A 225,890-nucleotide genomic window follows, 5' to 3' on the forward strand; every position below is an offset into this window, starting at 1 on the left:
ATCTCGTGATGTCAAGTGGCCCTGTGACACTGTAAACAAGCAGGACTGTGAAGACATCGCTTTCAATCCAATAGAAATATCGCTCTCAATTTTGAGATGATTTTTCTGAGGAATTCTACTTACTTGTTAACCCTGCATGCAGATCACGTTGGGAACATTTCAGATCACATGTTTGAACACCGTTATGATGTCAGTCATTACAGGGACTAGTGAGCAGGAAGGGCCGCCTCGCGTTGGAATTCTCGTGAACTCTTGCTCTCGCCTGTGGCGAAACCAGAGGTTTGCGACAACATGGCGACTTGCAGAACTTTCACAAAGTTCACGATTTTGTGCTTAATTAAGAATTTTTCATCTTTTAAAAATGTAAATACATTTACTTTGTTTCTGAGATTTATTAACCGGCGTCAGAAATTGGGACTGTTCTCAGATGCAGTTCCCCCTGAACTGACTTTCTGATAACGGATGACGTTGTTGAGCAGGCGCTCCAGTACCTTCATGGCTACCAGAAGGGGTGATTATTTTTATCTCCCTATGCAAAAGATGCATTAACAGAGATCTGCCAGACACTGGCTGCTGTAGGTGCCTCTGAAATTAAGGGACATTTCAGCATCTCTGTACAAATGATTCAAACCGAGTCACTGTGTCAGTCTGACACTGAAAACACGGCTGTGCTAAGGCAGGAAACAATGAACCTTGCGTCAGGTACACTTGGCACACAGTGTACAGTACATATTAGCCCAGCAGATGCCTCCCACGCTCCCTGCTTTGGGCCTGCAAATTATGACAGAAATATAATTCATTCTTTCTTCAAGATGTTTAATGACCAAAGGGACTGTGCAGGACTACAGCGCGCACCACAGAGCACAGCTCGCAGGGCGCTGCTTCCTTTTCTGACATCGCAGTCCTGCCCGCGCGGTGAAGGGTTTTTACAGCACACGTGTCCCGGGACGGGGGCGGGACGGGTGTCTTCGCTGGGAGCCCGGGGCTTTGGGCAGCAGCGGGTCTGCGCGCTCTGGGTAAGGAGGCATGCTGCACCGCAGGCACTTCCAGAACCGCGTGTTCGTTGTCCGAAGCTGTTCTCCGCGGGAGTTCTCCCATCTTAAGGCTCCTTGCTTTTGCTTTATGTACCTGATAGACTCCGGTAAGAGAGAGTAGTTGATGTCCTTGTCCATCTCCAAAAGGATGACTTTGATCCCGTCCTTGATCAGAGCGTCATACAGCCCAGCCTGCTGCTCGAAGGCAGCCTGGCTCCAGAACTCCCCCTGGTGGGCTGTGAGAATGAGGATCAGCCTCCTGCTTTTCCTGATGGCTTCTTCAACAGCACTGTGCACGGCTGCAAGACACACAATCACACACAGGCAGGTGAGAGCACGCCCCCTGCCCATCGCACACAGGAAGGGGCACAGCTGAGGCTGGTGAGTCCCAGCTCACTGTGGAGAGACCCGTCTCCAACAGCATAATAAAAGCTACAAAAGAACCCCTTGATACATACTGTAATTGAATCTACTGTAAATCAATGTAAAGCTCAACTTTACAGCACTTCTACAAAAAAAGAGACCTTAAAAGGCTTCCTACAAGGTTGGTAGAAATTCGTTGTGCCCAGTGATCTCTTCCTTGTCCTCTTGTCATGTTTTTATAAGATCTGACACTGTTTTCCCTTCTTAGAGGACTGTTTTGAAGAATGCAGTGCATTATTTATGAAATGATATTCTGTATGTAATGTGCTTTTATGCTACAATGAGGGAATTGCATATGTTAATGAATTCTTTAAATTTAAAGCAAAACCTTGGAGTTACCTTCTCCAGGAAGATCATCTCTGTCGAAGATGAACAGCTGGTACCCATGCCTGTTCTCAAGCATTTCAGGAAGGATATGCAGAGCAAACTCTGCTGCCCTTGCAGAGACTAAGGAATTGTCTTTTGGATAACTCACATAGGCGTCATAAAGTTTTCCATCCGAAACTGCAAAGAATCGTCAATAAGGTTAACAGTTGTGTTTTTTATCTATTTGATACCATGAAGTAAAAAACCAAAGAAGCAAACTGATCATAGTGAATTTCTATTTAATCCCAATAATAAAGACATGGTAGCAAGATTACATACGTAAGATTAATTACAGAAAAAGTACTGATATTCATACAAGTATTTTCATGCTGTAGCATCTAAAAGTCTAAAAAGACCTTGCCATTCACTTATGCACTATACAGAGTAAACCAGAGCTATCAGGATCTACAGAAGAGAAGAGACGAGACTATCTTTAGCAATGCAAACAACAGGTAAAATAAATGATGGGACTGCGATTCTCTTAACACAGGGCAGTAGGTACAGTAGTAGCACAGCCCATTACCAGCTGCAAACTAAGAGACATACATATCTCAGTTTCCCTGTTTAACTGCTGTCAGGTCCTGTCATCAATACCACCAGCCTCTTTGTAGTTAATTTATAGTTCACACATATACTCCTCCAGCACGCTGAACTATAGGTGCCTGAGTTGAAATCAATGCTCTGCTATGGTAAACAGTTTATAACACTATTTTGTGGAGTCATACTTACTTTTCTCATTCCTGAACGCATGAGATAGTTTGCGATAACTCAGGACCATATCGACCTTGAAATAATGATAAACCAGGAGCCCAGCCACGATCAAGGGGACGAAAATGGCAACTATTATATAGAGATGAAAGGCTCTCCGTGGTGCTATGTCAGGAGATCAGAGACAAGCAGGCAAAAAATAAGCACAGTGCAACAACACTTTTCGTAACAGACAAAGATCTAGTTACATTTCTGCTCAACCTGAACCTGAAACCCTGCTGTGCTCATTTTAGGACATCGGATTTTCATCTAACAATTGCAAGTACAGTTCAAGACCTCCTCTCATGTTAAAAGGGGATTTTCACAGCAAACAAGAAGCTCACAATAAAGACTGATAAAATAGGCAAACCTGGAATTAGTCGAACATATCCTCTGTCAGCTCCTTTTGAATTCAAAACAATGCACGTTAAGGGCATGTGGTAGAACTCATTAGTCACTTCTGGGATTGTCAGGTTCAAATACCCATACATTCCATAACTTCCATCCTTGTGCTCTTTCAATCTGGAAGCAAACCAGTACAAAAGGAGCCCTGTTAATTATTTTTACTTCTGTAGTGGGATCTACAGGGAACTTGATTGTTTCCCCATCATGCAATGCAGACAAGTCACTCTTGACTGCTCACATATTGCCTGATGTAGAACGTAAGGCGATGGAAACATTTGGTCACATGCAGGGTAACTGTCCAAACAAGGAACATTCGACAAAGAAGGCTAATTAAAATGAATTGTCACATTTTGCACCCCTATGTCCTATACTACGCATCCTATAATAATAGCCTACATGTAACGGGAGCCGGTCCTGACTCCCGTGAAGTGCGTAGTTTAGGACCCCGTGCAGACGGTATTATCTGGAAGTGACTGGAGGAGGACACCGGGGGAGAGATGGCAGGATCAGGACGGGATGACGGACAGGGGGGCGTGACGGCTGTGGTAGGCGCTCAGGAGGGCCGTGGCGCAGGCGAACAAGTCCAGAACAGTCCAGAAAGGAAAACCAGGGCACAGTCCAAGATCCAAAACTGGGAGATCCATTGAAGACGACAAGAAGAATAAAAACAAGGAACGGGGACATGGAACCAGGAACGTGGAAGTTAAAAACAGAGCGACGGGGCCAGGCGCTCCGAGCCCCGGCCTCAGCTGGTCAGGACGCTGTTTGGAAGCCTCTGTCCTCGAGCCGCGGACCTGGGGCGACTTGATGCTAGGCGGGCCTCCGGGTGTCCGTCTTCCAGAGCCCCGAGCTTCGGAGGCACAAGGTTTAAATAGTAAATGGGGAACAAGGGGCAGGTGAACGTGGTAATGAAACTAAAATCCCTCTAGAGGAGGGATGAAGATCGCAACGCTACAATTGCTTCACTGCAGAAAACATTCTGTTTACTGATAGTTGCTGTACCTCCTTCATCTCTGGTCTATTTGTTCCTTTAAATTATATATTGCAGAAACTGTCTACTTGCAAAATCCTCGTACAAAAGAATCTCATTGTAAATCTCATTCACAATATCAACCCACTATTCAGGATCAGAAAGTTCAGAACTGCTTTTTTTTTTACTAGCAGCCAGAAGAATTCCTAATGAGTCTGTCTTTAGGTTCAATGTGATCAACCAGAAAGTTTCCCAGATATGTACTGGTAACAGAGAACTCAAAAGATATGATGACGTTTACAGTCGTATTAAGGGTTATGTGTATAAATTGCCTGCAATGCTGTATCTGTGGGCAGGACCAGAATCTTACAGGCATGCATGCTCTACTGTGTGGTGTTGCAGGGTTTGTAGCTGTGAGACCAGACGTAATAAAAAGACAAATTACTGTTCCAAATGAGCATTACAAAAACACTGAGTTCCTCAAGGAAGCCACATGCTTTTTTATCTGGCCTCATTCGAGGTGTTTTGAAGAAAACCCTTTTCTTCTCTGATTGTGTTCTTGCAGTATTTGTTACCACCGGAGGCGGAATATTGTCCAAAAATGCGAAGTAAACTATGTTACGCCGACAAACCTCATCAGGGCCACATTTATCATTTAAATCAGGACACAGCTCTGTAACAGATACTGTACCTTAATGAAATCCTGTATTTGGCCAGCATGAATGAATGCCTGATATTTCTGCAATATCACAGTGAACTTTTTTCCAGTTGTCTGCTGTTTTTTCTGAGAGCCGGACGGCAGAGTTGAGAAATCTTTGATGACCATCTTTCCTTTTAAGCAACGTGTTACAAATGTCACTAAGCTATCTTTTCTTCATCTAAGAAAATTGGAAGTATTCTTTCTCAGTCCAAAACTGGGAGATCACTGCATGCTTTTGTAGCACTTAGGCTAGGTCATTGTAATAAATCTTTCGTAACACTAGTCATCTTACTGTATGTCACGACTCCTTCATTCCTCAAGTATGATCGTCTTCCAAAAATCTGTGATCTTTATCTCAAAGTCCCTCTAGGTATCACAGACAGAAAGTGTCTCTGCCCCGTCTCTGAGTTAGTCCAGACTCCCTGCTGCAACAGAGTCCTCTTCTTCCTTGCTGTCAAAGGTACAGTAGCTAGATTGCCATTGTACCTTATAAGTCTTACAACTGCCTGCATCACTACCCTCCACCTGCCCACAACTTGGTAAACATCCAATTCAGGCTGGGTTCCCAGGTGCTCAGGTGGGCTGACAGTCTGAAACACAGCTGTGCGCAGCTTATTAGCGAGCAAGTCTGTGTCCCAGCCGTGTACCGACTGGGCTGTGGCATCAGGGCCATACAACCTCCATTTCAGAAGCAACATATCGTTTCCAAGGTAATGTTGGTGAATTTGCACGTGGCGCCACACATTAAAAACTCTCATTAAAAGTTTCTCCACTGAGTGTGAAATAGATTACATGCATCCAAAAGTGTTGGCTAGGCCGGTGTAGCTGTGCAACACTCTCAGACATCAAATCAGTGCCAATGGGATGATGGAATAAAAAACACTATTATGACGATTAAGACATAAAATATTGTGATCTCAATTATATAATCCAAAAAGTAAATTGTGATGACAGACTCTGAATGTATCACAATGATAAAACAGTTTACTTACATTTTCAGCTCTTCTATTAGTAGTTTGTCTTTATACTGCTCAATCACAGTGTTATTTATAGTCCAGTATACCAATGTCTCATTCTCTGTGTATTCTCTGAGACCAATAAAAACAGTGCAGGTTAACACAATTTTGTGGCCTAGGAAACAAAAAAATTCAAAGCTTTACACATGCTTAATTAAAATTTTTACCAATTTTACATTCTATAAAACAAAAGAACAACTATGATATTTAAAAAGTCAGCGTTAATGTTTCATTATTAATCGAGGTCTGACATTTTGAAAGCCTGCAATCTTATTTAGAATTACAAGTATTTTTGGTTTTCGGAAATACGTGGTATAGAAACTGATGTTAGACATTTCCCGTAAGATATAAAGTGCAGCAGAACACAGAGTCAAGATCAACACCCCCTATGGAACACAAAAAAAAAACAAAGCAGTGGCTTAAACAAACTGAAAGTGTGACCCCTTGTGGTGGCATAAGAAGGAATTTCAAACGGATAAAAAAGTGTGTATAATAAAGGTTTATGTTCATCGGCTTAAACAAATCCCTTAAAATATCTTTTGCAGGTAATGGAGTATTCACAACGCGTTTCAGATTGTTATCTCTGCTATCACCTCTGCTTACCGAGCTCAGCCTCGATGCTTTCGTTCTTGGGATGTAAAACCTTTGGCGTTTCCACCACCATTAGTTCTGCAACACATAAGACATGTAGGTTCTCTTCGATTGTCTGGAAAAAACTGTTGCTGGAAGAGGTGTTAGTGGGACCAGCTTGGGGCGCTCACCCTGTGGTCTGTCTGGGTCCTAATGCCGCAGTATAGTGACAGGGACACTACACTGTAAAAAGGCTTAAAACCAAGCTCCTTATTCTCTGTGGTCATTAAAAACCCCAGGACGTTTCTCGAAAAGAGTAGGAGTGTAACCCTGGTGTCATGGCCAAATTTCCCATCAGCTCTTACCAATCATGGCCTCCTAATAACCCCCATCTCTGAACTGGCTTCATCACTCTGCTCTCCTCTCCACTGAGAGCTGGTGTGTGGGGAGCATACTGGTGCATTATCCAGGTGGGGCTGCACACTGGTGGGGGTGGAGGGGATCTCCATTACCTGTAAAGAACTTTGAGTGGAGTGTCCAGAAAAGAGCTAAATAAGTGTAAGGAGTTTTTGTCATGTCATTTGCTGAACCGCTTTATACCATACGGTGTCGCAGGAAGCTGGAGCCTACCCGGCAAGCAACGAGCACAAGGCAGGGTACACCCTGGACGGGGCACCAGTCCATCACAGGGCAAGTGCAAGCCAGTCATACAAGTACATGGGGAAATTTGGCCCGGACACCAGGATAACTCCCTACTCTTATCAAGAAATGCCCGAGGTTCTTTAATGACCACTGAGAGTCAGGACCTTGGTTTGACGTCTCATCTGAAAGACAGCGCCTACTACAGAACAGTGTTCCCGCCACTATACCAGGGCATGAGGACCCACAGACTGCAGGGTGGGCGCCCCCAACTGGTCCCACTAACACCACTTCTAGCAGCAACCATAGCTTCCCAGGAGTCTCTCATCCAGGTACTGACCAGGCTCAGCCCTGCTGAGCTTCAGTGGGCTGTCAGCTGTGAGCTGTAGGGTTATTATAATTTAGCCATTACTGGAATCTATTTGTTATTTAGGTGTATGAAACTGTAACCTGCCATTAGATTAAAAAAGAATTTTGTGGCTCTCATTGGATAAGACCATAAGAAAGGTTACAAATGAGGATCTAAGTTAACTGTTGCGAGGAGCTCATCCAGTCATTTTTTGAAAGAACCCAGGGTATCGGTATCAACAACTTGCTTGGGCGGCTTGCTCCAAAATCCCACAACCGCCTGTTTAAAGAACCGTTTCCTGTTTTCGGATTGAAGTGTGATTCAAAGTATCATTTGTTCGCAGCTGTCTGATGGTACTGAGAAGATTGTACCAGCTGTCTGAGCCTAGGAAATGTCCTTCACACAAAGGACATTAAAGCTTACTCTGGAGAGCTATTGATCATGCCTGTCCTTCTGACTTGAAAAGTGTCAGTGGTATTTCATAGCACAAACTTTGTTCCTTGTTGTGTCATTAATTCTAATGTGCATCCATCCTGTGTGTTTGATATATTCCCGCTATGAGAGTCTTAACTGATCTTTGTACATCCCAGTAGAGGATATGCTTTTAAGTGCTTGAGCAGTTTAATAGTGCTTCTAGTCAATTCAAACCGTCTGAAAACCATCTACAGCTCTAGTTAGGGAACATGCCAAATAAATAACGCTGAATAACTGAGAACACGTTTTCAAAGTTTTTCTTCAAAGTACTAGAATTGAGAGTGAAATATTACCATTAGGTGATATCTTTGTTGTGCCAAGACTTGATGCCATGAGTGTTTTCCCCTTGTGTGTAAAATTGATCTGACAGGTGTAATTTCCAACATCAAGGCTATTTACATTGGCTATATAAAGTCCTCCTCTCACGGTGCTCATTTTGTCTTTATTCATCTCAATGGGCACACAGTCCTGCAATGCAAAAAAAAATTATTTCATTTCAGACATGATGTAATCAGAAACTCTCAGGTGTCTGCGTGTAAATCAAAGATCTTCACTTCTTGCTTTCTCCCACTATCAGTTACCATGAAGTGCGGTGTCCTTTAAAAAAACAATTCAGCATCCTTTCTTCAGAACCAAACTATCTGCACAAACAGCCATCATAACAGTTGTTTATATGAGGAAAGTTTCCAAAACTGACATGAACACATTAGAACTAAAGCCGGGATCGACAGTCCTACGGTATAATTATATTACACTGAAACTGAAAGTTCTCCTCCCCCTGTAGTGTAGGTCATCTTACCTTAAGCCACCTGACATCAGGCTGTCTGTCTAAAGTGGAAATTTCTTTGTATCCAAAGCAGGAAATGATAACTGGGCTGTTGAGGGTTATGAAGTTGAAGTAGTTCACATAGGAGCACGAACCTGTCTTCACAGACAGGAACATCTTCATTTTGAAGGAGAACTCCGGGCCTCTGCACAGAGCAAAGGGTTCAAGCAATGAATTTCGAGAGCAAGAAAGGGTTTTCAGAACCGAGACAGTGAGATGCTCGGAACTACGGAACAAAGCCAGGGAGGGACAAGAAGGAAACTCCTACTGGCATCTCTCCCAGGGTAAGATCGGCCGCAGCAATCACCTGCCTTTTAAAAGGGGTGAATTTCGGTGATGCAGCTGTCCTCTCTATCACGGGATGGGGAGACTGTCTTGCCGTCTGTGTTGTCCATGAAAGGACAATTTACTATTCCAGCGTCTTTATCTAATTCGCCATTTTATTTTTCCCCAATGAGAGTGAGCCGTGTCATTTCTACCCGTCACAAAAACAGCTAAAACAATACGCATTTAACATGGGAATACTTACTGACACGGTGTTGTAGTTCATCTATACAAAAGACGGAACACGTGCTCCTTTAAATCATTTTTTTTCCCCAACAAGAGGAGGGTGACGATATTCTACTGTTGCTAAAGTCAATGCTACTTTGCACAAGAAATTATTATTGCATATAAAGTACAGTACAATGCAATATACAGTATTAATATAGTAAGCAACATTGTTCACAAATTAATGATTGCATTTAAACGCAATAAAGTTCTCATAGAAATGAGATACTTTTCTCGTATAAACGCTATACTATCTCATATAAACGAGATTATTTTTTTTCTCCGTGGCGCTAATGAACTACTGCACCAATCAGTATGTGTCAGGACTGTGGGACGAGAGTGGAGCACCCAGAGGAAACTCACAGGAACACAGGGAGAACACATAAAAGCCACACAATAGCACCCCAGGAATTGAAGCAAGTGGCAACAATTCTACTCATGTTACCATGGCAGCCATAATTCACAATACAGGATAATACATAATGTATTCAACATGAGTGAATCGTGACCAACCACTTACTGCAGACCACAGTAAAATACCTTTCTGCGCTCAGTTCTCATATTAATGTTTTGGTTAATAAAGTTTTTATGTGTAGTTTAGTTGTTTGCTTTTAACATTAATACCAATTTCATCTTAAACGGTAATCTTAATCAGAATGAAGACCAACTCCAATCCTCAAAGAGAAGTGAAACAAGACTCCTTCACCAATCTGAGCAATGTGCATTCTCATCACGCCTGTGTGATACTGAAGAGTGAGACACAACTACTCATCCCTTAACAACATGCAGAACTTTACTGCAACAAAGAGCAGAAATTAGAAGCAATTTTACATTTAATTCACAAATGTACACTCCACCTGATTTGAACGTCAAAGGGTTAATCAGTCCTGCCAGGATTTAAGGGTAACATAAGGAATTGTTTAACCTTATTGAAATATTAGCCTAGATAGGACCGTCTATGGTGTTCACTATGCAATTAAAAGTTTGTCAGCAATTAAAAACATGACAGTTTTTTAATACTTTAATTTGCAGTCATGAACATCTGCAGCACAAACATGTATTTGATAAACACTGCCCGTGTGGTATATTTGCAAAGACTCTAATTAGCACTGTGTTAAAGAACCAATCCGAGTGCAGCCCGTCTTACCTTATGTCACACCCATAGTATCCCGAGTCAGACGGCTCTGCTGGTAGAAACCACAGCATGTCCTCGTGTGCCTCTAGCCTTGAGCCTGTTTCATTCAGGGTCGTATTCCCAGTTCTGGACCAGGCTACAGTCAGATTGCTGAAACTCTCCCTGAAGAATGAATAGAGCCGGCATCTCAGCACGAAAGCCTCTCCGACGCCAACGTGGTAGGACTCGACTTCACCGTCCGCGCCCGCTGGAAGAAAAGGGACAGGGGCAAGACCCTAAGATTAGGAACTTGGGGTGTTTCCCGCTGGGGTGCAGGAGCTGGATTCCAGCGCAGGCCTTCCTCAAAGAAAGCATTACAGGCTCATCTGGGACTCGGCTCTCCTGATCATCAGGAATGCTTTCAACACCGAGTCCACAAAGGACACGTACTGTAGGTGCACCTGAGAGCATAGGAATTGTGGCAACCAAAAAGAGGTCATTTGGGCACATGTTGGTCATTTGGCTGCCAGTAGCAAATCGCTTCGAGGACCTCATCCAGACTTTTCTTAAAAGAAATTGGAGTATCAGCTTCAACAACACGGATGGAGTCACTAAACTCTGTGAACGACATTCGTTGAAAAATTCACTGCAGTTCAAAGTTTAGGACTCTTTTCCTTCTAATACATATGAAGGAAATGGGAAACGATTTCACAAAAATCTTTCGGGATGACAATTTGAGATTCTCCACAGACACTCTTCATGTTGCGCTTTGATATTCTCACATCTCTTCAATTCAAGGAAATGTGGTGAAGTTTGGGAAGCGGACACGATTTATGCAGCCTTTGGTGTCTATTATTTTACACAATCAAACTTGGGGCAAACTGTACACTGTGCATCGGTCTAAAGTACTGACAGGTTTGCACCCAGTTTGCCCACTGGAAATTTCCAAAGAGGAAATGAACTCCTTATAATATATACTTGTAGCAGTTAACTAACATTTGATCTTCGCCTTTCTTCCTTTTCTGAGTATTATAGTCCTCCGTTTTTGATTTTAAAACACTGGTGTCCAATGACAATGTTTTTTTTTAACTGAAAATAAAGCAAGCCAGAAACAGGATATACCTGTTTATGTGTGCACTCTGTTTAAAAAGGGCATTCAAAGACTTATCTATCTTAAAGGAAAAACGAGTCGTTTCTAAATACTTTCAATGTTAATTAAAAGAACAACAATGCAGTTTAAACAAGAGAAGAAGCTGGGGTAAAGGTCAAGGTCTTACAGCAGTTTGAATAAAATCTTGCAAACTCAAACCATTAAAGTTTCTGCAGGTAAATAAAAACTTCATTTTTGTTCTGTATTCCTTTAAAAAATAACAAGGCCAGTGAACGATTTTTTTTACAGCTAGATTTCCGTTTTTATGTCCCCCATGTGTGACTTCTCAACCACAAGACCAGCCAAGCAGCCCGCGGTGTTTCCTCTGATTTATCAGGTGGTGCTAATGCTTACAAAAGTGGTTTACTCTGTGCTGCCAAGACGAAGCAAAGGGGGAGTCGAAGAAGAAGAAGATTCTCTGCAGTCCTGAAAAAGGAGCAACACTATATCGGAACTGAAATTTATTTAAATGCATGATTTATTCTGATTGCCTGTTGTTCAATATCCATTATCCATATGTAATAATAATAATAATAATAATAATAATAATAATAATAATTGCTCACACTTATATAGTGCTTTTCTGGACACTCCTCTCAAAGCGCTTTACAGGTAATGGGGATCCCCTCCACCACCACCAGTGTGTAGCCCCTGGATGATGCGCCAGTCCGCTCCCCCACACACCAGCTCTCAGTGGGGAGGAGAGCAGAGTAATGAAGCCAGTTCAGAGATTATAGTTAAATAATAGGGATTATTTGGAGGCCGATGGGAAATTTGGCCAGGACACCGGGGTTACACCCCAACTCTTTACGAGAAACGCCCTGGGATTTTTAATGACCACAGAGAGTCAGGACCTCGGTTTTACGTCTCATCCGAACGACGGCGCCTGTTTACAGTACAGTGTCCCAGTCACTATGCTGGGGCATTAGGACCCACATGGACCGCAGGGTGAGCAAACCCTGCTGGCCCCACTAACACCTCTTCCATCTGCAGGGAAGATGGCTCACACCTGCTGAGCTCCAGTGGGCTGCCAGCTGGGAGCTGCAGAGTGATATGGCTGCTGGCCATATGTAGACTATGTAGAATATGTACTGTAAACGTGACATTTTGTAACTACCAGCACCGAACTTTATCTTACCTTCGCTGTTGACGCAGGACGTCGAGAAGAGCCAGATGAAGACAATGACGAGAAACCTCCTGGTCATTCTCTGCAGTCAAGGAAGAGGAATGAGCAAAAGCATTTGAATTGAAATATTTGTGAACACTTCACAACGTGCTCCGGACATGGCGTTTTATTTTTTTTAAACTGTTATGTACCATGTGAAATAGACATACTCCTTTCTGAAAATGTACATTTCTGCCTTTACAGCTTTACAGAATAAGTTCCTTTTTTATAGTGGATGTGAAAGATGCTTACTCAACAGCTCAACAGTTCAACAAATGCTGGAGTGCAAACTATTGAGCTGGCCCACCCCTGCCTGTCATTCCTGGTCATGGGCTGAGCCTATAATTTAATCCAAGGTGAAGAGTGATCCACAGCATCCTATCAGGTACATGGAGATCCACCTTTTGAAAATGGCAACATCAATGTGATCTCCTTCGCAAAACAGAAGCAAAAGACAAAACTGGAATTCTGCTCTTTTCTCATACAATAGTTCACCATTTGACAGCTAATCTTTTTATCTCCACTCCCCCTAATGTAAATCTTGATGCCTGTGTGTGCTCTGCAGGTTTCATGCCTATAGAATACATATGCATGAATAAATCCACATCTGTATGCATACTGTACATGTTGTGTCTGTGTATGGTTGCTCTGTACCAGTCCCCAGAAATAACTCAGAAATGAAGTACATTTACATAAAACATCTATTTCAAAGCATAAACAGCGCATTTAAGCAAGAATTTAGATTGCTGCCCAAATGTAGGTAAAAGTGATTAATGTGGATATCATTCTAATAGAAAACATGTTCAAGCTAATAGGTAGCATGCTGCTGCTCAGATTATAAGACTGAAAATATTACACATGCAATTAAATATAATTATGTGTAATAATATATACAGTACTTATTCTGTCCTTGCAATACTTTCACGGATTGTAATGAGCTGAGATATTCTGATAACTGGTAAAGACTACTGCTAAAGTAACTTTTACATACTGTAAACAGAGGGTTTTAGATACAAAGTTTCAAAGGCACAGGGACATATAGTAACATATTTTAAACAATAATGAATATTAGTATTTTGTATAAGGACAATTTTAACAAAACGAGAAGAAAATCCCGATTGTGGTGCGTTTTCTAGTTTGAGGTACGTTATCTCGTAGTATAGGAATGAGTGGTAAAGCACGGACAAATGTTAAAGGTGGACATGCTGACAAGAAATCCTTCAACATTTCTCACAAAGAGATCTCTTATATTCAAAGTTCGGTTTTCTGTCTCAAAGATAAATTGACTTACCGCATCTGCTTACGGTGTTCAGAAACGCTTGTAAACATCGTAATGCCCTGAAGTTATTCATGAAGGTGTTGGCGGTTGTTTACCTTTAGTTTTGAATTTCATAGTTCAAAACATAAAAAAAAACATACATTTAACATAAAATGCAGGCTACATTTCGTATTTGGCGATCAATAAAGAAAAAGCTCTTTCGAAGCGTCGCGGTAAACAAGAGCAGGTTTCTCCTCGAATGAGCTTTAAGGAAATGCATCTCCTTTCTTTCCAGAAAGAAGGTTCTCAGATGTTACAAGAACTGAAAAGGCGGAAGTCTTTCAGTGTACTGTACTGTAGGTACAGGACACTGACCCGCATCGTTAAAACTTAGATTGCAAAATGTACAGGACAAACGGGAAAAGCAACGAAAATAAAAAAGGGGGGATTTAGGATTTTGGTTTAACTTTCTCCTACGTTTAAATACGTTTAAATACGGTATGAATTGCCTCATCTACTATTAAAATGTATGTAAAATGATAATAAATATAAATGATTGTGATAAATAATTATTCCACACCGGTATTTACTGCTTTTCCAACCAAGAAAATGTTTGGCACCTGTAGAAAGGGGCGCTTAAGGTTTCTGATTATACTGCAACCCCGGACTGCACGGCGTGCTGTCGCCGATGGATCCGAAACGCGCATACAATTTGTACGTGGAAACAGAAATCGCGTGTAAATGTCACTTCAAGGTGTGCCTACATTATGAAAATACTTGGTAACGTATTCCAGAATTTTTCCACTGTTCAGACCAAAATTTAGCACCAAACACAGAAGCAGTCCCAGCAGCGCTCATGATAACAGGTTAAAAACGAGGAACGACGGTAATCTTCTTGATGAAAGCACAGATTGGGTTAATTGAATTCTGAAACGAAGCTTTGATTGTTATTAAGATATCTGCAGTGTTAGAATGGGTGCCGGCACCGTTACTGTCACCTGACAGGTTTTGGATATTGGGTTTGATTCCAGATTAGGGTGCTTGACGTGAAATTTGCATGTTTTCCCTGTGTGTGTCTTGATTTTTGCTGGGTGTACCAATCTCCTCCCACTTACTAAAGACATGCCGATTAGATCAATCGGCATCTCTAATTTCTCCAATGTGTGTGTATCCAACCTGTGATGGACAGTTTTGACTGCTATGTCCGAAATTCTGCTTTCACCCTGTATTTCCATGATAGGCTCAAGTCTGCCTTTACCAGGAAGAAACAGGTTTCGGATTACGGATGGAATGGAATGGATATACTGTAACATACGAAGACACTGATACAGTATCATGGTCACCAGCTACATGACCACCAAGACAAACTGTACGATGCAGGTTGCTTTGTTACATTATTTTAACACAAGACATGGTTACTTCTGCAGAAAAATAAATGAAACGAGTGGAATAATAACCATTTAGTTTCAAGGCATGATTCTTAAAAAGAAATCAAATGACTTGGAAATGAAGGAAATGCGCGGCGGTTTCATGGGTTTATAATAATAATAATAATAATAATAATAATAATAATAAAACTTTATTTTATATAGCGTCTTTAAAGTCGGCTTCTCAAAGCGTTTTACAGAATGACAACAATTAATAAATAAAAATACACAAGATAAAACACAATATACAGAGAAGGAGTTTTAAGCTGATGTTGGTAGTATCCAGAGATGAATTGCATAGTTCTTCACTTTATTAGCCCTATACAATTTCATGTATTAGGAATGTGTCTTTTCACAGACCCCAGCTTGCTCTCCATGAGACACACAGACAGGGAGAGAAGCTGGGGGTCAGAGCACAGGGTCAGCCATTTATACGGCACCCCTGGAGCAACTGGGGTTAAGGGCCTTGCTTGGGGGCCCAACGGAGTAGGATTCCTCTGCCGGCCGTGGGATACAAACCAGCAACCTTCCAGCCACAGGCGCAGAGCCTGAGCCACAGTGCCACCGCTCCACCTGATATCATATGGTGTGTCTTCATTATGTAGACACGCCATACGATATCAGAATGGGGATTTTCAAAGGCAGGCAGGAGACGTCCTTCACACAAGTACTGACTTGCAAAGGATACAAAGCCATTCTGATCAAGCTCTGCCACATTCTAAAATAAGTGAATGCATTAAGATTTTCACTTTCACCTTAGTGCCAGTAATTTGGAAATTCCCTACAAGAATATGTCGAGCAAAATGAAATGAATTAACATTATTTTTTTCCTGAAGCTATTACAACCCATAGCAGATGGGGATTTTCATGATTTCCTATGGAGCAAAAGTTGATCGATAGCAAAATGTCAAGTAAACTAATTTATTACTGTCTTCATTGAATTTGCTATTGTGTTATTTGCTTATTTCTCTCACAAGCTTAGAGTAAGGGGAAGTTACATGAGATTAGTCCTGATCTTGAAGTAGTGACTAGGTTTGAATCCTCCTTTGGCATCTTAAAACATGAAATTAGATCATCTAGGAGCCTTCATTTGAGATTTCAGGTAGAAAACACTCATTGATTTGTTTACGCCTTGTCAAAACATCGAGCCATTTCCTTTGAAATGTACTGGTATTAACATTGTTTTAATCACAAAATTCACCGATTAGACCCAAACCTTTCTCTTCAAGCCCCCTCATTAAAGCAAATCAGGCTCCAGAATGATGAAAATGTGTTTGGTTCCCATTTCTAATTAAAGAAATATCAGAATCACACACACTTGTGTTCTGAAAGATGAAAGAGTTCTAAAGAGGAGTTGTTGCAGCAATTTAGGTCAAGATGTGACCTGATTTATTTTATAGGTCATGGCTTCAAATCTGTAATTAAGTGACACACTATTCACAAAACACTTTGCAATATCACTTTCCTAGCTTTAAAATAGTGGTTACTAAAACTAGGACATGCAAAAACCCCTACAGTAGCTTCACTAACTTATATTTACTGATTAAGAAGAAAAAAAGTAAGAAGTGATGGTTCAGACTGGAAACCCATTTAAATCCTATTATGCTTTATATTAATACTGTAATGATATTTAAAACCTAATATTTATAAGGGAACCGATTGTACAGTAAGCTATAAATAAGGGGAAAAAAATAAAAAGTAGACCTTGAAGCAAAGTGATGGTTCAGACTGGAAACCCATTTACTGTAAATCATTTATATTTATACTGTAATAATACTTAAAACATAATATTTAGGTGGCCCTAATTAATATTAAGGCCACCAATTGCACAGAAAGATGTTTTGCATAAATACAGAGAAATAAAGACGCTAAATGAATAATATACTAAATCCATTCAATATCACATTCTCAACACACTCAACACAAACGTTAAGGTCTACTTACTCCGTGCATAATCTCAATGGAGCAGCATATCCATTGCTTGTTCTCTCAATGACAAACAGCTCCTTCCGACAGGCAGGGGATTTTGAAGGCTACCTGGAGCTGATCACTCTTGCCGAGAGTCTGGGCTCCTCTGGCCTCCAGTCCTGCCAGGGGTGTTTGACAGGGGAAGTGGCAGATCCTACACACCCCCAGTCAAGAGCCTCTCACTAGCAGGCAATGCCTGAGTTTTGATGGGCTGCTTTCAGGGAGGTGTGCCTTGAAGAACGAGACACAAAGCCAGACGGGCACTATTACCTCTCTGATCCAATACTGTTTAACAGGCCAAGAGGTGTGAATGAAGGAGGCTGGAATTCCAACAGGAAAATTGGGACCTGACAGCTGCTTCCCTTCCAAGTCAACAGCCCACCCCTATTGTCAGGGAATAACGAGCCGAACACTTAAACACAGATCTTTCTTCGCTTTCTGGTAAAGCGAAATAATAAAGCCAACGGAGAAGGGGGGACACATTAAAGAAGACAGAAGATATTTATTTATTTACAGCACTTTACAGAGAAACGCAGACATGTTCACTGTGACTCTGTACAGGGTATTTACAAGAATTTCTAGTTTGGAGGGCCCCGGCGTCGGCAGAATCGGGAAACAGAATTAACTGCAACGGAGCGAAGAGAGGGCACCTGTTTCTTATAAAACAAAAGATTCAACTCAGGAAGGAGTTACTAATGAGTTCATTACTCCTTAAAAAAGGGATATTAAGCAAACTGGAACCTTCTAAACAATGTATTACTAAACATGTGGAAGATTTTCTTTAACAGGGGGAAGATCATAAATAGGAAATCAGTATTAATATCAGTGGTATAATCAATACCATAAGAATACAGTCCCTTACCTAAAACCTACAGTACAGCTGGTCTTTTCAGTGCTCAGATTATTTACAGTGTAAGCGTTCTTTTCTGATCAACTTAAGTGCAACTCTGTTATTAATTACATCAATCTGTTATTGCCCTGTTTCTCATTGTGGTGTCTTCTAGATTTTTTGTCTTTCTCTCTTTACTACTGAAATTTCTGAAGATTATTTGAATAGTGAGACCTAGAGCCTCAAACACTTGAATGAGCAAAGGTGAAGACATGTTTTTGTGTTTTTGTACATATTACAGTAAAACACAATGGAAATCATCTGAAACTCTGGTTTCTCTGAGTTAATTTATAAAACGTCTTCCCACACAGAAACTTGCACAATATGTTTGGGGTTTCTCAACTGAACCAGCATTAAGAAACCACACTCTATACCCTGAGTGACCTATTTTCAAGACTAAGAAGCATGATTTTAAAGATCATTTACATCACCTTGCAAAATACTGATGGTATACTCTACATTGTTGAAATCAGCTAAATGCATCCACGTCCACACTTTAGTTGTTACACTAGCAAACTCGCATTTTCTCCCATAATACCCTTAAAGGAATAGTTTCCATTAGCTGAATTTCCCCTTTTCGGTTTCTCACTGGTTTTGTCTTATTATGGTGTTCTGTGTGGTTCTCGTCTTGGGGATTTTTGGCACATGTCTTTATTTTAATTACTGATTTCCTATCCTTTTTCAAAAGGGCAAAAAACATGCATTATAAGGACCTTCAAGGATTTCCCTGTAAAAGTCCAACTTCAATTAAAAGGGGAACGGCAGTAACAATTTCTCAGACTAGTTATTCAATTTTGGAAACTATATAAATTCATTGACAGTATAAAATTTCGAATTAGGCACACAATTGTGAACTTTGTGAAAGAACTATAAGTTGACTCAAACTTGCATTCGAGTTCCCATGAATTGCGAAGTGATGCAGCCCTTCCTGCTCACTAACCACTGTAATGACTAAAGCCGATGTCACACTACAGGACACGACACGACTTCTGGTCGGAGAGCGTGTCAAATTTAACGACCGCAGTTGCTGAATCTTGCTGCCTTTGCTGTCCTAGAGGGTGTCAAACCATACGACTAGGAATCGCAGAGGGTGACTCATTACATGACTCCCTCACGACTTTTCATCACGGTTCCAAATCTCGTATTGCGCCGCGAAAGAACCGCGAGGTCGCCTCATTTTGGCAGCCGACTGACTTGGAGCAATAAGAGGAGGAGCGCCGCACGCAAGTCAACACACGACAAACACGAAATATCGAACCGACATCTGTGCAGGCTCCAGAGTTCGACCAGCCTCTCCTCCATCTGCACAGTCCAAAACACTCGCTTTCCTTCTTTCCTTGCAGCCGCACTGTACTTCCGGCTGAGCGCTCACTGGCTGTTGACTGTCACAGACACAAGAGCCCACTCCTACGACTTGTGAGTCGCTATGAGAAAGTCAAACCAGTTTGATATTATCGTAGCAGGTTGTGGAGAGTCATAGGGGCTGTTAAGAGAGCTATGACTGAGTCGCTGGGGGGCGTCACGCTACACAGCTGACGGTTACGGCCGCGAGCTGCGACTCTCTGCAACTCGCTGTGATTTTCTTGCGATGATGTAAATGAAGGCTACGACTGACAATCCTAGGAAAAGTTGTGTAGTGTGCCAGCATAATGTAATGTGATGTACAGTACGAGCGCATAAGTACAGGTTGTGCAGCAGCCTGTTTGATGTAACATGGTCACTTCCAAAACAAGCCTGTGATCCTAAAGGTTTAACAGTATGTTCTTCTCTGTACAGGATGGGCTGTGCTTCACTGGCATGTGGTACCGTACCTGCTTCCAAAATCTTGCAAATGGGGAAAATGATATGTTGGAGCTACCACCTTTCCATCTTATGGCCCCCTGTTTCTGCTTTAAATACCTAATAGATTCAGGAAAGTCTGAATAATTCTTGACGTCCTCTAACTCGATCAGAATGGCCTGCACAGTCCCCTCGATCAGGGCACTGTGCATGCCAGATTGCTGCTCGAAGTACACGTTGCTGTCTGTGTCCCCAAAGGTGGTGGATGTGTAAACGATAATGAGTCTTCTGCTCTTCTTTATGTTCTCGGTAACATCTACCACAGCTGTTAAAAAATAAAAACAAAGGCACGTACATAGATTAGATCGGAAAATTTGTTTTGATATTTCACATAAAGGTTTTTTTTTAATTGGTTTAGCATCACTGATTATCTTTTTGTAGAAATCTGCCCAAATGTTTTTGACATCACTACTTAGAGCTACGAACCCTGCAGCCACACACGGGGAAAATGTGGAAGTGTATGTGTATAGTATGTGTCTTGTCCAACACATCCACCTTTTTTATCTCACTCTAGGATAAGAGCCTTTGCCTGCTGTAGCTGGAGCCATGCCTGTTTTTTAATGTTATTTTCTGATGATTTTAGCACTATAGTGGTAAACTCCCCACACTCCCTCCCTCTCACGCACGTTATCATTCTTCACAATTCAAGAAGGAACCGCAGCCTCATTTCATTTTACCTTTGAAACTTTTCTGCCATAACACTCGGTTCTTTCCATGTGCTAGACTGGGTACCAGCACAATGGGAAACTTTCATTTCAGCTTTCAACGGCAACAGCAGCTCAAAGCAGGGAGAAACACTTCAGCAAGATCAGAAGCAAAAGGACTTTGCAGAATCAGATAACTCTTTTTAGAAAAAGCAACAAAAAAGCCTACCTTCACCAGGCAAACCATCCCTTCCAAATATGAAGAGTTTATATCCACATTGCCTCTCCAGAACATGGGGCAGAGCTTGCAGAGTAAATGTTTCTGCACTGGTGGAGGTAGTCGAGTTGTATAGTTTTGGGTAGATGATGTAAGCATCATAAACCTTTCCATCAGAGTCTAGAAAAAACAAAGAGCATCAGATTTCAGGCATCAGCTTTGATCGCAGGTATGAAGTGTATCCTAATCGAGCAGTACACCGGCTATACAACAACTGTCATTAGATCTGATTTAATTACAGAATCGTGATATAACCAACCACTGGGCCATTTCTCTATAAGTATATTTACAAATGTGCAAATCAAGACTCTGACAGACTCAGAACTGCTATCCTTTGCCCACATGTTAAGGAAACACCTAGACTCAGCTACCAGAAAGGGGTTACACACTTTCTTCAGAAGCACCCATACGCTCCATACCATTATTAATAATGTACAAAAGAGATTCTTCTGATGTATATTTGATAACCTAAATTGTTAATTGTCATAAATTCATATAGCATAAAAGATAATTGCATGTATCTGTAAAACAAGACAATCAACTACAAGTCTACTCAAAATTGAATGTTAAAACCCGATAAATACATTCGGAATTAAGTACAGTAGTAGTTTTAGGAATTCTGCTCTATATCTCTCCGTATCTAACAGCGAAAGAAAGTCACAGTTTAACATAAACAGCCAATTGTAAACCACATCAAAGAGGAGGTGTAAGATGGAAAATGATGTAAATATAGAGCGACAGTTCTGATAATACTTTTCTCGCTTCTAAAAGTGATCACACCTTCTCTGGGTGATGTCTTTCACCTCTGTGAAGGCTGGGCCAGTTATCTGTTCCTCATGTGGTGAGAAAAGCACTTTCCCCTCCAGGCAGCTGTGGTTACTGCCAGAGGCTGCCGTCTCTTCTGCAGGCAGGAAGGGTGGGGGCTCATTCAGCCTTGCCCTCTGCCTGCAGTGCAATTGTGTCGAAGTGAAGGTCGGGCCCAGCTGGCGTACCCAGCTGGTCTCTGCCTCTCTGTCTGCTGTCCAGGTGTGTGGAGTAACAGGTGCGATGGGGGTGGGGGGGGGTGGGTGTGTTTAATCTTTCTCCACAGTTATAACACCACGTTGTCTTTTCCAGCGGTATGTTAAAATTTAAAAAGCAGCAGCAGGAAGACTGCGGATGAGCCTGCTTTTCATGAGCTATAAATGATAAGTTTTCTGTTCCAACAACACAGATATAAAATATGTGGATTTAACACATGCTAAATATATTTTGAGGTCTTGGTTAATCAAGATGCATGCCAAATGCATGACTATGTACAGGGCTTTTTCTGGCTTTAATTTGTTACCCTCAGGCCTTGATGTCAGTCATTCATTTCACCCTGCGACTGGAGGAATCCGCCAAGGCAATTTCGGAAACTGTTCACTTTCGGCTCAGCGCACCGGTAAAAGCCCGTCAGCTACACGACTGGGGGAAACGAGCACCGCGCACGCCTTGGTCGGCGCCGCTTGTGAACCACACGAGAAATGGAGAACAACCTCAAGGCCCGTGTGTGGGCTCCACTGTGTCTTGCAGAAGAGCTGCCCCGCAGTGTGGCGTGAGGCGGGAGCGTCTCGGCAGCGCATATTCGCAGACTGGCCCCGGGGGGGTTCAGCGCTGGGAATCCCAGTGGGTCACTTCACCTGAACGCTCCCATATTAACTACCAGCCCCGATACATTCACGCCAATTCAGAGATTGAGGTGGCTCTCGCATACGACGCTGCGAGTCGGAAGGGGTCCGAGCAAACCAAGAATCTACTGCTCCTGCACGGTCAGTCAGTCCGTTGAGCTCTGCCACCGTGTGAATCCTGGTCACTGCACAGCAAAGACATGACCAGGCTGCACACACACGCGTCTTCGCAGTCTGAATCACTCAGGAGACACCTTTCCGCCACTCGCCCTGTTGGGCACCAATAAGGTAAGACGTGCCTGTACCTGTTTGTTTGTAAAGATGATGAAAAGATCCTCTAAACCAGAGAACGATGTCCACCTTGAAGATCTTGTAGGTAACGACAATAATGACAAGGACAAAAGTAAGCGCGGTGAGTGTACATCCAATGCGCACGATTAAGCTGAGATCTACAAAGCAAAAAAGACAAAAAATTGTGTTCAGTTTGACCATCAGTTAAAGGTCTGCGCTTCTTAAAAAGTCGTTCTCAAGGGTCCAGTTAATATTTTTTTTGTCAGGAAGGTGATGTTCAGATGTTCAGAAAGTTTTCATTTAGCAGAGAGTTATAAATAACGAGATTCCCCTAAACATAAATATGTCTTTCATTAGGAAGCAGACATTTTACATTGATGTTTACAAGACATACTGTAGGTCATGTAAGATTGACCATACCTTTAAATACTACAATACTAAATACTAAACAAATACTAAAAAAACACAGGTCTACTTTTAATCAAGTAACATTCCTTCTTCCTTTTACTGTGTAAATCCCCTTAACTAAAACATTATAAATCCGAAAAAGCGATGCAAGCGCGCCACCTACTGTTCAGGAAAGATTATTAAATTAGCGGAGACTTCAGTCTATCCTGGCTTCCTTGCCCAAAAATCAGAATACGGTTTTCTCAAATTAACTTAATCTTGTTCTAGAAAAATTATATTAACCTATCAGATAATTTAGTAATTATATACTGAAGGGTATTATTAAACCGAACTAATAATAAAGTGAATTTAATTAAATAAAATGCAAGGTTAAATGAGTGTGGTGAAGAAGCTCTCTCCAGTTATATGCGTTGTTTTTTCTGGACATTGGGAGATAAAGTCCTGATGTAGTTCAAGCAGGGAGCTGCGTCAGCATGCGTAGGCTGCAAAGGAACAAGTAAAGGTTTATTCATTGCTGGAAAGAGAAGAAAAGAGACACAACGTTTCGGCTGTGGAGCCTTGTACAGGTCCGTCTTCTTCGTGTCACACCCGAAGAAGGCTCCACAGCCGAAACGTTGTGCTTCTTTTCTTCTCTTTCCAGCCTGGAAAGTCCTAATGTTATGTGAAGCACTGTACACCATTTATTTTTATAAGCAAACTGACATTCTGTTGTATGCCTTTCTTACAAAATTCAATATCCTGTTATCATTGCTACTTCTATGGTTTTGGGGACTTGTTTTTGAGAGTGTGGAAGGAGACTTCTGCGTGTAGCTTTTGCAATGTTCAATAGTATTTCAATTCGAAAAAAGCGTACAGTATTACGGCACCTATTTACAGACAGTGGCAATTATTACGCAATTATGAGGAAAAGGAAATCTTTTTGATTACGTTTACCAAAAAACAAAAAAGGTGAACACGTCTTGTCGGCTTTCGCAGGAGGAAAACCTTTTTCCCTTCCCAGAAGGGAAAGGGTCCATTCTTTATTCTGGATTCGGGAGCAGCATCTCGAAACCCGGTCTTTACCATGAGAATGTAAAACGAAGGAAGCCGCCGCAGATCCTTTCGCGCTCACGACGTAACAGGTGAAGTTTCTGTTCAGATCCTCTTCTTTCACCTCGGAGAACGTCAGGGGGGTCTGGATGAGGGCGCCGCCCTTCACCTGCGTTTCACTGCAAAAACCGCAGAGAGGGAAGTCAGGTCGCCTCTCCGGTTCGAAGAACAACAACAACAACAACAAAAAAAATAGTTCGTAGTGAAGCTTGAATGCACTCGTCCCTCTCCGTACGAACGCAGCTGGTTCCAAAATTTCCGCTTCGCAGGATTATTTAGTGTAAAAGCGACACCAAACTACCACCGAAACATCAAAGTCTCAGATTAATCTCAAGCGTTCCTAACTGGAAGCAGACAAGTTGGGTTTCGGTACTTTTCTGATGTTTTTCAATGGTTTGCCATCCATAATGGCAAAGTATATATGTTTTCAACAGGTCGAATTGACCAATACTTGGGTTTTTTTATGCATGCTGTTGTGTTTAAATGTATTATGAAGCATCAACTGGAGAATTAAGGTCTCCACGATCTCCTTAGTACATAAAAACCTAACATACGACACGAGCCAATTGAAATTCTCAACTATACGATTATTATGTCACTTAAAAGTACTGTGCACTCAAAATCAGAATAAACCCCCCCCAAACCGTAAATAGACCGCCTACTGTAGTTGTCTGGTGGACACAGTGTGCATTCGTAGCAATCTCAACAAACCATCCCACTGTATTAAGTACATAATTGTGAAACAACATTATTTTGGACAAATTATGCATGCAATATATATAATATATTATATTTCTGCTCCATGACTAGTATAATACCCCTTCAGTTCCTGTAAAGACAGCTCAGACAACAGAAGCGAAAATAAAAACGGAAGAACACACTACACGCTTGGTTTCAGCTCGTATTAGCGTCTAACACAAAATAGGGACGAGCCGTAGTGTATATGGTTTGTATCGCTCATGTTAGCGCGTACTCGCGAGTCAACTATGCGTTTAAAGAACAGGGAGGGTGCCGTTTTAAGGCATGTGTTGTCTGACACAGTTCGTGACCTTTTGTTTTTACTACTTTTAGACTTGCGGTGGCATCCTCAAACGGGCCACCTCAGTCGCTCCTGCGGCGCTGAAACAAGATCGATCTAATTTCAGCACCAGGTAGCAGAAAATTACAGAGTTCAGCTCTGAAGCGCTCGAATAGTGCGGGCTTTAAAAGGTGTATTTGAAAGAGGCACAACGTGTATGAATCAAGTGCCATGCCTCTTCTACCGGTCCGCGGGAACACTGAATGAAAAACCGCCACTCAACTCTCGTCAGATCTTTTCAGAAACAGACGGTACACACTTCTGCCGTCCTTGAAAGACGCGAGCCGAGCTGTCGTCGGGAATCAGACTTTGGTCGTCTATCCACAGCACGTCGGCGGTGTGCTTCCCCTTTCCTCCCAGGAACACCGTGCAGTTCGTGGTGAAGGTCGACCCTGCAAGACCGCGGCGAACGCGTTTTTACCCGCCTTGCACATGCAGTGATAAAAGAAGATAACACACCAAAGTGATCACATTGTACTTTTTTTTCCCCAATAACACCTTTTTTTTTGTATCAGCTCTTGTGCAATTAGGTTCCCCGTATTTGTCAGCAGGTTTAATCTCTTTTCGGTTTTAAATATCACTTGAGTAGTCCCATACAGAACCAAGTCACACTTGCGTCTGACGTTATCATGGATCAGAAAAGTGCCCTAATTTCAAAATGATGTGGGGAGAGCCCCATTGTATGACTTGTAACAGTTATAACGTTTTATTTAAGGGTTTTTTTTGTAAGATCTGGCCTTTCTTCAGACGTCTGAGCAATGTCATATGCGCCGTTTCATTACGGCAGCACCGGGTGCTACGCGGCGGTGATGACCTGCCAGTCTGCTCCACTGCTTCAGCCAGCACCTTCATTGTCACTGTATATCTATCCTGTTGGTTAACAATGCACAGTAAGAACTGTCTGCGATGGTGGACAGGAGTTCAGGCTTACACAATAGTACACAATACTTACCCACAGCAACTCCAACCGTATTATTTATAGGATAAGTCACTTTCGGTCGCAAATGCCACTCCTCTGTAAATAAATAAGGCAAAGATTAAATGGCAGATCTAGAGGCCTCAGAGAAAGGAGATATGATCTACGGTATGTTTTAAAATGTGTTAAACACCAGCATGCTTACCGATGATATCGGGGTCTATAGTTCTTGATGCTGTGTATGTCGTCCCATTCAAGCTAAATGTTATTCGGCAGGTGTAGTTGCCTTTGTCTGCTAAAGAGACGTTTTGTATGAAAAGCTTATTGCTGTCGTACGTGTATTTGTCTCCTTCCACGAGGTGTACACAATCCTGCAAGGGAAAGAAAGGTTATGCTGTCTCAGTGACCTGTTTGAGATTGGTACCAGGCCACTAAGGGCTGTTTGTCTACAATGTTCCTACAGTCTGTACACTTCCCTGTAGGGTTTTGACAGCACTTTTACAGTATGTAGCGTTTCTATAGTCTACTTTTTTTCTGCAGTTTCTTAAGTCGACGCTTTTTTTGTGTAGGGTTTCTATAGTCTACAATGTTCTGTAGAGTTTCTACAGTGGGGGGAATCACAGCCAGAGAGGTGTACACACTGCCCGTTCCACCTGACAGTGGAAGGAATCCTCCCCCGTTCACCACTAGGGGGCGCCTAACACCCCCAAGACCCTCTAAATTGTTTCTCGCTCCCTGACTGTCGCGTGAGGATGTCTCTCATCAGCACCACCTGAGTTTCTAATCAAGAGCCCCTCTACTGCACTCTCACGCCACTCACCTCCGTTTGTCCTAGACCCCCGCCATTGACTGCACGCCTGTGGTGCACTTTCATCTCTAAAACAAATATTTTTTTCTTAATTTTTCTCTCGAGCCTTATTGCTCGCGCTAGCTCACCTCAGTAAAGAACCATAAGTTTTGAGCGACTACACACCTCTACCTCCTCTCTATATATCGATCCTCTAGCCTGTGACAAGGCAGTCCGAAGCCCCACACTGTTACAAAATAACATCAGCATCTTAACACGTATGAGCATGTTTTTGTCTTAAAATGTATAACTTAAGAAACCTCAGTAGCACTCTTCATAATGCTGTGTGTTTCGTAAAAATAAAATGTTAAGAACCTAAACTACTCCCCAGCGCAACATTAAAGGATGAAGATATGAATTAATTGCCCCCTTGGGGATAATAAAGACTCTCTCTCTCTCTCTTCAAAACAGACAGGCACAGGAAATAAACCCAAAAAGTTAACACTTTCACAAGACTTTCAGAATGTGTCAAACTTGCATACGATTCCTTCACAGCAGACAACAGAATGAAATGAAGACCCGTGTTGAACAAATGTTATTCTGGTTACAGCTACAAAGGTTATATTTGTGTTCTGGGATCCTTCCGATAAGAATCTGGGAGCATTCTCTTGTGCCAGAGTACTTTGACAAAACATAGCAGGGGAGATGTCTGCATCTTAAAGCCATTCTCACCATCTCAGGTGGAGTAAACCCAAAGAAACTCTCCTCCTCCTTTTCTCTTTAGTTTTTAAGAGGACTGTCTTCTCGATGAATCGGTTTTTGAAAGCATGAGTGTTGTCTGCCCGTAAGAATGGCATTATACGGTATTTCATTGCTAGGATCTGTGATCTTATCAACTTTTGTCTGATTCTCTTTTTTTTTTCTCCTTTCCCTGCAAGGTTTCCTGGTCCCAGTCAGATAGTGGCATCACTCAGGCTTGAGCCCGTGATAGGACGTCTAGAGAGCTCGGCCAGTTGCTTCGCTGGGCAAGTATCTCTGCTGGCTGATTTCCTGGCACCAGCAAACGGCTGTCTGAGCTGCGATCTCTCTTGCAGCAGCAGTTTCCTGTGACTCTCGGTACCGCACCGCTACTGTGGTCATCATCCCGTTATTCCTCAAGACTGCCATTTAAACCAGCTTCTCCCCTCAGTCCCTGCTCCCACCCTGTTTGGTCCTGAGCCTTGCTTGCTCCAGAGTTTGGCTGTCATGTTTTTCTCCTGGTTGGACTCTCCCCCGGTGTCTGTGTTGGTGTTTCCCAGACTCTGAGCTGTGCCTAGATAGGGTCGACAATACATCTGCCGCAGGATCCCACCCAGGCATCACAGCATGAACATGAAAGAATGTGAAGGATAAGAGTTGGCAGTCCTGGACACAAGCACAATATAGCCAGCAGCTCCATCACCCTGCAGCTCCCAGCTCCCCGCTGGCAGCCCACTGGAGCTCAGCAGTGTGAGCCTGGTCAGCACCTGGATAAGAGACTCCTAGGAAAGCTAAGGCTGCTGCTGGAAGAGGTTTTAAAGGGACCAGAAGGGGGCACTCACCCTGCAGTCTGTGTGGGTCCTAATGCCCCAGTATAGTGACGGGGGCACTGTACTGTAAAAAGACACCATCCTTCGGATGAAATGTAAAACTGAGATCCTGACTCTGTGTGGTCATTAAGAATACCAGGGCGTTTCTCGAAAAGAGTAGGGGTGTTACTGTTCGGCATCCTTGCCAAAATTTCCCATTGGCCTTTACCAATCACATCTATCTCTGATCTGGCTTCATCACTCTGCTCTCCTCCCCACTGAGAGCTGGTGTGTGGGGAGTATACTGGCACACTCTGGGCTACACACTGTGTGATGGGTGGTGGTGGAGGGGACCCCCATTACCTGTAAAGCGCTTTGAGTGGAGTGTCCAGAAAAGCGCTATATAAGTGAAAGGAATTATTATTAATATACTTGAATACACTCTTGCGCTTTCATTCTGGATTATAAATGCTAATGAAAATATATTACATTTAATGCAATGTAGCCTTTAAGCTGTTCAACAGTTTATCAAGGTGTGTTGTAACCTGCAAGCACCACTCAATTTCTCTATATTCCAAAAGTGATGTAAAATTGTGGACTTGTGTAATTTCAGGATTTCCCTTTAATGGGTGTTTCTTTGACTTTCTCATTCATTACGAACCTGTAAAGCAAGATTAAGCACAGCACTTACCTTATACCACAAAAACTCATAATCTGTCTCTTCGTTCATAAAGATATTTGTTTCAGGACAGCTAAGAACCCCGTTTGCTAATGCAGAGAGCTTCTGCCCAGACTTGGCGATATTATTGCAGTCACCTTTCTTTGTTTCATTTACTATCAGAAATGTAGCTTGTTTTTTGCACCATTCAGGGGTTCTGAGAAAACAAACAGATACGTTATTGATTAGGACAGATACACACTAACTGTACAGGTAATGTCCAGCCAGGCAAGACCCAGAGCCGTTGCCTTTTTGCACATCATTTCTATACCACAAGAGGGCAAGACGAGGCAGCACTAGAAAGACATCTAGCACAATGAGTGGCTTTGAACAGGAAAAGTCTTGCCAGTTTGCAAATCCCCGTTAACTGTAATGTTGAATCTCAAGCATTACAACCCCCTCACCTCCAGCCCTAAGTGTACAATATATGCTTTATTATTATTATTATTAAATGATGCATGTATATAGCACTGCTCTGTATTCACATATAGAAGGTATTGTAAACACAAGTTCACCTGAGAATGCACACGTAGTGGCCCGTGTCTGCCAGAACAGAAGGCAGAAACCAGAGTCGAACTCCCTGTGCTCGGATTCTGCCCCCCTGCCCAGAGAACTCCTGCCGGGTCTCATTTTTATACCATGAAATAGTATGCGTAGTGTTGTGGCCATTGATCAGATGCTGTAAGGAACATTTCAGCATCACAGGCTCTTCCTTTAAGCTGTAGTACCTCTCAAAGTCCACGTAATAATCAGTGCAGTTCTCTGTGCAGAGAGAAATACAGTTGGAGTGAGTCAGCAAGCATACAGCTGGGAGTGTAATATTTACAGTAGATTGCAGGACTCTCGTCCTCAGGGGACAGTGGATGACTGATCCCGCAGGCAGCAGCCCCAGCTATAACGTTATGCCATTTACTCAGACAAAACACACAATAACAACAACAACAACAACAACAACAACAACAGTGCTGTCAGCATAACCACAAATGGTTAACGGACTAAAGCGATATTACCTGGACTTTTGATGTAGCATGCTTGTGTCTTTGGAATCTGACCACATGAAGGAATGCTCGTTTTATTTACTGTCGATTTTTTTTTTATAAAATCAGACTTTAGAAAATAAACAGCTGGTCACAAAAGTTTTAGTTGGGATCAGCTAGTGATTTGCAAAGGAGCACCATGATACTGAACAAGCAGTGGAGGTGCAATGGAATCTGGAATTCAGAATAAAAGGCATTTTGTACCTACCTTCACTTATGAAAGGGTGGACATATGAGCATGAGGCAAGCAGGGCGAACAGCAACAGAAGACCCATAACTGAACCTGCCAACAATATTGGAGAATTACAACAGAGCCGGACTGAATGGGACAGCAGATCAGAGGAGCCAGATGGGTAGGAGTTTGCTCTGCCTAGCTCTGAATGAGAGGAATACTTGAATGGCGCGACACTAGATGCTTTTGCAGTTTGTGGGTGGATCTCTCACAGACAGTGTGACTGTGGTGAACAACTGTCATAAAAAAGGCAGTTTCCAAAGGGGAGCTGTAAACAGTACGAAGAGGCAATGCCATCTTATCCCTTTGGCACAGACAGCTACAGCCTATTGCAGAGACAGTAGCTCTATCTGTGCAAAAGGGATAAAGTGGCAGAGTGGCAGTGTGAGCATGCTAAGTGAATCTTCTCTTCAGAAGATGTTGTGAGTGGTCTCTGAAACAGCTCACGACTGGGATATCAGTGTGAACTGGGCTTTGTTGTTCAGGGAGTAAACTGCCCAGGACAATTGGATTCCAGCCTGTATTAATCAGCACACCAGAAAACACCGACATACAGTAAGTAGGGTTTACACGCACATATCCCACAATCAACAAGAATCCAATTCAGTTCTCAATACTGTATTCATCCCCGGGAGGACAGTTTAAGAAAACTACCTACTGTATGATTTACTAATTAACTACCAAAACTCTTATTAGAATAATTTCTGCCAGATTAAATGGAAAAAAAGAATCAGTCAGTAAGTAAATTAATAACTGGATAACCTTAGTTGATGGAAGTTAGTTGAGCAGACTTTTTTCACTACAGCTCCAACATGTGATTTCTGGGCTCCACTGTTATTGCGTTCACATGCACAATATACAGTATACATATTTTTTTTAATGTTATAGTACCGATTGAGCGATGTTGTTGAATGTTGTTTTGTATTATGGTGTTGTACTGTTGTTGTGTTGTGTTGTATTATGGCTGTATATGTTACAATACATGTTTATGAGCTGCTGATGTGCAGGACAAGTTCTCTTTGGCAATGAAAGGTCAATTCAATTCTATTCCATTCAATTTGATCCGTATTTAATTTGTATTTTATGTCCACAAAGCTCTCTGAAAAAGAACAAGGAATACATCTGAATATTTTGTTACGGTATATTCATCATGTTCTTGTGTTGTATTGCTGTGGTATATGTTATACTATATGTTCATGAGCTGTTGACGTGCAAGACAAATTCTCTTTGGAAAATTAAGGTTAATTCAATTCCATTCAATTTGAGGTGTATTTAATTCTCATTTTACGTCCAGGAAGTCCTCTGTGAAAGAATAAGGAAAACATTGGAACATGCTGCTCTGTTCATCGGGAGCTTTGCCGTTCCCTGGTTGAAATGCAGAAGACGGCTCCGGTGGGGTGTGTCTGGCCTGGGGTACACCATGTCAGCGTGCGACACACTGAGGTCTTTCCACCTCACATCAGCCAGTTCCTAGGAGGCTGCTGCCATCACAACACCAAGAAAAAAACCTGCCACAGCTCTAGAGCACAGAGCTAAGAAACAACATCCACTGTACCTTCCGAGCTCCCGAGGGCTATAAAAAGCCTGATGTGTCTTGTTTGATTGCAGAAGAAGTATCAATGTTCACTCCCGTCCGAGGTGACTGCCGGCCAGCTGCTCCCGAATGGGGTCACGGAGTTACCCAAGAAAATCCGATCGGGAATGAGCCACTGCAAGGAACGCTGCCACCCCGGTCTCACGGAGCTCTGACACACTGAACCAGGACTCCCCCGCAGGGCCGAGCAAAGTCCAGGGACAGTCTCTCACATGTACAGTAAATCACAGATCGCCCCCGAGAGAGAGAGGCCTCCACTGCAAAACTGCGACTGCACGCCTCTCTCCCACTTCGGCTTCAAGCCAAAGACTAAAATAAGAAGTATGGAAATGCGTAGCATTTACCAGTGACAAAAAGAATGAGGCCACTTTAGATATCAGGTTTCAGCTCAACACCTTAATCACAGTTATTAAAAAAGGCTGGAAGTGTCATCTCTGGGTTGTTTGTTGGAACGCTGTCTTTTAAGCCTTTCAATATTCTCGTGTGAATTGAATTGTTACAGATTTCCAGTCAACTATTAAAATCTATATCCCTGTATCCCTGAAATCTGCGTATTTTTAGACATGAACTTAAAACTGTAACCAAGCTCTATTATTAGTTCAGTTAAGGGCTGAATTAATCAATCTCAAGATCAGATGGAAAAAAACACCAAAACATTTTTGAGTTTTTATTTTAAGTTTTTAAAGAATCTTAAACACTTTTAGCGCAGGATTAACCTCAGGCACAGTTCTCTGATGGCACCTCTTCACTCATAGCTGACAATAACCCGGTTATCGATGCCACTGGCAAAATTAATCCCAAACAAAGCCATCGGCCTCTTCCCCCTTCCAGCCATTTTCCATCAGTGGATTATTTCATCAACCAAATTCATCAATCAAGCTCCTGAGGCCCCTTCCATACCCAGGAAACAGGTCTGTCCTCACCCTAGGACGAGTTCAGGTGCTCCAATCTCTCTGCAGCAGAGACAATATTGTCATCAAACCAGCGGAGAAAGGTGGTGCTGTTGTGGTGTAGGAAACAGACCTATATATCAACGAAGCCTCCAGACAACTTCCTAACATTTATTACTAACTAACCCCCTATAGTCCTCTTCCACAGGATCCTACTACTAACTACCAAAAGGAAGTGGTATCCACCATCTCTCTTCTCCTCAGCAATAAGGAATTTACGCATCTCATCGTTGAACATCCTCAGGTATCTTAATTTGACCTCCTTCCGAAAAATCTACAAATCCGACACCCCAAGACACCCTGTCGTCTCAGTATGCAGCCGTCCCTTCACTCACATATCAGCCTTTCTCAAAAACGATAAGAAACCACTGGTCAAAGGGCTTCCTTCATTCCCCACAATTATTCTTGCAGCCCTCAAGCACATGCCGGCGAAACACACAGTTTCCTGACTTCCCCATCATCTCATATCGCTGACCACTTAATCTGCACAACCGTCTTGCTCACAGATCCCCTGACCGCCCTCAGCAATCATCCCCACCACGCACTTTCCCCCCACGGCATCACCTGTAAGTACAGTATATATCCGATACAACAAGCATTCAAGGCCCCTCTGGACAGTTCTGTGTCACCCAGAGGACATCGTGTATTTCCAGCGACCTCATGTTTCTGCACCTCATGCAGAAAATGCCTGGCCACTCACATTGGTGAGACAGGAAGGAGACTAGCAGACCGTTTCAGGGAACATGTCAGGGCTGCGAGGATCCAAGTTCTCTCCAAACCCTTAGTTCCCCATTTCTCCTCTAATGGCCACCATCTTTCTGATATCTCAGGGTCTCACAGGGGTTTCGGGATTCCTATTGCAGAAGGACATCCAAAACTAAAACCATCCTTAAACTTGGATCACATCTTCCCCTTCCTCTCAACGACAGACTAATCTCCTTCTAAATCCTCTCCATTCATTTCCAGATTTAGCCCTTTCACACCCTCTTCCAATTCTCCCTTAGTTTGGACACTCATTCTCACCTGCTACACACCCAATCTCTACTGCTCCCTGCCCATTCTCACTTCCTGTTTTGTTCTCCTATGCCTTATTTCTGTGCAACTTTCCCTCTCTCCTCCACACTTGAAGGAGGCTCTACAGAGGAAATGCTGTGTTACGTTCCCCTTGCTTTCAGCATTGGATGAACCTTCCTACCCCTTCCTTGCAGCCCATGAAGGTTGATGCAGCTCCCAACTTAAGTCTGTTAAAATGCATTATGTTAATACAAGTCTCACAAAACCTCTTGCAAGACTTATCAACCTCTAACATCAGATTAGTTCACCACAAGTCAAGAGGAGTGAGTGTGTTTGCCTGTATGAATGTATTCAATAGCCACAAAACCAAAAAAAAAGCTGCTTCTTGGGTTCGCTGTTCACTCCCATATACAACCACAAAATTTCTCTTGCATTCAGGCAGCTCTTAGACCAACACGTTTATTTAAGCCCTTTCTTGGTCAGGTCAGTCTACTTGTTACTGTTATTGCAAATATTGATATTGATGCCTTCTTATTTCATGTTTTCAGTCTTGGGGTGATAATATGCGTGCTCACATACTGTACAATCCATATATGCCTGTAAGTATGAACCAAGTATCATCAGGCAGAAACGCCATTTGTGTTTTTACAAAAGACAAAGGATTGTACTCTACAAGGATAAGAACATAATAACAGTTACAAATGAGAATTATGCCCGTCGGCCCTAATAGCCTACTTGGTCCTTAGTAGCCAATTGACCCCAGGATCTCTCATTGAAAGATGCCAGGGTATCGACTTCAACCACATGGCTGGGCAGCTTGTTCCACTGTTCCACTCCCACAACGATCTGGGCCACGAAGAGCTTCCTGTTCTCAGTTTTAAATACACTTCCTCGAAGTTTCCATTGGTGCGTTCTGAAGAAGTCCACTGGCTTGATTTTGTCAAAAACTTTGAGGATTTTGAATGCTTGATTCAGAAGTTTTGTTTAGGTTTTATTTTATTCTGCGTCGCTGTCTTTAGTGGGTATGTACAGAAATGGCATTGTGTACAGATGTTGTGAGGTGCAACATATTTCATACACTCAATTGTGACGTAAATATGTGTATGTGTACAGTAAGTAATTATGTATTATTATTTATTATTAGTGAAAGGTAGGACTGAGTGATTAGCTTGCACTAACTGCACTCAGGGTTTTTTTGAATACTGAAAAAAGCATAATGCAATAACTCATTATGGAAAAATATATAGAAATTACTAAGAAGATTGGACGTGTTGTTCTTGACAAAAATGTAACAATGAGTAACAATGAAAAGCTAACTTAACTACTCAGAAGAGATGCCAGAGATGAGCAAAGCTAAACTTAGACGTGTGGGAGCCCCACAGGGAGGCTGCAGTACATACAATACACAGGAAGGTAAATATTTACTTTTGTTAATATTTGTGTGCCAGGAAAGGATCAGAATGTCCTCCATTTATGTACTCACGAACGATGTGCAACATATTCTGCTAACAGGCAGTGTGCTGGTGCAAACCAGTGGACATCGTGCTGTGCTTGGTACTAATATATCACAAGACACCACCATCGTCTGTATACTAGTTGTTGCTGACCATCTGGAGATACTGACTGCAAATGGCTTCTGTTTATGCCCACAGACCCTGGAAAGTTCACTGCGAGCACAGTGATTGGTCTGAACACGGCTCCGAAATCACCTCTTCTCAGGTTTTTTTTAAATTGCTGCGGTAGCTACTGCAAATTCTGGCAGCGACTAAAGGGTTTAAGGAAACAGATGCAGACAGGAGACCATCCTCATTCTGCCTGAAAGTTTTTTAAACTACTTTTTCAAGAAATTATCAACTCATCCATGATTGCCTAACTTATTTTGGTATGAAAATAGCACAGATTTCTTACATTACTTTTCATGCTTTCCTGTTAAAGTCTATGACACACAATGTTTCCTGTCAGAAAATTGTTTTACTATTAGAATCAACCACAACAAGCGTGGGTCAGCCTTGGATTAAATCACTGATTCACTGTGTGCCTCATTCATCACTTTTCACTTCACAGTCTTGGCAGAGCCAGGATCCCCTGACAACTCTCAGGGGGTGGTTTTATAATCTGTAATACTCACAGCTCTGTGTCAATGTACGTTTTGGGTCCCAAGTTCTTTTTTAATTCAAACTGCGAAATTAAAAATGTCAAAGTTCAGTTTTACTTTGTGCAGGTGTTTTAGATGATAGAAAACAACAGGGGGGAACTACAGTACCTGATTAAAGGCTTAAATGAATTCAGTGTGATACAACATTCCTGAGTCCCCACTGCTGACAATGCTCCCACAGAGATTTGGCAGTGGAATATTTTGGAATCTTACTGTCTATTTACTGGAATCAGCGTCACAAAGATAAGCTTTTTGCGGCTCCTTACATTTCTAGACAGCCACAAAGAAATCTGAATCAACATCCAGCACATTAAAAGCTTGCGTAAAAATCAGGAAGCTAACCAATGGCCTTTCAAACTGAATACTTGGAAATTTGAGCAATGTACAATGTTGGTATCACAATTTGATCACTCTGCATTTGTTGAACTTAAACTTTACACCTAAGATGTTAGGTTCCTGATGCATGACACCACTGCCTCACAGAACCTGACAGAGCTAAACCTGGGTGATTGTCCCAGAACTGCAACAATTAAATGAAGCAACTGGATAAAATTGGAAAAGCAAGAGGAAGCACTTTTCATCCCATTCTGAAAATCCCAGGAAACCAGAAAACAAAGCTGGGAGTGAAATCCTCATCCTGAAGCCTTATAAATGTTTATTAGTCTGTGGACAGAATAATGCAGTGGGTTCACTCTCTTGAATTATTTTCCTGTGTAATACTAAGATTTTGGCTGGATATGAATGGGAAGTGTTTTGTTGCCAAACATTGTCTGTGCAAGTACTCACTGATTCCCTGAACTCTTGCAAAGATAGTGATAAAGAACAGATGACTTTCACATAGAAACCTTGCTTCCTGTACACTGTAATCCTTTTTGGTGTTTTATCTTTGTATCTTAAACACCAAGTACCAGTATAATTGGTGTTCAGATTCCTTTCTGTACTTTTATCTGGTTAGATTTAAAATGTGTTTTAGAAGCAAAGGCAACACTAATCTTACAGTATGTATCCAATGTTTCGAGATCTATACGAACAAAACATCTCAATGTGCACGTTAGATGCACTTTAAAGCACTGAAATTTGTGGACAAAGTCTGTGGTTCGGTTTTGGAAAAACAGTTTACAAATGACTCTCAGGCTGTCTAACCCAACTCAACCCCTGTATCTGATTAAAACAGCCCCCACACCTTTTAATATCTGGAAACTTAAAAAACGTAAAGAGTTCACATGGAACTAATAGACCTCACTGTGTTCAGCAAGGGGAAATCATGAACTATTAAAATAACTATTGGTTATAACACAGCAGCCCGGGCTAGCTCCCAAGAACAACTGTGCCTGGGACTGACTGGACTGACAACAGAACATTCATTTCCCACGATTCAGGACTCAAATATATTTTTAAACCCTTCCTGAATGCACTTGATTGCAATCCTGTAATATCCAAGACCTCACACAATTACATCAGGGCACAGTACAGTATATTCTTTAAGTGTCAAAGCTCTTTTACAAACGTACAGTATGGTTTCAATGATATCAGCATTATGGAACAGTATGAGCTTAGGGTGGACAAAATAATACAACAGCTTCACCTTCTTGAATTACTTTCCTGTGTAACACTAAGGTTTTAATGCTAGGACAGTATTCTTGTTTTATTTTGCATTAGGTAATCTATGCGGCAGGACCTACCCAAGCAAAACAAATATTGATTCCTGGAGAGTAATTAAAAACGTTCTGTTCTCCACAGCTTGTTCAACATTGGCTGAAGTTTCCCTGCAGCCAATTGAGATAGTCTGTGTAGATGCACCCCAAGTTAATAGCCCTGCATAGTAATCCACAGTTCAAAATACAGTGAGAAGCCAAAGAACCGACACAGTATGTAACACCGATACCAAGACTTGTCCTTAAAGAGCAAAAATGCATAGTAGATAAAAGGAAACAGTTTATACCGTAGATCATTCAAAGATAGTACTTACAAAAAAACACATTCTGACTCAAGCCACCCTCTGAACCAGTGAGTTATTTAAAAAAAACAAGACAAAAATCCTCCCCTGAAGTGTGATCTTCAGATTCACAGCTGGGCATCCAGAGCTCTGAAAGGAAATACAACGTAGATACAAAAGACGTTTCCTGTTTATACTTCAGCAACAACATTTGACAAGCTGTCCCAGGCTTCCTAACCTCATTACATTCCACTGCTTTTATTGACCAAGAACCGCAAAAACCTAAACTTATCAGGGTTAATCCAGCAGATGAACAAGAAACACATATGCAAAGGTGGGAGAGGGTTTCAGTGTGAAATTTCATACCCACTTTAGACGCAGGATCTATGAATTCGAGCCAAGCCAAAACCCAGGTATTGGCTCTGGAAGAAGTGGCAATTCTCTTGGCGCAGTTCCAGGGCACTGACATGACAGTGTGGAGAAACGCATGTGCAGCACATGTGTGCATGAGCTCACGGGTTCGAAGCACAGTTTCGTCTTCAAGTCTGGCGTGCAGCTGGGGGTGGGGGACTTAGAGGAAGAAAAAAAAACCCCACGGTATCTACACTTGCCCTTGAAGTCACACGTTGAGTCAAAACAGCTACCAGCAGCCTCACCTCAGGAATGAGCTGAGTCCCTCAGAGCCCGCTGCCTGAGGTGGCTGCTTCTCTCTCCTTCTGCACGGGAAAAACCTTTCCTCTTTGAATTATTTGGTGCGTGGCTATGGTTCTTTCTGACATTATTTAGAAATGCAGGAGTTAATAAAACATTCTCTTTTGTGTAAAGTGTAATGGGAAAAAGCACTCAAGCGGGTCTCTCAGGTTTCAATCTAGTTTAAGGGATGGAGAATTACTCAGGATAATGTGATAATTAGTGATCTTTTCTACTGTATATGAAATGGTTTTAATATTCAAACTTGATTCAAACTATTTCAGTATAAATATTCAAACTCAAGAGTTTTCTTGTCTTCCTGATCAGCTCTTTGAGTACAAATGTGAGATAACCTTGAAACCCAAGGTCCACATTTTCTGAATATACTGTATTTAATTAAGCAGGCGTGTTAGTTCATCACTCTGCAGGAGCTACCGTGCATGCTTTCATCAGGTGGCAAACATGCTGCAAACAGTTAAGAGTTTCAACCTGTTGGAGAGTTAATGGGTTTGAATTACCACGTTAATAGAAAAATTTAGGTTAAAGCTGTCAAACCTTCGTAGTTGCCTTTAAACCTTGAGAACACTTCACACCATTTTAAAAGTTCTGTGTTTTGGGGGGAAAGATGTACGGTATTAATTGTTATGTCTGTTCACTTAAACATGGGCATCCGGAGCTTCTAGAGTGTCTGCACACAGTATCTTCCCAGACCGCACACTAACTATGGATGTGCAGGCAAGAGGAGTCAAGGACAACAAGCAACAACGCCTGGAGGGGCTTCAGAGCTGTCAGATGGACGAACTGCACCCTACTTACTGTGACACAGAGAATCTCCACAAAAGTAAAGAGTCGCAAATTACAACTGTCAGGGATGCAAAGGGAGCAGAAGACATTTCCATATTTTCGTCATTATTCCACAGTAAGATTCGCAGCAGGGGTAAAGACGATGCCGAAACTGCCTTTGCCAAGAGGATGTGGAGGGAGGACTGAAGGACAAAATGAGCAGCCCTGCTCACCGTTATTTCCAAACAAAAGTCAAAGAATTTTCACCAGCAGAAGCAGCGAGATCTGTGTCCTTTAGTGCAATGTGCAACACAAGGAATGATGGGGAAATGGTGACTTTTGTTTCCATCATGAGCCCGACCTAATAATGTCTCAGAGTGTCTGGTCTGTTTTCCCCTTTTCACATCATTCAGGTGACTTGGAGACCTAACATACTGTAGTACGATAGAGTCTATCTGGTGGAGTCCCACTGACACAGGTGTTCTTCTGGGCAGACAAAATAGGAAGTTTTACTTAATCAACGGAAGGATGATTAAGAAAACTGGGTAACCTTTAGAGATTCTGTACATAAGGGGATAAAGTAACAAAGAACCAAATTAGTCAGGAAGGTCTTTGATTAATCAGACGGCACCTCCTGTCTCATCTTTTTTTTTTTAACGATTTAAAACATTTCAGAACCGGATGGGTAAGACCGCTTTTACCCAGTCCTGATGATCAGACATCATACTCGCAGAAAGAAAGCTCTATGAGGTAGAGGGCACAGATCAACGGTGCCCAGTGTTGGGCAGTCCGTGTGTTGACACATTTCCTCTTCGAAGACAAAATGTAAGAACTTGTCCAACGGGTCAAAATCAACTTGCTGAACTTGGCCATTAAGAGGTGAGTATGCAGATACTATGGCCTCCCAGGACCAGGACTGAACACCTCCACTGTATGTTAATGGAAACATAGCGTGTCCACTGTTAGTTCAAACCCAGGAAGCCATGAGCACTGACAGAATCTATCAGAGAAGCTGCACACAGACCAGGGGGATCTTCCTCAATTCAATCCCTGAGCAAGCTGCAGATCGCTAGGTGAACGACACTGCATGGCGATGGCTGACACAGACACATGCTTCCATCCAGCCTGTCCCAGGAGCGCACAACAGCCTTACTGCCAGCGGTGCAGAATGCCCATTTACTCACGCTGGTGCCAGACTGGGACAGAAAGTTCTGGGAACGCTTGCTGTGTGAGAGGGGCACTGTCACGTGGAGATATTAAAGGATCATGCCTCAGCTGGAGCACACATTTCAAAATGTGGTAAACATGGCCAACAGTATGACCAAGGTTCGTGAGAAAAGACAACGTTTCACCAATATCCAGGGGACTGCGGTCCATATTGTTGTAAAAACAGTTCTCACACAGCCACTGCTTGTCTCCTGCTATTGCATATTTATCTGTCTCACCTGCGCACATCTGGGCTGTGGCACTATCACAGAATAGAAATCTATGGGGCAGAACAAAGTTTGTAATAGTAGAAGATTTCTTGTATTTAAAATCAACTCAAGGGTTATAATACAACGACAAATTATTAAAAAGGAACACACAAAATGAACACCAGCATGCAACAACTCATTTATTACTTATTTAGTACACAAGCAATCTTATCTGAAGGTTTTGCGCTGCAGAATTCTGTCTCTTAGAGGTTGTTTTTTATTTTTGTCTTTTCCCGTCAGCCCTCTGCATGTTTCTGGGGATACAGTCTGATCGCTCATTCTTCAACACACACTGTAAAACACTGAGCTCGGCATTCAATTTTTCATTTATTCTTTCGGAACAGCGCCCCGAAATGGCCATAACTGTAATCTTACATTTCAGGCATGAATTCCATTCGAGATTTCACAATTAGGGTCATTATCCTGCTGGAATTTACATTTCTGTCCCACAAGTCTTCTAGCACTGCAAACTAACCTGTGTCTGAGAGAGTAGGCCTGCCACCACGCAACCTACATCATCAACACTGAGGCCCACGCAACACACAATACTGCTGCTTTCTCAGTGGAAACAGAAATCTGCTCTGAAATCGTCTGACAAGAAAAAGATAGTCAAAAAAATCAAAAGGTTTCTTTATTTTTTAACTATTTGGAGAAAAAATCAAATCATTTTACTTCGGATTTTGACTGGATACTGTTTTCTGCCAAAAGAAATTCATGTGCTCACTGTACGGCTTAATTGCTCACTTGAGCATTTCTTAACCACCATCTCTCGATTGTTGTGTCAAATCTCTTGCTGTAACTTAAGGAGGCTGTTTTGGGGCTCCTCAAACTATTCCTCTTTCACCTTCTAGAGAGATCTTCTTGGCTCTTAGCTGAATAGTTCCTGTTCTCCTGTGTTTGTTATTAATGGCCCTGTGCTGTTTCTCAGTAAAACATATGTCTTATTTCTTGTTTCTTTGTATCACTGCCATTTTGAGACTGTTGCCTTCCTCTTTGGTTTTAAAACTTTTTATGTATTTCCAGTTTGTTTTTCAGTCCTTTTTTTAATTATGTATTTCCTTATTGTGCAATACTCATCAACTTATGGTTTTCAGGCATGACAAATGTTAATGATTAGAAAATATGAAATAGCTTGTTCACAATACTTTGCATTTGACATATGCCTGGTAAGAACTTGTTGTTTTATTGCAAAGCTGAATCTCATTTGTATGTCTGATTACAACAAAACAGAAACTGATTAAACCACTTTCACTAAAGAATTCTTCCGTTTATTTTTTAATTTGTCAACTTTTTGCTCTGTCCCCAACTACACATTAGTCTGAGAACCTCACAGGAATAAGAAGGGAAGATACAGATTATGAGAACAAATAAACTAAATTTTATTTTTGGGGCCACTCTTCATCAAGCAACTAACATTCACCTTTAAGTTTTTATAATGGCTAATAATCAAAAGTGAATATGTGAAAGTGAATCAGTCATAGTATATTATGTGCCTCTGGCACGCTGCAAGTAAATACTATTTTCATTAAATACAGAAGTGCACACATTTCCTTAGCATTCTTCAACAGGGTTAGTTTAACATGTATGGACTTATACAGTATGTACCCACCCTATGAATCATCACACCTGTGCTGCTTATGGTGAATCAGGTATACTGTACCTTCTTGAAAAACGAACTAAACATTTTTTTTTTCTATCGAAATAAGCTTGGGAATAAGTTTGGTAAAGCTCGGTAACACAAACATGCCAACCGCAGCATGCCGCAGCAGAAGACCCACCAGTTCTTCGTTAAACAATCCAGCCTATTTAGTTCAAATGCGTAAAATAACCAAACCGATGGTTACCTCTCGATTCTCCTCCCCCGGTCTTCCTTCAGACCTTCCCCTCGGCTGGCAAACTGCACCCCGCCTCATCTGCAAGCGACATTTCGGGGTAAAAGAGGACGGATTAAAAAGCGTGTCGGCTCCGCCGTTTTCTGCCTCGACCAAGTAATAATAATAATAATAATAATAATAATAATAATAATAATAATAATAAGCGGACACAGTCTGTAAAAGCCCCCTCCTGTCCGGCACATTCCGCCTCGGTCCCCACCGCCAGTACTGGTGCAACGCCCAGAACTGAACCTGGAGGACTGGTATGAACCGATTCAAAACGGTCGCCAGTTAGCTTCAGTCATTACATCACCAGTATACTGTAAACTGCCTCGGCATTTTTGCGGTCATAACCTGGCCCCTGACTGGGTTTTGAAACGCGGCGAGCTGGTTACCAGTAGATACCAGTTTAACCTTTTGGTTTTTTTTGCAAGAAACGCACTGCAAGATTATTTTAAACGAATAAAATCGCATTTGAGCAAACTACGAGGACAGCTAGCTCCCTTAAAGTTGATTTTGACACAGGATAACTGCATTCAACTTGGAACGGTCTGATTCTACCAACCGAGAAAATAATTATGTTCATGAGTTAATTTTTCACTACCCGAGACATTTTGTGACGGCAGATTTCTAAGGCAAGTCATAAAGAGACAAAATCACCAAGAAGTGTTAATCTTTCATCTGCGGGATTTGTGACAGATGATCGCGTTAACTCGCCTCGTCTCGACGAGTCAAAAGGAAAACTTTCTTTAAAGTGAAATGTCTACTCTGTTTCCTCTTCATCCACGTTTTTCTCCCACTACTTCCAGTTTCGTACAAGAAGCCAGACTGCGATGCAAGGTGAAAGACTAATTCCTGACTCGGTACTCCTGTCCTGGACAGATTGCAATGTTTTTTTTTTTAAGAGCAGCCTTAAATTCGTTATCCCTCTGTAGCTAAATGTTACTTCGGTAGTATGCTGAACACGTGTGATACTAATCCAAACTGAAGAAGAAGAAAAAACAGCTTCGATCCATGAACTGTTAGTTTAGGATCGCACTACAGGCTACAGTTCACATAATAATATGAAGAATAAAATGAAAAAAATAAGTTTGACAGTAGTGTATGCGACACAGTAACGCAGAAGACCCGATATTAAAGTTTTCGATTCCAAATATCAAGCATATCAATGTAAGAGTTCATGCCTTTGCCGAAGAAGGAACAATTCGCCTCCGGGTCTTTTTAGTTTAAAACCATTGCTTAAAACTTTCCCACGGACACGTTCCCTGCCATTTCGCACAAACATTTGATCTAAAATAGAATTCAGCATAAAGGTGAAACTATAAAAAAAAAAAGTCAGATGTACCTGCCTAACTAGACGTCTTTGCCTCGTTAGTTCCAGAGAGCAGCCGAGCCATAACTGTGACTGTTATGAGGATAAGTATTCCGCAATTTCCTTGACAAATATTGTGCAATTTGCAGGTTTACATAGTCAGGGAGACACTGTACGCATGCACCATGAAGTGCCCGGGCTGTGTGTCCTATCGGATTTATACACGAGCAAGTCAAAACCATGAATTTCCTACTAGGGTTGCTTTTCAAGATTTAACAGGAGCCTGTTTTAAAACAAAAAAAAAAGGTAAACCCTTTTTATAAGTGTAGATGTTCTGTGCTCTGTTCTTGTTTTCTTTATTCATGGGACTTGGGGAAAATAAAAGGCGTTATAGTACTGTGTATGCTTCCTGAGAAATCTCTATCGCCATTACAAAAATTCACATCAAGCTGCAAACGGGCAAATGTGTCTTTTTGGAAGGAGGGATATATATGTGTGTGTGTGTGCAGTCCTTAACCATTCAAAGTTTCTTGTAAAACGCCTAGTCTAAGAATCGAGCTTCATTTTTTAAGGAGCCATGATCAGAAGAAAGCATTTCAGCGGAGCGAGAGTCAGCCGCAGCCCGGACTCGGTCCGGAGTGCTGGGCGAAGAGGGCGGGATTAGGGGTGAACCGGAGCCCACTCAGAGCACAGACACGCAAGCAGGTTTTTTTTTTAACTCCAGGCTGCCTGTCATTGGAATAATGTGGGAGAAAACTGGAACACCATGAGAAAACACAGGCACACACAGGTAGAGCTTGCACAGTACATACAGGAGACACCCTAGTCTAGCATTGTAACGTTCAAAATATACCGTGTAAAACGTCAACTCTGCTCCAATGCAACTATTAATCCGAATCCATTTAATATGCAACACAGAAGCTTTTGTTAACTGGAAGATTTCACCTCAGATCGTCTAAACAAGTGAGGTACTCATTGCTAATGTGGGTACTAACGAAAGTGGAAATCACATTCAAGTTTCTACAAACTCTGCACCTCACTTCTAATTTTTTTTCCTTGTTCTTACACAACAGCCACGGGACACGCTAGCACACTGACTTCTGTAACCGCAGGGTGATTACTGGTAACCTTTCCAGAGCTCTTACACTATGTTGGAACACTGACTCAGCGGAATTCTTGTATTGTGATATTAGGCCTTGTGTTCTCTTTTTATACAGTCAATAACAACACTGTTGGTTTGACCTCCTGCTTAAACTTTGCAAAATTTAAGGAATGTGCAATATAATAAGATAAGATCACTTTATTGGCCATATACAATTTCATGTATTAGGAATCTGTCTTTTCTCATACCCCAGCTTGCTCTCCATGAGACACACAGACAGGGAGAGAAGCTTGGGGTCAGAGCGCAGGGTCAGCCATTTATACAGCACCCCTGGAGCAGCTGGGGTTAAGGGCCTTGTTCAGGGGCCGAACGGAGTAGGATTCCTCCTAGAAGGTGAAACACTTTCAAACACTGGATAGGATAACCCATTTGTGCTCTGTATTGGGAATGTACAGTATATTTCATTTAAATGTTAGTTCATTTCTGAATTAAAGAAAATACACAGAGCACAAAATTATTATGCCTGAGCTCATAGCTCCTCGATGATAGTTTGGCAAAGATAGGTTGCTAAGGTAAAAGAAATTACTTGGCTCAAAAGTTTAATTAAGGCAGTTATCAGTTCTACTCACTGAAGGGTACAGAGATGATAAGAAAAAATCAATCTGCTCACTAAAATGGCAACAACAATAATAATAAAGGGCTTTTCCAAGATAGAAACTATTTTAGAAATACATTTTCGAAAATGCCGTGCAATTGAAAATCAAGGAAAAATCATGACTCAGACTGACTGGGAAAAAGCCAGAAATCTAGACAGAGTCTTTTTGTGGCAGAAACCAAGACAACTACAGCACTGTTGTCTACTGCTGTTACAAGCTTATTCCTGGACCTTTAACAGCCCAAAGACCAGTGCAGTGAAAAATATCTGTCACGATCTCAGTCCCTCTGGCCCTTTCGGATTTTACCTGATTACGCGCACCTGCCCCCTGTTCTGTCTCCTTATCTAAGCCTGGCGCTCTCGCTATTCCTGGCTCAGCACTGGGAGATGGACGCCTGGAAGCCCGCCTACCAGCGGGTCCAGGAGAGACGTTCCGGTTTGTCTCGGATGGATCACCCGGTTTTGGACTCTGGACTGCCCCGGATTCTGATTTTGTTTTCCTGCGCCACGCCCCCCCCCGAGCACTAGATCACCGTCGTCACGCCCCCCTGTCTGTCTTGTAACTGGCTCCTGTTACAATAATGTCTTCACAATGCCGACAAAATAAACAGTTATGGTCCTTCTCCTGGTGAACATTGGTGTGGCCAGTCTTAATGACTGGCTGTAACTCCCTTTATTGGACAATTGATGGTGATGCTGTAGAATTAAATCTCAGTGCTTTATAAACATGATAAAAACATTACATTGTTATAATAAAACTGCAGCTAGACTGTGAATCACATTTTGTTAGAAAATATTGAAAAACATAGGTACCTTTAGCATACTGTTTATACGCTCTTAAGACACATCGATTAGAGGTTATTGTCTGCTTACAGTGTATGTTTTCTGGTTTTTACACGAGAAAAAGGCAAAAGAAAGCATATTTATTCCTGTAACTGTGCTGTGCTGCATGTAACCGGAGTCAGAGATGTTTTCTGAGAACATAAATAGAGACAGTTTCTTTTAACAGTCAATATGAAGTAGCTTAAAGATATTGATACAAAAAGAAGGTTACGAAAAATAGAGAACACCTGGAAATACTGGAAAAAGACTGAGCAGGTTAGTCAATAATTAGAATGAATAATCATAACTCCCGAATTATAAAGATATGCCAAGAATAAACCCAAGCAGTTGGTAGAGGGACCTGAGATCATTTGTTCTCTGGCACAGCTTTGGCAAAAAGAACAATAAGTCAAGCACACTGGGATAAACTTATATTTCTTAACAATGGCCGTGACTCAAACTAAACAACACACAACATAACCTACGAGTCACTCTATTTACAAACAAGGAGTCTCAGAGGCCTACATCCAGACCACGCAAAAACCCCCCAGACTGTTACCAAGTATTCAAGGATCCTTTATAACACCTACACAGGTCAACGGGAGATAAACCTGTCCAGTAAACTAGACAGCACATGACATGCAGTTAAATCTCTCTCTCTAAATCTGAATGATTCAAAGTCAATGGGCGTTACGACCTTAAAAATATGTCTAGGGTTTGACCAAAAGCCACAACATAAAAAGAACACTCGAGAGATCAGCTTCCCCTGGGAAAACAAATCAATTTTATTATCATCGCAAAACCAGGGAAATCGGGAGGGGAAAGACAAAAAAAGAATAAGACCCTAAGAAAAAGCTAAAGGACTATAAAAGAAAAATAAACCAACTAGACAGACTAGAACCAGGAAAAAAAAGGTGGTTGTGCCCAAACAATAAGGCCATACCAAAATAAAAAAGGTGCATTCTACACTTACTAACCAAACCAAAACGAAAACATACAGAAATATCCAACACGTCTTTCCCCAGCCCAAAAACCACACACCGCTCAGCTATCTCCGTTCCCCGTGTCCAGTCTCTCAGCACCCCCCCACCCCCCGTTTACAGTCCCGTCTTCCCCTTTTAAATGCTCCCACCTCCTCTACTTAATTAATTGGCAAAACCTGGGAAAAGAGGAGAAAGCAATTAAAAAATAAAAATAACACTCCGACCAAGGACCGTAACAATGGGTCTCTCCATCTCTCTCCATCTACATGCCTTTTTATCCCTCTATTCCTCAGCCTTTAATTACCCTTAATTATTTGCCAAGAACTTAATTAACCAAGCCGGACGATTCCTTTGATCAATGTGTCTCAGACCCGATACAACTCAGTAAACACCACAGTCCCTTTCTTGCTCTGAAGCTCCCTAGAACTGTAAATGTTGACACTGGCCAGGTTCCAGTTCTGTTGGGCATCTTTAGCCAGCTCAGTGTAAAAAAGGGGTAAGACAGGGCTATTATTCATCTTGAAAGATAAACTGGAAAGCACAAATGACCTTTATCGAACAGTTCAATGCAGACCAGTCCCCAGCTGTACAGTATGTTCTGCACGTTTATTTCTACTGCTGTGTCGAAAATCAACAGACAAAAAAAGTCTGAACAATAACAATATTTTTACACAAAGTATGTACAGGCACTGAAAAACAATTTCCTGTTTCACGTTTAATTTGGAAGGGTGCTCTTCAAAGAAAACCAGTATTGAAAATGTTTTGTGGGAAAAGGACTGTGTTCTGGAGAAGCAGAAAGTACTGCTTTACTCTGTATTGTACAGTATCAACTCGAGTCAATTAAATGCTGTTGTGTTAAAGGGGCAAAATGAACAGTATTGCAACTGAATGTTCGCTCTCATCACAGCCGTGTCAGTGACATTAAGGGAAGTCAGGGCAGTGACAAGACATAACCCAGACTTTCAGTGTTGAGCTTCAGCCGTGATAACACAGGGACAGGGGCGGAGTGGCAGCTCTGTGGCTAAGGATCTGCGCCTGTGCCTGGAAGGTTGCTGGTTCAAATCCCGCCGCTGGCAGAGGATTCCTACTCTGTTGGGCCCCTGAGCAAGGCCCTTAACCCCAACTGCTCCAGGGGTGCCATACAATGGCTGACCCTGCACTCTGACCCCCAGCTTCTCTCCTTGTCTGTGTCTCATGGAGAAAAGCTGGGGTATGTGAAAAGACAAATTCCTAATGCAAAAAAAATGTATAGGGTTAATAAAGAAACATTATCATTATTATTATTATCATTACATGTGCTCTGGGAGTTTTCACTGCTGTTGCATTACTTGTCTCAATACACCACTATCCCAATAAAAGTCATTACTGAAAAGAAACCGCAAAGCCAAAGGAAAGGAAGTGACCAAGCGAAAAAACAGAGTGTTGCGCTAGATTGCTCTAGCTTCCTTTACTGTTGGGTACAAAGGACAGAGAGTGACAAAACTGGTCTTCCTTGTAGTGGACATGTCCTGACACTACGCTGTTATGAAGCTGTTATCAGAAGCTATGGTGTGTTTAGTTTACCATCTTGACCAGTTGGAAGTTAAAGAAAACGGATCCAACAGAACACAACCGGATAAGCAGTAAGAAAATAAAACGAGATCCACACTCATGCAACAGACACAAATACAGCTCGAGCCGAGAAAGTCAGATGAAAAAGAAAGTGGTCCGTGCCATATGCTGTATGGCTTGATGTAACAAAATCCTGTTCCCCTGTATTCATTTATAAATGCCCCACTCAAATTCAATCAGCTTTGAGCCGTGAAATCCGAACCAAAGGACTTCAGTGGAAAGTACATGGACGCACGTTTTAAAAACCCAGACCAGGTGGCATGCCTTTTACACAAATATGTGTATGGCAATGGCCAAGCTACTGAAGCAGATACCCTGGCTTCTGTCAAGACACAGCTCGATGAGATCTTTGGATCAATTAGCTATTAACAGCCAAATGGGCTAGACAGGCCACATGTCATCGTCCCATAGATAACTGTTCTTAGGATCTTAAGGAATTGATTTAATGCAAAAGTCTGGAATCAATGTTTCACTGTATTCATGTAGTCAGTTTATGAATACAGTTTATATACTGTAATGGTTGGGTTTAAAAAGCTGTTATACTTAAACTAAAGCAACCACACACCACAAACAGAATAGACATTTCAGCCACCATGCGCTTTCATTTTAAACTCCCTCTCGTGAACATGTGGGACACGATGAGTTTTCCAGGAGCATTTTTAATAAGAGCTTTGAAACAGCTCTTCTATACAGTATGTATATACTTACAGTATATGTAGGTTGTATAATCTTGTTAGTTGCAACGTTAGAGATTTTTTAAACAAAAGACAGGCATTTTTTTCTGTGATTAGTTTTGAGTAAGGTGCCATTTCCTGACAGCTTCAGAAGAATGTTGTGTTATTTGAATTTCACACTTTTGTGAAATGGAAGGATTACAGATGAACAGACTTGAACTGTTTTTCTCACCAATGTCTGGTGCAATGAATTTCGAGTTTCCTGTTCACTGTTCATTATGCACTCTGAAAATATCCACTAATTAAGATGTGATGTTATCCCAAGTGTGTCTTTCAGAAATAAAAATATTGCAAAAATATTGAACCCTATGCACAGCTCTCAGTTTGCGGCTTTCAGGTTTGCAGTCAAGACACTTTGAAGTGTCGATTAGTATTTGTTACGTACATTTGCCATGATTGCATACATATTCAGACATTCTGCTGTGGCTGAAGTGGGACATACAGTATATACTGCAGATTTTCTTATATACTTATATACTGTTTCCTTTCCTTATAGAAATTTACTAATGTCCTTCCCAAAACTCTTCCCAAAGACCTCAGACAGTCAGATGTGAACTGGCACGAATAAAGATGGTGTGGAAAGGCAGAATACACTACAAAATTAAAACCACAGATGGTCGTTCCTTTATACTTTCAGCATTCAATGCTGTAGGTTTAAACTAAATAAATATTAAATTAACATCAAACCTATCACATATTAACTCATATTAACTCTAACGTGACATGCACTTCAATCAAATTTACTCCCCACACAATGGGTAGTGAATGGTACTTAGTAATTTATTAACCCTCGGGCACAGTGCGTCCATTTGTAGACAATTGTTTGGAATTATGTAAATCCCTCTCTTGTGTGCCACCTTGTGGTTTTTTTTAGATGTTGCTCTTGATGTTTGATATCTCTCTGTATGATGTACAGTATAGACAGTGATATAGTGGCTTCCTCCTAGAAACAGCTAAAAAGAAAATTCTAAAATCCACTGATTCCCCAAGCAAACAAGCAAACACTGGCAAAATGTGGGAACCTAACGAGCACATTGGGATAGATGTCCTAGTGTCATTTGCAACTTTTTCTCCATCCATTTTCTAACCACTTTATCCGATACAGGGTCACAGGGCAGACGCAGCCCATCCCAGCAAGCAACGGGAGCAAGGCAGGATACACCCTGGATGGGACGCCAGTCCTTTGCAGGGCAGACGTTCAAGCGCTTAAACCACACATACAGTAAAGAGTACTGATCTTTGACTGCTGCAGTCCTGCAGATTCTTAGTGTCTCAGTTCAGTGCTTCAAGCACTGTAGCTCCTCATCTGCCATAGGCGTCTTTAAAACCTCAGCTGCACAGGACAGGGGAAAGCATTGTTTGGACTGCTGTTTCCATGACAGCAGTAGCCTCCAAATGTATTCATTAACCTGATAAACCGTAACTCAATATTGATGCAGCAAAGGAAATGAAGATGCTTATCATGATGTTGCAATACTCACTGTATGAATTAAAATGTAATAAAAAGGTACAGAATGATGTGAAGTTTCAGTTCAGTTCAGTTTATTTGTCATATGCACCAGTGCAATTAAATGCTTATTTGCATGTGCGCTCCATACAAAGAGATTAAAGGAATCACCAAAAACATAAACACTGAACAGCAGCACTACTTCCAGCGAAGTATTGCAAGAGACTGCGAGTTGTAAAAATGTCCACAGTAGAGGGGAGCTGTACCCCAGTGATGGACTGGGCTGACCAGATCACCCCCTGCGACGCCTTCCGGTCAGACAACGAGCTGCTGCCGAACCACTTCACTGTGATCCCACACGTGAGCACACTCTCGCTCTCGAAGGACTCAATATATGTAATTACATATCATTTCAAATATACATATGCTGAAAAATACTCTGTCAATTCAATACTAAAGGTAATAGTCAGTTGTTAATCTGGTAGTTTCACTAAGTTTCCATATCTTGAATCTTCAGCAGGTCACCTTCACTGCAAGTGTATTAAAGCAGCTGAACAGAGAAGTAAAAACTAAAAACTGCCTTTACCACTTGAAGATGTGGAGAGTCAGAGAATTGTCCAAAGATATGAGGAAAAAAACGCTTTGTTCTCCAGAGCTCTAGTGACAACTATGAAAATGCCCATGAGTTTTCAAACAGTTTCAACTGTGGAGCCCAAGACATTCAAGGATGGTGGGATTGCTGCTACCCAAATGTGCGTCAGAAAATTGGTCTAAAAGGCAAACACGAGACAACAATCTGGCAGCGTCAAAAATCAAACTGGCCTCATCAGGACATAGTGTAGTGTCTCCACGATGACCATTCAGGTGAATCTGGGCACCTGCAGAAGGCGAGAACTTGAAAATGATGTGGATAGGTGACACAAACGAGAGTTTCTGATCCTCCCTAGACCTCACCAGAAGCGCAGGAAAGCAAAGCTCATGTTAAAGCAGAGAATGCCACCCTTTTTGTGACGAGACTGATACTCTAAAGTATGTTGTGATATTTCAGCCAAATACTGTAGCATTCGGTCAGACTGCTCGGGCTTGGTTGCAAACAGATTTTGCAAAAGGATAACAATACGAAGGACACCAGGTTCAAAGACCAGATGGTTAAGAGTGGGAGTTCTTGATTGGTACAGTAATCTGTGGAAAGCTCAGATACAGGCTGCACACTCTGGGGAGCTGAGGAGGTTCTGCGAAAGAGGAATGTTTTCCCCATGCGGCATTTAAGAATCGAATAAATGACTACAGGAAGCACCTCCCTCAGACTATCAAAGATAAAGGAAGAGTCAACAATAATGACTGCTGGGGTACAAATACAGTAAATGTAAGCATCATGCATTTGACAGATGCTCTGTTTATACATACAGACCTTTAGTTTTATTACTCATTTGTATAACAAAACACTGAATGTACGTCAAGGATGTTTATACTAAATCAATTTTTAGTGACGGCTCATCTGGGATATAAATACATTTAGAGGCTCCCGTGCTTGCTGGAGGCGAACACCTCTTAAGATTTCGCTAAGAAATAATCCTTTTTGGAACGGGGCTTGAACAGATGGTAGAGGAATATGCAGACAACAGAGAGGAAGGTGGCTGTCCCGGTCAATCCCACTATAAGCCACGTCAACTTTGAATCTGGAAAATAGTAAATAATGGAAAAAGGATGAAAAAAAACACGAAAGATGTTGAAATTCACAGATCTAGCAGAGTACATCACTGAAAATTAGAAAAAGAGGGTCATATAAGACGTAGTGTAGTTTTTCTTTGTTAAATTTTGTTCATGGGGGCATTTGAGTAATATGAATTCAGGAATGCTAAAGCATGGTTACAACTCGATGCACTAGACAAAAGGCAAGTGTTACAGATTTTGACTTACCTTCTAAATTAACCTGAACAATAACTTCATGGTATCCTTTGCTGTTCTGTGCAACACACTTAATTTCTGCTCTGGTATCCTCCTCGCGCACCTCAGAGAAGATGAGAATGATCTCAGAATAGATAGTTCCATTTTTACTGTACACTCTGCAAAAAGAAGGAAGGCAAATTAACATGACCGTTACACAATGTTTAGATCTCTGCTCCATTTCGTTAAGCATGCTCAGCGATTTCTGAGTTGCAGCCAGTAAAACAACTCCACACATGTTGCTTGGTGTGGCAGTAGTGGTGCTGTGTTTTGCTTGTAGTTAAATTGAAGAAAGATAGATTTTCAGAGTGTGTTGCACGTAAGAAATTGAGGTTTATGGGAACACAGGGGAATGATGAAGAATATAGATAAGATAAGATCACTTTATTGGCCATATACAATGTTTTGTATTAGGAATGTGTCTTTTCACATACCCCAGCTTGCTCTCCATGAGACACACAGACAGGGAGAGAAGCTTGGGGTCAGAGCACAGGGTCGGCCCTTTATATAGCACCCCTGGAGCAGTTGGGGTTAAGGGCCTTGCTCAGGGGCCCAGTGGAGTAGGATTCCTCTGCCGGCCGCGGGATACGAACCGGCAACCTTCCAGCCACAGGCGCAGATCCTGAGCCACAGAGCCACCGTGCATGCTAATGATGCCCTTCAAGCATATTTAAGTGTATTTGTGATAATGAATATTTAATTCATAAGCTGATATTTGCCCAGCAGAGGCCCAGCAGAGACTCAGACTCATATCCGAGTCGTATCCACATCTACCTTATTGCTGGTCATAACGGCTTTTAACACAATTCTCCACATACACTGTTTTTTAAATAAAAATGAAGTGAACGGGACTCTAACGGGACTGCGATGTTCAATGAAGAAATTTAAGTTTCTCAAGATTACCTCTTATCCTCCTGCGTGACTCGACCACTCATGAAAGAGTCTTCGATCTCCCGGCCATTCATAAGCCACGTGACTTCGGTGGCGTTTTCCAGCTGGTGGCCTGTATTCACTCGACAGGGGATTATCAGACCGGAGCCTTCAATGAGCAAAATTAACAGCAACATTAAGAAGTGAATCAACATAGAGACACCAGGGCAGTAATACAATACAGGCACCCCCCCAATGTATGGAAGGTTTACAGTATGTTCCCCAAAACCTTACAGATACTGTACCAAAATCTACGCAATTTGGATTTCCCACTTTTATGGTGTGTTGGCATTTACAAGTTACTGTTATGATCACGGTGCTGTAGCGATTCAAAATTAGACCGTTCACGTCACTAGAAAACACGTTTCAGCAGCGATTAACCGGGGAGCACTGCAAACATACTGTACAGCAGACCTCCGGAGAAGATGGGCTAACAAAGATGTCTGCCTCTGCTTCTGCACGCTGCATGACTCTTACATTTCCAGCTAATGTCAATTTTTGCATCTCATGAAATTCTATGATTACTGTACCCCATACACAGTCTTGTACGAAGACTTGGATTTAAGTAAGTCAGGGTAAGTTCAAGGATAAGTACCCTTAAGTAAGGATAGAAACCAGGAACAGTATAAATGGACAAGAGTTAAAAAGCATAGTAATGATCGTTTTACAGCCCAGAGCTCTTGCTCAAGAGTAGACTGACTTATTGTAAAGCACTGTCTCTATTCTTGCTCCAGACTGAACCAAGACAGTTTTAGACAAACAGGAAAAAAAAAGTGAAACATTAATTTTTAAAGTAGAAGATGTGTGCTTAAAAGTTGGTCACAAGAGCATTTGAAAGCAGAAGTATTTTTATGTGATATTTTGACCTAAGGTTGCGTCAGCATGCGTAGGCTGCAAAGGAACAAGTAAAGGTTTATTCCATGCTGAAAAGAGAAGAAACGCAATGTTTCAGCTGTGCAACCTTCTTCGTAACTGCACTGTACTTAAAATTGACAGATACAATTGCAAATAATATGAGGGTAATCCTAACAATTGTAATAGATAGTATAACACACAGTATAATAATAACGTATAACAGTTTGTAATAGTAACTACTTACCAAGCCTGCTCACAAAGATGACATTGACTGGATAGATGATCGTTGGAGCAGGAATTTCATCTGTCACCAACACAAGATACTGAAGTTAGTGTTCACAGTATACAGTACCAGTCATCAGCCTGATCACTTCATATTCACTATGTAGAAAAGGTGAAGCTGTCATTATTCAAATTGGAGAGCCTCTTTAGAAGAAGGTATTGGATTTGTCACAGGCAGCAATGTTTGTTTTATATATCTAAAGACTAAATAAGGAAGTAATATAATTTCAAGATTGATTTATTAGTAAATATGTAACATGACTGCCTGACATCTCGTATCACATACAGGTTAATAACTTTGCACTAACATGGAACCTTTTTTAAATTATAATTGACATCATAATTATAAAGTTCTTGAAAGAATTTTCTGAATTATATTTAGGTGCAGTTAAACTTGATCAAGACAGCCTGATCCATACTATGATATTGGAGTTATCCTCCTCAATATTTGTATTACCTTGGCTATTGATATATATTTCCGCACCACAGAAAGCAACATTTACAGATCCACCCTGAATCAATGAAGACCCTGCTAACCCATTTTAAGTTCCTCAAGGCTCGGCAGTGAGTGATGAGGGCTAGATTCCCCACTTGTTCAGGCTAACTTCACACAAACACTGGCTGCCCCTATCTGGGGATAATCATAATCAATGGCTTTTTCTGTCCAGACTGGCATACCTATCAACTTTATCTTCACAGTCGACTCATGTGATCCCAGACCGTTTCTGGCAATGCATTTGAATTCCGTACTGACATCCTCTTTGCGTACTTGAGAAATGATTAGGTCTAGCCCAGCATAATTGCCCTCTGGCTCAGTGACCACACTGTAAAGAAAAACATGACCTTAGGTTAGCGTAACTTTTCCCAACGACTCATAGCCTGAATAGGCATGAGTATGTAATTGTAACCGTGCAGATTTTGTGGATTGAGGAAAAAGCAAAAACTTCACCATATATTTCATCGTCACTCTCGTGATGGCAGCACACTCAGAAATGTAACTGATCATATTGTTTCAGACAGATTAGAACTTGAGCTTCCCTGCTTGAGTGCCTTACTCAGAAGGTTTGGAGCAATGGGTACTGTTTGGCAGAAGGAGTTCCAGTAGGGAGCTGCGTCAGCATGCGTAGGCTGCAAAGGAACAAGTAAAGGCTTATTCCCTGCTGGAAAGAGGGTGTGAAGAAGCCAAAGAAGTCTCCACAGCTGATACGCTGTGTTTTTTTTTCCTTCTCTTTTCAGCCTGGAATAAACCTTTACTTGTTCCTGTTTGGCTGTATTGGCGTAGCTGTCCTGGGGTCAGCAAGCAAGGGAACATGGATGACGATACTGATGATTAAAAGGAGTCCTAATACTTTACTCAGGCTAATTAACTCAACTGTAAATCATTAAGATCGCCGTGTTAAAGAGTAAAACACCGAACAGTGACCGGGCCATTAGGAATGTACTATAGCATAAATACAGGCCCAGGCATAACAGTTAAGAGAGGAGCAGACAGGAGACAGGAAGACAGAACAGGGAGGTGAAGAAGGACCATTATCATAACCATCATCCTCTTCTTCATTGGACATTTGTGCCTTGAGAAGGTGGCTCCTTGAAATCTGATTCCTTTATTGTGGAATCCACAATCTAACAACATCTCACATCTTTGAGTCCTGCCTTGGGGTCTACAGGAGAACAGGGAGTCCCATTCATTTGTGAGCTCCTTTCTAGAGAGGGCTGTTTAGTCCTAATGAGGATCCAATTTGTTTATTAGGACCTGTGTGTTCTCTCTTTGGCCTGTTAAGGTGTTTTATGTATTTAGAACATAGAACAGAATTTATGGTTTTCTTTGTCTATAGAAAATAGGCTCCTGGCGCTCACTGATCTGTGAATATCTGTGTATAGAGTAACTGGTGTATGTTGTGCAGTGTTCTGTGATTATATACCTGTGTTATTTGTTGTTAACAAATACTTGTCTAAGTGTGGACCTGATTATTAATCTATTTTATCAAGCTGTGTCAGAGAATAATGGACACAACTGCCACATAATACTCAGTATTCCTTGACTTTAGGTGGTAAGATTTATAAAGACTTTATTCAGGATAATTAACTAAACTGTAAATCACCCTCTCATATTGTAACAATAACAATAATTTGGGAGAAAAAACACACTATTACTTGTAATTTAAATGTAATTTCACACATCACTCTAAAACATCCTTTGCACAAGAAGAGGATGATGTAAATTATGCAAAGTGAAGGCAGACATTTCAGGTACCTCTTCTTCAGAATTTTCAGTTCACGTTTGGCACATACTGTAAAAGGGAATTTTACTGAAGAAAACCTTGTCTAGCAAGCTGTGTTTCTAAAGGCCATGGATCGATTAAACAGGCAAGCGATGTGTTACTCGCTGACATGCAATACTTCTTTGCAGTCTCGGCTATGACCCAGGACCAGTTTGGTTGAAAGGCTGTGTGATCCCTGTGTAAGCTAACTGGATTTCACTCTCCCTAACCACACTATCTCCCACCGTCAGGAATGGGTGAAAAGCAGATATGGGGGGAACACATTTGATCGCAGTGATTTCTCCTACAATTTAACAGATGAAGACATCACAGTTCTACTGCCTTCCTTTTGTGCACTCAGGGAGCTATATTTTTCCAATGCACGTGGAACCAGAAATGAAACATACTGAGATACTTGTGCCTATCGGGAATATGCATGGTCACAGCGCACTGAAAATAACTTACTATTCCGGGCCTTCTGTCACTCTCATATCAGGAAAATCCATGAATACGTATGAGTTATTTGCCAACCATATAATGTAAGGTTGTTGGGTGGTCTGGAATCCCATAAACACTTTACAGGGTACTAGTAGTGTGGATCCTGCAATAGCAAATGCGTTAAAATGCATTAGTGACTGGTTACAAATAAGCGATAACATTCTGTCCAAAGTTATTAAGAGTTTCTAAAGTGCGTATTATTAAAGTTAGTGCAGTTATTAAATTCCATATACTGTTAAAAAGACATACTACATCTACTACAAATTTAAATTTGTTGCAATGATGGTCAATACAATTAGAAGGCTTCTCTCACATTAATTTTAATACTATGTTCAGAGCAAGTGGGCAAGATGGTAATATGCATATGTAAAAGTTTAAAAGCATTAAGATATTTGCAAAAAAGAACTTGAGAGGGCTATAACATCAGCCATCACTAAGTTTGGAAACAAAGGTCTCAGAAGAGAACTTATCGGGTGGCTTTTCTTTGTTAAAAAATACTGTACATAATGCGAGAACTCCTGCCATTCAACACTGAATCTTGTATCTAGGCTCTCAGAACTGCTATTCTATCTAAAAGACGATACATTTTTGTTTTTGTTTGAAGCTGAGCGTACATCATCAACGCTCATATAAATTATAAAAATATAAAAAAATACTTTTTGAAGGAGTGCTATACTATTCACATGTATAAAATATTCAGTTTAAAACCAAGAAAACCCACACTTCACACCAGACATCAATGTTGTGTTTTAATATGACTGTTTGACACCTCTGCTATTTTTGGTCTGCAAATAATTTTGAATTGTTACAACATCTAATGGCTCCTCTTCCTTTTGGAAGCAGTATGAAATCAACACTTAAGACTAGATTAGAAAGACCACATTCCTAAGAGACCAGAGCCCTGTATGAGAAAATGAGTAGTCAAAAGGCAACTTGACTCCACTCAGAAGGCCATGAGAAAGAGAGGTTACAAGTAAAGCTACAATTCTAGAAACTCCTGTGTAATGCAGACAGGGAGAGATGAAGCTACTCCTGCTTCAGTAATTTCATTTTCATTTTCAAGTTTACTGGCAACATTGTGTCCAATCCAATGTAAACATACTTCTTCAGGAATACATTGGGCCCTCAGTATTTTTTGGCTTTACTTACCTAAAGAGGTCTCAACTGTGTTGTTCAGAGGATTAGTTATGTGTGGTTTCACTGGCCGGGCTTTAAAAAAAAAAACGTTTACCATCAATTTCCCGCTGGCATCATTACAGAAAATCAACAACAAAAAAGTCCTTTTAAATGCTCGGTTATTCAGGAAACATTTGTTTTTCCAGACCCATATAGAGTAAGCTAAACTAGTCTCCCACCAAGGCAGCCAAAATGTCCCTTCTCATTGCTTTAGCTATCCTCTTCGAACCTGTCCAATTTAGTCTCAGGCGATTTCACAGCACAGAAACTGCCCCTGTTAAAGTTACTAATGATCTTCTGATGGCAGCTGACTCTGGTTCTTGATCTCCTAGACCTCAGTGCTTCCTTTGACACTGTTAATCACATTTTACTCTCAGTGTCTGGAGTGTCTGAAACTGCTCTTAAACGGTTCAACTCTTGTCTTACTCATCGCCAATACTTGTCTCTCTTGGGGGTTTTAGTTCCCACTTGGGCAGATATTAAAATCACACGGTTTACAATATTAAGGAACTGAAAAGAATGGAGTGAACAGAACCCCTTTAGGCTGTACCTGCGAAACTGTGTGCTAACTTAGGCTGTCCAAGACAGACTTCAGTGAGACAACCAAAAAATCTTCAGTTATTTAAGGAAAATTTGAGACATTTGATGTTAATTAAGTACTTCAATATCAACTCACTGAAATTATGCAAGGGACTCAGGAAAGAATTTGTAATTTCATAAAAAATTTTAATTAAGTAAATTAACAAAAGGCTTTTATCCCACTGTCAGGAAGAATTTTTGTATTAACAAGAAAACAGAACCCTATTTATGGTTGCTATAAGGTAAACATTTCAATGCTTTTTATAAATACCTGTAATCTGCAGTTTAATTACCCTTGACACTTTATAGTGTGTGTTGTTAAATGGAAAATTTAGCTCGCATGTGTAATATCCTTCATCGCCAGATTTCACATCTCGAATGAGGAGAGATGTCCCAGTCTTCTTGTAACGCGTTTTGTTTTCAGAGGCTGGAATAGGGGTGGATTCCTGAAAAAAAATACAGACATTGTAAATACATTTTGTACGAATTTTTATGTACAAAATACATTATATTAAAGCTGGCTGCACGCTCAAGAGATGAACATAGTCATCGTAAAATCGTTATCGATATGGTCACAGTAACAGTACGTAATCTTTCAGATTGAGCGTGAAAAATCCCAAGTCAAATGACATGCAAAACGACTTTTTACCTTGTACCACTTCAGCTCCTCCGTCTTGGCGCTTTTCATGTATTCTGTTAAACGGGGGCAAAACACTCTTCCGTTGCTGCCGGAGTCCGCCGTGTTCGTGAACGAGAGGTCATTCAGATTATCGTGTTTGCTCTCGTAGACCTTCAGAGAGAAAGGGCTGACGAGGCAGTAGGAGGCATTCCTGCGGAAGGGACATGAGAGACATCAGCCCCAGGACGGTACCATACAGTCAGCCCCCATCCCTGGTCGATCCAAACCTCTCAAGACCCGATTTCCCATGGGAATGCTTTCGACTGGGGGGAATCCAGCACGGACCTACTAAAAATAAGATGGCGGAACTCCCAGATGAAAATAACTGCAGATTTATTATGGTAAGGTTTCTATATACAGTAGATGTTCTCATTTTTTAAAACCTAACGTTTGTTAATGTCCATCGATTCAGTATACAATAGGATATGAAGGGAAGACACGCTGGCACCATTGTTAGTGGTGGGAGGTGGGCGGTGTGGAAAATGCACGGGTATCATGCCAGTAGGCACGTTTTGATGGTGTAATCATCTTCAGTCCTTTTGACAGCTGAAGAACTTTTAAAAGTATTAAATTGTTCCAATTAAGATAATGATGATGATGAGCTAAATCAGGCCATAAAGAGCAGAGGTGGAAAAGACAACCTACTGATACTGCACTCTTCTGGGAATGGGGTTCTACAAGACTGCTTGAAATAATCGGATTTCATTTCTTCCAGGACGTTTCAGACGAAACCTGACACAACGCAGCAGTCGTGGAGGGGGCTGGAGACTGACCTGAGAACGCAGCTGTAGTTCCCAGAGTCTCTGACCACAGCAGGTAAAAACCACAGCAGCTCGCCCTGCGTGTGCACCCTGCCTCCTTGCGTGGAGATGACCTGCCCAGCGGAGTTGTTGACCCACTGGAAGGTGAAGCCCGGTTCCGCAGAGTGACCCAGGTACCTGGCCAGAGAGTGGCATTTCAGCACCACCGCTTCCCCCTGCAGGGCGTACAGAGTGTCCTCGGGAGGGAACTGGACACACTCTGGAAAGGAAGCAGTGGAGACAGGATGTCAAGGAAACAGCAAGCTCTCATTTCCCCGGAAAAAATCCCCAAAACTGCTTTTTTTCTTCTGTTTCCAATCCTAAACAGTTGGCAATCACCAGGTGGGGAGGTTTCAACACTTGTAACAGAAGCCTCAGCTCTTCCTTATGCTTAATGTGAATCACATAGTCAGAAGAAGCCAGGTATTCTGGCTTTTTTTGTTCAGAATACTTGATGTGACGTGTACTTGACTACTGCCATTCAACACTGAATCTTGAATCTAGGCTCCTAGAACCACTCTTTTCTCTATAAGTACAAAGAAAATTCATTTTTGTTTGAAGCTGAGCATACATCCTAAACTCTCAGACAATAAAACATAAAATGCCTTTGCCTGTTGAACCTTTGGGGGAGAACTTGTGCAAAACAGCAACGGGCATTAAAAAAATTGAAATGAAGATTCCTGTCTATCTTACTTCAAACCTACGTAAAACACACCTTTAGCTGTGATTAATTTTACTACCTGTGGGATTTGGTTCTTAGACCTTGGTACGTACCTTTGGTGGGCATCTGAGGGAGTCTGAAAGCAGAGGCTCTGCTCACAAGTGACACGATAAGCAAAGCAGGAGAGACCAAGTGGGGCTGCAGAGGAAACGGAAACTGTCAAAGACTTCATTGTGAAAGGACAAACCGAGATAAAACACACAGTGGTTCTCTCTTGTGGCACTGGTTATTTTGATTAAGAAACCAATGGAAAATCTCAAAGAAAATCTTAGTGCTCCTTAAGATGTGCCGTCTTTCCAGACACAGAACTGCTAAACTGATGAGAAGGACAGGTCAAGCAGAGAGGTCTGCTTGCAGAACAGGCACCACAAGCATGTTCTTAATGAAGAAGACCATTGTCTCCGAACTAAAAACACTCCGGACAAAGCCTATCTTTAACTCTATAATAATCTTAATGTGTCAACTGAAAAAGCCATTTTTGAAGTAGGGCATTTACTGGAGCAATCTGAGTGACATCAAAGGTAAAACAGTAGTGCCCCATCCAGTAACTGGAACCCAGGACCCTCCAGGCAGAGCGCTAATCACTACTCCACACTGCTGCCCCCGAATTGATACACAGTACAGTACACAATAATCTCCATACACAACTGCCTTCCCCATTAGACAGCTGTAGAAAAGTGCTTCAGCATTTTTGATTCAACAAACAGGGCTGCACATTGATTTTTTTTTTAAAACATCAAGAAACAGCCCCATATTTGGATACATTTTTGCTGTTCCTGTAGGTGAGATGGTTGCATGCACAGTCTTTGTAGAAGGCAGTGAAAAAATGAGCTAGATGTAGTCAACAATGCTTGACCAGGAACACAGTAATAACAGATTCGTACATTGAACAGGAAATAGAGGAAATGAATGGAAAGTTCCAGATCCGATGACAAAAGCCCTTTGCATCATAAGGTTACTGAAAACACCTCAAGGTGTGTGTGTGATGTCCACAATATCTTTGTAATGATTTGACCTGCAGCTTAGTAAGTTACAAAGGTTCTGTACCTCCTGGATTTACAGACCTTGAGTTTTTGTTACACAGTTAGTGTAACCAGTAATCTCAGTATTTATTACAAAGCTAAGCATAGAGGTTAAAATGTCTAGGACCTGCAACAGACCAGCAATTCTAACATACCTAAGGCTCATTTTAGGACATTCTTTCACTCCTCTTTAGCACTTAAGGAATCTGGTGCTTATATTCAATACTGCGAGTGACGTTTCCAAAGCCTAACTTACTACTCTACATATAATACACGGCTGCATGTGTGGTTTAAGCATGTAGAATGTGTGATGATTGTACTTCATGTGATTCCTGTAACGTGCTGTCCTTAATAACATTCATATATAGTGCCTTCAAATTTATCCTAAATATGTATGAGAGAACGTCTAGCGCTTAAATTTGTCTAGAAAACAGGGAAACATAAAATGGAACAATGCAGATATACTTATTTTTCTTTCCTCCATAATTCCTGAAATTATATAAGATTTCAAAACAGATATGCTCTAAAATCTGGAACACCATCTAAACGGGTTAAATTGGAAAAAAAGAGATTTAGTAAGAATCTATATGTACTATAGATTCTGAGTGATTTAACCCTGTAAATACAAAAGAACAGAATATAGGTGAAAGTGCAACAATGAAGCCTCTAAGACTGGATACTGTCAGTAATTCAATTAAATAAAAAAATCTCAGACTAACCAAGCAGCTACAAATGTCAGAAAACTCAGATTTTTTTATATTTTATATTTTAAAAATGTCATTTCTCTGGAAAGTATCGTGCAATAAATAAAACAGGTCCCTTACCTTATCCCAGAGAAGCATGTTATTAAATCACGAAAGACACTTTACAATAATGTTCCTTTTCTTGGATGATCAGAATGACAGCAGGGGAACCTGACCGTGACATTTATAGACTTGTATACTACACAAGGAGTGGAAATTCCTGGGCATTTCTCAATCAGCAGAAACACTGGCATATCTTCGGTTTCAGCTGCAACACATGCTGAAATGGTCATAAAGCAATATTCTGTGTGAACCACCTAAGGGAATGATGGCAAATGGGCTCCATTCATAAAAAAACACAAAAGCCTTTCCCAATACATTCAAGACACTAACATGTTTTTTTTTTCCAGAATGTGGTATGAGCTTCCTTCATGTGCATAATTTTAAAGCACAGCACATTTCTCATTTCATGGGTAAAATTCGAGGGCTGTCATTTATAAGTCAAAACAGAAATCAGAACTGATGCATTTTCTCCTGAAGGAAAAAAAAATAGTCAAAGTGGACTTCACAGCTTTTGCTTGAGAGACAGAACATGAATCTCAAAAGGGCAGATGTGTATCTGCAGAATGTCCAGCATTTAGGCTTGTGAATAACAAAGTACATAACCCTGAAAATCATGCTATCGTGCTGTTCTTACTGTGTTGTTATACTGTGCTGCAGTTACCCGATTGTGGCAGATGTGTGTAATTTTCTATTTTATTTTTCATATTTCTGTCGTTTCAAATTTGTCTGGATTAATTTATTCACATGTGGAATTGCAGGTTACTCCTTTGGAATTGCTCATTATTCTCGGAAGACAACAGTGAAAAAAATTCCTACCCTCCCACACCACAACACCACAAAAGCATTTAGCTTCAAGAGAAGATGTGGACAAGTTAAAGGTGGAGACATTTTTAAAGGGTTTCAAATCTTGAATTGGATTGAAATAAGAAATGTGTGGCCAGAACTGCCATGCTGAGCTGATCTCGCAACCATAAAGAGATTTCATAGTTAAAGCCAGTTAACAACACAGAAAACCAAAATGCGTCCAGTTATCACAATGAGTTTGTTATTTTAGCGCTAAGAGAGCACAAAAGAGATTAGTCAAAAACACAGTTCCTAGGATTGAAACCACTTATGAATCGTAACACCAGTTGTACAGCAGATTTCCATGTAGCTTTTTTAATAATTGGCTAGAATTCACGGTTCGTTCTTTTTGAAAAGCCTTAGCACCAAAACATTTCGCAAACCCAGCACATCGCATCTGGAACAGTATGTTTAGGAACATGCTAAGGTATTGTGAAGAAAGGAAGGAAGCTGGTCTAGCCTTCCAGTTCCTCAAACAGCCTGCACCGCTGACCAGAAACGCTATTTTAACGGTTTAATAAGTGCTGAAAGAGCAAAAAAAAAAAAAAAAAACAGAGCCATCCCTTTTGTAGCTAAACACCCCAATCTTTGGGTGCCGCCATATTCCTTTTCCTCAATATCTGGACAGGATATCCTGCAGCCCTCCGGCGTGACTGGATCCTGCTCTTTCTGTACATTATGAATAGGAGGCTGTCTGCTTCTCAGATCCAGGGTGCCGAGGGGAGGACAGTGTCGGCTCAGACTGCTGATGCCGCCGACAAAGCGCAGTCCTTATGACTCCGCTGGGGCTGCATGTCTTCTTTGGGTGAGAACGCCAGCAGGGAAGGGGGACGATTTGTTTCTAGAAAAACAAACAAACAGGGGCCTCAGGTTAAGACTGGATATAGATGAATATCAACAGAATGCTTTCCTTAAGTATTCCAGGGACTGTTCATCTGTGCCGTGTGTAGGCTGAATTGGGATATTACAGAGATTTCAAGTGACTTCAAACTTCTGAGGCAAAAATGCAGTTTGCCTCCGATTTACAAGGAAAATGTATTTTTTATTTCAAACACCCATTTTTTTAAGCCATTTTACTGCTTCCCAAGCTAGATTAATTGCACATTCTTAAAGCATTATTGTGCTATGTGCCTCTGGTGTTTAACAGACATGTTTTTTTCCCTGTAATACTGATTAAACTTGACACTTTGAGCAAGACAAGGCCCAGAGGTCACAGTGCTTGTCTGTGCTGGAGCTGCACAACAATCAGTCTTATTCCTGCTCCTGACATGTACTGACTCCATTAAGGCGCTCCCCTACAGGAACTCTGTGTCCCTACTCCTAACAGTTGCAGGAAGTTCACACTTCCTTATCTATAACAATTTCCTGCGCCTTCAATCTGCATCGCTGAAAAAACAATGTCTACAGCGTGCAGACAAACACTTAATTATTTCACAGTTGGCTACATTTCAGAGGCATGACTACAGAGGACGCGGCAGCGCTTTTAAGAGACAGTCCGATGGAAATGGTGGATGACAGCTTCACGGAATGTCCTGGAGAAGATTTAGATCTTTCCTTGGAGTTTGTTGCACTTTTTCCTCGACGTCTACTCAGTTCCTATGAAAACGTGACCCACTATGTAAAAATAACGAACGTGCCTTGATAGAGACCAGCCGAGTCCGAGGCAGTTTATTTAGGGCTCTAGATCCTAGAAAGATAAATGAGAACACAAGACCAAAACTGACATTCCTGAGTCACTCACTGATACCTCCCTACCATGAGTGGCAGGAACCTCCAAAATCCAATGATTCAATAAAGTTGTGTAATGGAGTTGCGTGCTATGGGAATTCAATTTGAAGCACGTTTCACAGTGTTGCCCAATTAAGCTTCCCGTTGCATGCTTGCAGGTTGTCATGCACAGAACACCAGTAAATGTCGCTTGTCCTGTCCAGACATCCTTCAACATTTTTTTTCTGCGTCTTTTTACCAATGTCCCCACGCAGACTGAAGTGCTGTCCAGGGGCTGGTACTCCCCGGTGCCCGGTGTCCTCCAGGCGTGGCCCCAGCTCACTGCAAGCTTCTAAGGATAAGATGGTGATTGAAAATGGACGGATGGACCATGAAAACTCAATCAACATGGACTTTCTGTGACTGGGGGGGCAGTTTTAATCGAAAAGCATGGACTCAAAAGCCATGTTCCGTTGGCTCTGGGGGAAACCGCACAAGCACGGTTCGGCGTGCTGCGGGTTCTTGGGGGATCCAATCCCAAAGTCCCAAAGCGGTGGCGCGCGACAGGCCAGTGGCTGGAAATCGCGGGTGGAGGACGCTGGCATTCAAGCGGGCTGGCTCCCATGATCCTCCAGGGCAGCATCCACCGTCACACCAGCTCAACCCCTGGCGTTCATTCCCGACGCGGAAGTGACGCAGTCCGGCCGGCTCACAGCGCGCTGCGAAGTTTCAGTCACAAATCAGGATTGAGAAACAAGCTAGTTTCGGATGGCATTTACGAAATCGAGAAAACCAGTGCCAATTCCAGTTGACAAAAACCCTCAGGCCTGATTTATCTGTTTTGCTAAAGACCGCAAGAGTGACCCAAGTTTTTGTCACATCCATTCCCTTCATTATACCCACCACAATCTGTAGTGTGGAATTTTTTTAGTCCTGTTTAACTCTGCTGTCGAAAACCTCAACACTGGAATACAGAACTGCACTGGCACCTGTCATGAGCTGGCCACCATCGTGACTAGGTCACCTGTAAACCACAAAAAAAGATTCCTCTATTTTAGTTTGTTTTTTTCAGATGGCAGAAACATTTCAGCATAATGGTAAAATAACATTTCAAAATAAGAACAAATGCGTACAAAAAACATTAGGGTAGAGCCATCCTTGTTTCAATTAACACATTTCAACAACCAGCCTTCCTGTTTAATTGCTACCTGACACAGTTTGAATGCATGTGCTGATAGTATTTATGTAGGCACTATGTGGCAGCAGTTTTATCCAAAATGACAGACAGACACAAACTAAACTACAGCATACACCAGCAGGTCCTGCCCCAGGGTCATATTTAGCATAACAGGACTTCACAGAAAATGACAGAGCACACAAGTGAGAGGTCAGTTCAAATATTGATCAAATCCAGGACTTGTATCAGGAACCTCTTAGTAGCAAAAGTATTTTCTTGACCACTATTCACTTAGACTCCTGGTAACTGTCTTCATTCTTGCACATTATGGTGTCTTTTGTGACGTTAGCCTGCTGGTGGCTCTCAATCAATGGTTTGTTTAATGAAGATTACAGTACATTTCTAAAAAAACACAGACAGGCTTTTGGTATTTGTAATTAGACAGAAGGTAAACCTTTAAACCATCTTAAATCCCCTGGTGACTGTTTTTTCTCCTCAAACTTGAAACTTTTGTTTATAAAACATGACCATCAATGAAGCTGAATAAAAATGAAACGGGTCGCTCTGTACCGGAAACGCTCCACTTCCCCCCCCAAAAAAGATTTTGCAGAGAGAAGAGCAGCCACTGTTTTTGACACCGGTGCGTGTTGGGATTTTGATTCAGGCGGGCGGCAAGGCTGGGACACCGCCCATCGCCAGAGTCGGTAAAACTCCTGGTGGCGACGCTCTCCCAGCAGAACCGCCGGCCCCAGCGTCACCTCAGGCTGGTGACGAAACCTCACGCAGGACTGCTGGTCCAGGAGAAAACCCGAGGGTGGGGAGCAAACCTAGACGCAACCGATAGTTTCCGTGCGTTATATAACAGTTCCTTCTCAGCTGCGTGTCGCAACACAGCCGGCCACTGTCCACAACACCACTTCCTTTCTATATCGGGGGTAACGTCTGCAACTTCTGAGCCACGTTTTCTTTTTTTACTTCAAGGGTTGCAGTTACCACCTCCCCCCGATCACGCAGGCTTCCAAGGAAGTTGACCAAGGGGGAAAAATAAAAACCCATTCATCCTCCCAGTGCCGGTCAGTTCAATGGTATTTTCTCCTGACCTGGATATGCCGATTTCTGTGCCTCCGCCCCCCACCACACACCCTCCCAAACAAACCAGTGCCCTAAACCTGTAGCTCAACATGGACAGTTACTTGAGGCTTCAAGACCACTGCTTGGAAAATCTGAAAACAGGCTTCCTGAAAGGCTACTTAATCATAATTCACATACAGTACGATCAAATGTGAGTTGTAATACATCACATGATAATGTGAATACAAATTATATATTCACATCACAAAGGTCAGTTCCTTGTTTTGCAATTCCTGCAGCCTTGTCAACCAACAGAAATGTCCTACTGATGATGTCCTGCACTTATACAGTATATTACACTTTAAACTGTCCTGGGCGGAGGCACCTGGCAATTCAGCAAAGCTACTTCATCACCACGTCACTTAAAAGTCTCTATTGTGCAGCCTTTGCTCATTTTGTTTTGGCTTCAAATCATCATGACATTCTCTTCACAACAACTTCAAGCATCTTCACAGAACATGTACCGATACACGTCACCACACTCTGGAAATGCACGCTTCCCCAGATGATATTAATTGTGGGATTGATTGCCTTGTTAGTACGGTGTTCGTGGCAGACAAAAACAAAACACGCTGTATATGGACTTCCGAGTTTATTCAAGAAAAAACGGCCTTTAGGAAAATACAAGAATTCCCATAATACACAGAAGACATAAGTTAGATAGCATGGCAGAAACATAGGATGAAAACATTTTACCTGTACCTGGTCTGCTTTGCAGCTAGATATCTAGTAATAAACCCTTAATTTGTCATTTGTATTACTTTTGCATTTAAAAAAAAATCAGCAGAGTTTAGGGTTATGGGTGACAAAACTGTGCACTTATAATAATACAAACCAAGCTAAAAAAACACAGAATGCTTTCAAATAAACCTTAAATATGATGCACATTAGTGTAACAAAACATTGTTTCTGTAAACATTTTCTCAACATAACATGTGCATAATAAAAACACTGCAGTCGTATAATTAGGGTTACATAAAACACAGAAATAAAATCAACTATCATTAAGCTTAACTAAATCTAGAAGTTAAAAATATGATGCTTAAGAGTTCTTCAAAATGTTCTTGACGTAGTGGTTTTGTAATACTGTTACTTTTAAATGCCACCTTGGCACATTTCTTACAGTGGGAGCTGCGAGTCACAGACTGCGGAGAGAAAATGTTTTCTACTTGAAGCTTCAACAGATTTCTGCTAATGGTAAAGTCACTTATGTCTGAAAGGCCTTAACTGTATTGAGCAACAAGAACGAGATAGTCAAACGAGAGACTCAGTAATTGAGGGACTAATTACCATAAAGACCGCATACGCACCGTTTGTTTTCTTTTAGGATTTCACATAGAAGAACGTCTGATCAAATGCTTCGCAGCTACAAGTGCAGCGCCTTGAAAGGGTTAAGAACAGAAAGCAAATCCGAAGGACTGACCGCCCCCTAGAAAATGCGTTTTCCGGCCTTTGAGAACCGCAATCCCCTTTTCGCTACGGAGAGCTCCTCTTGGGAAAACGGAAGAGGTAACCCCCGCCCCTCGGCTTTGCTGAAAAGTCTGAAGAACGGAAAGGGGGGCAGACTAGCAAACTAGACGCCGAGCCCGACCTCGATCGCTTTATCCCTCGAGCCGAGAAGGGGTCTTGTCCGCGTTTTCTCGGCCCTCACACCCGGACCGCTCGCTTAACGCTGGTTGGGTCTGCAGGGCGGCTCCAGGCTGGCCGAGAGCCGTGTAAACATCACCAGCCTGTGCCGAGCTGTCCTGGAGCTGGGCTTTATTCAAAGGGGCTCAGAGCCGTGTAGCCTAAGTGCAAGCTAGCCTTAGGGCAGATCTGACAGCACCTGCCTGTGGGAAGAGCTCATGCCAATAAGTTCTACCACACGATGCCTAAAAGAACGACTGACTGGATACTATACTTAACCTGTATGAGTTTTTGTATAAAAAAAGATGCACACTCTGAACGGAAGCCTTTTACTCAAAACCGATCACTCATTAACAACCTGATAATCCCCTTCATAAACACGCCATCGTCTTCACTTGTCTATAAAATTTATATGACTAGCTAGAGGCTGAGCACAGTATGCATACTGACATTGGTAAACAGATTTTTTTTTTTACTAGTTGAAACAATCACATTCAAAACTGCAAAAGTTTAATAAGAGGGAGAGCATAAGAACTGTACATGAACACAGACAGGCACTGACTGAAGATATTTCAATTTATTTCTTTTTAATATGATGTCAGAAAAAACGCAATGGGAGTAAAATAGCCATTGTTTTAAAACATACAACGTCTTTCTTATCAAATATGAATTTTATATTCTTCTGCCCCACATTTTTAAGTAAAAAGAACTAAATTATTTTTGGTTACATTAGTTTTTTTGGCTAAAAAAATGCCAAAGAAATCCACCAACCTTAGCACTGATGAATACTAAACTGTGATGTCCGTCTGGGAAGGGAAATTCTGCAGTGGCAGTCAATATATAATCACATACAGTACATATTCTAATTCAGGGAGCTTGTTGCTCAGGTCTAAACTGTCAGTGTTAATGGGATATTAGATTCATTTTGCTACATCAAGTGGGAAACCAGTTACTTAACAGATGAAATCGTTAAAAGTACAACCTACCATTTAAAAGTTAAACAAGTGTACAGATTCAATAAAATGCCTACATATCATGCTGTTTCACACTGAGTCTGCAGAAGTCTAAGCCCTATAGAAACACTGAGATCCTGTTCAATAAATGAACAGCTTAAGGCAGCTGTCAACACAGTACCCAAAAGGAGCCTACAGTAGGATAATGCAAGACCAAGGTGTTTTATTACCTTACCCAAGTATTATACACTTCATCTCTCAAGTAATGAAAAAAATGAAAACACAGAACTGCTGAAACGTTGCTGGAAATTTCAGGATTTTCTTTTCGGAGAACAAAATGGTTCCAGGTCTTCCTCTCCCCTCTCCTTTATTAATAACGCTCCAGGTTCAGATGTGGAGGTCCTGCATCAATGTTGCTGAAGATTATGCTCTTTACCATTAAGTAATATTTTTCTACATTCTCGAGATAAGATTTAGTGCATTGCATTCAGTAAATAAAAAAGATTAAAAAACACCACTGGTTTCCTACGACATACAGTTGAGAATTCTAACAAAAACACCATCTCCTACAAAGTCTGAAATTTAACTGAAGTAAGCAGTCATATCTGTATTAATCATTCTAAAACTATGCACGTGCTTCTGCTGTCTCATGCTCCTCCACTTCTGATCATTATTTGAAAGCAAGTATTTTGTCATTAGTGCTTTCAGACCAAAATCAATTTGCTGGCATGATAACTACAGTCCCTTCTTGTTTAAAAACAGTCCAACAAGTCTACCATCAATTTGGTTTTTACTAAAATAATGAAAATATGAGACGTCTATCGTATTTGAATTCTCGAGATACAAAACATGAAACCACCTCCTGTAGTGCTTGTGTTTCAACATGAGGTAGGTCAAAAAAAAAACCAAAAGGGATTTTTCCAAGCGCAAACCTTTTCAAAATGGGAAAAGAATAGTTGCACTTTTATACCAGAAAACAATGAGTGTTACTTTGACATTTATCTTAACCCTGCAACTTAACTGAAACCTCTGGCCTAACACAACAACATAAGTGACTGACATGTCTCAGGTTCTTTGCTTTCAGGTGCAAACCGGCTCGCAGCAAGCACTCAAATCGCCACCTCTTCCCTGCACTGAACTTCAAAACACTACAACCTGCCCCTGCCTCCCATCATCAGCGGTAACTCCATCGAAAAGAAATGCAGTTAAATACGCTATAGTAGTAATACTTTATAGTCTAACCCTCCGTGATTCTGCTGCAGCCTTCCCTTCCTCACTCTCACATGCAGATCCAGCGTTTGCCGTACTGTATTATTCAGGTTAGGGCTCTGGGATTTTGTCAACAAGCAGAGTCATCTGAAGCCAACAGAATCTATACAGAGGTGAAGCGCTACTGTCTAACGGCGTCTCAGAGCCGTGGCGTGGCTGGAAGAGAACCGCCTTAACACGAACAGCACCAGGAGCCTTCACAGCCTTCGTGGTTCCCCCCCCCACCCCTCCCCGTTTAGCAACTCCTAAATGCATCATCACCAGGTGACAGCGTTAGATATCGTATGGCCTCAGTGCAGCTTGCTCTCCAGTTGTAGATTAGTTCAAGGTTTTTCCGACGTTCCGGGTGTTGTGAAGCGCGGGCGTCCAGCGTGTTCCCTGCTCTCCCTCCTACCAGCTCAGGAGCGAGCTCCTTCCAAGGGTCATGAAGTAAACTTGGCTCGATCCTCCGGACCGCACCGAAGCGAAGAAGACCTGGAACAGACAGAGCGAGCCTCTCAGTCTCTCCCCTCATGCCCCGGCTTCAGCCACAGGGAGCAGCACATTTGCAGCCGGGGCATGTCGGTAGCACCTTCAGAGCAACTTCTGATCGGACTACAAACCGATTGACGTGCCAAGCGCGCCGACTTAGAAAGGGACAGAAGACTGTTTTTTTTGTCAATTCAAAGTCTGTTTTCACCGATAAAGCTGAAACGGAAAACTGCTTCCATCTGTTAAACTCTAACTTTGTTCTGGCCACTGGGCACAGGCTGTGACTGCAGGGGCTCTATTCTGCAAACATCCCTCGAAAACAGCACGCCACACATAGCACTGTTCCAGCTGGAGTCTGCAGCTCCAGACCTGTGAATGCTCATACATAACCCTTGAAAGAACACTGTGATCTCCTGTATGGAAAAAAATTATTCATACAAATGCATATAGTCAGGAGTGCTGTTTTCTGTTGAGAAAAAATATGCACGAGCTTTAAGAAGCATAAAAGTGTGAACTGGTTAACAAATAAACTAAACTGTAGATGCAATTCAAGTTCTAGACCATCAAAAATAATGTGATTTTACCTGCAATATTTCTGTTGAGAAATATTTGCAGAAATAGAAATATTTCCTTTTCTCACAATGACTCTCATAAACAAGTAGAATTCAGCATTACACCGTAGATACTACTGCAATAAGGTGGAGCTGCTTATGTAACGGAGGGTTCTGTAATTCTGGAGTCTAGACAAGTTCCTTAAAACTGCCCTTCGACTCTCCTATTATTGTGCATTTTAATTTTGGTAATGGCTAGGCTGAAGTAATGAAACAACGGTGGAGATGCTCAGCACTGCAACTTCCCCCCAAACCTTTTGCGCTTATGTCTTGCTATACAAGAAGAGGAAGTTTCGACCGTCTCGGGAACGTCACTCGACATCCCAGGTAAAAAGCGGGAACCCCAAGAGAGGCCAACAAAGACGTGTCCCCCCTGACCTTGTCGTTTCTTTCGCACAGGAACTTCAACCTCTGGGCCCTCTTGTGCATGAACACGCCGTCCAGGTGGCCCGTCTCCACGGAGCGGATCTCGATGGCCTTCTCCCCCCAGCCCATGATCTGGTTGGAGCGGATGTAGGCTGCGCAGTGAGGAAGAGGGGGAAGAGGAAGTCGACAGCAGGAGTGAGAGAGTGAGGACGCTCCCGCTCCCCAAACTTCACCACAAAGTGAAGACTCAAACTGTTAGTCGGCGGCAGTAATGGGCGCTAAAGAACGGAGGCCGATTTCAATCTTAAGCCACACGTTCTTTTACACAAACACTAGGCCTGACCGAAACACGGAAACCGCCACAGTCAGAATCCACGGCCATCGGAGACATCCTGGGGGGACAAAGCTACCAAGCTCTTTCATCTTTCAAGGACAAAGCTACGCCGTTGCCAGCACCAGCCAGGGCCTTACCGACGGACGTGGGCATCTCTCCCCACTGCAGGACCACGTCCTTGGTGATCCTGCCGTATGTGTTGACGTAGACGCCCTCGTCTTCATAGCACACCAGCAGCTCGATGCCGTCGGTGTTGGGGAGGATGATGATGGCGTGCGGCTGAATGCTGCTCTGGATCTGAAGGGGAGGGGACGAGGGGAAAGGTGGGTTAGCCAAACGCCGGAAGCGAATAGTCCCGTCGCTGTGCACGTCAACCAAGCTCTTTCATCGTTCAAGGACACGGAAAACGACTCCATGGGCGCTATAGTATACAGTATACAGCACAAGGGAGGGGGGTGCTTGAGCGTGCCGGTGATTTAAATTTGGAAGAAGAGGTTCACACGAGTTAGTAGAGCTCAGAAAAGCAAAAACGCTGCTGTGCCCTCCCTTTCCCAAGGGGAAGCGGTCGGAACCACGTTCATCACGAACGAGAGCGACCGCCATCGATCGAGGAAACGAACGGTCGGTGGTTTCTCGGGCGGCCGCTTCAGAGCGAGCGGGCGTGGGGCTGCAGCCCGGGGCAAACACGCGCCCCCCCCCTCGCAGCCGCTAGCAGATTTCTTACGTGTGTGGGCAGGTAGATGTCGTAGACCGTCCCCGAGTCCACGTCCACCGCGTGGAACCCCGCACAGGAGCCGTAGATCACCTTCAGCCGCTGCCCTTCCTCCACGGTCAGGTCCACCAGCAGCGGCTTGTGTATCAAGTCCCCAAACGACTGCAAGTCAGGACAGAGGCACACCGTCAGCGTCCGAGCCCAACCGGCGGCAAGGGAAGCTCTGGCAAAACCCCCTGTGCCAGCAAAGAGCCTCGGTGACAACAAAAACCCGCGAGAGGAGCAGGTCTCAATCCTGGGCGTCGACGAGCTCGTTCGCCCGTAACGACACCCAGGTCACGCTGACTGAAAGAGGCGCCTTTTTTAACTTTAACCAGCTCGTATCTGTTGAACATTTTTTGAACAAGTGTCAAAAACTGATCCGCCAAATTCTCATTGTCCACATAATATCAAGATAATGTATTAATCCATAACTTAACACAAATTAAGAAAGCAGATGTTTTCCTTTTTTGTTTTAATAATGGCTAATAGTCATTCTAACCTATTCTATTAAAACAGTATCTTTGAGGACAGGCCGATAGAAAAGTGAAATTGGAACAGGTAAAGATTATACTGATTGACTTTCTGATGGCAAAAACCTGTCAGGAAAGAACATCTTTTTGATAAACATCAAAAGATTCTCACCTTAAAGGCCATGAACTTGTGATACGGCTTTGGTGCCCATGCATAGACTTCCACTGAATTCTTCAATGCAATTACTAAGAACTTGATTCGCTCGTATTTTACTAGATAGAAAACGGGAAAGAAAAAGAGTCAAAAACTGTTGCCAATGTCTCAATGTCCTCGCAATAGCAACAAAATGTATCAATTCATGACTTAAGAGAAATGTAGACAGCAAATGTTTTCCTTCATGTTCTATTTCAAAATGTTCAATGTCAGATGAGCTATTTCTACTTTAAACATCTGAGCAGATGTCAAACGACTTAGGGCTCAGCTTTACAGCCAAACTGCAATTATGAACCCAAGATCAGTTTAAATCTTTTCATAAGAACTCAAGAGGTTCTGGCTATTATAAGACGAACATGAAACCTCTTCCTTGGACACCAGCACCTAAAGGACTCATTTTGCACATGATATTTAGAATACATTTCTTTTTCTTAAACTTTTAATACACACGAGATCTGGATTTTCCCCTACAAACGAGTCAACGCATTGTTGAGACGCATCAGTTTTTGGTTTTTGTAGTTCTGTAGTGTTGCAACAATACAGTTCTTGTAATGTCCGTATCCATTCTTGGGTTTTCCTCTTAGGAGCACATCCTTTCTGGGGGGGCTGGGGGTTTATAAACCCTTCAAGGTGTGTTCTGCTGTTGGAAAGAGTCAAGTGGCCGGTCAAGTGACGAACCCCACCTAGAGCCACCAACCTTTTTGACAGCAAAATTGCAACCCGTAGTCCTGTAGAGCATGATCTATGCTTTTATGTTCTCAAAAAGGCTGGCATGAAATTGATTAATTCTTTAACATTTATACTGTTTTTAGTTTTAGTAAATTTGTAAACTACTTCCAAAATATCACGGGCAAGAATATAAACTATAGACTTGTTCCATAAGAAACTATAAGGTTCTTTTGATTTTAGTTTTATTACAAAATGTCCATTTTCCGTCTCATTGAAAGGCACCACTAGAGCTCCTTCTTTCCTGTTGGCATGGGCAAAACGCGGCTGAACTCCTTCTCTTGGTCCCTGCGCAAGAGGTCAAGTCCTGGATGAAAAAGCCAGGAGCACCAAGATCACAAACGACAGGAGGCTGGAAGTCAGGAGTTAATCATGAGCGCAGCTTTACCTCCTAGAACTTGTACTTTGGTTTTCTTTTTTAACCCCCAAAATACATTTCTGATTCAGGCTCGTACTTGCTCCTCATTAGAATTTACTGTCGCACAAGCGTATTTCTAGTGGCGGAGGAGAGGAAAAGTGTCGCACTCTAGAGCGAGCCCTGCAGGAATGTACAGATAGTAAAGTAATTTTGTCGTGCTGATCGCGTACGTACGATACAAGCATTTAGTTGTGTCATTTACAATTTTAGGGGCAGCTAGAAGGAACTGAAATGCCAAACATAGATCGTAGTTATTAACCACCCACTAGAGTTACTAACAAATGGTACAGTCATTTCAGCACAGCTGCTAGACACCTTACTTATTTGAAAGCGAGACATCTTATCTGAATACTCTTGACACCTATTTTTGACAGGCAAAAAGAGTAATATCTGCTACATCACAAGGCATGCCATGATTGATCAAATGAAATATACTACTGGCTTTCTTAGGATGGGAAAAGTCTTGTTCCTCAATCATGTCTGGAAAAAATATAATTAGCAATGATTTTTTGTGTTGTGTGGGGGAACCGGAGATTCAAGCACAATCTTTTTTGGGTCAGAAAGTACAGAAACTCTCCACTGTGGTCTTGAGCCTGACTTCCTGCTACTGTTTGTGTATCCAGCGCTCGCGGTAATGGGAACATGTACTTCCCTGCAGGAAAGTACAAAACAGAGAAACCTCTAGGGTTAGAGCTGTAGGAAGAATCACAGCTCCTTTTTCTGTCTGAATCCAACGGCGTGGAGTGCTTACACTGTCATTTCTTGCACACCAGGACATGGAATCTTCAAATCTGATTATTCTCATCCATTTTAGGAGAATATGTTGCACAATTACAGGATGTGCAGGATAAGACCGGTCTTTTTATTCATCATAGTCAGACAGCTGCTCTAATCTGTGCAGCACAGATAACACTACTAGAGCAATTCATTGCCCGCTGAATGTTAAACACGGCAAGCTGTGCTCAACATCATCAGCCTCACCACAGTACTGAACTCGTCAGAAATGCAGAAATGTTTAATACTGGAGTCTTAAAAAGCTTATTAACCAAAGTAGCCTAGCTTTGCCACAGCCCTTCATTACAAGTTTAAATACTGTAATTTCATGTGTAGCTAAATTCAAACAGAACTGCAGTTCTTTTCTGAAAAATTGCATAAATAAGATGTAGTTCCTCTTTGTTAAGAAATTTCCAGCTGTCTTTTAAGCTCAATTAGAACATGTGCCTGACCTTTAAGACTGCTATATACCAATCCTATACTTTCCAGTGCTACTAATTTATCAGCGCAATGCCTTCTCATTTGCACGTAAAAACTCTCTCGAAGTCCTACACTTTCCCACTTCTTCCAGCTCAGAATCCACACATTTAACCTAACCAGGGTCTGAATGCTGTGACAGGTCAAAACGTGGTTTCTAAACTCCTTAGCCATTAAAAACAATTGTGCATTGACAAATTGTAACGCGCTCTTTATGCATATTCTGCTAAAAAGGTCAATTTGCAACCAAACTTGACGATCCTGTTATAAAGCACCAGCTTTTGGGCTACAACAGTATGGTGTACCAAGAAATCTAACACATTGAGATCTTTACAGAGTCTGAATAAAACTGGGCACAGGGCAATAAACTAATGTTTGAGATAAGAAAATTCAGCTCGTCCGGTTGGTCATTATACTGCTACTGCCATTCAGAACAAGGGGATGGATTTCAAAATACACCAGGACACTCTAACCTAAAACCTGGTATCCAACAGGCACCTGCAGGCAGGTTCCAACAGAGAACGTTCTGATTTGTGGTGAAAAAGCTTGATCCACGCCTGCGTCTTCTTGGCTGTTTCAGCTCAATTACACTTCATAAAGGTATGAACACGTGCGAAAACAGCTGAATCCAGCCATATCAGGCAAAATGCACACAAGAATACATGTGTGCACTGCGCAAAGTAGGAGACTAGGGATCTGCTCTTTACGTTGGGCTGCTTTCTCTCTCTTCTTCCCGGAATGTATCATCTTACTGTGGAGACAGCCCTGTTCTAATAATACATTTAATTTCACTGATGCTTTTTTGGGAATAGCCGTTATTTGGCAAAACTGGATTATTAAAAATGAAATTGAAAGATGCAACAACATCCGTTTTTTATAAAGTGCAACAGAACTGGTAGTGACAATAATACTTTCAATTTTCTTTGAGCCCCATGCCTATTTTGTTTTGAGGTACTAAGTCCTAATTTCACTACTACTAAGAAAAAAACAATAGTTCCGTACAGGATTAATTCCGAAACTGGGGACAGGCAGTTTTCTCAGAATCCACAAAAATGACAATAGAACTATATAGAGAAACTGGATCCCTCCTTAATTCAAGTCTTTGATAAAATCTGTTTCTTGTTTCATCTAACCACAGACACTACCTGCTTTGCAGAACATTGCTTTCCCTACAGTATTCTTCCTCCGCATTAGCAACAAGAACATTTTGTTAATCACATATAAATGTATTTGTCCGAGTGTCTTCATGAAGTCTGTCCATTTTCAAAGACTGTTTCTGGAAACAACACTGGAGCGACATGATCGAAAACGTATTACCAACACAGCCACTAATTGGTGTAATAAAAATTTAATTTTGACATAACTGATAAAATACAGTATATTCAGAGTCTGTTAGTGACCGTTAAGGATTTTTTTTTGGGGGGGAATATATACGTATTTGTACATTCAAGTTTTTGACCGTTTGCTGCTAAAAAATCACCAAGCTGAAGAAGTGTAGCAAATGGTTTGCTTGCATGGATTCTCAGACGAAGTCATGTGTATGCATAAATGAGCTATTTGGTGTATGTTTATCATATAATAGATTCATTTACTGCTTGGCTGTTTCTCGCTTCACAGTTGTTATGAGAAGGCCTGTTTCCCATGTGGTATGTTCTCAGATAATTACTGTAAAGCAATATCAGGCTGTGATGAGTCAGGCATCTGAAAAAAGGTCCTGAATCACCAAGTTTTCTAAACAATGGAATTTAGAATGCACACTCTACCCTGGTGTTTCTGACCGATTTTATGTGGGAACCACATCTCAAACTTCGGGTGCACGTTCTATACAAAAATGGCGATGAGATACAACAGATTTAGTTTTGGGTAGATGCCTGCACGGGAGTGATGTGTGGGTTGACTCACACCCACGGGCAGGTTAAAAAAAAAAAAGATTTCAGATCGGGTCAGGCGGGTGGGGGTAAAAAAAAAAAAGCCGACCCGCTTTTTCACTACTGCATAGAATGCTTCCTGTCACATTCTCCACAAAGCAAACCAGTTTATGGTTTTGCAATCCCATTCCTTTTTAACTTCACACTGAGGTCAAGGGGACGTACCAACTTTATAGTGCACACAGCCTTCCAAATCCCCCACTGTTGTCCAGCCCTGCTTCTTCTCCACTTCTGGGTCATTGTGCAGGATCTTGTTCCTTAACCACGACAGGTAGTAAACACGCAGCTTGTTCTTCTTGCCTTGAGGAGAACATGGGCACCAGAAAACAAAGACCAAGAGTCAAAACCACAGACAATGACCGAAGTACAGGTTTATTCCCTTTAGTTAAGCTTCTCAATGTTATTTTTGAGTTTATTACTGCCGTAGATACTTTTACCATTTATTCTGCTCCCATTTCATTTTGGATGCTTTTGCAAAACAGCACGTTTTATACTTGTGCAGATCATGCCGGTTTTACATGCGTGACGGGAGAATGGTCATGCACATCCTGCTGGCTTCCCAAGAGAACGTTTTCAGGTAGATCCCACAGTAGCAACCTTTGTTCTGCTCCTGGACTCGCACATTCTGTACTTCCTGCTCTGGGTGCTCTTGAATGACATTTTAATCATGGAAAACTGCAGTCTTGCAAAGGAAACTCATTTGCTCAGGAAGGTCAAGGGTCTGACTTGAATTGAATTTCTTAAACTGAAAAATTTTTAGGGAACCCTGAGTGTGTGTGCAATCAAAGATTGAACTTTTTACTCCGGGCTGTCCTTCTGAATCTAAAGCACAACGTCACAGAAAACTTCATATTTTAAGTGATGGTAACTTTGATACAACACAGATCTTTTTTTATTAAATTCCATTGAGTTTGTTTCCAATTGCGTCACTCTTAAACGTAGGAAAAACAAATGCAGCCAAATCAGAACATTAGTCTGAAAGACTGTTATATTTGATGTCACATATTCTGCAAAACGCACACATTCCTTGCTCAACTTCCTATTTGTCCAGCAGTAGTCATAACTGATGGCAACACTTCCTGACAACGCTTGTGTGTGTGTGTATGTTTTCAAGGGGAAATTATGGCCACAAAGGGGAAAAAAACACCACCACACATGTAGGCACCTTCAGCCTGTGAAAAAATTCAGCTTTCCCCTTTTAACGAACTAACAAGTCTAATGCTTGCATTTCGAAAACATCCAACGCAACAACGTTACTGTTGACAAAGTAACTGTGAATCAGAATCAAATGAATGTTTGCATTTAAGACTGAAAACTGGCTTGAAATGTACATTGTAGGTACAAACCCATTCTGTTTCACTACAATGGCAGTGATATTTATAGTACTGGTATTACAGTACAGAAGTAATCAAAGAAACCTTTTTTTAAAAGCTTGAAGCTACTAAAATTAAAACACTAGCAAACAGGAAAAAAGAACTAACAGTGTTCCTCTCAGATGTTAATTTGTGGCTAAGGTCTAATCTGCTGAAATGACAGTACAGCAACAAATCTTTTGGGTTATACTGTATATCAGGTGGCTCAAACCATGTCTATTTCAATGCCCTTTCACTCTTGTGGAAAAACATGTCCCAGCCCACATACCTGCAGGCTGCTGGTGAACCTGATTTGGTTAAACTCTGTACATAATGAGGAAGACAGACACCACTTGTGTCGAGTGTTTACAGAGAAATTGTGTGACATTTTGGAACAACTGGACAGCAGGGGTCAAGCTTTATCAAAAATGCTACTAGAATCTGTATGTTTAAAGTTAATCCTGAATACATATTGGCCCTGAAATACTGCCTATGCTCAGGAAGCGTCGTTAAAACTGACATTCATGATAACAGAGAAAGTCTGAAGCAGATAGTGAGTTATAAATGTATTTAATTTATCTAACAGTCTAAACTTATTTCAAAGGTTATGTTACATCATAGGGCAATACGGGCATTTAGAGAGTTCGAACCTCTTTCAAGTCCCATTTTGGGGGTGTTAGCCCCAATATCCTGGCCAGATTGCCCTCTGGACTTTACTCCTAATAATCCCCATCTCTGAACTGGCTTCATCATTCTGCTCTCCTCCCCACTGAGAGCTGGTGTGTGGGGAGCGTACTGGGGCATCATCCAGGTGGGACTGCGCACTGGTGGTGGTGGAGGGGATCCCCATTACCTGTAAAGCGCTTTGAGTGGGGTGTCCAGAAAGGCTCTATATAAGTGTAAGCAATCATTATTATTTGCAGCTGTGGGCACATGGGAGAAAGGCATCTTACCTGAGATTGTCACCAGGACATTAAGGCCTTCAAGCACGTCCATCTGTTGGAAGCGCCTGCGGCCGATCAGGGGGTACACCTTCCCCTGACCGCTCCTGTCCAGCAGCATCAGGCCACTCTCAGTGCCCACTAACAAATTGACCCCTGCGGACAGCAAACGCATGGTTACCCCTTAGCGGTTCAACAGCTCCTCCCGCTCTGTGCAACTCCTCTCTCACTCGTTTCAGAACAACGTTTTAAAGAAAGCTTTAATTAAAACCTCACACACAAAACAATACGCTTCCCCGTCCAACGTTCGCCCTTATTCACATCACTTAAGGAAACGTAAACCAGTAAGGACCCTTCTGCCCAAAACTCGTTTCCAAAGTACTGAATGTTGTTCCAGCTGTTTTTTTTTATTGAACCAGTGTTTTACATCCCTCACGTTACATTCAGTGTAACACAACACCGCACTAAGAAAACTGTCTCCCTTAGCGGCTTGTAGCGTGCGCCAGCAGGAGGCTGAGAGGGAGCAGAGGCAACAGAACAACAGAGCAGAAAAATGATCAGTAAAAAAAAGCTCTATTGGTTCCCGATAACTTCAGGTGCGAGATGTGACTATTCCATATCACTGCACAAAATCACTCTAGTGCAGGCTTTATTTTCTGAATGTGTGCTCCGTGAACTTGCTGCCCCCTAGTGGAAGCATTGGGAAACCTCATGAGTGTCATGAGAGATCACAGTTCACTGGAACCTCTCCCTTGACAATAACTTGGAAAACGTTTTCATGAGATCAAAAGATGCACCTCTGCCAACCCGCACTCATCTGCAGAGAGAGCACGGCACCCAAGTGAACTTTGTCTCCATCCCCTGGAAAACACTTTCTGCCTGTTTCTTAGCCCCCCAAAACAGGCAGACATTTGAACGACCTGAGGATACAGCCCGGCAGCTGTGACAGCCGGTGTATTGAAACCAACCTGAAGAGTTGTTGTATCTCATGTACACTGCTGCTGCTCGTATTGTGCACCACTACGTCCCGCTACGTCGTTGGCGCACACACTACTGCCAATTTTATGTTCTTGTCTCCAGCAATGCGTGATGTCAAATGAAGCATTTCATTGTACTCGGGTACACGTGACGAGCCTCAAGCCTGAACTTGAAACCCAAAGAGAACTACTGTAGTTTGTTTATCAGCTATTTTTTACTTTATTTACATAGAATTACTTGCTAATCATACATGTACGTCTCTTGGTTAAGGGGTTCACGTTGTGTTAAATGTATTTTGTATTGTCTTGTGTCTTTTACCGGCCTGCAAGGCACGTGTCCGATCTGGGACAATGGAGTGAGCAAAGTTTGGACCACGTACCCCACAACGCGGCGCACAGGATCTCCGAGTTGAACCTCTTCTTATACTTCCGGATCTCTGGGGTGTCGCTTTGGGGCCGCGTGTTGGTGGGGTTCACGTTCACCACCGAGCCCTTCCGGGTGGGGTCCTGTCTCAGGGCGTCTGATCTCAGGGCTTCGCTGCTGTAGCCTGCTGAAAGGGGAGCTGGCGTTTCGCTTGGGCTGTGGTCGTCTCTCGCAAAAGTAGAGGCGCCATCACCCCCAGAACACACACGCTGCTGTAAAAGCCCCCTCGGTTTTGAAACTTCATGGTATCCAGTGGTGCACAGCTGACACTAAAACATTTTCTGTGTGGTAATTAAGGCTGGTTGAAGGAAATAAAGGAGAGGCTGGCATTAACTGTTTCTACATTCATTTGGATCTGGTAACCGACTGCAGCTTTCACTATCGGCACTCGCACTGACCGGCTCTGAGGACAGTGAGCACAGGCATACAGAAACAGTGGCTGCATTTTTAATACCTCTCGGTGTAACAGCACACACATCCAGCTGCGTGGCTCTTTCAGAATGAAAAAAAGGTCCGATTTCAAACCAGACTCTTGTGCATTTCAGAAAGTGCTGATCTTTCGGGGACCCCTGTAAAGTAGTTACAGTGTAAAGTCACCGCGCTTCACCAAAGCGATGAACTAATTATTCCCCTTTCCGACCTGGAAGAGACCCTCTTGGCATGCAAGGTGGCGATTCAGGGCAGAGCCGATCCTGCACCGCAGGGCCCAGGTGAGGCGGGCTGCTGGCCTGGGGACGTGCTTACCCACAGCCGGAACGGTGGTCCCGCTGGACGGGGAGATCTGCAGCAGCCGCGGGTCAATGAAAGGCGTGAAGGAAGAGGAGGATTTGTGTTTCTGCAGTGTATTACTGGCAGACTGCGTCTGGAACACAGAGGTCAGCAGATGAAGGCCTGGGGAAGCACCAGCCTCAGGCAGCGGCGATGTGAATGGAGCACACAGAAGGCTGAGCCCCAGAGTTTACAGGCTGAGCCCCCAGCGTTTACAGGCTGAGCCCCCAGAGTTTAGAGGCTGAGCCCCCAGTTTAAGAGGCTGAGCCCCAGTTTAAGAGGCTGAGCCCCAGCGTTAAGAGGCTGAGCCCCAGCGTTTAGAGGCTGAGCCCCCAGAGTTTAGAGGCTGAGCCCCCAGAGTTTAGAGGCTGAGCCCCAGCGTTTAGAGGCTGAGCCCCAGCGATTAGAGGCTGAGCCCCCAGAGTTTACAGGCTGAGCCCCAGAGTTTACAGGCTGAGCCCCAGAGTTTAGAGGCTGAGCCCCAGCGTTTAGAGGCTGAGCCCCCAGAGTTTAGAGGCTGAGCCCCAGCGTTTAGAGGCTGAGCCCCCAGAGTTTAGAGGCTGAGCCCCCAGAGTTTAGAGGCTGAGCCCCAGAGTTTAGAGGCTGAGCCCCCAGTTTAAGAGGCTGAACCCCCAGTCTAAGAGGCTGAACCCCCAGTTTAAGAGGCTGAGCCCCCAGCGTTAAGAGGCTGAGCCCCCAGCGTTAAGAGGCTGAGCCCCCAGTTTAAGAGGCTGAGCCCCAGTTTAAGAGGCTGAGCCCCAGTTTAAGAGGCTAGTGCATTCGCAGTGTCTGACACATGGTCTACACAGGACAGCTTAAGGGGGGGAAAAAAAGCAAGGACTTTTTTTTTTAAAGGTGTGATTATGGACAGAGCTCAGCCCAATATAATCTGGTTAGACTGGACATCTGCTAAAATGACAAAAAACCTACACTTTCGCAGATTTAGTTTAAAACACAGCTCGGGTTATTAAAAATTATTTCTTCTCATCTCTCGCATGTAAGCCTGACCATCGAAATAAACATTTAAACCTAACATTTAAATTCTACTCACTATAAGAACTGGATGATCATGTTTTTTTTCAATATCCCAGATCTTGATCATGTTATTGGACATATTTAACACTGGCTGCACGTCTTCAGACTAAAAATCCAACCAGGCTGATAAAGGACTGGAGCTGAACTACTTTTCCTGGTTGTAATATTTGCATAGTTCCCACTGATTGCTAAAAAACGATTATAGGAATGACCTCTATGGAAAACATTCCTTCAGAACCTCAAAGGGCAGATATAGACTATATATACGATCTTAAAACGATCACTTCTGTACCACAAAATAGTCAGTAAACAGGTGTAAATTCATCAAAATCTAATGTGGTCAGTGGGAACTGACAGATGTCCCTGTGCAGCCTGCTATAGAACAGTAAAGAGACGTGATAAGGTATATTTTGAGCAAAATAGCAATCAATATCAATAGTAATAGCAATAGTATCAATCAGCAATTTATCCACCCATTTAACATTTCAAGAGGAATTTGTTTCCTCTGATGCGGAAATAAATCTAAACAGTGCATGGAGGCCACTCTCATATCTGTGATACCAGCTTGGCACCAGCCACAGCAAAACCCAGACATCTGCAGCATTGCCAGTGAAGTGGACAGGTGTGCTGGACACGAGGGTAAGGCCAGCCAGCACTGCAGAACAGACTGAGGAAAACCAGACTCGCACAGACTGCTCCCGTGCAGGGCTGACTGTTGAATTCCCAGGCAGATGATGAGAGTGGTGCACCATCCACACTGCTCAGACCATGGGACAGCCAAGCTTAGCTTTTCTTCTCTAACGAGCTACAGCCCTCATTACTGGGACCTTGAAGCATGTCGATTGGTCCAGTGAGGCTGCTCCCCCACCCCACCCCACCTTCCCGCAACCCCTCAAAACAAAGCAGACTTGTGAAGAAAAAGGGCAGGGGTTTTGGAGAAGCACGCAATGAGGTAGTTAAACAACAAACCACAAGGACGACCACAAGAACCACAGACATAAAAGACAGAACAGGGTGGGGAAAACAAAACAGACGGAACGGTCATGAGAAACTAAAACAGAAGGGACGATTGGGGAAAAAAACTTGCCAGTTTAGCATGAGCAAAACATTATGGTTACATTCCATCAAATGGGATGACGCCTGCCTGCAGAGTTCTATACTAACTTTTTGGAACTAAAATGCCTTAAAAGCCCATTTCACACAGGTGAGTTACAACCGCGTAGCCTGGCACAGAGCCGGTGCTTCACAGCACCTGTGTGAGGCGGCTTGCAGACAGCCCAGAGGTGCCAGAGCTGCCCGAGCGGAGGGCTGCTCTGCTTCAGAAGCAGTGGGGTTTAAGGAAGACGTCAACATGTCAACCAGTGGCTTTGCAGGAATGGGTGCCGCTTTAAAGTCAATATTGTTTCAAAGTCAGTGCGATGCGAGGCTGGAGGGAGCAAGAAGTGGGAGTTGTAACGTTGAGGGCTGGACAGGAAGCGAGACGCGGCCACAGGGCCAATGCTTTTTGTGAGGACGGATGACAAGCTGCACGAGTGTCTCTGCGGCTGTGCAAAAAACGCAGGTTTAGGCCGACTGCAATGGCTCCGAAACGCACAGCATCATCGCGAGCTACGTGAAATGTTCGTGTCCACCTTTTTGTCAAAGGTCCCAGAATAACAAGACTACAAAGAGATCAGCTGATCATCAATTTGCAATCTAGCCACAACTAGACGAGGCTTTCAGTACCTTGATCGTGATGCCACTCTGCAGCAGAGCTCAGAGCTCAAGACATTCAAGCCTCCGTCCCTTCAGTTCCAAGTACAGGTGTTTGCAAGAGTGGGGTGTCTCCTGCTAGGAGTTTTGTTGAAATGGAGAGCCGTGACACCCCTTTAACAACACTGACTTCTGCCAGTTCGAAACTGCAATCCCTAGGCACATCTTGGAGACGATTAGAAGAATGATTTAGAAATCCAGCACATATGTATACGTGCACATATGCTCCTTGAAAAGAAAAAAGCATAAATGTCATGCGGATCCATGTCGTGTTGTAGATGGAAAATGGAATCTTTGGTATTTAACTATTCAACAAAATCGTTTTAAGCTGGAAGCAGTTTTAGGAATCTGTTAAGATGTTACAAGCTTCATAAAGGCGAAAAAAATTATCTCTTAGTTCACAACTTAACAATGAGGAGTAAAGAGTCAGTGCCTTGTTCAGTCAGACGCACAAATGACAGTCCATGTCAAAAAGATGACTTTAAAATCCCATCAATCGCACTGATCTCATCAGGAGCCGGAGCTTCCTCCTGGACGAAGTGCACCAACCTGCAGCTGTATTTGCCACAGAGCAGAAACAAGCTTCAAAGGACCTTGCTGCCTAGCAGGCTGCGAGAGGCGAGGGGCAGCTGGAAGCGAGCTCGCGGTGAAACATGGTGAAAACTGGCAAGTCGGGGGGGTGGGGGGGTGGGCGTACTGTGCTCTAGTGACGCCCCGCGGCTCACTCGGCAGCGGGCGGCCGAGTCGCACCGGGGGGGGACGGGGGACGGGGGACGGGAAGGCGCGGCGGCGCTTTCTACAGAGGAGCGAGGAGCCGAGAGAGGAGCAGCCAGAGAGAGCGGCCGGCAGCGGGGGGACGCGGGACGCGGGACGTACCTCGTGAGCAGCGAGCTTGTCCAGGGGAGTCTGGGGGGACATGGAGGGTGTCGGCTGGCTGGAGGATGGGGAGGAGGCGGAAGAGGAGGAATGGCTTTGCTGTATGAGATCTGGCAAGAGGTGAATGCGACTGGCAAAGCCATTGCTCTCCTGATGACTGGGGTGCTTTTTGTCACCTGCGCTCTGCAAGCAGAAACAGGCACACTTGGTCTGGCTCATGGGCTGCGGGAACTAGTCTACTTTGCTGATGCAAAAATAAATAAAAAAAGAAATAGGTCAATGAATCCACATTTGGAAGCCCATTCGGGGATTCTGGATTAACACTAGAACTACTGGAGGCACAGCTGCAACTACAAGGACCAAAGCGATCACTCTTTACCTTGACAAAACCTGGAAAAACATTCCCAAGTAAGGGAGAACAATCCGATACTAGACTGCTACTGTATGTACTTGGGACTGTCCGATACAGCAACCACACAAAAGGAAAATGTAAACTGACTGACTAAACTGAAAAGAAACAAGTTTATATAAAGAGGATTTATACTGTATATGCAACTCCGGCCGCATTTGTATCTGGATTGGTGTAAATAAACAACTGCGCAGAAATGGGTTTATTAATGTGAAATACAACATATAAAAGAGTGCAGCTACAGAATCGATACTTGAACAGAAGGGAGTTCACATACAAGCAAACCCGTAAAATACAATTAAAGAAGAACCCTGGTATTCAAAAGGGCTCTGCATCTTGAAGTCGTCACGAATGGCGATACAGCGAATGCAGGACCTAATAGTTTAAGGGATAATAGGGTATGATTCTGTGGCTCACAAAACAAGCAGTATTTTTGCAGCAATATTTGCTACAATTTGACTATTTCAGAAATAGTGTTAGTATATAATGTTAGTGCTCAATGAAAATGAAGACTATAAACTTAAAGCATCATTTTCCCCCTATAATTCAGTTATTGCACGTGCAAACAAATTAGTTACTGTATATTATAGCTTACCGTGTATTAGACTTTTAGTATTGCACGTTTTCTTTACTTTGTACATAGTTTCTAGTACTATTATAAATGCAGTGCCACTGTACTGTAAAGGTTTATTACAGCACAGTAATAAAAGACTCTCCTACACCTGCAGCTTGTCTAGTTCTCTTTCTTATTGTTAATAAGACACACGAGACGACACTTGGTAGCTAAGACTGTAAAAACGTAGGGGCCAAGATGGGTTTCGTTACGTTTTTTATATCACTGAATAACAATCATGATACAGGCATTACTTTCCTAACAAGTCCACACACCGCACACATCTAATGCTTTCCTGACAGAAACTGAATAACTAAAGCATCACACCCATGATGCACTGCTACGTAAATGTGAAACAGGCCCTGCCTCTTCTACAGAGACAAATGCAGGCTGGGAAAAGCAGAAATGCAGAAAAGGTGGTCATTACTCATTTTGTGCAAGCAGGTGAAAAAGTGAATGTAGAAAATATCAAGGTTTTACTGTACCATACTGTTATAATTAACAGTAATAATTGCTTACACTTATATAGCGCTTTTCTGGACACTCCACTCAAAGCGCTTTACAGGTAGTGGGGATCCCCTCCACCACCACCAATGTGCAGCATCCACCTGGATTTATGCATGCATAAGGTTTACTAATAACCGTTTGCTTTCTGGAACAGCCTATGTTTTATTCCTGTGCATTATTCTTTTACAAAACTATATAAAACTAGATCAATACCAACACACCATAAACATGTCAGCAGAAACAAATACAAAAATAGACATGACATATGGCATAAGGTGCAACTATTGTAATTAAAGCCTTCTGTAAATAACCTTTCAAACAGAAAGGGGATTATAGGGGCACGAGAGGTAATCCTACAATTAAAACTAAACAGGTGCTACAGAAGGAAAAGCACAATGGGAGTATTTTTCCACATTTATTAAGAGTGTACAAGCCTGAACGCAACTATGCATATTTACACAGCTACAACAGTGGATCAGATTATTTGACGGGTGTCAGAATACTTTGGAACACTAACAAATGCAGATAAAACTGAATTAAAAAATGATAGAAATGAGCACTCCAGTAGCTCTAATGTTAAGCACAAAGTGAAAATGTTTTTAAAAAGTTAAGCACAAAGTTCCGATTTTTAAAAAAATTTGCCTCTGCCTCCATATTTGCAATCAGTATTTGCTTTAGGAGAAAATTTGAGAAATTTCAATCTATTTTCAAACAGATAAAGAAGAAAACCCAGGCAAAGCTCCAAACTTACAAAACAGATACCTAATGTACCCTGGTTAACCAACTAAACTGATTTTACCATCCGCCACTCTCAGAGTAAATGCCGAATTCAAATGAAAGAAGCTTTCGACATTATTGCATGTAATTAATTCCAGTACGTTTCAAAACTATTCGATCTTCCCCTCTTGTGCGATTTAATCTTTTACTAAACCATTCGCTGATTCTGGACAAACACTGCAGTGCTGAGAGTGTGAACAGGACAGCCATCGAGAGCCTGGGAACAGATCGCTCCTCCTGGCTGAGGGAATGTGGCCTGGTCATGAGGACACAGCTATCGGAGCCCCTGACAAGCCCAGTGAGAATTTCACACCGATAATGTAGGACTTTCCAATGCCCAAGTTATGATAAGCATACTTTTAAGAGTTGATTTTATTTTGGAGGAATAGAGTAGGTTTTTAGCACTCCATATAAGGTAAATTCTTGAATTTCTATTTTCCTTAAATCTGTTACTTCAATAACTAGGAAGACTAACAAAAAAAAATCCTATAATATTTGCAGTGTCAGGACAAGGCTACTTTTTTTATGAGAACTACTGACAACCTGTGGGAGTTCCGGAGAGCTGATATTTGGAATCGCAGTAGACTCACAAAACAACACTAAGCTCCCTGAAAGTGGAAACAGACCAATTCTGTATTGGAAAAGTTTGAACTGAGGGAAAGGACGCTGTGATTTGTGTTTTAGAAGAGTGAAGACAGTCACAAAAACAACACAGAGATAAAGGATGGAGACAGGATTTTATAAGGGGAACCAGAAATATACCAGGTACAATGTCAGATTTGGAGCTAGGGACAATAGCAGGACCAAGTTAGTCAAGAAGCTAAGAGCATAGACACAGGGCCATGTAGGACACCTGTGAAAATGGAGGTATGACATTAGCTGCATAAGCCATAGACGTACATGTGCATTTACAGGGCCTGATCTATGGATGATCAGGGGCTCACAGGGGCTGTAAAGGTAGGTGACAAAACTTGAATGCTGCAGGTATGGGTTAAAATGGACTCCAGCTGGAGTATTAAAATAAAAGGTAAGAGGGTGAAACCTTAAATGAAAAATAGGGACCATAATGCGCTAGAATAGCAAGCAGAGTGGATGGGACACCTGAGCTCATAAATACCCAAAAATCAGAGGTAAGTGATGGAGGCAATAAATAACCCAGGTACACCAATATCTAGAGGCTGAATACATGTCACTGAGGAGACTAGCTGAATGCCCACAGCTTCCACATTACAGCAAACAGGCCTGAGACAGAAGCTGGCCTTGACAGCACAACGCACACGGATACAGCAGGCTGGGACACCTGCGCCTAGAGACGTGACTCATTGAGGAAGACATCCCAGGCTGAGGAATAACGACGGGGCTTTTCTTGGAGGGAAGCAGGAGAAAATTCAGGTGGAAACGGCATGCTTGCCAGAAAGCAGAAAGCAGAGGAAACGGCGAGCAGCGAAGCAGCTGGCAGCATTGCGACTGCTACCGAACCCTGTCCAGCTGGAAAACTGCTTGGGTTATTAGAGCGCCATCGTCAGCTCACGACGTGCCGAGGGAATGATGCTTGTCACGGGCAGGAAGAGTGGAAAAGTGACGTCAACACTCAGGCAGGTAGCTGCTGGCTTCACACGGCAGTTGGTGAACTGCCTTCAACAATTTACTTTCTCTGCCAGGTAACGAACAGTATGAAAAATTCAGATCAACAAACAGAAGCTGTTACTGAAGTAAATAGCAGACGCATACGAAGGCACTATAACATAAATCATAAGGAATCTTTGCTTATATGCAAGACTCTTCAGATTTCAGCAGTATCGTCCAAATCGAAAACTTGCAAATTTACATTTACTCAGAATAGGAAACAAAACCCCACCCACAATCCTGAACGTTTAATTTTTTTTTGCCATTACAAAAAAAATTTAGGTAAAAGAACTCAGAAAAACCCCATGAAAAAAATGAAAAATCGGATATGTTCGTTTGAAAAAAGGCGTAGTGCTGCAGCATCGTCTAAATAAAGCCGATAATACAAATAAGTATCTGGCTCCAACATACCATTGCAAGTGAGAGGCAACAGACCAGCTATTTACAAAGAAACGGAAAATAAATGCCGTTTAGGAAAGACAACAGAAGCAGCAGCTGACTTTCAGGAACACTTTAAATGAGCCAGGGAACTGTGAGCCACCTGGGATTGAGCAGAGGAGCAACAGGGAAAGGGAAAGGGGTGCCTGTTACCTGCATTTATTCTTATACGGGCATGACTGAGGGGCTGGTCTTAGTCTCAAAACTTCAGCAACTCCAACGCACCCACTTAAAGCACCACAAACCTGACAGCATCTTACATCTTTTTTCTCTTGCTCCAGTTTTGAAAGTTTCTGAACTGCAAGTGTATGAAAAGAGTGCACTAGTGCTTTACTGCTCTAGCCTAGTCACTGAGCATCACGATGCACAGTAACGCTCAGCACTCCTGGAGCGGAGTAGGGTTATCACACAGCCCTTCCTGAGAGTGCTCATCAGCTCGAACATGGTGGGAGAGCAGAACAGAAGGCTGGGGCACTAATGCTCAACGAGATCAAAACCTCTTACGAGACTTTGGCTCATAAGTTAATGGTCCAGTAAATGCAGCAAAGCATTTTGGAACATGGGCTTAAATAAACATGTATGTAAAAAACACGCAGAGGTCTTAAGAGACCTGCAAAGTTTGCAGCAATTTATAGCAATTTATGAACTTGGTATTATACACGGCTGTTTTGAGCACCAATATGTTCAACAGAAAAACATACATTGAAGAAACGGGCCCTTGGGTCAACCACAATTGTAACACTACTACTGAAGAAGTGGAAGATCCAGTGAACTCTTTGACAGTCACTGCTTAGGGGAGTTGAAAAGAGCAAACAATTTTTGAGAGGTTTCCTCATTTTCCTGAGAAAGCAAAAGGAACTAACTAAAGACTCTCAGAATCTTGTCTTTCTTGCTTCCTGTCTTAGTAAACCGAAAAGAAGGTGGAAAAAGAGTGGGTGTGAGAAGCATTTAGTTGTGCAAACAGTTGTGAAACAGTTGCAAACGGGGGAATATCGTTCTCTTTACACAAACTAACTCACGGTCTTGGAATAGTTTAACCTTGCCTGTTTCCTTCGCTGCTCTGTGCGCTGTATCAATGACAGGAAGCATGCACGCAATCAAAAGAAAAACAAACGGGATGGGTCAGTGACTAAAAAGAAAATGTTCTTAAACACAAACCAAAAGTATACTATACCTGTCTTACAATTAAAGTGCCATCTTTGGAGGGGGTGACTGCAGGATCACTCTCCACTTCATCATGAACGATCATTGTCTTCACAGATTCCGTCTCTCCGTTACTCAACTTAGAAGATCTGGTGGAAGCAAGCCAGTGGCAGAAGGATTTATGACAAATCACAAAAATGGTGTGAACACAAACAAAAAGTATTCTTCCTACCAGCGATGTAGCTCTTGCTGCATTTACGATTTAACCAGAGGCTGTTTTTATATATATATATCAACCATACAGGCTTGAAGCTTTGCTTACCATAATGAGGGGATATTCATGACCAATGTGTAAGTGTTCATTTCACAGCAATTTGCTAAATAAAATGTTTAAATGTATTCTGAAACAGTATGTGATCCTCATTTATGAAGAATATTTTATTAGCACACATCTCTTTGTAACTGTGTTTTTATCCTTCACAAACAGCCCAATCCCAAGAAAAGCTTGTTAAAAGTACATCTTGATCTCAGACCAAGCCAGTTACATCACTAATAGACCCAAGAGGCTTTGTTTTCCCAGCTCTGACCTATTTCTAAGTAAAAGCAAACAGTCTCCCTTCAATTAGCAAAAATTAAACCGTCAACAGCCCTTGCCTGCACCCAAAACATTGTGCATTAAGTGAAACAGGATTTTTTAAAAATGTAACCATATGAATTTTAATTTCCATAAATTTGCATGTCATAAAAACAACATGTTTTCCGTATTAGTTAATTTGCTATGAATATCTGAAGCTTTCTTGCACAACTATCTTCTCAGTTTAAATCCCTCAGCCTCGCTCCATCTGTCCGCTACTTGGCTGAAGCAGCATTGAAAACACAAGCAAAACCGAAGGTGCTTTCCATTTTAAAACGCAAAACGAACTGGGAGGAACTCCCGTCATCTTCATCTAACTCCAGCCCTTAACATCATGCTCAAATCTGGCACGCCGTGCCAGCTAGAACCAAGGCCACATGCTCCTCACCCACCGCAGCAGACAAAAGAACATAAAGCTACGTCTTCGGCAATATGTCAGAAGCAGCTGAAAGCTGGGGAGTTTTGAGGATGAATATGTGCCAGATTTCTGCTTGGGAAGCGTTCTGTTTTCAGGTTCCCTCCACCGGTAAGTTAATCAGCTGAAGGAGTGAAGAGAAGGGGCTGGACACGCTCAGTGAAGTGGAATCAGGGATCTGGCACATACACGGCTCTGGAGTCCTCAGGGCCCGAGGTGGACTCGTCCGCTCCCTCCTGGTCCAGCTCCTCGTCCTCCTCGTCCGTGGTGCCCGACTCGTCGCTGGACGAGGAGTAGTCGGTCACTTTGTGGGGTGGGCGGACGTCCTCCACGGCCCGCAGCTCCTTGGCCAGGGCCGTGAGGTCCTGCGGACAAGGGGAGAGGCGTGAGCGGGGCACCCGAGAGGCCGGGCCGCCGTTTCCGCTGCCGACCACCCCCGGGCCCCCGCCGGCCCCGAGACGAGCATCCAGAGCCGTCACCGCGAGCCGGACCGGGGCCGGCAGAGCTCACGAAGAGGACTGCCCGGCCGGGCCCGTCAGCCGCTCTCTCGCACTGTCCCAGTGTGAGACTGTGCCACCGGGCTGAGAGAGCAGCCGACAGAACTCCCAGACACATTCCGGAACCCGGGGCAGGCGGTGGAAACGGCGAGCAGAGCAGAGTAACCGCAGTGCGGCCGTGCCGTTAACGTCAGGGAAATGGGGATGAATGATGGACTTCATCAAGGCGCAACAGTTATAAACTCTACTGAAGTTCCCAAATCAGAAATGACACAGTGTGCATTTCTAAGGCTTCAAACCTTTTTGTCCCTCCCCAACTCGCTCCCCCGCATTCCACCCCCCCCCCCCCAAAATGGGTGACATCAGACGCAACGAGCAGGCCCCTGTTCCACGACGAGCCACGTCATTTCAGCCACGTTTTTCCATCTGACAGAACAGAGTACAGTAGGGTCTCGACATCTGTGGTTTTAACACGCGCAGATTAACTTGTGATGAGGCCTGGCTGACAGTGTCTTGTACAGGAGAAGAGCAGGGCTGGAAGCAGCCGAGCTGAAGGTTAAGTGCCACTGTTGAATTAGCAGCACAACACTCTAGGACTGAGACGAATCTAGTGTGAGAGAGCCTCTCCCTGCCCCCTGCCCTGGTACCCACTACCCAGCCCCCGCACCTCAGCGCGATCCTGTTTCTGCATGGTAGCGAACGCTCCAGGTTCTGTGTCAGCAGTGCGGGGAACGACAGGCTGGAGACGACTGTACAGGCCCTCTGACAGTCCGAGTCAGTGCAGCAGAGAGATCAAGTACGAGCTGGACGCAGAGCAGGGATTCATGTTTATTTTAGCTGATTACTTTAAGTTTGTGATCTTTTGATCTTGTTTGCTTCTTTGAACTGATCAGTTTAAACCGTTATTTAAATTAGCTTAAAGCCAATGCATTAGTATTTTAAATGTTCATATAAGGGATGGTTTCACTTATTTCTTTTAACCACACATATAGTACTATATACCGTAGTACATTATACATGCGACTGTATAATACAAGTGGACTTGGTGATTAGTGAATGTGGCCATTCGCGACACTGCTCTGCACTGACCCCTCGTGAATGTCGAGACCCTGCTGTACTTACACACTCTGCAGGAATGCCTGTAATTTCAAAGATGAAGGCTCATCTGCCTCTGTTACCGTAGTTTCAGAAAATATCACTTCGTTCATAAAAAAAGCTAATAAAAGTCACAAGCCAGAAACATTTCATTAAAGAGCACTGGATGGTAATAAACTAATTTACAAGTGTGGTAATTACTCCTCTCTATCGATTGAAATTCCCCTACTGACCTCTTGTAAGTTCGATCGGAAATGCAGGTGTTTCTGCTTAGAACAGTTTGCCCACTAGAGCAATGCAATAAAACAGTAATAACAGACGATTACGATTATATCACCTAGTGGCAATGACTGTCATTCAGGAATGAGCCATCCTTTCATTACAGGACTTTACATTTTCAAAGAGGATACTGCATCAGCTAACCTGGCCAATCTAAGATGGCTAGAATGAAACAATGTGAATTTGTGGGTTTGGATCTCATTTCTTTAAAAAAAAGAAATGGGACAGTTATGCTTGGGGCAGGGTGTAGGAATGGATCCATTTGGTACAACAACAGCAAGCCTTCCACCAAAGGCAGAGGGCTCGGGTCTCTCAAATGGGACAGGCAGTAGCAGGCAGTGACTTCATGATTCACATGAATTCAAATGAGATGCAGCTTGATGACAGAGCTTACCACTTCACCCTACAGAATTCACAATCATACGATTAGGCCATTGATGCCACATGGTGATGTTGGCAGCGCAGCCAGCGAAAGAAGAACAAAAAAAAACGCACAGGTCAGCATATTGGTACATGAATTGCCGCTAAACCTTGTTGCAAACAAGACAGCACTGCTGTTATTGAGCTAGAAACTCTATGCATTTAATATTAGATGCACATTCCCAGCACCGACTGCAATACGGAGTGCAGAAACCATTATACAAAACGACCAAAACAGTAAACAGTTACAGGTTGAAGAGATCGGCACATCACAAAATTGCTAAATGCAGCAGAAGGTGCAAAGTTGACACCTCCAGGTTCATAGAAAATTTGAGGAATTAGGAACTGTTTTAACATCCTTTACAATAGTAATCACTGCAGAAAATATACACCCAAGTACTTACAGCAGGCCTGCTCGGTCTGAAAACATCTTTCTTCTCTTCAGGCTTTTTTGCAGCATTTTCTTGCCGCTGTGATGGAGAGCCCTCAGATTTTGATGACGCTGAATACAAAAAAAAGGGCATATAAATATTACAGGTCTTGGCAAAAATGCTCAGGGATCACATGTATATATGAACATCCTTTGTGTTGATCTGAAGAACAGTTTTTACAATGCAATGGTTATGACTATACTGCAGAACTACACAATAACCGCTGACAAGGAAGAAATACAACCCAACCTAAGAAACTGCTGACTTGCTTGTCTGTATCAACCAGCACTACGGCACTCCCAGCAGTATAAAAAGAGAGGATTTTATATGATTTTCAAGCTATTGCAGCACAACATGGTCAAAAGGAGATGTAAGCGGCTGCAGCTTGCTTGGCTCGGCATCGAGCCCAAGGATAACGTGCAGGGATGTCAATCAGTGGTGCAGGAGACGCCCATTCCTGCAGGTTGTGCAGGGCGCCGTCGTGCCTGGCTCACGTCCACTGGGATCACTTTAACCGTGAACTGCCACAGTGTGCATTCCCGGGATTGTCTTGGGCCGAATTTAAAGTGCCCTCCAGCGCAGACCCGAGTCGCCCTAATGGAACAGATTACTTCCTTGCTTCATGAGGAGCCAGAGGCTGCTGCCAGCCCTGAAACAACAGGTGGGCCTGTCTGGACAGGGCCGGAGCTGGAGTCGGGTCACGCCCGGGTCCCTGCACGAGCTGTGCAGCCGCCGCTCCCCCCCACCCCACCCCACCCCACCGCCGGCGACAGGACTTACATCTCACGCGGAACCTCTCCCCGGAGCCACTCTGGGAGCCGGGCTGGGAGCCGGAGTTGCTGGAGCCCGAGGAGCTGCCGCTGCCGGGCCGGGGGACCAGCTTCTCCACCCGCTCCCACAGCAGGCGCGGCTCGGCGTTGCTGCGGGGAGACAGGGCCCGGGGGGCCGTCAGCGAGGGGGGGCCCCTGCACGCCTCGGCCGCGCACGGCGGCAGGCACGCAACGGGTAAGCGAGAAGCGCGGCTGGGCCGATCCGGCGCCAGCCTTCCAGAGCCCACTTACCATCCAACCGGACCGGCAGCGACGACGATTCAAATCGTTAAAATATCGGCAATTAAAATAAGAGCGATCCCCACGTCCTTTAGGAGAGACCCTAAAAACAGCTTTGAAACACGGTCATATGGAATTATCCCCCCTGCCGTCTCCTACCTGCAAAGGCATTTTAGTTGCTCAGGCCGCTTCTAATATCAAGCTAACGACACTGACGTCAACGCTGAGCAAGGTCCCCGTTATAACTCGCCCCGCTACACATCGTTCCGCACCGACATCGCCGGTGTGTCGTAAAAATTCACCGCGCTTAACCACGTTTTTCAAGGCCCCGTTTTTTTCGCGGCTTTTGATCCAGAAATGAAAAAAAAATCAGGGAAGCGCCAATTCTAACTTTAAACAATTCTTCTTGTAGATCAGGCAAGTGGCGCAATGACTGAAATCCTGAATCGTCATGCCCCAGTATGAAAGATGAGCTGATACCACCACACAATGCGTCGCTCATCCAATCAGTGGATCAAGGTTTGATCACTAATTTTAAATTCCGAAACAGCGTGTGGAGAGAAATCTTTCCTGGAGGGGCGAAAGACTTTGCTGGGTCTGACAAGGTCACAATTCCCAAGGACTTGGGGATGCTATCTTATGCTAATTGTTTTTCCTGGTTTGTAGGTACATTAATTGTATGTACCTGTATGTTGAGAATGCAGAGGAACAAGTAAAGGTTCATCCCCTGCTGAAAAGAGATGAAAGGAAACAACATTTCGGCTGAGGAGCCTTCTTCCAGTGTGACACCTGAAGAAGGCTCCACACGCACCTCCGAAGGCTCCTTCACACATCCGAAGAAGACCCCACAGCCGAAACGTTGTTTCCTTTCATCTCTTTCCAGCCTGGAATAATCCTGTACTTCTTTCTTTGCAGCCTTTGCATGCTCACACACCTATTAGAACGAATGTTGGGAATGCATCCTTATGGATATTATTTCCCCTTTGTAAGTCATTTTGCTGTAAGTGACGTTATTTGGGAACACAACTTGGATTTACAATCAGACGCTCTGTCCTGTATATGGTACCTGCAAGCGAAGTGCAAACTAATTCATGGTCCCTAATCCAAACATATTCCATTAATTCTATCCTCCACATTCACACTGTTCTTATTCTCCTACAGACAGCGCCTCACGACAGACGACGCGTATCGGGGGACTGCTCCTACAGAGCTCTCCGTGGCGGTGCAACGACGAGACCGGATGCACGACTAAAACGACGCAAAAGCGCGCATTTCCAGACGAGCTGGAGCGCGGCCGAGGCCTCGGGGACCGGGGGGTGGGCGTTACCTGGAGGAGCTCCTCTGGCCAACCGGGCCGCTGGGCTGTCCGACAGCCTGCAGGGGAGAATCCCGACGCGACAGGACCGGGGACCTGGACGTCGTCCTCACTGGAACCTTCCGAGCAGAAAGACACTTTCACAGGGGTGGGAAGCAGAGACAGACACGCCCGCGGACAGCCTCTGCCGCGCCCTCCCTCTCCGACTGCTTTGTCTTTGTACAATTCTTTCAGGACCGTGGAAGACGGAGGTGGCTCTTCGGAGTTTGTACATTAATGGCTCCCTGAGGCAGCACATTTTCAGAGAGGAACGTCTGTCGATTAATAATCTGTATAATTATTTCTGACGATAAAAGATCATGTAACCTTCAAGCCTCATTAAGCAAGTAAAAGAATGGAACACGCTAGGCCCCGATATTAAAGCACATGAGGAACTGCGACATTGCAGCTCTACAATGAAACGGACAGGAGGAACCCGAGTGGTCTACAGCCGCTCTCGAGAGAGACTTCCTGAAAGATCTTTCTCATTTCATAGTGGCGTGCTAGTTCAAGTACACTTTAGTAATATTCAGTATTTTTTTATGCAAGAGCCCTGAAAACCTCAAACAAAATGTAATACATTTAGGATGTCTACATTTCTTGTGTTACCTTCATTAAAACTTTTTAGATTATGATCAGGCTAACCGTTCTTGAGTATAGTTTGGGGGAAAAAAAAGGTGTTACACTGGAGGGAAAATGCATTTTTGTGCATAACCTTTTGCGGCTTCTGCAAACTACGTTTTTCTTCCTTTAAAAGAGTGCATGATAACAGGTGTTTGATGTATACAATTATTTGAACAAATGAAAGCTACAGAGTTCCCAAAAGCTCCCAAGTTAGTTTGATATTTCAATAAGAATTTATTTAAATGTTCCGGAATGCCATTAAGACAAAAAAAAACCCTTCCACCGAAGGGACCAGGAACAGAACCCCAGATCTCAAGCAGCTGTTTCAGCAGATGAACTTGGTAAACGAGGGTGTCTGAGTGACGCCAGAGCCTCAGCATGGCAACACGGACTGGTTAACAGGCGATAGTCTCGCAAAACTACAGGAGAAGTTCCGAACAACATTTACTGTAGCAGGAAGTCACTGCCAAGGTAAACCAGCCCTTTCTTGGTTAGCTGACAAAGATGAATGGGGCAGATGCAAATCTCTTTTTACAAAGGTTTGTGTAATGAGGTATTTTAATTAAATAGATGCATTACACGTATAAATACCAATAAAAAGCACTAGGGGTATAAAATGTATTCTGTAACGGGAGCAAATCTATTCTTGTCTGAATGTTAGTAGGTTAATAAAGCAATCACCCTTCCTTTCAGAAGCCAAAATAAGCACCACATTAAAGGTTATCATGAAGATAGATCAAGTAGTGGAGAACAGCCCTGAATGTGTAAAAAAAATTTAATATGTATACAAAAAGGGGATTTAATTCCCTAAATGAAAGCTCAGTGAAGAGGTCTACAGTAATCTGAACTCTGTACTTGCATTAACAGATTAAAAGAAAATGACGTTTTTGAGTAAAGGACAGACAAAATAACTGAGTAAAAGTGCTATATGTTTAAAATCAATATCCCAAATGTAGCAAAAGTCTGTTGCAGATGAAACAGTCAGCCTTCATCAGACATAGAAGCAGCTGCTCTTTAAATACAAGCACCAATTCAGATGACAAACGGGTGACTATACCAGCATTCATTAAGAATAAACACAAAAGGTGAATTTTATGTATATTGCTGCAAACCTCTTATAAGGAATCTAGTAAAACGCTTGTGAAAAACATTTTGTCAAAGGAAATGTTTGAAAGTTGTGCACAGGGATGAGCCAACAGACTGACTACTGATAAACCCAGTAAAATGAATCCGATGGGATTCTTGACCCTTTACAGTATAAAAAAATACAAAAGGCAAGGATCGGTGAAAAGGGTTAAAGAGATGCTTGTTGATGTTTCACGTTGGCAGATCCAATACGCTTCCCTTGCTTTGTAAAAACATGGATACCCCCTCAGTTATCAATGTGTTCTTACTGATGCTGAGATTAATTCAGAAGCTTAACTCCTATTCTTACCATCTACTGATCGCCGTTTTATCATGTTGAGTCACCTTGTATTATTATTTCCTAATTATGTATTCTGCTCTTTATGAGGCTTTTACTCAGTAATTCTTCTCCAAGATTTATGGCTACATATACTATTCCTTGTTAAAACTGAGTTATGTTAATGGTGATTTAATGGTGAAAATTACTTACAAACTAGTGGTACAGCTATACATTCCAAAAATTCAGACACTGGGTTTATAAAAAATAATAATACTCTGTTGGAAATGAGACAATGTATTTTTGCATTAAAGGAGAATAACAAGTACGCACAGTTTGGAATTTTCACCTATTACACAAAATGAAAGATTTATGTTGGAATTTACTCAGCTTTGAACTTTTTGGATGTTTGTGAGAAGAAAGTAGTCTTACGCCAGATGAGTTTAGAATTTTTTTCATAGCAGTCTGCTTCTAAAAAATATCAATACAATAAGACAGGTTTATGTAACCTTTTTAGTTGGGAAGGATGAATTTCCAATTATCTCAGGAAAAGTAAATATTTTAACATAACCCATGATTACAAAACCCATGATTCTACACATCAAGTGATTTCAATAACTAGATTAGCTAGAACATTAACATACACTCCGCAACTTTTAAAAATACTACACTTAAAATTTGGCAAAAGCAGTTTGTAAAATAGTGCACTAAATAATCCCACTTCATTAATCCCTGCAGAAAGCAATTTATGATACTTTCCTAAAAAAAAAAGATCAGGTAAAACAAACCCAATTGCAGGAATGCTGTTACCGAACAGTAAATCCGGTAATGTTTTCCATGTTATGTCCCTGGGGACTTCGCTACGTAGCTGAATTCTAGATCTAGAATTTGTAAACCCAGGAGTGCAATACCATGTAAATGAGGGGATCCTTATTCATGACTTGCGTTGGAATGGAGAACATAAAACATACCAGCAGGAGCTCATCATGTTTTCTCCAACCTACTGAAACACGGGATCTGTCAAGGGGGAACACGAACAGCTCGAGGTTTTCACCGACTCGACTGCTGCGTCACCCGTTTGCCACCCATCCTTGCTTTCGATGAACTCTGGCTGTGCCAGCGGAAGGTGGCAGACTTTCGCAAATGAAATTAAAGTGTGAGATTTCAAGCAAGTGCTCTTATTTTCTCATTTATTATTTTTGTTTCTGTCCAACAGCACTTTCACTCATGTTTTTGATTGAGCACCCTCACACCTGGAAACACTGTCAATTGAAATGTAAACAATTAGGAGATGGGGGGGGTATAGTGTTCATGCTTCTCTGTATCTTATACAGAGTTTTATCTCAGTTTCCATTATTTCCAATACCACTTTTGATTAGGGAGTGCAAATGGCATTTAAAAACTTTATAGTGTGTTTAAGTATTAATAGAGTAATAAATGTGGTAAAAATAAACCTCTACTGTAGATTTGGATGTTGGTAAACCTACAACACTAACCCTAAGGAGTAACTTTCATTACTGTTTATAACATCACTACTAACTTAATAGCTCAGACACCTGTAACAGCCTTGAAGAGTAAAAAGCTTAACATTCATATCGTTCCAAAGTCTCCTACGAAAAGTAAAGCAAAATTTTCAATCCCTACGTTCCCTTTGATGAAATGTCAGAAATGACCTATTCACATCCTTTTCACTGTTGTGAAAGTTGAACAAAAACGGATTCCCACATCGGTCACGTTTCCAAATGAGCAGCAGACCAGCCCCAGCATGTGATTGCAAAATCTAGCCTTTCACAGGCCAGGATACGTGAATGATTAAAAAGTTTCCTGGATGCCATTACAACCAGTATTAAACCCCAAATCAAGGCTTGCAGAGCAATTCCTTCTCTGTGAATACAGGTATTCAAGCATTTCTACTACAACATTCCTTGAGCTCAACAAATGTATCACAGCATGTATACTCTCACAGGCTCTTCTAAAAGCCTTGAACATTTTCTAAGAAAGACAGTTAATCGATCTTTGTTTTTTGATATTAGAGATCTCAAATGGCTTATCCTTGAATCGCTTTTAAAAACCTGAGTGCTAAAAGTTCTGAATGAAAGCAGCAGACTGCCCGGTCAGGAGGGTCTACGTCACAAAACTCGTTTTGTCTTCACAAAACGGCTCTAAATTTAGCAAGAGACATGAAACCTCAAGCTGGATGGAGGTTCCACAGCTTTACCGGTATTCTAAACCTGTCCAGAACAAAACACAGGTTTTAACATCGAACTGAAGAGAAGCTCAAACAGTCAATGTGTGTTTTCAAACTCTGCTTCTATGTACGCACCGGTCTCAAGGCCTGGGTGACTTGCTTGCCAACGCAAGAATACCCTGCCCGTTATATCCCATTTGAGGACACAGCGGTGGTCAGTCTCTGTGGGGCCGAATGCAGACAGAAGCCACAGGCATCACACAGAAGACTTCATCAGATTTGCAAAAGCCTTGAAATCCCGAGGCTGCCATGACTACAGCCTGGGCACTGGAGGATTCGTAACCTGAGTCGCCGCACACGCGGAGGGCCTGCTGCTCTTTGGATACCCGTTTCCCGATGGCAGGAAGCAGGCGAGTCCTGCATGCCTGTCCTTACCCTGGGAGGGACCTCCTCACTCTCTGCCTTAGTCCGGGCCCCTGGGTACCTATCCTTGGGGCTAGGCTCAGGCATGTCTGCTCTAGGCTCAGAGACTGGCTGCATGGCAGTGCGTGAAGGTGGACATGGGTCCTGAGAGCGAAGATGAAGATGTGCAAAAACAGGAGAAGGGTCACTGAAGGAATGGGATCGAGAGACGGGGGAAGCGTTACTCTTGAGAGATGCCAGTTGGGACCACTGTACCTTACAGGGAGAGAATAAACAACATTCAGCTTGGAGTTTGGTGCAGTGCACAGTACAGACCAAAAGGGGGAAGGAGAATGGGGGAAAAAAATGGACATGATTTCAGACAAACAGATTCTTGATTATATACGCGCGCGCACACACACACACACACGGAAGCTGAAAAGCAATGCAGGTTATACAAGCATGTGCCTCACTGGTGTTCTCAGGGGTTAAGAAAACACAAAACTGCATCTACATAACATGATTTTAAGTTTTGTAAAGCTGGTAACAAAACTATAAACATCAGTAATCTCATGACCATCTGTGGCTTCATGACATCTTGGAATATTTGCTCCCTTTAGGACGTTGCTGCCTGTTTCCCTCACAGGAAGGCTGTAAAATTATGGCTTTTAACAAAAATCAAGAAAAAAGGCAGCTGAACCAACACCTCCTTTATCCTAACTATTTTTGGCAATATTATTGTAAAAATGACAAGAAGGTGCTATTCAGATGCGAGAATATTCTGATGGGCTGTTAACAACTGGTATACAGCTGTCTGTGCCACTTTTGAGTCAGAGTGCCTAAAATGAGGATCTAAGACAGGGGCTTCTTAAATTATTTTTTTTACATACTTAAATCTGAAGCACGTCTGACTGGCAGTGTACCATCCGGTTAACTGGAACCGGCAGTAAACCAGTCAGTTCACTGAAACATACAGTAGATGCTTGGAATCATCCACAATTTAATATTTCACCTATGCAACTTCAACATGTGAACACCACATCACATATCCACAGATTCCCATTGTAAAGGAAATCCATAATCAGGGATAAAATACTTTCTCGCTTGTAGACGACGGCTGACACAGGCTTCTCAAGCCCACTGGGTAGCAGGATTCACGGTGCTCACTATGCCTGCTTCACTGCATGCGCTCTCTCGTGGCGGCATGCAGGATAAAGCAGCTGTTCGCACTACCGAGCAGACTAGTCACAGAGGGAAAGGGGTGAACTGTGCTGGGCAGCATGGACGGGTGGCAGGCTGGCAGCATGCAGGGGGGGGGGGGGGGTTTCCAGGAAAAGGATCTGCCATCAAGACTAAAGCTGAGGCTAAGAGCGGGTGGGGTGGCGGTGTGGCATCGGGTGAGGATATTCGACTGCAGCACTAAAAGCCAGACGCCACTCGTTACCTTGTCACCTGCTTCTCGACGGACCGCCTGCGACAGAACCTCAGCGTTCAGGTGGGAGAACATCACGAAACGGGAACACACAAGGTTGTCCCCCCCACCACCAACAGATCGACAGGCGCCCCCCCACACACTACGCGAACAACTGCAAAAACATCATCCTGACCGGGGAGGCGCGTTACCTGAGAGGAAGGTGACCGTGGGGGAGACGATTTGTACCTGAGGTTCCACAGGCCTGTGCAGGGCAGATGGGGCGGGCTCAGAGTTGCCATTCGAGAAGGACTCCGATCGCGAAGGCACTGGGGGGTCCAACACTTTGCAGGGCTGTCTGGACTGTGCTTGAGGTGAGCCCTGAATGTTCTTTCGGAACCTCTCGTCAGCCTGAGTGGACAAACGGGGAACAGGCTCTCATTGACGTTCAAACAGGGCAACGCTCAGTGCTGCCACAACGGGACCAGACACGTTTACGGCACGACGGAGACTCTTGAGATGAAACATCTACGCCCCCCCTCCCCCAGGCAATGCTGGGATTCTACAGGGTACGCCAACAAGCAAGCTGGAAAGGGTTTCAAGCAGCCAACTTGGTTAACACTGGTTTGGGAAACATGCGGGGGGGGGAGAAAAAAAGACAAGCATCACTGGGGTGGAGAACATTCTCACAAATCACGTCAAACGCACCACATCCCGTTTTGAAGACGCTGATCTAAGCAGATAGAAGATATCTGGAGAGCAGCTCGACAAGCTCTCCATTGTAAGGCACTCATCTCTTCGCCCTGGACTGAATGGTGGGACTATGGAGGGTAATCTCAACTAGCACTTCTACCTGAAGAACGCCGATGGCCACATGGACACAGCAGTGAGGCAGGGTGATGATTTTTAAGAACCTCAAAAGGAGCCAGAACACTTTCAAGATGTACATGTCGATACACGTAATTTAGGGCTTAATAACCGATCCCTCGTGTAAGGATATAAGAGATCACTTTATTAGCCATATACAAGTTCTTGCATTAGGAATTTGTCTTTCCGCAGACCCCAGCTTGCTCTCCATGAGAGGCACAGACAGGGAGAGAAGCTTGGGGGTCAGAGAGCAGGGTCAGCCATTTATACAGCACCCCTGGAGCAGTTGGGGTTAAGGGCCTTGCTCAGGGGCCCAACAGAGTAGGGTTCCTCTGCCGGCCACGGGATTTGAACCAACGACCTTCCAGCCACAGGCGCAGATCCTGAGCCACAGAGCCACCGCACCGCCCCAATAGAAATGGCAATAGCAGAGAATAATCTGTAAGTGCTGTCGCATGATCTAGCAACTACTTCCAGCCGAAGTGTTTTCCACTAATAAATGTTAATTATGGAGAGCGTAAAAATATCGGCTTGTAGCACGTTATTCATTTTTACTTCTTACAAAAACTGTTAACATCCTCCATCAATGTGGAGGAAGACTGGCACAATGTGACTGTTAATCCTGCCCACTGAAATGCTACAACTGCTCCTAAAACATAACCCCTTAAATCGCTCCATTTTTTACTGACTTGTGAATTGCCTCTGGTTTTCTTATTACCGAGTAAATGAAAGCTATTGTTTAAATAAACAAAACGTGAAAAAACCTTGCAAGCCTATGATCACCGTGTGATGAAAGTAAAACTTTAAACTTCAAACTGATGTGTTAAAAAGCTTTCCATGATTAAATTAAAACTATTACTGTTGTATATTGATGCTAACAGTACACACCAGAAAACATGCAAGGTACTTTCTATCATGCAGTGCTTACCATTCATAAAAATGAAAGATCCCTGCATTCAGTTTATAGTTCAGTTCTCAAACAACACAGAAGTAGCTGATTTTGTTTAAAACAAAAATGTTTGGTATCAGAAGCATTGATACCACATTTTGGTACCATGCACATGCAAATCTAATAAAAGGCCCCAAATCATGAGCAAGTAACAGCAACACATTTTGTTCTTCTTTGGAATGAACCCTCAGACATCACAAACTAGATATAAATTAGAGGAAACATTGTTTAACATTCCAGCACTACAGAGCTGCATTAGCTGTCATCGACACTCACTACACAACAGTCAGGGGCCATTAGAAAGTCTGAGAATTAGAAGTCAAGGTTTCCAAGGCTACAGTGTTCATCTCTCTGTGAACTTTCCCGCTCCCTTTCCACAGGGAAATCATGGCCTGCAATTCGGCCCAAACCAGACATGAGAGTCTGATGCCACATGGATCATCTGGGAAAGGATTAGAGATAGGGATCCCGGCGACTTTACAGCTAGCTGCACAAAACGTTCAGCCTGAAGTCTGAAACAAAGTTGAAGACCAAGTAAGCGCAAACAGTTAGTTGTTCAGCTTACACTCGGGTAGAGCCAAAGACAAGTCGGGCACGCTAAGCAGGACAGCAAGGAAGAAGAAAGATGTTTATTTGCGCAGGAAACAAATATGAGACTAACTCAGGGCGGGGAAAAATGCAAGTCTTCTCTTATCTTGAAGACCCCGGTCCAGTCTTGCTGAGGCACTTAAAAGAAAAGATGTTTCATCTTAAGAGGACACAGACTTTACACTGAGAAGCAACTAGGCAAGGAGCTTCAACAAAGCAGGACTACACATTCTAGAAGAGAGGCAGAACACACGAGCTGATCTGAGGACGCCGTGGTTGCGAGCGGTGTCTGTTTCTGGCGATACTGTCCGTTCTCTGTGCGACGGCGGTCACTAGTGCAGAGCTCCATCAGAGAGCCCTCTCTGTGCCTTCGTCACGGCCCCCCGCGCCGGCCTCGTCACGCATGGGAACACCACACGCAGCACAATGGCCACGGGGGACATGGTGCCGGGTCCGTAAGGAAATGGACGGGTTTCCTGGTTCTGTGCTCAAAAGGGGAAGACCTAAACTGAAGCCAGACTGGGCTCCTGTCTCTGTCGGCCACAGACCGCCTGTGGGGACAGGGGACGGAGAGAACACCCCCACCCCCCAGCTACAGGAAATGAGATGGCCCGCCTCAAGCTAGACTACGTAGTGGATTTAAAACAAAAAAGAAAAAGTGAGAGAGAAAACCAAAGTCAAGAAGGTACGCCGCCCACGACACTAACGCCACCACCTGAGCAGGCCTTAAGGCCGCGGCGCTGTGCGACAGAAGCAGCCGGAGGGTCTAGGCACGGTCGTTCACCTCTCGCGCGCTGTCTGTCGGCTCGGGAGCAGGGGGTTTCTGCTCTGCGGGCTGGGGAGCTTGCGGCAGCGGTGGCGGTTTATTCCTGTCCTGCGGCTGCGGCTGCGGCTGCTGCCTTTGGCCGTGCTGCAGAGAGAGGAGGTAGGCCTGCTCCTGCTGCAGCTGACGCTGAAGCCTCTCTGCCTGACGCTGCTCTTCCATCTCCCGCCATTTGTACTCCTGATGTACAGAGAGTGCAAGGTTTGAGGCACACAGGGGCAAACGGGGCTCTGGTTCACACTAGAGGGGCCCGCCTGAGGCTCTTGCTCGGGGCCGGGCAGCTGGGAAGGGGGCGAAGTGGGGGGGGGGGGGGGGGGGCTTCCTCATCCCAGAGCAGCAGGGAACTACCGAGGTCCGCCCAAGTCACGGCAGGACTTCCGGCGCGTTTTATCAGGCCTTTCGGGATTTCTAACCGGCCTGCAAACGGGATATTTTATCTGGGACGCCCTGGTTTTAACCCTGGACTGATGGTGGTGGTCTTGACCGGCCGGCAGCAACAACAACAAAAAACAACGACAAGAACTCAAAATGAAACCTGTCTAACTAGCCATCAGTGTGCGTCGGGGCAGAGGGGGCTGGGCCAGACTGCCCAGTGAGGGGCGTGCTGTGGGATCATCTCTACGTGTTCCTCCCAAGGACAGCGGCACCCTCTGCTGGCGGGAGGCAAGAACACCACTGCTGGATAAGAATAAAGCTGCTTCTCTGTAAGATCCATTTTTGGGGGGTTTTCACATAGAATTCTATCAAAAAAAGATAGGCCAGTTTATGAGAAGGCCCACCATCTGAGAGGATAAAAACACACTAACAGTGCTAAAAAAAACCCAAATGTTTTCTTTTCATTTCACTCTACACACCTTGAAGGATTTATCCATTTGAAAGGACTGCTCCACGGTTCCATTTTTAACTTGCTTTTGTTAATATCCGGTTTTGCAATAGGCAAATTTTAAAATTAAGACTGTGAGCAGTCATCTTCTAGGCAAAATAACCTGTCCAGAAATCCTTCAGCGGCGATTTCAGGAACAACGCGGAACGATATCAGTCACAAGCGGGACAGGGGCTGGTGGGAAACGAACGTATTTCCTGTAAGTGGACTTGAGGCCGCACAGGCACTGCCGGGACCTTTCTCCACCATGTCAACACTCACAAGCCATTCCTGTTCCTGGAAATGTAAGACGACGAGCTGAAACATAACACGAGCAGTCATATCAAGCTTATGGAACCGCTGTCCTTCCCACCTTCCCAGTCATACTTCACAGAAACGTTGAGGTGGATCCTAATAAACTGTGGGGGAGGAAGAAAAATCTCTTCGCAGTGGTGGGACCCTTTCAAAAGAGTCCCCCCCCCCCCAGTCCAAACCGTTTCCCCTTTTCTGTACGTTTCATCCACGAAGCAGGTCCACCTCATCGAAGAACAAACCTTCAGCCGCAGGGCCAAACAGGCCGGCCTACGCCAACACGAACCCCCTGCAAACACCCGCCTGCTGGACAACCCATCACCAGCCTGAGACTAACCCAACGACCGCACACCCTGTACTACACCAGCCTCACCCCCCAGCCCCAGCCCAGCCCCGGCGAAGGAAAGAAGAGCAGCAAGTTACCAGCAACATGGCCTGTTCGTGGAGCAGCTGCTGCTGAAGAATCTCCAGGTGCCTCTGCTCCTCCTCCAGCTGGCGCCTGATGTACTCCTGCCGCACACAAGACACAGCGAGACACGGGGACCGCGGGTCAGGGGCGGCTGCGTGCGGCTCCCCCTTCAGGCCACACAGAGCCCGGGCTGGAGGGACCGCGGCCTCCAGCCCGGGAGACGGCCCGCCAGAACCACCGCCTTCGCGGGAGACAAGCTCGAACTCCCTCCCGCCTCTACGAAACCTACACAGGGCGAACTTGTACAAAACCTACCCTGAGAGTGAGATGTTCTGAAGTCCGCTTCGCATGCCTCTTTGAGGACGAACTACTTCGAACCACATCTTTAATCTGAAGATTAGCTCTGCAAGGTGAATCTCAAACTGGGGTGGAGCCACAGGAGATTAAAAGTGGCGATACGGGGACTGAGAGGGGTGACGCCGCTGGGATACTCTACTGTCACTGCACCTCGTTCTTCCCCTTCTCTAAAGCAATCGAGGCCTCGGCTGCCCCAGATATTACCGCGTCTGTCGATTTCCAGGCCCCACGCCCCTGTTCATTAAACCAACACGTGTGGGGCTACTTCAAACTGCACGGCGGGACAGTAGCGCTCCGGCTGCCCCCCCCCCCCCGCCAGCGGCCTGGCCGCGGGCCTCACCTGCTCGCGCTCGGCCCGGCGCCGCTCCTCCTCGGCCCGGCGCCGCTCCTCCTCCTCCTTGCGCCGGCGCTCCAGCTCCTCGACCCGCCGCTTCTCCTCCTGCTCGCGGCGGCGCTGCTCGCGCTCCTGCTGCCGCCGCACCTCGCGCTCCCGCCGCTGTTGCTGTGGCGACGCAGAGAGAGAGAGAGAGCGCCGCGGCGTCAAGCACCCTGGACCCTGGAGTTTGTTTACGCCCCGGCTCGCGGCGACACCCCTGCAGCTCATGGGGGGGGGTGAGAGGGGGCTCAGGATGCGACCCCCCTGCCTGCTGCTCTTCTAACGTGCCCCCAGCAGCCCAGCCCAGCGCCGCAGAGCCCAGCGCCGCGTGGCACCCTGGCCAGCTCATCCCACCCAACCCTGGGCATTTTGCACATATTTTATTGTTTTTACAGCGACTATGATCAGCACATTTTGCACACACCTATGTATTTATTTATTTTTATTTTGTTTGTCTTTTGTTTTATAACTATTCTGATGTCTGTTTTGCTTGTCTTGGGCTGGACTGCTGTAACACATCAATTTCCCTACGGGATTAATAAAGTATTATCTATCTATGCTTAACAGCGCCCAGACCTCTTCCTCTACTGCCTGTTAACGTGATACCACCCGATCTGGCCTTTTTTTACATCTGCACAGCTCCTGCACGCACTCTCGTGCTGCACGGCCTGCGGATAACCAGCTGTCCGGTGGCCACTAAAAATTTTGCCTGACCATTTCCCCAAGGAGCAGGCAGTTATAGAACATTTCATTAACTAAATTAAAAGGGGTGAGGTCAATGGGCAATCAGTTTCACAGGAAATGACCCTATAACACATAATATGTTTAACAGTGTTAAAGAAAAAGGCTGCATTTTCAGTAAGAATGCTGAAAACCCAAAACACATTTCACTTAACTGTGTCTACTGAAGTTCGCTGAAACTCTTGAATTAGAATCAGTTCTCCGCACCATTTTTAGCTTTCCTTAAAGCTGAACTATTGCATTTCGCCTTCTCTAAGAAAGCTGGCTTCCTAGATGTGAACTATTTATCTCGCTGAATCTTATCACACCACCTACTGTACGTGAAGCGCGAGAGAGCTCAGATCTTTCCCTGATGAGGCAGAGGAATGCAATAGCACTTTTAAGTCTATGTCAGTAGACAGTCAGAAATTAGCAGGATTTCAAGGGATACCCCTCTATTGAAACTGCTTGAAAAATCACCGATTATTCAAAACATTTACAAATATTTTATTTTCATTATGAAAGGCCTTAAAAAACTGCAAGGCACATTTGGATATAAGGCACATAAGGAAACCTACTTGGAAACAAATCTGTAGTGGGAAGAAGAGATCCCACTGACAGAGCACTTTCCATAATTCATGCCAGATACTTCAATAACAAGAAACACTGACCCCCTGTTACTACAAGCGGAGGTTGTTTTTGGAAAAGTTAATAAAGCTCCACAGTTCTACAGAGCTGAAACCCTATAAAAACTCAGGAATCAACCTAGCAAAGAGCATAAAACATCTGAAGAATGACCGAGGTTCTAAATAGTAACAATCGGGTATGTTGGTCCATAATGAACAGAAATATGTCACAGCCCTTGCAGCAACAGAGCCAGCGCAGTCGCAGTGCAGAGAACATGCCAATTATAGAAACTGGCCCAAAAGGCGAGTGACCTCTACTGAGGATGACTCAAAGTACAAAATACGAAAAGAAACATCAAAATAGGCTCCAGACCTTGAAGGCCAAAAGCAGAGAGAGTCAACAGAAAGCCTAGTAAAAATCTGTCTAACCCTGCATACGAAGAGGGCCACTTCACAGCCCACCTGAAAAGGGACATGTGAAACATGTGGTACAAACTAAATTAAACGAAACACAAAGTATTTCTATCAAAGCATTATCCAGATAAGAAACGGCCCTCGCACACGCACGGCTGCTCAGAAACGGGATCACGGTGGTTGTGTGCTGCGATGTAAGATGTAAACTCCGTTCTCAGGTTCTTCATGAGGATGAAAGTCAGCCTTCAGGGGAGGCTGTGCAGGTGTGTACAGATCAGGATTTCGGGCTTGCAAGTTCAGGTGTAGCAGGCTGTGGCCCGGACGCCCGCGGCGAGCAGCTCTCCGGGAACGCTAGTCATTTTCGGGGGACTCTCAGGGGCCACTGACCACTCGGGGGCCACAGCTCTCAGGGGCTGGAGGTTACTTGGGGTGGGGGGAGACTTGGGGGCCACAGCTCTTGGGGGCCACTGACTGCTCAGGGGCCACAGCTCTCAGGGGGCCTCGCACACGCCACAGCCGTCTTACCTCCTCCAGCCGCCGCCGCTGCTCCTTCTGCTGCTCGATGCGCTTCTGCCGCTCCGCCAACAGCTGGCGCTTGTACTCCTCCTGCTCGCGCAGCTGCTGCTCCTGCAGGAGCTGCTGCCGCCGCAGGGCCTCCGAGCGCTCCTTGTTCTCCTGCTGCAGGCGCAGGAAGTCCCGCCGCAGCGTGGACTCGCCCGGCACGTTCACGATTGAGCTGCAAGCGGGGGAGAGGGCGGGGCGTCAGACCGGCTGCTGACGAGACGGGGGAACCGCAGCCCCGGTCTCCTCAGGCCGGTCATTAAATAAATTCACCGATGTTCAAGAAGAACAATCGACACATTTCAAATCGAGCACAAAATCTTGAACTTTGTGAAAGTACCGGAAGTCGCCTTGTTCCCAAGAAATGCAACATGATTCGGCCCTTCCTCCTCGCTAGCCTCCGTCAAGACTAATGCACCGTGTTGTACACCTCACCGAAGAAATGTTCCAACGTGATCTGCATGTTGCACGCTGCAGAGTTAACAAGTAGTATTTGTCAGCAAAACCGTCTCGAAGTCGAGAGCAATATTTCTGCTGGATTAAAAGACGCATTAATTATTCCTTACAATGTCACAGGGCCGTTTGGTGGCCTCGTTCGGAATCGCAGAACATGGCGCTGCGCACACCTGGAAATTGAGTATTTTGTGATGCAAATCGGAGGTTTTATAAATTATGGCGCACATTTTACTTTTATTGGGGTTTGAAATGCGCTCATCAATGCTGATTTATTTCTAAGCCTGAAATATAAAAACAGCGTTGCAGTTCCCCTTGAATGGCCTAGTATCCAACAAGAACGAGGACTTGAAAGACAGGGAAATTGTGCACAGCGGAAGAGAAGCCCGAATGGGTCAAGGCAGAAGACAAGGTGCAGGGAGCAATTAAGCCTGGACAGAGAACAGCTCAACACAGAGAACCTGAATCACAGAAGGAACACAAGCAGCACAGGAGAGACCTCTATCGTTGAGTTAGCACCAAGGCAATCACTCCTTCACTCCCTAAAGAAAGATTTTCACAACCCCATCATTTTCACGTACAGACCATTTCCTGAAATCAGAAATCCTCCGCATACTTCAGCGTTGAGTGCCCCCAGAGACTTCTGACTGACTGCTGCAAACCAACGTGAATTTTAAAAGCTGAAGCCTATCAACCAACAGCAAACTGCTACCACAATAAACTAATGACCAATACAACCACACAACATGATCAATTTGACACCGACACCTGGAAAGAAATATCTAATGATTTTGAAATGTTTTCAAAAGTAAGACACCTGGCGGCTACTTGTCAGAAATGGCTTTCTGCTACACCTGAGAAACAGAAGAGGCGCATGAAAGCTTATAACTTTCTCAGCAGGACAAGGAACACAAAACGTTTCCATCAGAGGACAGTGGTGTGTTGGCTGTACAGAGAAGTCCGGTTCAAGCCAGGTGGTCAGGAAATGACATTGTGCCTGGATTGTGGTTAAAAACAGTAATGCAATGCAGATGGGCACTGCCCCTGCAGTTGATCACAGTGATTTAGACTTTACATTTTTCACCTACAAATTATACACAAAAACAGAAAGCATTCTGCTAAAGTCTTGATCACATTCCAGTCTTGGAGGGGGCTGCAGTTCTACTGCTACAGTGTTGGTTACAGATGAGCAATGCACAAGACACATCTGCACATCACTTCAGCACCATCTACACTCAGTGTCATGCCGGGTTAAGATGCAGATTAATACTTACTTCATATTGTTCAGATGTTTACATTCATGTCAGTGTTTTTAACCAATTACATATCCAATTGATAGACCTAAATATGACAGTTGGCCTCAAAAAGCCCAGGAAACGCTGCAAGAAAACTATTTTAAAATTGCAACTTAACTGTAAAGAAAAAGGAGCAAACTACTATTTAAAATGAACACTGGTGCTTAATTGCTGTGGGAAATACGGACTCAGATGGCAGCCTTAATATAATGACCACGTGTTTTATTTTTGGAGAGTTCTCAAGAAACTCAAAGGAGTATCTGCCAGTAAATACTTCAGCGTGTCCAGAATTCAGCAGCCCTGGTGCTGAAGCACTCTGCATCGGCACATACTTCCTGTCCTCTGTAAACTGCACTGGCTCCCTGTGGAATTTCGAGCGGACTTTACAAGGCACTGAAGGTGCAGTTTATTTTCAGGACGTACTATATAAATCTATTCCAGCTCTTAACCTTTGTGTCCAGCAGAAGACCAAGCTCTGTACACAATGGCCCATGGGGCTTCCTGTGTGTAACACCATGACTATAGAACTAATCTCCCAAATTCATCACACTTTCAGAAATCAAAAACTTAAATATCCATCTTTAAATGACGAATTTCACCCTTACTGCTGGTTTTCACAAAGTCAATCCGCAGTACCTTTTTCACCACTTCGTTTTTGCTTCTATTGTGTATTGTGTGCTACTGTACAGTGCCTCGAGTTCATTGAAAAGCTCTTGAGAACTGTATTTAACAAAGTGGAGTAACACAAAGTAAAGGTTACAGTAGTTCAAGTAGGGAGCTGTGTCAGCATGCATGGGCTGCAAAGGAGCAGGTAAAGGTTTACTCCATGCTGAAAAGAGAAGAAAGGAAATAACTTTTTGGCTGTGGTGCCTTCTGTGGCTCTTCTTCACACATGAGGAAGGCTCCACAGCCACAACGCTGTTTCCTTTCTTCTCTTTTCAGCATGGCGTAAACCTTTAAAGGCTGAGGTAGTCTCATCTCAATGAAATAAAGGCATTAGCGCTATTTCAGCATCAGATGGGCAGAGAAAGGATCTTTATGAGTAGCATGTTAGGAGCATTACAACAGGATCAAAAGTAAAATCAGAGTTTCCAACATCCATCAAAGATGTGACTTCAGAGCCATCAACAGCACTGGGGTCTCTGGCTCTATCTGAAGTCATGATCCACATCACAAATGCGAAAGACACCTGTCAAGTGCAGCAGATGCCATAGCTGTATCAGATTCTATCGGCAAATCTACACAATCTATCATCTGCGCAGCAAACCCCACTTCTGCAACGGCGGTATGGTCTGAACCAGAGGCAGCATGTAAATACTGAAAGGACCTGTACATCATCATCACGTTTAAAAGAAGCCGAGGTTCACTAACTAGGAGTCAAACTTTGAATCTGAATAGGCCATAACGATCATCTCTAGCATATTTTCCACCCGATTCAGCAGAGTGGCATAGCTCACAATATCAAATGCGGCATGTCAATCCAGGAGAAGACTATTAAGTAATGGGTCAGAGGCAAACCATCGACTGCATGAGGAAGGGCCATTTCTGTGCAGGCTCTAAACCGAGACTGAAAACGTTCAAAGTGCTCAGATGCAAGATTCTATTTTTTTTCCACAGCACTGTAATATTCCACCCAACATACCACTGTAATCTTCCACCGTATTTTGACTCCACTGTTATGCTATAACACTGTATATACAGGGAATATAAACATTCCTTAGGATCTCTTGGCATCGGATAGACCAGATTTTTAAAACTTTTCATATTAATAGTGGTACTGTCCACAACCTTAAAATGTCTTGGTTTAAATTAAATTTATAACTGTTGCTTTTCAGGCCAACCTCAATCCAGTGCCTAGAAACATTTTTTTGTAATATTTAAGACTGTTATGAAGGTTAACATAAAAAACTGTATTCCTGCTTGTAAATATAACGTTTGTGGACCTCTCCTGGTCTATGGTTTCTGGCAATTATTTGTATTCTTGGCTTTTATAAGCTTAAGCAGACAACCCTGTTAAATTATGCACTAGATTTAGCTTGAGCCCTCTCTATTTCATGCCTAATATCATTACACCAGCGTTTATCAGAGCACAGATTTGACGCCTGGCAGCTCATAAATATTCATATAAACCCATCTATGGGCCTGGTGCAGATTTCAGCGGTGTACTTGTGCTGACACACTCATGCTGCCAGGAACAGGACAGCGAGCAGCCCTCTACAATCTGGAAAGACCTGCCTGGCCTTCACGAGCCTTATCCACTTCAAAAGAGGTGCCAGCATATCCAGAACACCCCCCACAAACTCGGCAGCACACGCCCAAGAGCTGCACACACAAGGACCCGAGAAACAAAGCGCACCGTTTCCGGAACGCACTCCAATGGCTTTTGTCAGGACGGGTCCCGGGCCGCGCGCCCTGCCGGGGAAGAGCCCGAGTCAGAGCGGCCCGCCCCAGGCCCGGCGGAGCGTCATTACCTGGGCTCTCCCTCCTGCTCGGGCGCCTCTTCCTCCTCCTCCTCGCTGCCGCTGTACTCGTACTCCGTTTCGTCTGGCAGGAAGGAGGGGGAAAAAACAAGGTTTTGCCCCATTTTGCAGGTTATTTTTGTCAAATCGGTGACAAGGTGAGTCTAGCTGGGTCTAGAAGTATAACTGGTCACAAACCAGCCTGCAGAATAACTGCAAGGATCCCCCCCCGCAAAACCAACACTGCCCCCTGACGCTAGGACAATTCAGTGACGGACACTTCTGGAGAATCATTACTGATCACACTAGCAACGTGAACGTTACAACATTCTTCTGGTGTACACGAAACAGCAGGACTAGCTTACGGGTTAAATTCCCGTTAAGCGCTAGTGTAAGAAAAACGGGGTTCTACCTAAACGTAAATGTACAGTATGTGAATCTGCCTGCAGTCCTGTTAGCAGCAGCAGAGATAATGCCCAGCAGGAAGGTTATGGCATATGATTACGTTTCATGTGGCGCGGGAAAAATGTTTAAATCATTTTCTTAGAAATATAGAGCACTGATCCGCCACATATCCGCCACTAATTTGACATTTCGAGTTTGCTTGGTGTTGTGTAGGAGTCTGGAGGAACAGCTGCCTGAGCAGAGCGGGCCTCCAGACAGGCGGCAGTGCTGCAGCTGGTGAACACTGCGCAGGCTCCGAGGCTGGGCGCGCGCCGCGCTGCCATCGGGCACCACAAAGACAGACGGCACTAATTACAGCTTCCCAGGACATACGGGCATCCAAACCCCTCTTCCAGAAACGGCTCAAACAAACGCACCCGGTGTCTTTCCTCCAGATCGGTCACAACCCCATCTGCAGCCCACAGGAGCAGGCAAGGCCCCAGGACGGGCCGGCGGGCGCGCGGCCGTGCTGAACCGGGCTGGAGGCGGGAGGCGGGAGACGCCGCGGCGGCGTGGCCCCAGCGGGGCCCCGTACCTTTCTCCCCGCGCTTCTTGCGCGTGCGGTCGATGTGGTCCTTGAGCTGGATGCGGACCTGCCGCTCGTTGGGCTGGTCGCGGATGAAGGGGTGCTTGAGGAGCTGCTCGGTGGGGGGGCGCTGCATGTAGTTCTTCACCAGGCAGCCCTCGATGAAGCTGAAGAACTTCTTGGACCTGGGGAGGAGCAGACAGCGTGAGCCGGGCGCTCGGCCAATCCGCAGATCACGACACCGAGGGGAAACCGATTCATGACGTGCCGGGCTGGGCTAGATGGCGAGAGGTGGTAAATGAGGTGGTCTCAACCTGGCTGAACATGAGGAAGCCGTCACTGGGCTTGCCAGTTCCAGACCGTGGCACAACTTCTTTAATGACCACTCACATTCGCCTTGGACTGCTGCTTTGGCATACAGATGCATTTTTCACTCCCACACCTATAGGTGCATTAAAATGGAAGTACATGCATGATGCTCCTTTATGTCATCCCAGGCAGCCCAGCAACCTTATCCCTGTTCAACCACCTCTATATTTTTCTGACATTCATCCATTCATTCTCTAACTGCTTCTCCCAGTTCAGGGTCTCGGGGGAGCCAGAGCCTATCTCGGCGTGTAACGGGGGCAAGGCAGGGTTCACCCCAGACAGGACACCAGTCCACCGCAGAGCACAGACACAAGCACACTCTTACACCAGAGACAGCATGTCTCTGGACTGCGGGGGGAAACCGGAGCGCCTGGAGGAAACCCACGCCAACCCAAGGAGAACATGCAAACTCCACACAGACAGCACCCCAGGAACTGAACCCAGGGTCCCAGCGTTGCGAGGCAGCAATGGCAACCACAGCGCCCCCGCCCGCGCCACCCCAATTTTCTAACACGGTTTCAGGGTTTCAGAAAAAACGTAATTAAAACTGTCTGTTTAAAATCATGCACAGTTCAAATTTAGAAACAAGTTTGAAACTGCCATGGAAAAAAATGATTTTCCACATCAGACAATGCTCTGTCGAAACTGTGATTCACCAAAACATTACCAGGAGTGACAGCACATACTGTATATAAGGGTGTAGCATTTTCACTGAGCTGCCTTTGTTCTACATTTATTCCAAACCACAGAAAGCCGCATACAAAAACTTGACTTTTCTCCCTCTCTGCCAGAGATTGTTCTTCTGCATTATGGTTGTTTGGATTCTAGACAGATCTATATCAAAAGCTGGACTGGAAAACATAACAATGAAGTAGATGATTTCAGATGCAAAGAAAAAAGTAAATCACATCTGGAGTGAGGTTAAACGTAATGACCACACTGTTTTTCTAACTTTGCTCTACAGCAGTTTTATCAAAAAAGTAAGAATGAAGACAAAAAAAATCAATAAAACAGATCCCATAGGAATTATGCCAATGTTCTATTTATCTGTACCAGACTGACTTATCTATTTTAAATGTTTTCCATCATGTTTGTTTTAAAAGTACTTTCTTTCCTAAATAATGTCCTAAATAAATAGCTAATAATCCATAACTGCTTAAATAATTCAATGTTCACACTGCTTAGTGCATTTAAGTCTTTAAGATGGCTAAAGGACCTTTATAATAATCTGTTTCTAATTATAATAATTATAATTGCTGACACTTATATAGCGCTTTTCTGGACACTCCACTCAAAGCGCTTTACAGGTAATGGGGATCCCCTCCACCACCACCAATGTGCAGCCCCACCTGGATGACATAATGGCAGCCATAGTGCGCCAGAACGCTCTCCACACACCAGCTCTCAGTGGGGAGGAGAACAGAGTGATGAAGCCAGTTCAGATATGAGGATTATTAGGAGGCCATGATTGGTAAAGGCCAGGGGGGAAATTTGGCCAGGAGACTGGGGTAACACCCCTACTCTTCTCAAGAAACACCCTGGGATTTTTAATGACCACAGAGAGTCAGGACCTAGGTTTTACGCCTCATTCGGAGGACTGTGTCTTTTTACAGTATAGTGTCCCTGTCACTATACTGGGGCATTAGGACCCACACAGACCGTAGAGTGAGTGCCCCCTGCTGGCCCCACTAACACCTCTTCCAGCAACAGCCTTAGTTTTTCCCAGGAGTCTCCCATCCAGGTACTGACCAGACTCACACCTGCTGAGCTCCAGTGGGCTGCCAGCTGTGAGTAGCAGGGTGATATGGCTGCCGATTAAAGGATCCTCCGACTGCACACATTCCAGAATGTCTTACCTAACAAATTAATACAAAAATAAAACTGCTCATACTTTCTGTAGATAACTGGTGTGGCAAAGGTTTAAATCTGAAACGCACGGCACCTCATAAAATCCATTGATTTAGGATGGCATCTGATGATCAGAAACTAGATTTTTTTGGATCAACGAGGAGGTTGAAGCAGAATGGTGCACCCCCCTCTATTCACGACTGACTAACACCTGCTTTCCATAATGACATACGAGTCCCGGGGCCTCCCCATCCCACCTCCCCCACTGACAGCCTTAATGGACCGAGAAGCACCTGACAGCACTGTAACTCCCCCCTAGGCCCCGATCACACTGCAGGCTGCGATTTAAATCGCCGAACACCGCGTAAACATGTTGAGAAGCAAGGCCCTGACTGTACTCAGCCCTGGGGCAGGGCTCAGCAGCACAAGAGGGCTCAGAAGACGGCGGCGGCAGTTCCAGGCTATGAAACACGAGCAGCTCTTTCGGGACTAATTGGGGGGGGGGGGTCGTGTGGACCGGTGGCCTGACAACAGCAGCTCCTCACAATCCCGACACCAGACACAGCACTCTGCCCCCGGTCACTCTCGCCTCCTTCATTCTCCTTTCATCTCCATTTGTTCCTGACCGACTCACACAAATTAGTTTAATCGGAGTTCCTGTCCCACTTCGGACGCCGCTAACTTTTTTTTTTAATCACGTTTAAAACCTTCAGGAGTTCAGCACCTGCGGTGGAACCCGATATCTGTAAATTCTCTCCGGCGCACATCAATTCACCGGGAGCCATCAGGGGACAACTAAAATATGACAAGACGGGTCAAAAGTCAGGGTGAACTGAGAAGTGGGGGGGAAAAAAATACTTTTTTACAAGCACCATACTGGGTTTCTCCTCCTGCATATATACCTTAAGAGACTGATTTCTGACTATTTGCTCAAAATCTTCTCCCGACTTTTTACCCCTGATTTAAAACTAAATTTAAAAAAATCTAATATTCTTCAGATGCTTCAGCAAATAAATCAAGCTCATTTCCTTAACTACCAAAGATTCCAGATTTGCACCTTTAAATTATTACAGGTGCAGGACATGTGAAATACAGAATATTACAGGCTTCTGTGTCACATTCTCCTCCTGATGGAAAACAACCTACCATTTTTTGGATTTCAGTCTCGGTGGGGGGTTTCTGGGAATTAGGAAAAGCGCTCTCATCGGATGCATGTCACAAAGTGCTGAAAGATAAAATATATATATATTGGACACTTAAAAGGAATCGGTGCTTCAATATTATAATTTATAACAACATGAACAGAGACCTTGCCCATAGGATATTAAGAAACCTCAAATTCAAAAAGGCCTACAACGGCATTGCATTTAAATACCAAGTTTCTTAAAACAATTCTCAGATTTCTGCAAGGTTACAAGCAGTCTTTTACAAAGGCTTTGCCGAAAATGAGGTTGAGCTAATAAAAAAAAAAGACATGAGTAGATCACAGAAGAGCTGAAGAGCCCCACCCGTTTATCTACTGAAGTTTAAGAAAAGATGGGTGTCAAAAAAAGCACAAATCCATTCCACGGGAGAGCACGCTTTTACAAGACGGTCTGTGGTAGCAGTACAATTCGCAAGTGGAGCGTTATGGTCTCGGCTCAGCCTGGGAAACAGGGACGTCTGGGGAGACGCAGATCGAGGGGGTTGGGGGAGCGCGTGCTGTCCCACGGCGCCCAAGCAGATGTACTTACGGGGAGCCCCCTCTGCCATCTCAATGGCCGTAATCCCACAGGACCACAGGTCACTCTGCAAAAGAATAACACCAGTGAAGAACATCAGCAGCACAAGCTGGAATCGAGAAGCCCTTCTTGTGCTCCTTTAAAAGAAGCTCCAACTAGAGCTTTCACACGGACAGTGTTCTGAGCCGCCTCCAGAGCCCCCAGCATCTGCTGCAATGGTGGCTCTGTGGCTCAGGATCTGCGCCTGTGGCTGGAAGGTTGCCGGTTCAAATCCCGCAGCCGGCAGAGGAATCCTACTCCTTTGGGCCCCCGAGCAAGGCCCTTATCCCCAACTGCTCCAGGGGCGCCGTCTGTGTGTGCCTGTGTGTCTCATGGAGAGCAAGCTGGGGTATGCGAAAAGACTAGTTCCTATTGCAAGAAATTGTATAGGGCTAATAAACTGATTTTATCAGATCACTGAAGAGTGTAAAATGATACTGCTGAGTGCTTGGGAAATTCTGGGTTATTCTGGCTTACTCTGTAGTCGTAGGTGGCATCCGGGTTTTCATCGCAAGCAATGACTTCTGGGGCCATCCAGTACGGAGTCCCGATGAAGGTATTCCTCCTCCCCACTGTCCTGTCGAGCTGAGCGCTGACGCCGAAATCCACTGCAGCCGAGATCAGGAGGAAGAGAGGTGGAAGTTAACCCAACGTCATCAACTTTCGTGACGATACGGACGTCCAACAGTCCCTTTCTTAGCCAAAAAAGAACAACCAGAACTGCTCGTGGACCAGAGTTTTGTACAATTTGTCAGGAAAAAGTGGTTCTGTGGTATGCAAGTAAAGAGAAAGAGCTACACCATTACCGTAATGATTAAGCTTTTTAGCATTAATATAATATTTTTAAGCGGAAAGCAGAGGGAATGAAAATCTATTAACCAACATTATGGATAATAATCATAAGTTCGTGAAAGGCATTATAAAAAATGAACATTTTCACTGTTTTCCAGGCAGAGATTCCTGTTGCACAGACCAGCTCCCCATTACTTACCCAGCTTCACTTCAGCGTTTTCTGTCAGCAGAACATTTTGCCCTTTGATGTCACGGTGAATCACATGGTGGGCATGAAGATGTGCCAGCCCCTGAGAATCAAAGCGAACACAGACATCTGGTTTGCATCTCTCGCTGGAACCCTCACAGAAAAGACCGGAGACACTGCAAAGCCAGCAGCAGAGCCTGCAGGGGCGTCCCCACGCAGCCTCTGCTCGCGCAGGGCACCCAGAGCGCAGTGCATTTTCAGGAGCCGTACAACGCAAAGCTCTTCCTCCTGAAACCCGCTCTTCAGCAACTACGGCTTCCCTGTACACCTGAGTTTCTCGGAAGTCAACCAGTTCTGACTGTCCGGTCGAGTTTTTTCTTCAAACACAGACCTAACCTGCTCTAAGTGTGCTCTAACCTTCCTTAAATCAGTGATATGGAAGTGAAACACACTCCTCTCCATCAAGTCACCGATAACGGAGCTCAGCTCAGCAGCACGGACTCGTGACTCACTCGCAGGATCTCTCGAGAGATGTAGGCGATCCAGTCCTCCTTCAAACTGTTGCCCTTGGTGTTCTTCACCAGATCCGTGATGGATCCCGCCCCACAGAACTCCATGACGAGCTGCACAACGGAAAAATTCACATTTACAGCAGAGAAACCGCCGGGGAACATTCAATGATAAAAGAGCAGCTTATCGCAAAACACAGAGCAATACAATGTTTTCGTTCTCATTACCAAACATTCACAATTGATGAAGGTCTTCACTGCAGCTTGAAATGCTTAATTACCTTTTTAAGGCCTATTAGCATAAGTGTGCCCTACAGCTAAACCAGGCTTGCTGAGTTCTTATCATTTGTTTTCGTTATATAAGCATGAAACTACCTCCTTCAGTTCTTTGAAAGGCTTTGAAGGAGCAAAACAGACAAAAGAATCTGAAAAATGCTCATCCACCCGCTTGGCCTTCGGCCGAGCTGATTTCTGGGCATAGATGAGACGCTGAACGGCGAAGGAAAGGTCAAGTTTAAGAAACGCAAATCCGAGTCGCACTGAAATCTAAGGTCAAGGTCACTTTTTTGTCACCCATCGTCAGTACGATGCCATTCCTGGTGAGGGCTGGGGCAGGCTGAAGCTCTCCCCAGAAGCACAGGGCACTGGTTAGGAAAGAGCCTCCTGCCCTAGATGGGATACTAGCCCACTGTAGCCTTTTAGACCTCCAACACATCACTGAACAGAATTTCACAAAACCCCAGAAGTCTACACAAGCGTCTGGGGCCACAGGGTTGAACTACAGGGCACATGCATTCAGTAGTACTTCCAAATATCTACATGTGATGAGACAAAAATGCTGAGTGTTTCTTCAGAACAGATATATAAAGAGCAACCTGTGTGACTAACCTAATATTTTACACTTAACTAGGGTGTATGCAATATGCATCCACATTTAAGATGAAACAGACCGCTGACTAGAAGACTGCTTCATATTGCAGCGCTTTCGTTTTATTTTTTTGCTTCATCACTTTTGCTTTATTGCATTTTCCATTCTGAAAACAGAGCTTTTAATTTATAGGGTATTTGACTGCAATGTGGCGTAAACAATGACATTCCTGGTTTGCAAAATGAAACACCAAATAAATTTCTTATTACATCGTTTGCAACACTAGCTCTTGGTAAAGTGCGCAGTCATGTCGGAGTTCTGGAGTTCCAGACTCTTTCATGTCAAAACACTCCACGGCACTCAGATGTTTTGACAAGAACGTACAGTCGAGCCGAGGCTATTAAATGTAACTTAAGTAGAAAACGTAAATCTAGAAAATGACTTGAGGCTTTCGGGGGTCGAAGGATTAGACAATGAGATGGTTCCAAACATGTTCATGAAGAAATTCATTAGGGACCAGTGCAGGCCTGATCCTCTGAGGAGCCGGTGAGAGAGATCAGGTTCCCAGGAGCTGTGCGAGATGCCCAGCAGGGCGGTCCTGAGCGCTGGAGGGGAGGTTTATAAGGGGCACATTGACCGGGCCCAGGTGACACACTCACCCAGAGCTGGTCGTCGTGCCCAGGAGGGCTCTTCTTAATGAAGGCCCCATAGTACGTGGCGATGTTTCGGTGATGAGAGTATTTCTTCAGCATATTAATCTCCAGTTTAATTTCCTCTTCTTCATCCTAAAGAAGCCACAGGGAGGGAAAAAAAACGTCAAAATGGTTTTCAGAACCTTGTCAGTGTGCAAGAAGGATATGAACGCAATATTCAGTTTAAGAAACGTGGAGAGATCGCAGACAACGCCCTTGTAGGAGTTGACCATTCTCACCACACACTACCTGCAAAAAAAGTATAAATGACAAGACAGTTATTCATACACATGAAATCTCTTACTTTGTTCTGCTGGTATTTGTAATGTAGCTTTAAAGTGAGCACCACCTCCAAGAAATAAGGTTTAACAGTAGATGCCTTCATCTACACTGAAACAAAATTCAGAGGCATCTATGCTTTTTACTTAAATACAGGAACCAACTGCTACTTCAATTAATCTAGACCAGATACTCAAGATGAAGCAATTTGAATTGACAAACAACTTCAACAATAAGCCAGTCCTGAAAGAAAGAGATTTTCACTGTCCTCATCAGTGTTAGTGACGTACAGCAAACCTGAAAGGACACCTGAAGAAACCACAGCCAAAACGTCTTTTTTGACAAGGACAACTATTACTTGTTTCCTTGCACCCAGCGCACAGCCGTAACTCCTCCATTTAAGCTACAGCTTTCATTTCTCTCACGGCCACATGTTACCCTCACAGCAGGGAATGATGGGATACAGCGATGCCCTGAAGTGCCTCCAACACCCTGACGACCTGCGGAGGGACCCCACTATGTTCCAGTCCACTACTTTCAATGCTTGGCAAGAGACTTGAATTTAAAAAAAGAAAATTTAAGAAGCTTCAATGAATCCCGTTTCCCCCGTTCAACGTTTTTTTAGCTTAAAAAAAACTTGGACAGCCAGGCACAAAAAAAAAACAGCAGACTGGTTTTATCTTGTGTGTTTTGTAGACAGGCAGAAATCGAAGCCATTAATAAGTAAAGGGATGCTGTTCATCATGAATGTGTGATTTTCCACAGACATGTTTGGTGCAGCTGTTGGGATTGTTATTCACTGCTTCAAGGCCCTGGGCAAGAGTTATAGAGTTACACTCTCTCTCGAGTGAGTTAGTATGGCAGCAACCTAAACCAACGTTTATCACAGTGTCACCACATAATACTCTTAATATTGTTCAAGGAATACACCTAACGGTTGAACAGGGATGAAATTCTGGTGTATAAACAATGAGGCTACATCATTTGGATGCTTGCAATTAACAAAATAAAATGACATGATCAGAAACAAAATTAAGCGGAAAGAATACATTCTGGTGTGGGGGATTAAGACTTCCTAAACTAATGTACAACACAAAACAGAGTCCTAAGACTCTCCTAGACAAAGATCAGTGTGGTGATGAATCACAAAAGAAGGCAGATACCTAAAACAAATTAAACTGTAACAAATTAAGTAATTCACAACAAGAATCATTTAAGAGCCAGCGAACATCCTTGAGAGTCTTGTGAAAGGAGCTGGAAAAAACTTGAACCAGAAAACAAACCAGACATTAACTTGGGCGGAGCGGCGGCTCTGTGGCTCAGGATCCCCGCCTGTGAGTGGTTGGTTGCCGGTTCGTATCCCGCGGCTGGCAGAGGAATCCTACTCCGCTGGGCCCCTGAGCAAGGCCCTTAACCCCAACTGCTCCAGGGGTGCCGTATAAATGACCGACCCTGTTCTCTGACCCCAAGCTTCTCTCCCTGTCTGTGTGCCTGTGTGTCTCATGGAGGGCAAGCTGGGGTATGCGAAAAGATAAATTCCTAATGCAAGAAACTGCATCGGGCTAATAAAGTGATCGTAACTTCACGTAGTAAAGAAGAAAAGCTGTTTCGGCTATGGAGCCAAAATGTTTCATTTTTTCTTCACACCCGAAGAGAAACAGCTGGAGTTTCTTCTTTATACTTTTAAACCTGAAAAACTGTTTCCTGAAAAGGTACAATATTCAACTACAATGTGCCCCTGAACCCTAAAGGAGAATCAGTTGAGTTCCAGGGTTTTAGCAGCAAGCTGATGGATTAATGTTGTACAACAGTGTTAGAACACAATGTCATGATAAGAATCTGCTGTAAAACTATAACTATAGAGAATTTGATGCGTAAAATGGGAACCGTTTTCTACCCAGCTAGTCGCTACCACACATGTCTGAACAGATGCAAAACCATTCTTTTGCTGGTAAAAGAAATCTGGAACGGAATATATAGAACAGGAAGCACAATATGGGTCAGGGCAACCTTGCAGAAATATGCCAGTGGAAATGATGCACATCCTGGAACACTGTCTTCAATAACCAGAAGCTTGCCTTAAAAGAAAGCCTGCCGCAGTTACAGTCCTTTTGTAGATAACCTTATGTTGACAAATTAAAAAAACAAACAAGGTCTAGCCTAGAACTGATCAGAACAAGTAAAGAATGTCACAGTGTCAAAGAAAAATTTACAAGCCATTTAAAACAATTTCACATTGTTTTCCAGCCCTAACACGTAAACTATTTTTTTTTTTAATCTGGACAAATTAAGGATCACTGCTCCCTCATCTTACACCATTTTAAATTCTTTAACTACACCATGCCGAGATACATCTCCCCATCTGACGAAAAACACACTGAAGGAGTTTGTTGGCCACACGCTTGAATTCAGCAAGGCCCAAAACAACTTTTTAGTAAGGGCCTGGTGGAAACAAGTCTCTTAATACAGCTCTGATGAGCGACTAAAAACAGCTCAAATCTTGCTTGACAGCTCGCTCTTTCGAGCAGCAAGTAATGAAGTGAAAAATATTTAAGGCCTCATGCAAAAAGCTTAAACTGGGTGGCTGAACAGCAGGGGAAATCATGAATTACTCAGCGGGCAGCCCAGCTCACCACATGTATCATCAGGGACACCTACAGCCAGTGCTGGCTGGAGCCCTTCCAAAATCAGTGCTTGTGTACAGGTACAAGCCTGTAAACGCCCCGTGTGTAACTGATGGAGGATCATTCGAAAGAGTAAAAACGGTAGCATTTAGTCTTGCATTCAAACCTGAACGGCATCGATATCAGGAACGACATCCCCTTCAAGAAGGACTACGACACGACTAAAGATGGAGAAATGCGTCAAACAGATCTCTGGCACACACAGAGGCACGGCGACTGTGATTATACATCTGCCGATTAACACCTAGCAGGTAAGAACACGCATCAATAAAAACATTTTCTCCACCTGCACCAGAGAGGCTTTGCAAGTACAGGCACCACAGATGGAAAGGGGACGGGCAAGAGCCCAGTGTTGTGAGAAGTGTCTTCTGGGCTGGTGACATACTGGTGTTGTGCTCTCAGGGCCTTTACACGCCCTTGCAAAGGGTACAGTTGTGCAATTTCTGCTGCACAGAACTGTCTGATCACAACGTGCTGATAAATGGGGGGAAAGGGAGTGGAGACAAGACTGAACATGATTAAGGTTCACAGGGAAACACAAAAGGCTAGCAAAAGAGCACAAGAAAATAGCTTATTTAGCCTTCTGTCTATGAAAGCTTGTAACATTGCTAATAATGGAACCCGTTCAGTCCCATTCTAATGCAACTGCTGAAAAACACCACTGAACAGAACTTGGAATTGACACTTCTACTTCAGGGCACTGTGGTCAATGGCAAAGGTCTATACCCGAGTGGTTTTGTGTGCAGCTTTAAACTGGTCATATGGCGTCCCGGTCTGCAGAGCTGCTCAGAACAGGCAGACTTGAGCAGAGGAAATGCGTAGCTCTGAGGAAGACTCCCCCTGCACTACCAATTGCAGTTGGTCTGTGACTCGGGTAAAAGGGGCCCAGATATAGCAATGAACGCAATGAATCAGACAAGTGGTCTTCAATTGTAACCGTAGTTTCGCCTCCAGAATCATGCTAGTAGCAGCTGTCAGACCCCAGCATCACAGAGTTCCACAGAAAAGGGCTCCTCCTCACGTTATGGCCAGTTTGTTTTTTCTGCAAAACGGGTTCTTCAATTTTAAATTGCGCAAGAACACAAACCAGATTTGTTCTTCATTGTTTGTTATTTGGAAGAAGAGGATTTTGGAAAAAAAATCTTTGCTCCATGCCAGTTACTGCGAGACTGTCAGGTTCTGAACTGCAGTTATCAGCGGCATTTTCACAAGTTAGTGCCTCAGAAAACTTTAGTGCAGATCTCAGGCAAAACTGCAGAAAAATCTCCTGGCCGTTACATGATTAAGAATGGGGTCAACAGAAAATAATTTACTTCCAAACTTGCACATGGTAATGCATTTAATTTTTGAGATGACTAGAGAACCATCTTAATTCTAAATTGACAAGAAGCCGATACAGAATTAAAGGGGATCTGCAGTCCCAATTTCTCAGACCGGTTATTAAATCGCAGCAACAAAATACATTGACGGTAATCACAAAATATCCACCTGCATACAATAAGTGAGGAACTGAACTCGATGATATCGATCACGTTCTGTACAGCGGCTCTCGAGGGCTTCCTCAGGCACGTTCACGCAGCGCCAACTTGACCCCCACTCCTTCATTTTTCTAAGGTGTCAATACGAACAGGGCTGGAGATGACAGCTGATGTACGCCAGACCAGCTCCGGGTGTGTGGAATAATGGATCATTATGCCATCACGTCACTGCAGCAGCTGCAGCTCTGGAGTCAAGGTGGGGATGCCCTAGGAATATTCTCCGCCTGCTCTGTGGGCTGTGTGAGTGACCTCTGCCATCCTGAGTTCCTTGCACAGTGCTGTAAATGCTACTCGCCCCCCACCGCAGTCTTACAAATAAAAAGAAAACACCAGAGGTGTCGCATATGGCAAGGGAAAATATTAAAAACAGCCTGTGACTAAGGAATGAATTTCTTGCAGGATGCGCGGTGGTGGCTGAAGGGCAGTGCCGGGCGTCTCCCCTCCTCACGCGAGGGGCAGGGGTCACGCCGTGGCGCACGGGGAAGAGTCGCTCCGGGGACCGCCGCACGGAGCACGTGGGGGTGGTCCCAAGACGAGCCGTGCCTGTCCCCGAAAGCGGGGGTGACCTCTTGTGTTGATAGGGCGGTACCCCTCAAGAGCACCGTAGGACACACGCACATCTTGTCAAGCGTGCGAACCCCAGGCAGTCAAGAGTCAGAGCAGTACGAGATCCTGAGATGACCCCCGCTGAACACAGTCCTAGAAAGCAGTACTTCCACTGAAAAACGCTAAACAGCAGGGGCCAGGAACACTGCTAGACATGTCAATAACTCTTTATCTTCAGCGCAGACTATCCTGTTAAAAGCAGGACTAGAAAATCTCTTGCCAATGCTGCCATCTAAGGATGTCAGCAAAGTACAAAACATGATTCAGCACGGGGCTGGGGGAGATCACATTTCAAGAGCTCACTCTTACCTCGGTGACATCCATAACCTTGATGGCTGCCAGCTGGCCAGTTTTGACATGTCGCCCCTGCAGAGGAGAGAGGAAAATGTTACTCGAAATGTATTACAGAAACAAACATGCTACAAAATTGAGACAAACACCGAGCAGCAAACGGCTAGTGCCAAGCAGCCCGCTGTCAATGGAAGGAAGACTGCACAAAGTACTGGATCGCTAGTGGAGGCAAGTTGAAGGTTATGGCAACACAATACCACAACACAATACCAGTGCGCTCAACTCTTTTCTTCAACGTTATTGTATTTTGTTTGATTAGAAATGTGTTTTGGCCGTGGCTCCTCTGTCAGGAATGGCACACGCAGCACGCAAGCCCTTGATTCACGGTGAAAGGGTCTTAAAAAGTCACAAGCATGGCATCTGCACAAAGCAGAAGAGGGTAAGACAATGCCGTACCGTGCAGCAGGCCTCAGCCCGCTCGAACACACTCTACATACTCCGGATACACCCACAGAGTTCTCCTCAGCCTTTCCACACAGTACCGCACTCACAGACGGGTTACACCGATTGCATTACAGGGATCTATTTATAAACTTAAATGAGCTACACAGGCAGCAACAATGCTAGATCGCGCTCATCTTCAGCTGACTTCAGGCAGGCACAAGTGAGCAGTTGCCTCTCTTTAACACAGTTGCCATACAGTGCAGGTTTGTCCAAGACTGGACCCAGAGATGAGCTGGAAGGAGGGTGGGTATATAAAAAGACTAAGGCAACATTCATTCTGCTCAATTCATTAGCCCTTACTGTGTTATCTGCTTTTGCCTCAGCTGCCCCACTGGAAAGAGATGCAATGTATTCATCTCCAGTCTTAAAGCTGTGTGGAGGCAGCTTTCGAGTTTCAACACTGGATGGTCCACAACCATTCCATGCAGAGTATTTGAAAGTTTATTGCTTCCTTCATATTATTATAATAATAATAAATGCTAACACTTATATAGCGCTTTTCTGGACACTCCACTCAAAGCGCTTTACATGTAATGGGGACTCCCCTCCACCCCCACCATATTAAATACTTTATTACTTTATTAAAAGTAGGACATAAGGAAGCCAAAGCATACCGAGTTCCACACAAGCAGAGCAGTGTTGAAACCAGATTCACTACAGCCCTTTAGACAGCAGTGACAGCTACAGAAGAGGCACACAATAAACCAAATACACATTCCCCACATTTCCTTTTTCATCCGTCCCTGTCCTCTAGTCTTTTCACTGTTGCAGGGAAAGACTACTGCCCTTCAACTCCTACAAAACACCCTCTCATCTTCAGGACAGATGAGATGGTAACAAGCAATCACTTCGATACCTTACAAATTTGGAGCCGTAAAATGGAAAATCGACTCCGGCCAGCTGCTACAAGTCTAAACAATGATTCCTTCCAATCTACCCATGTCAGATGGCCATCTCATGGCACTACAAACAGTCCTTTTCCAACACAGAAGTTACTTTCAAAAAATGAGAAATTAATATTTATGTCCTTAAAAAGGACAGACCCGTTCCAGAGTAACCACTGTTTCATATGGTAGAGCTGTACTGTGGTACTTCCAAAGGCTGCTTTGTGCGACCAATCTCATTACAATATTGCATTCACTATTGTGATTGTCCTGTTGCGATTTAAAATATCAGCTTTCCATAATGAAGTTTCAAGCCAGAGGGCTTTAAATCTGCTCTATGTCATTTGTTTGTAAAGATGCCAAAAGGCCGTAGCCTTGGAAAAGAGCACACGTACACTGCAATTTCCTCAGTTACCCTGCAATCTTCTAACAGCTAGAATAATTCAGGAGGAGAGATATGCTAGGCATTCGGTGCCTCCTACAGCAATCATGATGTCATTCTGGAAACCTTGCTCTTAACAGGATAGCTTAAAATGAAAAGGACTTAGAGAACACCACCAGAAATAACTGCATTAAAATAACAGGAAACATACATTTTTTTTTTAAAGAGAACAGTTCAGTTCCAATGGTTAAAAACTATTAGCACATCCTCTAAAACACAATGAGCAGGGAACACTGCCACTGTCCTAGAACGAAGGCTGATAACAGCCGTCGATATTTCCTCAAAAATAAAGAGGAACAATCTGCCCACAAGCAATTAAGTGAGGAACTCTAGGTGAGAATATGCTTTGAGTTTCTCTTATAAACATGCCAACCATAATTACAGGCAACCAGGCCTGCCCAGCATTTTATAAAAGACCCTAAGCATGCTGGGATGTTATCTGCTTAAGGCAGGAGACACTTGTGAGAAAGCCCTTGCTTTCAATACACTTGGTGCCACTAATTAACAGAGATTCTTTCTTTTGTTGTCCACTACCTTAAGTTTAAAACATGAATGTTACGTGCTAAAGAGTACTCAAAGCATGATATCATGCAGTGGGCTGTGAATTTGCTTTAAGGCAACTCGCAGCACAGAGAGCAAGCACAGCACATTAAGGTTTAATGGCTGACATTTCCCAGTCTAGTGGAACCAAAGGTCAGCTGGTAACAGTAAAGGGGAAACCAGCTTGGCGACTAACCCTCTTGTGAATTGTGCTTCGTTCTATTTGAATCTGAACCTGTCCGAGAGGGATGCAACACCATGCCCACAGCATAGACAGGCCCCAAAGACATGTGCATCAACCACTTTATCACACGGGAGTTTGCCATTCCTTTGACCCAGGGATATACGTGTTCCTTAACAATAGTGCGTACGTTCAAAGGTTAAAGCAATTTTTATCATCTCCCATGTGCTGGAGACATTCCAGAGCAGCAAATATACAAAAAAGACCCAGAAGTAATTACAATACTACAGCAATTTCTGATCACTTTTCATCAAAAATATATATATATATATTACTCAAATTAATAATCACAGCTGAGACATCGAGCATTTTATTAGTTTTCTGCAATGAAATTCTCTCTCTGGTGCAGCACTCCAGTGTCAATAATTGATGATGGTCCAAACCATGTGAAGATGTGCATGGCTTCTGGCGATTCCTGTTCGTAACACTCGCAATGAACACTTAAAGTCAACTGTAATTCACACTGAAGCACTTCCGCAGACCACTGGAACCTGCCTAGACACATGTTTTGTTGTGAGAGCAGCCACAGTGGCTCAGAAAAGGTCTTCGCAGCTTTAGAGATCAGTTGTATAAGCCATATGTCACGTTAAAGTGGGTATCTATTACAGCGTACCAGGAACCAGAAGGCTTCATCGCAGACAGCTTTAACCTTTTACCATCACCCAGGGCTGCTCAGCACTACAGAGATTTAAAAATGGCATTTAATTGTCTCCTCAGTTAACTGCTCGGCGATTCCAGAAGTACCATGGAATCAGATTATTGAACTCTACCTCTCACCACTGACTCCCACTGCTGCTCCTTTTGCACACCACTTGCACTGAGTTTTGAGCGTTATTTAATTTTGCTGTCGTCGTGTGCTTAAGTGGGCGTTTCCTTAATGTCTTTGTATTGGAGCATACGTGCAAATAAGCAGCTCGCTCTACCTGTGCATATGACAAGCTGAACTCCGAACTCTAACTTGTCTTGTTGCAACAACAATTCTACTTGCAGTGAATGAGGCAAAACGGACCCTGCGCACACGTGTGGAACCCAACCGGCTGAAAGAGAAGGCAAAACACGCCAAACTATGACAGAGCATCACTACTCTGCTCCTTTCACTTGCTTTGCCTGACCCCCCAAAAATTAGGCCACGACAAAACCAAAAACGCAAACCGATCTAATAATAGTTTTCTAACATGTATATAAATATATCACCAAACTGCAATCAAAACTGAAACTGGGCACGTTTCACTCCCCCCACCCAAAAAACAGGCAGGGAATTCAGTTCTGCAGAGTCTCGCTCAGAATCAGCTACCCTTATCAGAGGCGTGGTTGTTAGGTTCCCAAAAGGGAAGCAGCTTGGACCAGCATCTCCTATCACTTCGGTGCACATATAGTAACCTGCTCTGCCATTCAGAAATGCACAAGAATAGGCTGTACCTGTAGGCATCTTGAGGCCATCAGACAATTCTCAGCTCGCTGCACTTGCTGGAGCTCCAATAAGGTAACTGTGCTTTACTCCAGCAGCAATAGAATTCAAGGGGAACTGCAGTCCCAATTTCCCAGACTGGTTATTGCAAGTCGGGCAAAAAATAAATTCATTTAGAGAAAAATTAAGCATTAAGCATAAAACTAGCCCATGATATCCTTTAATGACTGATGTGATGTGATGTATGAGCGAATAAGTACCAGTTGTTCAGCAGACATTTAAAACCTAGAAATGTACAAAATCTGTCTCCAAATCGAGAGCAATATTTCTATTGGATTAAGAGAGATGTATTCACAACCCTGCTTGTTTACAGTGTAATAATTTTGGGCGGTGCGGTGGCTCTGTGGCTAAGGATCTGCGCCTGTGGCTGGTTGGTTGCCGGTTCGTATCCCGCGGCCGGCAGAGGAATCCCACTCCACTGGGCCCCTGAGCAAGGCCCTTAACCCGAGTTGCTCCAGGGTGCCGTATAAATGGCTGACCCTGCACTCTGACCCCAAGCTTCTCTCCCTGTGTCTGTGTCTCTCCCTGTCTCATGGAGAGCAAGCTGGGGTCTGCAAAAAGACAAATTCCTACTGCAAGAAACTGTATATGGCCAATAAAGCTATTTTATTTTATAAGGCTGCTTCACGCCACCAGAAGTTTTGTTGCCTCTTTCTGAATCACAGAACATGGCGCTGCACATACCTGGAAATTTTGTGTAGACGACACTGAAGGGTGTTAGTGAGTGTCTCAGTCATGCAGAACAATACTCTAACTGTTGTGTGCAACAGACCAGTTGAAGGGGAGGTCAGAGAGTGTCTTGTTGCAACAACAATTCCACCTGCAGCGAGTGAAGGCAGCCTGACCCACCACAGCCCTGCGCACACGTGTGGAGCCCAACTGGCTGGAAGTGAAGGCAAAACACGCCAAACTACGACAGAGCATCACCATTCTGCTACTCGCCGGGCCAGTCCCTAAGTGAACTCCTCCAGGCGCCCGCGGGGCGAAACTCAACCCCAGCAGGACCGCTCCCGTGAACGGCCTCACTGGTCTCGCGACGTGCAAAACACTCCGGCCTGGCGCGCCCAGAGCGCAGACCCGATTGAGCTCTGTTCTTCCAAGGAAGCTGCTGCCTCGTATGAGGGAAAGAGCCCGGACCACGGAGAAGACAGCAACCACGGCTCCAGAGCACCCAGGTTCCTTCCCAGCGTGGCTACGGTGACCATTGTCTTATATCCAGCCTCCTTACAGCACTTCAACTGCAAACATCAAGCAATACAATTCCTACTCTTAGCCCTGAAACTGGCTCTGGGTTATTTTTAGCTCTTGGAATGTTCTGAGCATTGTGCAATACAGCACTGGACAGCCTGGGTAGCTGCAAAGCGGTTCAACCTAAAATTCTGTTAAACCAGATGTCGCTTTCACAAGCATGGAAATTATTCATAAAATCCATTATTTTTAACATTGGACATTTTGATTGAATTCTGGAACACCTTAAAACCGAAGGGGTGACCACATCTGAAAGCTCAGATTTGGAAACATGCATCCCTACTGCCAAGACAGTGGAAATTATACGTGAATGTGAGGTATTAAGTCAAAAACAGCAGCTGGGGAGCACAGAATATCACTTGAAACTGCATGTTCAGGCAATCCTAACCAAAACAACCTGGTAAAACACTAAATCGCCACACAAACCAGAGGGGGGAAAAAGTCACGCAACATTTCCTCTCGCACAAAAAGACGCATCACTAATAAGTGACATGAATCAAGAGGCCGTCTGAGATCAATGTGAAATACTGCAGCTTCAACAGTCCCCCGATGTGTCTACAACATGCAGAGTCAACAAGACTACTCTGCTGACAGAAGCAAGGCTTGCTAAGTGGGTTTTGGGAACCATCAGCCAAAATTTGGGGATACAGTAAATACAACCAATTGGTAACTGAAGCATATTGTAGCCTTTTCACCTTTACTTACATTGAAATGTCAATTCTTCTAACGAGGGCAATAAGGATGCTTTGAGAGAGAAAGCATACTAGCCGTCAGCTGACGGTCTGTCATCTCAGCCAGCAGAGACACTATCTGCACTGAGCCCGTGTGGAGAAGGCTCACGGCTGCACAGCATGGCACCACAATGTGCTTCCTGTTACAGAGCACAACAGTGACACAGAGTCAGGAAAGAGAGTTTGTTCACAGCGTGACCACATAAAACTGGCAAAGAAGTCATCACTTACACTTTAACCCTTCCAGGCTTCGCTCATAGTTTACCACTGGCTTTGAGTGTTAATTTTGTGGGGTTTTTTGTAACCCTTCTGTATCATTTTCACTGAAATGATGAGATGACAGGCGGACATTTTTGAGAGAATTCAGGTGTTGACTCCCTTGCACTGCAATGCACTGCGTAAGGACATATAAAACCAGAAATTCAGAAACCTGGCGGGCACCTGATTCTGCTCTATTAATTTGTGGCTTGGAGGAGTGGTCAGGGCTCTGCAAGTGCCTCCGTAAGGCCCGGGTTCAAGGCTCAGGTGGAGCACTGAGGCTTTAGGTTGCTCCTCTAAAACTCTCAGCTCAATAAACTCAAAATCATTTTAGATAAAAGCATCAAACAAAAACCATTTCCATAACCCTCCTAGTACAAGCTAGGGGTCAGAGTGCAGGGTCAGCCATTTATAAGGCACCCCTGGAGCAGTTTGGGGTGAAGGGCCTTGTTCAGGGGCCCAACGGAGTAGGATTCCTCTGCCGGCCACAGGATACTAACTGGCCTGCTACCACTAAGAATTGTAGGTCCTGAAACTTGTTCTGTAATGAAGTTAACTTTAGAAGAGTCAATAAAGGTTACTAAAGCACTTAATGGCAAATCCAGGTGATATAAAGCGATTTTAACACCTTCCCCTACAGGGACTTCACAGAGACAACACAGACATGGGTGAGGCTGTTGCTCGACTTGTTACTGTGAACTTAATGCAGTAAGAATGAAATTACAATGCAGCGTGAATCCTGAGAGAACAGCGCATAAAAACCCAAACGCGTCGTTACATTTCCTGGAACGATAAGCCATGGGAAGGACATTTTGTTTTACTGAAGAAAAAGGACGTTTCTGCCTTTCCACCAATACCTGTAAAGGCAGAATGTCTAAAACATTTTTTCCGCGGTTTTGAACTCAAGCCGGACTTCTCTTCCTACCGCTGCCACCTGAAAGTGCAGGAGGCAAGTTGGATTGGGTGGACATAGTCCTCAACGTCTGACTGTCTTCAAAGCCTAAAGCCCCCTTCGCCAGCAGCGGGTCTCCCCGACTCACTCCCCGACTCGGGCGGTTCCGCGCCTTCTCTCTCCCTCTCCGGTAGCGCCGCGGGCTCCTCCGCTCTCCCCGCCTCGCCCAACTGCACGGACACCGAGTAGCCTTGCCCCTTCCTGAACCTGGGAATCCTCTGCGCTCTGCCTCTTCTGCCTTTCGTTCCATGCGAGCTTTGCGAATTTAGAAGCAAATCGGTTTGGTTTACCTTTAAAACCGTTTTAGATCTTCAATCGTAGACGGGCAGGAAGCCAGCCAGCCGGTGGCAGATGCTGGGTTTCAACACTCCCGAGTCTCGCTTCAATAACATGGGCGAATGGACCCACTGGGCCATGTGCAGCACAAAGAGCACTGACAGAGTTCGGGAGCCTCACTCCCAGCTTCTCAGCACATTAATTCATACCATGTGAGCGTCATACGGGAATTCACAAGTTACAGTGCCTTGCGAAAGTATTCGGCCCCCTTGAACTTTTCAACCTTTTGCCACATTTCAGGCTTCAAACATAAAGATATAATTTTTTTTATTTTATGTGAAGAATCACCAACAAGTGGGACACAATTGTGAAGTGGAACGAAATCTATTGGATTTTTGAAACTTTTTTAACTAATAAAAAAATGAAAAGTGGGGTGTGCAAAATTATTCGGCCCCTTTACTTTCAGTGCAGCAAACTCACTCCAGAAGTTCAGCGAGGATCTCTGAATGATCCAATGTTGTCCTAAATGACTGATGGTGATAAATAGAATCCACCTGTGTGTAATCAAGTCTCTGTATAAATGCACCTGCTCTGTGATAGTCTCAAGGTTCTGTTGAAAGCGCAGAGAGCATCATGAAGACCAAGGAACACACCAGGCAGGTCCATAATACTGTTGTGGAGAAGTTTAAAGCCGGATTTGGATACAAAAAGATTTCCCAAGCTTCAAACATCCCAAGGAGCACTGTGCAAGCGATCATCTTGAAATGGAAGGAGTATCAGACCACTGCAAATCTACCAAGACCTGGCCGTCCCTCTAAACTTTCAGCTCAGACAAGGAGAAGACTGATCAGAGATGCAGCCAAGAGGCCCATGATCACTCTGGATGAACTGCAGAGAACTACAGCTGAGGTGGGAGAGTCTGTCCATAGGACAACAATCAGTCTTACACTGCACAAATCTGGCCTTTATGGAAGAGTGGCAAGAAGAAAGCCATTTCTCAAAGATATCCTTAAAAAGTCTCGTCTAAAGTTTGCCACAAGCCACCTGGGAGACACCCCAAACATGTGGAAGAAGGTGCTCTGGTCAGATGAAACCAAAATCGAACTTTCTGGCCACAATGCAAAACGATATGTTTGGCGTAAAAGCAACACAGCTCATCACCCTCAACACACCATCCCCACTGTCAAACATGGTGGTGGCAGCATCATGGTTTGGGCCTGCTTTTCTTCAGCAGGGACAGGGAAGATGGTTACAATTGAGGGGAAGATGGATGCAGCCAAATACAGGACCATTCTGGATGAAAACCTGTTGGAGTCTGCAAAAGACCTGAGACTGGGACGGAGATTTATCTTCCAACAAGACAATGATCCCAAACATACAGCAAAATCTACAAAGGAATGGTTCACAAATAAACGTATCCAGGTGTTTGAATGGCCAAGTCAAAGTCCAGACCTGAATCCAACCGAGAATCTGTGGAAAGAGCTGAAAACTGCTGTTCACAAACGCTCTCCATCCAACCTCACTGAGCTCGAGCTGTTTTGCAAGGAAGAATGGGCAAGAATTTCAGTCTCTCGATGTGCAAAACTGATAGAGACATACCCCAAGCGACTTGCAGCTGTAATCGCAGCAAAAGGTGGCTCTACAAAGTATTAACGCAAGGGGGCCGAATAATTTTGCACGCCCCACTTTTCATTTTTTTATTAGTTAAAAAAGTTTCAAAAATCCAATAGATTTCGTTCCACTTCACAATTGTGTCCCACTTGTTGGTGATTCTTCACATAAAATAAAAAATTTATATCTTTATGTTTGAAGCCTGAAATGTGGCAAAAGGTTGAAAAGTTCAAGGGGGCCGAATACTTTCGCAAGGCACTGTAAATCTGAGACGAAAGTGTCCTGTTCACAATACGTTTGGGAAACACTGCACAGAGTATTTTGGAGACCCCATCCTGGATGCACAGTTTAAAAACAAAAGAACAATTGAGTCTTTAAAGCTTCATCGACTAAGAGCTTGGACAGGGTACTCCAGGAGCAGGGCGAGAACCCTGCTCTGCAGCGCTTGGTCTTGATATCAGGAGTCCTGCGCGAGAGGAGCCAGAACCAGCAAAGTGCGAGTCTTGACCCCCCTCGTCGGTGAATGAGGGGAGCAGTCTTCCTCAGAACAGGTGCAAGCCAAGGGCCGTCAATCTCCCGTCCGCACTGGAGCCAGGTGATGAGAAGCAGGGTGTATTTCACCTCTTTCATGCATGCAGGCCGCCCTCACATGCCTAGACATGCCTTCGCACAAGGTTCTCATGGAAAAGTAAGCTGACCGTAAGGTTTCCCTGAGCAGGACCCAAATGAAGAAAGATGGATGCTGCCTGAAAAAAAAAAAAGGTACAAGATGCTGGCTGCTTGCAAACCGTTTGCACCAACCCTCTGCACGCTCCTGCGTAACTGTTACAGCTTTATTGAGCTCTCCGGGGTTTGCCAGACACATCCAGGCTTGCTCAACATGACTGAACCGCAGCGCAAGAAACAATACAGCCGAATCTGTAAGAACTACGACAGCAGGAATCCGTCAGCCCATGTCAAGCCACTGACTGGACCGACGAGGAGGGCACAAAACTCACACGGATAAAGCCAGCCATCTGGTGCACCAACCTCTTCTCCGCTCAAGACTGCTGCTCACCTGCGGCAGCCCAGTCTTCGGTCTGCGCTGAGGCAGCTTCCGCAGACCGGCGAGGAGCAGGGGCTGCAGGTCCCGGCGCCAGTCCGGACTAATGCGGTGAACTTTCTGAAAACGGGTCCGAAGCCCGGAGCTCCACTGCTGGGTTTACTTGCGGAATTGCTGATGCGCGTGCGTCACGCTCAGGGGAGCAGTGAGCGAACCACTGGACCCTGATGCTCTGAACACTATGCAATGGAAAGGGACTGACCGCTGAGCAACAGAGGGTGTGACAAGCAGCCAGAGGACCCACCGCTGGCTCAGAGCAAGACAAAGTCTTACATCCGGTTACTGGCTGTTTCAGCACACGTACCAACAAACGGAAGCTGCGTTCCATATCCGGGATGCGGCTCCATTATGGAACCAGGGATTCGAAGCCTCTGCCGTGTGCGTATAAACCTGTCACAGTGGCGACTGGAAGTAAGAGTCGCTGAGTGTGCGAGGTATAAGGTGGACAGTACTTTACACCTCAAGTCAAAATGCACAGAACATGCCCCCCTAGCCTTCAGGAGAGGCCAGAGATTAACTGTTTTTCAGGCAAACTAAAAAAATTTCAATATCCAGTTATACTTCATTCTCACTTTACCTAAAAAAAATGTTTCACAGTTTTATTGACAAACCACAGGAATCATGCCCCATCAATTCAATAGTGAGATTAAAACGTCATCAGCAAAACTCCAGATTAACCAAAAACAAAGCATAAATTCCACTCTAATGATACCAGGACAAGTCCTTCTGGATCAGGAGCTCTGCTCTGATTATTCAGAGAAGACACTCATCTCCTTGCCATCCTAAGCATGTCATCAGGACAAGATGAATAACATCAGGAACCCAAGAGCTTTGGACTTCCCTAAGGAAATACCAAACGAAGGCAGTCACGCCAGATTGTCTCAGACCAGTGAAAACTGGACACTGAGATAAGCACCCGAGCTCATCAGTGATACTTCATACTACCTGCATCTCCAGGACAACAAAAAATATTTACGTTATCATTCATGTCTTTCACAAAAAAAACTCTTCTTGCAAACTTGGTGCGCTAAGCACAGCCCACAATATGGCATGACGCTGTATTTTATTTTACTGTTATTTAAGAAGATTTCTGTCACTGCACTCTGGGTCAAAGCCTAAGATAACACCCGTTTCAGTTTTTCCTCCTCGCAGTTGAGCTAAAAATCACAGTTTTACACCTTTTCTGCTCCTTCTGAACTCCCTTGCATTGTACACTGTGAACCCAAGACCAGCAGAAGAAATGTAAAAGTTGGAAACCACAGAATATAGTTTTGTTTTTTTCCCCCAAAACCAAAAGGCAGACAGCCAGGCAGACCTAGAAAGTCAGAGCCCTATGAGGCACGAACATTTCACAGAACGCAAGTACAGTACACAGGTTAACTGCAGCTGGACTGCAGCTCCATCACACCGACCGCGCCATGACAGCCCACAGGGACAGCGTGAGAGAACTTCCCAGCAGCCCGGAATAAGGGAGTCCGACCGCTCGGGCTTCCTCACAGTCCGAGGAAACAGCACTTTAAAAGGGGGCAGGGGGCGGGGCAGCAGCTGCAGCGGCGATGTCTAACCCATTTCCTGTAGTGGGAGCTTCACCAGCAGGCCTTGAGTTTTGGCACTAACTCGCAGCATCTGTGGGGCTGCGCCTCCCTTCCTAATTCCACAGCCGCGCACACGGGTGGCGGGTCGCGACCCCGGCGGTGCGAGTGCGCGCAAGCGCCGCCGCGCAGGAGCACTCCCGGTGATGACGCAGCGCCCCCCCCCCCAAAAAAAACACAGGCACACGCTTCAATCTCGGGGGGAAAAACAGAAGCGGAGCCTGGAGCACACACACACAGGACTGACAGGGATCCTGCACCTGGCGCTGGAAATCCCCAGTACTGACCCGGGTATCAAAGAGCCCCTTGTGCTGAGCTGAATGCGCCGGTTTCACTGCAGCGCAGAGTGTATCTGCTGTTGCAATAATCAAACCGTGCCGGGATAACTCGCCTCGCTTTCTTCCCTCCCTCGGCCGAGCCAATTTCCTCCTCCTTCCAGTTTCCCTTCCGAGACTAATTCATCTGCAGCAAGCGGACTACGGTGCGTGACGAAAGCTAACATGTCTTTGGTCTAAAAAAAAAAAATTCAGAACCGGTTCCCCCCCACCTTCTCACCTCACATGCAATTCTACAAACACCAAAGAACAAAGTCCCGAACTCAAGACTGCGAGTCTGGAGCAAACTACGCGGTCGTGTTATCAAAGCCTGTACTCCTACTACTCTCAAGAAACAGCTGGATGAGATCCGCAAATCAATTAGCGGCTTGTAACAGATCAGATGCTCAGTACCGGGCTGTATCGGGCGATACCACATTCCACTCACAGCTCACGCAATAGGTTTAAAAACAAAAGTGCAGATGTTAACTATGACACCACCATTCCAAGTTCTGACGAGTTCAGATCAGTCCTAAAGCCGCCTATAAGCAAAGATGATTCCACCCAGCATTTAGTAGTAATAATAATTCCTTGCACTTAAATAGCGTTTTTCTGGACACTCCACTCAAAGTGCTTTACAGGTAATGGGGATCCCCTCCACCACCCCCAGTGTGCAGCCCAACCTGGAAGATTCGCCAGTCCGCTCCCCACACACCAGCTCTCAGTGGGGAGGAGAACGGAGTGATGAAGCCAGTTCAGAGATGGGGGTTATTAGGAGGCCATGATTGGTAAAAGACAGGGGGAAGTTTGGCCAGGTCACCGGGGTTACACCCACAATCCATCTACACATGATGTAGCCTAGCACAGAACACCTGCTGTTGTAAAGTACTGTCACAGCTGACCAATGATGTACAGCAACGTAGGAAGAGGGTTAAGGGAATATGGGATGCCAGGTTAGGAATGTCACTAGAGCCCGTTCTTAGACCTCAAACTTGTAACTAGTAACTTGTCGGTTTTCAGATACAATGCATGGTGTCCCCTTCCACCAGCGAAAGTCCTATCACAACACAAGCCGAACCGAGACAGAATTTAGTATTTGTAAGCAAACACCATTCTTCTGCCATTAGCAAGATTCCTTCATCTCCACACATGACTATAGAAGGATCACAGCCCTCATCAGCTCACATCTGGGATTCAACAGCCCCGAAATGAAGAGTTGGTTGATGCAAAATCTTCTGTAACGGTAAGAACAGCACGTCTACCTGCACTGGGACTAAAACGTCGCCTTGACACTTCATTTGAAATGGTTTGTCAAGGGCTGTCAACAGGCCTGAGTGAAATGACCTCGACTTCCTAAGTTGACACACGTCAAAAAGTAACCAATGTAACGCACGATATATTTTAAAAATACACTGACTTTGTTCCAAATGGATGACATATCTGACTTGAAACGACAACCATCTCCAATGGCTTCAAGGAATTACGAACCAGTAAAAAATACTACTACTAATACTTTCATCACGTTTAGTGATGTGTATCGGGGAGACCCGGTGTATGAGCTTGGGGGAGGAGGGACAGGAAGAGCCAGGAGCTCACAGGAGCACAGGTAGCACAGGAGCACAGGTAAACCAAAACTTTTTTCTCTTTAACCTTTCTCTCATACAAATAAAAGAAAACACACAAACTTCCACAACATGACAATTTTCTCTTTTTTTGCGAACTAAACAGTTCTATACACATATAATACCGGTGTGGCTCTGTTACTGAGTGACCTGAAACGATCCCACATTACACTGAAGTCACCGTGGGCAAGGCAGAGACAGGCGGGACAGGTACAGATGGTTCTCATAAACTCACGGACCAAAGCTGGGCCCTGACAGGCCTACTGTAGGAGTTTGGTCTGTTGTGCTCCCATCCCCTGGCATGAGAAAAATGCATTTTATTTAAGAGTCATCTGTGCGCGTGTGGCAGTCACTGATCCATCCTTCAAGAACATGACTCTCTTAAAAACAGGCTGACGAGAAAGGTGCTGTTTTTCTAAGAGCAGTGCAGTGCTATTAAATAAGCCACACCACATTTTATCTGCATGCACGAATATGCAGCTAAATTCCACACACAAAACAGGAGAAAATGTGAAACCCCCCCACAGAAAGTTTAAATTGTTGCAGGCATTATGAAAAGTTCCATAGCCATAGGTGAGCAAGTACATATTACTGCTCAAAATCAGGAGCAAGGGTTTCAGGAGTTAGAAACAGTCCTTAACCCTATTCTCCTTCAGAAAAACAATGTTTAAAAACTGGAATTTAATGGGGGGGAATCTTTGGGTTGAAGCTAAGAAAATACTGAGAACACACTATTTCCCTTTATCTGCACAAAGTCGCTACGAAAAATAAGCTGTGGCTTGTGAAAGGAAGCTTGAGATTATAGGAGTGTACCGAGTCAAAAGGCCAGAGATGCACAGAAGGTTTAGGGAGATGCTCACACAGACCAGGCGTGGGTGACAGAAACTGCAACACATTTTTCTTCAATACTGCTTACAGCGAAACTGATCATCCATTTTCACAGCTGCACTTCAGAAATGCACAAACTGCACGGGTGGCTCAACATTCAAATCCACAAGAGGCAATAAAAATGCACAAGTGACCACTATTAATTACACAAATTCTGCAGTTCTAGTACAAAACAGCTGCATTCGAAATACTTCCTAATATACTTTTTTTTTTAATTGGTGAACACGGTCTTCATAAATGTGTAACAGTTCCAACAATTTAAAAAAATGCTTCCTGAAAAATATGCAACAAATTTTGCCCATTACTGAGGCTTTGTAATTCCAAAATGGTTAAACACGAGATTGACATTAATTCGAGAAATCAGCCTTGTGCCTACAGAAGAGCTCAAATTATACTGTTCACCAACACATGTCCTGTTAGTAGCCTTGGTCACGTGTAATAAAGTCATGTCTGCCAAAAGAGAACAAAAAGGCTTTGCTAGGCGGCCTGTGAGACAGCCTTTAAGTATTCCAAAAGACAAAACCCTACCAAAGGCAGAATTATGCTCAAATCTCTATGGGCAGCCATTAAAGTCCTGCTAAAGCTTAGTTTTGCACAACTAGAAACCGTGACAATGAGGAACCTCGCAGTTTATCCTCAATCAAAATCTGAACCTTCTACAAATGTGTGCAGGTATGTTGGTAGGCATTTGTCAACTGACAAAATGAGCAAAGAACAAAAAAAGATGTACTTCTTGTGCAAAGCGGACTTCACGCTGTACTAGAGCACATTTCAAAATGACGTTAATGTTTTTGTTCTCCACAAATGATCCCTGAAATGGTTAAAGCGTTGCATTTGTAGAGAAAGTTGTTTTTCAGGTTCTACAGCCTCAGTGACAGTTGGAGCTGCAGGTATAAGAGCTAAACAGCCCAGACAGAGAAAAACAGATCTCGCTGGGTACAGAATTGCCCAACACTTGCCTGACCGCTCAGGAGAACAGTGTGTTGAATGATTAGTGACTGGATAGTGCTCTATTGCCAGAGGGGTTTATGGCTTTCAACAGGACTAGGGCCTTACTTGTTTTGGTTTGTTTTTTTTAATCTCGATTACCATGACATTTTGAGATGAAAAAAACCTGTGGACTTCCACGACTGGACCTGGCCAGTAGGGACTGTAATCACAGAGAACAAGCTCTGATTTTACAGAAACCTCAAGCAGCACCGATGCTGCACACAGGTGTGCTGATCTGTATGGAACCCTAGACCGTGCTGTCAGAAACAGAAGGACAGCTGACGAACTGTAGCAGCACTGTGCTAACACGCCAGTGAGGGTATAACTAGGCATTGCTCTCCCAAAGACATGAGTTGTACAGTTCAGTGTAATGACTTGTGCAGGTCTTGCTGCTGTCCAGTAATCAAGGTGCTCACTTCAGCACCACGGACAGTTCTGTGGCAGAAAGGTATTTCAACCACCTGTTCCTCTGTGGTGGACACATTTCATTCTCAGCACACGAACGAGCTTCGATGAGAAACTCCAAGTTCAAGACATGACAGAAACCAAACTGGCTTAATACCGCACAGTGGTCCTTAATGGTTCTCCAGAAGGCGGTACTGTTTATTTAAGAGACCGCCACCGAGAGGACACACGCATGGCCTCAGCTTGGCTCCAAGGCGACCAAGCTCCGCCAGCAGGGAGTATCTGCAGAAAGACCGATCGATACGCTGAAGACATGAGTGCCTAGAACCTGCAGGGGAAGTTAATGTTTTATCTGGATCTGGAGCCGCAACCATCAGCTTATCTACTAAAAAGGATGAAGTCCCACAGTGAAAGGCCAGACAAAGCCTGTGAGGGCAGCAGGTTCCCCCCTCCTGCCTGCTAACGCAAAGGTAACCCCGTCCAGAACCCCAGAGCTGTGACACCCCGACACCCCACTGCTTACCTGGAGTTCTGCAAAAGCAAGATCAACCAACTGTCCTTTACTTCCAGTACAGATTTTCCACCATCAGTAACTGTTAAAAACTGTTTTTTATATACAAATACACAGTACTTTGATTTTCCTCAATGGTATGTTATTTATTAAACCTTTCACCCCTTATTTCTATCACCTGCGAACACGGACAAGATCAAAATCGCCACGCTTCTATGTCATAAAATAATCATCGGTTAAATATTTCAAGTCACAGCAGTTGTTTTTAGTTGATTCATGGGGACAAGTGCATTTTAACACACACCACTAACTTAATATTATTCACATATACTAATTCAAGACCCTGCCACAGGGGCGCTGGGTGTGATCAAGCACCCCCAAGAACTGGTCAGATGAATATGCAAGCGAGAGGGGGTTGCAGTCTTACTCTGTACTCGTCTGAGAAACCGCACAAGCAAGACGCCAAGCAACTACAGAACATGTACTGTATCTGAACGATACAGAAGGCAGGGCAAGAGGGACAGCTGATTGAGAACTTCAATAATGGCGCGCTGCATCCCCCACAGAGAAGAATGGTGAATTAAAAAAAAAAATCGATGAATGGTACCTCTCTCTGCAAACTGCCAGCAGTGCCAAGATTTACTGAAAACCCCTACTATGAGCTAGCCAGTCTGCATTAGAATATACAGCTGTCATCCCTGTCTTGTGCATCTGGTTAGAAAGTCACACAGAACTCCAGGGAAAACAGTTTTTCTAGTTCACCGCCAAAAAGAGGCTACTATATCAGATAAAGGAAAGTCCCCGGAGCTCAGTGCCTGGAATTCGTTAATGAGAAACGTGCCTGTCCACTGCACGTGACCTACTGTAGGCTTATTTGACGTTTTGCCCCCAGTTTTGGCAATATATTCATTTTAGCAACATTTTGAGATTTCACCATCGCTTTCTCTTGCTGAGTGCATTAAATATATAATGATATATTGGGCCAATCACTGTAACTCTAATTGTGGAAGTGAAACAAGTAGGAGAAGGGCCTTTATGACCAACTTTCTCCCCCCCCAGTTTTTTATTTGATGAATACAAACTCAGATTTACTTTCCGGGCCAGCCATCCTCTTCTGCCAACGGGCAGTGGGTGAGAAGGTCCAAAAAGTCTCCCGCTCGATCTCACAGCTATTCCACAGACGAATTCCCGAGAGGCTCGGGTTCGAGCCTGGGTCACGCCGCCAGCCGAAGGACCGAGCCCCACAGGGGGTGAGCGAGCAGCCAGTCAGCCCGCGACCTCGTTCCGCCCTGTGCGCAGGCGCCAGGACCGAGGTTCGAAGCCGAGACGTGAAAGTCACAGAGCCGGCAGGTCCAGCTTGGGTGGGTACAAGAACAGTTGATTCAAAAGCATTTCTTGTATCGGGGGAGTTTCAGAACACCACCTTTAAGACATGAACGCATCCCTTACAGCTGCGAGCAGAAAATGGAGTTCGAACTGGAGTCAGCCTCAGCCGCAGCAGCTCTGACAAGTGACCCGCAACGCTGTCAATACGACCCGCCTCGTCAACGTGAAGTGGGTCAGTGAGTGGCAGCTTTGGATTACTCTCAAAGTGACGCTCAGGAGTCGCACTCAACTGGAACGCCAGGTCCGTATCAACGCCTGGATTCCAGCCACTGGCACGGCAGAAGCTGAAGAAGCCGCTCGATCCCGGGCTCCCTGGGTGTTGTCCTGAGAGAATTACCAGTACAAACAGCCTGGGAAAGAGGTCTTAAAAGGGCCCTCAACCTCTTCTCAGGCCACAAGTTAGAACCTATCCAAAAGGACGAATTAATAAAGCCTAGGACTCAAGGTGCCATCGTGTTGCTACTGACTATGACACAAGGAAGGACTACTGTGCAGGTGAAAAGCACGAAGAGTTTTCACAGCCTGAGAAGGGAGCGTCTGCAGTGTTTGTTCTGTATATACTGGTTTACATGGGGGGAAGAGTACATTAGACATGCTGCATAGAGTTTCCCCTGAAAAATCCTTACTAGTGACTACCAGTGATCTTCATTTCGACTGGCTGTGACTCTCAAGTCCTGCTCACTTTCAAGCTGCACAACAATTTACTTTTCCTCTGGGATTCTGTAAGGTGCACCTTCAGAGGATTTTACTGCAAAATAAGTCACACACACAAAAAACAAAAGGACTGTGCCGTCCAGTCAAGAAATGGCCACTATGGGACAGATATAGGGAGGGTCAACATGCAAGGTTTTCGTAAATCACCCCCCAAACGGGAATCGCTATATGCCATTCACTCCACTTGTACACCCAATTAAAACGATCAAAATCGTCCAAGGAGGCAGCGCAGGTTTTAATGACAGTAAGCGCACATACTCCAAAAATCCTAAATGGCATAATTACAATGTAGCGTAAGGTGTGCCAGCTTACACTTAAGACATAATTGCGTATTGCTAACTCCCTTGAACAGCCGAGTTTGAATAGTGAAACAATTAAGATGCATGGCGAGGTAAGCAGTTGTTAATTCAAAATTGATTTTGGCAGGAAGATCATTTTTTCCTTCTGGTAGAGAAACGGATTCCTTTTTCAGCATTGAAATGAACACCCAACCCCTCCATATAGGAGCACATTTAAATATTTAAAATTACACGCACATTGTTAAATAAAAATACCTTTTTGTCCACACATCCCATTACATTCTGTCAGCTACTGACATACCCAGACTGAACCAGTAATAACAGCCCTTAGCTTCTGCATGAATGGCTCTAAAAGACCACTATTGTTTTTAAAAGCCGAAGAGCTGTGTTAGGTAAACAGTTTAGTTGATGCAGCTTGAAGATCACATTACCTACTCCCAAGCTAGCGCCTGCCTTCAGTACATTGTAAAGGCAGCTATTTTGCACAGGAAAAAAAATTACATAGATTTATAAATACTTTGTCAAAAAAATAAACCCCACTGGACTGAATTTTAGATTTCAATTACCACACTGCAAAGACTCTTTCCAACATGCCTCAAAGACGCAATGCTTGCGTGTCTGTGAAAAGCCTGCTGGAATACACAGACCTCTACAATCAAATGACTGCAGAGTCGATGCTGGCCTCTGAATAAAACATGCGCTCTTGATTCCCACTGGAATCCAGCCCTCTCTTGCATTGCAGACTGCAAGTATTGCATCACTGCTGAAACCTCGCTCCAGCTGGTCCACACAGAGCGGGTGGCACACTCCCGCAGCTCATCCAGTCGTGCAGACCGCATGCCTGCGAGAGACTCTCACTCGAACCTTCAACAAAAATTCTCCAACTTATAGATGAGGATGAATTAGAATGTTGTGCTCTAAATCGCAAAAAGCATGCAGATCTTTTCAGGTTGAAGGATTAAGTATGGGAGTCATCTACACGTTTCATGGTTCATTTTTAATTCGATTTCCTTTTAACGACATTACTGCTGTCTAGAAATTAAGTATATTATTGTGAATAAAATATAACTAATGCTGAGGAAATTAAGTACTTAAACAAATAAATGACCAGTTTATTAGCTGGTGACACGCAATTTTGCAAAAGTACAATTACTGGAAAAGCAGCACAAAACAAAAGCAGTTATCAGTATATTAATGTGAAGCTGAGCTCTGAACAGTCAAGGCCTGTGAGGTCATGTATTTGACAAGCTGCATCTTTAAGACATGCCTTCGTTGCAGTTGGTTGCAAAGCTTAATTTCTGTGATGACAAGTGCTGAAAAACCTGCTTCATGTAAGTGATCTCTAGAAAGCTGCAGTAAATCTTTCAGAGCCTCATTTCCCAGAATCAGAATTTTTCAGATTTTTTCCAGAACGCGCTTTCAGTGATTGTATTTGAAAACTGTATCGCAGTGTCTCTTCGTTTTGGATTTCAATAAGCTGCTCTTGAAGGCCATGCTTGAAATGTCATCAGCCAAGTCTTCGACATCAAAGCCGAAAGGGCCGTGCTCCCTCCTGTATTTAGTCATATCCTCAGTGATATGAGCAGCCCTTCAAGGAATGTCTGACTGTCACTGTGTTTAACCCAGGAATGCTCAATTACCGATTACTAGGAGTTATACTCGATGCCTCAAAATAGATACATTAAAGTTTTCTTTACACTTCACACTCTACAAAGGGGGATGCAATGTTATTCTTTTATTCTTCTAAACGAAGATGGTACTTTCATGAAGGTGGTATTGTGGCTCCTGAACTATCTTTAAAGAAAAACACCGGAAAATGTCTTTTCAGGTTTTTCATTTCTGTTGCTGAACAATGCAAGCGCGTAATAATATTTGTCGTCCACAGTGTTAAAAGCCTTGTATAGGAGAAAGCTCCGATGTATTGAAGAGGATCATGGCAAACCACCCTGAACAGCATGGTGGGCCATTTTGGGGTCACGACCCATACGGTTAGGACCCCTGATGTAAATATAGAGGTTTACTCTTTTGGCAAAGACATGAAACGGATTGTGCATGAACAGTTTGGAAATTGAACCTCATGAAAAGGACAGCCGCACAGCAGATGCAAGAAATGGGCCCCAAATCAGGAAGGAGCATCACAGGCCTTGTTGATTAATTTGGGAAATGAAATATCATACGAAACAAGGAAGTGCATCATTTCATAGGTATGAATGTCAAGTCTCGGTTTATATATTATGCTTATGATGGAGTCCACTCAACATAAGACTTCTAACTAGCATGTGGTTGGTGTTCTCCTTTTTTAGACCAGGAAAATCTAGTCACGGAATACCTGACTTTACTAATCAGTACCCGATGGCAACATCCGAGAAACACACACCTTGACTGAGTCTCCCTCCAGAGGTTCTGAGACATCACTTAAAAATCCCTTCCGGTGTCTAAAAATCATGAAAGCGCCTTTGAGACGCTGAACACAACTCAACAGTGTCTTTAGAATTAGAATTTCAATACATATAGGACTCACTATTTTTATGCATAAAACTATTACCGATTTTAAACTTGGCTCAGCAGTATCTACTGACCCAGCACATAGACCATTATGCACTCCATCTGTACGAACAAGCAAAGGTTCATCCATATTTCAAAACACAACTCAGTGGACTGGGAAAAGGTCCACAAGCATAGGATCCACTAATCGCCGGACTCAGGATGACACACCTACTCTTCTTCCAGTTCCAGTACAACAGCGCAACATCACAGCCGTAGGAGAGTGCAGAAGAAGCTCTGGTGTTCACTTTGTCTATTCATCTAAAATAATTCTAAATTAATCCAGCAACCTGCCTATTTACCAAAGTTCTGCAGAAATGGCAAATGTGTTTCCATCTTAATTTACAAAAAAGCCAAAGTGCATGTACTGAGCTGCAGGTACAGAGAGCAAATATATATATATAATGTCATTCAGCACACTTTCCTGTCCTAACAAAATGGACTTCAGACATTGACTTGGGAAGGATATTTTGGCGAGTAGAACAAAAATAATTGTTGATTCAAAGTTTACAACAATAATGAAGCTCATCTAATGTGCTTGATGGCACGTGTGTGTCGGGGGAAAATTGTTAGGAGCCGATTCTAAAAATAGACTCATATTTAAGTTCCGAAATCGATGCAGCTCATTTTGTAACATTTATATCAATGATTCTGCTGAAAATGCAACCTTGAAAGCAGCCGATCTGCCTTGTAAGCACAGCAGCACAGGTGATTTTACCTCCTTTTAGGAGCAGAATTTCCCTTGAATCCTGAAGAGGAGCGCTAATGAGCTTCCCTGGCACTGGGCATTTCTCACATTCAGGGTGCAGCAAAGGCTACGACTTCATCCCCACTGAGAAAATCAACGGGCATCTTTGCCATCGCTGGTTTCTTGCAGCTGGTTTAAGAGATCATGCCAGCAAGAAAACCTGTTCCTCGCTGTAAGTAAAATGAAACCCGCCTCTACATTGTCAAATATCCTTGGCCCTTGCGCTTTGCCACAGACAAATGCTTAACCACAGGAGTAAAGACTCCAGGAGGATGAGAAACAGATCTTTAGCTGATGAGCTTAAAGATGCCTGCAGCACTCTTAAGAGTGTAAGAAAGCTTCTAAACTAGAGGGGGCACTGAGAAGCTGGGACTGTGAGCCAACAACCCAAATCCACAAAACCGTACAGCAAAGGCTTCAGAGGGGGGAAAAAGGAGACAATCACACCTTCTGTTTCAGCTGGGCGACTTCAATTTGTAGTGGACCACCACCGGGAAAACCCCTCTGATTTCTCACTACGCTGCAGGCCTGGTCCGCTCTTACAAGAGCTACAGAGTGACTGCACCCCCTGCTTTCACCATTGCCCCTCTTCCCTGAGAACCACCCCTTGCGTCCAGTCCAGGGAAGGCGTGGCTCGTGAAGCACACGTTTTCAAGTTTTAAAGGCCTCACTCGTTCCAGCAACCGAAGTCCGTCAGCCAGAAACTAGCGGATACGCGCCTCGCACGAGAAAGAATCTCCTTGATATGCAAACCCTGAAGTCACATTTCTCCACCAGCGTCGGGGCATGTGCTCTCTCAAAGAAATGCTTCTTTGTTGGGGACATGCATCACAGGGTTGGTTGCCAGTTATAAGAGGGATCATGCTGTTTCGGAAATCAGCCTAGCATTACAAGCGCAGCGGATAAAAAACACAGGATGATTTCACTCCTTTCATTCCGAATTAGCTAATGAAATGAAAACGATGACGTTACTTTTTTACTGAAAAATCTGATTTTTTTCTAGCTTTCATAAACTTTTACATAAATGACACTTGCAAGACAGACTAACATTCCCTTAAAACACCACCCAGAACAACCTGAAGCTTGTGTTGCCTTTTTTTTAACCGTTTCACATTTTTAAAGCCACGTTCCAAGGTGTAGAGGCTCCTGTTAATTGACAAGCAAAGAAGCCCAGGCTTTTCTTATGGGACTCCATGGCAACCTCACTCACGAGCCACAGATGTTAAAATGTTAACCAGGTATAAGCTCTGCAGCCTTTTGCAGACCTTAAGACTAGAATGGTAAACAACAGAAGCAAGCTATCTCTGGCCTGCCTGACTAACTTCAGCAGAAACCAAACACCCTGTGCACTGCTCTCTTCAAACACTACTGTACACACCTCCCCCAGCCTGCGAACAGGGCAAGAGACAGGACATTCCATCTCCTGATAACACGCAGTGGAGCACAGAGTGCACAAGCCCAACAAAAGCCCAGCTGCTGTGGGGCGACACTGCACTGGACAACCACATCTCAAACGGGGCTCCAGCGACCTCCTTGCATAAGGACCAATGCACATCGTCCAGACGCACCTTCTAGTGCCCCAGCAGGGCCGATCCGGGTCGTTCAGCAAATCCCAAAACAAAAATGATCCGTTTTTTATTCTGCAGGCATTTTTGGTTTTTGCAAAAGAGGCGTGTCGCTTCAAATGCAGACTGGGATGGGGTCCCCTTCCAAATCGCATGTGGTGCAACAACTCGGCTTCGTGACCCATTCGGGTGCCGCGTGCATACAATTCAAAACGAGAGAGCCTTGCAGGTCTGTGATCTAACTTGGGGTCAACAAGTAATCAAGAAATCCCCGACTTATACTTTTGGATCTGCAAACCCGAGGTGCTCTTGATCACGTGCGGAGTCGTAGCGGCTGTCCGGACGCTCTGGCGGTCTTTGTGGGGTGAGAAACCCAGGCTCTCCAGCCAGCAGCAATCAGATCAGCAGAGTGCGGTGCCAAAAGTGAAAAGGATACCTCCTCCCAGAGGTCCTTGTCTTCTTCCTTCTGCGAGTACAAGGGCAAGACCAGTGGCTGCCCAAACCGGCAACAAGAAAAGGCGTTTTTTTTTATTTGGACCGAAAATGACAATTTGAACTTCCATTTCTCTTTGCTCTTTTATAGTTAAAAGAAATACACCTGACCTTTACACAACTCAAAATACAACTTCTTTCCAGCGCCTTTTATTTCACATCAATCCAATCAAAAACAAGTTTCTATGGCATGTTTTTTCAGTTCCTTCACGGCACTCATGATGCGAATTGAGTATCATACGTATTCTCAAATTCAAAACAGGGCTCAGGGTAAACGACAGGCATTCATGTGGTTAAACAGTGTGTAGCTTTATCAGAGCATAACAACATCAGCAGAAGCTTTCACTAGATGGTTAAAGAAGTGGAAACGGGCTAAGAGAACTCCAAAGTAAATCAAAAACTGCATGCCTCCATTGTCACATATTTCACATCACTTCAGTGTTCACTTGATTATCAAAACACCCCTTGATATTTTACATGGGAGAGCGACTGCTTTATCTGTGCCACATTCCAGAAAGATCTGGTCAGGGGTGAACAAAGTCTGCAGTGGAGCTTCAGGAAAAGAAAATCCTCCGAAAGAGCTCGCCTTCACAGCAACCAACCTTTCCTGTTTAAAGGCACAGAATAAGAGAAGGACCCAGAATGTTAAAAGGCAAAACAAATTAAAGCTTTTAAATCAAAGACGGGTCAGCGGACTCTTGAAAGACGCCGTGACGGTGAACAACAGCTACGGAGCAGCACAGCAGAGGATACATCAACAATAAAAACTACAGGGGAAAAAAACTCAGATCGAAGAAACCATATAACAGAAAACACAGCAAACAGCCTTCTGTACTGTCCACTTCGAAACTAAGCTCCTCTCCCCTCGAGCACGTTACATTTGCTGACTGCTGAGTTTTCCACCCCAAGCAGCAAGTCTATCAGCAAGTCCGGCTGCATATCTTCTTTTTACCCCAGTCCACCAAACACCGCATGCACTGTAAATTCAACCCCCAGGGGCCCCTGAAAGGTCTCTCTTCCATTCAGCTCCCTGGTGCAACGACCTTATTTCAGGCTTTCACCTGCAGAGCACAGAACAGGCCAAGAAAATCCCTTCCAAATGGCAGAAGCAGCCCTTTGTGTCAACAGGTCATATCCTTCTCCGTCTTAGAGCCCATATGGCACAAAACTAGTCGGATAAGAATGAAAAGAGCTTGCGCTACAGATACAGTTTCCTTACAGCAGGAACAGATTGGGCCTGCAGAGGTTTAAACATGCTTAGGCCCACCCTGGGGAAGACACACGCAGGCTGAGAGCACACTGGGTGCGAAGCTCAGCACTAGGAGATTCCAAGCTAAAAGCAAGATTTCAAAAGAAGCTTGCATTCTCCTTGCATCATCTCCTCACCACCATCCAACTCATGAGCTAAGCACCACACATCTGTGTCCATCACACAATCCCTTTCGCTAACCCACTTACCAAAACCCAGGCCGTTGGGGGGGGGGGGGGACAAAAAACTGAAGGACTGAAGGGCTGTTTGTCAAAAATCAAGAATAAAAAACAAGCCCTTCTGAACAGGTTAATGTACAATTATTAGAGGACTAATCATTAAAAGGAAGCAGTGAAGTACTCGCCTGTGATTTCAAGAGTTTCCAATGCACTGTTGAAGTCTGCTAAATATGAAGAACCTACATCCAGGGGACAAAGTCCAGGGTTCGAGCTAGCAGACTCTTTCATGCAAGCCATCTTCTCTCTATGGCAGAGCTCGAAGACATGCCGAAAGGTATCCGGTCGCAACAAGCTAATGAGAAAGGAGCGAAGCGATGAGCACAAGCATGCGTGTCAATTCTCAGACTTCACCCGCCTAAATTCAAGCACCCAGCAGCCCAGCAGTAAAGCGCCGAGTGTGCCACGTGCACGTGGTGCACAACATGAAAGGTACAAACAATAAGATGTTTCCAACGGCAAATCCTGGGAAGGTCTTAAAAGAAAATCCTAAATTCAGGGAAAGGTCCGGTTTTATTCTGCACAATCATCAAAATTGCCAACCAGAACGGGCAGCCAGCAGGGAGTGAAATCACACACGGATCACGAAGAGGATGCAGGGAATGGAAACATTCCAATCTGCAGTTCAAGACTCGTTGAAGAGAGGGTGCGCCACTGGGCCAAGGGGAACGAAATTCAGTCGGCCCTCACAAAGAGCTCCGCAGGGGCTGGTCAATATCCCGGCAGCCTGTGTCAGCTTCCCAAACCGACTGGTGCTTTTTTTCCAGAGTGCTCCTCTTGAACACGTTCACCTTTTCAACGCCAAGCAGCAGCTGTGGTCCTTCCTGTCTGTAGAGGGCATACAAACTGTCCTTTCAATTACAGATCACACGAATCGAAGATCTTGCACGCTTAAAGTATTTCAACACATTCCAGCAGCAGGTTTCCGAGTACAAGAGTAAATAAGCTTTCCTTGCACTCCTGCTCATGTACCTGCAGTTCGACAGGATCAGAAAAGATGGGCCTCACAGTCCACTGAAGATGAAGTGTTAATCGATTAATAAACAGCAATATTTCTTCATCTGCCCATCCTGAAACCAGTTGTGTTCGATGCTGCAGTAACACAGAGGAAGACCACATTTGACACATATGGTGTTGAAGAGGTTAATGTGCTACAATACATCAGCTTCTAAACCATTAACTCTTTCCTGATCTACAATTAGACATGGCGGCTGACTCTAGAATTCAGTGTCCAAAAATAGAATCCATCCTAGCCTGCCTGTGAAGTTGCCATGGGTCTAAACACAACTGTGGTTACCAAGGGCTTGTTTTAATCATTGGAAATTTTAAGCCGTTTTCTTGATTACAGTGAAGAAGTCATCAAAAGAAACGGGCTCTGAAGCTTCTTTCACAGTTCCTCAGCCTCTCTGTATAATGACAGTTTTATTGTCTAGTTTACTGCTGGTGGTAAGCCAAAAACCCAGTGCAATTTATTTCAGAGACAATGAGAGATCTTGAAGTACAAGACAGGTCTATGCTTCGCTTATGGGAATTTTCTGACCCTTACTAAGAACAGTTCATGGCAGCTACATTTTAAAAAATATTCAACTTATCACAACCCCCTCCCCTCCCAAGGAGACCCACAGAATGCCTGTAATAAATGCAGGACTCACATTTTCCACATCAGAAACGGACTCAAATTACAGGGTTGAGTCAAATTCCCCTTCTAACAAACTTAATGGTTTAAAGCAAGGTCACCAACATGCAAGCTGGTCACTGAGAAATCGTGGGGCGCCCAAACCACTAATCTACACCAGTGAGGTACAGGCCAGGCCTCCCCCATAGCCCAAGACTTACTTTATTTTACTGTTTAAAAGAAAAAGGGAAACAACTAGGATTTCCCTTGCACCTTGTTCATTTACAAATAAAAGTAAGTAGCTGGGCTTCTCAAGAACCACATCTTTCCAACACTCAGAGAGAGGTATCGTGCCAGAATTGCTTCCTTTGTGCAGGTGACAGACCGAAGCCCAGCATTCAAAACACATTTTTTTTCCCTGTTATTGCAACCTTAAGACAATACAAATTCTCTACCCTTTCCAACTAGGGTTCACCTGCAGTTTGCAAATGAACTGGAAGTGGCCCTCGAGGGACTGGTCATGGCTACCGTGGTATTTTAGACACTGACACCGTTGCGTCAGTGCACCGAGATCTCTTTTGGAACGAGGCGCGCTGCACAAGTACAAGGAAATTATATTGATAGAGGTGTACAGTAAGTGTGAGAAGCTCACCAACAGCGATTAACTCATACGTGAAGATGACAGCCTTTAATTGGCAGACAATTCACTCGAGTACAGTGCCAAGCTCAGAGGAAGACACCACTACAAGCTCCCCTGTAATCCAATTGGATCATGTTACTAAATTTGCTCAGGGCAGTTCACCTCCCCCGACATGTGCAATCAAACATCCCTGGGGGCTCCGGTTCACAGTTAAAACTCTGGAGCCGATCCTGCAGACCCCATTTCTTCCGCTCCTCCCCGTGGGCCGACCCGAGCGCTGGCAGGGGTCTTCGAGGAATTTCTCATCGCGCACAGAGGGAAATGACTACATCTACCAAGAAAGCAAAAGGGAAAAAAACCCAGAGGTTTTACTATATATGGCTATTTCTGAATAAAGGAGCCCGTAATCGGAAAGGGAACTTGCCAAGCTGCACTCATAAAAGGGTGTTCGTGCCCAGTTTCTTTTTCTCCCCCCAGATACCACCTGAAGCTTTCTGCTGACTGCCACCTGGAAAAAGGCCAAAAAACTTGTCAGATCTCGACTGTCACTGCCCCAGGTTACAGACGCACCGTACACCTGTCTCCTGTGTAGAATATCCCATGCGGTTCACAAGGTTCACTTAACAGATATTCCTTTCATTTTAAATGTTGTTTTTCCTGCATATTATTTCTCTTCTTTGCAATGCTCCTCTTTTGCTGTCAAAAACACAACTTGTGGCACGTTTACTTCCAGTCCTATTATCTGATTAAAGCCAGTTCAAAGCTGCTCATATCACGTTCATATCCGTGAACAATCAAGTAAGAAGTGATCCTCAGACAATGGGCAGTTCTTTTTTTTAAGGGCACGTGTGAACGAGCCACGCATCTGAAATCTGCTCAAGCTACAGACAAAGGAAGGAAAACAGCAATTGTACCATGTCTGTACCATCACACACCACTGACAATGCAAAGTAAGCTATTCCAGCCCCCTACAACCGGGGTATCTTCTCAAAGATCACTGTCAAACACCCCCTCATGTTTTGTGTATAGACAGAGGTAAAATGGACATGCTCAGGTGTTAGCAGCCAGCACTGTAGCATGAACCTTTACCATAGACGTTACGCTCTGCAGCTTGTTTAACAGGTAAAACCCTTGCATCTGCCTCAGCTTGTTTGTTCTGCCAAGGTGTGGTGTTTTACACAGGGAAAGTGTGATTCGGCGATGAAGAGGGTGCCTTGCCCACATCAGAAAACAGCGATGAGCAGGGCAGGTGTGAGATTATAGCGGCGGAGGTGTACTGAGCAGGTGTCATGGCTCCTGCCCATTCCATCGAGAACAGGATTCTCGAGAATTCACCTCCACAAAGACACACGAGGTCAGCTACTTCACAACAAAAAAAACTTGAAATGCTAAAAAAAAACAGTTCAACATCATCTCCATTTCTCACCATCTCAAGACATAATGGCTCATCTTGGCTGGCTGTCAGCCACTGTTCCAGCTGCCAGACTCCTAGAGAATTTTACATTTAAGACGCATTTCTTAGTCATTATGTTTCTATGAATAAACTGCACATCAGAAGTAAAGCAAGAACGAAATACTCTGTTCCCTGTCAAGGTTAAAAGTTTTTCCCAAAGGATTAGGCACTGAAGGTAACGTTCAAATATTCTTCTATCCTTGAACTGCTGAAATTTAAAGATTAAGTTGTGCCAAACCCACACATAATGTTTTGTAATTGTGAGCAATGTTTTTGTAATTACACAGCTTTCTCCTTTTTCAGCCTGGCCACGGTTATATTCAAGCACTGTTTAGGTTAATTCTGGAGTTCAGGCCATTTTTTTAAATTATCATGCATCGAAAAACCCTGATTTTGGTCACCATTTAGTTTTCTATAAAAACTGATAGCAGTCCGATTAAATTCTTATGTCATGAAATAGCCATTTAAAAATCTACTTGTTTAGCTTTTTCTTAGAGAGAATAATACATAAGTTTTAAGCTCAAAGGGGGAAAGACCTGAGTGTTTTAGGCTATTAATCAAGGCCGGTTAAAACCATTACACACGTTAATGGAGATACCTAAAGGTAAATGGTAACCTTAATCACCCCCTTCATCACCCATCAACTCAAAACTGGTCTACACAACAAGTTCAGACTTTAACCTTTTCCTGTGGGCAGCTTTCTGTTATCAAGAGGCCTCTGTCTTTTACTCGTAGGAAATCTGCCACTAAGCAAGGTCATTTGTGATCGGCAGGTGGGTTGAATTTTTCGCCAGTCCCAGCCCAGCCCATTGTCAACGACAATGAAAGTGGTTTTGCCCTAAGCGCTGGACATGCTCTAAGGGTCTCTTAGCCGAGACACACAGTAAAGAGGCCTGCGTATGCACCCAGAGAAGAACGTCACCCAAGCAGACATTCCCCCTGGCCCAGAGTTCCACTGTGGAGACGTCCAACACTGTGCACTACGCGGCTACGAAAAACGACAAACAGCCTGCATACACATGCTCATGTGACAGATCACCCAACATCCCACAAAAATAGGTGGCAAATACCGATTTTACATTTGCTTTCAAGTCAGCGATGTCTGGCAAAATTCCACATGCTCAGTGCTCTCACTTTTTCACAGTACTGAGCTCTGTAGCCTCTAAGAAGAGGAAGACGAAACTGCAGGAAGCACTGGTACGTACTGAATCTTGGAACATACCTTCATTTAAATACAGATCTGAGAACCAGAAATAAGCTGCATCTTTTCAGGATAAACTGAAAGATTGAATACGTTCAGCAGAAGACTAAGTAATGCGAAGCTTAGAATGTGCACGATCCGAAAAACATTGCCAAAACTCTTCTCACTGTAGCAAAACGTGTGTCGCACCACAACACAAGCTTGTGATTTAGGAGCAACGGCTTCAACGGCTCCAGTTCCCATCAGACAGACGCAGGGAAGGCCAGGAGCACTCTCCTTTACGGCAGAAACGAGAACCGCGTGCCACACGCGCTGGGAGCCAGCCATCCCTCTGGGGGGGGCAGAGGAACGAGCAGGAGCGAAGTGCGCTTGGCAAGGCGTGAGGCAGGCGAGGGGTCAAACTGCCCGGCAGCCTTCGAACCCCAGTCAAACCAAAGCTCTCTGGTGCCGCACTTGAGCGGGTCTTCAGAGGGCAGAGCCGGCTGAGACGCCCACTGGTTGGTGGGAGCTCACAAAGTACTACCAGTACCCTTCGGCCCCTGGGGGCCACGAAGCTTCAGAGGGGCCGGCAAGATGTGAGTTTCTAAAGTTGTGGTGCTGGCGGGGGGGGGGAGAAGCGATTGATAAACGGAGCTGCCAGCAGTCGGAAACTGACAAGAGAACAAGCCGGAAAGAAGGTTGAGACTTGAAAAACAAGATGGCCGAAAGAAACCTGTTCAAAGTTTTTGCACCTTTTTCTCACGGCATCCACAAGGGCTGACGTTTTACCCGACACGTTCAGTGATGATATAAAGTACATTTACTGGACTGTCAGAACTGAGTCATTTTAAGATGCAGAAAATGATGAATAAGAGAGCAACTGACATGACTTCAGAGTGATCAGTTACGTGAACACCACATACACACCCTAGTACGATCTCAGAAAGCCAGAAGCTGTTACCAACCCTTCGTCATTCACCGGAATACTAAACGCCATCTCGCCTAAGTTGCAAGTGGACTGGTTTTTAAAATATCTGAACCGCGAGGATAAACAAACACCCTCTCAACAGAAGACTAAGCCCAGCGTGTTCCAGAAACACTTCTAAGATCAGTTCAGCGCCAAGCCGACTCTAAAGATGATACCGTTTGTGACAGACAAGTTCCATAAATACTAAAACACACCCAGCATCAGAAGGTACCAACGTGAGAGAATTAAGCGGACACCAAACCTGTATGTGTGTATTAGGAGACAGTCCTTTACAGGCTTTACAGGCGTACACAACAGCTGTTCATAAAGAGAGGTCTCTCTACCCCCCCCCACTCCTTTGTGTGCGTCTTGTCCAGATGGCCCTTGTACGGTAGCTCTGTTAAGCACCTTCTAAACCCCAAAAGCCAGCAACAGCTCAGACTCCACACAACTGTTAGCTCATTAAGAAAAGCATTTGAACGCGTGTGGGATGAAGATCAGCAGCATACAGCTCTGTGTCTGAAAGCCAGTTAGAGCAGCACACTATCAGACAGCAGGGCGAGACAATAACATCCTTCAGCTAGCACTTGTCAGGACATTGGGCTTCAGGGCCTTCAGCTAAACATGCACGTTTTTGGGTGCGAGACAGTGAAAATCAAACGTTTATGAGGCTTCTGGAGATGCACAAGAATACAACTTCTTTAAACATTCCTGTTTAGCTAGACACTACAGTCAGAATATAGCTTAATGTGCCAAGTGTCAACATTGATAAATGGAAAAAATACTGGACATTGGGACCCTGGGAGGATTTCTTCTTCCCTCTGATGCCGACTGATGTGTAGGCCACAACCAGAGGTCAGCAGCTCCTTCCTCTGGGTCAGCCGTGATTCACCATGAGCCCAGCACCCGTTCGGGATTCGAGAGGACAGGCTCGGCACCGCTCGGCAGAGTCGCCGAGCCATGGGGAGAGAAGCACACAGTGGTCCTTACAGCCAGCCTACAGCACACCGGCCACTCAAGGAGAGAGGAGGTGTCAGCGCTGCCCAAAGACAACTGGCCGAGAGCAGCAGAGTCCAGGGAGGGGCTGAGGGCTCGAACCCCTGACGTGACGCCTTCCAGCAGGGCTGTTCGCTCCAACTGCCGCAGCGCCTCCTCCAGGGTAGAACTGGGTTTCCGACTCATCACGGGGAAAGTCCTCGAGAGCTCGTCTGGTCTCACTAAAGCAGGCAAACGCCCTGGAGGAGCCCAGCAGTTTCATCTGCCCTCGCTCCGGAAGGTCCGGGAGCTTTTAAGAGTCACGTATCCAAGACTCTTTCAAGGTGAACCCCTGAGAACACCGGCCCGACGGTAGAGCACGAGCAGGGACACGGACACGCCCTCCTCCCGGAGCCGACCGCGTCGGCAGACCGGCGCTCCGGTGGACTACTCCCCGTTCAGAGACGGCAACGCCACCACCACCACCTGCTCCACCGGCCCCGTCTGCTGATCCCAACGGGATAGAGCAGCCTGGCAATCCATCAGCTGCCAAACGGAGCCGACTGAAGAGCGAAACGGAAACGTCCGTGCATGAAAAAGGGCATATGGTAGAAACCAACATTTCGGTGCAATATGTAAGCTTTCTTAAATCTACCTACAAAGACGCACAAGATTTTCCTCCGAGAGCCACCAGGGAAAATACCATCATAGGAGAAGCTGCTTAGAATGTAAAGTAACTTTAACTGAGTAATTAACCAAAAGCTCAGCGCCTTCGATCTAGTACAAAAAAAATAATTTGCACATAGAAAGTATCACCTGACTGTACCATCTTAAGATAAAAATTTATTATTTCAGATGTTCAATAAGACAAGCAGGTCTTAAAATCGCCAGGAGAGAACCGAAAAGATGACTGACAAAAACAATGACTTCAATATTCATATTTCAATAACAGAAAAGTCCACCTTTAACTCATCCCGTTACAGAACCTGTACTGTCCCAACCTGTCCCAGCTTAAGATTTTGGCCTGAAAAACGAGATATTAAATTGCACGCGTCAACTAGAAATGGATAGAAATGGATAAAGGTATATGTTATTTCAAATCAGTGACAGTGAACTAACAATACATGAAACTATTTGACCCTAAAAAAAATTCAGCAAAATGTTTTAAGTATTTGCCACTTCAATTGCAGTCCGAGAAAAAACAAATTCCTTCACTAAATGCCAGAAGTGCACATTCTCTACGTTTCTTTCTCCCAAATAACTAAAAATGTTAAAACGAAATACAAGGTGCATGGCTCAGACCAGCCTGCAGAACGGCACAGTGCTTCCTCCGTGATCCGCTCTCACAGGTGAGACAGCCGGCGCGCTCGGAAATGAGCTGCAAACTGAAGAGAAGGATTCAGGCCGCACGACACAAGCAGCACCTCAAACAGCATTAATTCTTAAACACAGTCCAGCTGATCCCTCCTTACGGACAAAGAACAACAAAAATAAACACAAAAAACTAATAGGTAAGTCTTAACCATATTTGATCAGTAACGTTGGAAAAACATTTCTACAAAAGTCTGTGTTACAGAAACCCAATCAACTCTGGAGTCTTACTCTGCCCCCTTGCCATCATTCAAAAGCCCTGCTCCTGGCTGAGCAGTTGACTATTCTTGCTGTTATAAGCATATTTGTGTCAAATGCCTACACGTCATTTCACAAACTGAAAGGCAAGGACAGCACAGCCACGGCAGCTCCAAGACACTGGGTGAAGCCACACAGGCCCTTTCGCACGAGTGACATTCCAGACAAACGGAAAAGTTAGAATCTGTACGCCATTAATCAAAAAGTGACAGGGTTATACTCATCCAGATATCAGGAAAGAGTAGATTGGCCACACTTTTTTTAACTAAGACTGCAGCAGAGGAACACCACGTTTCGGTGAACTAAAAGCTAAAGAACGAATATGAAAACAGAAGGCAACGCAGCTTGATTAAACTGCATCAGCTTCTTTATCAAGAGGATCTGAATAAGTCACAGGGTACTTCTTTCCTATAGACGGCCAACGCGTTCTTAATTTGATTTACAAAAAAAGAAAAATGTCCTTCATCCGTTGATTTTGCATTAAAATAAACTTGGAATTTATTTCCCAGACAAACCCAACTTTGGCAACTGACAATCATTCTCACCGCTTAAAAATGTATCCAAGTTAAAGGCTTAAAACTTGTCATGGCCCAGACAAATTACACAGAACCTTTAAATGTTTACTTTGTAAAATGTAATACTAATACAATAGGGTGTTCTGTTACCAATTTCTACCACGAAAATAAATTCAGTGTTATTTTATTCCCATTGATTTTCCTGACAGATGTGACTCATCGGCAACCTAAACACACAGTCCTGATTGGAAACGAGGCTAGGAGGAAATCCTGCGAGTTCAAAATGACTTGCTAGCTGCGGTGGCTTGTTTCACATCTGACTAACAGCTCTTGCAGACCACAGCAATTTGAACAAAACACCTTTGTAATAAAACCAGATAAGAGCCCCATCCTCAGCAGCTGCCGTTAACCCACCTGCAGCACAGTTCAGTCCAGCGCTGCCTTCGGCATTCTCCACGCTCCGAGATAAAGACCCGCCGAACAGGGCTCCTTTCACAACAGGCCGATTCTGCGGCTGAGGCCCTGGCACACGAGTGCTCAAATTTGCTTATCAAACCGGCCCTCTGTGACTGCGAGCTGGCTTCCCCAGGCAGTTGTGCCCACCTGGCACGGCCACCAGGGCAAGCAGGCCGGCCTCCAGCCGCCCAGACCCCTCCTCCGGCAAGACTGCAGCGCCAGCGCCGGCCAGGCTGCCCACCAGCTCGCCGCACGAGAGAGAGGGGGGGGACAGAGGCGGAGGCAGAGGGGCCTCAAGGTCTCGGACACTCTCCTCCGTCACACCCAGACCGCCGGGACGTCAGACACCGCGGACCCCCCCATCGGGGCTCGTGTGTATGGGACGGAAAAAAACACCGGCTACCGTGCCAACCGGCGCAAGGGAAAAAAATAAACCGCTAGTTGAGATGCCACAACTAGAACCAGAGAGGGAGAACGAGCAGAGCACACAAAGGCAGCCACATTTCTCAAGACATCAATTTCCAGAAGCCAATGACTGACTAAACTATAAAATGACCACAACTCCTAACTGCATAGCTGTTCCTGGATAATACTGTAACACAGCCATATAAGCCATACCCTTACCCTTCACCCGTGTCAAATATACCACTAAAAGGCTCTACATTCGATATTCTGTCCTAATATGTTTACATGGTCAAAGCATGACCTAAAAGCTGGATTTCAATTCGATACACCACTGGCAGGCTGCTTGCATCTTCCATGTTTCTTCAGACAGAATCAAGTTTGACTAATTTATCCACATTCTCGGCAGCATTTTGCTTGCATACTAGCTACTTCTGGGTTTTCTGCAAGAAAAACATGACTTTTACTGTATTGTGCTTTGAGTGTTTATCGGCAATAGATCTCGCCTGCTCTTTCTAGTTCCAAATACACAATTTCTGCATGAAATTATTTGGTTTTAAAAACAATGCTGTAAATGTGAGCAATTAAAGGGCAGCAGATTCCGAAACCACACTATGATGCGGATTGTAAGCAATATCAAAAATGTTTAATTTTAGGTTTTATTTACAATTTACCCTGAACTGCCCTGAAAGAGTACAGATTATACAGTGCACCACATACCCAGGCCCACATGAGCACTGCAGGTAGTCTTTCACAGCCTGTGCATCACTGAAACACTTACTGCAGAACCCCACAGTCAAAGCAAGACGTATCTAAACCCACCACGCTGCCCGCCCTTCACGTGTCCATTAATGCTGGTACTTGCTCAAAGACCTCTAACAAGTGAGTCAAGCAAGACTGGTTCTATAGCTATGTTGACGATCCCTTGTGATCTTATTTCCACTCTAGATCCTCCAGTTTAGTACTACTTGTTTCCACAACCTCACATGAAACAGACAGCAGTCAGACTCCGTTGTCTAGAATGAATCGGCTCTATTTTTCGCCTCTTCCCGGAGAAGCAGGACGCTGGCAGCGCTGCGGTCCCCGGTCCTGGCCGACCGCTGGAAGAGCCATGTCAGGGGCTCGCGAGTGTGGGCTCGGAGGTGCAGCGGCGGCAGCCCCTGACCTGGGATGTGGACCCACGCTCCTCGGGTCCGGAGCCCTAACCACCACTCCGCACTGCCGCCTCAGAAACGCACGACGTTGGGAAAAGCAGGACGGAGACACGCAGGAAGGAAATTCAAGGACCACGAATGGCTCGCGTCTGTACAGCAGCTTTATGCCAAGGCTCTTCACACACAAGAGGGGTCCAACTTCATCCACCAGGGAAATGTGGCACCCACCTGGGCGGCACCCGACTGCCGCTGTGTGCCGGCGGCTCCGCTGTGAAGCGGATCAGGGGGAGACGGGACAGATTTCAGCCTCGGAACTCAAGTCCAATGCAAGCCAGACCGCGCAGGCCCAAAGAGAGACTTGCCTCGGGGGTCATCCAAAGGCCATTCAGGCCAGAGCCAGGTTTACAGTCTCATCCTAAGGACAGGTCTGGAATTGCAGAGCCATCCGCACGGAGTCTGCATGTTCTCCCCGTGTTCTTGTGGGTTTCCTCCAGGTGCTCCGGTTTCTTCCCACAGTCTACAAAGTCTAGACTCTAGAGACACGCTGGTGGGTTCATTGGCTTCTTGTAAAACTGGCCCTGGTGTGAGCGTGTCTCTGCCCTGCAATGGACTGGCATCCCATCCAGGGTGTACCTTGCCTTGCTGGCACAGGCCCTGGCTCCCCCACGACCCTATATTTGATGAAGGGGTTAGAAAATGGATGGACGGCTCGATGGATGATGACCCAGAGAGAGACATACCACCTGCTGGTCTACCTCCCACTTGCAACAGCAGCCTGTGTTTGGCTTAGAGATCTCCTGTCCAATACCAATCAGCCCCCTCTTCCTAATGCTACAATTCTGCAAGTCATCCCACAGCTACTCCTTCTCCCAGTCCTGTAGTCTCTTAACCTTGGGCATACATTTTCCCTAACCCCCTTCCCTCATTTAATCTAGGTTTAATTCACAGATTTAAGCAGACAGAGTCAGTATATTCTGGGCTTATACTAACTATTTATGTTATGACGTTATGAAGAAGGCAGCATTGACAGTATGATCTTAAGCTCAGAGAAATGCTGTATGGCCACAGTATATCCATTAGCTTTAGGGCCTTTCTGTATGATGCTTTTCGGTAATCTGTTCATCCAGCTATATATAGCCAACTACAGGCTTGTATATTTTTTATGCAAATAGTGCATGTAGGACTTTCACAACAAATCCCAATTATGACGAAACCAACAAAAATATACCCATTTCAGTTTCTGTAGTTTCATGCACGCGCAGAGACAAATGTCCCAAGAAAGCTGATCAGTGTCATATCAACACCAAAAATCTGAAAAGGTGCCTTGAGCATTCAGCACTACTTTAAATTGGATCATTTGAGGAAGTAAAATGTAACCATATAGCTTGTTGCAAACACTGAAGGAAAACTCACAGAAGGGAGAATGCCTATTCCACATTTTACCCAATCCACACATCTGTGACCAAGGGTTACTTCTTTAATATGCAGAATGTTAACACTGAGAACACAACATCCAGTGTCAAACTAAGACCTGCACACATCTGTTAAAGCTACCCGAATGTAAAAACAGCTCCTCTTCACAGCCATGGCCAGGGGATAAAAGTTATCAATATCACTCAGCATTTCTTAAAATACACAATCAAAAAACTCACAAAACAAGTTCGACTGCACCCAAGTCTCCGTTACTAGCAGACACTTCTCCGTCTCTCCTCCCGAGCTAACGTGCACCGCTGTGCACATCAGGGGTCTCTTACAAATTCACAGAGCACTGACCAGCACAGAGCTGGAGGCTGGCTGAAAGAAGACCTGCTCCCCAGTCCGTTAGCACCCCGATGAAACGCGCCCCACGGAGACAACGACCCAGTCCCACGTCTCCTCACACCTCGTGTGTGATTGTTCAGTTTCTGCAGTCTAGCCTCTCCATGACGGGAGCACGCGGAACAGCCCGGGCAGCAGCGGTCTGCCCGCCCGACAATCGACTGGCGAGGCCATCGGCCACAGGCCCAACACTGACCTCCCCATGAGGGACTCACGTGACAGGACCGCAGATCACACACAACACGCTCTTTGTCAAAACCCCAGCAGTGCTGCACGGCTTGCACATCAGGGCTCACGGATAAGGATCTACTCTACAGCCACTCTTCTGGATCAATATGAGATAGAAAACCTGCTCGCTACCTTTCATTTCCTTCACTGCAGTGCGATGCCATCTCAGATCTGGTCTATAGCTTCTCAAGAAACGCTGAGCTATTTTCTAACCACATACAGTTGACAGAGGCTGGTTTGATATGTTTTGCGGCAAATAAAGAGATCTATAAAATTACAGCCCTTTATCAATAAACTGACCATATTTTTTGGTTTACATTTACATCCCCTGAGGCGTCTGTGTTTATAGTGTAACAGTCAACAAGTAATAGTGAAGAAAAGCAAAAACTTGAACTACAAATATGGCTAACTCCACTCATGTCACCAAGACACAGAATTACTTAAGAAGCAGAAGCACTTGTAGAATTTAAAATGAACCCTGATGTACCACTGCCGTAAAGGCTAGAAAATGTGACATTCAGTACTCTGTGAGACTTCTGTAAGAGAAGACAAGCTTTTTAAAAAAAAAAACAGATCCCTCCCACCCCCAGCTCAAAACATTTTTCATTCAAGATTCTAGCAGTCAGTGAGGACAGAAATCAACATCTAGCTCCTCTAACCTCCTAGACTGGGACACCGTGAGACATCCATCATCACACAAGCATCCTCTACACGGGTTTATTTTTCAAATTTCCCAAGAACGAACCACTGGAGGCCATATCAGCTCTGTCTGTTGAATGATTCAGTTTTCCCAAACTGAACACCCCCCAGATCAAAGCCTGAACTTGATCCGACTTGTGCATAAGGGAAGAAAAACTACCACATCGCTACACACCTCTCCGATACTTCCTTCTCTCCATGACACTAAAACTTAGGTTAAAGCCTTGATCTTTCCCGAGACCTCAATACCACAGGTGGCAGGAATCCCAGAAACCGACCAGCCACACCACGCACACAAAGAGCACTGACAGAGCGACCCCCCCACAAAACATATCAGCAAATAAGAAATACTGGAGTGTGCTGGGATCTCTTCATTCAAGACCCTGAAACTGTTTTGGACTGACGGTGCACCCGAAGCTGGAGAGTAAAGACAGCAGAGAGAAGAAAACTTGGGGGGGAGGGGGGTAGTATTAAAAGACAGGACTGCGTTAAAATTGAATCCCATTGTCGAAGAAAAATCTAGTTAATTCGTCGAGGCACCATCAAACCCAGAGGCAAAGCAAAACGGAGAACATTTCAAGTGCAGCGTGAGCGAACTGCATATCAATACTGCCCATTCCTCCCTCTCCCCTCCTCACCAGCAACACGGTCTGCATAACAGGATATGATGTACTACCACACATGCACTTTGGGAGGCTCAGAGATGGGTGTTTGCAAACAGGGTCTCGTTCTTTTCGAAGGGCCTCCACCACTTCTTCTTAAATGCCCAGATCCGCTTTGTGCTCGCACGTTTCAACCTTTAGAAACATGTGTACCCCCCCAAAAAAAACCCAATCTCTCGGAATAAATGACGTAACCCTCTGCCGTCCGCCGTGAGAAATGTCAGATTCCGCCCTGGAAGTCGGCTGAGTGGGGCGGGGGGCTACACCTAGTTTTGTCCTGTGATGACGGCAAGAAGAAGAGACAAGGACAAGCTTTCCCCAAGCTCTGTAGAAATTAAAAAAAAACACGCACCCCAGCACGAAAGCGTAAAAAAAAAACAAACCAAACAAAACAACCTAAACGCATCGGATAACGCGTTATCTGCCCTGCATTGTTTAAAACAATGTGCTCCACAGACTCCGGATCGTCACTCTGCGGACGCCGACCGGGGATGAAAAAAAATAATCATTTGTATCGGCTGCTTGCCGTTCAATCTAGCCGAATGTGGGGTGCGGAGGGGGGGGGGGGAGGCTCCGGTCCGAGGCAAGAGATTTTAAGGCACATACCTTATAGACTTGTCCATAGGTGCCATTTCCCACGACCTCCACCAGTTCAAAAATCCCAGCTGGATCCTAAAACAACAAAAGAAAACGGGAGGTTGAGAACATGCAGGCGCGATTCCCAGCCGCTGCAGTCGGGGTGAAGGCTGAACGGGGCTGTTGCGCCCTGTTTGCTCTGCACATGCCAACACACGGCAAACAAAGGAAAGATCCCCAACTCCACCACGGCTGCCACCCCATCTCCATTGCCAGCGACGAATATGCCCACGGCTTTTCTTTTTTGTCCCCGTCCCCCCCCCCCCAGCACGGACAGATCAGCCCATCCTTTTCGCGAAACCGTCCGATATTTCATTCCGCCCTTCCGTGCGCCGCGGAAAACACAAAGTCGAAATTTTACGCTTTTGTCTGCCACCCGGCACGGCGCAAAAACGAGCCGCCCCGCTTGTCCCGACACTCACCCGCAAGGAGGACAGGTCGATGTCTACCAGACTTTTAGCAGGAGAGTCGTTCGCCATCTTTTAGAGAATAAATAAAAATTGCAACGTCCTGTCCTTCTTCCTTCACGCCGACTGTGCCTCCGCAACGCCGCACGCCTTCATGGGTGAAGCTCGGTGTTGCTGTTGTGTTTTTTTTGTGCCTATTTCTTTATATTTTTCCCCTCCTCCTCCCTTGAGGCTGGACGCGGATCCTCCTTTGTGCCGCCTGAGACGAGCGCACACGGCTTAAAGCATGTTGAGGTGGCAGCTCCGAGCCCTGCGCTGCGAGGTCCACACACAAACACAGGAAGCCGGCTGGCTGAATCACACACACGGAGAGAGAGAGAAAGGCTGGGCCCAGCAACAAGCTGGGGGAGGTGGCGGTGTTGTGTGTGCGTGTGCGTGTGTTGCGGGCGGGGGGGGGGATGGCTGGATTGGAAGATGTTTCAGGGGAAGGGAGGAAAAAAAAGTGGAAAAAGAGCTCCCCCCCCCCCTTCTCCTTCTTCTCCTCCTCCTTCTGCAGGAAAAACACACGGAAACAAGCGGTCGAGGGAAAAGGAAAAAACAGCGAGAGGGGAGCCGCCGTGCGCTGTGCGCTATGCGCCGTGGCCGGGTAGGGTCGCCGGTAGCCCTGCGTGCGCTGGAGAGGTAGCGGTGCTCACGCCTGGGTGTGGCGACGGGCGCGGAAGGTCACGTTGATGGACTCGGCCATCTGGAGATGCGCCAGCCCACCAGGAATTTGATGTAAGGATCCTGGAAAAGAGGAATATATATATTTTTTTTTACAAAAAAAAACATTTAAAGATTTGAGCATCCAGTGAAGTATACCGATCCCCCGAGCTAGGGAAATACACCAGCAAGCCACTAATCAATACATCTGTTGTGGTGGAGATTTGTTCCTTTTTTTTTGTTTTTGTCTGTTAACTAATACTTTTTGGAGAGCTGTCGCGTTGTTACACATCGTAATGGAGGGCGAAAGCGATATATCCGTTAATATCGTCACCTGGGGGAAACTTCAGAACATTATTTTAGCATCTAGCATTTTGTCTTGGCTCTTGGTTCTCGGGTGATCTTGTGAACAAAAAATAATAATAATAAACGCGCAGCTCTCGTTTATCTGTAAAAGGCGGCCGCTTTCCTACGCTGCTGTTCAGTCCCGAAGTGCTCAGGAAAGGTCGCTGTTACCCCCTGCAGTGTGTAATAAGGTTCAAGCCTCCTGGTTAATTAAGATACGGTGAAGCTTGCTCTGTGCAGTCCAGCTTTGTATTTAAATAAGACAGTCTACTTTAGCATAAAATTTCACCATCATTGAGCACCTTAGTATATAGTGAGGAGCTATACTGGTGGATAGTGTTGGAATGACCTAGGGGACCAGTTGTCCCTTCATTGTGATTCCAGCACACAGATCCTTGTGCCCAGCAACGTCACTGCAAGAACCCACTGCAGAATACCCACCGAGCTCCTGGTAGCACCAGCAAGGCAGAAACCCAGTGGCGATGTGATCCCAAGCTCAAATTAATCAAATCCAAGGAAAGCATTTGCCTTGTCCTGCTGTGCTCCTGGCCTAATCTGAATGCCTTATTTGTGGCACTTCACAATACCAAATGAAAGGCACTACAAACATTTTTTAATATTTTATATAGTTCAGGTGGGTAGCTGCTCACACCTGAAGAAGGCTCCACGGCCGAAACATTGTGTTTTCTTTCTTCTCCGTTCGGCATGGAATAAACCTATTACTTGTTCCTTTAATATTTTATGCCAGGCTTAAACAGGGAGTGTGATAAGACTGTCACAACAGGCTAACAGGTGAGGGTGAAGTCTGTACATTTTAGTCTCTAAAGTTACCCTTCCTAGAACCTTCTCTATATTCTGAGTTATCGTTGTCATGCCTGCCTTTGAAAGAAGCATCCTATATGATTTTTACTTCAGGTCCTGTAAGTGTAGCCGTATTTGTCAACACCGCGCAGGGCAGTGGTATAGCATGGAGCACTGCTCCTTGTAGTCCTCGGCCCTGGGTTCAGTTTTGGAGGGGGGGGGGGGCTTATGTGTGGAGTGTGCACATCACCTGCATGTTTCTGTGGGGGGGGGTTCTCAAGACGACCTGTTCTGCTAAAGATATGCTGGCTAGAGTAATTGATTAGGTCAGGTGAATTGGTGTCTCTAAATTCTCTGTGTATAAGATAAGATCACTTTATTGGCCATATACCATTTCTTGCAGTAGGAATTTGTCTTTTCACATACCCCAGCTTGCTCTCCATGAGACACACAGACAGGGAGAGAAGCTTGGGGTCAGAGCGCAGGGTCAGCCATTTATACAGCACCCCTGGAGCAGTTGGGGTTAAGGGCCTTGCTCAGGGGCCCAATGGAGTAGGATTCCTCTGCCGGCCACGGGATTTGAACCGGCAACCTTCCAGCCACAGGCACAGATCCTGAGCCACAGAGCCATCACACCGCCCCAATGTGCACTGCAGTGGACTACTGTCTAGTCTAAGGTGCAGTCCAGCCTTCCTCGCAATGCCTTTAAGACAAGCTCTGGATTACCGCCTTCGTCACCAGGAATAGGCAGCTTTTTCACAATGCATGGTACGGATTCTTCTACATAAGCATAATAGAAGTACGAGTTAAAAAACATAATGTAGTCAAAAGTAGCTCATGTTTCACGTAGGCTGTCCTGAACTGTCCTCTTGTAGGAGTCCCCCAAAGAAGAAGACAGTAACCAGAGGTCCCTCTCTCATTCTGTGACAGCTGGCTGTTGAGCATCTTATATTATAGTGTAATATAAATAGGTTAAACAGTGGAAGCCACTCAAAATAAATAATACAGTAGCAATGTATCACTTGCAAACTCAAGCATACTAAATGTGATTAAGGGTTAATCAGAGCATGCTCATTTTCAGCTGTGCATAGAAAACCCCTGATTTTAATTTTGTTTTCGGAGGTGGTGTTCTTCTCTTTTTCCCTGTGATGTGCCTCCCGAAGCAAGGATTTTAAATCGTGAACACGGATCGCTGGGTCTTCAGATAAGACCACGAGCCCTGCTGTGCTCCTTAAGCCATAACCTGCGCTTACGAGCTTTCCAGGAAGAGGAAACCTCAGCAGATATCTCACAACTCACACTGTGGGACAGAGCTCTGCTCACACACGATCAGCTCTCATCAACTCTTTTAAAAACCCTCAAACAGGAACTGCTAACTCCACATCCCACACCTGCGCGCACAAACACATCGTTTGCATTTCAGTGGGGAAGTTCGGAGTGATTTTTGCCTGTGTCATGTGTTTCCTTCTACAGCGTGTAATAACTTCTATCACGCAGTCCAGCACACTCATATACAGCAAATAATATTTACATTTAAAGTATGTAATGCTGGCTTCGCGATACTGCCTGAATGACTTTGCGCACAGACCTGAGGTCTGGGGGGTTCCTGGAGATATACACACTGAGCATGTCCATTGGGTAAGACTGTCACCACTGAGTGCACATGTGAGTTGAAAGTAAAGTTAACATGGCATCTGCTTGTACTGTGTTGGCCTACCATCTCATCCAGCCAGTAATTTACTGCTTCCCCTGTCTATACACATTTTTAACTTTTCACACACACACACAAACACACACACACTTAAGGCAATATGGGTTTTATTTCATTCAGCAGCAATAATATATAATATAAACTGATCACACAGTGCTGGAGATATGTTACATTTGTTCCTTGTCTAAATAGGAAGTAATAAGGGGCTCAAATGGCTTGGCGTCTGCTTTTTTATGCCCATAACAGATCGGACTTGTTTCCACACTGGATGAAATGGTTGTTCATCCAAGGACTGGAAAAACAGTGTCATTCTATCAAACAGACGTGCTGTCTTAAATAATGATTCAGAAAGATGCGTGATATATCAGGGAAATTCCACTAAAATCAGACAGCTTAGTGTGTTTTGCGTAAGAGTCCAGGCCTGATTTCTGTTTCTGAAACATTTCACTCCTCTTTTCCAGGATCTGACCTGTTAGCCTCACATGTCCAACATGGTCTTCGTCTGTGGCCTGGAAAATGGCTGTCCCATGGTTATTTTTATTTCTTTTATTGACAAGAATCTGACTGAGAAAGGAACAGGTAAACTCAATTCCACACAGGGAGCTGCGTCAGCATGCGTAGGCTGCAAAGGAACAAGTAAAGGTTTATTACCTGCTGGAAAGAGAACAAAGGAAACACAATTGACAAACAAGTCAATTCCATGGTCAAAAGTAGATAGAAGAAACACAGCTACAGCATCTGGGCTGTTGAGCCTTGACACATACCCAGAGAAGGGACACACATACACGGGGACAATGCAGAGACGCTTATTGAACTGGACACCCTATCTTTGGAATTTGGCACGAAAGTGAAGCACACAGAGAAATCTCTTGCATTTGTGGAAGAACATGCAAACTCCACATAGAATGTGCCTCAGGCAGTCTAAGAGACCCCAAATAATGGGCCCACAGATCAGGTTCCAGGGTAATCTGGCATGGGCTCTGGCTTTGCAAATCTCTTCATTTGGATATCCAATCCTAGTAAAATTAGAAGAGATTGTAAGTCACAAAACCATTTTATGAAAATAGAGCAGAAACACCACCTAAACAAACACCACAAAGATGAGCATAATGTAAACTATATTCTGATGTAGTTCCTCTTTTATATGTATGTTTTTGCTTTCAGGGAAACAGTGCTACTGGCTCTTCATGAGATCAGGGTCCCATCTCTTTAAAAAAAATCTTCTCACAAGTTAGTCGAATATTTGGTTTTGAGGTCAACCCTCTTGGGGAAGGTTGGTCCAGAAAGGTAATATTTACATACAAGTGACCCCACTCCTGGCAAATAAAAACAGCAAGGTAACATTAAGTCCCCGAAGGACATTCCAGTTTCACCCTTATTGTTAAACTCGATAACCTTTAAAAGATTATGAAACAGGATGGCTAACCCAAGAGATTTCAACAGTGTACACAGAGAAAGCTTAAGCTTAATCAATGGCATTGTTGTGCAGAGAGGTAACTGAAACAAATGTGGAGATCCCCTACAAAAACACCCCTTTCTGATGATGGGAGTTTTGTATCTTTCAGCTCTGAGGCACAGGGCTTGGTGCAGGATTAACTCTGAGTCAGTAAACCACAAGTACTTCTTCAACAATACTTCTCTGTGAGTGAGTATCGTAACGAACCAAAAGATCCTTAACCCTTAATTAGGTTTAACCTTTACTCAGGTTAAAGCAGTGGTACTGTATGTCTATAACCAGCAGGTCCCAGAATGTGATGTGTCACATATCATCTGCTGACTGTATGTTAATATACAAAGGCTCAGCTGCTCAGATCAACTATGGTGGTATTGATGGCTTTTCCCCTTTGCTATACCATACCAGACACACCCAAGTGTACATGTAAACTGCAGGTATTCAAAGACTACCAATCTGTTGATCCAGGAAACCAAGAATCCTTTCTTTTTTCCCAGTTACTTGTCTGGTTGAACCAGCCTGGCAACCAGGAATAGTCATGACAGAAGGACATTTTCAGAGCTAATTAAAGTAAACACTGGTGTTTTGGTGGAATAAAGCAAGCAGAAAAGTTATCTTGCGGATTATTTGGAGCAGTTGGACACGCATGGTTGCGACAACTTCAGAAATGTTGTAGATGGACATCCAGAATATGGTGTACTTAAATCCAGCAGATTCCCGTCAATCTGTCACCTCTGGGCAGCTGTGGGAATGAAAAGATCCATACAGACAGTGATGTCACAGAGAAAATCGACTGCTGGGGAAAGGGGCCATCCTGCTAAAGGTGGAAGGTTCTTTATAAAGGTAAAACCCAGTCTTGTAGGAGACTAGTGTGAAATTGTAATATTTTTAGAAGGATTTAGAAGGTGGCATCAACACCAGTTTAATATGTCATTTAAACATGACATGAGATTTTCAAATAAAAACGATACCCAGGGCATATCAGTATTCTCACCTGTATGCCATTACACCTTTCCCAGTTTTTTAAATTCTTTGGCATGCTTTTGTTTTTACTGCCCACTTTCCAAAATTTAAATGAATGTTCACCTAGCTTGCTATCGCTTCAGTAAAAGAAGTGAAACTACCATTTCCATTCAGCAAAAGTCAGACCTGTTCACCTGTTTGCAGGTTTCGGGAACAATTCTCATTTTAACAGCTTCTCTGTTCAAGAAAGATGTCAGCTGTACTGGTGTTAGGAAGCAGAAGAGAGGAAGTTTGCGCACAGGTGGGTAAAGAACACAGATGACATCATACAAAACAGTTCATATTGCTGTTAGGACAGCTTCCCTTTTCCTCTCAGTGTGTTCTTTCAGAACCCTTTAGCCTGTGTGGATGTAATTAATGAAGAAGTCACGTTCTCGTGTGACTGGGGGAGATTTAGATGATAAGCAAGCTTATACGGATCATCTAAAGGTTGTAACGATAACCCAGCGGTGCTCGTGAGCGAGCAGGTGTGGGAGCGTTGTTGAGTCGTCGTGAACTGAGTGTTAATGAGAAGCGACGGACAGTGGCACTTGCTACAGCCCAGACAATAAACCTTCCAGAGTAACAGCAGTGCGGCGAGTCTTTCAGTTGCAACAGGTACTAGATCCTCAGTGGCTGTAGGTGTGTATGAATGCTTTGTGAAACTACCTTCATCATTCTTTGGGCATGTCCAGACTCAGCTGATCTTATGTTTGACTTTCTTTTAAATCGTTCAAAGGTCGCATAGTGGCATTTATTCTTCAGGCTTATTTCAGAGTGACTAATAATTTGAGGTGCAGCTGATGTAGAAGTTCGCACTACAGTTCTGTATAGCCATTGAACAATATAGATCATATTTTCTCAAATTACTTTGCGAGGAAAGCCTAAAAAAGTAAAATTGTAATTCCTGTACAGGCAATGATTTTGTAGGTTAACAATCTATAGAAGCCTTTATGTCTTGAAATTGACGTTTTATTGTTATTCCTTTGCCTGTGTCATGTTTTCAGCCCAAAGTGATATGTAATAGAGTGTTTTGTTGTCATAAATTCCATCCACTCTGCTAGTGAGCCCTAAGAGTTTTATCCGAGTGTGGTTGTAATGAACCCCAGCCAATAAATACTCATGTCCCCAGATCACATCTGCCTTCCTTCCCCCTGCTCTTATATCAGTAAGGAGTATTGCATCACGCCCCTCTATTCTTGAGAAGAGGCCCGGAGCCTTTTCCCAAACCTGTCCTTGTCGCCTGACAGGTGTCCCACACATTGACAATGAAAGGGGTGGGATGAGCCATCTTCCCTGGGGCAGAACAGAAGCACCAAGGCCACAATATCACCCCTCCACCCTCTCAGCTCTTTAGGGATGGTTTGTATGCTTGGCTGTTTTGCAAAAAGCACCGTTTTGCAACATTCCACCATGACACAAAATTATACAAAATTCTCCTCAACACAGGCTTTCTTTTTATAGCGGTTCGTCAAGGACGATGGTCTTGCATAAACTAAGCAAAGCTACAATTAAGTTGCTGCCTGTGGATTCTTACAGTAGCACATTGTTTGTCCAGCTGTAGTTGTATTGACAGAACAGCAACTATATACCTGGCAGTGGCGCAATTAAATGCCCATATTCTATAACACCTCACGTTACATATTGATAAGAGTCTTATCCCTGGAAAACGTCTAAATGGACTGCTAATCTTCCCAATGAGTGAGTACCTCACACAGAGGAGATTACTGGTTGTGTTAGGCAGAAACGCCACACCTTTGGGTCTGGTGCTCTGTATAAAGGACTCAGAAGGAAAAAAAGCCACATACCCACTGTGCAGACAGAGAAGGGCCACGGCTTCATGGTCAGTCAGTTGGAGGGACATTATCGCTGAAATATTCCCAAACACGGTAAGAAATAAACATGAATTCAACACCGTTGACAGAAAGTAACTTTAAAAGCCTCAGTGCTTTTGACTAGCGTGAAGGCAACTGCGTTTAAAACAAGTGAAAAATACTATGTTTTACCTTTGCATTACAGAAGGCATGTTAACACTAATAAATTAATTGAATTTATTTTCGGTGATATGATTGATACACAAGTTAGCCAAGCACCTTGAGATTTTCCTTTACTATCTGCACCGGTTTAGTAATGAACAAGAAGAGGTTTCTAACAGAACATCAGAAAATTCATCTGAGGAGACTGGGCAGACTTGCTTTCCAAACTGAATAACATCTAAGGAAGCTCAGCAATTGTAAAATTATTTTGAGTAGTTTCATGACCGGATTGAGGGATCTTCATGAGACATCGTAACGAAAACCACTTGACTTTCAAGTTCAATTGTCTGTGAAGTCCACACGGGCTAAATAGAGCTGATATACCATTAACTGTCCATAAACAGACCTCCTTTCAGCAGATGGCTTTTTACTGGATCTGGCTGGAACTGCACTTTCCTCTTGATCTGTGCATTTTATTACAGGGGATGGAGAAACCACGACATGAATAACCTTACTCGATTGTAGCCCTTAGAATATTAAGGTCATGCCTGCTTGCTTTTAATGGGACTTGATTGGGATTGATGATCTGTCATCAATTCACCCACACCAGGCAAGGTGATTCCACTTGCAGGCCTGTCCGTATTCAGCCCTTGGGCAATAACAAGCAATTAGCTAATTTTCTGTTGGGCTGGGCGCATGTTAATTAGGAAAGGGCTTCCTGAGATAGGAGAGTAATGCCATGTCCACGTTGCATGGATTCTCTTAAGTAAGCCTTTCATAAACAGATAAGGCAACATACCTGATCTCCGTAAGCACAGTAGGCGTCTTAGGGATGGTTTACGAGATACGAATGCACTTCTGAACTAGCGTGATGCACGAAAGACATCAGAGCACAGATTTGCATGAATCGTCTCTTTGTTGTTGCTATCAGATTGGAATTATGGTTCTGAAACCTGGGATCTTATCTATTTCTCGGATATTGATTTTATAACGCTATCGTTATAAAATGCCACCTATTCGTGCTATTTCTCCCATCAAATAAGTTACTTTCCTCTGCAGTTCATTCCTGCTAAAGTTAATTTAAAAGCTATAGGAAGCTTTAAAAGGATCCTCTTTGATCTCTCACAGGGCAACTCTAAAGAAAACTGCTCTTCCTCTTTTTTGTGCCTCTTATTTTGTCTGGTAAATGAATCTACAGAGTGTTTCATAAGCCCAATGTTTGACAGGCACATCATGAAGAACTGTTGTTCCTCCTGCTCTGTGATATTGCATTATCCTAATTTAGGCACTAGGAACAGGCCCTGATTAATTATACCTTCAGAGAGCCTTTCCACTGATAATTGTGAGAAGGTTAGTTTGTTCAAAAAAGCTTGCACTGTGTTTCAAATGGGATAAAAAAGGCAAACAGCAACATGTCTAGTCTGTGTTATTTAATTCAGGCTTGAAACTCATGTTTTTAGTAAAGTGCAAGCGAAGAGTCTTTTTAAAATGATGACTGAACACAGCAGAAATATAACCCTCACTGAGTACTGCTTATTTTACAGGTGTTATTTTGCTTCTCCACGTAGTTTTGCTAAACAAAACGAAATCCTAATGACTTCTAAAAGTAAGTATTTTTGATAATGTTCATTCATTTCCAACAACAAAACTAGGTTCATCTCTCATCTTATGAGCTTATCTTGTAAATATGGTCCTGGGTCTTAGTAGAGCTTCTAAAAATATAGATAAGAGTAGGTTAGTCACCTAACCTTGTTTTGTAATTTTCTTTTTGTCACACTGGGCTGGAAAAACATGAAAGACAGAATTTACGCTTGCCTTGTGGGTGAAGTAATTTTATTGCATACCTGAGTGGGTTGAATATGCTGGTACACAGTACTAGACTTCGCAGTTTTATAAATTTTCTCTTTCACAGATTCACGCTTTTTGGGAGAGTTTAAACGATAATAATGTCAATGTGATGCTTTCTTCTCTGTATTGATTGCTCTGCATGCGCTGAATATATAGGTACACACAGTACTAGACTTCACATTTTTAAAAATGTACACTTTCACAAATACATTAAGAGCTGCCCTGTGATTTGTTTAAGAGAGCTAGAAAGTAGTGTTGGCTTGGTGTTTTTGTTCTCTGTACAACCTGCCCTGGGAAACTCGTTAGGAATCTCACCTGATGACTAAAAAGTAACTATGTGTCATATAAAGGAGTATAAGGCCTTAAAAAAGAGTCAATTTGATTTCCTCCCCTAGCTACACATAGCTATACAGTACATGCACACCGTTCTGATGGAGGGCACTGAATAAGCTACAGGATGTAGGCCCTGCCACTCTTCACTTGGGCACCTGCGGTACCTGAGGTTCCAGGGTGTGTGGCAGCCTTGTGGTATCATCTGTTGTCCTTCTGGACTCATTTACTGCTCTCCAGAAACGGGAGTCCCCTCAGCTGTTTGTGAAAGAAGACGAGGTGCCAGCTTCAACAACATGCCTCGGTAGCTCGTCCCATACCTCCCACCACCCTCTGTGGAAGGGCCTCCTGTTCCCCTGTTGGAGAACAGGACTGCGGGTGCTTTCCGTCTGTGTTCTCTGCTTTGTGTTTCACTGGGGCTTCTGAGCACAATCCATCGGGTGGACACGGTCAATTTGTTCGAGGGTTCTGCTCAAGTGAGGTTAAATCATTATAGTGCTCTCGGTTTAAAACTAGAAAGGCCCTGTTCCTTTAGTTATCTAGTTATCTGTTCCTTTAGTGATAACATTTCTTTAAACCCAGGAATGTGTGTGTCTGCTCTATGCGGGACTCATTCCAGTTCAGCAATATTTTTTGCGACCATTTTGTGACCACAAACATGTGCACAATATTCTGTATGAGTTTTAACTTGTGCATTCTACAATTTTATTTAAACAATGTTTCATTGTTTATTCGGCCCCTTTAAATAATTTTCGTTTTCTATTGATGAATAGTTAATATTACGGAATACATTATTCATTTCAATGGCTGTATCTTCACGATTTAATATTTAAGCTGTCGCTGATAAGCAGAAGTTAAAACACTTTCTATGGTATATCTGTCTGCGACAGAGACGTTTCCAATCTTTTTTACCTCCGACTAAGGTATTTTCACTGGTTGCTCTTATCAGGTGGACACTGCCCCGCTGATAACCTTTCAATATATTGGCCAAGCACAGAAAAAGCTTTTAGAGTTATGCTTTGTTTTGGGGTTTTTTTTGTAAAATATTATTTTCTACAGAGTTCTACATTTTTACAGAGTTCTGTAAAATGCTTCCCATAGAAGTCCACAGAGGAAGTAGTGACAGCTTTTTCATAATCAATACTAGGATTACAGTTACATATTGAAATGCAATAGATCGTGAGCAGATTGTGTAACCACAGCCTTTTCATTATGTCAGCTGCGGAGACACCTGAAGGCCATTGGAAATTGGTTCGCATTTTGTTTCTCTCTACACACTCAAACACACTGCATCACGTCTGCTGTCTTGTACATTATTCTCTACTCACAGATATCCATGTACAGTATAGCCAAGTTATCTGATCAGGGGAGCTGCTTCTCACAGCTTTGAACTCCCAGCACCCTTTCAGTTTCCAGTGGACATCGAGTCACACTGGACCGAAGGTCCTCAGTCTTTTCTCTTTCTTTCTGTTACCTTGATACATCCTGGAGCTTAACGGAAGAGAGGTTAAAGCCAGCTTGAAGGCTGTGTCCCACCTGACGGCAATGTCCAAAAAGCAAAGATGCGAGATACAGGAAAGAAGCACATGCAGAAGACTAGAGTTTTGCTTACAAACCAAACACAACTGTTAGATAAGAGCATGTTGAAATGTGGGCCCACGCTCCCTGTGATATCTGCATGGGTCAGTTACCAGCTGTGTAAACTGTAACCAGTCTTCAAATGTTGCAGGTAAAAGAACATTAACCCTACCAACGTACGGTGAGTATGAACCGGTCCAACTGGGATACTTTTAAAGGCACATTAAAGGGGATTATTTTCTTTTCCTTTCTCTTAATTTGCAGCAGGTGAAATTTGCAGCATTTCAGTTTTTGTGTTGCATTCACATTGCATTCACATTTTCGTCTTCAAATGCTAAATAGAAACTTTACTCCGGCTTATTCCCAGCAGGTGCTAGAAGCTGCTCAGTTCTCCAGAGCGCGACACGTCAGAGATCAGAAAATCCCTGACTGTCTTTCCAGAGTCTCCTCTAACCGAAATATCTGCTGGTGGCTTTTTTGCTGCCCACTCATTCATTGCACTTATATAACAGAAACATTTGAAAACCTAGAAATGAGCTTTTCCCCTTACCCCAGCCTGCTCTCGCAGTTTTAAGGGGTGAAGCATAGCAAAATATACTACTCCCCTGTAAACCAAGATACAAACTTTTAAATTGATCATTAACATGGACAAAATGCCTAAATATACAGTACGCTCTGTATTTAAGGCTAAGGCTTTCCTTGTGGGAAAGTAATATTATTCATCCATTTAAGTCAGATAATTTGCTATTTTTCTGGGGAGGGGTGAAGGGGGGTAGCTCTTATGACAAATGTGATTTACCTGTCAGAGATAAAGAGCCTGAATCTGGGAACTTGGTAAGTAGTTTCTTTTTGGAATGTGATCATTTCGAGATTTCACGTTTTCAAAAAGCTGCCCAAACGAAAAATGCTGTCTTGCGAGCATCAAGCGAATGTCAACCCATATACTCTAATAAACTGGTAGCTTCTGTACTTTATTTTAATTTGAAAAACTAACGTTGAGATTCATCCAAGTATATGGCAGCTCTTTCCACATTCCCTTCCCTGTGCTGAAATTTCTCCCACTTTCTCCTTTCAGTTGCACATCAGACATTAGAGGCATCCTCAGCTCACAGTGGTAGGTGTACGTTGCATCCTTCTGTACAGTGAACTTTGTTTCTCATTTTGTTTTCATCAAGGCAATGTACGGTAATGGGCAATGTGTCTTTCTTCTTGTTTCTCTTCAAGAGAAAAGGACCGGCTCCAAGCAAACAGTGGAATGGGTACCAGCGCCAGCAGCCGGGCACGGGGAGTCCTGTTCTTCTGGACTGGAGTACCTCAGCGAGGCAAGACAGCTTTTCACTGGCCTAGCGTGCAGAGCAGTTCCCCGGGTCACCGTTTCAGGAAGTGCTGTTATTTCACCTTCTGTCAGCACTTGATGCTTTTGTACCCCCGCAGAGTAAGAACGTTACGTTTGCCTTGATCAGCAGAGAGTGGACATCCCTTCGCCACAGTTTTTTTCCTAGTAAATACTATATAGATAATAACAACCGCGTCATTCTCCCTAGTAAACCATTCCAGCATAAATTCCCTCTTAGGTTGTGTTCTAATCTCTGTCCTGGGTGTCTTTAGAGGTGCTCTGAGGGTAAAGACTAGAACTGTTGCACTGCTGTGGAGAGCCTTATCAGTGGCTGTGCTGGGTTAAACAAGGCCACTGTGAGAATCGGGCTCTAAAAAAGAATTATCAAATGAAAAAAAATGGTTAAATGGACACCACTTTACAAACCAAAACTTCCACCCTACGGAAGCACGAAAAACATTCTATACTTAATACTGAAATGTTAAGTTAGGTTAAACTTTAAACCTTTTACATGTTATTTGTATTTCTTCTTTGTGTAATTATTAATGGCGGTTGCGGTTGTAGTAGCGGGAGTAGTAGTGCTGTGTTTTGTCTTTGTTTTTACTTTGGAAAGGTTGTTTTATCGGCACCTGTTCATTTTTATTACTTAGTCACTTTTATTAGAATGCTCCTTTTTAGCCCTGCTAGTTTTAAGAAAAATCTTGGATGATTCCTAAACCATGTAGCTCATCTAGAACAAATGGCAGAACACCAGATGATCGATCCTGCCCCAGGCCCAGGCAGTTTGGGTATTGCGAGAAATTAAGAAAAACACTGTTTGAAGAATCCCATAATGCTGTAAGACTAAGGTGGGTGTTGACAGCTGTTTTGAGTTTTGTTATAAAGGCATTATTGGGCGTTGAAAGGCTGAAAGCATTAAAATAAAAATGATAGCTACAGGGAGAAAGCCTGTTTTTGTTCTCAGTCTCCTGGGAGACATTCCCAGATAGGTGTGCACCGAACCACAGATTCCAAACACTTGCTAGACTGTGCATGCTGTTTTGTTCCAAGACGCTTTTATACACTGAATTGGGCCCATTTTGAAATAAGACCACTGCAATGCTAAAAGACCAAAGAGAGATTGGTGGGGCCTTTGGCTGCCTGCCAAATCGAGTCCTGTTCAGTGGGTACAAGAATGAAGGACTGGACACAGGCTGCTGTCTGGACAAAGCGCCAGAGCTGCAGGAGCTGTTCACGGCCCTCCATTCATGAACAGTCTTGTGCGGAGCTCTGTGGCAGTCCAGGTGGACAGCACTCCAGCCGAAGGCGCCCAGGCGGGCCCTGGCCTCAGCACATTTCAGTCTCGGGACTCCCGCTCTCGAAATGAAATCCTCCGCGCCTGCCAGCTGATTAACACAGCTCGCTTTCATCCGTCGCTCACACCCTGAGCTCCCAATCTGTCGCAGGCGTCCCTCAGAACATGCCTGGTTTTACATACTGTATGTTTCCTGAAATTAAAGCGCGCTCCTCCTCTGTTAGGTACCAAATTACTTCACTGCTGTTCGGACCCGTGTTTTATAGCTGATACGGGCGCTGTTGATGTCAGTTTCATTCCCTGGGTGTTTTCTGTGGCTCTAGGTGGGCAGGCAGCTTGTTCCAGCTTTAAGAGATTGGGGTAGGGATTGGCTCCTCATACAACAACATTTAAAACAACGTTATAGCCCAATAGTCCCTTGATCTCCCTCACAACCTTTTCACACTGTGAACAGGCTTTTCTGCTGTTATTCTGGTGGAAAACACGTGAAGAAAAGCTTTCCATGTATTTACGACGCTGTCATATCTCTGCCTCAATCGCCCCTTTGGGTTCTGAGTATTTCCTGTATATTGTGAAATCTTGAAGGCACGACGTGAGATAAAAAAGAAACAGGGAAACCGAGTTGAGATTATGGAATTTAATGTCATGGTTTCAAGTGAGCATAGGTCTTGAGAAGTGGAGACAACTAAATGGAGTTTATAACACAGGTTCAGGAGGGATGACAACAACCCAGCTCAATCAGACTCTGCTGTCAGTAATTGGCAATCGCTCCTGACATCCATTCCTCTCCCAAACGCTATAAATACCTACGAGATCCCTATCTCTCTTGTCTCTTGCATCCCACCTCCACCCCATCTCCCCCTCTGCAGATGCCCCTTGGTCACCCTGCAGGGTGGTCCTGGCCTCCTTGTCCCCTGGCCAGGAGGTCAGCCCTCAGCCAAGCGGGTTAAGCCAAATTTTCACTCCCATGACGCTTTAATCCTGGGTGTTGTCATTCCTAGTGAAAGAGGAGACTCCTTGTATCTCCTGATGTTTTGGATGGATGTTTTGATGATTGAACAACAACAAAAAAACAAACAAACACTATGCTCTTAGAAGTTATAATAAGTTATTTTTTCCCTTTCAATGTGTCTTCAGCTGCCTAATTCTTCATTTCTAGACTGGCATACGCCACTGTGGCCATACCTGTAAGAATATGGAAGAAATCCTAAAGCACGTTCTTTGAGGATTTATTTGAATGCCTTGCCTACGTATTGTTTGCTACCGCTCATAATTACTCTTTCCTGTCCAGAACGCAAAGGCATGATGAGTAAGGCAGGCAGCTTGTTTACTCTATGGGTTTACAGATAGACCACACCTCACAAGGCATGAAAGCACCAGAAATACTGTAGATTGAGGACGCTCAGCTGACAATCATTCTTGTTAATAATATTCTGGAATTAATGCTAATTAAGTAATACTGGAGGTATTAGGATATAATAACCGAATACTGAAAAAGATGAAGCGAGCTGGGTTTTCTCAAGCGTTCCAGGGATTCAAGGTTTAGCTTGCTGTCAGGAGTGACTCATGCACTTTAAATAGCTGGAGCCCATTCAGGCACATTCCATATGATTATATGATGATGCAGATCTGATCAGGCGCCTTCATGTCAGTGATTAAGGAAGAGACTGTGACGGGGGGATGCAGACCATTGGCCAAGTCTCAGCTCAAGCCCCGAACCTCTGTGTCGTCAGATATATGTTCCAACAAGCAGAGGGCAGCCCACGTCAGTCCATTTCCACTCCTGCTTTAATGCAATTCATAGGCCCAAGAGCAGGTGGGATGCTCTTCATCCAGAGCTCCAGCTTCCTGTGGTATGGAAATGTTAGACCTTCTAGAAGTTCAAGAAGTTCAAGTAGGGAGCTGCGTCATCATGCGTCAGCTGCAGAGGAACCTAGGACTGCAAGGAAAATTGTTTATACCATGGTTTAAGGTTTATTCCATGCTGAAAAGAAAAGAGACACAACGTTCCCGCTGTGGAGCCTGAAGAACTCCACGCCCGAAGAAGGCTCCACAGCAGAAACGTTGTGTCTCTTTTGTTCTCAGCAGGGAATAGAGCTCTACTTGTTCCTGTGTCAGACCATTGTTCAACTACAGCCTGAAGGTGCCCGTTAAGCCAACCCGAGGTAGAAAGATCAGTTTTCCTCGCAGTCCGACCATTGGCTTCTGTGCTGAATGAATTGTTCACAGCAAGTGTCCCTTCAGGCAAGCGATGAGCTCCATCACTCCTCACCCCAGGAGGCCTTTGTGTTGTTTACTGCAAAGTGTGATACTCAAAATCCTCATCACGTGTCCAGTATGTCTTTTTACACAGCTGATCTGCTTGTTTCATACACATTTCCTGTCTACCCAGAGTTTTCCTATGACCTCCCTAGGGACTAGGGAAATACAATACAAGTTCAGGATGACAAAAATTTAAAAAGAGAGATTTAAAACTCACACGCTCATTTTTCAGGGTCAGCATTCATAGCTGGAAGAACCCATAACATGAAGTATTGAAAAGCTTCAGTTTCAGCTTCAGGCTAGTCTCAACCAGCTTTGTATCTTTCACACACACGGAGAAGCTCAGAGCATGGAGAGTGGTGTTTGGTCACATTGATCTTGGCCAGCATACAAACACCAGACGTTTGCAAGGCTGAATTTGTTTTGAGATTTTTTTCAATTATTCCTAAATTACAAAAACCACATTATTTCCAACAGATTTTTTTTTAATTCCATGTGGTAGTAGTAGTAATAATAATAATAATAATAATAATAATGTACTTGAAATAAAAGTTTACATTTTGATTCTTTTTTGACAATTAATTAAAAAGAATGGGAATTTTCTGGCAAAGCTGGCTGGTTTTTGGACAACCTCTAACGTGCGTGGGAAACAACTGGCTGCAGTCATTTCACGATGGCTTACTAGCGCTATCTACTGGGGAAAAGCTGCACTTGCAGCTCATTCCAGAGGCATTGGAAGTTCTGCCCAGCAACAGCGGTGTAAATGCTCTGTAAAAACCACTGCTAATGTACATTTGTTCAGGCCAGACCAGGTGGTGTGTATGCCTGCTTGATCCCTATCAGTGGCAAAACGATGTTTTATGCGGGGAATAACGACGGCACTTCATTGTCAAAATGTCCATAGCCTACCAGTATTTTCCACTCAATTAAAATCCTGATGCATACTTTTCAGGAGAAAGGATTGAACTTAACTGAATGACTATGTAGTGGGCAAGACAGCTTTTTGCAAGTGCTTTGCAGTAATTTGGATATCCCAGTACCTTTTCTGGAACTTGAATAGTTGTTCAGCAATACTATACTTACTGCTTAAATTGTCTCAGATTAAAAGACACATTTAAAAATATTAAAATATATGTAGCCAACATAAATCACAGCTGACAGCCCAATGAAGCTCAGCAGGTGTGAGCCTGGTCAGTACCTGGATGGGAGACCTCCTGGGAAAAAACTAAGGCTGCTGCTGGAAGAGGTGTTAGTGGGGCCAGCAGGGGCGCTCACCCTGCAGTCTGTGTGGCTCCCAATGCCCCAGGATAGTGAACATTACTATAATATAAGGACATTATGTTGTAACAAAAGGCGCCATCCTTCAGATGAGATGTAAAACTGAGGTTCTGACTCGGTATGGCCAAATAAAAATCCCAAATCATTTCTCAAAAAGATAGTGGTTTTATCTGGCATCTTGGCCATAAATTCTCATTGGCCTTTACCAGTCATTACCAGCCTCCTAATAACCCCCATGTCTGAACTGGCTTCATCACTCTGCTCTCCTCCCCACTGAGAGCTGGTGTGTGGGGAGTGGACTGGTGCATCATCCAGGTGGGGCTGCACACTGGGGGTGGAGGAGGGGATCCCCAGTACCTGTAAAGCACTTTGAGGGGAGTGTCCAGTGCTTAAAAACACAAGTGTAAGGAATTATGAATAATTGTTTACATTCAGGAACCTTTATCATTTTTCAGGTTGACCAAGTCCTCCTGCATCCCCAGAGAGTTCTTCTGGAAGGTTAGTATCCAGATATATACAGTAGCTCACAATCTATATGGGAGATATTTTGTCTCCCAGTCGCAAAAGCAGTGACAACAGGTGCTCAATGTATTTTGGTATATATGCAGGTACAAAATCCCAGTGAAAGATCAGTGTAAATTGATTTAGGGCACAGATATTTGTGCAGAGCTTTTAGGAGATGTTTTGACATCACAAATGTGAACTAAGGTCCTCAATATTTCATGAGTTGTCTGTGATAAAGCTGCTGTCCCATATCACTGAAGGAATGTTGCCTAAGTAAATAGGGCTTCTCATTTGAATGCTCTCTGTGCTCTGCTTTGTAAACCTTTCAGAAGACTGTGGAAGAAAATTCTGAAGAATTATTGGAAATAGATACCACAGGTTATTCTGAAATGCATTTACCGTGTGGACCCGAGTCACGGCTGTCTCAAAGTGACATGGAAACTGGGGGGGAAAAGCGTGTCAAAACAATTTTAAAGTGCTCCCGAAGAAGGACTTTCCCTTGACTCGTTCCCCTTCTGCTCAGCGTTTGACGGCCTGCCCTGCACGCAGAAATTCCAGGTTAAAACCGCGCGGGGCCAGATGATGTACTGCGCAGTCCAGAGGACCGACCACCAGAGCCAGCCCTTCCGCGGGCACCGGCGGGCTTTCCAGATGGAGATCTATGACCGCAGTGCCCGAGAGTCCATCCGCCTCAGCCAGCCCTTCGTCTGCTCGCTGTGCTTCCCGTGGGGAGCGCAAGAGGTGAGCCGCCTCCCCCCAGCAGAGAGCCTTGACCAGGAGCTCTGGGCAACAGGGACGTAGTGCTGGACGTGCATTAGGACACAACAAAACCAGTTACTGATCACGCCGCCCGACCCGGCACAGTTTACTGCAGAACCGGCAATTAGGAGCAGTGCGACAGTATGGCCAGCAGCCACATCACCCTGCAGCCCACTGAAGATCAGCAGGTGTGAGCCTGGCCAGTACCTGGATGGCAGACCTCCTGGGAAAACTAAGGCTGCTACTGGAAGAGGTGTTAGTGGGGTCAGCAGGGGACACTCACCCTGCGGTCTGTGTGGGTCCTAATGCCCCAGTATAGTGACGGGGACACTACACTGTAAAAGAGCACCGTCCTTAGGATGAGATGTAAAACCGAGGTCCTGATGCTATATGGTCATTAAGAATTCCAGGGTGTTTCTCGAAAAGAGTAGGGGTGTTACCCTGGTGTCCTGGCCAAATTTCCCATTGACCCTTACCAATCATGGCCTCCTAATGATCCAGCATCAGGCTCAGGCTGGCTTTCACACGTGTCTGTTGTTGAGAATCTTGCATGTTTTTGTGGTGGTGGGAGTGTGGGTGGCACTGTCCTGCATGGATTGTACGTGTACGTGGAGGACGTTCATTCAGTCCTCACCACCTGACAGCATGTATTTGTCTCAGCCTGGTAAAGGCCTATATCTGAGCACTACATTAACTGCTGTCCCTCAGCCAGTCCGTGCCCAGGGAAGCTCTGGAGTGAATGGAGACTATTCCAGGCAGAAAACCTCGGAGGGAGGTGCCGTCGAGTATCTCCTCTGTGGGACTCTGAAGCTCCTCAAGCAATTTTTTTACCTCTGCAAATTGAAGAAAAGTACAGGAGACAGCACTTTCATGGCGGTGCTCATTAGTGTTCATGTTCAGATACGAGTTGGGGGGGGAAACGTGCGCTAGAAAATCCTTTAGTATCCAATACACGAAGCGCGTGCGGTGCGGCATAATCTCGCATTGTGGCTTTGGGTCTGTCGAGAAACGTTGCACAGAAGAAGACTGTGAAGACAATGCGATAGTGGGAACAGATATCCCACGCATTTTATTCTGAAATGCGTTTGCAGTGCGGACCAGAGTCACGGCTGTCTCAAAGTTAAATGGAAGCTTTGGGGGGGAGGGAGGAAAAGCGTGTCAAAGCAAATTTAAAGTGCTAACGAAGAAGGACTTTCCCTTGACTTGTTCCCCTTCTGTCCAGCGTTTGACGGCCTGAAGTTCCAGGTCAAAACCTCTCGGGGCCAGACGATGTACTGTACAGCCGGGTACAAACCGTTAATGATAACGGTAAAGAGGCAATGATATCAGACTGAGCTGTTGTCAAAATCCGTGTGCGACTTGTTCCTCTAGGCGTGCAGCGGTTCCGAAGGCGTTGTGCACATTGCACATTCCGGGCAGCGTCTTCCGTGCTCCCTCTTTAATCCCGTTTTCCAGATGGAGGTGCAGGCTCCTCCGGGGGCGGTGGTGGGCTACGTGCGAGAGCTGTTGCACCCCTGGGGGCCTCGGTACGTGATCAAGGATTCGAGAGGGGAACCAGCGCTGAGGATAAGGGGCCCCGGCTACATCACCTGCCGCTCCCCGCCGGACTTCACGGTGAGAACCGAGCCGCCGGCGAACGGGTTCAACCAGAAACCAGGCTGCATTCGGCAAAGTTCAATCTTTTGAAACCAAACTGGGGGGCCTAGAATGAATAGTGTCAGCAACTGCCCGAACTCAATCCTGTGGGTCCAAATTCCTAAGAAAGGGTGTTTTAAAATTGACAGCTGTAAGCTTTTCGGTTGTGTAAACTAAATTGATCGCAAAGTAGCCGTCGGCGTTTCGGACTCGAAGGAATTCTCTCTCCGGGCCGGTTAACGGCGAGTCCGCCTTGCTCCTCTTGTAGGTTTTTGACCCGAACTGGAAAACCAAGCTCGGCGCCATCACGGGACAGTACTTTGGGAGCATTCAGGGCGACTTTGGAGACGTGGTGGCAGTGAAGTTCCCACGGGATCTGGACAAGAAACTGAAAGCCTTACTGCTCGGGGCAAGCTTTCTGATCGAAAGCAAACTGTAGGAGGAACACGACAGCCCTGCGAGCAGGGATGGAGAAAACAGTTGCTCTCAAACTCCATCCCTATCAGTATTCTTAGTGACTGTCGCAGGTAATCTGTAAGATCACATTTGTTCCAAGACGAATATGTAATACCTTGAATCTGTCTGCCATGTGGATTGTAACTGCCTGCCATATTCCCCAAATGTATTAACATCTGCTTCCTTTTCCTTCTCACACTCCTTGCCCGTCTTTGTGTAATAAAGCCATGCAGACAGTGCGTCTTTTGCATCTTTTATTTCAAATACAACATAATTTAAATATACCTTATCTTTTATCATACAAATATACAGTAAGTGATAAATGCAGCATTTCTGTGATAACACTAGACAAGAAATGAATGGCTAACAGTGGATGATTCACACACGAACAAATACTGAGAAAAGAGTCAACTGAAAGTAGAAAAAGTCTTACAGGAAACATTTAAAAGGCCTCAATTGTACATTGATTTTTTTTTTTTATGAGTCACTGAAGCTAACAAAATCATACAGTAACACTATTCACATTAAGTCAGTTACAACATACAAATTAATACTAGTTCAATCCACCACCCAGCCCCCTTTAAAAAGTATAGTAAATTGAGATTGAAGCCTGGATCGCTTCACAGGAATTGAATTAGACCCTTTAAAGTCTCAAAATATTTTGCAAAGTTAAAATACTAAACAACACACATTGCGTGACGTATTCCAGATTAGACAGTAACATTCTTTACTTTGGCCAGACACAGTGCATGTTCAATCTGTAATCTCAGTCACTTTTACAAAGATCTACAATGCTACCACTTGCTGAGCGGTACACAAGGTACAGTGCATTTCACACGGTCAAATCCCGGTATTTTAAGGCAGCTCCTCTCTTTCACCATGGATTGAAAATATACAGGTGAACGAATGTGCAATTCATCCTCAGGAAACTCCTTTTCATTCCCGAGCTCATCCTTCACCACCTTTTGTTTCACTAGTGCGTTTCAGCAGCGACCGCAAGTTAAACAAGAGTTTCATTTAGAACCAGCTTCATGAAAACCAAACTTCACAAACCTAAGCTTGTTACACCCTGCACACTTAAAACGGAAGTACAATTTCAACATGGGGGCATCTGAGCTCAAGGTTTCTGGAGTTCGTTTTTTTTTTCCCCCCCATGTTTTTTGGAAAAGCTTCAATTGGAGCACGAACTGACCAACCATGGCCCTGTGAATGGCTACGACAGTCACGAAATATCATTTCAGGAGTGCCAAGGTGCAATTCCTCCTTCATGTACCTGAAATACATGTCACAGCCCTTTGTTTAAAAGAAACGAATAAGCAGGATGGAATATACCGAACTATAACCTCTTTGGCAAGCTGATGAATAGGCGTTTTTATGAACAACATTTTCCCCCTCTTTAATGAAAAATCGTACATCAACTTACTTTTTTTCAAAAAGCTTTATATCCTGTGTAATTAAAACATTTTGCAGACCTATAAAACAGGATCCAATATTTTCAGTCGTAATTCATACTGTATAGTTCCGAATGAGCCAAATTCATCCATTTTACCGTTGGCCCAGCTGTCCCCAGTCCTGGCGACTCACACGCCTGGGGGGCCGTGTTCCAGCGGAGCCCTCAGTTACACCATCACCTACTTGATAACATTAAGATAAATGTGAACCTTTTGTTCCCAGCTCTTGAACTCCTTAGAGCTTTCACCATTGTATCTTCTCAGTGAAATAAAATCCCCGTCATGCGACTAGAGACACAACGCAAATATTTCAATGCGGCAACTTCTGAGATCAAGTAAGGCTTCGGTTTTCTAATGAAGGCGGGCTGGAATGAAAACCGGCAGGTGTGTGGGTCACCAGGCGCAGTTACCAGTATATAAACAAAATGAAGCTCATTCTTAAATTACATCTCCCTCTTCTAGCAACCCTTTGAAGGTGAAAAGGTCATGATCTCAAAGTCTGCATAACAGCACAGTCAAGAGACAAATCGAACAGCTTTTGTAAACCGCTGATCATGTATCCATCTGTAGTACCTAATTTGTTAGAAGGTGCATAACAGGATGAAGGATGTTTGATGTACTCCCATCCCCGAATTTATGAATGCAGCACTCTCCCCAAAAACGTTTCACAAATTAAATTTTGTAAGCCGAAAATAAAACTCCCACAACACACAATACATGGAAAACCTTCAGATTTGCTTGGAAGGTCAAGAAAATCACACTATTATTTTTATTCTCACAGAGCACCAAGAAAGTCAAAGTGAAAAAGCTATTGCTTCTTTATAATGGTTAACTAACCCAGTACAGTAGTTATCAAGGTAAATGCAAATATTCTAGGAACAGTGACCACCCACATGACTACGAGGATAGCATTTTCCATTCAGATATGAAAGCCAGGATTTTGTTGCAGCAAAAATCTCTTCATAACTGCGAAGAACAGGTATGAAAATAAATGCTTCAATACAGCAGCTGGGTGTTTGTAAATCAGAGAGTGAGTACAGGTGCAAACGACAAGCAAAGGACACCTGCATTTCAGCATTCAACATGATGAATACATTTGTTGATAAATTTGCAATGCAGACAAACGAATAAACCACACCTGGCGATTCCTCGTTAAGTCACCAGAGGCATTTTTTGTGCTTCGGCCAGCCAGAATACAATTCCAAGAACCCCCCGCCCCAGCCCAGACAATGCAGCAATCACTTCTTGTGAAACAAATTCCAGCAGAATGGCTCATATATGTCAGGGTAAACAGGCACAGTCTGAAATACGAACGTTAAAATAAAGATACTGAGTAACAGTAGCTCGCATCCCAAGCTCAAGGGCCATGATGAGAGCCTTTTGTGCTACAGACTTCTGCGAACTTCCACTCAAGTGCAGCAGGAAGGGCCGTGGGGTTTCAGGGAAAATCAGAGTGTTTCTGTGATGGTTTTCAGAATTTCTTAATGCTCATTTGGCACAAAAAAAAACAGATGTTACTGGAGGGGGCATCCCCAGCACTGATTCATCACATACGAGCCAAGACTTACTTGTCTGTACTTCAGGGGGCGAGCGCTCACTTGGGATTTTCAAAATGAAAGAAACTTCCACGCCGACAAAACATAAAAACCCTAAGGTCCTGCGGCCGTCATCGAGCTCTTTTGCGGGTGACGAATATGAGCACGCGTCGGATCGCGTTCAGGCGGTCCTTGAGCGACGTCATGGCCAGGATTGTGAGCTGAGCTCGGTTCTCCAGGGGAAGGACGGCCAGGAGCCACCAGCACCAGGCGGGTCCGCTTGGACTGGCCTAGGGAGAAAGCAAGACAGAGCCGACACCCTTACTCCCAGCCACACCAGGCAGCAGCCTTAGAGGACTCAGAACTGGAAGGTTGTGGGTTCAAATTCCAGCTTATTCCCATGAGCTGGATTCTTCACTTTCAGTAAAAGGTCCAGTTATATAAATGGGTGCAAATGAAAATCCTTAAATTGATTATAATAAAAGCACTATATTCCATATTATGACCAAAAGCAGCAGTACCATACATGTTAATGACATTTCAAGACTTTTTAGCACTAATCCGGATTAACATGGCATGTTATGAAATGTGAGAAGGAGCTTGACCTTATGCACTAAATCATGGAATGCATGGATATAGGGACACTTAATGGCTCTTTTGTAATGATTTAGTAAAGATACCGATTCCTATCGAACTGGAAAACCTACAAGGATCATGCCCACATCAATGTGAAAATTCTTCCAATTTAACCTACAGAGATACTAGTAAATGCAAATATCTTGATCAGCAACGGACTGGAGAGTTTTACTATTCTTGCTTCACGTTAGGTACGCAATAATCCCAGCTTAAGTGAAACTCTTACAACCAATATTTTGACAGATCTGATGATGAACTAACATCCCCCACGGCACAAATTCCCTTTTACCTGAGGATCCGATTCTTTTCCAGGCATGGATCCAAAGTGGCTGAGAATCTGGTTCTTCATGTTGTCTCGGAGAGATGTAAACCAGGCCACGGCCTGATCGTACACAGAGTCATGGACACGCACCAGTTCAACATACTCCTCTCCCTCCGCCTGAGGGCAAAAGAGCAAAGTCAGTCGGCACCATGCGATATCCTCTAGTGCCATTCATAAGCTTTAAAAGTACATTCTCGAAGCACTTTGCAGTAAAGAAAAAACAACGATGGGAGATAACAGTAACAGCACAATAAAAAACAGTTTTGAGGTGGCAGAAGAAGCAAAGGGGCAGACAGACATTCATTAAACAAAAGCCCTGCTGAATCAGGATCTAAGGGTGTCGAGAGAAGGCGACTCTCCGATACCCTTGGGGATAGAATCCCAGAGCTCTGGGACAGAGCAGGAGAAGGCCCCGTCACCCTTAGTATATAGTTGAGCCTGGGGGGACAACCAGGAGACCTGAGTCAGACGAATGAAGGCTGTGAGGTGGGGAGTAGGACGATAGTAACTCAGACAGGCACTGAGGTAAAAAGCTATGCAGAGCCTTATAGGTGAGCATGAGGAGTTGGAAGTCAACACAAAACCTGACAGGAAGCCAGTGCAAAGGACTGGCTGGCTGCCGAACTCTGGACCTAGGTAAGCTTGTCCAGTGTGGATTTAGACACACCAGCGACCAGGACATTACAGTCATGAACTCTAGAGAAGACAAAGGAGTTGAGCAGCTCTTAAGCTACAGTATAGTCGGAGACAACAGAGAACACAGACTGGCAAAGCTTCTGAGATGGAAGAATGAGGTTTTTACAATATTTTGCAAATATGAGGTTGGAACAGGTTTATAATTTGTATCAACAAAAGCACAGGAGGTACCTTCTTGTCCTCTAGGTATTCTATTTTAGCAGTATTATAGCCATCTCTCTGGCCGTGGCTTAAAACTTTAAAACGGGACACACCAATGGTGTCCACTACTGATCGGCCATCCGGAAAGAACTTGACGTCTCTGACCTCCAGCATACAGCCGTAGTCCGCAAACCTAAAAAAAAAACCCAGAAGACAAAATCAATGTGTTTCAGACCTTTCACAAAGCGGCTCCATTAAACATTTATACGCTATATGGACACACAAATAAATAGCACAACTAAACACCTTTGCCAGCAATACTTTCAATTCCACAAAAAAAAAAAGAGAAAATCAATTTTACACTTCGTTCCAGTTCTCGTATGAAAGGAACGGGCACAGCGCAGCTTCCCTCTTCATTAGACGTTCTTGTCCTGAAGGTTACTACAGATAAACTCTGCTAAAGGCCCGACGATGCCGGACGCCAGGAAACTCACCCTTTAAGCTCGTCGGCGATGCACATCCCGAACTGCCTGGTGCCCGTCTCCATGGACCTGCGGATCATGAGCCGATACCGCGGCTCGAAGACGTGCAGCGGGCAGGGGATCGTGGGAAATGCCATGGTACACACGAAGATGGGCACTTCCTTATTCAAGCTGCAAGGAAAGCCCATGTTACAGCCTCCCTCGAGGGCAGCAGGTGTACAAGATTGACTGACTTTCCCAGACTGCGTGCACATGAACTTCCCTTGCACCGCCAAAAGCAGCCTTGGGTCTGGCTGGCTTCTAAAAATATTTCGCATATATGAATGACATCCATCCATTTTCTAACCATTTCTTCCAGATCGCGGCGGAGCCAGAGCCTATCCCAGCAGGTAACGGACACAAGACAGGACACGTCCTGGACAGAGATGCCAGCCCTTTACAGGGGGACACACGGACGCAAATACACACGCACACACTCGCACAGCAGGGCCAAACCTCCCAGAAGCCAGTTAACCCATCCCACAGTCCAGAGGCAAGCTGGTGAAACCCATGTGAACACAGGGAGAACAGACAAACTCCACACACACAGCACCCCAGGCCCCAGCTCTACGAGGTAACGATGCTGACCACTGTGTCATTCCATTAAAACTACAATATTCTTAAATCAGAAAATACTACACTATGGAAAACTTGAGGACAAAAGACAAATAAACCTAAGAACCTCTGCCTGAAATAGAGACGCAGTTTTTTTGTGTGCCAATTTTTTCCTTCCCTCAGCTAACCTGAAAACCTCCTCGCTGAGGAACTCCACTGAGACTTGGGGGGGGGGGGGGGGGGGGGGGGGGGGGAAAGCAGACGCGCATACAGTACAGTCTGCTGTAGACGTGTAACATAAATCAAGACACAACCCCTTTCACAGGCAGCGTGGCCACGGCTTTAAAGAGCGATGGACCGACAGGAACGAGATACGAGATGGCCTAGGAAAACCTACAGCCATGTAAATTAAAGCAAAGGACGTGCCGCTGATCAAGCCCACTGGGGACCCCTGCAGGCGAGAAGGGCTCGGCTTACTTGGACAGCTCCCTCAGCTCCTCCTCGTGGACCTTCTTCCTCTCCGCCAGCTCCTCCGACAGGAAGCGGACCAGGACCTCTTCCATCAGGCAGGTCTTGTTGTACGCTCTGGCGGCCAGATACTGCAGCGAGAAGGAGATCCGAACCGTCAGGGGCGAAACATCCTCCCCCCCCCCCCCGAAATAAAAGATGAACGATGAGCACAAGTCAGAACCCCCAAGTCTTAGACCTCCTTTGACAGGTATGAGCGCCTCAGACCCCAGACTCAGGGCTCAAGAGCCGACGGGCGTGAGCAGCCGGAGGTCTTCGGCCCGTGCGAGGTACACAAGCCCACTCCTCCAGTGATACTGGAGAGACCTCTTAATGAGCAAGAAGATAACGGATGCCCGTCTTGAGGGTACCGAAACTCCCAGGGCGATTCCAAAGTTTCCACCCAGAAAAACGTGTCCGAGAGGACTGACAGGAAGAGACAAGGACCTTCGAGTCACGACTCTGCAGTAACGTTAAGCTTCCAAAACTCCAAGCAACTCAGCAGTCTGAAAAGCTAAACGCTGTTTTATGAGGTTCACAAAAGGAACGGGGAACAGAATTGCTACCGACGAGCTGAAAACGTGATCATTCGTTAACTGAACGGACTGGACTCCCGACGCGTTGCACGGATCACTCGCCAACACACAAGAAAACGGAAACGGGGACAGTGCACCAAAATCGTAGAGAAAAATACAGATCCATCTTGGTAAATAAAATTAAATGCCCTCAGACTTACAAGACGTAAACTTAGAGGACACAAGCTTCACTCGTACTGTGTCCCAGGAATGTCTGGCCGAGTTCCGAGACTCTTGCTCAGCTCAGATGCTCGCCCCTCTGGCTTGGCGAGGGTTGTTTATACAGTACTGGGACAAACTGCTTCAGAAGTATGAAGTGGTTCTTGGTGGGGACTGGCTGCTGCTTCAGAACGAATGGGCTTGCCAAGGGTGTACGAGAGCAGAAGAAACTCTGGAGCCTGGAGCGCTCTGCTGGGGGAAACTCCCCCTGACTGCCAGGCTCACAGGCCAGTCAACATGGGGTGTACTCATCTCCCCCCTCTGTTAGTGTTTTTTTTTGCAGAATGGTTTTAAAGAAGGCTGCCCAGCATGGCTGTAATTTCCCTTCTTACAAGAAATAACTTCATCCAAAGGTTGAACATCTCTGAGTGAGCAAGGAAAGACCTACACTCCAATACAGAGAGTTGATTAAAAAAAACCTAAATGTGACATTTTACAACTGGAAGTTATTTTTTTTTATTTATACTATCTCATAACAGTTACTTTGCTTTCTTATTTATTCCACATACACAGAAGAAAAGACTGGTTGGTCAAGTCATGTCTCTGCTCATCAATACTTAAGTCCTTTAAAATTGTAACATTTATTAAACATTAAATCTTTATCATCTATGTAACATTCACTGGGTTGCTTTGGAAAATTAGAAAACAATGGTTATTTATTATCTATTGGCTTTTTAAAGGAAGAAATTATACTTTTATGTATATGAAACAAGCTTTTCAGGAACTGGACAAATTTAAGTTTAGAAAACTGTTTTCTTGAGAATTAAGAGTAACCTTATTACTTTATTAATGCACGGTCAGTCCTTTTAGTTATAACATAGCTAATTTATTTTTAGATATTTCTATTTTCTTTAAAATGTCACTTTTTGCATAGTTCTATAATATTATACATTTCAACTACATGAGCTTTTGTTGGTCAGTTTTAATAATTATAAAACACAACCTTATTGTCTAAAATGCAGCCTTTTCCCCTACGTAAAGGTTTTGAAATTAACCAGCAAACGCAAGAAAACATTTTTTTCATCTTCACCACATCCACGTTCCAAGAGCTACTTGTGGACTGCGATTACTTCCGACGAGCTCAGCGAAAGCGGACGGAAAAGAGGAAGATGTGGTTCTGACAACACACTTGCAGGAGCCCTAGAAGGGGAGGCTGTGTGCACTGAGGTACCCTCAGTGACACAGCTGAAATACGTTAAGACAGGTGCTGTACCTCCGAAAGATTCTCTTTGCACAGAGGGCAGTTGGGATTGTGGTCAAGGCAGCGCTCCATACATCTGAGGCAGAAGGTGTGCCCGCAGGGAGTGGTGACTGGTTCATAAAACAGCCTGCAAGTAAAAAAGACACAGGAAAAAAGCCATGCAACTCAGGCGTACACAGAGATGGGCAAGAATGAACCACAAGGATCCGTGAAATAGTTTTGTACATCTGTAAACCTCTGTACGGCTACTGGAACTACTTCAAAGATTTAATTTCAATGTATAAATTCACATAGTGTTTGCAAGTGTTAGTAGCATGCTGGCTGTTTAGTGGCAAATAGAAAATTATCTAGTAAAACAAAAGTTTTCCAAAAACATTGGTTGTCATCAGAATACATTTTATAAAGTCCTTCTTATAAAACTTTATTTTTTTAATCAAGGACAGCACTTGATTATTTATAAAGTAATGTACAATTACAAATTGCTTCAACCTTCAGGTGTAAAAATAATCAGTCTAAACAAGCAATTGTTTGAGGCAGGACTTAAAAATAGGCTGAACTCAACAGGAGGAAAAAATATGCAAGACGTGCTCAACCTAATTTGGTTTTGGGGCCTTACAAGCAGTCAGTGATTGAAAACTAAAGATACAAGATTCCTTCTGCTGCCTTCAAAGTTAAAGGTCAAAATCTTAAACTCAATGCAAAACGGAATAAAATGAGGTCCAAGCACTTCAGTCCGTGTCTGGATCTCAGGTTTAGATCCCACCCTGGTGAACCCATCACAGATTTGGCTGCCATCTTTCAAAAATGCATCCATACAGCAGAGCCAAGCAGGTGTGTATCAAGGAAATTAACATCTATGCATCGTTTACTACAGAGGATGATGTCTGGATTTCGTGCTTCTGAAAATCTGATGAGAAGTTTGGCTGTAGCAACAAGCTATTAGTAAAGTAAAAAAAGGCTTGGGTTATAGATCTTTAAGAGGCCAAAGTAACCAATATTTAATCATTTATTAAGCCCGGAAATGCACAGTTACCCCAGAGAGCCTCCACTTATGCTCAGTACAGATGTGTACGAGATGGGTCATGTTTGCATAGGGCCTGAAGCCCTGAAAATGGCAGTCAGTGTTATGACAGAATTGACCATGTCATCCAAGGCGAATGAGCCATTCAACTCATCTTGCTTATGTTATCTTTTAGTAGTTAATTAACCTGAGGATCTCACCCAGCTGTTTCCTGAAAGAAGCCAAGGTTGTTGGCTACAACACTTTACAGTTTAGTCGTGTCCAGTCTGTTCTCAGTTCGCACCCAGGACACGAACGCACTTCTTAAATCCACTCAATTTTAAAACAACAACAACAAAACCAACGAACTCAAACCCTGCTGCGACTGGGAGCACCTATCAGCTGGGAACAGGCACAGAAGTCCTAAAAATTCAGTCACCAGACGGGATGGTTGGGAATCAATGTGTATATTTAAATCTAAGAAGGTACTTCTCATGCATTTTAATTTACAGTACGAGTGTAAATTCTAATTAAATGCATGTAAGTCATCAGAATGTAGGCCACACATGGAATATCAACTTATTGATGGAGATCAGAAACACACAACCGGGCTGTTCTGCGTGTATCTTTCCAAGGTCAGTCTTTCTAGCGCCGGTATAAAGGGGTTAGTACCTCATGCAGAGAGAGCATTCCATGTCTGAGCTGTCAACAAGCTGAGTAGGAACTTCCCTCCATCCATTAGGAGCTGTGGGTTTCTGAGGTAAACAGTCCCCACCTACGCAAACCAACAATGGAACCAAAATGTATTAATCTTTATATAACAAAGTCAAGTAACCAGCTGATGAAAGTGAATTATCGACAGTACATTCCATGCAAACCGATCTCTTAATTCACCATATGCTCCTCTAAGAGTTGTGCACAAGTTCTTTTATGTCAGCTTGTTATGTCTGAAGGGTGCCCCTTTTGTAACGATCCCGATCAGTGGAGAACTTTCTTCCTCTTATTTTGTCGAGTTAATTAAAAAAAAAACTCAAAAGTAAACTCACAAGTTCCCCTCTCGGACGGTAAACACCCAGCCGGATAAAACTCAAAAACAACCGAGAACACAAATAAAGTAGTAAAAAGCTCAAAGCAAAGTAATCCCCCCGAGCTGTCGTACACGGATATTAACCTTGTTTAAGCAGTTTGCTGGGAGGACCATAGCTGGCCAAGTCACTGGGGCTTTTTCTCTTGAGGACGGGACCAGGAAGACTTGAAAGCACAGGCGTCAGGGTCTTTCTGTCCTCACAGGGGAATTCAAGTTTCGACAAAGACTGAGGTAACTTCACAGGACCGACACCGGAGGGCGCTCTGCTCTCTCCAGGCGGATTCCTGGCTACTTTCAACACCGGGTCCTGCAAAAGAGAATTTTTCTTTTCACATCTCAGCCTCTCCGCAATCGATCCCTGAGCGGGATGCGAGCAGGGGCCGGAGCAGGAGGCGTACCTGGGAGGAGCCCGGCCGCTGGCCGTCCCCTGCCGGAGAGGCGCCCAGGGAGCCGAGGACAGAGGGCTTGGGGCAGGCGGACAGCGGCGCGGGCAGGCTGCTGTTCTCGAAGACCGAGGAAAACAACTCGCTCAGGATCTGCGGAGGAGAGGAATGGGGAAAAAAAACATTTTTGCAGACGTTTATCAAAAAAAAGTTAACATATCACCAAGTCACTTGGCACACTTGATCCCCCAGCATTTCAGAGATGTCTTCGGTACTGCCTGCAAACCGTCACCAGAACAGGCGGTAGGAACGCAAATGTGACTTTACACAGAATATATGGATCGGCCCCCTCTACCTTTTGCGCTTCTAGTTTGGCTGAACTCCAGTCGGGTCTCAGTGCGACACAGAAGAAATACTCCTGCAAGGCCTCCTCTGTCCTCCCAGCCTTGGCCAGAGCTGCTGCCTTCAGGAAGTGGGCCTGTACAAGGGCACGACAGAAGACACAGGGTGGCACAGGGTACAGAGGTTATAATACTTCAAGTAACATCATCTTCCGGCTCACAACTGGAAGGGATCAGGATGCTCACACTTATCCGAAGGATGACGTTGCGACAGATGTGAAGGCTTGGGTAAAGGAAAAGGTTCCTTTTGAGGAGACAAAAGGACCAGACTAGAACTCAGAGTGGAGAGACTCAAGAGTTTGTTTTGAAATCTAAAGGAGCCTTTTCGCATCTTGAAACGCAGGTGAAAAGATAAGGCTTCTCTAAAAAGGCAGGCAGTTTCCGATGCATTTTGTTATGGGCAGATGGCATCATGTAACTTAAACTGAAAAAGTTAAATCCCTTATGTGGCACAAATCTATATCCAATTTTAAGTCTGGTCGTCAGTTGCTAAGCTACCACCCCCTGGTGACCCCGAGGTGACCTTTCATAAATGTTAAGTTTCCTTGAGGTCAAAAACCACCAGCTTTCTTCCTCTTAAACTAGTCTACTGACACAGCCAACAAGACATTGTCTGATGACTAATCTTAATTGAGCATGTGTGCGAAGAAAAGAAACTTGTTTACTTCCGTTAATGCATCTATGATTTCACTAAAGCAATCTAATATTACTTTAATGCACAGATAAATTTCCATTCCTTCAGATGAGAAACAAATATGAAAGCACTACACAAGGGGCAGGACAGCTGTGGGTTGCACTTACATAAGAAACAATATGAGAACAACTTGAATAAATTTAAAACAGGATGCGACAATGACATACCCCACATTTGAATTACTGTTCAATATGAGTCAGGAGAATGAACACCTATATCAATCAGATTAGCCACTCCATGCTCTTAGAGGCAGCCCTGTTTAAGTGCACTTCAAGCGATAAATTCAAGTGCTTTTCAAAATCACAAACCTGCCTGAATTAACAGTTTCCAATACCACAGTGCTGCAGTCTACTTCTATAGTTCTTTTTTCATGCACATGGTTTAACAATGGCTTTTCGTACATCAATGCTGTAAAATAAAAAGCTATAATTTAAAATGTATGCAAATGCATGGTACTGGAACACTGTCAAATGCTTTCTGTATGACAGAGCAGCGTGCATACACTAAAAAGAAGATGCATGCAGTAGCTGTGGTCTCACACGGAGAATTCAGTCCTGTCTGAGCAGAGAATCTATTAAACTGCAGGACCGAAAAATGACAGACGCACTGCATATCTGGCAATTACAGCCTCTTTACACATTAAGAGAGCCATCTGGAGTGACTAGATGTTCGGCGTTCATGGGCGAAGCCTCTCATATTGCAAGGCATATGTTATTTCATGGTAACTTTTTGGCATTTTTACACCACAGAATAAACGAACAGAAATGCCCTTATGCAGTGCCTTGTAGGAAAAACTAAAAAGCACCCTGAGCAGCAATAGTTTCAGCTATGCCTGACTTTGCGACTTCGCCAGGTACTTTTCACCACACATATGGTCGTAACAGATGTCTCGGTGGTTTACCTTGGGCCAGAGTGGTCTCAGCCTGCATGTGCTGTCCCCATCTTGAATGGCCTGGTTATAGTTTTTCATTTCCATATGGAGTTCAGCTCGCTGCCCCAACAACATGTAGTCAAAAGGAGCTGTGAAATTCAAAGAGCATGCGTTAATGTAGTGACATGGTGAGTAAGAGAATACACTTTTCAGACACCAAAAACAAGGTCAGTAAGCAGCAGGGAAAAAAAGTCTTAAAAGATTTAGAAAGTAACTCGCCAATTAGGAAACATACATTACCAGTACTAAAGAATGCGAGGAACCAAAAGCTCATTCATGTGTAGGTTTTAAAAAAATGTGTATTTTGGATATTGATTTAAAGTTCTTGGAGTAATTGTTATTGACTGGTCACAGGGATGCAGCGGAGGAGATCAAAGCTCATGCAGCAGGCTCGCGAGCGAGAGAGTTTCACTGGCTTCACTGCCAGTGAGGATTTTCTCCGACGAATGCCAAGCCTGGCGTAAATCAAGAAAAGAAAACTAGAAAGGTTATACATCATCATGCATCGCTTATCAAGAAAGCAACGCCTTCGTGCCCTCAGTATGTTGAGCCGACAGCTCGGTTAAGCATCTCCAGCAGTGAAGTCAACCTCGCTGACGGACTTCAGCCAGGGTCCCGCAGAGGTGCGCAAGAATACACGACTGCCTGCGGACAACTGAACGCCTGCTAGGGAGGGTCCAGTCTGATGTTCAGGGCAGAAGCAGCGAGTCCCTGCAGAAACCCGCTCCGGTTAACCAGACTGCACAGCGCTACGCTGACCAGGGCCCTGGGACCACACTTCCACCGGTCCATCCCGACGGGCAGAGCAGCGCACGCCCCGTGGCTGGTGCAGAGACAGCTCTCCGAGAGCTGGGGATGAGGTAGTTCAGCCTGGGAGGACCCAGCTCTGCAGACGCGAGCCCAGACCGAACAGCGGTGGGACGAGCGGAGATGGGACACGGCCGACAGGCATATGCTTGTCCAGCCTCTAGGAGAGGAAAGGGGTTGAATCCCGCAACACAACATACGTGTCCTGATGCATCCCATGTGTGCTGCAGATACAGTCTGTATCCCGTCCAGCAACAGCCACACACACAGCTGCTTGCGATTTTCACAGGAGGCTCCCTGCTCGTCAACATCATCGCTGTACATGAATTTACTGTACCTGCCCTGGCTATTCAGCGACATCGAAAGGCGAGTACAAGAACACAGGCTGGCAATGTCTTTTTTTGCGATTTGCTTTGTGGATTTATTTCAGTTTTAAGGGCTGCGTTTCTTTTCATCCTCAGTATAGCTCTCGACAAAATACTTGGACAGAAAGTGAACAGATATACTTTATATGAGAGACAGCCCCCGCACACTAGCCATTTATTAGCACTACTAATTCTACATCTATGTGTATAAGGGGATTCGTGAACAATTATGAATTCCACACCACAACAAACATATCCTTAAGGCAGAAATTAACAAAACGGTTAAACATAATAATGCTGTCCTACCATATAAAGTCCTTTTTTTTAGGTACTGCACTGGTGCTCGTCATAGACATACAGAGAAGAAAGGCAATTAGCAATGCCCAATTCAAGGCTGACCTCTCAACCCTCAGATCTCCCACACCCTTCCCCCACCACGCTCATCCACGTTTCTCATTTTGACCTTGTAAACTAAATCTTGTACCAGCCGTTCTCCTGATAAATAAAATACATGCCTCTGGTCTATACTGACACATTATAGCACTTCTGTCACTGCGTAACGCCGTAGAGAAAAAGGTGCTTCAGCAAACATGCCTGGTTCATGATGTATTTAAAGCCTACACCCAACTGAAAGAAATGATGCTGAATATTAAATGCTGTTATTATCTGAAATGAGCAACCTGTAGGATGTGTGCAGCAACATGCAAGGCTGCTAATGTTCAATTATTTTCCTTTTAACATTTTTGGCCTATAGACATCCGATTAATCAAGACCACAATTATTCTCCTTTGCCTACCTTTCTGTAATCAGGGCAGAGCCCACCACTTCTAACTGCAAAAGAGCTCGATCTGAACAGATACCGTGCCGAAATGGCCGGACCTGTGATCACACTCAAGCTTTCTCTATGGATTCTACAACACTCACTGTTTCACAAGTCACAAGCTTTTTATTTTTAACTTCAACCAAATTATTCGCAAACATCTTAAAACCTCATTTCATAACAGCATTACTAGCTCTGACCTACATCCGAAAGGGATTACAGAAGCAGCAGACATGTGACTGCCTTCAAATAACATCTTCTCTGCCAGAGACCGGATGAAATCTGGACGAAACTAACTTTTTTTTTTATAAGTGAGAAAAGCTTTTTGTAAAAAAAATTAAGGCAACTTCCCTCTTTCAAAAGGTTGCAATATCTCATGGTTATACTACAGTAACATTTCAACAGCAGATGAAGAAAACTACGTGTGAGCCCAAGAGCCACACTTCGTATTTAGACCAGCCTCGTTCAGTTTTGTGTCGTTCAGACCCTGCCAGTGGTTATTTTAGCCAAGCTTGAGGGGACAGGGGTTTAAAGTTGAGAAGGCTGTCTAAATTCCTTAAAATATGTATCCACTCCCACAAAGTCACCAAGCCCAGCTCTGTGGCTGACTTCAGTGTAAGCAAATGGCAACACAGCGGACAGCTTTCCACTACAACTGGAGTGTTGCAGTGTTGCTGACTAACAGCTACCAGGTCCTGGGCTCAGTTCTGAAATGGGGTGACTTCCGTGTGGAGTTCGCATGCTCTCTGGGGGCACCGCTCTGCTCCCAGAACAACATGCTGGCTAGGTTACCTGGGGTCCCGTCTGGGGTGTAGGCGGCCAGGGCAGGTTTTTGGGAAGCCATGACCTTTACTGGGATTAATCTGCTTTCTGATCATGGCTGGGCTGACACGCTGGTCTTTGCATGAACTGGCTAGAGCTCCCAATGACTGCAGAACTGTGAAGGAGCGGTTCCCCTCTCAGCGAACTACACTCGTCTTCTCCATGTTCAGACTGAAGCATAGTCAGCAGATTCGAGACCCTGGCTTTCTAACCCTCTCTCCCCCTCACCCCCTTTAAGAAAGTCTTACTTCTGTACAAGTGCTGTGCCTTCCTGCACTGGGGCATGCGTGCACCGCGTGTAATATCTATTCTGCACTCGGCTGTGTGTTTTTACTGGGCAGATGGACCCATGTGCTGCTTGCCCCCATCAGCTGTCTGAAGCAGTCCGATGACGTCACACAAATAAAGGCTGTGAGGAAATCAAACTTACAAACCAATATACAGCCCACACTGCCGAAACCAATCCCCCAGTTCAGCTGAAGCCTGTACCCAGGCTTCTTCCCGGAAACGGCTGGATGACACGTTTGGATCAATTAACCACTAACAGACAAAATGAGCTGGATTTCATCTTGGATGAAACAGCTCAGTTCTGTCAAAACTGACGATCATGCTCCGTACTTTAACCCCGGCGCAAACATGAGCCATCTCCTTTACATGCTGTTCTGTTTGTGTACAGCTGAGCAGATCCCTCTGAGTGCTATAGCTGTACCGAGCAGAAGTGTAGGTTCTCTTCCTGTCCTTTGTTTACCATTATGTTCTGACATTTCTGTTCATGTAGTTTTACAATGATCATAGCTTGTTTCTAAGAATGTACAGAGGGCATCAAGCTCCCTGAATGTCAAGTTCCACCAACTCCTCAGAAGCTCAGAGATGGACACGTCACTACCTTAGTACAGCAGTATCAGTCCCTGGTTTAACTAAGACTTACAGTCATCGCTTCAATACAACCTGACTGCAATCGTTTTTACAGAAGCTGCTGTACGGTTACAGGGGTCTACAGCACAATATGGGGAAGTGTTAACGAGTATAATCACCAGCAGCCGGGATGTAGAGCTTCAGTTGTTTTTTTACAAAACACATTATCCGTGCAGGTTTATTTTAAATACATCTCGCAGCCAAAACACACGATGAAGACATTTCCAGACAACGTCATTTGTGCGATCCTATCATCTGCTGAAGTTTTCTTTCATTCTTATGTTTATTACACAAAACTGTAACTCGGTTTACAAGGCGTGCCGTTCAACTTTTACGATGGCTGAAGTTAAATACCAGTTTTAGATTTACGATATCATGCCCATGTAGGCCACAGGCTAATTCATTTGATGCGATCGGAGAAGGCTGCCCGATATAGTCTTCTGTAGTCCACCTACCACAAGCTGTCCTAGTCATTCTTAAAAAGCCACAGCACTCGCTGTTAGCAGTAAGCAACTGGTGCCGAGAGCGTCCTCATCAAGGCGCTCGACTGGCACCACGATCTAACCGCATACCGCTCAATGCAAAGACGCAAATCGGAACTTTTTTCCCCTCCCCGGGGCGAAGGTTATAAAAAGGTTTCCATTTAGACCGACGTCGTTTGATTTTGGGGGGGTAACACAGCGCCTTCCAGCGTCGACATGTATATCGTCGGAAGAAAGTAGGTCACAGACATAATAACCCTTTTTCCGTGCATCCGGAACCAAGTGGTCACATACGCACATTTTATTCCTAACAAAGCGCGTTAGAGAAAGCACCTACCCAGCTCCGCGGCTCTGTCGTACTTCTCCAACGCTCTCTCCAGGTCCCTTGTCTTCCACATGCTTTCTCCCTCCAGCCACAGCCTCCGGGCTCTGCTCTCGGCGGCGAACCACTTGTCCAGCAAGCCGCCGAGGATGACGTTCACCTTGAAGCCGATGGGGAAGAGCTGCCCGTGCCTTTTATTCAGTTTGTACGTACAGACCAGGCACTCGGTGACCGCGCCGTCCTCCAGGCACGGCTTGCAGAAAGTGTGTCCGCACTGCAGCGTGGTGGGCTCGGACAGCAAGCACTTGCACAGCCGACAGGAGAACAAGTCCGGCGGCTCCTCTTCCTCGGCCGGGTCCCCGCCGCCGCCGCCGCCCTGCGGGCTCCCGTCCCCGCCCGGTTTCGCGCCGGGTCGGTCAGCCGCCTCGCTCTTCCTCCGCTCCAAGCCGGACAGCTCCTTGTCCCGGAGGGTCTGGGCGATGCTCTCCACCAGCAGCCGCAGCTCCTCCGGCCGCAGCCGGCCGAGGCGAGCCGCCGTGCAGTACGAGTCCAGGGCTTCGGAGATGCGCCCGGCCCGCCCCAGGGCATCTCCCTTCCGCAGGCACAAGCCCCGGTCGGGCTGCGGGAGGCCGGCCAGCTGCGAGGCGTAGATTTCGGCCGCCAGGTTGAAATCTCCGGCTCGCCAGGCCTCCTCGGCGACCTCCAGCATCTCCGGACACAAGCCGGCGGCGGCAGGGTTGGACAGATCATGGATGAGTTGTCCCGAGCAGTGGCGGCTACCCGTCTCCATGTCCTTTGTTGCAAACGCACAAGACTAGTCTGAAACAGACATGAAACTGCAAGTTCGGCAGCAGTACTACAGCAGCCTAGGAACCGCAGCACAAAAGTGATACAACAGTTGCATGTTCCAAGTGCAATTCATTTTTTAAATTATTGTTGTTGTTGTTGCTGCTGCTGTTGGTCTCTTCACAGGACAATACCCACCGGGGAACTCAAGTAGGCCTCGTCCCAGAGTACTCTTACGTCTACTCTTCGTGACCCTTATATAACAAGGCGCCTTCCCCTCCCTTCAAGTCCGTGCATCAGCGGATGAGCCTCGAGTAGCCATCGGGCGGTCGTGCGGCCCGGCGACAGCGACATTAAAACGCGCCCGTGCTGGGGGGGCAGGCGGCCCGGGCGCCTGGCGGGGACGGCAGCGTCTGACCCAGCCGATCTGCGGAGATCCCGGACGGCCGCCTCACCATCCTCACACCGGGCTCAGGGGCCGGGGGGCTTCAGCGGCTGCTGCGCAGCTTTTCATATCTTCCAAAGTACGGGAAAATACCACACACACACACAAATAGAGGAAGACGGCGAGAACGGAACAGTTTTAGCTCTCTCTTTCGCTATAGCTATTTCGTTTCCTTCCTCCCCCCGCAACTTGCAGTGTCTCCGGTCCCCGGGAAGTTCCTCTGTGTAACAAAACTCTTTCAGCACGGCTGACTTTCCAAGGCGAGATGTCCTCCCCCCCCAACCAACCACGAACAAAAGAAAATCCCTCTTCTTACGGCTCCTGATGCCACGCTGAGGCCAGAGAGACGAGGTCAATCGCACGCCACCTGTTTTATCAGACCAGGAGTCCCGAGCCTGTTCGCCAGTAACCCAGTTCAACACCGTGCCCCGGAGCCTCTGGAAAAGCGGTGACCGCCCGTCTGTTGAGCTCTCCGGATGACAGCCTTGACCTACAAGCTGTAATTCCGACTGCTGCTTCTGAAGTACGCGTCTCCTGTTTTTTTGTTTTTGTTTCCTCGTGTTTGCTGCGCTGTGCGAGTTCCGCTCGCTGGTCTCGGAGATCCTGCAGAACCGCACCAGGCGCTCGGACTGTGCAAGAATACAAAGGACATGTGACTGTCTGGAAGCGGGCTCATTGGCCCCTCTTCCGGCACGCTTATATAACCAGGAGGGTTGTGTAACCGTGTCAGCCAGCCCGCAACACTGTTGTCCCTGTTACAAGTTGTAAAAATTGTATCTTCATTTTGGGACGAACTAAAAAAAAACAACAAGTCACTCCCTAAAGCCGGGAATATAAAACAGCAAAAAAAAAAGGGGGAGAACTGCCCTCTTTTAGGTCTAGGAAGCGGGCAATGAGGAAAGAAAGGGCTAATGACGCTTCATTTATCACAGCGACAGAAATGCGTTTAGGAGAATTTCGGGTATCTGAGCAGGTGGCCGAGATATCGGGAAAGCGAACGTTCTCGGTAATAATTAAATTGTTTTTCGTCTTTTGGAAAACATATTTGCTCGGTTATTTCTAAGCTGAAACGTTACGATTTCCTTCAGAAAAAAAAAATATATATATTAAGCGTCAAGCAAGTCGTCCCCCCCACCCCCATTTATCCAAAACCGCAGGGAATCAACGACATAACCCGGGACTGTATAGGGACTCGAGACTCGTTAATTAAAATCAAGCAAAAACTTTATATTATATATAATTTGTCGTTGTATTTTTCATTAGGTGATCATGTCTTTATTGCAACCCGTCGACGGTGTTACCCAAGATTGAATTCTTGAGCAGTGTCGTAACGATGACAAAAGCAATACAGGGATTTCGCCTCTTGTGAGTCACTGCTTTTATGCAACTATTCCGTATCGTCTCTTTAAAAAACGCAGCACTGGGAACTGTGTGTGTGGGGTGGTGAGCAATAGGTAACAAACACGTTTAGGACACCTCCCTGCAGTGGCTGAGCTTTGTAAAAAAAACTCTAAAACGTCGGAAGAAAATATTCCATGGTTAGGGTGAGTGGTCTCTTTGATCGTGTCTTCCGAGACGCATTTTGTTTTGTGATTTTGCACCGTTAAAATTCACCGATTGTCATTCGCATGGGATAATCGGTCAGCTCAATTGATAATAGCGGGATATTAATTTTCAGACGGTTTCTGTCTCGCTGGGCAGTTATGTAAGATGATTTTCGTCCATGACTAATAGGAATTCAGAGACAGATTTAAAAACATACTGTAGGAAAGGAGTCGATCATACCCCCCCCCCCCCCCCCCACACCTGAACCTCACAGCTCCAACAGATTTATACTAGTTTATTATTATTATTATTATTACGAATAATACTGTAACTGTATTTGGTTTTTCATCCCAAAGCACTTTAAGAGGGGACTCATTTCAGCCCCCTTGGCTGATGTACGGCATAATTTTCATCTGCTGCACATACAGCACATTCGGCTGAGAAGGGATGGGTTACTTAATCATACTTCAGCAGTGGAATTAAGAGGGGAATTTGTTTAGGAAGGTAGACGCAGTAACACAGTGCTAAGCATTGCTGCCTCACAGGGCTGGGGCTCTGGGTTCAAGTTCAGACCTGGGGTGCTGTCTGTGTGGAGTTTGCATGTTCTCCCCCTTTTTGTGTGGGTTTCCTCCAGGTGCTCTGGTTTCTCCCAAACAGTCCAAAGACCTACTGGAAGGTTAATTGGCTTCTGGGGAAACTGGCCCTTTTGTGAGTGTGTGCTTGTTTATCTGGGTGTGCCCTGTGATGGACTGGTGTCCTGTCCAGGGTGTATGTGTGTGTGTGCCCTGAGATGGACAGATGTTCTGTCCAGGGTGTGTGTGTGTGCCCTGAGATGGACAGATGTCCTGTCCAGGGTGTGTGTGTGTGCCCTGTGATGGACTGGTGTCCTGTCCAGGGTGTGTGTATGTGTGCCCTGTGATGGACTGGCGTCCTGCCCAGGCTGTACCCTGCCTTGCACCCTTTGTTTGCTGTACTGGGCTCCCCTGAGACCCTGAACTGGATGGAGCTGATAGACAATGGATGCATGGGGTGGGGTAGAAGTTTATCCCAGTCACTGGGTTTAAAACTACTACTCCTATATGACAGCCGCTCAAGGATCTTTAACGACCAAGCAGTCAGAACCTTGTTTATTGTTTCATCTCAAGGACACTACCTACCACAATGTTTTCCAGGTCGTTGGTTTGGGAATTCTGTTCCGGACAGAAGAGCGCCACCTGCTGGTCTGCTCTTGACATTGTATGCTGATCTGTTGCATCGCCAGGTGGGATTCAAGAGCATGTGCACCTCTAGCAGGGAACATCAGTCAACGAAGGCTGGTGCTGAATTCCGAGCTGATATTATTTTCCTGTTGGTAGTCTTGAAGCTTCACTTTGCATTACATGTAGCCCAGATTGTAAAAAAAATGTAAAAGTCTTCATTCCTAGTTTATTGTTGTTTAAAATAATTAAGTCAGACAAAGAATTGTATTTAGCTTGTTTGCATGAAGTATATATTTTGTGTATTTTCCATTATTGTTATCTACAATACTGTTCATGACATTTACTTAAAATGTCCAATAGAGGAAATTCAGTAGAGTATCCTCCAGGCAATGGGCAGGTTTTCATTGTTGTCCTTCAGGGCAATGCCAGAGGAGAATGTATTAGAGAAACCCAGGTGTTGTCTTTCGAACAAAGGGTCTGAGAGTGACTTGTTCAGCCTGTGTTCAGTGGATAAGTGTGTGTTGCTCCAGCAACTTGCAGCAATATGGAATTACAGTTAGAAACTTGATCTTGGAAATAGACTGGGATAAATTTCGATGGGTGCTCACCGTAGTCCAGAGAACTCCTCACTCAGGTGTGAAATACTCCAGTAAGATCGAGAAGCCCCTGCCAGCTCTGTACAGTGTAAATGCAGTTAACTGTCAGTGCTGGCAGTTTCTCACAAGAAAGTTCAGTTTCTGCTGTATTGGCAAGAAATCTGTCAGCAAACAAATGCGTATTTAGCCATGAATCCAATATTTACATTTTTATGACGCTGTTTAAACTGGTAGCTGTTATTAGCAGTCGGCGTGTTTCCTCTGCAAACTCAAGTCAGCCACACATGCAGTGTGCACAGCTGCTCAAGGCTGCTTCGAAAGCAGTCCCAGAGAACGCAGGAGAAGGCAACGTGTTCGTAAGGAATGGAAATGATCTGTTGTATGATTCGAGTGGCTGTTGACAGGCTGCCACACTTTATTAACTGCGGACTGCAGCGAGCTGAGACTTGTGCTTGAGCCGATTCTGCCCACTCCTGTATGATGGCGCTGGCCTTATTTTGCTCTGCTGGAGGGAGTGCCTATGAATAACTGTGCAAGCATTTGGGCTCCTTCGCACATAATGAACATAATGGAAGTCACAAGATGCGTTGGGACTGAGACCTCAGCCCTGCAGTCTCCTCCTCACACTCACACTCACACACACACACACACACACACACACACACTCATAGGACATCGTCGAACAGCCCCCCCTCCCCAGAAGAAAGCACAGCACAGTCCCGGACCGATGGAGCATCACGACTTCGTGCGTGAGAAAGATTTTTTTTCCCTTTAAATGCTCAAGTGTTCTTTGCCATAAAATCCCAAAAGGCTTTATAATCAGCACCCTGTTTGTCACTTTAAATTGACATATTCCTCAAGGTCCATTTCCTACCAAAGAGCATCGCATGGAGCTCATAAAGAACCTTTTAAAGGAAGAGGGGTTGCAAAAGCCTCGTTCATATGTGAAGTTAGCATACTGGGATCTAGGTATTTCCTTTAGGCTTAAATGGGATATTTTCTTTCTTCCTAAAAAGCTTTTTTTGTAGCTTTTGCTACAGTGTTTTCTCCTTCTACATCTCAAAGCTCTGGAATTCTGGATATCAGAGAGCCACCTCCCTCAGCGCCTTAAAATCCAGACTCAGACCCGCCCTCTTTAGAAAGGCTTTTATTTCATTGATGTCTGTCTGCCTCTTTGCATCTGCTATTACTTCTTTACATCTGCCATTACTCAGCGAATCCTGAAAGTATTTGGTCTTTCAGCATTTATCACAAACCCAGAATCTGCAGTTTAAATTCAAGCACCAGATCCCCAGGGCCAAAAACTGTGACTTAGACAGCAGCCAGTAAGAAACGTGTCTCCACTGCTAAGAAATATCGCCACCAAAATGTTTAAGCAGAACAAAATAGAGAAGGGGGTGAGTATTGCAGAGGTGGGGTTTGAGTTTACTACTTGTAAAGGAGCTGCAAGCACTGGGATCAATTTCCCAGAGTCACTTTCCTCAAAGGGTGGACTAGCTCACAGGCAATCCTAGAGCACTTTCGTGTCCAATCAGATCAGCTTACAGAAGGACAGAAACATGGCAAAGAGCAGAGCAGCCAGATTCCCGGCCCACGTGAGAGGCAGGTCTGATGGAGCCCTGGACTTCTCCTCGCTGGCTCTGGTCCTAAGACTGTCGTACAGCAGCTTTGTAAAGGTGGCTCCTCTCCACCATGTCAGTCAACAGTGAGCTTCACGCTGCTTAACCCAGTGCAGCTCCAGGGAACGACTTAAGAAAGGCTTATCCTAATTGGGGCTGCCAACATAATCTCCCCTAATCAAGAGTGTTTTATAGTGTTGTATAACGGCCACAATGCCAGCAAGGCTCTGTGACAAGTGACCAGCTGAATTTGTATTCACTGTTAAACAAAACAGGGGAAGTGAAGTTGATCAAGGAATGAGGACCGGAAACAGAAAGAGAGAAATCATCTTCCTATGCAAACCTAAAACTAGGACAGTTTTAGTCCTACTGTAACTATCATTAGGAACTGGGGCCAAGATACAGCTGGTTTGAAAAGTGTTGTAGAACAGCCTCTTTTAAAGAAATGACTTTTGCTTATGTTAACTTGCGAACTGTAATAACAAACCCTGAGATAACCAATAAACACAATGGCTTCAGGTTCCTGCCAAATGAATTTCTTCCTTGTCATGTGTGACAGGTGACAATTCTCTCTGTTGGAACATTCGAGACTGATGGACTTTTTACAGTCATTGAAGTCATCATCGTTATTTCTGATATTTAATTCATACATTGCTTTTTATTCACTTGTACTTTTTTACCATTTTTTGTAATTTCCACTGATTTGATCTACTGATATGAAAGACAATCAAAATCACAGAGTGACACAGGCACATACACTTGAAAATAATCAATTCCAACGGACAAATTGTTTTTCATTGCCGACCGATGATATGATTGAATACAAATTTTACCATAATTTTGTTTTCCTGAAAGAAGCCCAGATATGATCTTCCATCAAGTCTTACAAGCAGAAGTGTGAGATTGAGTTTAAATTTGACATTGGACATTGTGCAGAGTAATTAAAAATGGTTCTGCTGCCAGCTTAAAAAAAATAGCTAAATTTTAGCTTTTCTTTGAATTAAAAAAGTTAACCTTACTGAAGATTATTTAATTGTTGACAGTTAAGTGTCACATATGTCACATATGTGTCACATATGTGATGTTTTTGCAAATGGATGGTTGGGTGAGTCACGCATTTACCTTCACCTTCCTGGTGAAAGTCATTTCTAAAATCAAGAGAAAACTGAAAGAAATACCGCAAGACAGACTGAAAAACATATTTTTCTTTGAAAGTGACCTAAATGCACAACACATAAAACCCGATCGATCTGCGCTGTTGCAAAATGTTATCTTTCAGTAACTAGGAAAGGGAGCAATATGATACCAGCAGCAGCAATAGTTCAGTTAATCCTTTGCTGCACATGGAGATGCAGACGTGTGTTACAGCTGTATCAAACATGCTTTGTCTGTAACAGGAACAGGAGCTTGTATTCTCATGCAACATGTTAGGAACACGTGACAGATCTGACTGTCTAAACAGAATACAAAGTATAATATTCTGCCCTGCTTGGCTTTCATCATTGTTACAGCTAATCAAGAGAACAAGAAGTGTCTTCATAATTATCCTGTGAGAAAGCATAAAAGGTGTAATTTGTAAATCCTGTGTAGGGGGAGAGCACTCAGTTAATGTTTTGCCTCTTTCTCGTTTTTACATTTGAAGGAAATGTGATATATCTTTTTTGTAAAGATCAAGAATTTTTTATAAAGTCTACCTTTGCAGGAAGAGAAATTAAAATGAGGTTTCTAAATGCTGCTGGTTACTGTGGCAACATTAAAGATTACTATCATGTGTGTCTGCTCTCTAGTTACCCTTCCAACCCTAAGAAGACCATCTCACGATGTCTGACAATAGACTGAAATAAATATGTAGGATGAGAGATGAAAAACATTTGAAAAGGAATAATTGACCATTTAGTTCAAAATTAATGAATGCAGTCAACAAAAATTGTCCCAAAGGTAAAAACATAGCACAAGGAGATTTAGGAGTTGCACAAAGAAGTACTTGTCCGAACCTCAGCGAGATAAGAGCAGTTTGCCGGGCTGTGCTGTGCAGTCTGGAAGAGAAGCGTCCGCCACAGATCGGTTGGCTGTCGTCCGTGGAGTGTTTGCTGTGGGGTTTTGAGGCAGCTCTGACGGGATGATGTAGTTGCAGGACGCTGCGTTGGAATATCCTGTCACTCTGACGCCTGGAATTGGCGGCCAGGGAGTGGCAGTGTATCAGCCCTGGAATGGAACTTTCCGGCATTGTGCGGGGCTGTTCAGGGTGTTTAAACGGACGACCAGGGAGGTGGTTACGACTGCACTGAACAGAACTTAACAAGACCGGGGTAACAAAGGCTTTAGGCCTCCAGGAAGCATAAACTACACAGGTCCTGGAGTGGCAGGCTGGCGTGAAGCATCCCTCTGGACATGAGGTTTCTCGGTTTGATAGGAAGTCATCGCCTGAACAAAGGGTTTACCTTCATTATAAGAGAAGATCACTTTATTGGCCAAACATAATTTCTTGTATTAGGAATGTGTCTTTTCACAGACCCCAGCTTGCTCTCCATGAGACACACAGACAGGGAGAGAAGCTGGGGGTCAGAGCGCAGGGTCAGCCATTTATACAGCACCCCTGGAGCAGCTGGGGTGAAGGCTCTTGCTCAGGGGCCCAATGGAGTAGGATTCCTCTGCCGGCCGCGGGATTTAAACCGGCAACTTTCCAGAACAGGCGCAGGCGCAGATCCTGAGCCACAGTGGCCTCCAGAATACCGACATGCGATGAAAGTATATATACAATATAATAAAAATCTTGCTGTACTTTTGTACGTCTCCCAGCCAAGAAACAGAAGAATAAGCTTTATTTGGTTCCGTCGCCTTAGCAATCACAGGAAGACAGTGCTCATGCGCTCAGTGTTATGAGGCATATGACCAGGAAAGATTATGAAAAAAATGAAGTTTGCATCCATATTAAATACGAATAGCAAACTCCTCGGTGAGACACGTTGTGTTCTTTACTTTATTATCAGCTTTATTACTTCATTATCGATGACGATTAACGCCTTTCTAGTCACCGAGCTTTTCTGACAAAGGAAAGCTGTCAAAAAAGTAACTTTAAGAAACACCGCTAGAGGGTAGTATTTGTCTTTTCTTTCCTCTGTATCGAACTACTAAGAACTAAAATTGCAAATTAAAACCCATATACTACTACATTATCTAAATTCAAAGGTTGCATCTATTTACTCATTCGTTCGTGTATTAATTTTAATAAGCGATTAAAATAATACATTTTATTGTCAACATCGACGCAGAACACTTTTTTTTCCCCCTTTTCGTCCAGAGGAGAAAAAAAAAACAGCGAACATCAAATCAAGTAAAAGGATCTTTGGTATTGATTAAATGTTTTGTCGTCGATTCATTCGTTATCAGGACTGCCCATGGAAAAACTCGAGTGACTTTGTTGCATAAGCCCCTCGTTAGCGAGAGAGCTGTGTGGGCACAGGTTACGATGAGGTGACGTTACTGTCACGACCGCCAGCCTGCCCAGACCGGCCCCCAAGAGAGCTGACCAGTGCCAGCAGCGGGGCGATCATTACTGTACAAGTGCCGCTGCACGTGTTAACGATTGTTTGCTTCAATCGTACTTTCTGGATTCTGAATCACCTTTTTCCTTTGGACCACGAACTCGCCTTGCGTATTGGATTGTTCGCCTACCGTGTCATTTACCTCCTCCCGCGTCTGCACAGGATCCACAGTAGGGATTCCTTACAGTTACCTGTTGAGTGTCAAGGCTGGTGAAAATCAAGGCGAGCGCAGACGCAGAAAGAAACCAATAGGCCTCACGGATCGAGAGGAACAGACCTTTGATCCATCAGGTACATAGGAGGAAATAGTTCAAAAAGGTAGCTGCGTCAGCATGCGTAGGAACAAGTAAAGGTTTATTCCCTGCTGAAAAGAGAAGAAAAGAAACACAACGTTTCGGCTGTGGAGCCTTCTTCGGGTTAAGAGCTCCACAGCCGAAACGCTGTGTGTCTTTTCTTCCTTTTTCGGCAGGGAATAAACCTTTTCAGGTACATAGGAGACTGCTGGTCTCTGCCGGGACTGGCGGCACGTTGGCATCTGTGACCGGTGAAACACAGATGCACGGGCTCTCCAAGAGGATCAGGGCAGGGTCCCCCAGAACCGCCTCTGCAACAGTTCCTGTAGCTCCCCGACAGCAGCCCGTGACTTTCACCGGAGACCCCCGTCGATGAAATGTGGGTTCAGCGCTTGTCGGCGCTGTGGTTAGCATTGCTGTCTTGGAGCGCTAGGGGCTCTGGCTCCGGGTTCAATCCCAGAGCTGGGATGCCGCTGTCTGTTTGGAATATGTAGTTCCGCCCGTGGGTTTCCTCTCCCACTCCAAAAACAACCTCCAAGATGAGCTGGCTTCTGTGAAAACCAGCCCTGCTCGTCAGGGAACGTGCATTGCCAAAACCAGCTACAAAACGCCGTCGAGAAAAAAGGTATAGAGTACTTACGAAATACCTTTAGTACGAAACCAGCTGCTGTTTATTTTATAGGCCAGACATTTATGTGACAACAACAGTGCGTAACAGTTCATCTTAATAAAAGTTTTTAATAAAGATGAGCGGGTAAACAACGTTACACTTTTGAAATAACTTTTTTTTCACCCGATTGTTAAGAAAACAGAATATTCTCTTTGTGAATGTACAGTACGTGGTGAACGAAAGGACTGTCCATCTATGACGTTTCTAATGCTGTTTCCTCCAGAACCATGAAAGGCATCATGACTTTATACAAGCCCTTATCCAGGTCACGGTCACGGGTGGCCCAGAGCCTGTCCAGGAAAGCAGTAGGCTCAAGGCGGGGACACCAGTCCCTCACAGGGCGCACACAGAGACAGACACACCCACACAGCAGAGCCGGAAAGAAGCCGGAGCGCCCGGAGGAAACCCAAGCGATCACGACCCGCATGCACACAGCGACAGCACCTCGGGTCCGGAATTGAGCCCAAGGCCCAAATGCGAGGCCGTGCTGATGATCATCGCGCCACCGCTCTCTCTCCTGAGCGCCACCATCAAACAGGACAAGAACTCGAATACAGAATTCATGAGCTCGCAAGCAAATGACGATCTTCATTTCGGACACTGTGCCTCAGTTGTTGAAAAAAAAAATTAAATGCCTGCTTAGCCTACCTACATATTAGCTTTTAATATTGATCGCCGGCTTTCTTGTGCAAATGTCAGAATAACCAACTTTCAGCGGAGCTGAGACAGTTCAGGCAATGCAGAAACTTGCTGCACACTTTAAATAATGGATGAACTATTGCAATTCACAAGTGGTTAAGGATTGAGGGTAATGATTATTTTGTTGTAAATACTTTACTTTTCTTCTTCGAGATTTATAGTTTAATATGCCTGTGTACCACACCATGCCCTGTAAGAACTCTGATCCTCCCCCAGGCCTTTATGCAAGATCCTACCGTGTGTTATCAAGGAGCATTTCGCTTGGGAATGCCGTAATAACATTCACGTTAGGAGCCCGTTCCAGCAAACATCGAGCTAATGAGTAATTAAGTAATCCTGCTCTGCTGCTAAAGGCTATAACATCAATATCAGACCCGTATTCTGGGAGTTTAAGGCCAGCAACCATATCACCCTGCACCTCACACCTAACAATCCAGTGGAGCTCAGCAGGTGTGAGCCTGGTCAGTACCTGGATGGGAGACTCCTGGGAAAAACTAAGGATCATGCTGGAAGAGGTGTTAGTGGTGCCAGCAGGGGGCGCTCATCCTGCAGTCTGTGTGGGTCCTAAGGCCCCAGTATAGTGACGGGGACTCTATACTGTAAAAGGGCGCCGTCCATTAGATGAGACGTCAAACTGAGGTCCTGACTCTCTGTGGTCATTAAAAGTCCCAGGACGTTTCTCGAAAAGAGTAGGGGTGTTACCCTGGCGTCCTGGCCACATTTCCCCCGGCCTTTACTTTTCCCCCACTCTACTTCTTGAGGAGGCTCAGGTCCTTCAATGTGTGTAGTAAGATGCTACACATGTTCTATCAGTCGGTGGTAGCGAGTGCCATTTTCTACGCAGTGGTGTGCTGGGGCTCTGGGATTAGAGCAGTAGATTCCAAAAGGCTGAACAAGCTCATCAGGAGAGCAAGCTCTGTCATTGGGTCTGACCTGGACTCCTTGGAGGTAGTGGCTGAGAGGAGAATGATGTCCAAACTAGAGGCCATCATGGACAACTTCTCCCATCCCCTCTTTGACAGGCTGGCAGGAATGAAGAGCACGTTCAGCAATAGACTGATTCATCCACGGTGCGACAGGGAGCGCTACAGGAGGTCATTCTCGCCTTCTGCCATAAGACTGTACAACGCATCCACCTTGCGTCTTGGCAGAGGCAACATCGACAGTGACCTGTTTCTGGACTAAACGCATCTACACATCTACTGCTACATCTGTTCTCTTTCTTTTTCTTTTTCCCGTTTACAACCACTTTTTGTGCAATATATGCCAGGGACCTGTGCAATACATTTATATTTATATCTATAGTTACATCTATATTTATATTCATATGTGTGATACGATTTTCTGTGTACTGTTCTGTTCTAGTTTGTTCTTGTGTGTCGGACTGTAACTCTTGTTTTGTATTGTATGTATTGTACTATTATTATATAATTCGTTACACTGTGGCTGTGTTGTGTGTGTTAAGCTGCTGTTGCACTGCAATTTCCCTCACGGGATCAATAAAGTATCTATCATCTATCTATCTTTACCAGTCATGGCCTTCTAATAATCCCCCTCTCTGAACTGTCTTCATCACTCTGCTCTCCTCCCCACTGAGAGCTGGTGTGTGGGGAGCGGACTGGCGCATCATCCAGGTGGGGCTGCACACTGGTGGGGGTGGAGGGGATCCCCATTACCTGTAAAGCGCTTTGAGAGGAGTGTCCAGAAAAGGGCTAATCACATGTAAGGAATAATAATAATAATTTACCCTGGATGCCGAGGTCAAATACCTGGAGTTTTCACCTTCTCTCCGTGTTTGCGTGGGTTTCTCCCACACTCTAGAGACACGCTGGAAGGTTCATTGTCTGCTGTAAAAGAAACTGGCCATAGTGTGTTCTGCCTTGCGCCCAGTGCTTCCCGGACTTTAGTGACCGTGAACTGGACAAGCAATACATCTGAAACGTCTCCCATTTGCCAGCACCCACTGGTAACGCTCGAGCTATGTGATATTTCATGTTTGGTAACCAGCGCATTGTTCACAATACTAAGTGCATGCAAAAACACCGAAACAGCTGTAGTCTCCTGACTCGACGCGCCCGGTTTCTTAAGCATTTTGAAAATAAGTGCGCTTCAGGAAGGATTCTACATACCCTATATTTTAATCCGAGTCCGCATGGAAGTGCACCAGCACAGGGCTGTGTAATGTGACCAGTGCGCACATGCTTCCGTGGGCGACAGAACCATCATACCTGAGCTGGAGTCTTACTGTCCACACCTGGGCGCTGGCGATGAGTTGAGGGTTGCGGCACGACTCACGCTGTAGTTCTCTTGGCTTCTGCCCTAAAAACATACTTCTTATTCACGTCTTACGCGCTTTTACACCTAGCAAGGCGGGTGACGGTGAGGGGTAAGGTTAAAATTCAAGGAATTAGTTAATTGACCTTATATTTTAGAGTATACAAGCAATAAAAGGAAGGAGAGCGCAAATAATTCTCTCAACATTAAATAAAAAAGACGGGACTGAAATTAGACAAGGGTCGATACCGATCATGTAAAACAAACAAATGATCGTTTTCATCGCTGGTTCATATAAAAGCTGCGTGACATTTTTACAGCCAGCAATCTTACTTCCATAAAATACAAAACCTGTGAAGTTTAACGAAGGATCCTACACTGTACCTTTGTCACCACGTGCGTCGTGACCCGATCGTTATCAGGGTCGTGAACCGCCAAGTCTGACGAGGACTGACCCATTTAAAAAGTGGGCGAAACGGGGTAAAAACTTCACCTCTTCAACAAAACCGACTCAGCG

At 44.4% G+C, this 225,890-nt stretch overlaps 6 protein-coding genes and 1 long non-coding RNA gene across 22 annotated transcripts; 2 read left to right on the forward strand and 5 right to left on the reverse strand.

Moving 5' to 3' along the window:
• Positions 1-795: 795 nt before the first annotated feature.
• On the reverse strand, positions 796-14,087 carry LOC148835637 (interleukin-1 receptor type 1-like). The gene is made up of 11 exons (XM_088914461.1): positions 13,789-14,087; positions 12,471-12,540; positions 10,216-10,450; positions 8,493-8,664; positions 7,987-8,161; positions 6,265-6,330; positions 5,638-5,776; positions 2,941-3,092; positions 2,553-2,696; positions 1,797-1,961; positions 796-1,333 (listed from the first exon to the last, which is right to left on the reverse strand). The coding sequence occupies exons 2-11, from the start codon at positions 12,535-12,537 to the stop codon at positions 927-929; spliced, it is 1,722 nt and encodes a 573-aa protein (XP_088770587.1). The 5' UTR covers positions 12,538-12,540; positions 13,789-14,087; the 3' UTR covers positions 796-926.
• A 3,545-nt stretch (positions 14,088-17,632) lies between these two features.
• Positions 17,633-44,450, reverse strand: LOC148835638 (interleukin-1 receptor type 1). Of its 3 annotated transcripts, XM_088912528.1 has the most exons (13): positions 44,368-44,450; positions 42,993-43,061; positions 38,234-38,350; positions 30,528-30,602; positions 29,798-30,044; positions 29,256-29,439; positions 26,436-26,601; positions 26,267-26,329; positions 25,574-25,706; positions 24,210-24,355; positions 22,754-22,897; positions 20,752-20,919; positions 17,633-20,143 (listed from the first exon to the last, which is right to left on the reverse strand). In XM_088912528.1, the coding sequence occupies exons 4-13, from the start codon at positions 30,592-30,594 to the stop codon at positions 19,782-19,784; spliced, it is 1,680 nt and encodes a 559-aa protein (XP_088768654.1). In that variant the 5' UTR covers positions 30,595-30,602; positions 38,234-38,350; positions 42,993-43,061; positions 44,368-44,450; the 3' UTR covers positions 17,633-19,781. The 3 variants fall into 3 exon arrangements, with proteins under 3 accessions (XP_088768654.1, XP_088768653.1, XP_088768655.1); XM_088912527.1 differs by lacking the exon at positions 38,234-38,350; XM_088912529.1 differs by lacking the exons at positions 38,234-38,350; positions 42,993-43,061; positions 44,368-44,450 and adding an exon at positions 32,107-32,177.
• A 7,342-nt stretch (positions 44,451-51,792) lies between these two features.
• LOC148835639 (interleukin-1 receptor type 2-like) lies at positions 51,793-63,972 on the reverse strand. Its single transcript, XM_088912530.1, has 11 exons — positions 62,470-63,972; positions 61,669-61,915; positions 60,866-61,046; positions 60,488-60,662; positions 59,611-59,670; positions 58,429-58,564; positions 56,381-56,526; positions 55,665-55,724; positions 54,539-54,674; positions 53,609-53,754; positions 51,793-53,367 (listed from the first exon to the last, which is right to left on the reverse strand). The coding sequence occupies exons 1-11, from the start codon at positions 62,480-62,482 to the stop codon at positions 53,240-53,242; spliced, it is 1,428 nt and encodes a 475-aa protein (XP_088768656.1). The 5' UTR covers positions 62,483-63,972; the 3' UTR covers positions 51,793-53,239.
• Positions 63,973-69,679: 5,707 nt separating this feature from the next.
• On the reverse strand, positions 69,680-173,403 carry map4k4 (mitogen-activated protein kinase kinase kinase kinase 4). 12 transcript variants are annotated; one of them, XM_088912533.1, is made up of 32 exons: positions 173,060-173,383; positions 172,608-172,673; positions 131,815-131,871; positions 126,366-126,491; positions 124,842-124,952; positions 124,342-124,432; positions 123,828-123,958; positions 123,324-123,378; positions 122,737-122,815; positions 119,383-119,558; positions 118,416-118,488; positions 114,161-114,371; positions 111,840-112,001; positions 111,157-111,243; positions 109,521-109,739; positions 106,582-106,743; positions 104,955-105,191; positions 100,279-100,385; positions 98,683-98,822; positions 97,876-97,973; positions 95,370-95,545; positions 94,163-94,280; positions 88,619-88,801; positions 84,932-85,049; positions 84,144-84,314; positions 82,799-82,942; positions 80,659-80,793; positions 76,129-76,229; positions 75,457-75,606; positions 74,870-75,029; positions 74,411-74,550; positions 69,680-73,424 (listed from the first exon to the last, which is right to left on the reverse strand). In XM_088912533.1, the coding sequence occupies exons 1-32, from the start codon at positions 173,114-173,116 to the stop codon at positions 73,341-73,343; spliced, it is 4,125 nt and encodes a 1,374-aa protein (XP_088768659.1). In that variant the 5' UTR covers positions 173,117-173,383; the 3' UTR covers positions 69,680-73,340. The 12 variants fall into 12 exon arrangements, with proteins under 12 accessions (XP_088768659.1, XP_088768660.1, XP_088768658.1 ...); XM_088912534.1 differs by having other exon boundaries at positions 94,172-94,280; positions 104,955-105,197; XM_088912532.1 differs by having other exon boundaries at positions 84,144-84,311; positions 104,955-105,197.
• A 9,194-nt stretch (positions 173,404-182,597) lies between these two features.
• LOC148835641 (uncharacterized) lies at positions 182,598-185,895 on the forward strand. The gene is made up of 3 exons (XR_016090996.1): positions 182,598-182,640; positions 184,942-184,971; positions 185,866-185,895. It is a non-coding gene; the product is annotated as an uncharacterized LOC148835641 (long non-coding RNA).
• Positions 185,896-191,373: 5,478 nt separating this feature from the next.
• Positions 191,374-194,297, forward strand: LOC148835642 (phospholipid scramblase 2-like). Its single transcript, XM_088914692.1, has 4 exons — positions 191,374-191,458; positions 191,988-192,205; positions 193,679-193,837; positions 194,127-194,297. Exons 1-4 carry the CDS (start codon positions 191,374-191,376, stop codon positions 194,295-194,297), a joined length of 633 nt encoding a protein of 210 aa, XP_088770818.1.
• Positions 194,298-194,557: 260 nt separating this feature from the next.
• Positions 194,558-213,874, reverse strand: lonrf2 (LON peptidase N-terminal domain and ring finger 2). Of its 3 annotated transcripts, none has more exons than XR_016090997.1 (12): positions 211,718-213,874; positions 207,140-207,258; positions 205,499-205,621; positions 205,159-205,296; positions 204,845-205,067; positions 204,346-204,448; positions 202,686-202,800; positions 200,649-200,770; positions 199,590-199,748; positions 199,209-199,288; positions 198,226-198,375; positions 194,558-197,590 (listed from the first exon to the last, which is right to left on the reverse strand). XR_016090997.1 is itself a non-coding variant. In XM_088914694.1 (12 exons), exons 1-12 carry the CDS (start codon positions 212,490-212,492, stop codon positions 197,432-197,434), a joined length of 2,214 nt encoding a protein of 737 aa, XP_088770820.1. In that variant the 5' UTR covers positions 212,493-213,874; the 3' UTR covers positions 194,558-197,431. The 3 variants fall into 3 exon arrangements, 2 of the variants coding, with proteins under 2 accessions (XP_088770820.1, XP_088770819.1); XM_088914694.1 differs by having other exon boundaries at positions 199,261-199,288; XM_088914693.1 differs by having other exon boundaries at positions 199,126-199,288.
• Positions 213,875-225,890: the final 12,016 nt, after the last annotated feature.

This window comes from Atractosteus spatula, chromosome 4, assembly GCF_055471065.1.
Source record: "Atractosteus spatula isolate fAtrSpa1 chromosome 4, fAtrSpa1.hap1, whole genome shotgun sequence".
In the NCBI taxonomy this organism is placed as follows: domain Eukaryota; kingdom Metazoa; phylum Chordata; class Actinopteri; order Semionotiformes; family Lepisosteidae; genus Atractosteus; species Atractosteus spatula.

Coding starts and splice junctions, on each gene's coding strand:
- LOC148835637 (XM_088914461.1), bottom strand. CDS start 12,537: ATGACCAGGAGGTTTCTCGTCATTGTCTTCATCTGGCTCTTCTCGACG. Junction 8,665..10,215: donor TACTATGGGTGTGACATAAG/GTAAGACGGGCT, acceptor TGCTCTGTGCAG/AGGCCCGGAGTTCTCCTTCA. Junction 3,093..5,637: donor CTAATAGAAGAGCTGAAAAT/GTAAGTAAACTG, acceptor GTTTGCTTCCAG/ATTGAAAGAGCACAAGGATG.
- LOC148835639 (XM_088912530.1), bottom strand. Junction 58,565..59,610: donor CACAGTTGAGACCTCTTTAG/GTAAGTAAAGCC, acceptor TTGCTATTGCAG/GATCCACACTACTAGTACCC. Junction 53,755..54,538: donor GTCACGCAGGAGGATAAGAG/GTAATCTTGAGA, acceptor TTCTTTTTGCAG/AGTGTACAGTAAAAATGGAA.
- map4k4 (XM_088912531.1), bottom strand. CDS start 173,116: ATGGCGAACGACTCTCCTGCTAAAAGTCTGGTAGACATCGACCTGTCC. Junction 131,872..172,607: donor CCTATGGACAAGTCTATAAG/GTATGTGCCTTA, acceptor TCTCCTCTGCAG/GGGCGACATGTCAAAACTGG. Junction 100,386..104,954: donor GTGAGGAGGTCCCTCCCAGG/GTAAGGACAGGC, acceptor TCTGCTCGGAAG/GTTCCAGTGAGGACGACGTC.
- lonrf2 (XM_088914693.1), bottom strand. CDS start 212,492: ATGGAGACGGGTAGCCGCCACTGCTCGGGACAACTCATCCATGATCTG. Junction 205,622..207,139: donor TGAGACCACTCTGGCCCAAG/GTAAACCACCGA, acceptor GCCCTTGTACAG/GCCCACTTCCTGAAGGCAGC. Junction 202,801..204,345: donor GAATGCTCTCTCTGCATGAG/GTACTAACCCCT, acceptor TTTTACTTGCAG/GCTGTTTTATGAACCAGTCA.
- LOC148835642 (XM_088914692.1), top strand. CDS start 191,374: ATGAATAATTGTTTACATTCAGGAACCTTTATCATTTTTCAGGTTGAC. Junction 191,459..191,987: donor CCAGAGAGTTCTTCTGGAAG/GTTAGTATCCAG, acceptor CCTTCTGCTCAG/CGTTTGACGGCCTGCCCTGC. Junction 193,838..194,126: donor GCTCCCCGCCGGACTTCACG/GTGAGAACCGAG, acceptor CTCCTCTTGTAG/GTTTTTGACCCGAACTGGAA.
- LOC148835638 (XM_088912527.1), bottom strand. CDS start 30,594: ATGGGTCTTCTGTTGCTGTTCGCCCTGCTTGCCTCATGCTCATATGTC. Junction 29,440..29,797: donor CACTACGTGTGCATTCTCAG/GTGAACTTGTGT, acceptor TTGTTTTCTCAG/AACCCCTGAATGGTGCAAAA. Junction 20,920..22,753: donor TCATCTTTACAAACAAACAG/GTACAGGCACGT, acceptor TGTTTTTTCTAG/ACTCTGATGGAAAGGTTTAT.